Raw genomic sequence first — 288,358 nt, 5'->3', positions numbered from 1 at the left:
ATTAACAACACTGTGACACCACAGTGAATGGCTACATTCATAACCCAGAGCCCATCCATGGACCCCACACCCTATTGTGTTTATTCAGGCACCCCCTCGTCTTGTATACCCTTCTTTCAAGAGTGCAGCAATTTTCCATGGCATAACGCCATTCCCTGAATTCGGGGGGGGGGGCGGGGTGGGTCCCTCTAATGTTCTGCTATGTCATACTGGGCCACTAAGTAGCCCAGGCCAGTAATGAGGCACTGGGCCAGTGTCCAATCCATGTCGCCCAACATGCCCCGAAGGAACGTTTTAGGTGACATATCAATGGGGTGGCCTAGTATCTCTGTCATTCACTAGGGCCGGATAGCTGGGAACTTCCAGATTATATGAAAATTCATCCTCCTTGCAGACCGGCATTTAGTGCAGAGGGATGGTATAATTTTATGAAGGCGTTCTGGGGTATATTCTATTCTATTGAGGTACCAGCCAGAACCAGGCTGATATCATGATTGTACGGTAGTTGTGTAATATGCAGGGGTGTGGAATTTTATAAAATATCTACTTGTCCATGAGGTAGGGTGCTTCATAAATATACTTGTCCTGTAACAAAGTCCACTTGTCCATGTTGTGCCATGTAATGCGGCGACAAATTATGGCAACCATCTCATTATATAAGAGCTCTGAAATAGGCTCTCTGATTATGCCAGAGCTCCTTCCATAGTAGGGTTTAAATACTAGCAATTCCCTTATGTTGCCACGTTTCCACAGATCTAAAGACTGGGGCTGAAGGTAATGGTAAGCACCAGTTCCAGGGTTGGAATGCCCTTCTGTATCTGTGCAAGCCTACTAACTTGCATGTTTTAAGGGTTTCACTAACTCTTCTCTAATCTTTTTCCATACCGAGAAGGGCTGGAAATTTACTCCTGACAATGGCAGACATAAAACTTCTTCCAGGGATGGGGAAAAAGTGGTTGGAGGGAAAGTAAACGTGCAAACAATCAGATTTTCGCATGAGCAAATCTACACCTGCATATTTGCTCATGCTAAAATGCAGTTCACAAATATTTTCTAGGAGTACTATTTCTTGGCCTACTTCTGTACAGTCTTGTGAATTCACGAAAGTCGTATATCTACACTTAATCCAAAGACTTGGGTGCAATTTATTTAATAACTGGGCCCCTAATTAGGTCTGGTGTTAACCATGTCCTTTGTGTGCTTATCACAATTTTGTCTCTTTCTCTCTCGCTGTCCATCGGCTAGCTTCACTGTGAGTGACAGCATTCTCTTCTTTCACAAGGACCATATCGACACAGAGTCCTTTTGTACAGTGACAGGAACTACAGTGCAATCTGTACTTTTTGAGACCAAAACAATTTTTGCTTTTGCCAATGTTTGTTATAATGGTGAGGGCCTGGCAGCTCCCACACCAATAAGGTTGCACAAAAACAATGCAAAAACAAGTCACGCATTGACAAAAACAAAAGTCTGACCAACAATTTCAGACTTACAGGCTTTACCAATGCTTGTTTATTTTTATGTTTCCCATAATCTTATTAAAACTAGTTACACTGATTTTCCATTATGAATATTTTGGGGAAATACTAGTGTACACCAACACATTTTACTAAATGATGCTGCAAATAAATTGTACCTAAATTCTTTCAGTAGCTTAGCAAATGTTTTTGCATTTTTTTGTGAATATTTTATTTTGACAGCAAAGAATCATGAATCTTGCTTTCAAGCTTGTGCAAATATTTGCATTTAATCAGAGAGAATTCTGGGAGCTGTATTCATAGCCTCATATTACTAAACATTGAAAAAGTGTGGACTCCTTTTTATACTGGAACCACTGTCAGTAGTGCAGTCTGAGCATACATTTACTTAGAGCGCTCACCCTAATAATAAAGCCTTTGCTTTAATGAACCATAAGGAAAATGCTACTTACCAGTATGCATCTGTTCTTGGCATGTAGAGCTGCAGAATCATATACTTGTGCATAGATCGCCATCTTGTGTTGGGCTCGGATGTTTGCACTTTGTTGTTGTATTGGAAGAAGTTCTTTGTAGTCACAAGATAGGTGACTAGTCCTTAGGAAGATAGTGCGCATGGACATCGACTTCATCCTCAGATTGTTTTTTGCCATTAAGGGTGATGATGGAGTTTGTGAGAAACAGAAAGAGATGTTGCTCCAGCAGGAATGGGTACATTTACATATCCTCCCTGCGTCACAGACTCGTCATCACTCTTTACTCATTCACGCATACATTCATTGGTGGGGCCCATAACACCAACACTCATACGTCTCACTCGAATCTGCACACAGGAGGAAGAGAAGCGCTGCACAATGTGGGGGGTACCTTATTACCTAAAGAAAGAAATATTTACATTATCTACATATTATACATAAAATCCTAACTTTAACATCAAGGCACTCCACCACTTGGTCGATGGATCAATTAGTTGGACTGGTTAATGGTGATTTAGAACCAGCTCTTAAAGCTTCAAAGAATCACAAACTCATTTTCTGTTAATAAATGTTTTAGTTTATCTACTGAAATTCACCCTCATTGGCATATTCCTCATCATAATCAATTGAAATTTAATAACATCGGCATAGATCAGTATGACAATTATATTAACCTAATTTGTAAATCTTGGTGATTGTTTTCCCGCCACCTATCAACCCTGCACAAATCAAGTCTTTCCTGGTGTGACCCCTCTATCAGGTGCAGGCTACGACCCAATTCAGTCCAGGGAAAAGAGTTCTTAGCACGACACAGTCCCAAAGATCTCCGGGGACCACACAATCGTACAAGCAAATCGGCCAACGGGGATTCAGATCCCACTCCTGGAACGCAACCGCTTAACACCCTCCTATTAACCCCCCTTTTATAATACATTTTGGATAACATGCTACATTTGTTGAGTTGGGACTGTCGGTGATTGGTTAAGCCATCAAATTTTGTAAGGTCGAGTACGATTCCCATAGCTCCTTAATTCTCATGAAACTAAAGACGTCATGTTTTGGTTTGGGCAGTTCTCATGCGAAAGGGTCCAACGTATCAATATTTTGTCCGCTTGGGACAGGTGTCCTTTGTTTCTCTGTCAGTCACACTAGTTCAGCTTTGGCAGTCCTCCACGTTCCTATCCTTGACAAGGAACACTGTGACCTGATCGGAGGACGCCTGGAGATCTTCAGAGCCATTCGAGTCTGCGCAGTAGACATCGCGCTCACACGCCGGTGGCCACTTCCGAGCTCCATTTTTAATATTGCGGCCTAGTAGGCCCAAATGCCAACTTAAGCGAAACAAACATAAAAGAATAATTAATATGCGGAAATGAAGATTCTAATGTTAAACCCACACTAATCCCATTATATATAAGTATTTTCCTAGTTTATAGCAATGTTTAAAGCAATAATACTCACCCTTTCGTCCCATCACGAACGCAAACATTACAAAAGCCTCATAAATTATGCGATTTTTCTATGTCAACACAATCTACCGTTAATATGCGTACCACAGTTATTCATTAAGGTTATTTGCCATGCAATTTGCTTTTAGTCCCACGTGTAATTCGTGTTTATTAAGTGTACGGTTGGTTAATACCAAATCTCCACATTAGTATAGGTTAATAATTAGAATGATTAGGTAATTAGTATTTTCATGCAAAATAGAGAAGGTATACAAATGTTTGCTTTACCTGCTCCACCAATCCCCCCTTTGGTGATTTTTAATATCACCACAAATCCCACTAAATTTCAGTTAAATTTTAAATGAAAATTATTTCAGTTCCCTTACAACATGTTACGTCACATCATTGTTTCCCTCATTTCATCCTCTCTTGTTCTCTTATACATATTGTCTTTCTATTCTCCCAGTTCTATATCTTCCATTTCTCTTTCCTTTCTTTCGTTCTCTCTTTTCTTGGCAATTTCTCTTTTTATTTTATTTTGTAGTTTTCTTCTTTTTATACATGCACACCCTAATCTAAGTATTAATACTTGTTTTACCACACAAGTTACTGGAATAAGAATTTTACCTATAAATGAACTACCTAGCTTAATTAAGAAGTTTTTAATAGTAGAAAACCCTTTACCAATCTTTTCCCAAACACTTTCAACCTCCAATGGAACAATTTCCTCATGCAAATCCGAAATGTTCTTAATATATTTCTTTAAATCTCGACTCTTGTCAGGATTATAAGTACAACAATGTTGCACTTTCAGCATCCCACCGACTCCTTCCTCTTTTGCCAAAATAATGTCAAGGGCAAGTCGATTTTGCATAACCATGGCTCTCATGGCTACCATTTTGGTATTTACCAATAAGAACCCTCCAGCAGTGCTTGTCGATAAGCGGCCCACTACTGTAGACAATTTTCTAATTTAATGTGCATTCAGAGATATTCCAACGGTGGGTATCAGTGCTCCAAAAATATCCCCTACAACTTCTTTCCCTCCTTCTACGTGTTAGTTGTCTACCTATCTCATGCGCACCATCCTTTCCCCTTCCCATATGAAATATCTTTGGGAAGACCAGGCCTAGGTCCGGCAACCGATAATAAGCTTTGTTCCCACAGATAAAATATAACCCAGGGAATACCGGATCGTTTCCACCTTTAAATCCCCATCCTCCCATGATTCTATATGTATCATGGCATTCGCTCGCACCTATAAAATAGTTATCGTACACAGTTTCATTTCTTCTGATACACAATTTTCCTCTCTGAGGCCAATCTAAAGCCATAGCCGGACAGGTTTCTCCTTTCAAATGTTTTTCTTTTTCAACATCCCAAACTGTTGTCTCCCCTTTTCCCTCAGGTATTTTTCTTTGCATCTTAATCCTTCTCTCTTCCACCATGTGCAAAAAGGTCTTCTCTTCCTTCTTCAGACTACAAGTAATATTATTTCTAAACACTGCCTCTAAAGTCAACTCTCTAGTCTCTAAGAAATATTCGCCTAAAACTTTACCAGGTTTTATCTTGTTTAGCTCAGGAAGTACTTTTGAGAAACAGCATTCTAATTTCCCTGTTTTGTAAAACAAACTTGCTAACACACTACATGTTATTCCATAAGTCACAGGAAGGTGGTGATACGTCACACCCTCTGACACCGATGCAGGTAACTGCATACAGACATAACAATCTCTAACGTCCATGGTTTTTACATATTCATACAATTACTTTGAAAACACGTTGTTAGAAAAATCTGTTATAGACCTATCCTTATGTAAGTCAGTTCTATCTATCAATCTAGTTGTATGAGTATCATGAATCTTTTCTACATTAGTCTTATTCTCAGTATGACCCTCTATCGTTTCGAACGTCACTGTAAATGAAACTATCAAAGCTAATACACTCCACAGAAGCATTAGTAATCCTGTACAACAACACACTTTACACCATCTTCGAAGGAACACACACGTAGATTTTCTACCTTCTGTGTTTGCCATTTTGGAAATGATCAGTGTCTTTTGACTTAGCCTCTTCTACTCACACTAGCTTTTGTCTAAAACCGAGGCTCTGAGCGCCTACTTAGTTCCTTTAGTTATATGTCTTTATCCTGTAATTCAATCTCTCCACAACCTTTTCTTATCGCTTCAGTCTTGCATTTGATCGTCTTTTACTTTGTTTTCACAATCTTGGTTCAGAATTTCCTGAACATCCGTTTCTTCTCCGATATCGGACAAGATAACTCTCAGGATTTCCAAATCTTCTTCCTCGTCAACCACTTCCGGTACAGTCACACTTAGACTTTCTTGGCTGTCTGCTTCCTCTTGTACTAACAAACAAGACAGTTTGAAGGAGAGAGTCCAAGGGAATAGATTTAAAGACCACTAAGGATTATATCCCCAAGCAATTGTTAACAAACACAGAAATCCTAGGGTCTGCGTACTACCTCCAAGTTCTAACGTAAACCAGTGCGATAGTGGTCAACCTATTCAGTAAAAAATACTAATCAGAGTGTTCCTAAGGGCAGATCCCTTTTAGGACGTAATCCCTCACTCACCAATGGTGACATTCTTCATCATAGGGACTCTCCTCCCAAAGGAAAACCCTAGTTCCTTTGGGGGCTACAACCCCCTCACTGAGAGGGAGGAGCTCAGGGATGTTTTGTTTATAGTTTTGAGGACTGACTAAATCCACATATGATGAGCAAAAATGTATGAGCAAGGATGCAGCGCAAATAATGAAAAGTGGTGAATATGTGAAAAGAAGTGATCATTAAAACTGGCTAGGAGGCATCAAAACCATGCTTTAATCAAAAGATGCCTACTGTCAGGGTTAAAAAAGCAGTGCACCTGCGGTATGGATTTGAAACCGCTATGGTGTGAGTTTAGGTGGTCAACATGTTTCAGCCCTAGAAGACCCAAACTGGATCGGGCTTTCGTCAGGACCTTGCAAAAAAACGCTACTGCCAATAATGAAGTGAAAAAGAAACTGAAAAGGATATGGGGCCAGAGCACTGTCATAGGCCTCTATCAATAACTGCTGATACCTGCAAAGGCTGGGTACAGGATCTCACCTCTACCTGGCAACCGCTCAGGAAGGCAGCACCGCTCTATCCGTCGGTACCACTAGACCTGGAGAGCCTGCTGCCGGAGGTCCGGTAATTCAATCTCTCCACAACCTTTTCTTATCGCTTCAGTCTTGCATTTGATCGTCTTTTACTTTGTTTTCACAATCTTGGTTCAGAATTTCCTGAACATCCGTTTCTTCTCCGATATCGGACAAGATAACTCTCAGGATTTCCAAATCTTCTTCCTCCTCAACCACTTCCGGTACAGTCACACTTAGACTTTCTTGGCTGTCTGCTTCCTCTTGTACTTCAGGAAGTGCCACATACGTTCATTCCGGTGACTTATACCTCTGGTTGGGTTTCTTAATTTGTTTTCCCTTCTTCAAGTGTGTCTGATCAGTGTCTTCAGAGTTTTCTTGGCTCGACACCTCATTCACTTGTTCTGCTTTAGATGACTTCACTCGTGTCAATCGATACCTCACTCTTTTTACTTTGTTTGGACAAATTTCCTCCTTTACTGGCCTTTTCAACTTATTCCCCTTTTTCACTTCTTTCGGCTTTCCAGGCTCTCTTTCTCAAGACTCGTCCTTCTTGTACTTCTCCTTCACTATCCTCAGATTCAGTCTCACTTTGACTTTTGCCTTCCGTCGATTTTTCTTCCACAACTTCCTGTTCCCTGTCTCTATTTGTCCCTCCTCGTGTTTCTTCCACACAATCTTCCTGCTAACTAACTGTCCCTTCTTCTGCCTGGGTGTGTGGTTTCCCTACACCTCCTCGGGGGTCTTCCGCAACAATCTTGCCCTCTCTCTCTGTACCTAATTCCTCACCTTCTACTTCTATGACCTCTGGTGGAATTTCTAGTGAACTTGCATGTGGAGCCTTTTTATCAAGAATTTATTTGATAGTCTCTTCAATATTCTCCTTTATACTTTCCTGTATCTTCTCTGAGCTAGTATCAGAAATCTCCAATCGCCTTCTTAATGGCAAATTCTCTGGTTCTGTAACTTGACTTGGTTCTAACTCTCCTCTTCTCTGAGTTGGTCTGGCTCTTGTTTCTTCTGAGTCTGACTCAGAGCTGGTATCAGATTCTTCAAAATATTCTTCTTCCGGTCTACCCACTGGACTAGGGATTCGCAGAGTATGACTTGCATGAATCCAATTCTTTACCCTGGCACATTTCACAGCCGTCGTCATGGTCAGAATCACTTGATGTGGCTTTCACCAACATGGGACCAGACAATTTCTTTTTCTATGCACTTTGATTCTTATCCAGTCACCTGGACTCAAATCATGAGCTGGCTTCTTTTCAAGAGTGGTGGCATCCGATCCAACCTGATGAAACACAGAATGAACGGAATCAGCCAACCCCTTGCAATAATCCAACACAAAGTCATCAGATATAGGCAGTAGTTTGTTGACAGGAATGAAAACATGTCTCATTGCCCTACCCATAACATTCTCATGAGGACTCAGCCCAGTAGTCCTATCAGGGATAGATCTAATTGTCATGAGCACTAGAGGCAAGACATCAGGCCATTTCAACTCTGTGGCCAAACACATTTTTCCCAATCTGTTCTTAATGGTGCCATTTACTTGTTCCACTACCCCAGGAGCCTCTGGACGGTAGGCACGATGCAGTTTCTGTTGTACATTCAAATCTTCACGAATCAATTTTATTATCTCATTCTTAAAATGATTTCCTCTATCTGACTCGATCGTAACTGGAAAACCGAATCTAGGAATGAACTCTCTCATTAGGAGTTTGGCTACTGTAACCCCATCACTCCTTCTGGTTGGGTACGCCTCTACAAACCGGGAAAACAGGCAAACCACCACTAGGACATATCTTAGCCTATTACATGGGGGCATTTCAATGAAATCAATCTGCATTCTGGTGAAAGGACCTCCTTCCCGTCCTATCGTTCCCAAACTCACCACTAACTTTCTTCCTGGATTGTATTGCTGACATGTGAGACATCTCTGACAAAGGCTCTCTGCTACAAGCCTAAACTTGGCATTGTACCATGTCTGTTTGAAAAGTCTGATCATAGCATCTCTTCCCACATGTGCCTGTCCATGGTACATCCGTGCCAGGGTAGACACCATGCTATCAGGCATGACTGGTCTTCCATCCCGATAAACCCAAACTCGGTCTGACACTCGAGGTGCGCATCCTGATTTTATCCACTGTTTCTTTTCCTCATCTCCTGCCTCTTCCTGCAACTGCCTCACCTCTTACCATGTATTTACGGTGTTAGTAAAAAGTAAGGGACATGAATTAATCTCCTTTTCCCTGTTTCTGTTTATCGAATTCTGATTGCGCGCACAAAATTGTGATATGTCGTTTGCGAACTCGTTTCCCGCCGACACATAGTCAGCGGTCTTTGAGTGGGCAGCACATTTCACTACTGCCAATTGCTTAGGCAGCTGTATCGCCAGAAGCAACCTCCCAACTACTTCAGCATTCCTTATAGGAGTTCCACTCGATGTCAATAACCCCCTTTGGGACCATATCTGCCCAGAATCATGTACCACGCCGAAGCCAGACTGGCTGTTCTTTAATTACAGTGATTCTCAGATTCTTCCCCAGTTTGCATGCTCTTGTTATCGCAAATAGTTCAGCGACTTGAGCTGATCTCACTCCTTTCAAACAAGACGCTTCCAATACAGCCGCTACAGTACATACTGCATATGCTGCACTCAAGATTCCCTCATCTGTTCTCAAACACGACCCATCCACAAACATCACAAAGTCACTTTCTTTCAGAGGCACATCTTTTATGTCCGGATGCGGCTTGGTGCAATAGCCAAGCACTTCCAGACAGTCATGATCCACATCATCTTTTACTTCCACATTTTCAGCATCGGGCAACAACGTTGAGGGGTTCACATTGAGACACCTCACAAGGCTTACATTCGTTGCTCCCAAAATGACTTTCTCATATTTGGTTAGACGACTATGCGTCATAAATTGGGTGTGGCTCCTGGACAAAAGGATTGCCACATCATGCGGTACAAACACTCTCACAGGATATCCCATCACAATTCCTTCACTCTGTTCCAGGCTCTTACATGTAGCAGCTACTGCTTTCAAACAACCAGGCAATGCCACAGCTACAGAATCTAATACAGCTGAAAAATATGCAATTGGTCGTCTCAATTTTCCATGTTCCTGTACTAACACAGAAAGTGCACATCCATCTCTCTCACTGCAATAGAGCTCAAACCCCTTCTCATAGTCAGGCATTCCAAGAGCTGGGGCTTCACACGAACTGTCTCTTAATTGTGTAAAAGCCTTCAACTCTTCTTTGTTCAATTCGAGGGGGTCTTTCACATCACTCTTCGTCAACCGTACCAAAGGTTTTACAATCAGTGAAAAGTTGCTGATCCACTGACGACAGTATCCAACCATTCCAAGAAACATTCTCACTTCTCTTTGAGTCATTGGTGCCCTCGATCCTTTTAGTATTCTGATCCTGTCTGTAATCACTTTCCTCAAACCTTTCTCAATTTTATGGCCTAAGTATTGTACTTCCTTTTTGCAAAACTGTAATTTCGATGGAGATACTTTAAGTCCTCCATCTGCCAAATGATTTAACAACGCAACTGTATCTACCACACAGGCTTCTCTTGTTCTCGATGCCACCAATAGGTCATCGATGTATTGCGCTAATACTGAGCTTTCGGGCATTTTTAGGTCTTCCAAGGATTTCTTTAAGATCTGATTAAATATCGATGGATTTTCTGTATACCCCTGTGGGATTCGGCACCATGCCAAGGTACGTTCGCCAAATCGGAACGCAAAAATCTGTTGGCAGTCAAGGTGCAATGGGATGGAAAAGAAAGCATGACACAGGTCGATGACCGTGTACCATTCTGCATCATGAGGAATCTGGTATAGGATCACTGAAGGATTTGGTACTATGGGACAACATGGTACAACAATTTTATTCACGTTTATCAGGTCTTGCACTATTCTGAAGGTTCCGATTGGTGAGTTACATGGACTGCTCATTATCTCTCTCAAAATACCTTGTTCAATCATTCTGTCTATTATAGGAGTGACTCCTGCAATTATTTCGGGTGTTAATTTATACTGGGGAACATTCGGGTAACTTATTCCTTCTTTTACAGTTATCTTTACATGGTCTATGTTTCTTATCAACCTCATATCTTCTCCTGTAAAATCCCATACTTCGGGTTTCACTGTTTTCTTTAATTCCTGAGGCAATTCTTCTGGGTCAAATACAACAAATGCCTCAGTAATTTCTGGTTCCAAGTTAGCCATGGTCATTTTGGACAGCAAATCCTCATCAGGAGTTTCAAAAGCTATACCATCCGGGGTACAGAAAATCGTGCAATTCATTTTACACAACAGATCTCTCCCTAACAAATTTACAGGGCTGGTATCACACACGACGAAGCGGTGCATGTCAGAAAATTTCCCTATTTTAACCTTGACGGGTTCAGTAAGATATGTTTTTATCTGTCGATTCGAGACTCCAACTACTTGGATTGTGTCATCTGAGAGAGGAAGATTTTTAACGTCAGCTGACCTAACAGTTGAACGAGTAGCACCAGTATCTACCAGGAAAGTAATATTTTCATTGTTTATCTTTCCGTCCACAAAAGGGCCTGTCTGGTCTACTTCTAGAAATGTGCCAAGTACGCACTCTTCTTCCTCTCCTCGGCACCGTCAATAACTCTCTTCTTACTCACTCTCATCACGTTGCAGCCAATACTGCGATACAGCACTAGCGTGCGGTAGCTTTGTTACCTGTTCCTCGGTGTAGAATCCTGTCTCATTACTGTATCTCTGAGGGTTTACGCTCTGTGGAAAAGGTGGCTTTGGCACCTGACACTGTTGGGCAACAAACTGCTGCTGACGCTGTGGTTGAAAACTCACATCATTCTGCACCTGTGGATTTAATGATGCATTATCGCCGTTAGCACTTAGGAGCAATTTACACTCGGATTTCCAATGCCCTATCTTTCCGCAATTATGACATGGCCACTTCTTTTTAGCTTCCTCTAAACTAATCTGTCCCTTACCCTTTCCAATATTAGGTTTTAGTTTTACATGGCCCATGCCATTTGCTTATTCAATCAATTGGGCTTCCTGCCTTTCAGCTACCTTAACCTGAGCCCACATGGCTTTCTCTTTTAACTTGCGTTGTTTGGCTTCAATTTCGTCACTAAAATATTTTGCATGTCTCAGTACTTCATCTATTTTTTTATTTTGCCAATCTACTGTATGTTGTTTAATCATTTCGCTTACCTCAGGTCTTAACCCATGCACAAATCGATACACAAAATGACTTAAATCCTTTTCACTCAATTTAATAATAATCTCTCATAGTAGACATGTACAGATTCCTTTACTTCCTGGTGAGTTCTATCAATCTTTACCCAATCCGTTTCTTTTGGGGGCACTTTATTCTTCAAAAAGGTAATTACCTGCTCATACTTCCTCATTACTTCCGGGTCAGGGGCACCAGTTTTTGGATCCCTAGGATACTCTTGAATGGGCCAACCGATCATAATCTTCCATTCTGTCCATAGGTCTGCCGGCACAATTATATCGAACAGACCATTCAAATCTATCCACATGTTGTGGCCGAGACTCCTCAGGATCGTACGTTGCTCAGAATGGTGCACCTCTCAACACCACCATGGTCTGAATGTAGATAAACACAGACTCCATGGAGTGGTCAAGTGGGGGAAGGGAAGGAAGGGGACAGCAGGGAGGGAGACCTGGAAATACAATAACAGTAATATAAATCACCAGAGCATGTGTACCGTTCCTTCCTATTCTACCCGGGTCCCACTGTAACTTCACCCACAGTTCTACCTGTAATACCTGTAAGGAAAGAAAAAACCGCCTCGTCTATTCTGCAAGGTTAATGGCGGTTGCTCTCTAGAACTCAACCTAGTTAAAAAAGACCATAGTCAGCAATCTGTGCAATACCTTGTAACATCAACCATGAGGTGGCACACAGGCTCCTACTACATACCATGGAACAATCCTGAAGGTTGAGACAGGGGTGCGGAAGAACTGTCCTCTGCTCCCTCTCAATATCCCTGCTGCAGGACACATAAAGAGATCACATGATATTCACAAGTAGCACAGTACCAGCAATAGCGGAGAATTTGTCGGGCCCTCATCCCCAATACGTCTTGGGTAGAGGCTGTATTCACATGCAGAGACAAAACATAGTACATGCACCTTGCAACAGGGTTTCTATCCCTTTAACACCAAGGATAGTTCCCCTCTCTTTCCAGAGGCGAAAAAAGTTTGTTTCTCAATATCACCATCCAAGGAAAATAAATGATAAAAGATTAGGACCACCAATAATGCCTGGCAGTGGAAAAGCGGTATAATGAAACCATAAATGTTTTTCCTGCATGAACCGGAGTGGTTCGCCAACAGGGAAAAAATGAGTTAGGTTTTCCCCTGCAAGAGCCGAAGGCGGCTCGCCAACAGGGAAAACGAGTAGTACAACAGTTTGCCTCCCTTTCACCATTCAGGAAGGATGAAGTGAGCATGCAATCCAGGTGAAACCCCAAAGTCATAGGTCTATATCTGACAGAGGAAATGCTGGGACGTGGGACCCGCCGTAGGGGTTGCTCCGCAAAGAACCGGCAATTGGTTCCACCAACGGAGTACTCCCAAAGCAAAGTGCGGACCCCCTAGACAGCCACGTGGGGATTTGAGCGTACGTACTGAACAATAGGTAGGACTTGAAATGCAGCGCACACGGCACCCTTACCCACCTCTAGTGCTCAGCACGGCTCCTCAGGGATAAAGTAAGCGGCAGCGCTATGCTGCCCGGGTAGCGTTTTCTAAGAAACGCCTCGCGCGCGCCTTGACGTCGTTACGTCAGCGCGCCGAGAATTCTGGGAAGTGTAGTTTGTTTTGGTACTTCTCGGACGGCTACGTCGTTCTAGCGCGCCGAGACAGTGTTCCTCGAGCCCCCCTCCGGTGATCTGCAACACCACAGTACTTTTGATAATTTGACAAATCTTTCTACCTGTCGGTACCTCTCCACAGGCTTCTCGCGGAGTCTGGGAAAATCATTTGTAAATGATAAAATGTCCTGTCTAGTCCAAGGAACATGCACATACCCTCCTCCTGGGATCTCCCTCATGGGACACTCTGTTACCACCGTTTCCTTTTCTCATACCGGAAACGCTGAAAAGGGCTTATCTGTTGTCTCATCTCTTTTCAGAAACCACCTACTTTTCCACCTGTCTACATCACCCCATTTCCTTAGTAAGGCAATCAGCTCCTTGATTTGGGTTAACCTTCCTGCAGTATTTAAATGTTCAATATCCTTTTCAGAAAAATCTACTCTATATGGCTTCTGTAGTGTTCTTATTTTTTCAAAATCAATACCCATTTCGCTAGCTGTCTCTTCTAGTTTCTCATGCAAACTTCTTGCTCTCCAAGTTATGCTCTTACACAAAAACATTAATTCCTCGTCCTGATATGCCTTAAATTTTTCGGTTGGAATAGTCCCTACTATTAATTCTTCCAGTGTTATTTTTAACTTTGGCTCATCTAAAGGTTGCGGTTCTGTATCCTTTCGCTGTAAACTCCTTAACCAGTCACTTAATTCGTCGGAAGTGGGACCTACAAGAATTGTTTAATTTCTTATTCGTTCTACACTTCTCTCTGGGGTCTCTGGTGCTGATTCTGTTGTCATTAATGTTTTACTTGCTAGACTTTGATTCATAGTCAGATTTTTAGGAGTACTTAATCCCGGGGTTCCTACTAATTTTCCCCATGGATTTTCTCCCGAATTTCTTGTTTCTGTCTCAATTGGTTTATTACTATTATTATTATTATTATTATCACAGTTACAGCTTCCATATTTTTGGTTAATTCCCTAATTTTCTCAGTTAGCTCCAAAGTAGTCCTAGCCAATTCCGCTGAATTTTCATTTATCACCCTAACGGATCGTGCTATATCAGATTCTCTAAAGGGATTATTTTTCCCTATATCAGGGGGCGTTTGTTCAAAAGTTTTAGTTCGTGGTACTTCCTTTACTGGCGCACTTGGCGTCAGCAACGTGGAGTTTGGCTGATACGGAGGAGGATTTTTATAAAACATGTCCTCAAGCTCATCATCCTCCGACTCATTCACACCATACTTGTAACCTTCTGACTCTGTATTATTTCTCTTCTCCGTACACTTTCTACCACTGGTATCTTCAGCATTTCTCAACGGAAATATTCCATCAGCCATGTTCGCGCTCCGCCATCTCCTCATCCTGTCATCATGACTTTCCTGTTCACACGGTCTACCAAACATGTAATTATACCTCATGCCACTTCGCTATCGCTCTCTTTCGTACATTTCATCTTCCCATTCCGTTGAAGTTTCAAACTGTGTAGGTCTAGGTCTTGGTTCTAACCTCATCATCTTTTCTCTTAAGTTCCTTAATACCGCTAAATTAAATGAACCATCTTCTGGAAACGCTAAAACTCCATCATCTTTTGTATACTTTGCCCAATTATCTAGCCAGATACATGTATGGTATCCATATTTTGCTACCATGAAGGATGCAGGTGATTTCGGTGGAGGAAGCAACTGTCCCTCTCTAGTCATTATCGGCTTATCCTTTTTAAATAAATTCTTGATCTTCCCAAACCATTACCATTTCTCTTTCTCGGGTGGATCATAGTACATCATTTTCTTAGTCTGTATGTAGTCTCGATTTGCTAGACTCCTTGAATCGCTCTTCTACGACTATTCTGCTTGCTGTCAAATCGCAGTGCGACTTACACTAATGCACCAATCAGGAGCGTCTACGTTGCTCCGTAATTCTCCAATCGCAGCGCGAATCACACTAACGCACCAACCAGGAGCGTCTGCGTCACACTAGCAATTCTTCAATCTCAACGTGGCTCACACAAACGCACCAATCCTGTGCGTCCACGTCACTCCACAGTTGGCCAATCCCAGCGCGTTCTTCCTGACGTCAGCGTTTCTCACTACTCCTGCTTCTGCTGAACTCTCATTTGAAAAATGTATCGGCAAACTTTCTTCACGTTTTTCTTCAATCAAACTCTGTTAGTAACGACATAAAAACACCACCATTGCCTGTTCCGCTAAACCAAAGAAATATTTTGTCCAATTATACAAGAATTCCGTATTTCTCGAGAGCAGCGCTTACCTCTGCCCTTCCACGGAATTATTCCATTTCGCCGATAAAGTAGCACTTCCCTCTACCTTACCCTTCTAACAAGCAAAAAAGGCTAACCGTTTCTCTGGGAATAAAACACATGTGGAGACTACACTTTTCCTGAGAATTAAGGCCAGAGTTTCACGAGAGAACCTGTTGCTATTTCACCCACGCACTTTCACACAGGAATGTCCCTAACGATAACACACAACGATGTTACCAATTCGAAACCAGACAATGCGTTGTGCGACTCCAATCGCCACACGTTTTCCCCGTGTACCTACAGGGCAACAAGACAATACACTGTGCGACTTCACTTGCCACATGTTTTCCCTGTGTACCTACAGGGCATCCAATGTCCTATATCCAGAAGTCTTCAAAGTATAAGTATAAAAGAAGCTTGTAGAGCGCTCGAATACCAAACGGTGTCTTGGCGCTAGAGTGTGTATGATCGGCCGAAAACGAATTATTGTTGGGTATGGAATAGGCGATACTTCAGCGTCTTTCTGAAAAGTACATAACTCGGTTGAAGTCGCATCTCTACTGGTAGCTGATTCCATAACTTAGCGGCACAAGTGGCAAAAGAACGACTGCCCCATCTAGCTAGTCTGAATCTGAAAGTGCAGATAAGACCAAGATTAGCCGACCGCAAAGCACGGGGCGGAATATAATGTCTAAACCTGTCTATTCTATTCTTGGCACCCGGTGAACCAGACAGAGTGCCTTAAACTCGATTCTCTGTTGAACCGGAAGCCAATGAAGAGATTTCCTGCCCATAGAGGTAGGACAACCCCTGGGCAGGTTTAGAATTACACGAACCGCGGCATTCTGCAGAGACTGGATTTTACCGACCTGGAACTTAGCGATACCCAAAAACATGGCATTACAATAATCCAGTCTGGACATTAATAAGGCGGCCATCACCGTTTTCTGTAGCTCCGAAGGGATGTATGGGAAGATTTTCCGCAGAGTTTTTAACAAGAGAAAACATGAGGAAGTTAGGTTGTTGACCTGGGCTGACATATTCAGCTTTCCGTCAAAAATCACCCCCAGGTTCCTCACCTTAGTGAACGGGAGGGGACATTGCCTGGCCCCCGGTGGCCACCATAGGGTGTTCCAGACTGAGGGTCCTCTTCCAAACTCCATCACTTCAGTCTTTTCAGTATTAATTTTTTTTAAACTCAAGTGCATCCATTCCATCACATCAGTGAGACAAGCATGGAATTTAGCCGCTATTTGATCAGGGTTATCCACAACTGATATCACTAATTGTGAATCATCCGCATAGGACACCAACATAAAACCATGCTTTCTGACCAAACTAGCCAGAGGTCTAACATAGATGTTAAAAAGAGTCGGGGAAAGAGCAGAACCCTGTGGAACGCCACATGGCAGAGCGAAATTGGCAGAGTGTAAGCCGGCCCAATTTAAGCTTTGCCTTCGATTATCCAGAAAAGAAGAGAGCAGGGCCAAGGCCCGATCCACAATCCCTACATCCCTCAGGCGCTGCAATAGCACCGCATGATTCACGGTATCGAACGCAGCGGACAGATCCAGGAGGACAAGAATAGCCCTCCCCCCTCCATCCACTGCAGCTCGGATACCCTCTGCTGCCGTAATAAGGGCGGATTCTGTGGAATGTTTAGGTCGAAAGCCATGCTGGGACCTGTCCAGCAGGGCATTCTTATCCAGATACTCCGTCAAACTCCGATTTATAGCCTTCTCGGTGACCTTAGCCATCAGAAAAAGGCCAGAGATGGGACGATAGTTTTTAAACTCAGAGGGATCCAGAGACGCTTTTTTAAGAAGGGGTTTGACACTCGCCGTTTTCCAGGTGGCTGGATAGGGTCCTGCAGCTAATACCTGGTTAATCAGGGCCGTAAGACTAGGTGTGATCCTATCAGCCTCCAGGTGCATAATGTGCGGAGGACAGAGGTCTGAGGCAGCACCCGACTTTATAGAGCTTAACAGCGTCAAGACCTCGCCTGTAGATAGGGGATCAATAGCTGTCAGGCTGTTTAAGGGTATCTCCTGCTTACAATACAGGGCTTTTGGTCCCACTGAGTTTAGCAGTTCATCATAGATAGTGGACACCTTCTTCTGGAAAAGGACAGCCAACTGATCACAGAATAACTGATCAGGGCTGAACCGGTTAGTCTGCTGAGGATTCGCCAGAAAGGACACGGCTTTAAAAAGTTCTTTAGTGGAGTTCCCTGCCTCCGAAATTTTCCGGGAAAAATAGTCCTGCTCGGATAACAACATAACATAAAACGCGACGCGACATAGAATGTTAGTACATAAATCAACAATCAGTAAATCAATCTATCATCAATAATCACCAAACCAATACAATAAAACCATCCTCTGCTACCAGAAAACTGCTCCAGCGGGAAAGTGGAAATTTACATATCCTCCCTGCGTCACAGACTTGTCATCACTTACTCATTCACGCATACATTCATTGGTGGGGTCCATAATACCAACACTCATACGTCTCACTCGAATCTGCACACAGGAGGAAGAGAAGCGCTGGACAATGTGGGGGGGGGGTACCTTATTACCTATAGAAAGAAATACTTACATTATCTACATATTATACATAAAATCCTAACATTAACATCAAGGCACTCCACCACTTAGTCGATGGACCAATTAGTTGGACTGGTTGATGGTGATTTAGAACCAGCTCTTAAAGCTTCAAAGAATCACAAACTCATTTTCTGTTAATAAATGTAATAAATGTTTTAGTTTATCTACTGAAATTCACCCTCATTGGCATATTCATCATCATAATCAATTGAAATTTAATAACATCGGCATAGATCAGTATGACAATTATATTTACCTAATTTGTAAATCTTGGCAACTGTTCTCCCGCCACCTATCAACCTATCAACCCTGCACAAATCGAGTCTTTCCTGGTGTGACCCCTCTATCAGGTGCAGGCTACGACCCAAATCAGTCCAGGGAAAAGAGTTATTTCGCTTAGCACGACACTGTGCCAAAGATCTCCGGGGACCCGACAATCGTGCAAGCAAATTGGCCAACTGGGATTCAGATCACACTCCTGGAACACAACTGCTTAACACCCTCCTATTAATCCCCCTTTTATAATACATTTTGGATAACATGCTACATTTGTTGAGTTGAAACTGTCGGTGATTGGTTAAGCCATCAAATTTTGTAAGGTCGAGTACGATTCCCATAGCTCCTTAATTCTCATGAAACTAAAGACGTCATGTTCTGGTTTGGGCAGTTCTCATGCGAAAGGGTCCAACGCATCAATATTTTGTCCGCACGGTACAGGTGTCCTTTGTTTCTCTGTCAGTCACACTAGTTGAGCTTTGGCAGTCCTCCACGTTCCTATCCTTGACAAGGAACACTGTGACCTGATCGGAGGATGCCTAGAGATCTTCAGAGCCATCCGAGTCTGCGCAGTAGACATCGCGCTCACACGACGGTGGCCACTTCCGAACTCCATTTTGAATATTGCGGCCTAGTAGGCCCGAATGCCAACTTAAGCAAAACATAAAAGAGTAATAAATATGCGGAAATGAAGATTCTAATGTTAAACCCACACTAATCCCTTTATATATTAGTATTTTCCTAGCTTATAGCAACGTCTAAAGCAATAATACTCACCATTTCGTCCCATCACGAATGCAAACATTACAAAAGCCCCATAAATTATGCAATTTGTCTATGTCAACACAATCTACCATTAATATGCATACCACAGTTATTCATTAAGGTTATTTGCCATGCAATTTGCTTTTAGTCCCATGTGTAATTTGTGTTTATTAAGTGTACGGTTGGTTAATACCAAATCTCCACACAATTAGTACAGGTTAATAATTAGAATGATTAGGTAATTAGTATTTTCATGCAAAATAGAGAAGGTATACAAATTGTTGCTTTACCTGCTCCACCAATGTCCATGTGTGATGTATCTAAGTAAGAAAGCACTGCAACAGATAAAGGTACCAGGGGAGGCGTGTGGGCGTATATGATTTTGCAGCTCTACATGCCAAGAACAGATGCATACTGGTAAGTAGCATTTTCCGATCAAAGCATATGAGCTGCAGAATATATACTTGTGCATAGACTCTTCAGTAGTACTCTCCCTAACGGTGGCCACCTGTATCTGTTGAAGTGGTTTGAAAAAGTGACCTTAGTACAGCCTGGCCCACACTAGCCTGTTGTTTTGCCTGCACATCTACACAATAGTGTTTTGTGAAAGTGTGCGGTGTAGACCATGTTGCTGCTTTACAAATCTCATCTATGGGAATGTTCCCTAAGAATGCCATATAAGCCCCTCGTTTGTGTGTGGAATGCGCTCTAGGGGGAATAGATAATGTACACTTTGCTCTTTGGTAGCATATCTGGATGCACTTAATGATCCACCTGGCAATTCTAGCTTTTGATATGGGGTTGCCTTTATGTGGTGGTGAGAAATCTACAAAAAGTTGTTTAGTTTTCCTGAAAGGTTTTGTCCTTTCGATGTTGTAAAGGATAGCTCTTTTGATGTGAAGCGTATGAAGAGCCCGTTCTGCTACTGAGTCTGGTTGAGGAAAAAAGACTGGCAGCGGTGGAAAGCAGAAATTACTTTTGGTAAGAATTTAGGGTTTGTCCTAATAACCACTCTGTTGTGATGTATTTGCAAAAATGGTTCTTGTACGGTCAATGCTTGGAGTTCACTAACTCATCTGAGAGATGTGATCGCCACAAGGAAAGCTACTTTCCATGTGAGAAATTGTAACTCACATTTATGTAAAGGTTCAAATGGGGGACCCATGAGCCTGGTAAGGACAATGTTTAGGTTCCACTCTGGAAAGGGTGGAACCCTGGGTGGAATTATCCTTTTAAGGCCTTCTATGAATGTTTTGATGGCAGGTACCTTAAATAATGACAAGTGTTGTTTGTTTTGTAGGTAAGTGACTATAGCAGCAAGATATAATCGTATAGATGTGTATGCCAGATTACATCTTTGTAGATGCAAGAGATAACAAAGAATATTTTGAATTGAAGCATCTAGCAGATCGATTGTGTAGTTATTACAGTAGATAACAAATCTTTTCCATTTAGCTGCATAGCACGTTCTAGTGGTAGGACGTCTAGCCTCCTTAATGATATTCATACAATCTGGCAGGAGATTGAGGTAACCAAACTCTAAGACTTCAGTAGCCAGATCGCTAGGTTCAGTTGAGTTGGATCTGGATGCCTTATTTCTCCATGGTTCTGCGTGAGGTGCTTTAGAGAAAGGTGCAACTTTGATGTGGAACTACTGAGAGTTCCAGCAGGGTTGTTAACCATGGTTGCTGTGCCCATGTTGGAGCAACCAGGATCATTGTGAGAGACTGTTGTTTGAGCTTGGGCACCAGTAATGGAATGAGCGGGAGAGGCGGAAAAGCAGAAGCAAATCTGCCTGACCAGTTCATCCATATCGCATTGCCTTTGGACAATGGGTGTGGATACCTGGAGGCAAAGCTTGGGCATTTTGCATTTAAATGTGTGGCAAACAGATCTATGTCTGGGTGGCCCCACATCTGAAAAAACAGATGAAGAACTTGCGGATGAAGTTCCCATTCGTGGATCTGCTGTCTCTGACGACTATGCAGATCCACAATTTGATTGTGTACCCCTGGGAGATGTTCTGCTAAGAGGTATATTTTTTTAGGAATGGCCCATCTCCATATGCTTCACACTAGGCGTGAGAGCTGCAGAGAGTGTGTCCCCCCTGTTTTTGTACATAGTACATTGCTGTCATATTGTCGAACGAGGACAGCTTTGCCTATGAGATGTATTTGGAATGATTTTAATGCGAGAAAAATCGCCAGTAATTCCAGGTGATTGATGTGGAGCAGTTTCTGTTGAGGGGTCCACATGCCCTGAATGGTATGGTTTAAGAGATGAGCTCCCCAGCCGGTGAACGATGCGTCCGCTGTTAGCACTGTCTGTGGAACCAGGTCTAGGAACGGCAGCCCTTTGGAAAGGTTTTGTGTGTTCCACCACTGCAGAGAGCGATGTGTGCGGCTGTCCACCAACCTCAGATCTGTAAGCTGACCTTGAGCCTGGTTGCACTGATGTGCTAAACATTCCTGTAATGGACGCATTTGGAGTCTTGCGTAATTTACGATGAAAATGCAAGAGGCCATCATCCCTATTAGTTGCATGAACACTCGGGCTGGTAGTGAGTAGTGAGTGTTGAGGTTGAAATCTTATTATAAGAGCTTGCATGCAGACTATCTTTGCTGGATTGGGGTATACAAGGGCTTTTGAAGTATCTATTGTGGCACCTAGATACTGTTGGGTGTGGGACGGTTGAAGATGTGACTTGTTGAAGTTCATTGTGAACCCTAAGTCATGCAGCAGCTGGATTGTTTTGTGTGTGTGGTGGAACACAATCGCTGCATGACTTGTCTTTTATGAGCCAGTCGTCGAGGTAAGGAAACACATGAAAGTGAGCTGCTACTACTGCGAGACATTTTGTGAAGACTCTGGGTGCAGTAGTTACTCCAAGGGGAGCACTTTGAACTGGTAGTGGTGACCGCCCACTACAAACAGTAGATATTTCCTGTGAGTAGGGTGAATGGGAATGTGAAAGTAGGTGTCCTTGAGATCTAGAGTGGCAAGGAAATCGCCTTGTTGGAGCAATGGGAGGACCTGTTGGAGAGTGACCATGTGAAAGTGATCGGATTGTATGTATAGGTTTAACGGTCTGAGGTCTAATATTGGCCTGAGAGTACTGTCCTTTTTTGGGATGAAGAAGTAAAGGGAGTAAACCCCTGTACATTGATGGTGTATGGGAACCGGTTCTATTGCGTGCTTTTGCAAGAGAGAGAGAATCTCTTGTTTTAGAAGTGTGAGATGTTCTGTAGACATTGGACGTTGTTTGAGAGGTATGTGTGGAGGAATAGAGGTGAGTTCCAGGCAGCAACCATACTGGATAATTTGTCTCACCCACCTGTCTGTAGTGATGGAATTCCAGACAGGTACGGACTGTGATAGTCTTACCCTGACCGGAGTGGAATGGTCTGGGGGGAGTGAAGGGAAGTCACTGTTTTGTGGTAGGGGAGGTGCGGGTGTTATTCCAGCGGCCTCTTCCTTTGTTGTTATTTCCTCTCTAACCCCCTCTAAAATATCCTCTGTTAGAGGAAGTTTCAGTGGGGCTTTTGTAGGAAGAAGAAATGTTGTCTGTCCCAATGGTTTTGGAGGCGCCCCTATAAAAGGAGCGTCAAAAGGAACCTCTAGTTGTTGGTGACTGTAAGGCCCCCATGGACTTAGCTGTGTCAGTGTCTTTTTTCATCTTTTCTAAAGATGTGTCTACAGTAGGTCCAAACAAATGTTCTGATTAAGAATTTGAGACTGCACCTCCTGTTTAAAACCAGATAAGTGTAGCCATGTGTGCCTGCGCAGTAAAACGTTTGTGTTAACAGCACGAGATGCTGTGTCCGCTGCATCAAGAGCACATTTGATAGAGGTGTTTGTAATTAGCTTTCCCTCTTGTATGAGGTTGTTAGCTTTAGACCTATATTGTTCTGGAAGATGTTGCATGCGTGTTTCAAGCTCATCATAATACACTCTATCATACCTGGCCAGCAACACTTGGGCGTTGGCAATGCGCCAGTAATTTGCTGCCTGTGACGCAACCCTTTTATCAGATGCGTATAATAATTTAGATTCTTTATCCGGAGGAGGGGCATCACCTGTTGCTTGGGAATTTGCCCGTTTACGGGCATTTGACACCACTAGAGAATCTAGAGGGAGCTGCCCCTTGATATAAGCTGGATCATTTGGAGCTGGTTTATATTTTTAATCAACCCTGGGGTTGAGAACTCTCGTCCTGACAGGGTCTTTAAACACATCAGGGGCATGTTTAATCATACCTTTTAACATAGGTAAAGTACTTGTTGACTTTTGTGATTGTGTAAAAGTCTCTAATAAAAAAATCGTCCTCCAGAGGGTCTGAGTGTAATTCTACCCCATGATATTTGGCTGCTCTATTTATGAGTTGCGCAAAACCTATGTTGTCATCTGGAGGGGATGGTTTAGATGGATATGAGTCTGGCTCAGGTATATCTGGGACATTAGTATAATTCTCCCAAGGGTCAGGTGGTGGGATACTGTGGATGTCATCATCATCATCCACTTGTGGGTCTCCATCCCCATCCCCACCCCCATAGTCATCTTAATCATTTTGTGGTGCAGGTGAAGAAGGAAGCAGTGGAGAGTGTGCTGGAGAAAGTGGTATAGTTGGAAGATGTGGAGGGGGAGAGGAGGGTCTGAAGGTGAAGTTACTATGTCTTTCTTCTTAAAGGGTATCTCAGGTGCCTCTAAGGTGTTCAATTTCCTCTTTTTAGGTGGTATTGTGATGACATGACCAGTAACAGGGTCAATGTGAGGAGTTTTTTGGTTTGGATCCGAGGGATCTGGTTCAAACAGTTATTTTTAGCTATTGTCTTTTTTTGACACCGACAACTTTGCTTCCGAGTGGTTCTTTGGTTTAGGCTCTCTAGCTTTAGGAGGGGTCCTGGTCTCCTTATGGTTGGGTGGAGGTTTCATGTCCGAAATCTTTTTTGGCTCCGAAGACTTATGGACTTTTTTTTATTCCGAGGGCTTGTCCTCGGTGTGTTTTGGTGCCGAATCGCTCGGCGTCTAAGCTGTTTTCGGTGTCGACAGAACAGGGCGTGGCATTGTCTCTGGTTTCGGCTTTTGTTTCGGTGCTGGAGATGGGTTTTCGGTACCGCTATGTGGCTGGCTCAATCCCGAGCCGCCAGAAGGCTTGTCTCTGGACTTCAGGACCGGGCCTGAGGGCGGGGCATCTGAAGTATTATCGCGGTGTTGACCTGAGCCCGAAGGCGAAGGTGTCACTGGAGCCTTATATTTCATTTTAGATGGGACAGGGGTCTGGATCTTGGTACTCACGATCCATTAACCTGGAGTGACCATCTGATCCTCGGCATCTGACTTGTCGGCCTTAGAGACGCTGATGTCTTCATCCTCCTGTTCTTGTTCTTCTGGAACATCGGGCCTGCATCGAAGATGTCGTCCAGCGTGGAGTTAGTTGATCGAGACATTACGTGGCGTCGAGCCAGGTGATCATGTATGGTTTTCTTTGATCTGAAGGAAGCACAGGCCTCACAGTCTTTGTCCTCGTGTTTTGGAGAGAGGCAAAGGTTACAGACCTCGTGGAGATCAGTATTTGGGAATTTAGCACCACACAGGGGGCATTTTTTAAATGGAGTTCTTTCCATTGACTGCAGGGTCTGATGGCGCAGATTGGCACAACGGCCTGCGTCGATGACTGGAATCGAAGGTCTTGATGAATTTTTGGATGCACATCGAAGGGGAACACGATCGAAAGAATACCGTAGAGCGGTGAGGGATTGCGCGTCGAAGGGGGATCGAGTACGACACCGACCCGGAGCGCAGCAATTTACATCCTAACCCAATGGCGGAAAAAAAAAATCTGAGGATGGAGTCGATGCCCATGCGCACTATCGTTCTAAGGAGGAGTCACCTATCTCGTGACTACAAAGAACTTCTTCCAATACAACAACTAAGTGCAAACATCCGAGCCCAACACCAGATGGCGATCTATGCACAAGTATATATTCTGCAGCTCATATGCCTCGAACATACAAGTTTGAACAGTCCGGCTGTTGGGCCATAGGAATTCCACATCCCTGAATATGTCTTGTCCCCAAGGGTTCCAACATCAGCTTAGCCTCTAAGAAGCTATATTGTGGGAGCTGCTGTATTTGATGCCAGAGGGGCTCCATTGTGTGCCTAAGTTGAAGGCAACAAAAAATAATTGATTTATACATTTGAAAATCCACTTATAATCACCTCTCTAAACATCGTCCAATTTAATGATCCTTATGATAGCCCACATCCTATGATCACATGCTCTAGCATAAATGTGGAGCCAATCACCCAGCTACATGGGGGTTTTCAGTGTCATTTTACAATGCAACCTAAGTTCCCTCGAGGCAGTATTCCAAGCAGTCAGTGTTGTGGTTCTCACTGTAGGGAAATATGAAGGGATTTTGGTATGATGGAGGTGATGTAGTGGGCTTAAAGCCTGGAAGATTCTTAGTTCTAGTCTATATGCCGGATCTTCTGTAGCTCTGAGTATCCAGTCATTGATGACAGACAATTGCCCCTGCTCCCAGTAATACAACTGCATATCGGTCATGCCCAGCCCTCTATCATATATAAGCTGTGTACATTTGGCCAAGGATATCCCCATTTGAATACCTTCCCACAGAAAGGTGCAGAAGTGTACATTGAGGGTATCAAAAATGTATTTCGGGATGTGTCACTGCACGTTTTGAAGGACAGTTAAAAGCTTAGGGTGCAATATAGTTTTTATCAGTGCAATTATCCTCGTAGGATATTCAGTGGTGTGGGTCTAGAGTGGATGATATCGACAGCCCATGTCACTACAGGTCCAGAACCATGTATATCCCCAGGTATTTAAATACACATGCTTGTGGTTGTCATCCATAAGTGCAACTGCTAAAAGTATCAGAGCTGATTTGCTCCAGTTAATCCTTAAGCCGGAGGCTTCTTCGTAAGGAGATAATATCCGGGATACACGGGATGCACATCCACTGAATACAGAGATAGTCTTCCGGCATGTTGTACCATTGCAGCCTCCAAAACATGACTTCTCTGCATATTCATGTAGCCTTGGGCTCGATGGTCAATGCAGAAAGGAGTGGGGACAGAGTGCATCCCTGCCCAGCCCCTCGTTCTCATGGGAATGGGCCCAAGAGTTATCTCTCCACGACTACCCTTGTCAACAGTTGTGCGTATAATGTCTCTACCTACGGAGATTAATTCTGGCAACATATAATTAAATTCAGAAGTAGGAAAAAAGCAGGCCACCCCACAGAATCGAAAGCCTTTTCAAATTCCAGCATTAGTAGTGCACGTGGGCTGTTTAACATTAGGTGCAGTTGCGTGCCCTGGCATGAACATGAGGTGCAGTGCCCCTTCCTGGCATGAAGCCATTTTGATCTTCATGGATCCGTGATGTTATGACCTACAGCAAACGATTTGCGAGAATCTTGGCAAAGATATTAGCCGCGACTTTAATGAGGGATATCAGTCGGTAAGAGGAGCACAGGTCTGGCAGCTTCTCGTGCTTGAGGTGCACCACGCTCGTGGCTCCATGTAAGTCATGGCGCACACATCAAAGATGGGTGGCGTCCCTATAGGTGGCATGTAAATGGAGACTCAAAGTGAATGAGAATTTTTGGAAGAGGGGAAAAGTTTGTGCCTGGTGTCTTCCCTCGTCAAAGGTCTGTCCATGGCTTTGATGAGCTGCTGCTGGCGGGACAGGACGTAGTCCTGCATCATTGGTGGGGATCCAATTTAGTAGTTTACCCGATCTGTTACCATGTTCATATATGCTGCCATGAGGCCAGCCATATTTGACTGCTGAGTCTAGCATGGTGTACTGAGACAAGGTTCTGGTGTTTTGGAGTCTGCGTACTAGTGAGGGATTGATGGAACCTATTGCTTTGCACTCAAACTGCATTGTGTCATTTTCTAATGCTGTTATTGTTGCAGATTTACAGCATTGTTGCTGTCTGACTAACACCATCGCACTGTCCCTAATCACAGCTTTCCACAGTGTATGGTTAAACTTTACCGAGCCTATGTTATGTTTAAAGTATTCTTCAATGTCGGTCATGGACTAAATCTCCAGCATTCCTCTGATCTGGGTTCCTACTCCTTCAGATTCTGCATGAGCAGGGCGCGGTCAGATATCCCCAGGTGAGCAGCCTCATTTCGGAGATGCTTGTAAACTCCGAATGTGGTACAAAGAAATAGTAAAACCTAGAAAGGCATTTGTGTGCCATTCCATGGAAAGTAAAGCCTGTTTGGTCCTACTTACAAGAGCATCACACATTAGAGTCTCATAGCATTCGCCCACCGTGGGCAACCAGTGGGCCTGTTCGTGGTTATAGGTCCCTGGTGCCATATATTGTGACGTCTGTCCACTACTACATTAAAATCTCCTTTAATGAGCAAGGTGTCAGGGGTTAGGTCAGCCAGAGCCGCAGTCAGTGCAGTCAGGGAGTCATCAAGGAGAGCAGGTGGAATAGACACTAAGAAGTGTCCACTGTGTTCCATGCATGAGGCCTGACACCACGAGGCATTTGCCCAAGGGGTCCGCAACTGATTGGATGACTATGAAGGGGGTTGTTCCTGCTGAGTAGTATTGCAATGCCACGGAAGTTGGATGCAAACCATGTGTGGTATACTTCTCTATAGCTTACTGACCAAGGAATTTACCTTTGGAGCTCAATAGGTGTGTTTTTCGGAATATTAGGGGCATGAAGTTTAATGAACTGCATGACTGCTCTCCATTTTATTTTATTATTTAGACCATTATGGTTCCACAAGATTATACGAGCTCAAGATGGGTGCTCCATCATTGTGTATGCATGCATAGCATCTTTGGGTTTTGTGGAATACTGGCCTGTGTAGTTTTCGGAAACTAGAGAAGATAATTCTAAACCATAAAGAACACAGTCCTCCACCCAACTCCACCACCCAACATTTCCACCCTGTAAGCATATTTTGTCCATATTACCAGTGTACAAAACTAGAGAAATCTATAACAAGAATGAACTACTACTTAGCATTCCATGTGGCAGGGAACACAGGTACAGAACAAGAGAAAGAAAAAGAGGAAGCCAAGGAAGGTGAGATGCAAAGCTTTCCAGTGTCAGATAGAGTAGCTGCTGTAGCTCCAAAATGCTGATGTTGGGAAGAGGGGTTTGGAGCTGCATCCATGACAGGCGTGAGCCAGCCATCCTCGATATGATCCTCACTGGGAATCCTAGCAAGTGGTAGTCGGCCACAGCGTAGTAGTATTTTATTCATCGGGTAAAAGCGTCTGAGCCTTCCAATGCATTACGCACGGGCTACAATTCCATATCTGTTGTCCTCTGGGATGAGGAAGAAGACAACTCCTCCCCCCATTCCCCAGGATGGTTTCAGTTCTGTCCCATTTAGTAATTTGCCATCTGCATCTTGAACCGTGCTGTTGTGGTTGAGGTGGTGGTGGGTGGGTTCAATGGAGAGGATTCCCCTCTTAGTTCGCTAGGCCGTCTGATATTACAATGGATTTTGAAACAATCACACATTTTCTCAGGGCTGTCGAAAAAATTAGCTTTGTCATTATAAAGAAATTTGAGGCATGCTGGAAATAATAGCATGCACTTAGGTGCCGTAGGTCGTAGTTTTTGTTTGACTTCCAGAAAGTATCAACATTGACGTTAGACCTTAAGAGTGTAATCAGGGAAAAGCATAACTGTATTTGGCCCGAATGTGGGGATCTTACCCCCCTTGCCACCTGAATGACTACATCACTGTCTCTGTAGTTGAGAAAGCAGACAATGAAGGGTCTAATGGAGGGGGATGGGTCGGGCCTATACGCTAGTGATCGGTGATCTCATTCCACTATGAAGCAGGGTGACAGGACCTCTTCTGGGATCCAAAATTGGTACCAAGTCGTGATGAACTTAGTGGGTTGAGGTCCCTTGTTACCCTCAAGCGTACCTATTCCATCGGAAACGTCCTTCTGCATCTTTGATGCAATCCACAAATTATTTTGTGGTTTGGAACAATTATTCCATTTGAGTTTGTAAGGTACATACAGAGTCTTCGACCACTGTAATACTGTACTTCATCTAAGTTACTCTGCTTACCACATTGCCAAGGTCTTGTAGCAAAAGGGTGATGTCTGTGCTCATGTACTCAATTTTTATTTCCGGGAGGAGCAGGAGTTCATGATGGCCTGAGGGATGGTTGACATAGCGGCAGATGATATTTGGTCTACAGTAGGTAGCGAGAGGTTGGTCTCCAGAGAGCTAGTGGGCTTGGTTCATTGTGGCCTGTCCAATCGGTTTATCCATCCCCACAGTCGAGGCCACCAAGAGTCGCCTCAGAGGTAGTATAATACACTATGAATCTGTGTGGCATGATTAATGTCTCAAAGCAGTCCCCAACACCAGAACCAGCCAGACAGTCCGAAAGGCCGCAGGAAAGTAAAAAGGTGAGGGGGTTGTTGATGTGAGAGAGAAGGAGCAATGTCTCAATCACTGTGATGAATAGACAAGAAAGAATGATGCCCCCACCACAGTCCAGGTCACTCACACACCTGGTGAAATCTGCCCGCCTCCCATGTGTACCAAGGACCCTCAAGAGCCAAGGGGACTCATCCCCCAACCAGAAGCACGCCGAAAGGCGATTATGCAGAGTGGTAGAGAAAAGGGCGTGGCCTTCAAGTCCTCTCAGCATTCCCACTGTCTGGGACTTACTAGAGGTAACAAGAGGTCTTGTTAGCCCCCAAAGACCCAAAGCATTCAAGGGGATTTAATCCCCCAACTACCACTGCGCGGGGCGGGGAATCCGAGTTTAAACATTTTTTTTTTTATGAAACCGAGGCTGCGTAGCCTCTCTTTCCTCGGTCGAGCGGAGGGATCTTTGGGGTGCGTGGAACGAGAGGCGGTGGTTCATGTAAGTGGGTCCGGTGTTGTGGGTGTGTGTGAGGCACTTGAAGGTGATTCTCTTCTCGACTGGGAGCCAGTGTAGTGTCCGCAAACTACATACCACCAAACCCGGTTAGAGATAGTAGTAGCATCTTTCCATCCCATGGTAATTTGCTGGAAAACAACTGCAAGAAGCAAATCTATTATATAAAAGTTACTGGAGTGAGGGACCCAGTCTTTAAAGGTGCTAACCAGGAAAAATATTGATTTATGTAAAAGGGATTTGCGTGTGAAAAATATCAAAAATTTGTCGTCAGACTTGTATCTAAAAAGCATGAATATGAGGGTAATCAAATAACATGTGTTTTAAATCTGCTGGGGTTGTATGACAAGTGCAACAAGAAGGGGAGGAATTATTTTATGCAATGAAGCAGGAGTAAACATAAGTCTATTGTAAATAAAAAACAATGTTTGGGTGGTATTAGATTTCCTTTTTTTTAGTCCAGATCCTGTTCCAAACAGAAGCAGAAAAGGAAATTTAAAGATCCTCCTTCCCAAAAAAGTTCCACCTCTGTTTTATGTCGAATAGTTGGAGAGGAGGCTAAATGTTTATACAAATGGGATTTGGAGGGTGAAAGAGATAAAACCACAAGAATGCTAGGAGATGAAGAAGAAGAAATAGAAATATGTGCAAAACGATTATAGGTTGATTGGACTAACAAAATTAAAGATGCATATTTAGATGCGTAAGAAACAGGTAAAGAAAAGCCTGCTTGGGCAACTACAAAAGATATACACGAATCACCTTGAAAAAGTTGGTGAACCCAATGAAACCCTTTAATATACCAGTCCGTCCAAAATATAATTTTGCTATTAATTTTAAGATATTTATTGCACTATATTGAAGATTGCAAAAATGTATCTTCAGAAGAAAGGTGCGCTATAAAAATAGGTTCAATCAATTAATCAATCAATCAATCGTGTGTAAAGTGCAACTACTCACCCAAAAGGGTCTCAAGGCGCTGAGGGGGTGGGGCGCAGCTCCTGGAAGTTCACAGTGATTTGTAGAAAAGCCAGGACTTGAGGTCATTCATAAACTTGGAGAGTAGGTGTCTGTCGGAGGGGGAGGGCATTCCATGCCTTGGCTGTGAGGTAGGAGAAGGTATGGCCTCCTGTTTTGGTCTTCTTGATGCGCGGCACCATTGCAAGGGAAAGCTGGGCTGAGCGGAGAGATCTTTGGAGTGGGTGGAAAGAGAGGCGGTGGTTCACATAAGTAGGTCCGGTGTTGTGGAGGGTTTTATGGGTGTAGGTGAGGAGCTTGAAGGTGATTCTCTTCTCGAAGGGGAGCCAGTGTAGTGTCCGCAGGTGTTTGGTGACATGGCAGTGGCGCGGTAGGCTGAAGACTAGTCTGGGGGAGGCATTCTGGATGTTCTGGAGTTTGCGGGTGTGGTTCTTGTTGATCCCGATGTAGAGTGTGTTGCTGTAATCCAGTCTGCTGTTGATGAGGGTGTGGGTGACGGTTTACCTGTGTTTGAGGGGAATCCAGTTGAATGTCTTACATAGGAGGTAGAGGGTGTGGAAACAAGAAGAGGTGACAACGATGATTTGGCAGTTCATTTTGAGTTCGGAGTCAGGATGATTCCGAGGTTGCGAGCGTGGTCCGTGGGGGAGGGTAGGTCCCGAGGGCAGGGGCCACCAGTTGTCGTTAAAGGTGTCGGTGTGGGCCTATGATGAGTAGTTCGGTTTTGTCCATGTTTAGTTGATGGCAGCTGTTTTTCATCTACCTGGCGACTGCTTCCATTTGGTTAGAGAATTTTACAAGTATTATTAAAAATAGGAAGGGAAAGTGACAGAGGCCTATGTGTAAAGGATAGAAATTCTTGAAATGAAAATGGGTGAAGAAAAGATTTTTCAAAAGAAGTCCATAACAATAAGGATGATTCCTCATCTTCGTGTCATAACAAAGATGATTGCTTAAGAGAAAATGCTGTGTGGTAGGTTTGAAAGTTCAGAAATTTAACTCCCCCAAATGTTTAGGACGTTTGAGTTTATGAAGAGACATGCGGGATTTTTTGTTATTCCAAAGGAATTTGGATACAATTGAGTAAATTATCTTAAAATGAGTGTTGGGAATGTTTATGGGGATATCTGAGATCTAAAAAAGTATTATAGGAACCAGCATCCTTTGTATCATATCAAGACTGCCCTACCAGGATAAAACCAGGAGTTCCATCTGAACATAGAAGATATTGTCTGTAATTCTTTTAAATTTAACAGTATGGAGTCTTTAACGGAAGGTTTAAACCACAAACCCAGATATTTAATTTGATCTGAGTACGAATAAAAGCCAGAAGAGATATAATTGGCAGAAAAACAATTTATTCAACGGAAGTATTTCACATTTATCAACATTTAATTTGTAACCAGACACAGAGGAGAAAAGAGTTACTTCGGATAAAAATGCTGGTAGAGAAGTCTGGGTTTGTGAAAGAAAGAGCAGGATGTTATCAGCATAGACAGAGCGGTTTAATTGATGAACACCATATTGAAAACAAGTGATCGGAGAGTTTAAACTAATTTTGATCGAGAAGGGTTCAAGAGCATAAATAAATTAGAGGGACGATAAGGGACAACCTTGTCAAACCCCAAGATGTAAAGAAAAAGACGGTGAGATAAGGCTATTAGCTAAGATGGGAGTGGCAGGAGAAGAATATAAAAGAGAGACAACGGGTGTAGAAAGATTCCCTTTGGTCGGTATTCAGATAAAAAATATTCAAACAGGGAAGCAGACTTATCATTCAGGAAAGTCCCTTGTTAAGTGGATCACACCATCAAGTCACTTGTCATCTTCAACAGCTAATGTCTGTATGGGGTAATATCCACCGTGTTCAAGCTGGTTTTTGCTTGAACACAGTGGATAGTACAAAGTGAATCTTCCTACGGGTGGATTCTATTACCTGCAGTGAGGTCTGCTTGAAGTCTTTTCACTGATGATAACAGAGACATCCTTCTAATTATCCGTCGGTGAACAAACTGTGGCTGGGAGACATCTTTTTCCTGAAGTAGGTGGCAGTAATACCATAATACCCACCAAAATGCGTCAATACTTTTAGATTTTTTAGGACGCTAGATCTTTGGTACATTTGTGAGTCAAATGACACTAAAGATTCGACATGAAACAAATGATTCGACACAGACTAGTGCTGATTTAATGACATGATATTTTGTCTAACTAGTTCTACCACTGTGGTAGTGTTTTTTTGAAGAAGTTATATTTGTGGATGTACATTGTATTATTGGCATCGCCATATGTTTGTTTTGCATGACACAACTACAGTGACTGTCTTTTATACTATAATTGTATATGTCTAAACTTTTTAATGGATAGTGTGATGTTTTTATAATAATTAATATGCAGAGGATACTGGCTTAATAAAAGTGGCTCTCTTTGAGAGTAAAGAAAAGATTTTATCTTTGTTTACGGTTCCTTTAATGTATTATCATTTATGTTTTGGTGATATGGGCTGTAAGTATACTGAGTGATTGATTGTGCCAAAGAGGATTTCTTTATTTGACCTTGGTCTTCCGGGTGCCCCACCTCTTTTGTGTTTAAAGGGCCCCTCTCTTCTCTGAGTCGTCATACACCATACACCATATTACAATCACCACCAACAAATAGGTGTTCATCTTGAAAGGACATTAATTTAGATAAATCTGCAGGCCAAAAAAGAGTGTCGGGGCAGTGGGTGCATAAAGGTTAAAAAGAGTCATAGGAATCTTGCTAACCAACAAAGAAACAGAGATCCACCTACCCAAATCATCAGTATTTTGTGTAACAACCTGCAAATCAAGACGTTTATGACATAAAATGACTACTCCATTACGTTTTCCCATACCTGGAGAGGCAAAAACATGACCAACCCACTGTCTTTTAAGTTTAGGAATTACTTTGTCTAAAATATGAGTTTCTTGCAATAAAGCTATATCACAATTCAAATTAGATAAATGAGTTAGTACCCTTTGACGTTTTATAGAAGAACCTAAACCCTTAACATTCTAAGAAATAACTTGTAAAGCCATTTATATCAATTGAAATAATATAAACAATGAATAGTATAAAACTTAACAGTTGAGAATCAATAACATGCATAAGTACTAATTAACAAAGAACTTGCTGAATTATAACAGTAAAACTGAATAGCATAGACAAATAAATAAGTAGTTATGGAAGAGGAAGAAATAGCAAATGAATATAAAGTTAGGTATGTAAGAGAAAAGAAATGGAAAGAGTGAAGAAAGGGAGAAAGAAGAGTATCCGAAATGAGACAGAAAAGGGGAGACAGGAAAGGGAAAAAATAGAAAATTAGAAGAAATCCAAACCATAAGTTATGGGAGCAGATTGACCAACAACGACTAACATGAAGAAGATGAGGGTGATGAAGCCACATAAGGAAGATGACAAGACTAACCAGGCAACCCAGGGCAGATCGGGGAGGAAGAAAACCATCCAACGCAGACAAGGAATCACAAAGCTCATGTATGAAAGTAACAGAGATCATGTACGAGAAAACCGCACCTAAAAAAAGGGGAAAAACGTAAGGGATCTATAACACATAAGAGCGCCAAAAAACTATAATATGCCTTCACAACAAACAACTAGGAAACAGAGCATGATAAAACAATCAGTACAGTTAGGAGTAAACATAAGAGAGCATGGAGACATCCATATCTTTTTCTCTGCAAAGGTCAAAAAACGTTGAAATGAAGCAGGATCTTCATAAGTTGTAGTTTTGTTTTTATAAGTACCTTTGAAGAGGCATGGATGAAAGAGACCAAATCTAGCGTTGAGACTTTGAAGTGACGGTCTCATATCCAAAAATATTTTTTTTTCTAACTGCTGTTTCTTTAGCATAGTCTTGAGCAAAGAAGGGAGGAGAGCCTTGCCAAGAGATTAGTCCCTTAAGTTTGGCTGATTGCAGAACTTTCAGTAAGTCAGTATATTAAAAAACAATTGATAATGACAATTATCTGTTGCCAAAGTTAGGCCACGGCCATGACGATGTGCTCTTTGAATATTCAAAACAGGAGAATTAGGAATGCCAAGACTTTACAGGAGGAGTGATTTAAAAAATGAAATAAGGTCAGAGCCTTCCAAACCTTCTGCCAGACCATATATGTGTAAGTTGTTGCGTCTACTATGATTTTCAAGACTTTCCACTTGATATTTAAGTTGCATAATTTCCAGTTTCATAGAGGGGACCTGATTCATCATATCTTGAGCAGAGTCCACATGTTGCTCCATTTGCACAACCTTATTTTCCATGGTAGACCACTTGTCCTCTACGGCTTGAAGGCGCTTGTTAATTTCTTCCATATAAGGCCTGGTGGAGGAGATGTAACAGTTGAAGGGGGATCTTTTTCGACATGTTTAGTAGAGGAAATCATCGAGGAAGTGGTTAATTTAGAAGTAAGTTTATTGGTGGAAAGTGGAATATTGGACGACGCTGCCATTGCGCCTACAGGAAAGTGTAGATTTTGTTCTCCCCATAAAATTTCAGACAAGGACTTTCTGTTGATGAAAGCACAGCCACAATAAAAATTTCATATAATTTGGAATATTGTATGTGGAGGGAAGTCGGCAGAAGAATACTGAAGAAGATGTAAAACATTCCAAGAAAAAATATTCAACATGTGCTCAGCATAGTGAAAACAAAAACAACTTTAAAAACAGGAAAAAACAGACCCTACGCAAATTGGGGCGTACATCAGAGGCCAAGACGGGCACCTTTTATCCATTTCCATTAGGGATTATGTTTTGTGACATATTCACATGCAACACATTTGTGCAGCTATCCAAATTTGGTTTGGTTTTGTCTGAGGTATCATATTTTACAAGGATCCAGATCTTCACTTTTAGGACAATAAGCCCATTTTCTTAAATTAGCTGCACCTTCACACAAGTAAAATTAAGTTATTAGTTTTCATTGCTGCTGCTATATAGCTTTGGAACTTGAGTAGCTGTTATAACTACCAAGATTATTCAATATATAAATTGTAGCCTTCTATAATGAGTAGATATTGGTGTAAAATGCAGCTTGGAGCCAAAATAATGAGGTTGCTCCATTTTGAAGTGTGCGAAGGAAAGCAAAATTAAAACAAAATGGTGGGCACCAGTCCTGTGAGGGGAAGGCGCCGGATGCAACCATCCAGAAAAAACACTCACCGGCGCCAGGAAGACAAAGATATGACATCCGGAGTTCTTCGCACCACAAATGACTCAATTTTCCTGCGGCTACGTGATTCCGAAACTGCGTGAACTCTGACACTCTGCTCGAACCGCCACAGAGCTCCCGCTAGAAGGCGGCCATCTTCTTTGGCATCAAGCCACGCCCCCTCCACATCACCCATCGATATAACTGCAGTTGCAACCCTTGCCTAAAATTGATATCTGCATAGGTGGAACCTGTATTACTGCAGCTGAGGCGGTATCTTCTCTATATAATGTAGGGATTCTTGCACTAATGATTTCCATAATGCACCCTTAGATATCTTGCTTTAAATGGAACTATAGAATTGAAGGTTGGAACTATTTAGAGTGCATGTTTGCTCCTGAGAAGTGCCGGTACTCTTCTTTTAAATAAGATCTTGAAAAATCATTAAAATATTTACCAGTCCTGCAAGTCTAGTTACTTGGATAATCTACTTGACCTAAGTGTAATGTACTTGACCCGTAAACTAGACTCAAATTGTATGATCCTAAGCCCTTTTTCTTCATTATCACTTTGAAAGCACCTTTGAATATGCAAGTTCAGCATGTCTGCTGTACAAAAAACTCTTGTTTGATTTATTGGAGTAAAGGTTGTGTCACGGGGTCGCTACCGAGGAAGGTCGGGGTGGAGACATTAACGATTCTTCGTTTCCACCCCGACCACAGGACACTGACGGCTCCTTTAACAGGGACTGGAGCTTTAAGGAGGCGGAATGGGCAGGCCCGGTGTCATTGGCCGTGGACCAATCAGACGACTGTCTCGACTGTAAAGCACACCCAGAAGAGGACAGGGGCGCGAAAGCCGGAGGAAGGAGCGGAGGTGAAGAGCGAGAGCGTGAGGACGAGGTGGTTAAAGGAAGTGAAGAGAGGAGAGCGAGGCTCGGTGGAGCGGCGGAGGAGAACGTTGAAGAGAGGAGAGCGAGGGTCGGTGGAGCGGCGGAGGAGAACGCTGAAGAGAGGAGAGCGAGGGTCGGTGGAGCGGCGGAGGAGAACGCTGAAGAGAGAAGAGCGAGGGACGGTGACACAACGGAGGAGAGCAGAGTCGGAGGAAGGACCCGAGAGCCAGGAGGCCAACGTCACCGCGAGTCGCCCCGCCACGTTCCTGGAGGAGCGTGGCTGGGAAAGGTACGGGACCGAGTCCTGGGGTTTGCCTTTACACGGGGAGGGACTAGTTAGTGGGAGTCGGGGAGGTCACGGGGGTGTGAGTATTCTTTTTTTTGAGGAAGTCCTTGTTTCACCTTTCTCCCCTCACACTCCTCTACGAGTATTCATTGTCTTTTTAGAGGTGAATATAACGCGGTGGCAGCCCCGGTGTTCCCACACTCCCTTAGTCCTTCTTCCCTCTGTTTTAAAGGTCCTCATCTCACCCGTGTGTCTTTTTGTTGTTTTGTTCCTTTCACATATAACTGCCCTGAGAGAGTCGGAGGGGGAGCCGGAAATCGATAGGAGATGCTGTCCAAGAAGAGGAAGACTGGGAAGGCGTTATAGCATATGGTTCCGCGTGGTTATTCTTATGACATAATAAAGAATCGAAACTACCAAGAACCTTGCGTATAGTGGCTCTTTCCCTCTACAGGGACACAATACGACAGGTTGCTATGTGTATAATTAGAATCTAGCCCACACACATGACCCCTGACTTGTCTCTTAATTGTACTGTCATCAGGGTGGGGTGCAGGAATGTTTCTCATTTCATGTTTTAAAATGTACTTGTAAACAATATGTTACTAAAGCATGATGTGCTAGTGAACTGTTATTTATAAAAAGCACACTTTCCAATGAAATAGCCACAAACGTTCGCAACTAACATGCAGTATTACTGATAAAACTATATAGCGTATAAACAATAATCTGTGGAACTTGGGTTTCAGCAAAACTATTTATCATTTGCACATCACCAAGTAAAGTGTTCTAACTTGTTTTCATCCTATTCTTTTTTTTTCATCACAGAGAGTTAAAAAAAATTGGCTTTCATAACTACTGAAATGTATTTGTCGCCCTAAGTGGGAAGGATATGCCGAGACGTGGGTCTCATGCTCACTGAGCTACTGGATTCAAACTAGTCTGGCTGATGAGGGGTAATGCCCCAAAACAGGTACCAGGATGCTTGTTTCCGGTCCAGGGAGGACCTTGCTTAGCAGTTCAGGCTGGACTGTTCCCATGAGCAGCAGGGTCAAGACTTTTTTGCATATGGCAGGGCCCAAACTGGGGTGGTGTGGTGAGCAAAAAATCAATTGTTTAAACCAAGATCTTTGTGACTGGGGGTGAATGTTTGCATTGTTCAGCATACTGTCCATCATTTGTTCCTCTTGCTCCTCCCTTCGCACAGCATTTAGTTTTGTCTATTTCTTTGAGGGTCGCTATTTCAAAGAATGAAAGTCCACATAGGAATAAGCTTCAGTTACAGAACAATGCTTTACTCCTTTCACCATTCAGCTGTGTTTTCAATGCATGTAACCATATATTTCTTGTGAATTTTTGGAAATAGTGTGGATGGAGCTGTTGCACATTTCAACCTGCTATATTGCCCTAGTCTTGCCTTCAATGTTAATAAATTACTTGCCATTACAACTGAATATTCTCATGTTATTCTTTCTATATGTCTCCCATTACTTATAATTTTTTTCCCTGTAATTTCAACACCATGCAGTTTGATCCGCCTTATACATTTCTACAAAATAAGGGAGAACCTCTGATTGAGTGGAAGAAATTGAAGGAACAATTGTTGATCTACCTGCCTGCAATGGATGCCAACAGAATGGCCTGTTGAAAGGAAAACAAAGTATTCTACTACAACTGCATGGTTCTGAAGGGCAACAAATATTTAGATCACTTCCCAAAGTTGAATCTCCAGCAGGAGAGGAAAACTATGATGATTTTGAGGATGCTATGAGAAAATTAGAAAAAAAGTTCAAACCAATCAGCAAGACACTTGAGAGGTTTCATTTCTACACCAGATGGCAAAAAGAAAATGGGAGCTTCATTGATTTTCTTACTGCACTTAGGGCCAGATGTATTAAAAGGTTTTACCCATTCTGTGTCTATGGGAAAATATGTTCATACATATGGCCTTTAGAACTCTCTCTTGATCATGTAATTTTTAGGCCACAATGGACGAGATGATTTGTAATCAACTCATGGTCAATACAAACTGTAAGCAAATTCAAGATCCAACCGGAGAAGAAGTAATCAAATGTGCCAAAGCCACAGAACAGTCCAGGTCAATGAAGGCAAACAAAACAAGAAATTAGGTGAAGTTTGCTTCACAAGCTGCAAGAAACACAAAGTAGGTGCAGACAAACATAGAAACTCAATATGTTTGCTATAGGTGTGGAAGAAATTCCAATTTAGCGAATTATAACGGCTGCCCATTGGTTAAGAAAACATACAGTAATTGCAAACCCCCAGGACATTTTGCCAAAATGTTCAGAGAAAAAAACAGAAAAATATAGTGCTTATGATGAGGAAGCTATTGTTTGACACCAAGACCATGGTACTAATAGTACATGAAAGAAACATATTTTTACCCAACAAACTGAGTAAGCCTATGTGAATCGTGACCGTGCTTGATGTGAAAGTCACATTTATTGCGGATTCTGCTTTGCCATTTTCTATCATATCACACAACATGTACAAAACTGAGTTCTCCAGAAATATCAAAAGTCTCAAAGATCCAGATGTTAGAACGGTCACGTTCGATTGCAATGTAAGTCACTTTTATGGATGTTTCACTGCCATAGTGACCTTCAAAGACAGGTCTGCTGTAATACAAATCTATGTGGCGAAGAAAAGCATCTGCATTCTAGGGTGGAATGCCCAAAGTGGAAAGATTACAACTGATAATGATCAATCCATGTGTCTCAGACCCAGTAATGGTAGTTACTGAATATAATTTGCATCAAAAGATCAAGCATATGTTCCCAGAAGTGTTTAATGGCGGTATCGGTAAACTGACAGGATTCTCCCATTACATAAAATAAAAGAGAAATGCTACTCTAGTGAAACAAAGGTTGAGAAATGTTCCTTTCAGCACCCGTAGAGAAACCCAACAGTTATTGGAAAATCTGTAAAAGGATGGCATCATCGAAAAAACTGAATCGTGACTGGAATTCTCTGATTTTCAAGATGAAAAGCAACTGAGTTTTGAGACTGAGCATACATCTCTATGCCGTGAGCTCCAAAATCCCCAAAGACAATCACCAGCTTCCAGACGTAAATGACCTCCTCATTATGATGAATCATGCCATACTTTTCTTTTTCTACATTGGAAATTCATGGCGCATATTATTAGGTGGATCTTGCTGAAGATTCTAGACCACTCACTACATTTGTTACTCCTTCTGAAGTACAAGAGGATGCCGTTCGGGCTAGCCTTAGCTGGAACTATTATCGAGCATGTTGTATTTCAACTTTAAGGATATGGATGCCAACTTTCTCTGTTTCCAAGAAGATGTGTTGTTTTCTTTTTCACAAAGAACATGGAGAATCACATCAACATTTTGAAAGAGGTTTGCAGGAGACTGTCCAATAAAAGTTTAGTATTGTGTCCACAGAAATGTAAAAGTAAAACACAAGTGGATTATTTGGGTAAAACAATCCCAAGAAATCTCTAGTTTATGTCATCAGGTAGGCACCTGCTCCTGACGATAAAGAGAAATTAAGGACTTTCAGTGGTTTATGCGAGTATTATGGAACGTTTGTCAAAAATGTTGCAACTCATATGGAACCAATCAGGAAACTGTTGTGGAAAGACACTGCATTCCAACTAGAAAAAAACAAAATAAAGCATCGGAATGTATCAAGAGTGAGATCATTAATGCTAACTCTCCAACTGCTTACAAGCGGTAAAATTACTATTACAGTCAACAAGAGTGCTTACGGGTTGGGAGCTGTCTTGACTCAAAGGTTAGTAAAAGTCAGGAGATTGTGGCGTATTCCTCAAAAGCATTGAATGATACTGAAAGACGATATTCAGTCATTGAACGTGAACTATTAGCATGTGTGTGAAGTCAACCACTTTAGACACTGTATTTGGGGAAACAGATTTTCTCTTCAAACTGACCACAATTCTCTAATGCATATATTGTCACCAAAAAGAGGGATGAACAGCACTGCCCGCTTACCTAGAATTGGATCTAAACTTCAAGAGTACAATTTCGGCATCATTCATGTACCTGGTATTATCAATCAACCCTGTTTGTCCAGATTACCTACTACTGATGAGGAATGTGAGTGTTTTGATGTTGATGATCTTGAATTGGTTGCATGTGTAATTAACATTTGTGCAATTAATGGTATTAGAATAGATGAGGAAATGTGGTTCTGCAAAGATAAAAAAGATGAAGCTCTATCCCAAGTCAGAAAATATGATAGATGGTTGGCCTTGTTTCAAAAGTTTCAACACTCACTGCCCTCTTTTGCCCAAGTAGCTTGTGAATTCAGTATGGAGGGTGATTTGGTGTTTCAAAATGGCAAGTGTGTTCCACCATGTGGGATGGGAGGATCTATTATCAATAAAAATCATCAAGAATACATGGGATTGCCCTATCTGAAGAATTTGTTGAGACGTTATTTCTAGTAGCCAAGAATGGATGTCGAAGCAGAACGGTTTGTGAGAAATTGCACCATCTGTTTGTATGCCCTCAAGTCATGCAAAACAAATGCACCACCCATGTAGAATATTCCATTTTGAAATGTGCCTTTCAACAGGCAGTATGTCATTGTGGTAATGGATTACAATGCCAGATGGCCATAGGTGATGTTCACTGAGAAGGTTACCACAAAAGATTTCCTTATGGCTATTTTCAGCATAGAGGGTCACCCCGAATGTCTTGTCACCATCAATAGGGCACAGTTAACATCAGCAGAGTTGCCAGAATTTCGCAACACACTCAAAATCAAACATCTTCATACTGCCCTCTATGACCCACAGTGTAATGGGTTCCACAAAGACAGTGTGCATCTTGCTACCAGTAAGAAAGTTCCCTTTAGTGTAGCAATCAGGAAAAGACTGCGGACATATGGGATTTCTCCCAATACAATCATTGGAAAATATAATTTCTTTATACTGAAAGGCAGAGAACCCACATCTTCTATATGACCTTAGTGGCTCATATTCAGGTACACAATAGGAACTGAACTCTAGAGGGCCCCTGAATAATGAATAAAAGGGGGAAGGAAAACAGGGGAAATAAACTACTACTAACAACAAAACCTCCCCCTATACAATTTTAAATTGGTGATACATCCAACAAATAACTAAAGCCTCATTGCATCACAGAAAAAGAGTATAGTACTTTTTTTATATAATAAAGATTTATTTTTATATGAACAGCGATATAAAAAAGAAAGACATTGCAATTTATATAATTTGAATAATTTGTACTAGCAAAGTACCAAGGCGAGCCCATAAACAAGAAACAATGGGAATAATGTAACACAGAATTAGACCTCACATGACACAATAAAACAAAAAAGACATGTGAATAGAGCAAAATACACAAAAAACACAACACAATAACATATGTATGTCAACTGAATACTAATAAAGAAAAAAATACAAAAATACACAATAACACAAATTATTCATATTAGCCAATTAATAGCCAAAGCGCGTTTCGGAGTGGACCCCAATGTCCACCAATTCCTTTGTAAGGGCGCAGTAGAAGATAATCATAGAATGGACAAAATTCCCATCTAATGAGTCTCTTTAATCAATTGAGACTGCGAGGTGAAGGGGCTCCTTGGACACACACTGTATACTCATACAGAATCTGTGAAGCATAATGAGGCAAACAATGAAAAATATAAATATATTAAAAGCTATATAAATTGGAGCAAACCACCACCACTTAAACACCAGGCTATAAAGTGTCATATTAGAAAGCCACTTAAGCTCCCAAGATAGAAATAAAAATAAAAATAAAAAGGAGCCTATCTAGTGGAAAATCCTGCGAGGCAGAAAAAATGAACCAGTGCCAAGTAAGAATAGAGTATAATGAAAAATAGATAAGAATTTTATCTAAATAGATAAAGATACTAATAGCTCAGAAAGACCAGAAAAAATCAAGGAAGAGTAAAATTAGGCCGAACATGTATAAATACCAGCTTAGGAGGTAAGCGGCTACTAATAGTTCTCAAACCGAATGTAGATCAAACAGGAAGCACAGGTACCAATATCAGGAGCCTCCCAATAAGATGAATTCACTACAAATGTGAAAAAAATTTTTTTAAACATAAGTACTAGGTCCATACCGATGAAGAACGCTAAACCATGAGGCAGAAAAGGGCCTGAACTTACATAGTAACTGTCGATTTTGGGAATGCAGGGCATGAGGAATGTATACAAAGGAATAGATGATCCTCAATAAAATAGGTGAGAACGTGCCCTAAAGAATAAAAAAATTAAATAAATGGGGAGGCACGTATAATATAGGTCCGCAGATGGAACGCATCCCTAATCTTATGTCGATAGTCTACTGTAATCATAATTAGACACAATCTATATATCGCTTACTTTCTGCCAAAGAAGGCGGTGATACAGGCTATGTATAATTAAATATTTATGTAAATCGCAGCCTCAAGTCGGTCGTGACGATGGGATGTAGGTAGGCTACAAAGAAATAGATAAACAGGGCACATGGGTTAAGAAAATAGAAAGAAACTAAAAAAGATCGTCCTATAGTAGTAATCCCGACAATCACACTCACCTGGAGGAGTAGAGAGATACGGTCTGATAGTATGAACGGCTCGTGAAAAGATCCTAAACGGACAGAGCACGTCTCGTAAAATAAATACCCTGCGCAATAGCACACACCTGGATGGCGTGCTGACGGGCGTAGAACGCCGAGAGTCTGGTGCGTGTAAAGTAGGGTGCCATCTTAGGGGTATAAGAGTTCTGAGGACGGGTAGACAGAACTATCAAAAGAATGACATGCTACAAAACTAGGAGATAACGAAATAAGAAAGAATAATCTGATCACCGAATAAGTATGGATAAAAAAGAATTTTAATTAATACCACGATAAGGGAAAAAAATAAAAAAATAAAAATAGAAAACAGACTACTTACCACAAAGAGGTCTCAAAAAAAAAAAAAAAAAAACTATAGCAGAACTCTTAAAAGAAACCCAACCAAGGCAAAAATGAACGCATTGAAACCTAAATAATAATGGGAACTAAAAAGAAGTATCTTCACATGGGGGAAGTGAGATCACTACAACCAAAAATAAGAGGCTCAAGTGCAAGAATAGGCAAAGTATATAAAGCTATACATCAAAAATATCATCCCAAGAAAGTATCTCGCCAATAGGTATAAAACCCAGGTATGGAAGTCTATTATCAGATAAATTAATAAGCTGAAAATAGAACAGAAAAAACGGCCTGTAAGGGGAGTACCAAGCTTAAGCAAGTGAATTCATAATAAAGCATTCTGCCAAGGACAGCATTCATTAAGCCCTGTGACTGCGGTACGAAGAGTAAAAATCCAATAGACTTCTCTTTTACATCTGAGGCCATTGATGTTTTTGTCACTGGGAATATGAACTTTTTCTAGTATGGTCCATCTTAATTCGTTATCCGCATGTCGGGGATCTAACCAATGTTGAACCAGAGGAGCCCCTCTTCGTTTGTTTTTGATCGCCGATTTATGGTCACTGAAGTGGATTCTGAATTCTCTACCAGTTTCTCCCACGTATCCCTTGTTAAGGGGGCACAAGATTAGATAGATGACGTTGGCAGACCTGCAATTGGTCATTTCTTTGAGTTGGAATGTATGTTTATCCCATAGTAATTCCGACGATACTATGGCTGTGCTGCAAGCATGACAGTTCCCGCATCTATGGTTTCCCATGACCGGGTTGGTACCCATAATAGATCTCTGATTCATGGGTATGATATCCTCAAATTTGGATTTGACCAGAATATTACGCAAATTTCTGTTTCTTCGAAAGGCAAACATAGGTCTAGGCAAGGGAATAGACTGTTGACCGGAGTTTAATATATGCCATTGAGAGCAGATGATATTGCGTAATTTGTTATTGATGGTCGAGTGTCTGGTGACGCAAACCAGTTTGTTTTGATTTTTGTTTTGTTTTTCCTGAAGGAGGGCATCTCTGTTGTAGTGCTTTGCTCTTTTGTAGGAGTCTCACACAAGTCTGCGGGGATATCCTCGAATCAGCAATTTGCTACGGAGGTCCTCCGCGTGGCACTCAAAGTCTCTGAGGTTGGTACAGTTTCTTCGTAGTCTCAAAAATTGACTGAAAGGAATGCTGTCTTTTTGGCTACGAGGGTGGAAACTTTGATACTGCAAAAGAGTGTTCCTGGCCGTGGGCTTAGTATAGAGGGATACCTCAATGCTGCCATCTATCGCCTGAATCCAGACGTCTAGGAATTCGATCCTCAGTTTACTGGTATTGGGACTGAATTTAAGATTGGGATCGCATAGGTTCAACCATAAAATAAATTCAGCCAAATCTTCTTCTGGTCCATTACAAATAAAGAAAATATCATCAATATAGCGGTGCCAATGGGATATGTTTTCAGCAAACGGTGCCACTTCATTGAAAACAAAACGAGTTTCAAAAAGTCCCATGTAGATATTAGCTACATTAGGGGCACAGGCAGCTCCCATGCTTACTCCTTGTATTTGTTTGAAAATAGATTTGTTGAACTCAAAGTAATTATCCTGGAGCACTATGCTGAGACATTCAAGAATGAATAGTTTGTCATCAGTACTGTTATTAGCTTCCAGAGTATGTTTAACTGCTTCCAGGGCACCTATTTGGGGAATGTTGGTATATAGTGCCTCTATGTCCATGGATACCAGAATGTCAGTATGGAAGTTAAATGGGAGGCCTTCAATGGTGTTAATAAGGTGACCTGTGTCTTTGATGTATCCCCGAAGTCCGATAGCTAAGGGTGGGCGTAGTTCGCGAAGTAGCACTTCGCGAAGCTACGCAAAGTGAAGTTCGCACTACGCGAGCTACGCGTAGCACTTCGCGAACTGCGAAGTAACATGTTCGCACTGTGCAAGATGTTGTTTTCAATGATTGCACAGTGCGGACAAGCAACCGGCACTGTGCAATCATTGAAAATGGCATCTTGCACAGTGCGAGCTGTAGTTTTCTGCTGCTCGAGTAGATTTTTCCTCGAGCTGCAGCTTTCTCAACGCGAACTGGTAGTTTCTCATCGCGAGCGGTCGCGAGCATACGCGACCCCTCGCAATGAGAAACCTGACCTTCTCGCGTTGTGAATCTCGCCGGGAGGTTTATTTTCCATGCTCGCGATCGCGAACAAGGAAAAAGTCTCGCCAGGATGTCATTTTGCTTGCTCGCGGTCGCCAACTTGACGTTGAGGACCGCGAGCAAGCAAAAAATGACCGCAGCACTACGCAACACTACGCTACGCGTATTCGCACTGTGCTACGTGCAGTTCGCGTAGTGCGAAGTAGCGCGAACTTCGCAAACTACGCGAGCGTAGCGTAGTGCTTCGCCCAGGCCTAGCTAAGAGTTTGAGAAATTTGTCTACATATTTGGACAACGGTTCAGTGGTAGATCCTATAGTGGAAACTATAGGTCTAAATGGTGGGTTGGTAATGCTTTTATGAGTTTTGGGTACCCCATATAGTATGGGGATATTGAAAAATGGTCGATTCAAATATTCAAACTCATGTTGACAGATTGAGCCTCTGTCTAAAGCTCCTTGGGTGATCACTAAAATGTCATTTTTGATTCTTCTACTGGGATATGAATTAACCCTTAGGTAGTGTTCCGGTACATTGAGCATTTTTTCAATTTGTAGTATATAATCAGAGCTGTTAAGTGCTGCAATGCCTCCACCTCTGTCACAAGGTTTGATGGTAATGGTTTTATTACTAGCAAGATCTTTAAGTGCCTTGTATTCCTCGTAGTTAAGATTATATGTAGGTTTGGGAACAAATTTCATCATGTCATTGATTTTAGATGTTACGACTCTTTCGAAAATACCAACCTCAGGGCCCACTTCCTCAAGAGTGGGAGTAAAGAGAGAGTCAGGACGTAATCCTGACCTATTAATGGTCGGGGGGGACTGTGATTTTCAAAAAATCTATTGAGTCTAATTTTCCTAAAGAAGGATTGAAGATCTCGTTGTAATTCAAATTGATTGAGTCCTGTACTCGGTACAAAAGAAAGTCCCCGTGAAAGAAGTTCAAGGGGCCTGATTGTCAATCGGAATATTAGATAGATTAAAGATAGGTATAGAATCTTCAGGGGCTAAAGTATTCATTCCCGCCAGTATTGATTTCTCCGGGTTTGGAGAAAGTGTTGCTGGTTCTCTGGATATGGATACTGATGTTCCTGGTAGGGATACTGACCTCTCATCTGATTCCTGAATCGTGTACGTGGAGTGTTGGATCTGCTGCCTAAAAAACGATTCCCTCTATTATGATTATCATAAAGAGGTCTTCTGAAATTGGTATTTCTAGATGGACCAGCACCTAATTCACCATCAGAGTCCGAAGACTCAGAAAAGGTAAGGATCTTCTTATTGGACCAATGTTGTTGGTCACTCTGATACGTTTGTTCCCTGGTAAGGCTGTAGTATTGACTACCAAGATAGGGATAGATCTTTTCCTCCGAAAAGTACCGAATATCTTTCTTGAGTTTTTCAGTTTTCCTTTTGATCAAATAGTCACTGAAAGAATTAAGTTCAGAATTGACTTCCTCCAATTTTCTCTTAGCCACCTCAACTGAGTTGTTTTTCCTGAGATTATCTTCAATATCAGATATTTCTTTGAGGAGTAATTCTACAGCTTCCCTAGCTGTTTCTATAATAAGAATCATTAAATCCCTGGAGCATCAGTTAGCTATAAGCGACCATTTTTCCAGGAATTTCCTGACTTCTACAAAAAGACCAGGAATGTTCCCAATTCTTAGTCCGTTTGGTATGACACCTGCCTTGAGGTATTCTAACATGAAATCGGCATGTGATTGAGTTCTTCTTGTTTTCTTTTTTAGATTGAGAAGTTTGAGCCATTCATCATTTTCGGTTTTATTAAGGGAAAAAGGACGTTCAGTTGAAGAACTTTGTCCCATTAATCTAGAGAAGTCTTCATCGCTGAAACCGAAGGTCCTAATAATGTCCATGAGCAAGGTGAATGTATTCTTTCAGTCACTGGAGAAATTGGGGAAACTGGGGAATACACCCTACCCCCTATTTCGGCCATTGAGGAAGATAATACCCCTGTCACTGATAAAGAAAGCCGTGCAGCACAGGGACAATGGGAGGGAGCTATTTCAAAGAGGAAAAGAGGGGCTCATAATCCAGGGGGACGTAAGGCTAAACTTGCGAAGCATAACCAGGGAGCTGGGAATAATACGAGAGATGTACCCACAATAAATTGTTCCGTGCAAGACAAACCCCATGAGGCATCTGCTACAAATCCAGATCCGCACCTAACATATCTAGAGAACCCCTGCCCTAGCACAAATACAGAGGAGGACTTAACCTTACATAATATTGGCGCTCTTATGAGGGCTTTATTAAGCCCCTTTGAGGCTCGTCTGACAAAGATTGAGGCAAGATTAGTGACTATAGAAAAAGCTACTGTTAAACTAGCTGACACACTCAAGTCCGGTAGTAGGGCAGATATGGATAGAGGGGGAACCATGACTAAGGAGGCCACACTTGTCCCCCCCCTAGAGGGAGCAAATCCACAAGTGAAATCCCCACAATCGCAGCCGGTGGTCACACGTCCGGTAGCCTCACTGTCCACCGTGGGGATAACTTCCATTACTCTGGTAGAGACCAAAAGTACACCCACACAACTTCTCCCCCCGAAAACCAAAAGGCCTAGGCCGGTGCATCTACCCCCAGAGGCGGCCCCTTACACAGTCATCTTAGCAGGGGTGCCAGAGCTTAAGCAGGATTCTAAAGAACCTGTTGCTGCACTAAGAAACAAGGTTGTTAATTGGCTTACCACTAATAGACCTCTCCCGCGAGGAGTATCTGCTGAGGTACTCATGGTAAGAAGGGTTCCATGGCTGGGCAACTCAAGAAAAACCATTAATGGTGATTGTGTGCTGATTAACTTTAGGGAACCTAGGTCCGTTTCTCACATATGCTCCTGGCCGCTTTATGACCAAGGCACATCTATCCAGCCGCTACCATTGTCATTCTTTTATCCACCGCAGACTTTCGGGGGTGAGGGGGATGGATGGCAAACTGTTCCTAGGAGGGGTAGGGGATGGGGTGCTAGAGAGTGTGGGGATCCTTACTCTCATGGTGTCCAGCAGGCTGTTTATTTTCCGACATTTAACAGGTTTAGTTCGCTGGACATGGTGGATTGACAACACAAGGAGAGTGGAGGGGTGGCCACCAGTTCATCTAAGGATCCCAAGAGGAGAAATGATACCCCAGTTGGTCTAACGTCAAACTCCCCCAAGGTAGCTCAGTCTGAGGCGCTTAGTGTTGTTAAGGACCCCGAGTCATGGGCAATAGTCCCCCCACCTAGTATTAACGTTCCTATAGCTGATAGGGAGGAACCCCGACAAAACATCAGATCTATGGCCACCCTGGGTGAAAATACCCCCACAGTTCCCTATGAAATAAGCAGCCCTCCACATCTAAAGATACTGTCTTGGAACGTGGCCGGTCTGGGGAACAAGCTGGATTCCCCAGAATGGGCCTCCTTTGTGGAAGGTAATGATATCTGTATGTTCCAAGAAACCTGGGCGAGAGAGGAGTACTCTCGCCCAGGTTTCGCAGCATTCTCAGTGGCAGCTAGGTGGGGGGGTCGTGGGCGGCCATCGGGAGGCCTTATCATCTGGGTGGCAACTGATCTGGGGTGCTCTGCTACACGAATCCTCACCCATTCAGAGGACATCCTCGGCGTGATACTAGAATGGTCAAATTCTTCCTGGCTCGCCCTGGTTAATGTCTATTCAAGGCCGGTTAATATCACCCAAGAATCAAGGACGATGGATGAACTCTCAGCCTTTCTCGATAGCATTTCCCCGGACATACCCTTCGTGGTGGGGGGAGATCTGAATTCACAATTTGAGCCTCTACCGGGCTTAGTGGATGGACCCTCTCGAGACGAGGACGCCATTTGGTTGGTTCCTCCCACATATGCTATCCCACCTAGAGCTTGGACACCCCTTGCGGTCCAGGTCACTGCCCTAACACTTAAGCATGGTTTGCGGGCCTGTAATGGCCGTGTAAACTCTGATATCCCTCCAAAGTGGACGTATAATAAACAGGGTAGGGAATCAAGAATAGATTATATCTTGGTCCAACTCTCCCAGTGGACGCTAATCATTGACTTTAAGGTAATTACAAGGGAGGACAGCGACCACAATGCGCTCCAGTTACAATATAAGATCCCGGGTCTCGTGGGAAGAAAGGTCATGGTAGGTTCTGCGTCCAAGGGGTTGGTCCTTACGTCTAACAGAAGGAGAATTAGATGGGAAAAGCTTGCCACTAATCAAGGGAGAGTCGCAGAATTATACTCCAGGGTAATCCCCATTTTGGAGGTAGTGTGTACTTTAATGGGAAATTCTATCGCCAAAGACACTTATGAGTTATTGCGTTTGGCGCACGATGACTTGATAAAGTCTCTGGCTGAAGTCCTCTTCTGTCCACTTAAGAAGGAGGGGGGGGGGGCCACTAATCGCCAGACCTCGTATAATGTTGCTTGCCGTAAGGCGAAATCAGACCTTTTAATCGTCATTAAGGAAGGCAATAGCCGAGTTGAGATCAAGGCTAGGAGGAGGGAGTATAAGCGATTGATTTTTAACGCTAAGATTAATTGGGATCAGGAGAAGTGGGAGGACCTTACTAAATCATTAGCCAATAGGGACTCCCGCAAATTCTGGAGAATTGTAAATACTGGCTCAGAAGATCTTCCATCGGCTATAGAACCTAACATCTCAGCTGAAGCCTGGAAGGAGCATTTCTGGTCCCTTTATAGGGTGGAGGCTGGGGTCCCCGGTGAATTACCACCCACTGTAACACCATGTCATTCTGGAGACCATTTTACGGTGACTGAAATTAGAGCAGCAATTTCTGCCTTACCCCTTGGCAAGGCTCCGGGTTTGGATGGCCTCCCCGGGGATCTCTTTAAACAGGAACCAGATGTTTGGGCACCATATCTATTGTCTATGTTTAATGCTATTCTGGGGGGCATGGAGGTGCCTAGTACTTGGCTGGACGCAGAGATCGTGCCGGTCTTTAAAAAGGGGTCACCTCTGCTCCCAGCCAACTACAGGCCCATTAGCCTTATAGATGTCTCCCAGAAGTTGTTTGGTAGGCTGATTCTTGATCGCCTCCAAACTTGGATTGATGACTTTTCCATCCTTAGCCCCTATCAGGCAGGATTTAGGAAGGGGGTTTCGACTACGGACCAGGTGTTCCGCTTGAACCTTATTTACTGGAAGACCGCAATAATCGAGGGTGGCAGCTTGTACACGGTTTTCGTGGACCTGCGTGCTGCCTTTGACTTAGTCCCAAGAGCAAGACTCTGGTCCGTCTTGGCGGACCTGGCCATACCGCAAGATATCCTTTCCATTTTGATAAGACTGCACATGGGAAATTTTGCACGTGTGAGGTGCGGTAGGAATGGGGTACTTACGGATAGATTTCCGGTTGCCAGGGGGGTAAGACAGGGCTGTGTCCTCGCTCCGACCCAGTTTTGCCTCTTTGTCAACAGGGTTATCGACCACCTGCTGAGGGTGGCCGACTCCGACGCACCAAAACTCAATGGCAGCAGGGTGCCCGCTATTATGTTTGCGGATGACACCCTGCTGCTGTCTAAGTCCCCCATGGGAATTCAACGAATTTTAGATGGATTTTCGACCTTTTGTACTGAGCGGGGTCTAGAGATCAATGCAATGAAGACGAAATACATGATTCTCAACCCCCCAAATTCCACCCGGCCTAATCCCATCATAGGCACTCAGAAGTTGGAGAGAGTATGTACATTTGAGTATTTGGGAGTCACCATTAATCAAACAATGTCCTGGGACACCCATCGTAACAAGGCCAATTTGAGACTTGTTCAATTAACTGGAGGTATCTGTAGGTTGAGGAATACTTCGTCCTTTAAACCTTTGACCCCAGCCCTACAAATTTATAAAATGCAAGCGCGTGGGGCAGTAGTATACGGCGGGGAACTGTGGGGCCACACCTCTACACAGAACTTACTAGTCACTGAAAACTATTTTATTAGGCAGCTGGCAGCCTTTCCAACAAGTACACCTCTTTTGCCGTTGAGGCTGGACCTGGGATTGAGACCCATTAGTGAAGAGCTGGCACTCAAACCGCTGACTTTCTGGCGTCGATTGTGGGCTAGGCCAGAACTTGTAACATATAGGTCTGAACTACAAGAGTGCCAAAAGCCGCTCTTATCCCATGGTTATCCTATGTGAAAAAGACATGTGAGAATCTGGGACGGCCGGAGCTTTGGCAAAACCCAGGGAGTGCGTGCTGTAGGATCCCTAGGAAACTCCTGGTAAAGGAATTTTATGAATTTAAATTATCAAAACTTATAGGGGCTACAAAGGAGGGGTCTCTTACTAACTTATTTATTAAAATGAAAGATGTGTACCACCAAGAGAGTGTTCTTGACAATATCAGCCCGGTCTTCACCAGAAAATTGTTCCTTCAGTGGAGACATAGCTCACTCCCACTTGGGTCATTTACGAAGCAGTGGTCCAATCCCCCCTCATCAGAGCAATGCTCACTATGCACCCAAACCCGGGAGGATGACCTACATATGATCTTTTTCTGTAAAGCATACCGTAGACCCAGACATTATTGGCTTGTTCCCCTTCTTAAGAACCTGGGTCTTAGGCATTATCTACATGCATACAGAGTGTTAAAAACAGATCTTTCGCCCCCGGTTGTGTTTGCGGTAGCTAAATTTTTAAGAGCAATGTGGCACATTCGAGCAAGACATATAAAGCAGGTTGAGGCTGGGGCTAATAGAACTATTGAATGAATTGTATTTTGCACCATGTTGTTATTTATGCTCCTTCTCAAAATGTCATGTGCTTTCAATTCGAATGTTAACTCTATTTTAAATGTTTTTATTGTTGTATATCTTTTATGATCTAAAACGATCGAAATAAAGATTATAAAGAAAGAAAGTAAAGAACCGTCAAAAAAAAAAATAAGAAGAAACAAAAGACAGAGAAATCAGTGTGTAATAGAGAATAATAAGAAAAATAGGAAGTGAATAAAAATGCTCCAAAGGATAAGGGAATAAGTAACCCTCACAGCAAAGTGCTGGGAACTATAGGAACTGAACTCTAGAGGGCCCCTGAATAATGAATAAAAGGGGGGAGAAAAACAGGGGAAATAAACTACTACTAACAACAAAACCTCCCCCTATACAATTTTAAATTGGTGATACATCTAACAAATAACTAAAGCCTCATTGCATCACAGAAAACGAGTATAGTACTTTTTTTTTTATATAATAAAGATTTATTTTTATGTGAACAGCGATATAAAAAAGAAAGACATTGCAATTTATATAATTTGAATAATTTGTACTAGCAAAGTACCAAGGTGAGCCCATAAACAAGAAACAATGAGAATAATGTAACACAGAATTAGACCTCACATGACACAATAAAACAAAAAAGACATGTGAATAGAGCAAAATACACAAAAAACACAACACAATAACATATGTATGTCAACTGAATACTAATAAAGAAAAAAATACAAAAATACACAATAACACAAATTATTCATATCAGCCAATGTATAACCAAAGCGCCGACGCGTGTTTCGGAGTGGACCCCAATGTTCACCAATTCCTTCGTCAGGGTGCAGTAGAAGATAATCATAGAATGGACAAAATTCCCATCTAATGAGTCTCTTTAATCAATTGAGACTGCGAGGTGAAGGGGCTCCTTGGAGACACACTGTATACTCATACAGGATCTGTGAAGCATAATGAGGCAAACAATGAAAAAATATAAATGTATTAAAACCTATATTAATTGGAGCAAACCACCACCACTTAAACACCAGGATATAAAGTGTCATATTAGAAAGCCACTTAAGCTCCCAAGATAGAAATAAAAATAAAAATAAAAAGGAGCCTATCTAGTGGAAAATCCTGCGAGGCAGAAAAAATGAACCAGTGCCAAGTAAGAATAGAGTATAATGAAAAATAGATAAGAATTTTATCTAAATAGATAAAGATACTAATAGCTCAGAAAGACCAGAAAAAATAAAGGAAGAGTAAAATTAGGCCGAACATGTATAAATACCAGCTTAGGAGGTAAGCGGCTACTAATAGTTCTCAAACCGAATGTAGATCAAACAGGAAGTACAGGTACCAATATCAAGAACCTCCCAATAAGATGAATTCACTACAAATGTGAAAAAAAAATTTTTAAACATAAGTACTAGGTCCATACCGATGAAGAACGCTAAACCATGAGGCAGAAAAGGGCCTGAACTTACATAGTAACTGTCGATTTTGGGAATGCAGGGCATGAGGAATGTATACAAAGGAATAGATGATCCTCAATAAAATAGGTGAGAACGTGTCCTAAAAATAAAAAGATTAAGTAAATGTTCAGGTATACTACTTATAGTGTTAAGTCAGAAGATGAACCCAATGTAGTAGAGGAAAAAATTAAGTTACATCAAGAAAGGTTTAAGTCCCAGATGAGTTCCACAAAGTGAGGGATACCAGTTTAAAAGTTAGGGACATAGGTAGAATACGCATTCCCAGTGTTGCTCGGATACAAATGTACAAATGTACCTTGAAAGAATGAAAAGAGAGGTGGTTTAATTAAACACAGCGGCCAGGAGAGAATCAGCAAAGTCGTGTCTGAAGACAGTCTCAATGTACAGATGTTTTGGCCGGTCAGTCCTTGAGTTACAATAAAACAATTACACATTCTTGTAAAGCATATAGATCCGGGCCTAGTCATGAACCATAAATACAACCATCTGATAAGGGGGACACAGGTGGCTCTCAACCTCGTAGAGAGCTAGCGTGGGCCAGTGTGTATGTGTCCAGCTGTCCAGCATAGGGAGTGTTCCTAACTACATGGTGCATCTAACTTTGTGGTATTTTGGTAACGTGCATCTTTGATCGAATGAGTTTTATTGGGGCCAATATCCTCGGACCATTTTGTGGTGTAAAAGCCTATCTGTGAGATCCATCAGGGTTTTCACTGTTTGTAAGTTTGTCTTCTGGCTAAGTCTAACCCCACCTGTGACCTATCAATCGGTTGGGTTTGGGTTTGGGTACCAGGGCCTATCTAACCATGTATAACTGACTCAGGGCTGATGGGAAGGTCATCTCAGGTGTATTTTGACAGCAATGATACGAGTTCGTTATTACGTGTAAATATAAAACGGCGGTCATTGATGTCATATTTACTGACATTCTCATTATTATGCATACATTTGCCGTAGCGTACATCATCATCTTTTTTACTGGTATTAAAGTTGTTATGCGTGCATATATCACGGCATACATTGACATCACATTCTCCTATATTAACATTCCCCTCTCTAGTTGAATTTATAACTAATTACATAATTTTTCTCATTAGTCATGACAATCACATTATTTGAGGCTGTGTGTGTTTCTGTTTTTTTTTTATCCTTTCTCTAGCTATTTGCAAAGTACCTCATTTGAGGACTGCGTTTTTACAGCAGGAAACCCCCATTTGTACGAAACCACAAAACAATAGTACAAAAATGATACCTCGACGCTCCCAAAGGGGGAGACAGGAAAAAATACTATGAAACCAGTCCTGTTCAGGGGCACCTACCTCCTTCTTCATGTCAGCTGGTAGACAATGCAGTGCTTGGATTGCAAGAGCAAGAGTTTTTTTTTTAGATCATTTCCAGGAATAAACATACAACAGGAAGCACCAATCTTGGCACACACCCCACCCACCATCACGGTCATCAAGTTAAACACATACCGATATTGCATCACACTGGGAGGGATGGCTTAGTTCTTCCTTGATAGTGTTTAGGCCTTGCTCAGTGTTGTTGATCATCTTTAGCATTTCCAACCTGGTGATCTCTAATCAGTGAGCGTTCTCCCTCATTTGCAAGGTAACGGAGGGTATGGACCCTCCTGCGTTTACCCGAGTTTCAGAAAACAGTCTAAATTCTTATGGAATGTCCTTGTACTGAGCCCAGCCAAAATAATCAGTTCTTCTTCTTCCAGCCTGATACAACAGAGTTGTTTTCTTCTGTAGCGGATGCTAGGACAACTCAGACAGATCTTCTCCAGGGATGACCAGGGTTGGGGTGCGCAAAGTCAAAGGGGTGCAGAGGCCTCGCCATTCGGAGACGAGCTGGGTGTAGGCAAGCTTGCCACAGTGCCAGTACATATCCATCAACATGGAGGCACCCCAATGCAGGTCCGGTATATACAGTGTTGCTTCTCACTTCTGATTTGAACCTAGCGGTATGGTTCCTTTGCCTCTGAAATACAAAGAATACAGTGTAAGTTTCTGTACAATTAGGGGTTGCCCCTTCCCTTCCAACCATGTGTACCTATTGATCTTGGTATCCCAGGTTTCCTGGGATGTGGTGTCTGTACTGGCGTTTGATTCCCTCCCATCAGACTCAATTCCCCTAGTGTTGCTGAGGTAATTGGCCCTGCACTGGAAGTCCATATCAGGGGTCAATTTGCCATTGAAAAAGGCTGCCTCAAATAAGTTAAGGGTCACCTTTTTGTGCACTGGTGCAGCGGTCTTGCTACCTCCAAGAATCTCTTTTCTACGAAGTCTCGGGACCAAACAGTGTCCTCCCCTATAGTGCCCCTTCTGCGCATCCTGTCTAGCTCAATTTGAATGTCGCTCGGTTCGTTAAAAAGGTACAGTGCTGTGGAGTTGGTCTCATAGCAGGTGATGTTTACTACTGCTCTATGGGGTTCTACTCTATTTGGGTACATAGGGACAGGTGGACAAGACATTTTGCTTTTTCGGGGGCTATCTCTTGGGATAAGTAAAGCCTGTCTGCCCCTACGGCGTTGGGTATCAGCAAACATAAGTAACACAACCTGTTCCTGGTTTGAGTGTCCATGGCGGTCATGTGTTGAGTAGGAGTGCACTGTGTAGTGCGGGAGGAATGCTTACATTTGGCTTAGCATAAGTGTAACTGAGGTGGGAGAGGTCGCTATGCAAGCATTGCAGGAATGTCGAGGAAGGTTTCATGAAACTAGGCAGATTTCTGGCTCTGGAAAGGCGTGAAAGCACCCATGCTAAACAGAGAGTGTACAAGAATACATAACTATGTAACTTGGGAAATTCGTAGGTCTTAGGATGGTCTTAAGGGGAGATATCTGTTGTCTGGGTGCCCAGGGGTGTTTGGTCTTGGTGCAGTGTTAAAAAAGAGTCTTTTTATCAAAAAATGTCTGTAAAGTCAACTTGCAGTCTGTGTTCTCTTGAGTGGTTGGCCTTGTTGAACTCCTTTTGGGAGCTTCGGTTGAAGGGGCGGCGGGCCGCTGTAACAATGGTGAATGCACGGCTCGATTGCAGACCTGTTGAATAAGAGCTGTGGGATGTAGATTAGCTTGGAAAAAACAAACCATTCTACAGTTTTGGGAAACTTCCTGTGTATTCTTTTTAGGGGTACACTCTATAGCTTTAGTGTGGGCAAAAAGTTCTAGTGGGGTACTAGAAGGGAGTGGTAGCACCTTTTAGGGAATGGTGAGTTTGAGTTGCTTTAGAGTTATTTTGTGAGTGCTTTGGTCCCCCCTCTCCTCTCTATGGCAGGGAGAGTACTTTTCTATGCAGACTGGTTCTGTTAAATTTATGTGTGTGTATGTATCGTTTTATCGGTGCAAGGTTGTCCCTTTGACCTGATTGTGCTGCATGCAATGTGAGGGGAACTGGATGCTTATTGATTTTTAGGGTTTTTGTGGGTAATGGCGATGTTTCCGTTGTCACATGCAAGCCCCTCTGGTATCTGCTGGGATTTAGGCTTTTTTGTGTGGGTTCTGTTGGGCGTTTACCTATGGTTCTAAACAATACTGCTTATAACGTAGCAAACTGGAGTTAGTCGGGGAGTTGTTTGTAGCCCCTGTGTGTCTCTGCAGGGGAGTGACTTGTTTGCTGTGTTTTCAACGAGAGTCAGCTGTCTGGTTGGGACTCGTCATGATTGCCCTGATGTGAGTAATGCTAATGGATTTGATGGATTTTCACAATGGACTGGGTGTCATGTGGTTGCTTGCTTCGGAGTTTTGAAGACACCCTTGTCCTTTGTGTGCAGGAAACCTGGCTCCCAAAACTGGAACGTTTACCTTGTTTTTTGAACTGTAAAGGGACCTCCATGTGATGGAAACCCTGGGTTTGGTGAGACTTATATAGCTCGCCCAAGGCGGTCTTCACCCCGGAGGAGTGGCCAGCCAATCCCACCATGGGGGATCAACAGCGGAGGAAGGACCTGCGGGCACCTGGAGGGAGAACTCTAACATGAATTCCCAATCTATATAATACTGCAACCCTAAAAGTTGATTGCAAATGTAGGTCAGGAAATGTATCTGGAAACAATATGAAGGGGATACTTCATCTTGGGGGGTGGTTTTGGACTTACTGCGTTTTTGTGAGTCTTATTGTACGATGCATTGCTTGGGCTTGGTTTTGGGAATGGCAATTTTGTGGAGACTGTCCTGGGACAATTTCTTTCTGCTCGTGATATGTTTTTAAGAGGCATTTGTCAGTCATAAGGCCCATTCTGTGACAATAGTAGCACTCTATGAGGCCTGGCTGTACCCAGCTTCCCTGGTCATTACTGCTATGGCTGGGTGGATCCCCCTCCTCCACCGGGTCAGAAGGGGGAGCTCCCTTCAATACTGGTACCATTTGAATGTTCGCACCAACGTGGCCAACCTCGAGGGTGGGCATTTTCAATTTTTGTCAGAACAATTTGGTGGTGTCTCTTGGGGATTGCTCCTGCTTTTCCCTGTACTTCTTCTGCCTTTTCAGGTAATAATGTAATAGGTAGGCATGTATTTCTCGCCATGGTTTGGTGTTCAGCCCTACAATGCCATCTAGTTCAGTCTGGACCTCAGTAAGCAGTCCCTTTTGAGGATCTTGTAGAACAATGCAGCCTAAGGACCTGTGACTGTCCAGGGCTGTTGTGTCTCTTGTCACCATCTTTCCCTCATTCTATTTAGGAAATCAGTGATGTTTCCTCAGGCATCATGCTCTCTGTCATCAATCCTCTTACATCTAGGCAGTCAGGGAATATCTCTCTAAGGGCTTCCCTATTTAGTGTTTGAATTAGTTAAATGTGTCCCCGTCATGCTTGGTGTTGATCAGTGTGACTGCAGGTTTAGGAAATCACTGTCGCTCTGCTCCCCTTTGAGGCTGCTGAGCAGACTTCTGATGTCACCAATAGCTAAGTTGATTTCTGCAGTGTTTTTCTCAAAACTTGAGATCCACTTTCCTGCTGTGTCCATCAATGGGAAGATCGTCAACAAATAGATAACGAACTTCATAGAATCCAACGACATCCTCGACACATCTCAATCCGGCTTTCACAGCAAACACAGCACCGAGACTGCTTTCCTAGCTGCCACAGACGACATCCGCACACTCCTCGATCAAGGCCATCATTCTACTAGACCTCTCAACAGCCTTCAATACTGTCTCCCACCGCACACTAGCCGTCAGGAAACACAGACTCAGCATAGTATCCTACGACGACGACACCCAACTTATCCTCTCCCTCACCAAGGAACCCGACACCACCAGGCACAACTTCCAGGAAGGAATGAAGGACGTCGCAACCTGGATGAGATGTAGTTGCCTGAAACTCAACTCTGAGAAAACAGAAGTCATCATCCTCGGATCTACCCCCTCCGTGTGGAACAACGCCTGGTGGCCCCCTGCCCTCGGCAACCCTCTCACACCCACAGACTACACCCGCAAACTCGCCATCATACTCAACTCCTCCCTTGCCATGAACTGACAGATTAACGCCGTATCCTCTGCATGCTTCAACACTCTCCACATACTCTGCAAGACCATCAAATAGACCCCCCCGAATCCTGAAAGAGAATCACCCACGCACTCATCAGAGGCCTCGAAAAATCCACTCGCAATTGCGAGTGAAATTTACCAGGTCGAGCTATTTTTAGCACATTCTCGACCCTGCTGGTGAGTAAGTGGAAGAAACATGTTCTGTTCATTCAGAAAGTGAATGAGCAATTAAGACCCCATTAAATCTTGTTTTTATCTTCACACATTTGCCAACTGCTCAAGGACAAAGGTCAAAAGTCAGTTAGTCTTTTTACTAATTGTTTCTCATGTGTTCCTGGAAAATGGTGGTTACTTTTCTTTCACTTCTTACAGTTGAAACCTTTTGTCAAGTGAGCTATCTGACAATAATTGTGAAACAAAATGCAGTAAAATTTCAGGTCTTGTCTCTAAAACAACATATGAAAAGATTGTAAATGAATAGTACAAGTGGATCAGGAATTATGAGGAACAGTTTTTTTTATTATTCAGAAGTGTGATGCAAGCAAAGATTTAAATTGGAGCAAAACAAATCAGAACACTTTACTTGGTGATGTGCAAATGACAAATATTTGCAGAAACTTTATTTCCGAACATTGTACACTATATAGTTTTAAAACCACATGTCAGTGACAAATTCTGTGGCCATTACAATGTAAAATGTGCTGATTGCAATAACAGTGGGCTGCTACTTTATACTTTAGTTATGTATTTATTAAAAGTGATAGTTTTTAAACATGATGTGAGAAACATTCCTGCCCAAGCCCTGATGACAATGCAATTAATGAACTAAGAGGTAAGTCTGCAGTCAAGTGTATCTTATATGTGGCTAGATTTGCATTCTATATGGAGCTAATGTTTAGTCTAATTCAAACAAAAGAGTTTTCTGTACAGCAGATGTGTTGAACTGGCGTAATTTAAGGTGCTCTCATATGTGATAAAGAAGAAAATGGTGTCTCAGTGAATTAAAATACTTGCCCAGGGTCACATACTTTGAAACCAGTTTATGGGTCAAGGTCATTATAATTAGGTTGAGTAGAGTATTTAAGTCACTAGACCTGCAGGTTTAGTAATATTTTTTGGATTTTTCGAGGCCTGCATCAGCAGCAGGCTGGACTACGGGAATGCCCTTTATGCCGGAATCAACAAATCTATACTCCACAAACTCCAGACCATCCAGAACGCCACAGCCAAACTTGTCCCTTAGCATCCCACGACAAGACCACATCTCCCAGTACCTACAAGACCTCCACTGGCTCCCAGTCGAAAAAAGAGTGACCTTCAAGATGCTCACACACACCTACAAAGCCCTCCACAACACCGGCCCTAATACCGCAACGAAAGAGTCTCCTTCTACGCTGCCAAGAGAAACCTCTAATCCGCTATCTGGCCTTGGCTGAAATCCCCTGCATCAACAGAGCCAGAACGGGCGGCAGATCCTTCTCCTACATCGTAGCCAAGAGCTGGAACTAATTCCCTCTCAGAATCAGACGAAGCCCCACACTGCAAGCATTCAGGAAGAGCCTCAAGAACTGGCTTTTCAGATGACCAGATGCAGCAATAGCCCTAAGACCTGGCTTTACGGATGACCGGAGAGCTGCCCCCCCCCCCCAAACCACCTGCCCCAGCGCCTTGAGACCATCAGGGGTGAGTAGTGCACCATACAAATTTCTGATTGATTGATTGATTGATTGAATGGGGGCCATTTTTTCCTGAGCCCTTCTTTGTCCATCTGTGCCCATGGCACATAGATGGTCCCTGACACACCCTTCCGCAGCAGCAGACATATTTTGGCGTTGAGCTGCTCCGTTGGTTTTTCCCCACCATAGGGCTCCCATCTTCTCAGACATTTCTGCTTGTAGTGGCCATGTCTTCTGGTTCGAAGGATTCACCCTCCAGCCAAGGTGTATCATACTGGCCCTTCCTTTCGGTCAAGTCGGCCAGCAGATGGCAAAATGGTCACGAGAAGGCCTCTCCTTCTTCTCTGGACATGATAGCTCCAGGGAGCAGTTTGCCTTACCGTCGCATTTGGGGGGAGCAGCGGCCTACCATATTGTTGCTCTTCGCGTGCATGTGTGAAGGTGCCATTCTACTCCTCCTATGTCTTAATTGTGTTTCAGTTAGGCTATCCTGATTTCTTATCTCATGGTCGGCACCTCTCCTACGCCGATGACTGGGCGGACTGTTGATTTCTGTTAGGGGCCTTTCTTATACGTTTTTCTCCAGGTTCATCTTCATGGGGAGCACGGGACCTAGCTCTGGCTTCCTCTGGGGGAAGGTGCGTTGTTCTCCCTTCCTATTGGGCTTTACCAGGTGAGAGCTCTTTCTCTCTCAATTCTCAACTCGCGCCTCTCCTCTAACTCCCACTTGGGCTGCCTTCTTCACTCAGTGCTGAGTGCTGTTCTTCTACGTAGCATTTTTACCTCAACCTCACTGCCTGATGCTTCCTCCGCAGCCTGAGGATGCCCTGGCGGAACATATCCTACAACTACCCACTCAGCATAAGACCTCAGAGAGCTGGGACCCCTATCTTCCAATCCACTGGTGGCATCCTCCTCCAGAACTGCTTTGAACCTCTCTATGACTCTAGGGTGTTCGGAGAGGAGGTTAGGAGCATGTGTTCCTCATTCCGCTGAGGCTTGAGGGGTGCGACTGATGGATGGGGGGGTTGAACTTTGAGGGAGCCTGGCACTGGACTGGCAGGTGGCTGGCTTTGCGTGGGCTGGTTGGTCTGTTGGTCTTTCTACCCTAATCTGGTGGCTTGCTGTCTGGTGGGGGGCACACCGGCCCCCTCGACTAGTGGATTGGTGTAACTCAGCACAGAGGCAGCTGGGATGGCAGGCATCAGAAAGAGCACTTCCCCACCGGTGTATGGTGGGGGGGTGCAGCCGCCTCTTTTGCGGGCTCGAGGATATCCTTGCAGGATGGGCCACCTCAAAGATGGCCATAGTTCTAGTAGGGTCTCTCGTTTAGCCCTCTTTTGACATGCATATCTTGTCTGTATGTGTTTTATTGTGTGCTCTGTTTTGATATCGAATATTCATCCCTCACAGAGGGGAAATGCGTATGCCTTGGAATGGCTGTGCCACTCACTGCAGTGTTTCTCTAACTTACAAGCCTGTGTGGGGAACATAGCTTGCAGGTGGTCTTGTGGTGTCTCCATGATGGATTAGAAGACTTATTAAGGAGTTTATAAACTTTTCACTTGCTTGAGTTTTGTGTAATTACAAATTCTACTCTGAATGTGGGTAAACTGTATAAATGGGGCTGTACCAGCAAAAACCTGCAGGTTATGAGCCTTATGTTAAGAAAAATTATGCATCACAAAAACACTAAACAATTGACAAAGACAATGCAATGAAATAGTAACAACCTTACGAAAGTGCAATGGTTAGTACAGAATAGTACGAGTTGATTTTTAGCAGCGAAATAGCAAATATAGAATTCTAATTCGTGGGGAAGAAATGGCTATTATTTCGTACACTTACTAACAGCGCATAACATTTCAACATAAAATACAATTGCAAAATCTAACAGCACCACAACATCAACAATGCCTAAATTTAAAAACCTCGAAAAAACTAGAAGAGCAAAAATTGACAGAAAAAATGATTCTCTTGTACAAAAATCTTAGCCCTCTCCTAGCACCTACTGCCCGAGGAGTAAGCATGGGGGTATCTTGTGCCCCCACGGTTGCAAACATATACATGGCTCAGTTTGAATCTAGATATGTCTACAATGAGATTGCCACTTTTAGCGAATCCATCAGTAACTGGTCTAGATACAGAGACTAAATCACTTAGATAAACCAACAATTTTGTCAGGTGTATCAAAAAGGGGTCAAAGGGAAAAATATTTATTGACCACGAGGTTTCTCATCCCCTTATTCTCCATATCAAACAACAAAATACAAAAACCTAGGGTCAGGACTACGAGCTCGTGACAAAGCTAATGACTACTTAGGCAAATGAAATATAGTAATCATAAAAATGAATCCCATCAGCTACCTGGATGGTAACCATCATCATTTGGGATTAAGTGTCCTTTGCTGTGAACCCCATAGCAATCGGGGCAATAGCACCAATGGACAACTGCAGTATAAAATATACTATCAACCAAAGCTTTAAATGATGTGGTATAGTTAATGCTGATGGTGAAAAGCAGTGCAATGAAAAGTGAAAAGCATTAAAATCATCTACTAGAACAATTCTAGTGCTTTATTGTTACTGTTCTAGTGACGAAAATAAAATAACAGTGCGGGAGCTGTTTCGAAAAAATAACTGCTCAAGTCCAGTTAGAAAAAAGTGGGTCTACATGTTTCAGCCTATCGATCATACGGTGATCAGGCTTTCATCAGGACCTTTGAACTTAGCTACTGCTCTATTTATTAATGTGCAATCCCCAAAAGTGAAGACACAGTGAATATGGAAATAATACAACCTACTTTGGTTGCGTATTTCTTCCCAGAACACTCTAAATTGATTCTTCAAGAGTGTCAATCCATTTCCTACAAGTGAAAAGAAACAATAAGTGCCAATCGTAGTCTCACATTAAGGCTTTATCAATAATGACTAGTATGCTCAATCATTTTTAAGATTCCTAGTACAATCAAATGTGCTTACAGTATTGACTGCATAGGTCAAAAAACACGGAAAGAACCGCTTACCCGTTCATGTACGGGAGCTCTCCTCACCTCACCTGGCATCCGCTCAGAGAAATGAGGCCCCGCTCTATATAAAAGTAAATGGGTGTGTCATGTGTTGGGAAAGTCAACCAATGTATCGACAATGACCAACAAATAAAAATCAAACAAACGAAACATACGCACATCTCTCATACCTGGTGATAAAGAGAGAGAACCCAGAAAGATACATAGACAACATCTTTTTTATCTGGACAGCTAACCAGGAAGATCTTCCGGAATTTGTTTTCTGGCTGCATCTTTGTGACAGCAATCTTCACTTTACAGCCAGCTTCAGTAATAACAGTGTTGAATTCCTGGACGTTATTATCAAGCACAATGCACAGCATCTAGAAGTGGATCTCTACACCAAGCCTACGGCTCGTAATACAGTTACATTTTAACAGCAACACACCCTGCCACAAAAAACAAGCATCCAGTTTGGACAGTTCCTGCGCCTTTGCAGGAACTGTACCAATTTAACCGATTTTGATACACAAGCTATCAAAATGAAAGCAAAATTAATTGCCAGGGGGTATCCGAGACGGCTAGTACATGACTCTTACAAGAGAGAACTTTACTAGATAGGCAACATTTACTTAGTCAACAAAATCCTAAACAAAACTCGAATTTGGTGTTTATTACACGTCATTCAACTATGAATGAAAAAAAATGCTACAGTGTCAATTCCAACTGGCATATTCTATATGCAACCAGAAAACAAGAGGACCATATACCAAAACCTCTTTGCACATAGGAGGAACAAAAATTTAAAAGATCTTGTGGTACGAGCCCGAATGACAACAACACAAAAAGGCACCATCTAGATATCTGTGTTAGGCAGTAAGTTCCCAGCTGGGAATTATAAATGTATGGCTTACGTTGCATGCCAATTTGCTATAGAAACTGACGCATACACCTTCAATGAAACTAATATTTCTCTTAAAATCAAATCAAATTTAGCTTTATTCAGTTTTTGAATCAACAGGAAAAAAAACATAAAAGCACGGTATTACAAATTATATCTCGCATTACTATACATTTTTTATTTATCTTAAAAACAAACACAGTATTAAAAAATGTAATAACAGTGAAAGCTAATTCCTAGCGATATAGTTTAAGTGCAACTAATTTTATAAGTTTTTCCTGCGCTTAATTGTGCTCTTTAAAAATAAGCCAATATATCTCGTAAAACATACATTTTCTAAAAATTGCAATGCAAGAAAGGCTGGGCGTCATTGCCTCAAGCCCCACAATTTCAATATAGGTTTAATCCACCTCCTTCTCTGTTGATGTTTGCACGGAGACTTCATCGCGGGGACAATTTGGTAGGACTTTAGACAAATCATTTACAGTCGGAAAGCTTACCAGACGATGGAATGTATCCAGTCTAAGACGTATGAGGACAAATCTATTGTACCCACTTGCTGTTTTACCTAAATATGGCTGTATACCGATGGTAGTTCGCATCATTTGATTAGTTTGAACCATGGGCTGTGGTGCCTCATCGGCATCCAGGTGGATCGTGCATTGTTTTTTTAAAGCCTTTCTAGAAATAGAGCCTATAGAAAGAGGATCATTATAATATTCTGGATGGCCCAGGTCGAGCATAAAATCTTTTATATATTTTAGCCACCTGATCTCCAGTGGGTGGTCTAATTTAATCTCTTATTACATCCTGATTAAATGTGGTTTTAGGTGAAGACCAAATCCGATGCCATTACAGAGCTGGTTGCGCTTTTATTGTGTCTGTAATATATGGGAGCCCCAGCTCTGTATGGCAGATATGAATTGAAGTACAACGTGGGACCGCCAACAAGTATCTTAAGAAGGCGTTCACCACCTTCTGGATTTCTTTTACATCACAATATCCACAAATCCCGGCGCCATATATGGTCGTGCTAACGCACTTGGCTAGGTAGATGTAAAGCAGCTCAACTGGGGGTCTTTTTCCTAGTTTCTTTGAGAAATTGACCAAGGCTATCGTTGTTCTCATAAAGAGCAATTTTCTAGCCTTAATAGCCTGGTGCCATGATCCCTTTTGATCTATTAAAATACCTAGATAGGGGTATGTTGTGGTAGTTTACACCTTTTGACCTTCTATATGGATATCTCTATGCTTCCCAATGCCTGTCCCATAACTCATTATAAAGGTTTTGGTGGTGTTTACTCTTAGGCCCCGATTTTTCTAAAACTCATTATAATTATCCAGTGCCCTTTGTAAAACCAATGGAGTTTGGGCCATTATTACAGCGTTGTACGCGCAGAGAAGGGCAGGTATGGGACGTCTAGATAACTGAGGTAGGTCCTGGCACTTTTCTATCATCGATTGCTCCAAACCGTTGCTATATAATGCAAATAGAAAAGGTGCCAAGACGCAGCCCTGCCTAACCCCCCTCTCCACTTTGAACAACACTGTACACTCTCCGTTAGCCCAGAACCGGACCCGAGCTTTTGCGTTCCGATGAAGCTCCCTTAAAAAATTAATTAATGGTGTTCCACCCCCACAGAGGCTAAAACATTCCATTGTTTTTCAGGAAGGACACAATCAAATGCGGCCGTAAGATCAACAAAGGCCAGCTACAATCTACCCTTTCTCGCCATTGTGTATTTTCCCATGAAAAATGTGAGGTTGAGGCCTTGTTCCGTACCCAGACCCTCCCTGAAACCGAACTGAAGATCTGATAGGACGTTATTATCCTCTGCCCATTGTTAGAGGCGGTTAAGCACTATGCGTCCTGCCACCTTGCTCAATGAATACAGCAACGATATAGGGCAATAACATGCTGGATTCTGCCTATCTCCTTTTTTAAAAATAGGTACCATAATAGATTCTGACCAGGATTCTATGAATCCGGTCGCACAGCAAGCTGCTAACACTTGCGTTATGAGTGGGGCCCATAAATCTATGTTGTACTTAGAAAAGATCTATGGGTACACCATCAGGCCCGGGAGCCATTCCACCCTTGCTGGCTTTTAGTGCGCAAAGTACCTCTCCCAAAGTAAAGGCTAAAGCTATTGGAAAATGTGGTGGCGGCGTTGTTATACTTATTACATTTACATCCATGCTGTCCGCCTCCCCTGCTTGTCTATACATATTAGAAAAATATTCCACCTGTTGTCCTTTGTCAATGGCGATCTCTACAGTGGGGCTGTTTTCTGTTGTTAAAAACTGAGATTTTACCACACGCCAAAAAGCAGTACTATCTTTATTGGTGCTTGCCTCACGTAGATCGGCCCATGCTTTATGTTTTATTTTGCTTTTGCGTGATTTCACAGCTTGATAATAGGCCTTCCTACACTGCTTAGTTTCAGTTCTATCTCTTTCTGTTTAGTGTAGTGCATGTTTTAATTTTGGGTAAGCTTTCGTGCAGTTGTGGTCGAACCACCCCTTGTTCTTCCCATGCCCTTTTTAGGTCTCAGCAGTCGAAAGCAACACATGCGCTGCTCTCGGCATTCGAGGCCTTCTTGGAATCAATACAGATTCCAAAGCTCTCGGAGGCGGAGTTGAAGCCCCGCCCATCTTTTTAATTGGCCAACGTCATCTTCAATGCAAAACGCTGGCTTCTGATTGTAAAGGAGGCTTCTTAGTCCCTCCTTGTTGTCGCCTTGTCTCCTTTTGGCCACACCCACCGGGATTTGATCTTTTACCGTTGGCGTGACACTCTCTCCCTCATTAGGTGGTACGCACTTTTTTATTCACATTCGGCTTTGGCAAAGTCAGCCGCGTGTTTATTTTCGCATTGCGCTTTCACTTAAAGTGAAAGCGCGTTGCGAAAATAAACACACGCCTGCCTTTGCGGTACTGCTCTTGCCTCTGCATATTTACGCGTGCCAGCCTTTTGTCTTGTGTGTGTGTGTACGGAGGTTTCTATTTACCCGTGTGGTTGTGCGCGGTGGTCACTTGCGGGGCTGTTTCAGTGTGACTGCCTGTGTGTGGGGGCGAGTGTTTAAACGTTTTGCTGTCTGAAGCGTGTTTGAAGGTGTGCCTTGCATGCCTTCCAGGCTGTCTGTGTGTGCACGTTGGTGAATATGAATATGTGTGCCTGGCATAGGGAGTTTCTTCGGGCTGTTTAACTTGGCCATTTGATGGAATGTTTATTGCACAAAGCTTCTGGCCCGAGCAGCTATATTGTGGCCATCCTTGGCCCCCATGCATCCATCCATGGAAGAAAAGGGCCTCTAAAACTCTCATCCGAAGCCTGGCATTAAAAAGCTGCCCCATGGATAGATTTGAAAAGGGTGCCTGCCCATTCAGAGCAAGAGGCTGCCTTCATACCAGCATCTCCAGTTGCCATACGCTAAACGTATTATACATCCAGGCAACAGGCATCTGGCTGCAGGCAACCGAATCAAATTGGCATATATTTAATTATTTTTCAGGCGTGAATGCAGAGCACTCGCACGCATATTCGCCTATCAATTGCACATTTGCTTTCCTCGCAGGTGCGCCGTGACTTATTGACGTATTCATATGTTCATCTTTGCATAGCACTGCACACCGCGTGGGTGGTGTCTCTGCACTGTCCGGGGGAAAAAGCAATACTTTTTGGGCACATGAGGTCGGCATGCTGAAATGTGTAGCAGAGGTGGGGCGAGCGGGAACTTTGACAGGGGCATTCCCACTGGAACAGGAGTAAATCCAGAAGGGGCAGTAAACCTTAACAAGCATCTTGATGTGAAGTAAACAGGCACATGGACCCCTCCCCTTCTACAGGCATGTGCCCTTTAGACAGGTGGCGAGAAAATGAATCAGAGAGGTGCACAAGGGGAATTCAAACAAGTACAAGAACTAAAGAAGCAAACGGTGGACGCGGATTCCGAGGGGGCGAACGACGCACTTTCAGATTCTAACGGTACACATATGACGGCAGATATTGACGGGCCACTGAATGCTGGTAGATACCCCAGTGGGGCCATCGGTACTAATAACAATTCTTGCATTCAGTGCTATGGTGGCAATACATACTGTCAGAGATTCTGATTGGGGCAGTGCATACTGGCATGGACATAGGAAGGACAATGAATGCTGGCATGGGTCACGGAGGGAATAAACACTACCACGCATCATGATGTGGGCAAGTATGGCTCCTACTCGGGGAATGGGCAATTAATACTATCATAACATAACTGTGGTGGGGCAATTATTACTGGCATGGGTTCTAAAAAAGCTTTTAACACTGCCATGGATCTTGAGAGGGCAAATAATAATAATAATAACAATCACGACAAGGTTGCTAATGGTGCAATTATTACTAATTGCGATCCTGCGGGGTAAATAAGAAAATGGCACGCGTTCCGATTGGGGTAAAAGATATTGGCACAGATACTGATAGGAAAAAAAATATCTGTATATATCCAGTTTTTTGGGGGGGGATGGGGGAGCACTGAGTGCTGGAGTAGCGCACATTGCGATGGGGCATTTATACTGCCATAAACCCCAGCCCAGCTCTCGGCAATCACCGAATGGTCACGGCAGGAAGGCAGGACGACAGGGGCTGCTGGTGACATTTGAAAGAGGTGCGGCGTAAAATGACTGGCGTACTGCACCGCGGTGAGCGAGGGTAGCGAGTGAGCCCGAACAACCTAAGGAAGGTTCGGGGGATTCTCCCCCGAGAAAATTTTTAAAAATGAGTGGACAAATGGTGCATTTTCAAGCAAATTTGAGAAAGCAGGAAGGTTAATAAAGCAATTGTGAAAGTGCAGTTATTACATTAATAAAGAGATGTCATGTAACATAGGTAGCTGCTTATTCAAGCTTTCTTTCACCCCATAGTCCAGCAGGGTCTTGATACAAGACAGATAAGAGAAAAAGCAGTGTGGTCCTCGACCAGGAAGACACTCATATTTTGTTGGTAAGAAGTCAAAAGATTGGTCAAATTGAAAACCTGAAATGCAATACGCAATCCAACAATTTGCAAGTACATCTCATCTATGTTCAACAAGCCATGTTTTACCCATGATTGGAATTGTGAATCACCAAATAAACTGAGCCACTGCAATAAAAAGCAGAGGGCCTCCTCAAAAAGTATGCACTTAAGAGAGTTCTCTCATCTCATGTCCTCTCTATATTTTCTCTGGAAATTGAAAACTCATCACAGTCTACTGCACAAACCTGAACCCTTCTGCATATTCCAACACCAGAACTCATTCTTGGCCATTTAGTTTGGAGCCATTCATACCAGGAATACAGAAAATACCTTTAAATAGAGTAGAAGGTATTCCAAAACAAGGAGTGCTGAAATGTTGCTTAAGATAAGATGTACACACTAAGTACTATGGCCAAGAGCACGTAATGTTCAGTAAACAATAGGCTTAGGAAAAACCAACAATTCTGAGCGCACCTACAGTCAAGATCCTTCACCTGAGACTATGTGTTCCCAAAGATGTAGTGATATGTTAACAGTTGTAGCTAGACTTAAGGCCTTCTAACTGATGTACAAGGTGAAGGATCTTGACTGAAGGTGCTCTCAGAATGGTTGTTTTTTTCCTAAGCCTAATGTTGACTCTTTCTTCCCCTCTCCCTTTGTCCTCTACACTGTATCTGTGCTTTTTCCCTCACTTCCATTTGTCTATTTCATCACCTAAAGCTCAGTTCCTTTACTTTTTCTCTCCTGGCATCCTCTTTCTATGCTACTTTTCTTTATTTGTTTCCGACTTTTTCTTTATTTACATATGTGCTTCGTTTACTTTCTCTGCTGCTCTCATTCAGATGATTTCTTTTTCTGTCTTGCGTTCTTTCTTGCTCTTTTTCTTTCTTCCCTCCTTTCTTGCCATCACACCTGTCCCATCTTTCTCATTATCCTTTCTTTCACTTCACTTTCTTCATCCCATCTTTACTATCCGCTCTTTCCCTTACTTCTATTTCCCCTTCTTTGTTTCCCTCTTCCCTTCTCTTTCTGTTCCTTTTCTTTCACAACTTTCTCATTTACACCCCCTTCCTCCATCTATTTCTCTTTACCTTTTTCTTTCCTTCGCCCTTCTTTCCCACCATAGTCCATTTCTTTGCTTACTTCCTTGTGCATTTCTTCCTCCCTACCTCCTTTATTTACACATGTTCTCCCTCCAGTTTATGTCACTCCATCTTATTCCAACCCCACTTCTTCCCTTGTCCCGCTCATTTCCTTTTTGCTCTCCCCTTCTGTTGTGTCCTCTCCTTCTTCTTTACCTCTAGCTCTCCCCCTCTCACCATCTCGCTTTGCTTTCCCTCTCTTCAGCAGTTTTAATTTTCCAGGTTTGGGTTGTAATATCCCACGCAGCGCCAATTTCCCATCACTAATGTAAGGCGCATTTGCATATCTAACCATTGCAGTCACTATCCTATCAGCTGCTCTTGAACTTCTGATTCAAGGCGCCATTGTTCCGGGTGCCCTTCAGCATATCGGATCAAAAAAAAGGGCAAAGAGATAATTTTCCTTTCAGTCATTTTGTTTGTATATGTGCACGCGCGTGCGATTTAGAGAAGTAATCACACGGGCAGACTCCTTGTTGATAAACTCCGGCCCGCGCATGTGTTAAAATTCAAGGAGGCTGAGGCACAGATAAGGAATTGAATTTTGAGAGGGAAAAAAAAAGCCTAAAGTGTCCTATGAAACAGAAATAATTTTGCCTTAGGCTGGTGGGCCCACCGGAGATGACTTCCAAGTTCCTATTCTTTCAGAGGAGGTGAATTTTCAAGAACGCAGATGCGTTTTGTTTTCCTGTGAGGCAAAGATTATTAAATCTGATAAATCATCTGAAACAAATATAAACATGGGCCTTCTAGAATATTCCTAACCAATCTCAAGAGGGCCTTTGCTTTTTCTTCATCTGAGGCAAGGTGCAAGGTTTATCTCTTTTTAAGCTCGTTTTTAAATGCCCAATATAGCTTATTAATAAAAGTTGTACACTTTAGTTTACTAGGTGCATTAATGGCGAAAAGTGCTGATCTAAAGCTGACATTTAAATTCCACTTAGCGCAGAGATGTGGGTGATTTAAATGAATAACTGCTAAGGAGATTTTAAAAGTTATTGTGCCACAACGATTTTAAGGAGTAGCCGTTTAGCTTGTCTATCACTATGTGCTGAACCGCATAGACCCTTTTAATATGGGACCTACGAATTTTGGAGGGAAGGGATATGGTCACACTCATGGGAAAATGATCGCTTATGGCATTCTTGTGCGTTTTATAGCCTAATAATCGGGACACTAACCTGTTCGAAGTAATTATAAAATCTATAATCGAACTCAGTCCTCTTCCATTAAAAGTCTGTGTAAAAGGAATAGGTGGTGAACACAATGCATTTGCAAAACCCAAATCCAAAGCAAATGTCTCGTTTAAGAAATCTTCATATGCCGAGTGAGGGAAATGAGGTAGCGTACAGTTGTCTTCATCCAGTAAACCACAGGTTATGTCTCGATTAGATGGGCACAGAGCCGTATTAAAATCCCCTCCTTACACATAAACAAATCCTCTGAAATACCATTCTTTAATTCCTGTAAAGCATTCATAAGTTGTTTCAAAATATCCACCACATGATCTTTCGAGGCATTATTAAAAAAATTAATCAAGACAACATGTTTACATTTCTCTGTATTCAAAATCACAATTTGGTAATTAGGTTCTGAGATAGCAAAAGATATTTTCTGTATATTTGAGATATGTATACTAAGACCACCCTTAGGCCTCCAGTGTATTGATGGAATGGCAGGTGTATGATAAGTCTTATACCCCTCTATGTGTATTTTGTTCACAGTCCACGTCTCTTGTAGACAGAATATATAAAATTTCCCAATGAATTCATACCAGGGAAGATTAGTTAATTTGGAACGCAGACCCGCTATATTCCAGAATAAGATCGAGATACTATTCCCAATATTCTCATTTAATGAGCCTAATAATACCAAGGAAGATGGGGGAGCCTCTAGGGTCTGGTCCTTATTTGTTCCCAATCCTATCTCTTGTCTACGGTTAGGAATATCACATAGAATGGGGGTATTTTCTTCTAAAATACCACTCTGTTTCTTACACAAGTCCCCAGGTCCTAAAGAATCTGTTTTAGGTATAAGACAAATATTTCTAGACCCGTCGTGGTATGAGGCAGTCAATCAATCAATCATAGTATTAGTAAAGCGCGCTTCTCACCCGTGAGGGTCTCAAGGCGCTGATTGGTTCGCTACTGAGCCAGGTCTTGAGGAGTCTTCTGAAGGCGAGTAGGTCTTCGGTCTGCCGTAGGTGGGTAGGTAGGGTGTTCCAGGTCTTGGCAGCGAGGTAGGAGAAGGATCTGCCGCCGGAGGTTGTTCGTTGGATGCGGGGGACGGCGGCAAGGGCGAGGCTGGTGGAGCGGAGCTGGCGGGTGGGGGTCTGCTGTTCAGGTAGGCTGGTCCGGTGTCGTGGAGTGCTTTATGTGCGTGGGTGAGGAGTTTGAAGGTGATCAGTCGGGCGGAGGCATTTTGGATGCGCTGTAGTCGTCGTAAGTGTTTGGCTGGGATTCCGGCGTAGAGTGCGTTGCCGTAGTCCAGCCTGCTGCTGACGAGGGCCTGTGTCACCGTTCTTCTTGTTTCGGTCGGGATCCACTTGTAGATCCTGCGAAGCGTGCGGAGGGTGTTGTAGAAGGAGGAGGAGACGGCGTTGACCTGTTTGGACATGGAGAGGGAGGAGTCGAGGATGAATCCTAGATTGCGTGCGTGGTTGGTGGGTGTCGGTGCTGTCCCCAGAGTGGACGGCCACCAGGAGTCGTCCCAGGCCGAGGGGTTGGGTCCGAGGATGAGGACCTCCGTCTTGTCCAAGTTCAGTTTCAGCCAGCTGCTCCTCATCCAGTCGGCGATGGCCTTCATTCCGTCGGGGATGTTGGTTTTGGCGGTGCGTGGGTCCTTGGTGAGGGAGAGGATGAGCTGAGTGTCGTCGGCGTAGGAGAGGATGTTGAGGTTGTGGTGGCGGGCCACTTGTGCGAGGGGGGCCATGTAGATGTTGAACAGCGTTGGGCTGAGGGAGGAGCCCTGGGGGACGCCGCAGATGATGTCGGTGGCTTCGGATCGGAAGGGTGGGAGGCGGACGTTCTGGGATCTGCCAGAGAGGAAGGATGTGGTCCAGTCGAGGGCCTTCTCTTGGATACCGGCTTCTAGGAGGCGTGTTTTTAGAGAGCGATGGCAGACCGTGTTGAAGGCGGCCGAGAGATCCAGGAGGATGAGGGCTGATGTTTCGCCGTTGTCTAATTGGCGCCTGATGAGGGCAGTTTTGGTGCTGTGGTTTCGTCTGAATCCGGATTGGGACGGGTCCAGGATGTTGTTGTCTTCGAGGTGGCGGGTCAGTTGCATGTTGACAATTTTTTTGATGATCTTCACCGAGAACGGGAGCAGGGAGATGGGCCGGAAGTTCTTGAGGTCCTTGGGGTCCGCCTTGGGCTTCTTGAGGAGGGCGTTGATTTCGGCATGCTTCCAGCTTTCCGGGAATGTCGCTGTTTCGAAGGAGATGTTGATGACCTTCCGTAGTTGGGGGGCGATGGCTGCGTCTGCCTTGTTGAATATGTGGTGTGGGCACGGGTCTGTCGGAGATCCTGAGTGGATGGAGTTCATGACCTTGCGTGTCTCGTCGTCGCTGACGTTGGACCAGGAGGTAAGGCGGTTGGTGTTGTTGGTGTTCGGAGGAGGGGTGGAGTCTGGCGTGGTCGGGTCGGTCGTGGTGTTGAAACTGGCGTGGATGTCAGCGATCTTGCGGTGGAAGAAGATGGCCAGTGAGTCGCACAGTTCCTGTGAGGGCGGGATGTCGGTGTTGGCGCTGGGGTTGGAGAGTTCTTTAACGATGCGGAAGAGCTCTTTGCTGTTGTGTGCATTGTTATCCAGGCGGTCTTTGAAGGAGGACCTCTTGGCTGATCTGATGAGGTGGTGGTGTCTGCGGGTGGCGTCCTTGTGGGCTGCGTGGTTGTCTGGTGTACGTTCGTGGAGCCATTTCTTCTCCAGTTTCCGGCATGCGCGCATGAAGGCCAGGAGCTCGTCAGTGAACCAGGTGGCTTTCTTGCTGGAGTGGCTGTTGGAGGGTTTCTTCAGTGGGGCGAGGATGTTGGCACAGTCGTCGATCCACTGTCTGAGGTTACGGGCTGCGGCGTCTGGGTTGGTGGGGTCGGTGGGAGGGTTCTGGGAGAGGGTGGTGAGCAGCTGGTCTTCGGTGACTTTGCTCCAGCCGCGGCGAGGCAGCTGTTGGGTGCGGTGGTGCGTGGTTGGTTTTTTGAAGGTGAAGCGAATGCAGCGGTGGTCGGTTCAGTGGGGTTCGGTGGTGTGGTCGAAGGCGACGTGGGTGCTTGTGGAGAAGACGGCGTCCAGCATGTGGCCGGCGGCGTGGGTGGGTGCAGTGACGAGTTGTCTGAGGCCGAGGTTGGCGAGGTTGCCGATCAGCGTGGTGGAGTTGACGCCGTTGTTGTCGAGGTGGAAGTTCAGGTCCCCAAGGAGGATGTAGTCCGTGGAGACGAGTGTGTGGGTGCTGGCGAGGTCGGCGATGGAGTCGCTGAACTGGGCCCGGGTCCGGGGGGTCTGTAGACAAGCGTTCCTCTGAGGGTGGTGTTGGGGTCGGTGTGGATCCGGAAGTGCAGGTGTTCGGCGGTGTTGAGGGTGTCGTCTGCGTGGGTGGTGACCTTGAGGGTGGACTTGTGGACGATGGCAATTGCTCCTCCGATGCCGTTGGCGCGGTCCCTGCGGGTGATCTTGTAGCCGTCTGGGATGGCAATTGCGATGTCTGGTGCAGAGGAGTCGTTCCACCACGTCTCGGTCAGGAAGGCTACGTCCGGGGCAGTGGCGTCGAGCAGGTCCCAGAGCTCGATGGCATGTCTGCGTGCGGAGCGGGTGTTGAGGAGTATGCAGCGGAGGTGGTTGGGCCTGGTCCTTGATGGTTTGGTGGTTCTGTCGCAGGTGAAGCTGCAGCTGCGGCAGGAAAAGGGTCCGTGGGTGCGTTTCGGGGCGGCCTGGTTGCAGCGTGGGTCTCGGCCGGTGTTGAGAGCGTGGAGGGAGTCGGCGTCGTAGCTGAGGCTGGGTATGGTGCGGTGGTGTGCGCGGGGTCCAGGGGTTCTGGCGCGGGGCACGGTCCAGGCGCGGACGGGCGCAGACGGGCTTGCCTCCGGCGCGCCAGCGGCGCGGCCGCGCAGCGTCCTGCATGAAGAAGGGGTGGAGGGAGGGAGGAGCAGCTGTGAGGCGGGTGGCGGGAAGCGAATGGGAGAGGAGGGGGGTGGGGCTGCAGGGGACGCAGCGGCGGAGAGGAATGCGGGGAGTGCGAGGAGCGGGGCGGCGAAGAACTTAAGGCACAGCAGAAAGGAAACAGGCAACAAAAACACAGGCAACAGTTACTTAAGCAGCGCACAGAGAAAACAGGCAACAAATACAATACAAATACAGGAAACAGGCAGCAGATCAGACCGAATACTTACCGCCCACCACAGGGCCACCAGGGATGAGGCGCAGGCGGGAGCCTGCGGGTGGAGGAGGGCCTCGAACTCCCAGCAGCAGCGAGGGACAGCAGACAGAGGACACAGCACCAGCAGGGGACGCTGGAGCGGTGGGGGGAGCGTCCTGAGAACAGGTCAAGGTTCGCACCCTCGCCGCGCAGCGTCCTGCATTAAGAAGGGGTGGAGGGAGGGAGGAGCAGCTGGGAGTCGGGTGGCGGGAAGCGAATGGGAGAGGAGGGGGGCGGGCCGCAGGGGACGCAGCGGCGGGAAAGGAATGCGGGGAGCGGGGCGGTGAAGAACTTAAGGCACAGCAGAAAGGAAACAGGCAACAAAAACACAGGCAACACTTATTTAAGCAGCGCACAGAAAGACAGGCAACAGATACAGGCAACAGTGACTAAAGCAGCGCACAGAGAAAACAGGCAACAAATACAATACAAATACAGGAAACAGGCAGCAGATCAGACCGAATACTTACCGCCCACCACTGGGCCACCTGGGATGAGGCGCAGGCGAGAGCCTGCGGGTGGAGGAGGGCCTCGAACTCCCAGCAGCAGCGAGGGGCAGCAGACAGAGGACACAGCACCAGCAGGGAACGCTGGAGCGGTGGGGGGAGCGTCCTGGCCTGAGAACAGGTCAGTGGTTTACTTGAGGTAGTTGTAGGGGGCCAATCCAGTCAATCTATCTCATCTAGGGAGGGAAGTAGTTCAAATCGGTTTCCTACCGGTACATTAAATCTGTAGTGATCTCTTGCATCAAGATCTCTTCTAATGCTGCCCCTCTCCGTCACTGGGGGTGGTTGGTAAAAAAGCCAAGGGGTAATATGTTAATGCCCTCCATGATTATGGTATTATTCCCCGCCTTCCATAAAATGATCTCCACTAACTGTGGCATTTTAAATGTTAGCACCACACAGTCTCCGGCTAAACTTTTCCGACTTTTGCCTACCCATTTGACTCTACGTGCCATCTTAAATTCCATGAAAAGTTGTTCCGTTAGCCCAACCTTTGTACTTAGCCTGTGCAGGTACTTGTTTCTTAGGGAGCTCCCACTGCTCACTGTCTTGAGCCCTTAACCTGAGTACATTCGCAAGAATGACTGTATACGGAGTAATAGCTGATGATAAATTTAGGGAAGGTAAATCAGATGGAATTGTTCTAAAAGGTAGGGGCACGTTGCCGCGATTGTTTGAGATCCGACTAGTAATATATATTCAAATATATCAGCTACCTTGGTGTCCCTGTTTATGATGGTTTTAGCGTATTGGCCAGTTGGGTTAATCATAGATGAATATAGGGGAGCTGTTAAATCTGCTTGGTGGGTTCTGATTGTATTACAGCCCATAGGTATTCCATTCTGGCTGGTAGAGTACTGATCTTTGTGTGGTTTAGTTCTCATTGATGTTTCTAACTCACCGATACACTCCAACCTGGTATCATGAGTTTTGTGGTCGACTGTTCCTTCCTTAACTAGTAGGATGGCCAATCTTACCTCGATCTGATCAACTCTTTTCTCCATTATAGTCAGGGAGTTTCTTAAAAAGCCATCTAATTTTTCTAACCATACTAAATTCCCTAGGTCATTACCCTGAGATTTGGTTTTTGCCCTATTTCCAGTTCCTCCTGCAATATGCGCGGGCGCATTTCTTATTAGCTCTGCTTGTTTTTTTGCTAGATTTGGATGGTATGGGCTTAATCATCATATTATTTCCCCCCGCATCTTCTACTCCCTCATTTAAATTGTGTATATGCACCGGATTTCTTCGGCGCTTCAGTGGTGGCTGTGCGAAAGATTCATGATCGCTAAGTATAACATGATCTGACTCGCTTTGAATGCAACCATTCTGGGGTAAGGTATTTTTTGGGGTCCCCAAGGTAGAGCTGACCACTTCCGTAGTTACCTTGCTTATCCGCCCCCCCCGCTGAGCCTAATGTTCCTGTGATCAGTGACTCTTCCACTGTTGATATCTACTTTTCAATAGCCCCCATAGCCCCTGAAAGGTAGCTCAAAAGCGTTTGATGTGAGTTCCCCAGGACTTTTTTTGCAGGCAGTGGCTGGGCAATAGTAGCCTTTCTCTTTCCCATTTTATCGGATAAATGAATATAATATATTAATATACCTATCTATCGCATCACCTGCCCAAACAAAAGATAAATGTGATTGCAAATCTACTTAGCATAGGAATACTCTATATGTCCATTTTTGTCTTTATGCTACCCACTGTTCACTCATACTGCTGATGGAAAGGCTTTCCCAGTATTATGATAGTCCAAGTCCTCGCTTACCTCCCCGATAATTATTCTGTATTATGCCTCCTCCTTTCGGATCACCAGGCTTGATGAAATAACTTATCTCTCTGTCCGTGGTGTAGCTTGCCTATAGCCAAATCCACGAGCCAAGGGAATGGGCGCAGCCCAGCCTCTTACGGGCGCCGACGGGCCCACCCTTGGCCCGGGCGCATCCCGCAAAACGGTAACTGCAGGCTGCTCAAATGCGCCTCTGGGCGCAATGTGGTGACGGCGGCGCCTCCTGGCACAGAAACAGAGCAGGGCAGTCTGGGGGCTGTAGTCCCCGCGTGTAGCAAGGTGCCTGGCGTGCCGGTGTTCGGTTCCCACGAAGCGGTAACAACAGGCTGCTTAAATGTGCCTCCGAGCGCGATGTGGTGACGGCGGTGCCTCCTGGCACAGAAACAGAGCAGGGCAGTCTGGGGGCTGCAGTCTCCCCATGTAGCAAGGTGCCTGGTGTGCAACCAACTGTAAAGCTACAAATATAATATATTTAATCTTGTGCCCTTGTAATCAGGGATACGTGGGGGAAACCTCCCGTTCCAATACAACTAGGTTAACAGAACATAGGTCAGCCGTCCGAACAAAGAAAAGTAATGCCCCGCTGGTAAAACACTTCATTGAGGCCCAACATAGCACTCAAGATATAAGATGGCTCATTCTTGAGAAGATACACATCAATACAGGTAGCCTTAGCACAGAAATACAGAAACGTAGAGCGGTCTACTGGATTTTTACGTTAGACACCTATAAAAATGGGATGAATAGCTAAATCCAATGGGACCAGGAAATTAAGTATAATAACATCTAAGTTAAAGTAAGAACAATTTTCTATTCTATTTCAGACACTGGTTGTTTCTGGCTCCCCTAACTATCCAGTAGCCAAGCAGATATTTTGAATTAATATATTCTACAATAATTCATGAGTTTAAAGGTATACTAAAACCCATGATCCAAATAACACTAAAGTTTCTTCAAAATATGTAGATTAGATAATATGATCCCAATAATTCAGAGATATTGAGTGGCATTACGATCATGCTTAGATGGAAGCCGCTGCTCACAAGGCACTCTGTACATATGAAGACACAATTTAAGCATCGACCGCACATCAAAGACCTAGCCAGTCCTGGCAGGTCTGTCCATCTTACGTGGATTCCTTCAAAAGAGTGTGCGGATGCCTGCATCTTTTCCCCACTGTGGAACAATACTGCATGTCCCAAATAGTAAATATAAGGAAGATAATGACACACTTAAGTATTACCACATATGACAAAAACAGGAAAAATGTTATATTGCAACCTATTAATTTCAACCAAGGTTGCTAAAATATTTAGAATAAAGAACACGTTTCATTAAATTCAGAGACATTGAGAGGTAGTATGATCACGCTAAGAGGGCCGCCACTATCTACCAGGAATTGTGCTGATATAAATGTGCAATTGAGCACCACCCACACACCAACAGATTAGCCAGTCATGACAGGTCTGTCCATCCCACGAGGTTTTCCTGAATAATAGCACGCTGACGCCCGTAATTTTCCACCATAGCGGAATCATACAGCAAGTCGCCGTGCACGAGCATGGTTCGCCCGCTCGGAAGAGGTGAGAGGACCGTGGAGTTACCCGCAACATCGTAGAGCCACAGCGCTCGAGAGCTTAGGTCTATTGAGACGCTCCATTTTACGCTGCGACGTTTAGAAAGACGATCGAGATACACAACAAGGATTAAAATATTCGGGTAAGAGCGCATAATGAAACAACATTCATTGCTAGCTTTAAATTATAGCAAGGCGGTAGATTTAAGTTGCATAGACTGCAGCAGAGCCTCTGTTGAACCTTCATGGTTTTCCTCATTATTTTATACTTCTTCTTTAGGGAGTATTCCAAATCAATTCCAACCCTGATGGGTGCACTCTATGCCAAAATAACTGGTAAGCTACTAAGCTTCGGCTGAGACTTAATTGTCTAAAGATAAAGTAAGGTCTCTAATAACTCATTCTTGTTAGGGTGCAGATAATCGCCTAGAAATACGGCCATCTATCCATCTTCCAAAAGTTAATATGGATAGTGTATTATTATAAGGTAACTGCATGTAGAGACTATATAGCAAGCGGTGCATATGATCTGGGAGCACTTGTTGTCACCTCTAGTCTATACTCTTTGGATAGAAGGATTTATGTCGGTTTATTCCTGTGTATAGCATATGCATGGTCTTTACACTCGGCTGTTCTTTATCCACACATCTCCCTTGATCTTTGATGAGCACAATATGGGTGATATCTAATTTAATTTTCTAACGTATCGGTCCATAGAGGATTTTAAACTACAATCCTTTTCTGTGACACACCTTGTAGTTTTAACATACACATTTTTGGGTTCAGTATAAATTCAAGTAGGACCCACACATTGTAATCCAGATGCTTCTCAATACATGTTTTGGTATGAAAATATCCATGGCTTCCCGATGAAGGCTCTAAGCCGAAATGCACGTAGGACAACATTTGTTTCTCCAGCCATGGCAATCATAAATGAATCTCCCTAGGCCCTCTCTCCACTCCCTCAGAGCACGTACGGAATTTAGGTGTCACGATTGATAACACCTTGTCCATGAAACATCAAGTAAATAAAGTTGCGGCTACCTGCTTCACCATATTGCGGTGGCTCCGGAAAATTTTCTGGATGTTACCTACTGACGTGCAGAAGTCCGTTGTGAGTGCCCTGGTGACCTCTAGGTTGGATTATGGTAACATTCTCTACCTGGGGGCTTTCAGGGCAGTCACTCGCAGACTCCAACTAGTGCAAAATGCAGCCGCCCGCCTCCTCTGTGGCTGTCGGAGATCTGACCACATCACCCCTCGACTTCGGGAACTCCACTGGCTTAGAGTCGAGAGCCGCGTGAAGTTCAAGGCACTGAGCTTCATGCATAGGATCAGAACTGGGGTCGCTCCTGCGTACCTTCAGTCTCTTGTCAAACACTATACTCCCTCGCGCTCCCTTCGCTCCTCCTCTCAGCATCTATTCTCTGTACCTAGGTACAGGCTTTCTAAAAAAGGAGGTGCCGCCTTTGCTAACCTGGGACCGCGACTTTGGAACTCACTCCCCCTTGAGATTCGTAGCGAGAACTGTCATGCCCGCTTTTGTCGAGCCATCAAGACCTGGCTCTTCGACCAATAACTCCTTCTGGTGTTTGTTTAGTTCCTCTGTCTTCTAGCGCCGGGAAACCCTTTTGGGTAGCTGTTGCGCTTTATAAAACTACTAAATAGTTATATAGTGTCCCAACCCCACTTTATGACATCATATCTTCTATAATCAATTAGAGATTCTCTATCAATGAACACTCAAAATTCCTAAATAAATATTAAAAAATTTAGAGACTAGATACATAGTATGTATTGAAGAGTGTACTTACACCAATGCAACCAGCAAACTAGCGAGAGGGCAGATGGGACCCATGACCCAACTCTATTTCTTCTGTCACCACTTGAGCCCTACCATCCCAGCTGTTGAGTGTGCCAGGAAGAGGCAGATCTATGGGCACCCCCTTAAAATTCACATCTAGGTACACCACTGAAGCAAACATATCTCTGGTGATGGATCGATGGGTCAAGACACACACAGCATTATGAACATACGGAGCCTTCATGTGGCCCCACTCATCGGAAGGGTCCACCCCGGGCGGCACGCTGTATTTTCTGTACGTCTCTCCAGCTGTCTAAAGCTTATCCCAGCTGGCAAGCAGGGAGGGCAGTGTCATGCCCTTCTCCTCAGCTAGCGACCATTTTCTCAGATCTGTCAGCCAGAGGGTTAAGACGGGGCCTTTACTCAGCATCCAGTGAACTGGAATTGATCCATTTGCTAGCAGGAGACTCAATGCCACCTTTCGTTATTCCAGCAGATTTTTGGGGGGCAGGGGTGTATATCCCCAATGTCAATTCTTTAATTATCTGGTGACCTTTTTGCAGACCCCCCCTCCTTCTGTGATTGAGCAATCACTTGCTTAATATACAGATATATATATATATTAGTATTAGAGGTGGGCGAGCCAACAAATTAACCGTGAGTACCCACCCAAGTGCCTGCATCTAAGGGCAGTGAACAAGCGGAGCCATAAAACTACACAGTATATAAATCATGCAACAAACGTGTAAAATATGATAGTAATTGAAATGCATTTACAAAAAGGTAGTTTTTCAACATGACCTTCGGAATATTCATGCCCCTGACCTGATGACAATGGCATTGGTGAGCTAAGACTCAAGTTGATAATTAGTCGATGTATGTGGCCTATATTCTTCTTATATATGGTGCAACGCTATAGTCTATTAAATCAAACACAAGTTTTTTTGTTAAGCGCATCTCCAGAACCCACATATTTGAAGTTGAAATTAAATATTTGCATTGGATCGCACAATTTGTTCAAGCAGTGTAGCCGGATTGATCCCAGGTTTTCTGATTTCATATTGTGCAATTCAGCCATTATATATATATATATTTTTTTTTTTATGGGTCAGAGGTTACTGATGTTTGCTTAGTTATTGGCTCTTGAGGTTAGTTACATGTATTTGGAAACGTGAGCAGAACATACATGATTGAGCAAAAAGGTGTCCTGGAGGCCAAACCTCTTGGGCCCCTCATTTATTTTGTGTGACAAGGAATTAATTACTTCTATAAAAGTCAGCGCTGGGGAGAGTGGCAAAATGATTGCACAGCGCCTTTCAGGGCCGGACTGGGAATTGCATTGCTGATTTGAAGATAAGCCTTTACTCTTGAGAAAAGGATGGAAGGTTCGAGAATGGTCACATCTTCGGCCCTCGAACTGTATAGGCTCAACAGCGGCAATATGTATTTTTGTTTATAAGTAGGTTATTTCTCCTTACCGGAGGAGGCACTTGACTGTCAACAACTACCTAACAGTTTTTCAGAGGCTGCCATTTTTACACACGTTTCCTGCAACCACAGAAAACGAGGCCAATGTTGCAAGCACGAGTTCCTTTGAAGGGATGCATTTTTGCAAACAACGTGCATGTTGTGTTTGATTTATTTAACTGTTGTGTGCGGCTGTGCCTTGACCAGATTCTAGTACGGTTCAGCATTTGCATTCTAAGCTGTTCCTCCATCTGGCGAGTACAAGCACATGTTCGTGTTTCCTCATCAGTGCTGTTTGGTTGCTTCCATTCCTCTTATGCTTCTAATGTGGAAAAATTACCTTCAGTATATGGCGACGTGGATTAAAAAATAGGGCATAGGCCTCTGTTTTAATACGTTCAAGTTATTTTACTTAAAAGTAAAACGAGTCTTAAAAGAAATACTTGGCAACAGAGTTGTGCCGTGATTGAGGCCTGGTAATGTATGTCCAGGCCTCCGTCTACCCTATGGATGTAAGATGTAGGAGTTGATTTAGAGGGACACTGACATCATGATCGATTAGAAATAAATAGGACGGGGAATATATAGGAATACATTTATAACCTGGTCCTTTAATCCTTGAAAAGGAAATGTGACGTGCTAAATGTCAAACAAGTTTGACGAGGAGAGGAGGAGGAAGCAGGGGGAAGGGAGAGGGCCTGTGCCTGTTTCCCTTGCGGGAGCGAGCTTTGATACCATCTGTTAATTACAAACAGATGGTTTCAAAGCTCGCTCCCGCAAGGGAATCGCCAAACGTACACTCGTTGCCATTGAAAGCAATGCAAAGCGTGCACGTTTTTGGCCAAAAAAGTGAATCGATTTCTAAAGGTCGCCTCCTATGCAGCGCATGCGCGCTGCGTAGGCGAGACCTAAAATTTTTTGTATAGATGCACAATGATGATGTACTAACTATAAAGGGAAAATATTTTTGTATAAATAAATGCTTTTGATAAGAATAAGTATCTGGGTGTTTACATATTGCAGTTGAAATTTTGAAGGTCAAGTAATCTATGAGTTTCCTAAGTGTTTTTTCACATAGGCTTTTTTTTTTCGAGGAGGGGAGATACTCTGTGTGGTAAACGGAGCTAAGTGAGCCCGATAGTCTGTCAGTATCGGTTCGGGGACAAAAATAGCACTGATTTGCGCAGAGAAAAAGTAACAACCTGGCAATTATCGGCCCTCTCTGGCCAAACACAGGATACACCTTATTCAGCAAGGTCCGAATTTTTCCCTAAAATCTGAATTACACCCTATATCACACGCAGGGGCCATGCCATACCATCTGTGTAATTCTCTATAGTCCACGCGAAAAAACCCACCTCTTCACTTCTATCAGACACCGGCAGTGTTAAGAAAATGACAGTCTCGAAGAAAACTACTTTTACTAAAAAATAAGATCATGGTGATGACCTATATCATACCCAGGGCCTATGCATATCAAGTGGGGAATGCTCAGTGGCCCAAGCGAAGTAAATAAGACCATCTGTGTGACGCTCAGCAGCCCAAGCGAGAATAAATAAGTGACCCTATATCAAACCCAGGGCCTATGCGTATCATCCGTGTAACGCTCTGCGGTGCAAGCGCACTAAACTACAAACTACCTTTTCTAGCCTGCTGACTAGGGAAAAAGTTATTTAAGCACTTCTCCTAGTTTGCCACACACCACATGCTGGGACTGAGGATCAGATGTAGTCTCTTAAAGTAAGGCGGTGGCCTCTGGACGGGTCTCCACCCCGCGGATTCAGCAGAACTGTTATTCAATTATGGCGCAGTTGCACAAATGTGAATTATTTCGGGCAGGGGTCCTTGTCCTTCGGCAGCAGTCGGGCTCAATAAACCAATCTCTACTGGCTAGCACGCTAAAATGTTGCTCGGATATGAATTTACCTTGAAAAATAAAAAGACAAGAAGAGTTTGGCAAAACAGGCACAAGTTGGTTTAATTAAACACAGCAGCTGGTACGGCATCAACAGTCGTGTCTGAAGACGGTCTCAATGTACAGAAGTTTTGGCCAGTAATATTCACAGTTCTATAGGTTCAATAAAGCAATTACACATTCTTGTAGAGCATGTGGATCCGGGCCCGGTCATGAACAACCATTGGATAAGGGGGACACAGGTGGTTCTTGACCTCGCAGAGAGCTTGTGTGGGCCAGCATGTATGTGTCCAGATGTCCGGCATGGGGAGTGCGTGATGACTGCGTGTGATGTGCATGCTGTGTTCTGATTGACTGAGTGTTTCTAACTACATGCAGCACCTGACTTTGAGGTATTTTGGGAATGTGTGCCTTGGGCCAAACATGTTTTATTGAGACCAAGGCTTAAAGTGGAATTGAAAAACCTGGGGGCCTCTCAAAGAGGTGTGGCTGATGTAATCAAGGGCATGGCTTAAAAAGAAGCTAAAAATCTGAGTTTAGCATATTATGCCACCCGACTGAAATTTTGCTGCTTTTACAAACAATGAAAGGAGGAGCTTAGACAGATAAGCTTTTGTTGTAAATCCACAATGTAATTTGTTCACTAAAGAGGGCAACAATAGGAGACTGCAACAACACAATAACAATAGTAGACATCACAAAATCTATATTATTTTATAGGAAATTCATCTTTTATTCCTTCTTTTCTTGCACATAAAGATAGGAGCACGAGCACAGCCAAGGACACAGCTTAAGACACAGCCAATGCATTTCATCCTTATACAAAAGGACTTCTTCAGGGCAGATCGTCTCGTTCTCTGTAATCCATCATTTCATTATTTTTTCAATATTTTCCAACACTTTGAATGGGGCATTCCCTGTATACGGAACTCCAAGAGATGCTTTTTAAGTACCATTCCTTCTTTTTGCAGCCAAAACCCTTTTTCTATTGTTGAATAAAGCAGTCATACGCCCAACACGTTTTAAATGGCAGAGCTCCCTTTCTTCAAGACCCTGCATCCACAACACGCTCCGGCATCCACTCCTCTCTATTTGCTGCTTCTGTCGATGCATACAGACATATAACAAGTAACATTACACCCACAACAAGCCAGGATTATTGGCTTTGTCAATGGTTGTTAGTTGCGTAGGATAAATAAGCAACAACTATGGTTTTATTGTATAGAATATTGAAAATGTGAAACTACTTCAGTTTTGAAATCATGGGATTGTGAAAGAACTATAAGGAGTCTCTTCGAAGTTACACCAAAAGTAGTGAAGTGGTGCTGATGTTATGTAAGATTTCTTTTTTCACCGTGAGGGTGAGAGCAAAAATGGAGAACCCTATAGGGACCCGTCTTAGCATCTGCTTTTTAGAACTGTTGGTGCTGAGCACCGGCGGAACCATACCCATTTAAAGCCCTGATTGGGGCCAATCTCCATTGACCTGTTTGTGGTGTAACTGCCTATCTGTGGGATTGATCAGGGTTTTCCCTGTTTGCGTGTTTGTCTTCGGGCTAAGTATGATCCCACCTATCAATGGATAGGCTTGGGTCGCAGGGCCTGTCTGACCACGTATCTCTGACTCGGGGTTGATGGGGAGGTCATCTCGGGTGAGTTCAACAGCAATTATACGAGTTCGTTATTATGTATGCATATAACATGGTGGTCATTGATATCTTATTTACCAACATTCTCATTATTATGCATACATTTGTCATAGCGAACATCGACATTGTTTTTACTGTTATAGAGTTGACTTTGTTAGGCGTGCATATATCATGGCATACATTGACATCACATTAACCGATATTAACATTAGGATGGTAAAGAAAGGGAACAGCAGATTTTACAAACCTATCAACGTGGTAAAGGTCAACAAAAGCAGTGCCATCTCCCAAGGTGGTAGATGTTAGAGTCTCAAGAGAGCCTAAATGCCTCAACAACATGACTTCACCTTCCACCAGGAGTTGGGAAGAGGAAAGATTCCATGGGAGTCACTACGTAATGTTACACAATTTGAAACAATACATAGTCTTACTCGAGTCCAGATTTATCATCAGCTAGTCCATCAGAGTTGGGTGAATTTGCCATTCTGACTGAGGTACTCACTTCTCTGCACACACAGAAGATCTGTCTGACACTCAGCCCAGGAGACAGAGCTAACTGTATCTAACACAGTAGCTGAACTTGTGAAGTGTGAACCACGTGTGAGATCGCCACATCTACTGAATTTGCTAATTATTATTTTTTCACGATTTCGAGTAATATGCTCGTGTATACTATTTTAGTAATGATATTTAATGTATAAGCATATTTCTCTGTTAACTTGATATTTCCACTCCCCTCTCTCTCTCTCTTCCTTTCCATGCGCCTCCCCCCCCAGTCTCCGCTCACATGGTTGAGCTTGGAATGCTGACGTTGTTTTGTGTTGTGTGAAGCTCTGGCCGTTGGCGACTTAACGATGCCGACCTATGAAGAGATTAAACACGCTCTTGGTTTTTACCTTTAGTTTGCCTGTTTCCTGCTCATTATTACATAGCCTTGCTGACTCAAATCTTCTTAATTTTCTTTACTCTTTCTCTCCGCCTTTATTTTTACTCTTTCTGTAGTTCCTCTATTTCGAAATATATGCCAAATATTTTTTTCCCCTAATTTCCTTACCACGCTAATATTTACTTCCTTTTCCTATTTTTGTCTGGATATCCTGGTCTCATACATTTTCTGTTACGCTTATCCGCCACCACCCCACGAATGGTAAAGCTAACGTTAAATGGAGTCGAAACAATAGGACCCAGATGGCACACTTGAAATAACAAGCCAATCGTTGTCCTCGCTGCCCAAACTGTGCAGTCTAATGGCTACGCGTCAGTGACGCAAGGTAGAGGTCGGGTGGCTCTCTTAGGCGGAAGTCTAATCGGCGAAGTCGAGGCGCATGGAAGGAGGGTTGAGGGAGCGACAGGAAGTTCCTAGCTGTTGACTGGGTATACGGGCCGGGTGGCTCTAGTCGGCGGAAGTCTCCTCACCAATACCGGTCTCATTTGCACGGGGTTATAGGAGTCTTTTGGTCCCCTCAGGCCGTAACGTCGCTTTCTTAGACGATAAAGCAAAAGTCACCCATTGAGGATTGAAGAGGCCGTCAACAGGCGGGAGGCGCACCAGGTACATCCTCCACCCGAATTATCTATGACTAGAACGGAGAACCCTCAGAGGTCTCCATCATGTACACACGCGGGAAACACCCTTACCCTCGCTCTCCGAGAGACCCTGAGACATGTCCAATGTTAACGATTTTTCCTGATTACACTTAAGACGTACTTTTCGGTGTTAGTGTACTACTTGGCGTCGATCATTGAAAACTGTTTCACCCTGTGCTTTTCTGTTGAGTGATCGCCCCTGTTACTTTTAACTCTGAGCAAGTGTGTGACTGACATGAGTGGCGGTTTATGGTGACTTCAACATAGAAGGTATATCGCCGTAAGGGTAATTCCAGTAGTGGTAGTTTGCAGGTGTAATTATTTAGGTTTAAGAGCGCGACTACCTCAATCCGGGCCAGTGACAGAAGCTTAACTGGATAGCGGAAACAAACCAGACAAAACTATTGGCTTTGACAGTTCTTGTTAGCAGTATCACCTATACAACTAGCACTGATTTTGTAATGAGCAATTTGGGTTGGATGTTTCAATTCTGAAAACAGACTCTTACATATTACTGAGGCCTCTGGTCACTCAGTTCTCCCCTTCACTCTACTTTCTTATGCAACCCTCACTGTGTTGGACACCTTTGCCCTGTTTTCTCTCCAAATCATTCTGAATGTTTCCAGCTGCATATCTCGCGTCCTCTTTCCTCTTCAGCTGAGTCTTTTCACTGTCTCCTTCTGCACATACTATATTTATCACCTCAACTTTATCCCCATACACATAATCACACCCTCCCCTATAAGCCCTCTATTTTCATCATCTTAGCACTTAGCAGTGAAGCACTTTCACACAACTTCTTGTAGAATTACAATTGTCACAAATGTAGCCATCACTCTTTGTGCTCTGCAGAGAGGCCACTGATTGGATTTGCTTGCATCTAAAAACCTTCCTGACCTACTGGCAGACACTGTGAAAAATAAGCATTCCATTCAGAATTGGGTTTGGAGCTGTCTGATGTGGCCGTTATGAATCCCTACAACTTGAACTCACCCACAGAACTAGATGTGACTCATTTCATGGTAAATGCTAGATAAAGGTCATATTGCATGAAAGAAAAACTACAGAAGCACAGCATCTGAAATAGGCAGTTATTGTTTAGAAATTAATATCTGTGTGTGTTATTTAAAGCTAAGGACTTAAATAAAGGGCACAGTAGGGATCCATTTCAATGTCTGTTTCTTGGGACCACCCCATTTAAAGACCCAATAGTAGCATGTCTTACTCTGTTAGCCTTGCAGCTAACTAACTTTCACTGCAATCGGTCACCAAATAATACATATTTAAGAAAAAATCACCAGTTTTGTAATATTATTGATCCTAAAAAAATATTCATTGAATGGGGTGCGCCATATAAAATAGATTTGATGTAGGAATTTTGAACTGTGTTGTTTTCCTGGACTTTGATCACTTAGACCTAATGAAGCACTTAGGGGCATATCTACAAGGACAGCGATAAATAAACGCAAAGCACGCTTAGCGCTTTGTTATTTATCGCCGTCTATCTCTGGAATGTCTCGCCCTGGTAACGTGTTATTAACAACGCGTTACTCCAGGGCGATAACAATTCCAGAGATCGCAGGGAAAAAGCAGTTTTGTAGGGAACATCGCTGGTTTTCCAGCGATGTTCCCTGCAAAACGGCGATAACCTTGCTGATACGACACACAGGGTCGTATCAGCATAATCCACCCCAATGTCAGGGATAGGTAAGTCGGCATTTTAGCAGACGTTAGTTTAGGTAGAAAACAGCGGTTTTCTCCAAAAACTAACGTGCTAAAATCCTGTGGGCTGTCTTGTAAGTATCGCGATGCGAACATCAGCGATATTTGCAAGGTGGTCCATCCGGGGTATGCCCAGTGACGCCCACTTAGCATCTCATTAGAGTTGCAAAGGGAGGCGTTGGGGGGGGGAGGGGGGGAGGGTGCTAACATGCGATTAGGCATGTTAGCACCCTCTTGTAAATAGGGTGATAGTTTTATCTCTGCTTTTTAAGCCAAAAAAGCGGAGATAAAGCCCCTTAGTTCTGTAAACTCAATTGGAACTTAACTTGAGTAAGCTTTTTGATGCACAGTGATAAGATCTGATTTATTTGGTACGCCTCATTGAATGAAAAATCGTTCTTTAATTCAGCAAAACTGGTGATTTTCTCTGGATAGGAATTATTTGGGGACTGAATGCAGTTAAAGTTATATGAAAGGCTATCCGAGTAGGACATTATTTTGATGTAGTATTCCCGTTACCTCGGGTTTCTCTGGCACCGCCTTTCAGAGGATTCCAAAAACATAATGCAGCGTTTATATTTTGGCAGCACACACCAGTATAATAATAATAATAGCATGAGTTTGACAATGGGTTACAAAAACATTTAAAGAATGCTTGACTGACACCCTCCCTCTCCCTTTTTTTCCATATGCTAGGATTTGTTTCAGTTGCGTTAGCTGAGCACAAGATGTGTGACAGTTGAACGTGTTAATCATATAGCGGGAAGGCAACCAATGGGTGAACTTTCAGACTATCATTGGTGCATTCAGAGGAGACTGTTTTAATTTGAGATTCAACAGGAAAACTATTCTAGTGCCTTTCCTGTGATGCCTGGAGAAGTAATGTTTGCTAGGATGGTAGTAGAATCGACTCGGTGGAAAGCAGAAGAAATGTTAAGGAGTGTTTGGATTTGAGAAAATGGGCAGGATCAAGTTTGAATCGAAGATTGCTGAAGCCTAATTGAAATGTGTTAATTAAGTTGAAAGAGGAAAGATGACAGGCAAGCCAGTTGAATACCACCCATGTTTTAGAGAAAAGGAGAGGTGATAATTGAATGGTAGAAATAATCTCCAGCAAGTAGAGACAACTCAGAAAATTGGAAATGAGTGCTAATGGTTAGATCAATTAGGGATACAGGTGGATGGGGTCCGGGATAGTTCTGGATCTGAATGCAATGGGTTAGCACAGCAAGTGAAGACGTGGCACAAACGAATTAGTGCAATTGTGCAGTGTGTTAATGGTGTATTGTATACTGTGCCTAATTTGTAACCACAGTAATTGCAAGTGAGCGCATAGTTTTGAAGCCAGCGGCTGGTGCTACAAATATCTGAATGGCAATGCTGCATAGTCTCGATTCCATTTCATGTCCCTTTCATCCACCACCAAACACTCTGACTCTTTATCTCACTCTTGCCGGTTCTTTTGAATCCTTTAGCCTCTGTTTTTCATCTTTTTCTGCCTCTTTCTTTCCTCCTTTTGTGTTTTTCTCTTTTTAGCTCTGGGTGAAATTCTGGTAGGGAAGAATAAGTGCTATTCCCCAGAGTACTGGTGTGCCCCAACTGCAGCCTCTGGCTCAAATTAAGAACTGAGTGAATGGGGTGGGGGGTCTGAGGCAGCCGGGTGCATTCTGTGTGTGCTCATAATGGAGGGCTATTTGAAGAGAAGTAAGTTGCATAGCGATAAGATTAAATATGGTCATTCTAGAATAGTGTTTCAGATCCAAGTTACAATGGCTGAGTAACATAGGAGGGGTAGAGCGAGTATCAGAATGAAGATGGAGACCATTCAGAGAAGTTACATGTGATAATGGTTGGGTGATGTAGTGCAGCAATACAACGTCTAAAAGAAACGTGGATTGTGATAGCTATGTTTTTGACAGCTCCTTAGATAAGTTACAATATCAACATTGTCAGCATTTTTGATGGGTGCCGTTGTGCTTTCTGTGTCTGGACGCCATTTATTGTTCTTGGCTTTCTTGTTGACTGGAGTCAAAGTGCACTAATGTGTTGCTTGGTTGGCAGAGAGAGCTGTTGCAGTTTATAGTTTGGTAAATATTCCCTGGGAAGAGGTTCCTTTAGTGACCTCTTTAATGTAACATGTCTACTGATGTATCTATCGAAGGATTTATCAGTAGAAGTTGGTTTGTAGGTAGATCAGTTATCTGTCATTCTTCTTTATAATAGTTGTTTATTGAAGTACCTTGTTAACTGAACAGATGGCTTTTAGTTTGTGTTGTGCACTTGTAGGTGTTGCATGTTTTGACCAACATTTGATATGAATCGTTTTGAAGAGTATGTTGTGTGTATGTAGGTGTACTTTTGGATTGGCAACACTTAGCTACCTATATTAGTTTGTTGAGTTGTATGTGTGATTGTGGTAGATGGTGTATCAACATTTTTTGTTTGATTTGTTTTTTGGGGGGATGTATTGTGGAAATTCAATATTTTTATGTTGGTTCCGAATCCGGCATTGTAATTTGGTATTGTTGTTTTTGTAGGAGTGCTGGAAAGCTGTCTAGGGCGTATAGTTGCACTTGGGAACTGTACACATTAACTAATTTCTAGAGATAGTGTGTATTTATTGATTAATGACATGCTTTGACATTTTTTAAAAAAAATATTGTCTGGGTCGTTTTTGTTACATTAAGAGACTTTAAAAAAAAAAAAAATGATATAGCGAGAACTAGACCCGAAGATATCCGGTACCAGAGCGCTTTACATGAGCACCAGTTGCATTACAGACACATTCATTTTTGTTGGGCACTGGGAGATTAAGTGATATGCCCTGAATCACAGGATGTTGTGTCGTTGCGGAGACTTGATTCCGGGTCCCCGGCTTTGAGGTCGACCCCTCTAGCCGTAAGGCTACACCCTTAACTGATCCCTCGGATGTAGGGGATTTGATTTTGTTGCTCAAGTGCGAGCTTTGAGTGTTTGACAGATTCCAGTGTGCTCTGGTGGGATTTTTCTTTAGCAGAAGACATATCTTTAACTAAGATATTATGGAGATATTTTGGTACACATACATTTTTTCTATTAAAACAAAATTCAGTATTACAGTCTGCAGATATTAAACCTAGTATTGCTTCGTTTCAAACTTTAGCTGTACATTATCAGGCCTTTGACAAGTGGACAGGGCAGTGTGATGGGTTTCATTGATGATTGCACAAGATTCACTGTAATGGGCTAAGGGATGCATGCTGCTCCCGGTGAATTGTACTCCTCGCTGTCCAGAGTTTCTTCCTAGATAACGTGTTGGAAGGATTTCCACTTGAAGAAGATAGCTATGATCTATTGAAGTCCGAGGTGTAATATATTTAAACTAAACTCACTTTTTTTCTGGGATTGTCAGAAATGGAAGCAGTTGAAAGAAACTATTGATGACTTTGGTTCGTACAGACCGTTGTAAGAATTTTTAAAGGAACACTGTGCATTGCAATTGAGGTAATGAGTACTAATGTTTCAGGCGTAAATAAGAGGTGGCTTGCAGTTAATGTGGATGTTTTTACATAAATTCACCAATTAATTCATAATTAAATTAGGTTGAATAGCACGTTGGGGCTAGTTGTATTGTAAAATCTAGTTAGGGAAGTTATTAGGTGTACCACTGCTGGGTTTGCCACATTTTCAGGGCCGTGTTCCTAACTCTGACCAACGTTGCTGGGACAAAGCTGGCATCACGTCACACTCAGATCTCCTAATGGACAACTGCTATCCCTCAAATCGCTTATAGAACAGTTTGCACTATGTGGCGGTCAGTTTTTGGCCTACACTGTAATCTTCGAATGGTCTGGGCTATCTCAGATGATGCATTCCGTAAACACGATGGGCGGAGAATAGTTAGGTGACTTCATAAAGCTATCCTAACCCATACCCAACTCCCCCAGCAAACTGTCCAAGATTCCTGGGAGCTCGAGCTTCGTTGGCCTCACAGATCAAGAATGGACAAAAGCCCTACAATATCCAAGCAGTGTTGCACTGTGCTTGTTTTTAAATTAATACAATTATTCATTCTTCACAAGGCTTGCTTCTCTCCATCTGGCGTTAACGGCCTATTCCCCACAGCTAACAAGGCTTGTACTCATTGTGAGGTTGATTTTCATTGTATGCTTTAGGGGTGCCCTAACTTGTCCACTTACTGGTCCTGAGTTCTGCTATGGATTGCAGAACTTGCAGGTCTTCGAAAGCTAGATATACAGGAAGCCAATGCTTTGGGACCCTTTGGGTGACCGGCGAAAGTCAAAACTGTCCTTCACCTCCTAGACCTGGCGCTTCCACTTGCCAAATGAGCAACCACAAGTAATTGGGTTTCACCTCGTCCTCTCCATCCCCTCATCCCCACTGCATACTTTAGAAGAGTGGATTCAGGCTCTCTGCCATTAGGCTGAAGCTGCTACCATCCATAGGGTAGCCCGTGGGCTCTGTAAGCTCCGTATAGTTAGCAATTGGGATGAAATACGGATGCTTCTCAGAACGAGTTAAGTTGATTAGATATCTTCTTTAGGAATGTCACCCTCCTCTCTACATCAACCCATGGGGCTCACAGGCTCCGACCTCCCTCCAGTTAACCTCGTACCACCATCACACTAGTGGCTCCATTGTCATGACCTCTTCACTCTCTAGCCTAGGGTCTCCACATTTCTCTCTCCCATCTTTGCATCACGGAATTCAAGACTGCCATGCACCCTATATGTGAAGTATCACTAACTCCTGAGCATCGACCTGGCATCTTAGTGTTGTCTTAGTTTGTTAATCCCACAAGCAGCAATTTAACCCAATCTCTTCTGACCGTTGCAACAAACTAGAACACTGTAGAGTGAAACAGATCATCCCCAACATTTAGCTCAGCCTAGTTAGCCTATTAATTAGCAATTTGTCTCATGATGTGTTATGAACTACTTTAATAGACTCCAATGTTATGTATTGCTAAGCACGGTATTGACATCTTGTGTGATCTGTGCTGAGGTTAAAACTCCAATAAATATTGTTTTTAAACCAAAAGAAAAGAAGGGATGTATTGGGTCGTTATCTTAAGATGTACATTTGTAATTAAATGTTAAATTACGGAAAAACTTCGTTTTTTTTTAAGGGTACCTAGGATAAAATGGGATTTAGACTTACAGCTTAAAGTTCAAACTAAATTTTAAGATTGGGGTTAGAAATGTATCTGGGTAATTTGTAGGGATGATTCCTGATGGTTAATTGTTGATTTGGGCAGAGATTATTCTTTTTCATCCATCATTGTAAACGTGTGGTTGTGTTATTAAAAACAATCTGTTGAAGAAAGGTTTAACTTGAAATCTTTCTTGCAATTCTGGCTCATGTCCACGATCTGTCTGGTGTTGATTTTGACAGACCGCTACAAATTGGCTTATAGTTGCTTGTTACACACAATACAAAATGTTAAATGTTATTAGTAACGTTATGTCATCTTAAGTACATTTGTGTAGAGAGTTGCCACTATTTGTATGTTCCAAGGTGCTTTTGGACTCTGGGCGCTCAATCACAGTTCTGGGATTCTCTGAACTAATTCCTCTTTATGTTTAAGGTTGTGTGGACATATGTGACCTTGAGATGATAAACACATTACTTGGTGCATTGGAACTACATTGCACATATGATGGTGCCATTTAAGGCATATTAGAAATGTGTTGGGTGCCTGTCTTCTTAGAGGACTGTTGAGCTAACGTTTGGCCTCATTACCTGAACTGATTTAGGGACTAAAGTGGAGGGGAGATGGTTTTCCTTGTATTGAAGCTTTGCGGCCCCTAATTGAGGTAGCATTGTTCTTGTTTTGAAAAAGTAGTATTTTACCCTAAAGCAGGGGGCTTTGGTCTGGTATTGGGAGAGTACACTTTCTCTTTTTGGGTCTCAAACACTGGTGACAGAAGAAAAACAAGTTAAAAACACGTGATAATATGACAAAATTTGAGCTCTTTGCTGTTGAGCGATGCTTGTCAATCACAGTAGTCTCTATTACCAAGGTTGTGAAGATAGGCTAATTTATGTATATGACCTGCTTCTGAAATTAGTTTAGCGTGGTATAAGCTCTCTAACCCCTTTGAGATAGTATGTCTGTAAACGACTGCTTTAGGTGATTGTTTGGCATAATACACCTGGCATGCCCTGAAAAAAGAGATCTCTTCCGGCGTGATCATTAACATGCTGCTCAAGAGCTCTTATTTGAGTTTATGGTCTAGTTGTAGGAAGAAACTAACAAATTGTTCTTTAGGTTAAGAGATACAGTTTGCGGATTTCGCCAGAGGACTATAGTTTACCAGCCTCAAACTATATGAAATCTGTGGCATAAAACCAGTCTCGGTATACAGCCTCAGCCCTTCAAATTTATTCTTTTAGTTACTCAGCACACAACACCCAGCTTAAAGGCTTATGACAACTCTGTTCAGATGCTAAACTGTATGTAAAAGTGAGACGGCAATAGTGAGTGAAGATTCATTTTCCACATGTTCACACAGTTAGATTGAACCCATTATGTACTTTGGATTGAGTTACACTGCTTAAAATTAGGACATACTTGAAAGCTTTAGTTTCAAACACACGATTAAATGCATATTCTTTCAAATGGCTGACTACAGTTGCCAATCCTGTTACTTCTTTCAAATTGAAAAATGGTTGTCATAAGCATACATTTCTGTGGCGTGGGAAATAGCCTTAACGCCGAAGTTTTTACTTCGTGTAACATTTACCATGCATTTTTTTTCATCGTAAAGACGGTTGGCACACAATTCTTTACAACACAAGACTTTAACACGCATTTATACGGTAGGTGGCAGTGTTTCACAATGTGACACGCTTTATGCATTTTTAAGGGGAATTAAAAAGGGGGATTTGGGCATCCCCCCCCCATATATATATATATATATATATATATATATATATATATTATATGTGTTAAATAGTGCCAAACCTGTAATAAAAAATGTATTACAAATTAATGTTACATTTTTAACACTAGTTAGCAGTGTTAGACTGTGAAAATATTTTTCAGTAACAGTAAGCATGGTAAAAGTGGAATACATGGTGAAGTGATCACTTGTAAGTGAATGGGATTGCGTGGTAATATCATACAACCTTGTAGAGCTCATAAGTTGCTCCAGCCCCATCATGGCCAGCAGTTTCTCCTGTTTTTGGCTAGAGGTGTGCGAGTTTGCATCAGGTGCATAGCCCTGCATTTCAATTCTGGAATGTGGGCAGGAGCTGCAGGTCCGATTTAGGGTGCAGCAGCTGGTGCATTTTCTGAACTGTTACTGAAAATGTAAGAGCTGACCAAGTGAAAGGATCTGTGAAGATGTGTTTTACACTTGAAGTGAGGCTGTGTGTGCATATATACTGCTGATAGGAGCAGTATTTAAGCATGATTAGTCTAGTCTATAGTGTTGAAACTGTTGGGGATTGTTGAAGGTCCATGCAGTTTTTTGTGCAATGTTATCTTGGCAATTTCGAGTACATTTCAGTAGTCACAGTGACCTCAGAATAGAAGTTTGTGAATACCTGATTCAAATCCATTTGCCATGTTTCTTCGAAACCAACTCCCAAAACATGCATTTTCAATGCGCAAGGTCTCGCATTTACTAAACTCTTGAAAATGTGAGGCCTATTGCATTGCAAATGATTGTCTGCAAAAGCGCTCCCCATTTCACAAACAATAGATAAAAAAAAACATTTGCCCTTGTTCTGCCGCAAATAAACCAAACCCCCACTGTGGCATGCAGCGCTATTGAAAACATAAATGAAGCCTAACAAGAGAGGAGTTCTGCCTGTGTGCAAGCAGGTGGAAAGCATTTAATAAAATAGTGCTCGGAGACTGTCCATTAAAGCCTACCGAGCAACAACACACGTAACAGGGGGTGTCGCCATGGGAGGTTACAAATGAATACAAGGCGGTACTAAGAAGGGACTAACAAGCCTATTAATGAATCAGATGCCAGCATTTATGAAGGGCAATGACACCAATGAAAAATATGGGTGGAGCTTCACCTCCATACTCCGAATACAGCATGCCTCGCAGAGCAGTTCATGCGCTGTTCAGGCTCAACCTAAAGACAATAGATCAAAGGATTTTGTGCACTAATTGATTCAGAATAGCAGGGAGACAGTGTTGATTTATAGAATTTAGGCATAGAAGAAGACTGTCTGTCAGTGAGCTTAGTCAATTGTGTTTTTGTGATACAGAATGGGATTTCAGCCCTTCTTGTGTGTTGTATGTGTGGGGATAACAGACCTGATGTAGCACATGCATGTTTTCCATTGTAGGAAGAATGAGTCACTGCAGTATTGGACTAGATATAATACAGGAATGCAATCTTTGATAGGAGCAGGCGGGGTAGAGGCAGAAGAACCAGCAGCAACAAAAGAGATCTAAAATATGATCATGGCGTACTGCAAGAGCTCTGCTCCAAAGACCTTACTAAATGCAGAAGATGCAGGATTTAGAAGATGGTTGTTGCTGAAGGGTGCAAAGGCCTCAAGCTACTAGTAATACTGTCACTATTAGTTTCAGTTACTTCCTTTTATGAAGCTTTGGCTGTGTAAAGAGCTCAGAAGAAGTGAAAAATGTAGTATTGCAGTTGAGACCATTGTCAACATAAGATGGCACATAGCAAAAAAACAAGCATTTGTAAATGACAATGCCTTTTATTTACCCGTTTTGAAAACCAACACATAAATAAAAGGCATTGTCATTTACAATGCCAGTAGCTGAAACTCTAGCAAATGTAAGACCTATTTCATTGCAATTGCTTGTTTTTTTTGATAATCAAGTTTATTGGCTTTTGAAGAGAACACAAAATACATTGGTAGCAAATCAGACACATTATTTAAGCACAGTTGCAATTGCTTGTTATTAATGGGACATGCACTACAAATGCTTGATGTACACCTAAAAAGATAGTAAATACTGTATACAGTAGGCTGACTCGCTTCATTTCTCCACTAGATGGCAATGCTCGCTCTAGGTAAAAATATAACTTTTTATGAAGGTGAATGAGTTGCGGCTGATAAAAGACCATTTTATTTTTTTAAGTTGTTTTATTATAACTCTTAAGCCACTGTAAAACATCTTTAGACCTGCTCTGTTGTGATCAACCGCACCTACCGACCTATAAAAGGGTAAACTGCATTTCTTTCCGTGTAGATTCACAGCACGCTGTAATCCTTAACGCTCCCCTTTTTCCGGGTTTTACATAATTTTAGTTGTGTGCTCCTGTCCGCCCTTTCTTTTCGACACAGGGCTGCTTTCAAACTAGTTGAGCGAGCCGTGCACAAGACGTGTGACCGCCGTAATTTAATGTAAAAAAAAAAACGGTTTGGGCGAGATGAGCGTCCCATCCCGCGAGTAATCCCATTGTGAAAGTGAAAGCGCTCATAGCGTGCTGCAAATACAAAAAAAAAAAGTGCCCGCCATTGCTAAAGCTGGCGTTCCACCAGTGCTCTTTATATCAGTTAAACAAAGAGTTCTTCCGAAGGGCTGATGCGAGCTATACAGTAAGGACATAAGTAAAAGGTTCAGTCCTGATGGGATGTCACAAATGAAAACGGGGAGGTACTAAGGAGGGACTTAGTAGCCTATTAACCCTTTCGATGCGCCCGTCGGCCAATGGCCGTCGCGAGCACTACCTCCGTAGTGCTGCACACGTCCGTTGGCCGACGCGGCCCTGCCCGCACAAGAATTTACCCGCACCGCGGCGGATTTTACGCCACGGTCAACGGGTTAACAAATCAGAAGCCAACATTTACAAAGGACAGTCACAGCAGTCAATTGAAAAGATGGGCAGAGAGTGGATGGAGCTTCAAGTCCATACCTGAATACAGCATGCCTCACAGAGCAGCGAATGCGCTGCCCAGGCTCGACCTAAAAATGGAGTTGGCGGTACAGATAGTATTGAAGTACTACGTCACAGCCTTAGCTTAAGCTTCTGATTTACTGTAATGGGGCATGCAGTACAATACCACACCTATTAAACCTTTGTGAATGTGTCGGGCTGAAATTAAAATAACTACTGGTTAGCATATTGCAGTTCTATAGAACTATGGTGAGAAAAATGGAAGCTTTGGATCTAGAATGGCAGTAGATGGGAGACTGCTTCTGTAAGTGTTTTGGCTAGAGTTGAGCCAACGGTCAAAACAAAAGTGAATGCTTGGATTGGTTTGATGAGAGTTGCCTAGAGCAAGTAGAGTAGAAAGAAGTAACAGAAAATTCCCATGCTGCCTCTAGGTATACGTTATGGGATAGAAAGGATTTGAAAGGTAATGTCTATAAAGGATGTAATTAGACAACCATACCTTGTAATTTTCGTACTCGCCTCTTCAGAGCTACTCAAATTGTTTCTGCTAAATTGCTTTTGCATGTTCTTTATTAGTTTGCTGGTGAGTACAGCATGTTCCTGGACTTCAGGATACTATGGGTTCAACTCGACTGACAGCCCGAGAACTGTGCGAAAATGATGATCTCGCCACTAGTCTGGTGCTCGACCCATACCTGGGATTCAGGACCCACAAGATGAACATCAGGTGAGGAAATTAATGAATCACGATGGGTGATTGCTGACTATATAGAACTTTACATTTAGGCTAGATAATACAAATGTATAAGAGTGAGTGTAATGATCAGTTTTCTAGTAACACAGATCTTTTTTCTAGACCCCCCTGCCAATAAAGACCTAGTCAGGGTGCCAACTCTAATCTGAAAACCTGTTGCTGTGCAATAATTCGACCACCCACTGAGCAATATTTGAGTGAGATATGTTTCAGGCAACAAACAATCTCATGAGACATTACAAGGATAGTGGAGCCCCATATCCCCTTACATTAAAGAAGTAGACACTCCAGAACACTAGAACCAGAGAAATATATTTGAAATATTTATTTAAATTCAGAATCCTTGTCTAGTGCACACAATATGAATTGTGTAACCACAATAAAGAGAATGATTCTAACAATTGGGTGTTTGTAAGTTCTAAGGCACTCATAAAACCATCATACAGTTTTATACAAACCAGGTTTTTGCCTGCGGTGCTCTCTAAAGATGGGAAGATACACACTACTCCCCTAATTACAATCCTAGGATTGAACACCAATGGTTAACGTTGTGAGGCACACGCAACTCTTATCAGTTTCATTCAGAATATACAGTATAATGACCAGAGAGAGCTTCTTGACTTGTGGGTTTATTTCCTGGCTTTTCCTTTCTCGTTAGACCTCCTTGTAACTTTAGGCAACACATGTTTAGTCGTCTCGAGGAAGTGTCCCTATGACTTCATCAAGGCTAAAAGCAATACAAACAACCACTGTTGCTATATAATACATATGTGAAGTATCTACAGAAGGCCATAACATTTGGATTTAAGTGCCATAACAGTACGACACCTGTCATGTGTTGCAATTAGAATTCATAAGTTGAAGACCCATGTACATAACCTGTTTCCTTTCTTTCAGATATACCCCAAATTATGTGAGAAACCTCTAGCACGCCATAGTGCATGATACACTATGTTGGCGAGAGACCACCAGAAATCTATGACATGCGTATTTGGCAAACATATAAATGACATAAAAGCACCTTAAATGGAAAACATGCTCAAGTGTTCCTTATAGCCCAATAACATTGTGGCAGGACATCTGTCTAAGGTAGTGCAAATGGATATGGCGCAACCCATAGTGTATGTAGATAAGCTGAAAAGTAAATGTACCTAGTATGTCCAATTGTCCTCTGGAGTCAGTCCAATAGTAGAAGAGGGAATGATTGTTGTAATAGACTTAAGAACAGGTATGACCATTGATTGAAAAAGAAAACATGAGTGTAAAAATGCCTACCCCATTCCCGGTGTGAAAATCCAAACCGAAAGTGGTCAGTTTGTTGTGCCCGTAGGAGGCACCGATGCCAAATGATGGTATCTTCTAATGCAACAATACATAGTTGCAGTACGTGACTGAGCGTTGTCCCTGTATAAAATAAATCTGGGGATACAAAACGCTGTTTGCTTCCAAGTGCTGTTTTTCACTTAAAAATTGATATATTGACTGGTACTTGTTACATTTTTGTCGTTTTGCTCTTGTTTTGTTCAGAATATAATCTATTTTTCTAAACTGGTGTGAAGTCTTTTTGTGGTGTTTTCACTGTTACAGTGTGTATGCACAAATACTTCACACATTGCCTGTTTAGATCAGCCTGACTGCTAGGTGCCAAGCTACCAGAGGGTGAGCACAGGTGGTCTTTGTGTGTACCTCACTTACACTGACTAGGATTGTGGTTTCTGCTTAGACAGGCTGCATACCTCTGCCAGCCAGAAACCCGATTTCTAGCAGGTATCAACACAATGGTAGTGTTTCTCAGGTCCCAAGGCAGAGATCACTGTTGGCGGATCTTCTCTAAAATGGATAGCAAGTGAGGCAACCATAAGGATGCACAATTGTCGAAGAATTCTGGAGGGAACCCATTCGGGCCCAGAGTTTTGCCCAAGGGATATGTTTGATATTGCCTGTTAAATCATCTACTTAGTGATGGGGATATCAAGTTCCAAGCATTCTTCCCCGGACAGGGTTCACCCACTCGATCTGTGGTGGAGGAATGGGGGTAGAGCTGGGATAAAGGTTTTTATACTAATGCGCAAAGAGCGCCAATATTCTCAGGTGGTGGGAGACTAACCGGCCAGTATCATCTCATGAACATGATAGTGTGCATCTTCGCTTCCTGATTAGCCAGCCAGTACAACAATTTTCCTATTTTATCTCCCTGTTCATGTATCCTATGATTACATCATTTCAGTTGGGATCAAGCCTGTTTGAAATGCCTAAGGATTTTCTCTTTGGAGAAGTCCACGAATTGCGACACAAGGGACCATAGCTCTCATTGAAGGAGGCTACTGCTTGCCTCTTGTCTAGCTCCTTGCATTGGACACGAGACAAGGTGCCGCCTCTGATGATGGTCTTAAACTTCTTCCACAGCGTCACTGAGGGGGAAATCGAGGCTGGGTCATGTTGAAAATATTCTGGAATGGCCTCTTGTAGTCTGTCTGCAAGGTGGTCATCCAAGTGCCATCACACATTGTCACCAGATGCCATTTTTTTTTTTTTTGCAGAGTTTTATATAGCGCGAACTTGACCCGGTATCGGAGCACTTTACATAGCACCAGTTACGTTACATGAGTACACACATTCATTTTTGTTAGGCACGGGGAGATTACGTGATTTGCCCAGAATCACAGGATGTTCAGCGTCCTTGCCGAGACTCGAACCCAGTTCCCCAGATTCGAGGTCGACCGCCCTAGCCGTTAGGCCAACTCCTCTCCCCAACTCCTCTCACTTGGTCCTGTATCAATCTCCTGAACCACCATCTCTACAGGGGAGAGATCTGAGAGACCCTGCGGGAGGATGCAGACCTGACTATTTGCCTAGCTTTTACCGCTGGGACAACTATGTAATGTGATATGTAATGGATCCAGCGGGCGCCGGTAACATAAACATGGGTAATCCCTAGTCTGTCAGTGCTCTAATGATTTTTTGCCCTCTCTAGGAGCAGGCACGGAGGACGTCTGCCTCTCTTAAAGGTGATCACTCCAATAGTGTCCCAGGAGGAGTGGGTGCCACTGGCATCGGCCTGTCGTGCCCTCCTAATCTCAGGGCAGGGCCCCCCCTTCGCATCCGATCTGCGACCTCTCACCCAACCTGTCACTTCCTGGGGAGGGAGCTCCTCCTCAATCCCCTCTCCGTTTCCCTCTCCACGAGATGTCAATTTGGGCTCCCAACATTTATTGGGGACAGTCTAAGGGCCTAACCTCCTTGAATCTGCCCATCCAGGACTCCTTAACCGGCACCATGCGCCATTGGTCTGATCCAACCTCTCCGGTAAAGGGGTACTTCTCATGGCCTCTCCTGGGCATCCCCCCTCCAAGCTAGTTGCTGACAGTGGAGGACGCACCGCCCACTTCTTAAACAGTGATGGGGTGGGCCATCCTCTCTGCAGCATCCTCTTGATCGGGCCTGCTGGTTTTTGTTAGGAGGCTGAGATTTTGGGCCAAACGGAGTTGATGGGGTCTCCAACTCACAGAGATGTCTATTTACCACCCAGAACTAGAGACATTGAAAAAGGAGGGCTAGCCATGCCATAGCAATCCAGCTACATTGTATCCGGCTGCCTGACGGTCCCACTAAATTCTTTTTACTTGCATTAGTATAAACAGGATGAGTGAAGACGTCCAAGAACACTTGATGGCACACAGGACATCCATTAGTAGAGTTTTAAGTGCCTTCAGGGTTCTAGCTCAATCTCAAAGTGCTAAAGTTGTCTGAAGTTCTGTAAGTATATTTTAGTTTAACTGCTTTTTTTGATTGTTACTAAATTCATATTCTTGGAAATTATTGCGACTGTTTATGTACATGTTTTTCCAGGTGTTTCTAACCACTAACACTGTCTGTTTTTGGTTTGAACAATCTTTCCCTCAAAAGGCAGAGTTCTGGATATGCAAACTGTAATCTTGTAGCCTAAATCGAGAATAGAACAGGATGCTCAGTTCAGAGGATATGGTTTCCTTTTGTGACCTCAGTGTTTCAATAAATGAATGAATGTTTGTTGAACTGTTTATTAACGGCTGCGCTTCTAGAGTCAGGAGTACAGCATGTTGAAGACATTATTCCATTCCATGGCAATATGATTGCGTTTTCCAGACCCCTATGAATTTGGACAGCGTGTACCTCATTTGAATGTCTATGGAAAGAAATGATCAGATAAAGGTGACTGGATGAGCCATAATTGAGGTCCACAAAGGAACTTTCTTGTCATACCAGGCGTTTTTTTCCCAAAATCATATTAAGACGTGTTTAAGGAATAGTATCACCAATAGATCGGCAAGCAGTCTGTGATATATACATTGTTATTCACTGAGAATCGTATGTTGAGGCTTTCTTTGTGTTTGGGGTGCTCACGATGAAGATTGGTCAGTCCATGTCACCAGTGACCCCTTCCACGTAAGAGCTGGAAAAAGGCCAGATAAAGAAATGTGTGAGATGTGCATGTAAAACAAATGGGCTCATAGAATGGCAGTATAATGACTATCCATAGGAATTTGTAGAGGTGGTTATGCATTTGAACCCGATGTGGTCTTTGTCCTCCATGCAGGGGACTGTAATCACGAATGCTGGTCCTTCCTCATTGCTGCTCCTAAACATTGCTATAGAGACGGATGTAGTTGGCGGTAGGGAGTGTTCTCCCATTGTAGTATGAGAGTTAATAAATCACGTCTCATTAATGTTTAGAGGGAGAAAGATTAGCATCATGAAATCATGTTTATTAATGACCATGTAAAAAGCTGATCCAGAGTTGAGTAGTGCAGAACTGTATATTCGAGCTGGAGATAACCGTTGTTCCCAGAAAAAAATCTACTAAAACATTTCAAGTTGGGCCTCCAATTCTATTTGTTCGAATGCTGGATACTTTGAAATGTAAGTTACTCAGGCAGATGACATTACAGATCTATGTTCCCACTCTAGATGTTGGGAAGTGATTGTGTGGCAACAATGCTACAATCTCCCTCTCTTGTGAGCCTGGTTGCTCTAAAGCAGTTACTCCTTTTGATGTTACTGTGCAGTTTATTTCCTCAATAACCCCTTACTCTTTGGTTCTTTTGCTCTCCCAGCACTCTTCCACCTATAAGAAGACAGCAGCACCTGAAGGAGGCACTGCAGACATTCCTGAAGCGGCGGGACCTGGAGGAAGCCTATCGAGCACTGACCATGGGAGAGTGGGCATGCCAGTACTTTTTGAACCGTAGCAGGCAGCAGGAGGCCACCCTCAAGGCACACGTAAGACCTTCCCATCACAGTTAATGTTCTGTTGTGCTGAACCTGTAGTGTTTTCCAGAGTTGTCCTTATAAGGAATTCTCTTTCTTGTTCAGCTCATTATAATTGTATTCGTTTTTACTTCTGTACCTTCTGATTCAACCAACCTCATGCTGGTTGGGCCAGATTTTTTTTGTGTGATCTTCAACACATCCATCACCTCTGCCACCTTCCCAGACGAGTGGAAAATGCGCAGAAATCAAATCCCTTCTCAAGAAGCCAACTCCCCCCCTGCCACCTCCAGCGAGCTCAAAAACTGCTGGCTTAATTCCCTGCTTCCCTCTCCCGCCAAAGTCCTTGAATAGGACATCAACCACCAACTTGTGGAATACCTCAAGAGCAATGGACTTCTGAACGCATCCCAGTCGAGTTCTGCACAAACCACAGCACCGAAACCGCCTGACCGCAGCCACGGACATCAGAGCCCTCCTAGACCAGGAGAGAATTGGCTGCCCTGATCCTCTTCGACCTCTCAGTGGCCTCAACACTGTGTCCCATGACACCCTGATCGAGAGGTTTCATCACATTGGAATCGAAGAGGACACCCACAAATGGATTGCATCCTTCCTTATCGGAAGAACACAGATAATCCGCCTTCCACCATTCACCACGAAGCCCCAGAACATCTGCAACAGCCATCAAGGTTCCTCCCTCTGTTCAGTGCCTACATGACCCCCACCCCCCCCCCACACCCACCCAGGCCAACATCATCAGAAAGCATGGCCTGAACATTATCTCCTACACATACGACATATGCCATCCAGTTCATCCTCTCGCTATCTAAAAATCTAACTGAAGACAAGGGCCAGCTTCCACCTGTGAATGGCCGGCTGGATGCAAATCGGCTACCTCAAGCTCAACACAGACAAGACGGAAGTACTGATCTTTGGGAACAACTCCTCCCTGTGGAACGATTTCTGGTGGCTGGCTGAACTGGGGCCCTCTCCCACATCCTCGTACTACACCCAGAACCTTCGCTTCCTCTTGGACAGCAAACTCACCATGAGGAACCAGATCAACGCAGTCTCCTCCGCCTGCTTCTTCACTCTGCGTATGTAGATCTTCTAATGGCTCCAGGTCTCCACCAGACGTACGTCACTCAAACCCTTATCACCAGCCGCTTGAACTATGGCAATGCACTTCTACGCAGGAATTACCACACACCTCCTGAAGAGACTACAGACCATTCAGAACTCAGCATCCAGACTCATCCTCGACCTCTCCCAAATGTACCACATCACCCCTCACCTGAAGAAACTCCACAAATGATTCACCTTGTTTTAGGGAAGAAGCACTGGTACTGAGGTCTGGTTAGAAGGCCTCCGTGCCCTTTTAGAGTTGAAAATCAGCATCTAGTAGCTAAAAAAAGAGGCAAGCAGTAGGGAGCCAATTACAATAAAAGCCCACTCTCCTACACTACTCCCTCCTCCCATCCCAACCCAACAGGCCAGGAGACTTTGCCACAACCTGGTAGTCTTCGTAGTCTGTCAGGCGAGGAAGAGAGTAAGGAAACAGGCTACACTGTTGCATGGCCTACTCTGCCTCAAATCCTCCTGTCCAGGTCACTGCCTCTGTGCAGATCACTTATTCCAACAGTAACAGGACCTATTTTAAGATGCACTAGATCGGTTTGAACTTTTCTCCTTTCCTTTGTGTTAGAGGTAGCTACCTCTGCTAACTCCCTCTTTGCCAGGGCAACTCACAGCTTGCCCAAAGAGGTTTTAGTAACCCCATCATCACAAACCGTGTCAGGGGACCAAACTTGCTGTTTGACAAGGGGTCAGGCCACCAGGCCAAGGACAGTGTAGCCATAAAAGCTAGTACCCAGCAGAGCCTACTGACTGCGGTCACTGCCCAGAATCATATCTTTAGCTCTTCACTGACATGTGAAGGAGCTAACGTACAGGATTCTTTGGATTCAAGGGGCCTGTCTGCTGTTTTTGAGTGGGCTGTTACTACATCTTGTAGCAAACATCCTCCATCCACTCTCTCTTCTGTTAGCCGAGGAGCCATCATCTCATGCTTAACAGCTGCCTGACTAGTCAAAACTTCTTAAGTAGGTCGGTCTTCACCAATGCCAACTGTGGAGTCCTCTCCTGCTGGAGCAGGATCTCCTTGGCTCAATTGAACTTTAGCTAAAGGTGCTGCTCTTTCCTACACCTTCTCCCAATTCTCTTCTTTCGGGGCATACTTGTACTTGCAGTAGGTTCAGCACCTCCAAAATCCTTGGGAGAGGACCGGCACTGGACCAGTTCCTCCTTTGGGCTCTGACCAACCTCTTCGAGGCTGTTTTCAAGGAGCCAATCAAGGGAGGTGGGGGGATTTGTACTTACTACCACCCTGCTCTAACTAAGGGACCCAGCTATTTCTAGGGGTACTAAATCCACAGGCCTAAAAGTACATCCCCTGGGACAGCCATTACTCTTCTAGTCTCACCTGGGATATACTGGCCTGAGGATACCATCCTGCCATGCACAATGATATCACAGGCACAGGTATCCCTTATGGTTGTGACTATGATTCCATTCTCCTCATTGGGATGGAAGTGCCTGCTTCCTTCTGGAATCACCAGCTCATCTTCTGGCGCAATTTTCCTGTTAAAAGCTACAAGGATGTCCTCTTCTGAGGAACAGTCCTCAAAGGCTACACTGTCAACCCCAATGCCTTCCTTTTTCTTGGTACAAGCTAAGCCCCATCTGAAGTGCCCAACCTGCTGACAATCAAAGCAGGGGCTACAGTCCGTCCATGACTTTTTTATTTTTTTTAGCTTGGGGTCCCCACTACCCTTTTCACAGGTATACGTGGGGTGGGATGTGCTACAATCTTCTTAGGGGTCTGAGTCTCTGAAGGAAATTCTTTGGAGGACTTGTCACCTCCTTTTCCCTTTTGTGGACCTGAACCACCCCCCCCCCCCTTCCTTTTTTTGTTGTTGTTAATCTCCGCCAGTTGCTTTTTGGGAATTCTAGTCCTAACCCATTTGTCAGCTTTCTTAGCCATCTCACTGGGACCAGAAAGTAATGTGTGTACTAGATGCTGATGTAACTTTTGTGATGTACAGTTTGCTAATATGTGCTCCTTCGCAATCAAATTATAGAGCCCTTCATTGTCCTGCACCTCGTTAGCCTTTCAGCCAGCCACCTACTGTTTGACAGCGAGGTCCACATAATCTACCCAGGTCTCATTTCAGGTTTTTTAGTCTCTGAACCTAATCCTGTACTCCTCAGTGGTGAGTCCAAAGTCCTGTCAGGTTATCCTTCATGAGGGCATGGGAATCAGCCGGTGTCTCACTCAGTGTCAGAAGACTATCCCTGCACTTACTTGAACAGCCCCCAGAGTTGAGAGCCCCAGTGTTTCTGGTGTAACCTCCTTGTTCTATGTGCCCTCTCAAAGGCTGTGAACCACTTGCTTATTCGTCACCCTCAACATATTTGGGGGCAATTAATTTGGTTATTTTAGAGGCAAAGGTTTCCTCTCTCCCTATTTAAGATTTTGCCTCCACCAGAGATGGGTGTCAGGCTCATGTTGGAAGTTGGCTTTCTATATTCTATATCAAAAAGTTGACGTACCGTGTAAGGAGTCCAGGGGTTTCCTTACTAGTGGACGTGAGTTTGCTATGCAATCCCAAAGTGCTCCATTAGGGAGTAGCTTGGCCGAGCAACCTTAGGCTTAACACAGAGGAGCTCAAGACATTTGCAAAGGCACACAATGATTAATAAATAGCAACACGACTCTAGCATTTATAAAAATAGCTACTATCTTTTATATATGTTTAGACATCAGAAAAAACGTTCTGTGTTTTCAAAAATGGGACACAGTGCAATGTTTGAGTTCTGCAATGTTATCCTATGGAAGCAAGAACAAGTTCTGCAAACAGGTGTAGAACATCAACTTACAGGACCAATCTCCAGGAGTTCATGGAAGGGGTGGGCTAGGTCCAAGGCAGCACCAATAGTACACCACCAGTGGCAAGAGGGCGGCCATGTGCAGGGTGCAAATCAGCATCAGGAGTTCAATGGGGATATTTCTCTGTAAAAAGAGGCTGCAGGCACTGGCTAGAAAGCCGGTCTGTGTGGCCCAACAGGGGAGATTTAAGGTTTGTGATGCTCAAGGACGTAGAGACACAATGGGTCCTCTTCTCCACAGCCCGGGTGTGGCGGCTGCAGAGGTGTCTCTATGCATCAGATATTCTTACCTGGAGCAGTTGCAGTCTAGGGGACCTGCATTCAGATGCTGCAGGTGACATTCGGGAGTCCACGAGAGGTGAAACCACGATAGACTTGAGGGGACCGTGTTGGCACCAGTGACCCACTACAACTTGGGCCAAAGGCTACTGGTGCAATGGTGGCTTTGGGTGTCTGGTTTTGGCGGTTCTGGAGGCCTCAGTCTTCTTCTTTTGGAGTTTCTGCAGGTTGCATGGCACAGTTCTGCTGTTCTCCGTGAAATTTTAGTATTTATTGAAGGTAGTCAGTCCTCCAGGGTTTTGTAGGCACACAACTGCTGGACAAGTCGTCTTTGGCGCAGGTTCAACAGAGAACCGCAGACAGGACAGCAGGTCTGGGGCCAAGTCAAATGCCTTCCCCAGTCCTCTGCTTTTGCAGCTCTTCGTGTCCTTTGTGTTTTGGTAGGATCTGCTTCTCTGGTGCCACACACTCCCTTAAATACTGAATTTAGGGACACTAGGAAAATGTAGGGTAGTAGCCAATGGGCTACTGACTCTGGGGTCACTACGCCACTTATGTGACCTCTTCCTGTGTAAAGTGAGCATAACCCAAAGATGGCTACTTCTGAAAAATAGTGTCCACCGTGTAGTAGGCCACCTTAGAGGTGGTACTAGCCTCGAGGCGACACGCCTACCTGACTAGCCAAATTTCCCACCTGTCCATGTGCCAAAGGGACTCTGGGCAAGGGAGTGGCTTCCTCTCCTTTGAGGGGAGCCAGATTTGCATTGCAAAGGCGGCCGCTTGTTTGGAGTTCGCTGGCTCAAGGAGGCTAATCAGCAGTTCATCCTGTGGAAGGGGGTGTTGCACCCTCTTCTCAGACAGGTGCTTGTTTTGGGTCTCCTGGGAGCAAAGGCTCTCACCCTAGGAGGTCAGAACAATGTCTTGGGTGCCAGGCTGGCAGAAACCAGTCAGCAAGCACACCACAGACTGGTAGGTTTTTAGGGGGAATTTCTAAGGTGCACTCTGAGTGCATGTATTGGTAAATCTGACACTGACATCAGTGTGGGTTTACCAGTAAGATATGTTCGATACCAAACCTTTTAGTGATGCCATCATGTAGCTGGGGAACTTGTCTTCACCAGTGTTCAGCACATGTTCTAAATGGCTTCCCCGGTCATTTGTACTGGCAGTAATTGGACTGACCAGCACAGGGTCATATCTGCTCATGCAGGTATTCCCATACATGTAATATTCAGCACCCTGTCTTAGGGATGTGAGGCCTGCTGTAGGGGTGGCTTACAAATATCACATGCATTGTTAGGGGTCATGGCAAACAGGGATGTGTGACATGTCGTGTTTTCACTTTTGTCTGCACCAAGACACGCAGCCTGCAATGACAGTACTGCTTGTGCTTGATGAGGGGTCACTTAGGGTGCCACAGTTTGTACTACAGCCCTAAGGGGCCTCTGAAGTACCTTTAGGCCCTTGGTACCATTTACTAGGGACTTGGAGAGGGTGCTAAAGGTTGTGCCAATTGAGGGAACAATTGTACATTTTTCAGGAAAGAATACTAGTACTGAGGACATGGTTAGCAAGAGCCCAGTACACTCCAGGCAAAGATGCATAAAAAAACAGTCAGTGTGTGTGTGTGTGTTGGGGGGGGGAGGAGGGGGGTACTGCTACAAGTACCCTACAGCCCATCTCAATTCTTTTTTTTGTTTTCTATAGCGAACAGTTGGAACCTTTTTGGTAAGTTAGGAACAAGCATTTGCAATGCAATAGGTCTTGCGTTTATGCAATTTTGGGCTAATGGCATTGTAACTTACAATGCCTTTTATTTATGTTTTGGTTTTTAAAACCTAAATAAACTGCACTGTCATTTACAGTGACAACAGCTTGAACGTACGGAAATGTGAGTCTGATTTACATTGCAAATGTTATAACGTTGTACCCAAACCTCCTCCCCCCCCCCCTCCCTTTTGCTCGGCCCTAACGAAAGCGGCCTGCACTGTTAATAAAATAAATAAGCACGTCCACTACAGTTAAAGCGGACGCGCTTTAATTTTAATACATACATTACGAAAGCGGCCAGCATAAAGTAAATAATTAATCTTGGCCGCTATAGTTAAGGCGGACACGCTATAATTCAAATATATACATTAGTAAAACCAGAGGGCCTGCTGAGATGTTGTGGGTGGTATGGAAAGATCATTAAAGAAAAAAAGTGCTTGCCGACTTATGATGGAGACTGTGTAACAATACGAGTAAAAGATCCAGTCCTCATGGGTGGTACCAAATGGAGACAGGGTTGTAACAAGGAGGTAGTAACAGACCTCACAATTAATCGGAAACCAGCATTTACCAAGGACAATGATACCAGCCAATGAAAGTTATGGGCTGAGAGTGGGCAGGCTTACACCGCATACTCAACTACCGCATGCCTCGCAGAGCGAGCAGTGCATGCGCTCTGCCGCTAGGCTTGGCCTAAAAAACAACTACCAGACTAAACTTTTAAAAGGGCCTAACTGTCTAGTACACTTATAAAATTTCTAAAGAACAAGGTCTAGGGGACTTAACCAAGACCCTAACAGACCAGATTGGAAATTTGGAAAGAAAAAACTCAAAAATTCAACAAATATTTTTGGCCACTAAAGTCAATTGTAGATTCTTAAGTGGAGTCACAATACTGAGAGTGGTACAGTAAATGTAAAGTCTTGTATTCCTCCGCTGCCCCATCAATGTAGGAAGCTGTCTCTCTATATAGTGGACTAAATAGAGGTACTCTGTGTAAAGAGTCCAGACAAACCCCAGTTGACTGACAGAGGAACGAATGGTAACCCAAATGCTCTCTTTTGCGTTAGTGTGGGCAAGCAGTTGGGCATATCAGATGGTAGTGCAAAGCATTTATTGTACACACAAAGGCAGTAATGAGAGACGCACTCAATTAAGAAATCCAACACCAATTTATGAAAACGTCTTTTTATATGAATTTAGATACCAATATTGGAATCAGGCAAGTACTTTTCGCATTATGAATTTTAATGTGCTTCAAAAGTTGACAGTGCAATTTCTGTTGAGGTTATGTTATCCTATTGGAGAAAACATGCATTGCATCTGGGCACTTAAAAGCAATTTACGGTACCCCCCTCTGGGATTTCAGTTGAGTATAGGGCACGGTCCAAGGCCACACCAACAGATCACGTCAGGAGGCTCTGGGGCGTCCAGGTGCAGAGGTGTGTTATGGCGTTGGGTGTCCCATTAACTTCAGTGGTCAGAAAAAGGCTGCAGGCTTGGACTGGGGGACCAGTTCGGGGGAACCCACATGGGGGCTCAACCCTTGAGATGTTTGGGCACGTAGGGACACCATTGGTCCACTTATCCTAGGGCTGTGGGGCTCTGGTGCAGTGGTGTCTTTTGCCGTCTGGTTCAGTGCTGGAGTCACTCACGGTTGGAATTGGGCCTCCAAAAAGAGGCTGAAGGCGATGACTGAATGTCCAGTCTTGCTAAACCCAAGGGTGGGCTTAGCCTTTGAGGGCCTTGGAACCCCGTTGTCAGGGTCACCTGCTTGAGGTGCGGGTGCGGAGGCACTTTGAGGTGTCGGTGGCAGTGAAGAGATGCTTTCTCTTTGTCTTGGTTACTGCTAAAGAGGGTCAAACAAGACAGCGGGGCCACTCACAATGTGGGTCTCACTGTCCCTGAAGTCCCTTGAGTAGCTAGTCGGTTTTTCTTAGTGTAGGTGCCCGGACTAGACACAGCAAGCGTTGACTGCTGAAGGTGTCCAGTGCCCCAGGCCCTGATGTCCACACACTTGGAGGGAGGACAGATTTGATCTGTAGGAGCAGGGTGACCTCTTAGTGGGCGGCTGCAGCGTCTGTAGTCTCGGTGAGTGACAGGATAGTGGACCTGACCTTGCGGTTGCTGGGGAGTTTCTCAGGCAATTGCCAAAGCACTAGCAGCCCTCTGGCTTTCTTGGAGTCCACACAGTGGCACAACAAGTCTTTCTTCCACAATTGTCAGTGGCAGCAGGCAGGCCGGTGCCAAATCATTCATTGCTCCTCTGTTATCAGGTCAGTACTCTTGGCCATCAAACTTGTATCAGGGGGTGCCATAAATTCTAAATATATGGGTGTTAACGGGAGTGGGGAGTAGTAGCCAATGGGCTACTTACCTCGAGGTCACTACAGTTCCTAGATGACCACTTCCTTTGGGGAGTGGGAAACCTTCTGTCCCAAAATTCCTATTTCCACCACACACAAGATGGTGGAATTTCTCACTTCAGGTTGTTCACGCTAGAGGTGTGTCCAGCCTGGCAGTGCAACACTCCTCCTGCATAGCTAAATGTCCTGCCTGTCCCGGTGCCAGAAGGAGGTAACATTTCCTCTGTCTGGGGAAGCCTTGGGTCACATATCAAAAACAGAAGAGGCCTTTAAAGCCTTCGCCCTGATGTGCAGATCACTGGTCATCCTGCTTGAAGGAGGTGTAAGCACTCTTGTGAGAAAGTGCCATCTTTCTTGCATGGTATGCCCCCACTTTTTGCTGAATTGCTGAATGTACTTTGACTGAGTGTGCCCTGGGCTCCTGCCAATCAGGTGCCCAGGGCCTATGTTCCTTCCCTAAACCAAGACCTCCAAATTGACAAACCCTGGCCACATGTCAGCCCCTGGTAAATGTTACCCTAGGTACCCAGGGCCTTGTGACCAGGGAAGGCCTTTAAGGGCTGCAGCACTCATTGTGCCACCCTTAGAGGCCCTGTACCCTAACACACACACACTGCCCTTGCAGGCTGAGTGTCTGGATACAGGACAAAACAGAGAGTCGACATGGCACACATCCATGTGTGCCATGCCCACAACCTACACTGCCCTGGCATACATCAGCCACCCCTCCAGCTGGGTGCCCTATGCCAGTGGTGTGGGCACAGGAGCATGAGCCCTGTGCCCCTACAGTACCCAGGTCCATTCCTGGGCCCTCTAAGGGCAGTGCTGCCATTTAAGAGTACATGGTGCTGGGAGCTTGTCAAACACAAACTCCACAGCACCATAATGGCAATACTGAAGACTGAGAAGTTTGGTATCAAACTGCTCAGCACATTAAACCCACACTGATACCGGTGTGGGATTTAATGTACCAAGCACCACAGAGGGCATCTTAAAGATGCCCCCTGAAACCTAACCTACAATCCACGTCTGGTCTGAGAGGCTGCCTAGGATGCCACACAGCAGACATGTTGCTGGACCCCTGGGTAGGAGAGCCCCTGCTCTCCTGGGCTTGCAACAATGCACATCCTGGGCGAGGTGCTAGATCTCCTCCCCCAGGATGGGCAGGGGGAAGCTTCAAAGGCATGCCGCCTCTGTGAACTTCCCCAAGCCACTTGCAACCCCCCACTCTGGCGGGAAGCTTGGCCGGAAACCCCAAATAAGGACAGGGGATGTGCCAGCCTGCCAACCTCACCCCTCAGGTGGGGGAGGCGAGGTGAAGCACATCTCCGGGCGCTCGCCATCTTGAAGATGGGAGGCCCTATCCAATCAGGACTAGGCTACTGCCCCCCCTCCCACAGGAGAGTGGCAGAATAGGGGGTGTACCCACCCCAAGTCAGGGACCCATTGGTCCCTGCCCTTTACCTACCTGTAACGCCCCATAATCTAGTATTTAGGGGCACCCTGAACCTTCCTTCCCCAGATTCCGGATTCCAAAATACAAAGAAGAGCAAGAAGAAAGAAGACCTGCCCTGCAGCTGCAAAGAAGAGGAAGACACCAACTGCTTTGGCTCCAGCCCTACCGCCTGTCGACCCTCAAACCTGCTCCTGCTCCAACCCGGCATCTCTTGTGGTCAGCAACCTCACAAACCCTGGAGGACCTGGCTACATTTTGGCTCTAAGCACCTGGGACTCCCATGAGTAGAGGCTGTACTCAAAATCTGCTTCTAATCCCTGGCATCAGACCGGAACCGCGAACCCTTCACACTCTGCACCCGCCAAGCCTGGCCTGTGCCGGAGTGAACCAAGACCACGAGGACGACCCCACGGCGACTGTGACCCCGAGTCCGGCACCCAAGGACTTCCCTTGACGCTCCTGACGACGCCTGCAGCCTCGGAACCAGGCTCCCCCCCCCCCCAACTGCGATCAACAGAGGGTAAGATTTCCTGACACCAAAAGGCACCCCTGCACCCGGCGCCCCACGGACCCCTGTGCCCAACTCCGGGGTACCTACCTATCCTCCAACTACCCAACTTGCCTCTCGAAGTGGTGGTGGCACCTGAAGAATCTTCATCCCCGAGCTTGCAGTCTTTTTCTAAACCGGAGCTTTCCCATTGAAACCAATTGAGCGCCCAAAGGCTCAAAAGCACCCTGCACCAAGCCGCCCGAGTGGCCCTGGCAGTGTAACCTCTACACCTATCTACTTCCCCATTTGCCCTGAACAAGTGACCAGGAGCCCAGCTCCCACAGCCAGGTGGCCTGCTAGTCAGCATCCACCAACCAAGGCCCCCCTGCCTCCCATAGGATAACATTGGGCCTAACTCTCTCTGCACCCGGCTGCCCCTGTGCCGCTGAGGGTGTAACAACTGTACCTACCTGACCCTGGGAGACCCCTGAGTCTATGCCCAGAACCTGCTAACTCTGGCAGTTGAGTACTTACCTTAAAACCGATAACTCAATTTTCTCCATAGGGTAACATTGACTGGTTTTTCCTGAAATTTCTTCTAAGTGTGGACTTTTAAAAACTTAAAATATTCACCAAAAATCAGCCGAGTAACAAAAACGAAAATACTCACCTGCTATTAGGTGAGCTCCCAGCACTGACTCTGAAAAATATTGACAACCGTACTTACCAGTAACCCAATTTTATTCAATAGGAAACCATTGACTGTTTTTCTGTGAAATTTCTTCTGTCGATTTCTGCAAACTTTAATTATTCTTTAAAAATCGTATACATTGTGAAAACGTAATTACTTGCCTGTTTTGGATAAAGGTCCCAGTACTGAGTCTAGGCACCCAGTACTGGATTACAAAAGTAACGAGAAAATACTATACCTGCAACTTGAATTTTCTTCCATAGGGAATCATTGACTGTTTTCTATGAAATATTTTCTAAGTGTCAACTTTTAAAATAGCAAAATATTGTCTAAAAATAATAACAGTAACTAAGTTGACTTTTATCACTTGTTTCTAAGTACTGTCCCAGGACTGAATCTAGGATCCAGTCCTGGAATCACAAAAGTAATCCTAAAAGTAATCTATTGCAAATAACTTGAAACTTCCATTGAACTCCATGTATTATTGTGTTTAAAATTGTGTTGCCTATTGCAACCACTTGTAACTTTATACAAAAGCCAATTGCATATTGCAAAAGTATTTATATAAAGCATGTCATTCTTAGAAAGTATATTTTAATACCTATTGTTGGTTCTAAAATAAAACAAGCATATATTTTTTATATATAAACCATTGGCCTAGAGTTCAGTTATTGAGTGTGTGAGACAATTTGCTGACTGATGGTGTGCAACAGATGCTTTACACTGTCCTCTGATACCGCCTTACTGCTCGACCAAGCTACCACTTTAGAGAGTAAGGTTATATGTAACTTTAGCCTCTGCCAAACCTCTGGGGACTGTGGACTCTGTACACCCTTTACCTATTTGGGAACAGTATATACAGAGCCACTTTCTCACAGCTCTCATCTGGTAGGGGGTCAGAAACACGTCTGTGGTGCCTGGCTGGACTGGACCAGTCAGCCAGCACACCAGAGGAAATCCATCACTGAAATTGGCGTGGGTTTATGAATATGAGGTGTTTGATACCAAGCATCATAGGTTTCATTGAAGCCATTATGTAGCTGGGTAACTTGTTTTCACCAGTTACCAGTATATACCTTAAGATGGCTTCCCTGCTCCCTTGCAATATCTAGTAATAGAACATGCAGATATGCCCTCACATAGAATACAATGCACTGTGCCTTAGGACTCAAAGGCCTGCTGTAGGGGTGACGTGCATATATTAGATGTAGTGACTGCGGCATGACACACAGGAGTGTCATGTCATTTTTTCACTTATGGTTTGCACCATGTCACGCAACCTGCAATGGCAGCCTGTGTGAAATTTGTATGTGGGTCCCTTTGTGGTGGCATAAAATATGCTGTAACCCTTAGGGACCCTCTTTAACACCCATGCCCTAGGGGGCAAGAAGTGGGGGGTGGGAGTGGGTGCAACTGCAACAAATGCCAAGTTTACTACAGCTACCTTTTAGTTTTAGAACATGCACTTACAGCTAACTTGCATTTAGTGTTTGCGCATTCTAAATTAAAAACAAAGTGTAATGCATATAAGCAGGAGAAGAAATCATGGGGCCACATATTCCTTATTTACCACAGTGACATAATTTATCTAATGTGTAATTGATTAACTTTAAATTTCTTAAGGTGCTAGCCAAGTAAGTGGAGACCTGCACTGTCATGTAATCCTTAGCAGTGCAAGCTCCTGTATCATCAAAGAGGAACATTTCAACTAAAACTTTCTTGCTGTTTCTCACTTTATAAGAATGTTTACCTGTAATCCTTGCATATCAATATTATGAACCGTTTCTGCATACTATATTGACTTTGATGACTTTTAACAGAGACAAGAGGTCCTGATGGTCCTCGCTTCTTTGTCCACTAACCCCCAGTTAACATAACCGTTAATATTTGTTCTCTTAAAGTGCAATGAAAGTGTACAGCACCGGCTGTACACCACTTTTGCCTGGTCCATAAGAGTCCTCCCAAGAAATTAAAGCACATGACTTTTCACAAACTTAAATAAAGGACTTCAGTGTCTAACCTTTAATATTCCCTGTAAGAAGTTGGTTCTAACCATCCTATCTGCCCACAACTTTTGCTTTTTGATTTCCTGGTTTTTGACCTTTTGCTGTGGGGAGCCTCATAACCTGTGACTCGCCTACTGTAAACTCGTGATAAAATGGACTGTGCGTGTTTACCACCAGTGTCCGCCTTTTTAGATAAGGCTGTTGCGACGCAGCCAGGGTAAGGGGCATTTGGCTGGTTACATGTCAACATGTGCTCACACGTGTTGGTGAGACTCCTGTCATGTGCAGCCCAGAAACTGTGCACTGATAGCCTGGCACAGAAGGGACAATTTAGAATTGGATAGTGACCTGGGATTGGCCTTATCATGTAGGTGTACTCATGTAAGGGATAGTTGGTGTGCTTTACTATTTGATTGTAGGGACACTTCATAATACTCTTATGAGAAAGGCTGCCTTGGGGCACAGCTCCAGTTCTCTTTGGGGTAGAAACTCAAGAGCTGCACTGATGTACACTGCAGCCTGTATAAAAAGAACAAGTCTGTGAAGTTCATAAGCATATCTGTAGAACCTATGGGTCATCGAGGAATGTCATATTTCTCTGACTCCACTCAGGATCAGAGCCCAGGCCTTTTTCCACCTGGTCGGCTGGGTTATTTACTTTTCTTTCTAGTTGCAGGAACAAATGCCTCATCCCTCAAAGAAAGCAATTACCAGTGCTTAAGCCAGCCCTGATGGAAGGCGGGATTGGGTGAACTACTGTACATCAATCAGCTAGCTGTCATCATGTGCCAGGAAGAGTGCCTGCCCAGGACACTCCACAAAGGAAGGAGCCGAGACCTCTGGAGCCCAGCCAGATGCACGCTCCTTTGAAGATTTGGTAGAGGGAGGACCTGGCAGTAAGGTCAACGAAGGGGTGTACCTGAGATTCCCAGAGTACATGTGCTCCTGGTGACACCATTTTTAGCTATCCCAGAAGACTGTGCAAGGAGGTTGGAACATGGGTGGAGAGATGATGTGGCACATCAGAATAGGCCAGAGGCGCGGCCCTACTGGACACCTCACCCCCACTTAAAAGGTCCTGCACCGAGGAGAGTGCTCTCTTGTTTGTACTTTTCTGATGGACACTGGACTTGGAGGCAGCTGCCATTGACAGTATGAAAGAGGTACCCCTTGACTGCCTTCAGGCCCCAGGACTCTGACCGACCCCAGGCGAGCTGGTCCGGTTAAGCCTCCTGAGGACTAGTTGGGGGGGAAAGTCTGGGCTCTGAGAAAGGAGAAGGAGGCCCAGAGAAAACAGTGAAAGGCTAGTGCAGGGATCCAGTGAAACAAGCTCCCTGCAAAAGTTGTCACCCTTGCAGGCCAGGAGGCCTGAAGAAAGGGCACCAGTTGACAAGTGCTCACCATCAGGAACAGAAGGATACCAGAATTGTCAAAAACAGCCCACCAGGAACCGAGATATGCTCTGGAGAAGGTTTGGGCGACCTTCAACCTTTTTACAGTGGCAAAGCATGTGGTATTCGACCGCCGAACCAGATCTCTGCCTCTGGGATGGGTCGGGGCCCCGAGGCTGCCCCCCGAAAAGAGATTCCGCAGTGAAGCACCGTTGTGCTTTCCCCACAGGAGCGGGAAGGGGCCCAGGACCCAAATCCTGGGCCGACAGCAAAAAAGAGAAGCCGTGGACTGCCATTGCACTCCCCACGAAGATGCAGATGAATCTGGGACCCCATCCCTGGGCCCGGTGAAGAAAACTGAGGCAGGGAGTGCTGTGGTGCGCCCGCAAAGCTGAGGGGGGGCCCAGGACCCCATCACTGTGCCCCAGTGTCCGGAGAGAGGAGTCCCGGCGCACTCACCCACGTGTCCAGAAAGGCCACAGCACCCCATGCATCTGCCTGTGGGAGAGGGCAGACCCAAAGTGAACACCCGCTCATATGCCAAGTAAACCTGCTTTATTGCCCATATCAGGTGCACCGTCATTCAAAGTGATATTCCATTACTGTATTTCTAATACAAGTAAATGTCCGGACTTGAGATTTATTTCTCTAGACCTCCCTTTGGGAAGGATAAGAATGATTACACAGTGTCCTCCCAAAAGTATTCCATTAATGGACATTACTAGCTCCCACCACCTCTCTTGAGTAAACCTAGGAATGCTCTGCAAAGCTACCCTTTGAGAGTCAAGCACTATAATGGGGTGTGCGATTCCCAGTGGTGGACAATTGCAGACCCATTACTAGTGCAGGCCACACAACTACTGCTCCATTTTCCTACATCCCCACATTAAACTCTCTTCCTGTTGACCACCTTTTTTGTCTAGAGCGATGTCACTTTTATTCGCTGGATGATAAAAAAATGATTGGCATCTAGTCAAAATATTTTGGGCTAACACATTGATACTTGGTGCATAGACATCTGTTTAGCATAGTTTTTAAAGGAATCTGTTTGCAATTTTGTAAGCCACCATATTTTTCATGTTCCTTCAAGTCTGGTGAAAAGTAACTAGTAATTGTCTCCTTCACAGATTTTTAAATACCTGCGGATATTTCTTCCTGAGAGTGGATTTCGGATACTTCCTTGCAGTCGCTACTCATTGGAAACGAACGGTGCCAAAGTGGTCTCAATGAAGACATGGTAAATTCCTATTTTTTTTCTATGTCGCACCATTGGTAAGAAAGTATTGACTATCTCATTACATTGACAATATTTGATTTGAATTGATGTTGTCACAATGTATTATCAACTATTCACTTCATAAAAGAGTAGTTTGTACAGCAGAACAGCATCATAGAAGGTTGGCTTTGCATAGGCGGACATACTTTATTCCAAAAGCAAAGTCATCTACATTATTTAAGATAAACATTTTCTCCCCTAGTTACTAATAAAATTCCTTTCTAAAATTTACTGTCTGCAGTTCTCTCCTGCCCGTTTTCCTCGTACCTTTGCATATTCATCATTGGATATTTTTATTCCTAGTTTCAGAAAGTAGACCAAATGGATTGATTGCTGGTAAAAACTACTATCCTCTTATTTAGAATAAGAACAAGGTCTCACGTGCATGTTCCGACCCTTAGCACGAGTCCTTTGATAAGGTGATTTACAGAAAACACAGTGGCTGTAGGTCCTTATAGAGCATAGATATAGATATGCCTCATCTTCATGGACCCAGAAGAATCCTACAATTCCTTGGTCAGAAGAATCCATTTGATGGACCAATATTGCTCAGGGCTTAGCTAGAACGTAAGCAAGATGGCCTACTGCCTCCACTCCCCCAAACGGTAGCTATTTCTCGCAAGTTTACTTCTACTCTGAAGAGAGAAGTTGGCAGATATCCCTAGCATGCTGCTCCGTCTCAGTTAAACATACTTCAACTAGCACAGTTTGTGATTTCTGGTCCCTGTTGGATGGCTACTGCACTGCTGATTCGCAGTTGCAGCTCAGAGGCAATGACCTCCGTCATTCAGGACTCTTGTGCATTCCAAGGTTCTGACAACCATGAGATCTACCCACAACCAACTTAACCCTTGGCACCCCATCCCAGTGGGACATGCTGACAGGAACTTTTTGTCCCGCTCTGACTGAATCTGCAACCGCATGAATAAATTAACCCACTGATCTAGACATCTTCACTCCAAACAAGAGAATCTCTGAGCTGCCTGTTGCAGGCAAGCGGGCCAGGGTTTTGACTCTTTGGCTTGCCAGTTTTTGATATTAGTATCAAGTGAGTCACAAATTAAAGTAATGTTCTAGAGGACGGGTACTCATAGTGCGGGCAGCCAGCGGCCCGGCAAGCCTTCCTTGGCGGCCCGCGGACCTTGCAGACATCATACCTGTGTTTTTTTATATCGCCGGTTTCAGCAGCGCGGAGCTATGGGGGCCGGGCGTTTCTTTTAAAGACCATTTTCTTGTTAAGGAGGCTTTGTTGTATTTCACCTCTTCTTAGTGCCCCTGCATCTCCACTCAATCAGAATGGAGATGCAGGGGCGCTAAGAAGAGGTGAAATACAACAAAGCCTCATTAACAAGTGAATGGTCTTTAAAAGACCTGTGAAGTACTTGGGTGCGGCGGCTATGTGTGTTCCCGGGAAGCTGTCTCAGCACGGGGTGAGGTGACAGAGGGTGACGAGGACAGCAGGGTGAGGTGACGGAGAGCAGCGGGTGAGGTGACAGCGGGAGGAAGACAGATGGAGGGAGAGGGGGAAGAGAGAGAGAGGGAGTCAGACAGGGAGACAGAGGTAGAGGGAGGGAGACAGAGGTAGAGGGAGGGAGACAGAGGTAGAGGGAGGGAGACAGAGGTAGAGGGAGGGAGACAGAGGTAGAGGGAGGGAGACAGAGGTAGAGGGAGGGAGACAGAGGTAGAGGGAGGGAGACAGAGGTAGAGGGAGGGAGACAGAGGTAGAGGGAGGGAGACAGAGGTAGAGGGAGGGAGACAGAGGTAGAGGGAGGGAGACAGAGGTAGAGGGAGGGAGACAGAGGGAGAGGGAGGGAGACAGAGGGAGAGGGAGGGAGACAGAGGGAGAGGGAGGGAGACAGAGGGAGAGGGAGGGAGACCGAGGGAGAGGGAGGGAGACCGAGGGAGAGGGAGACCGAGGGAGAGGGAGGGAGACAGAGAGGGAAGGAGAGAGAGGGAGAAAAACTGAGTGAGTGGGAGGGAGAAGGAGAGAGGGAAGGAGACGGAGAGAGGGAAGGAGACGTAGAGAGGGAAGGAAACGGAGAGAGGGAAGGAAACGGAGAGAGGGAAGGAGACGGAGAGAGGGAAGGAGACGGAGAGAGGGAAGGAGACGGAGAGAGGGAAGGAGACGGAGAGAGGGAAGGAGACGGAGAGAGGGAAGGAGACGGAGAGAGGGAAGGAGACGGAGAGAGGGAAGGAGACGGAGAGAGGGAAGGAGACGGAGAGCGGGAAGGAGACGGAGAGCGGGAAGGCGACGGAGAGCGGGAAGGCGACGGAGAGAGGGAAGGCGACGGAGAGAGGGAAGGCGACGGAGAGAGGGAAGGCGACGGAGAGAGGGAAGGCGACGGAGAGAGGGAAGGCGACGGAGAGAGGGAAGGCGACGGAGAGAGGGAAGGCGACGGAGAGAGGGAAGGCGACGGAGAGAGGGAAGGCGACGGAGAGAGGGAAGGCGACGGAGAGAGGGAAGGCGACGGAGAGAGGGAAGGCGACGGAGAGAGGGAAGGCGACGGAGAGAGGGAAGGCGACGGAGAGAGGGAAGGCGACGGAGAGAGGGAAGGCGACGGAGAGAGGGAAGGCGACGGAGAGAGGGAAGGCGACGGAGAGAGGGAAGGCGACGGAGAGAGGGAAGGCGACGGAGAGAGGGAAGGCGACGGAGAGAGGGAAGGCGACGGAGAGAGGGAAGGCGACGGAGAGAGGGAAGGCGACGGAGAGAGGGAAGGCGACGGAGAGAGGGAAGGAGACGGAGAGAGGGAAGGAGACGGAGAGAGGGAAGGAGACGGAGAGAGGGAAGGAGACGGAGAGAGGGAAGGAGACGGAGAGAGGGAAGGAGACGGAGAGAGGGAAGGAGACGGAGAGAGGGAAGGAGACGGAGAGAGGGAAGGAGACGGAGAGAGGGAAGGAGACGGAGAGAGGGAAGGAGACGGAGAGAGGGAAGGAGACTGACGGAGAGAGGGAAGGAGACTGACGGAGAGAGGGAAGGAGACTGACGGAGAGAGGGAAGGAGACTGACGGAGAGAGGGAAGGAGACTGACGGAGAGAGGGAAGGAGACTGACGGAGAGAGGGAAGGAGACTGACGGAGAGAGGGAAGGAGACTGACGGAGAGAGGGAAGGAGACGGAGAGAGGGAAGGAGACGGAGAGAGGGAAGGAGACGGAGAGAGGGAAGGAGACTGACGGAGAGAGGGAAGGAGACTGACGGAGAGAGGGAAGGAGACTGACGGAGAGAGGGAAGGAGACTGACGGAGAGAGGGAAGGAGACGGAGAGAGGGAAGGAGACGGAGAGAGGGAAGGAGACTGACGGAGAGAGGGAAGGAGACTGACGGAGAGAGGGAAGGAGACTGACGGAGAGAGGGAAGGAGACTGACGGAGAGAGGGAAGGAGACTGACGGAGAGAGGGAAGGAGACTGACGGAGAGAGGGAAGGAGACTGACGGAGAGAGGGAAGGAGACTGACGGAGAGAGGGAAGGAGACTGACGGAGAGAGGGAAGGAGACTGACGGAGAGAGGGAAGGAGACTGACGGAGAGAGGGAAGGAGACTGACGGAGAGAGGGAAGGAGACTGACGGAGAGAGGGAAGGAGACTGACGGAGAGAGGGAAGGAGACTGACGGAGAGAGGGAAGGAGACTGACGGAGAGAGGGAAGGAGACTGACGGAGAGAGGGAAGGAGACTGACGGAGAGAGGGAAGGAGACTGACGGAGAGAGGGAGGGAGACTGACGGAGAGAGGGAGGGAGACTGACGGAGAGAGGGAGGGAGACAGACGGAGAGAGGGAGGGAGACAGACGGAGGGAGGGAGACAGACAGACAGACGGGAAGCTGTCTCAGCACGGGGTGAGGTGACAGAGGGTGACGAGGACAGCAGGGTGAGGTGACGGAGAGCAGCGGGTGAGGTGACAGCGGGAGGAAGACAGATGGAGGGAGAGGGGGAAGAGAGAGAGAGGGAGTCAGACAGGGGTAGAGGGAGGGAGACAGAGGTAGAGGGAGGGAGACAGAGGTAGAGGGAGGGAGACAGAGGTAGAGGGAGGGAGACAGAGGTAGAGGGAGGGAGACAGAGGTAGAGGGAGGGAGACAGAGGTAGAGGGAGGGAGACAGAGGTAGAGGGAGGGAGACAGAGGGAGAGGGAGGGAGACAGAGGGAGAGGGAGGGAGACCGAGGGAGAGGGAGACCGAGGGAGAGGGAGGGAGACAGAGAGGGAAGGAGAGAGAGGGAGAAAAACTGAGTGAGTGGGAGGGAGAAGGAGAGAGGGAAGGAGACGTAGAGAGGGAAGGAAACGGAGAGAGGGAAGGAGACGGAGAGAGGGAAGGAGACGGAGAGAGGGAAGGAGACGGAGAGAGGGAAGGAGACGGAGAGAGGGAAGGAGACGGAGAGAGGGAAGGAGACGGAGAGAGGGAAGGAGACGGAGAGAGGGAAGGAGACGGAGAGAGGGAAGGAGACTGACGGAGAGAGGGAAGGAGACTGACGGAGAGAGGGAAGGAGACTGACGGAGAGAGGGAAGGAGACTGACGGAGAGAGGGAAGGAGACTGACGGAGAGAGGGAAGGAGACGGAGAGAGGGAAGGAGACGGAGAGAGGGAAGGAGACGGAGAGAGGGAAGGAGACGGAGAGAGGGAAGGAGACGGAGAGAGGGAAGGAGACTGACGGAGAGAGGGAAGGAGACTGACGGAGAGAGGGAAGGAGACTGACGGAGAGAGGGAAGGAGACTGACGGAGAGAGGGAAGGAGACTGACGGAGAGAGGGAAGGAGACTGACGGAGAGAGGGAAGGAGACTGACGGAGAGAGGGAAGGAGACTGACGGAGAGAGGGAAGGAGACTGACGGAGAGAGGGAAGGAGACTGACGGAGAGAGGGAAGGAGACTGACGGAGAGAGGGAAGGAGACTGACGGAGAGAGGGAAGGAGACTGACGGAGAGAGGGAAGGAGACTGACTGAGAGAGGGAAGGAGACTGACTGAGAGAGGGAAGGAGACAGACAGAGAGAGGGAGGGAGACAGACAGAGAGAGGGAGGGAGACCGAGAGGGAGGGAGACAGACAGAGAGAGGGAGGGAGACAGACAGACAGACGGAGGGAGGGAGACAGACAGACAGACAGACAGACAGACGGAGGGAGGGAGACAGACAGACAGACAGACAGACAGACAGAGGGAGGGAGGGAGACAGAGGGAGGGAGGGAGACAGACAGACAGACGGGAGGGAGACTGACTGACAGACGGGAGGGAGACTGACTGACAGACGGGAGGGAGACTGACTGACTGACAGACGGGAGGGAGACTGACTGACTGACAGACGGGAGGGTGACTGACTGACTGACAGACGGGAGGGAGACTGACTGACTGACAGACGGGAGGGAGACTGACTGACTGACTGACAGACGGGAGGGAGACTGACTGACTGACTGACAGACGGGAGGGAGACTGACTGACTGACTGACTGACAGACGGGAGGGAGACTGACTGACTGACTGACAGACGGGAGGGAGACTGACTGACTGACTGACTGACAGACGGGAGGGAGACTGACTGACTGACTGACAGACGGGAGGGAGACTGACAGGCAGACGGGAGGGAGACTGACTGACTGACAGACGGGAGGGAGACTGACTGACTGACAGACGGGAGGGAGACTGACTGACTGACTGACAGACGGGAGGGAGACTGACTGACTGACTGACAGACGGGAGGGAGACTGACTGACTGACTGACAGACGGGAGGGAGACTGACTGACTGACTGACAGACGGGAGGGAGACTGACTGACTGACTGACAGACGGGAGGGAGACTGACTGACTGACTGACAGACGGGAGGGAGACTGACAGGCAGACGGGAGGGAGACTGACTGACTGACAGACGGGAGGGAGACTGACTGACTGACAGACGGGAGGGAGACTGACTGACTGACAGACGGGAGGGAGACTGACTGACTGACAGACGGGAGGGAGACTGACTGACTGACTGACTGACAGACGGGAGGGAGACTGACTGACTGACAGACGGGAGGGAGACTGACTGACTGACTGACTGACTGACTGACAGACGGGAGGGAGACTGACTGACTGACTGACTGACTGACAGACGGGAGGGAGACTGACTGACTGACAGACGGGAGGGAGACTGACTGACTGACAGACGGGAGGGAGACTGACTGACTGACTGACAGACGGGAGGGAGACTGACTGACTGACTGACAGACGGGAGGGAGACTGACAGGCAGACGGGAGGGAGACTGACAGACAGACGGGAGGGAGACTGTTAGGCGGGAGGGAGACTGTTAGGCGGGAGGGAGACTGTTAGACGGGGAGGGAGACAGAGGGAGGGAGGGAGACAGACAGACAGACGGGAGGGAGACTGACTGACAGACGGGAGGGAGACTGACTGACAGACGGGAGGGTGACTGACTGACTGACAGACGGGAGGGAGACTGACTGACTGACAGACGGGAGGGAGACTGACTGACAGACGGGAGGGTGACTGACTGACTGACAGACGGGAGGGAGACTGACTGACTGACAGACGGGAGGGAGACTGACTGACTGACAGACGGGAGGGAGACTGACTGACTGACTGACAGACGGGAGGGAGACTGACTGACTGACTGACAGACGGGAGGGAGACTGACTGACTGACTGACAGACGGGAGGGAGACTGACAGGCAGACGGGAGGGAGACTGACTGACTGACAGACGGGAGGGAGACTGACTGACTGACAGACGGGAGGGAGACTGACTGACTGACAGACGGGAGGGAGACTGACTGACTGACAGACGGGAGGGAGACTGACTGACTGACTGACTGACAGACGGGAGGGAGACTGACTGACTGACAGACGGGAGGGAGACTGACTGACTGACTGACTGACTGACAGACGGGAGGGAGACTGACTGACTGACAGACGGGAGGGAGACTGACTGACTGACAGACGGGAGGGAGACTGACTGACTGACTGACAGACGGGAGGGAGACTGACTGACTGACTGACAGACGGGAGGGAGACTGACAGGCAGACGGGAGGGAGACTGACAGACAGACGGGAGGGAGACTGTTAGACGGGAGGGAGACTGTTAGGCGGGAGGGAGACTGTTAGACGGGGAGGGAGACAGAGAGAGCGAGGGAGACAGAGAGAGCGAGGGAGACGGAGAGGGAGGGAGACGGAGTGAGGGAGACGGAGACAAACAGTGAGTGAGACCGTGTGAGAGAGAGAGGGAGAGAGAGAGACAGAGGGAGACAGAGGGAGACAGAGGGAGACAGAGGGAGACAGAGGGAGACAGAGGGAGACAGAGGGAGACAGAGGGAGACAGAGGGAGACAGAGAGGGAGACAGAGAGGGAGACAGAGAGGGAGACAGAGGGAGACAGAGAGGGAGACAGAGAGGGAGACAGAGAGGGAGACAGAGAGGGAGACAGAGAGGGAGACAGAGGGGGAGACAGAGAGGGAGACAGAGAGGGAGACAGAGAGGGAGACAGAGAGGGAGACAGAGAGGGAGACAGAGAGGGAGGGAGACAGAGAGGGAGGGAGACAGGGAGGGAGGGGGACAGGGAGGGAGACAGAGAGGGAGGGAGACAGGGAGGGAGGGGGACAGACCGAGACAGACAAGAGGGAGACCGACGGGAGGGAGACAGACCGAGACAGACAAGAGGGAGACCGACGGGAGGGAGACAGACCGAGACAGACAAGAGGGAGACCGACGGGAGGGAGACAGACCGAGACAGACAAGAGGGAGACCGACGGGAGGGAGACCGACGGGAGGGAGGGAGACTGACAGAGAGGGAGGGAGGGAGACTGACAGAGAGGGAGGGAGGGAGACTGACAGAGAGGGAGGGAGGGAGACTGACAGAGAGGGAGGGAGGGAGACTGACAGAGAGGGAGGGAGGGAGACTGACAGAGAGGGAGACTGACAGAGAGGGAGACTGACAGGGAGGGAGACTGACAGGGAGGGAGACTGACAGGGAGGGAGGGAGGGAGGGAGGGGGACGGACGGAGGGAGACGGAGGGAGGAAGACGGACGGAGGGAGGGAGACGGACAGAGGGAGGGAGACGGACAGAGGGAGGAAGGGAGGGAGGGAGACGGACGGAGGGAGGGAGGGACGGAGGGAGGGAGGGACGGACGGAGGGAGACGGACGGACGGACGGAGGGAGGGAGGGAGGGAGACGGACGGACGGAGGGAGGGAGACGGACGGAGGGAGGGAGACGGACGGAGGGAGGGAGACGGACGGAGGGAGGGAGACGGACGGACGGAGGGAGGGAGACGGACGGACGGAGGGAGGGAGGGAGACGGACGGAGGGAGGGAGGGAGACGGACGGACGGACGGAGGGAGGGAGGGAGGGAGGGAGACGGACGGAGGGAGGGAGACGGAGGGAGGGAGGGAGACGGACGGACGGAGGGAGGGAGACGGACGGACGGACGGACGGACGGAGGGAGACGGACGGACGGACGGAGGGAGACGGACGGACGGACGGAGGGAGACGGACGGACGGACGGAGGGAGACGGACGGACGGAGGGAGACGGACGGACGGAGGGAGACGGACGGACGGACGGACGGAGGGAGACGGACGGACGGACGGAGGGAGACGGACGGACGGAGGGAGACGGACGGACGGAGGGAGGGAGACGGAGGGACGGAGGGAGGGAGACGGAGGGAGGGAGACGGACGGACGGACGGAGGGAGGGAGACGGACGGAGGGAGGGAGACGGACGGAGGGAGACGGACGGACGGAGGGAGGGAGGGAGGGAGGGAGGCGGAGGGAGGCGGGCGGACGGACGGAGGGAGGGAGGCGGGCGGACGGACGGACGGAGGGAGGCGGGCGGGCGGACGGACGGACGGACGGAGGGAGACGGAGGGAGGCGGGCGGACGGACGGACGGAGGGAGACGGACGGAGGGAGACGGACGGAGGGAGACGGACGGACGGAGGGAGACGGACGGACGGAGGGAGACGGACGGAGGGAGGGAGACGGACGGAGGGAGGGAGACGGACGGACGGAGGGAGGGAGACGGAGGGAGGGAGACGGACGGACGGAGGGAGGGAGACGGACGGACGGAGGGAGGGAGGGAGGGAGACGGAGGGAGGGAGACGGACGGACGGACGGACGGACGGAGGGAGGGAGGGAGGGAGACGGACGGAGGTAGGGAGACGGACGGACGGAGGGAGACGGACGGACGGACGGACGGAGGGAGACGGACGGACGGAGGGAGACGGACGGACGGACGGAGGGAGGCGGAGGGAGGCGGGCGGACGGACGGACGGACGGAGGGGGACGGACGGACGGAGGGACGGAGGGAGGGGGACGGACGGACGGACGGAGGGAGGGGGACGGACGGACGGAGGGAGGGAGGGAGGGGGACGGACGGACGGAGGGAGGGAGGGAGGGAGGGAGACGGACGGAGGGAGGGAGACGGACGGAGGGAGGGAGGGAGGGAGACGGACGGAGTGAGACAGGGAGGGGAGTGAGACAGGGAGGGGAGTGAGACAGGGAGGGGAGTGAGACAGGGAGGGGAGTGAGACAGGGAGGGGAGTGAGACAGGGAGGGGAGTGAGACAGGGGGAGGGAGGGATGGAGGGATAGGGATAAAGGGAGGGATAGGGATAAAGGGAGGGATAAAGGGAGGGATAGGGATAAAGGGAGGGATAGGGATAAAGGGAGGGATAGGGATAAAGGGAGGGATAGGTATGGACGGAGGGGAAAGGGAGGCGGAGGGGAAAGGGAGGCGGATAGATATGTGTGAATGCCGGGTCTGGTGGCTCAGTGGACGAAGGGGTCCGCTGCAGGGGCCTGTGTTCAACCTCATGGTCATAGTTTGTTGTTTTGCTCTAGCCCCGCCCCCTCCCCCACTGCCCCCGCCCCCACCGGTCCGGCCCTCAGCCACAAACCACACTGTAAATTTGGCCCCCCGAGAGAAAGTTTGTGAGTACCCATGTTCTAGAGAGATCCATGATTCACTGACCAGAAGACCTCGGTAAGTTTGTGTAACTGTGTTCTGTAGGATGGAGTAACCTGCTGACTTATTGTTACCTGCTATAATCCACTGTAATACACCACTATTTTACTGCAACATGAGTGAGTGTATTTATGCACCTATAAAGTAGGGTAACTTAGAAACGTAATCCTTTATAATCCTAGAAAGGTAATGCACGACTCAGTACTCTCCAGTAGCTAAGCAAACTATGCAAGGCCATTTCTTCAAAATTCTTTATTTCTAAATCTACATCTCTGTGCTGAATTCTAGAACACGTTTTTTTAGATTCAATTTTCATTTTAGAGAATGCTTTTGTGGAGAAAGCACAACTACATTATGCAATATTTTCTATTTTGCTACTCAAGCTAAGTATATGTATAAAAATATTTAGGCCGTAAACTGTTGCAAAATGGATTAGCCCTGCAGAGAGAAGATTTTTGAGACTGCACCATAATGGACTTCAGAGTCATTTAATACATTTCAGGTTTTTGGTCAGTGGAGTAAGGATCTCTGACTACAAATGTCCCTTAGAGTGTTTTTTCTTTGTGTGCAAAACCTTTTAGAAGCAGATATTTTTTGCGGGTTAATTCCGAAGTTCTAGGGGTTTTGCTAGTAATTCCTTATTGTGTCTGAAAGTGGTAATATTATTTTTCTGTTATTAGCTACCTTTTCCAACCACCCTATCTTTGATAAATAAATGTCCTTTCTCATACCATTCGCTTCTTGTGATGGAAAAAGTATTGGAAAGATGAGTGCAGAGTTCAGGTGGTTAGTCACCCAGACTCTCATAGCATTTTGAGTTTTTTTTCTTCGTGTAACTGCTTTTGCATGTAGCACTGAATGCCACACCTTTGCTTTTACTAGACACTGTGAATGATCCTTATTACAGTTATGAAACTTAATGATCAATTTAGCCACCTGGGAAGGAGGAACTGCCTATTTTGGTCATGCCGCTTTTCACCATTGTGACTCGCAGATCATATCACGCCAGAAGTAAGCACAGTACTTGCTAGCATCTAGTGGATGCAGTATAGGTGATAATAGGATAGAGAAGGAGATGTACAGGAGGGCTGAGTTGGACATGCGCAAAAGAAGCAAAAAATATTCTCCATTCTGGAGTGATCTCTCATAACCATAAAAAGTAGAATATCTCTGAACGGGTGGGATCCCAGGAACACGTTTTTTCAAAATATATTTTTTGTTTTAACTTAAAACCTGCACAAGAACAAAAAAGTGCATCAAAGATAACTTATAAAAAATTGTGGTTTTAAAAATGTGGCAAATGAGCCAAAATCGGACATGTAGAGCATTTGACTGAAAAGAGGTTTTGAAAAACAAAAGTATCTAAAACAGGCTGTAAATAAAGTGAAGTAGACAAGAGTATAGTTGGTTTCTAGGTTCAGTGGAGATAATGCTACAGTTCTGAAGTGGTCTGGTGGTATTGATGGTATTGTTTGCCAAGCTTTTGCTAGATTTAGAAGAGTTGGAGGTAGACTCCTTTCTCCTGATTTTGTGACTATAGATCTAACATACAGTGCAGCCATTTTAAAGCTTTTTCATATGTACAAATCCCATTTTAGGAGTCTGAAATTTCTTCTGATTCGTAAAATGGGATTCAGATTGGATATTGATTCAGTATCCATAAAAGGCATGTTGTAGGTGTCTCTTCCAAATTTTGTGTGTGTGTCAGTGTGTGTGTGTCAGTGTGTGTGTCAGTCCCAAAGTAGTTTATTTAATGCTGGGGCGTTTCGACCTTGCGGTCTTTTTTAAAGCTGTGGCTTGTATGTATCTATATGTCCCTTTTGGCGTTCTGTCTCACCAATTCCTCGTGCAGCGGCACAATCCAGGCAAGACAACGTCCAAACGCGAGTTACAACGTCCAAACGCGAGTTCTCTATTCGATTTTTATTCCATTAATCCATGTGCAAAGAGTATATCTGTATCGTAAAGTTTCAGTTGCTGCTAGAGACGGCTGCCTTTGTGTGCCACCGGTTGCGGCAGAAGCCTCCCAATATCAATCAAAATCCTATTACAAACGGCTGTTCTTGCACATATAAATACTATGGATGCAATCGGTGTGCCGCTTTCCTTGCCGTTTGTGACCGGATTTTGTTTGATATAAACGTGTGTGTACACACGCATGCACGCACACACACACGCACACGTTAAATAACTGAAATTCGGTCTATTGGAAACGTTGTATTTTGTTTTTGTTACTAACCCCTCCAAAGGGGTTAGGAATGCATTCATAACTTTGTGAATGTAAAAACAATGTTTGTTGACAAGTGGGTAGGGTCTAGGGCACCACTGCCAACTCCTACACCCAAAAAGTATTCCTTTCCTTTTTAAACAGTCCTATTTTCTTACAGGAAAATGGGCTGCATAAACATGTTTGCTTTATTAAAAAGCAATCCAGGACATTGCAGGCGGCTGACCCCAGCAGGCCACCATCCCTGTGATTTCCTCCAATTTTTAGTCAGTTGCAATTTTCTGCCTACCTTATTAATATCCATTAGGTAAGTTGTATTCCGACCTACCCACTAATCTAATTTTTTTTGTTTAAGCCGCATATTACTACATAGTTCAGCTCTTAAAATCTTTCATTGGTTGTAGTGTGAAACCAGTATTTTGTGACTGATAATTTATATCTGGCCCTTTGCTCTTGTTCATAGGTCCCTCCCCCCCCCAAAGTGGTATCCGGAAGGGTTTGTAATTTTTAAATAGATAAAACACAATTTTCTGCACAGTGTAGAGCTCTCAGGAATATTTTCTCTGCACATGAGATCTTGGTTCACGCAATTAAAAGTGATCAGTCTTTAGATTTTAAATGTTAAAACATTGAATTAATATTTTAATCCTTAGCCCTCTATTATTTTCCTATCCTCTGTAGGGAGAAGAACGATAAGATTGAGATGCTGGTGGGCTGTATTGCTGAGCTGACCAAAGCAGATGAGCGCCTACTGCGATTTGGTGACAATGACTTCAGCATCATGTACTCCACACGCAAAAAATGCGCTCAACTATGGCTGGGCCCGGCTGCCTTCATTAACCATGGTATGTTTACAACTGTTGGAATCTTGTTTTCTTATTTTTCTCTTATTTTCTTAGTCTCTCCACCCTCCCCTGCATGTGTATTGACCGAGGTCACATTAGGGGAGGTGCAGATTTAAATAGGGTGAACTGAATGAAAACACGAGTTTCGAACTAAATCAAGACCTCTGCTCTTCTGAAAAACTGTTCGAGGCATGTGAGCTGTAGATCACATGCTTTGCATAAGTCTGCCATCTAGTATTGGGTCTGGATGTTTGCACTTTGTTTTGGTTCGAAGAAGTATTTTCCAGTCACTAGGTAGGTGACTCCTCTTTTCGGTGATAGTGCGCATGGGCATCGACTCCATTGTTAGTGTTTTTTTTCCGCCATCGGGTTCGGATGGGTATTTTTGCGCTCCGGTTCGATAGTATTGTTTCTCGATCGCATATTCCTGCCTTCTTGTACCGTATCCGTTTCGAAAACTTCGATCTGAAAGTCTTGTGCAAGGCCCTTGGGCTTAGCCACATCAACCAAGTCTGCAGGAGATGCAATGGACTCCATTCCAATTCTGCCCCGTGTGCCACTCCTTACGTACCTCCGCGCTGGTCTACACGACGTGTGCAATTTGTGTTTATCACCCGATCACAACGAAGAAAACTGCAAAACCTGCCGATCGTTACGATTGAAGAAGACGCTCTGTGACCGTCTGGCTTGAAGTCACGAAATGTATCCGCAACACCGAGACTCCGCTCCAGATCTCTACGGAGAAAATGCCGACCAAGAGATCTTAGAAGCAGAGGGCGCCGAGGCAGAGGAGGAAGAACACATCTACGTGTCCGAGGAAGACTCCGACATCGAGAAAGACATCACGCCCGGTCAGCGTACTGTGTATAAAGATACTCCTCTGCCCCCAAAAATACCCTCTAAAAAGGCTCCGGTCTCTCCTCTGCCTTCGGGCCAAGGTTGGCACCGAGATAAAGTTTTGAATGCTCTGCCTTCGGGCCCAGCACTGAAACACTTATCAAAGCCTTCAGACTTGGGACCAGGTCAACCTCATTCGGGGACCAAACCCAAAGGTTTGGCACCGAAAAACCAACCAAGTGATCCCTCTAACACTTCGGCACCGAAACAAACTTCGTATATGAAATCCTTGGCGACAAAATCATCAGCACCAAAATCTTTCACTCCGAAAATTCTGGCCCCAAAAGAAACAAGCATTTACAATGCAATGTCTCGGCATTGTTAAAGTTAGAGCTGTTGGCATTGCTCATGACATTATTCTTGTTTTTGTTTTTAAAACATTTAAAGAAACGGCATTGTTATTTACAATGTCAATAGCTTAATCACTCTCAAATGCGAGACCTATTGCATTTGCACCCACACACAGAGCCACAAACACACACAGCCACCCCCACACACAGAGCCACTCACATAGAGCAACCCACACACAAATAGAGCCACCTACACACACACACACAGTTACCCACACACAGACCGAGCCACCACGCATAGAGCCACCTACAAAAAAAGCCATACATGCAGAGGCACCCACACACACATTGAGCCACCCACACACACATAGAGCCTCCCACACACACATAGAGCCACCCACACACACACACAGCCTCCCACACACACACACACAGCCTCCCACACACACGCACAGCCTCCCACACACACACACAGCCTCCCACACACACACAGCCTCCCACACACACACAGCCTCCCACACACACACACACGCAGCCTCCCACACACACACAGCCTCCCACACACAGCCTCCCACACACACACACAGCCTCCCACACACACACACAGAGCCTCCCACACACAGCCTCCCACACACACACACACACAGCCTCCCACACACACAGAGCCTCCCACACACACAGAGCCTCCCACACACACAGAGCCTCCCACACACACACAGAGCCTCCCACACACACACAGAGCCTCCCATACACACACAGAGCCTCCCATACACACACAGAGCCTCCCATACACACACAGAGCCTCCCATACACACACAGAGCCTCCCATACACACACAGAGCCTCCCATACACACACAGAGCCTCCCATACACACACAGAGCCTCCCATACACACACAGAGCCTCCCACACACAGAGCCTCCCACACACAGAGCCTCCCACACACAGAGCCTCCCACACACAGAGCCTCCCACACACAGAGCCTCCCACACACAGAGCCTCCCACACACAGAGCCTCCCACACACAGAGCCTCCCACACACAGAGCCTCCCACACACAGAGCCTCCCACACACAGAGCCTCCCACACACAGAGCCTCCCACACACAGAGCCTCCCACACACAGAGCCTCCCACACACAGAGCCTCCCACACACAGAGCCTCCCACACACAGAGCCTCCCACACACAGAGCCTCCCACACACAGAGCCTCCCACACACAGAGCCTCCCACACACAGAGCCTCCCACACACAGAGCCTCCCACACACAGAGCCTCCCACACACAGAGCCTCCCACACACAGAGCCTCCCACACACAGAGCCTCCCACACACACACACAGCCACACACACACACAGAGCCACACACACACACACACACACAGAGCCACACACACACACACACACACAGAGCCACACACACACACACACAGAGCCACACACACACACACACAGAGCCACACACACACAGAGCCCCACACACACAGAGCCACACACACACACACAGAGCCACACACACACACATACACAGCCACACACACACACATACACAGCCACACACACACACATACACAGCCAGCCACACACACACACATACACAGCCACACACACACACACACATACACAGCCACACACACACACACACACACATACACATACACAGCCACACACACACACACACACACATACACATACACAGCCACACACACACACACACACATACACAGCCACACACACACACATACACAGCCACACACACACACACACACATACACAGCCACACACACACACATACAGAACCACACACACACACATACAGAACCACACACACACACATACAGAACCACACACACACACATACAGAACCACACACACACACACACATAGATCTAGACGCATACACATAGATCTTGGGAGCCAAAGCAGAAGTGGCACCCACTTCACCTCCTGTTCAAATGTTAACTGGTCTCTTTGTATATGATTTGGGTAACTTGTTACTCCACACAAGCTCCTGAACACTGCTTGGTGGTCAGATATGAGGCTCTAGTTTGTTGTACACAGATGGTAGAACACGACTTTATAATGATGTGGTAGGAATCTTTTGGTGTCATTCTTGAGGTTTAATCATCCTGGCAATTGGTTTTGTAGCTGGTTAGTAGATTGTGTGCTGGCAGTGAAGTCTGTAAGGGAAGAGTTGATGTCCCAGGTAGTGGGCACCCCAAGAATATAAGGTTTGGGTACTCGTACAAAGCCACTTACCTAAGGCTCCCTGATGTCTACGCCAGACCTAGTTTATCCCCAGGTAACCACACACGTTTTGGAGGATTCAGAAAACAAGAAGGGTGTAACGCAGCTCATATCTCTCCTACGATTCTGTTCAAAATGTGACAGCGCAGAAAAATCCTTTGGTCTATCCCTCCAAGTGGTAAACCCTACTGAACAGAGTTTTTTTCATATGAAGGAGGGCTCATGAAACAAGCCTGCCTGACCCCTATATCTGTCCATGCATTAGCAAATAAAAGCAAAGCCACACCGCATGCATATCCATGCCCCCGCCCCTCCCCCATTCACCCAAACTGATAAATTCCACATCTTCCGGATATCCACATAAGTGTGCATAGAAACAACTTATGCGAATCTCGTTGACTTTCAGGAGGCATCCTGAAAAATATGGCCAGAATCAAGTCCTCCTGGCAACTAGGACACTATTCAGTCGGTGCCAGTGCACCTCACAGATAACAAACCTTCTTGTTGAACAGCATCCAGAAGGCATGTGCCCTGACCAGCACAGAGAGATGCTAGATTACCTTCCAAGCAAAGAAATATATGCCACACACCAGGCTGCTTTTTTTGTGGACAGAGAAAGGAAGTTATTTGAAGCGTCTGATGGGATACTCACCAGAAATATGATGAAAAGTCCTGTATTTTCAATTACAGCTGTAGGTTTATTCAATATTAATCTTTGTGGATGCTCAAGATTTATTGTTTGCATGCAAATGTAGCAGTGCTGGTGCGCAGTTAGTAACACTGACTAGATACATAGCCGTCACTTACCTTTGGATGGTCACACACACACCCCCAGCAGTGTACACAATGTCTGCTTTACAGCCATAGTATGGACGCTGTAGAGATACCCACAAATTACTAGCACTGCTGTCAAAGTAGCAAACACAAACTACTAGTACCACAGCCAGAGCCCATGCTGCTAGTCCAGAATCTTCACGAACATGTGGTTACACTACAGCCAGGATCAGCACTGCACCCATTGTCAGTATCAGTAATGCATCTGTGACGGTTGCCTTCACGGCAAGCACTGCAGCGGGGCGCACACCCACCATGCTGATAGCACCGCTGCCTGCTAATAGATACACAAGGCGCCCATAACCAGAGTAAGTGCACACATTCACACTACTAGTAATGCAGCTAGGGTGTGTGGGCACACAAAAGGGATGCTTGTGCTAGTACTGCAGTTTCTGTGTGCACAGTACTACAGAGAGCCACCACACACAGTACTGCACCCAGATTATACACACAAACTCCTAGTATAGGAGACACAGTAAACCCACACATTGCAGCCACAGCCTACCCCTCCCCCACTGCTGTCAATACTATTAGCACAACAGCAACCTTCCTACCGACAGCCAAAGCAGTCACTAGCAGTAAAGATAACACAACAAGCAGCTGTAGGCGGTTACAAATACAATACAATCGGGCTCCATATGCATTGTCTGGCGGTCATTTCTCAAGCTCTCGCATTCGTCTTGAGCGCCGCTGTTAGACCTGTCAGCCCTCTGGCAGTTCCCTCCTCCTTTTATTTATTTTTTTTCCTCTCCCTTTCCCTTCTCATTTTTTTCTGTCCACCAACTATTTTTTATTCGGTGTTGATATAGAGGCTCTGGGCTGCGAGGTAGTCAGGAGTGAGGCACCTGAGTGGACAGGTCCTAGGGTCTGCGCGAATCCCCTCATTAGCTGACACCACCCTCTACCATCTGACCGGTCCCTGAACTCAGCCAATGACCCTGGGAGACATTGGTTTCTGGACGAGGGTCCTCAGCGTAGTCTGAAACCCTGAAGTGGAATCACGGGGAAGAATTGCCGCTTGGGACTGCCTTGCCCTCTCCATGGTTGTCATTTGGGAATCTGACCTCCCCCAGTGGCATTAGAGACTGTACACCATCTTGGGCTTTAGGGTAAGGAGTCGTGCCCAATACTCCCCGGGCTGGCGGATCTGCTCGTCTGCCCTACTGAGAGCCGTGCACCCTTAATTTCTGCCCCCCACTGACACTGGCCTCTATCCAAGATTCTCACCGCCGCAGCTCCGAGTCGTGGGGTTATCTGCAAGTCCCCGGTGGTGGCTTGAGAGCGCCGTAAGGTCTGGCAGGGTGCTGGGACTCACCGGCGTGGCCTGCAAGCATCGCGCCTGTCAGCTGTGAGGAGAGCTGTCATCGCGCCTGTCAGCTGTGAGGAGAAGCTACAGCCAGGAAGCCGAGTCGGGGCTGGCCTTGAAGCCGACGCCCGGGTCATGTGAGCCGGGCCATTGAGGTAGCGCCGCCCCCTTCCAGCAGCCGAGAGACGAGGCCGCGCCCCCCGCAAGTCGCGCTGCTATCGGCAGTGGCGGGAGCGCCTGACTGAGCGAGTGGAGCAAAGAAGTACCAGCAGGAGTGCTCTAACGGAGGAGATCACCTCACGGGAAAGCCTTTGGGGGTGGGGGTAGTCTGTGGGTGTGCTTTACCCTGAACCCCCAGTAAGGAAGTCCCCCGCTGTGGGGACCAGCGAGCACCGCTGCCGGAGGAGGACACCGGGACTGTGAAGTAAGCTGGGCCTTGGAGGGGAGGGGAGTCCAGGGGGCCGCAGCCAATTAGTGTTCGGGTTATACCCGATGGATCCGTGGGAAGCCCAGATTTAGACTAAGAGTACGGGAGCACCGATTTAACCATATGCGAGTCTAACCTCTGGGGAATACAGATCTCCAGTGCTGAGAATAACAGTCTCCATTCCAGTAACAACAGGAACTTAAAAACACAGCTAAAACGTAATGGTTTAGTCTCTATGCAACAAGTAAACTACATTCAAATTGTTTAGAGGGTCCCCCTTGGTTGCCAGCAGCAGGGAATCTCCAGCTTAATACTCAAAAGGAAGAGACTGAGTAGTGCGGTCAGTATCAGAGGCAGGAAAAACAGCTGTGAGGGAAACTCTCTGACAGGATGATTCCGGTGGGACTAAATGCTCCTCTGTAATTGTAGAAACTATAATGGTGGTTCGGAACGCTTCATGTAGGAATTTAACCTGGGGCTTCTGAATCAAGGCGGGTGAGAAATCTCAGAGGGGGTTTAAGAAACTGCTGTACTAAAAGTAACGTTGGAATGGTATTGTCAATTTATATGCAAATGTAATGTTTTACCCTGTTATGTGAAACTGAGTAACCCCATTTAAGAAGGAAAGTTGAAGACTTCTAGTAAACAGTAACCTTAAACGGTGTAGTGTCCTTTTTAAGTGGTGTTGCGCTAGGTGGTGAGCTGGATGCGATGCAAGCACGAAATGCCAGGGAAATGAAAGCATATTGACCGGAGCCAAGCTACCTATAGGACGTTAGGTCCAACAGCCGCATTGTCCACTGCAAAGCACGGGACCCTGCACACCCACTGGTCACTGGCTATCTGGGTGCTGGGGAATAAGAAACCCTGCTCGTCACTGTGGGCTCCTGAACATAATCCCCAGGTATCTGAAAGACTGCAGCTTGCTCTAACACCCTACTCACCTCCCGGGTCGGGAGCGCTGGTGGCAAGAAGCGTGACGCGCCACCAACCACGGCACATATAAATAGAAAGAGGATAAGGCAGCTCGCAGAGTGGACAGCGCAAGCGCTCTTCGCCCCCCCCCCTCCCCGGCCCCCCCCCCCCACTGCAGCTTCATGGTTCGTCACTCTCGGAGGCCTGCGCGAAGCTGCTGGCGGATGGGGCTTTGGCCAATCTGGGCGAATCTCTGCAGCCTCTGTGCCTGCTCCGGGCACGCGACCGATAACACGGCGGCAGGGAGACCTGAGCTGCAGGGGAGGAGGGTACTATGTTTTTACAATAAAATAGAAACGAGAGTCTCGATGTATTAAATAGACCTACGCACCGGGTCTCTTTATATGCTCAACCTCTAGATGGGACTCGAGGTTACTTTGCCTCCGCCATTTTAGAAGACATTTAAGAATATCAAACATATTCTTAAATGCCTTCTAAAATGGCGGAGGCAAAGTAACTTCTCAAGTCTCATCTCGATGTTTCACAAACGGGGTGATTTGGCTCGATCTTCTGCCGATCAAGTTGAGTATATAAAGAGACCCGGTGCGTAGGTAAATAATGAGCCATTTTTACGTACGTGCAGGAGATTTTTGAATCCCGGTAAGTGGTCGACCAGCATGAAGGTGGATGAGCATAGGATGCTGGCTTTGCTTACTATTGTATTTGATTTTAGTAGCTTCGGCCCGAGGAGAGGGAGCGAGCGCCACCATCTTTCTCCGAGGTCGAGCAGAAATGCCTCGGAGAAACGCAGCGTTATTTTCAGATTCGGGGGCGTGTTTTTCTTTCTCTCCTCTTGCCATTGGCTGAAATGTTTACATTCTAGAGGAGAGAAAGAAAGTAAAAAACACGCCCCCGAATCCGAAAAAGACGGGGCTTATAAATGGACAGACGCCCCTCTCCTCCAATGGCTGGCCTCCGTTTAGGAAGCCAGCCAATGGAGAAGAGGGGCGGGTTCAAGCCCACTACTGAAAGACATTAAATCTCGCAAGCGAGACTGCGCAAGCGCAGCCTTCGCTAGCCGAGACCTAAAAACTGCTCCTCCACCATCTAAGGAGCCTTGTTTGGATGTTCCACTTGCCAACACTGACCCCAAACAAAAGGAACTTGTTATTAACCCTAAAACTGAACACTTTTATGTAAAGTTGCCATCAAAAAGAAAGCCAGAATTCGAGGACTCATATCATATCCCTCTAAAGAGAAAGAGTATGGGTACTAACACTTCACCACCATTTCTTACACCTTCATCTTCTCCACCTATTGATCCTAATTTACTCAACACCCACAAATTCCTTTCAGCCACAATCTCAAGATTATCAAGATGTGGGGGATCAAGAAGGGGGACACACATGGGGATGTGCCACAAGACAGTGCTCCAGACCCATTGGTCGAATATAACACTGATCCCAATAATGATAAATTCCTACCTAAAGTTGTCTCTGCCTTCCACATCAACCAATCTGTTGAGTTGCCTGTGTACTTTCCCTAACCGGATTCTGTGGCAGAACTTGCTCTACACACCTTGGATGTTAAAAAAGCATTACTCTATTACATAGAAAAGACAAAACCTTTTTGTAAAACAAAACAACTTTGTCGCTTTTTCTCCACAACACACAGGCAATCCCATTTTTAAATCTGGTATTGCACGATGGATAGTTAAATGCATTCAAAATTGCTATGCAAAAGCAACAATCATTTTACCAATTCCCCCTAGGGCGCATTCCACCCGCAAACTAGGGGCTTCTATGGCTTTCTTAGGAAACATTCCCATAGCTGACATCTGCAAAGCTGCAACATGGTCTACACCACACACATTCACAAAACACTATTGTGTAGATGTGTTAGCTAGACAAGCTAATGTAGGCCAGGCAATTCTACGTATACTATTTCAAACAATTGGAACAGCTACAGGTTAGCCACTGCTTTGGGCGATTACTGCTGTATAGTCTATGCAAAGCATGTGATTTAAAGCTCACATGCCTCGCACGGAAAATGCTACTTACCCAGTATGCATCTGTTCTTGGCATATAGAGCTGTAGACTTGTGTGCGCCCACCCACCTTCCCGGCTACTTATACCTGTTGCAGTAACCTCTTACTCTCCTTTTACTACTCTTACTAACTCCATTATCACCCTCTGCGGGTAAACAATCGAACAATGGAGTCGATGCCCATGCGCACTATCACCAAAAGGAGGAGTCACCTACCTCGTAACTGGAAAAGACTTCTTCAAACAAAAACAAAGTGCAAACATCCGGATCCAACACTAGATGGCAGACTTATGCAAAGCATGTGAATCTACCTGCCAAGAACAGATGCATACTGGGTAAGTAGCATTTCCTTTTAGGGAGATCAGAGTGATGGTTTTGTCCACAATCATCTCCTCTCTGTGTTTCATTGCAGAATCAAGGCACAAATGCACATTTTGAATACGAATATTCTGAGGAGTGCCAAATGTATTAATTTTTTTAATTGCTAATATAAGCTCAGACCCATGTCCTTAACCAAAATGAGTGCTGTTTTATATGCGTGATGTTATAAATTTGTTTTGTTGAATCCTCAGGTCACAGGGTATTTCCCCATCGTGAATGGAGCCGTTGAGGTTGAACATGGCCATACTTGATCCTGCTCTTCGAAACTGCCCAGCCACTCATTTACTTTTCCTTGCTTCTTCAATCTTTCGTTGTTCGCTCTTCCTTCCGTGCCATGACCCTACTTAAATCCTTTTAAATGGGCATCCAGGTGGAGGGCAGAAAGGTTAAACTTATCTTATGCTGTCTTCCCTATTTGAGTTTGGATGAGGCTTTGGCCGGACCTCTGCTCTTTCACATGCCTCACCAAAACCAGCTCTAAATCCCTATCCATTATTAACTTAACGTGCTGAGCATTTTTCTTTCCACATTATAACCCTGCTACCACACTTAAGGTCAGAAGCATCATATACCCTCTATGTTGTTACCAGTGTACCGTAATCTAAAGCATCCGTAATAGCAAACTAAAGCGCTCCTTTATATTCTATGCCATTAAATCAGTTGCAATACATAGTCAAGTAAGTATGTAGTTAGGCTAACATGATTAGCTCAACAAAAAATAGATTGTTTTGATTGTGTACATATTTAAATTACACAGGTGGCAATATTGCACATTTAGTAATGTCTAGGCCAGAGTTTCATTTGAAAAGGCAGCTTTTTGTTTCCTTAAAAATTTTGGAGCTCTTCAAATCTACATCAAACTTAAAAAGAAAAAAAATTACATCCAAGTTGGGTTCCTCATGACAAGTTTGGTGAGATCCGAAGAGCTGGAGAGAACGGGAGGAGGATGGGGCTCCCAAAATTGCAATTCCATATTATATCCCATTTGGTTCTCAATACTCTTTAAAAAGAAAAAAAAAATTAAAAAAAAAAGGTTGTACAGAATTACACCAAACTTTGGATGTAAGTTGAACTCTATTCAAAGAAGTGCATCTATTTGGGTTGGTGTAATCTTTTAGTAGTTTAAAAAGTGTTCCGGTTTGGGCAGGAGAGGTTACATTTTAGATGCAGGTTGACAGTTGTGCGTGTGTATTTTTAACTGTAGTGCTCAGCTGCAAAAGCTTAACCTTAATACACGGGAAGATCTTCAAGTTAATAATACCTTCATAACTATAGATAACCTCCAGGCATCCACTAATCGAACCCCACTGGACCAATTTCAACACACACTATGCCGGCGTCACACACAAACTCCTCAGGAAACTACAGAAAGTTTAAAATGCCACAGCCATACTGGCTGCTGCCACATAACCGAACTCCTTCGAAAAATCCACTGGCTCCCAGTCAACAAAAGACTACTCTTCAAGCTCCTCTCGCATGCCTACAAAGCCCTCCACGACACAGGACTAGCCACATCCTCTCATTCCACGTACCCGCCAGACACCTTTGCTCCGCCCAACTGGCCTTGGCCTCCGTTCCACACATCCACAAGACCAGAGCCGGAGAAAGATCCTTCTCGTATCTCGCTGCCCAGACCTGGAAAACTCTGACTCTCCACCTCAGGCAATTTCCGTCGCTAACCCAATTCAGGAAGGATCTCAAAACCTGGCTCTTCGACTGAACCTTTACCCCCAGTAGCGCGCTAAATAAACCCTTGATTGATTAATTGATTATCTTTGTGATTGCAAACTTAAAAATTCTGGGACAGGGTGATTCCCACAGAAAGTGGTCATATAGGGAGGGTGTAGTGACCCCAAGGGTAGATAGCCCTTTGTCTACTACCAGACGCTCCCCTAATGCCCTTGAAATTCAGTATATAGGGGAGTCCCTGGCACCTGAGAAACAGATCCTGCTGACTTGAAAGAAGAAGAAGACAGACGTAAAGAGTCACAAAGAGCAAGAACTGAAGCCCCTGTAACTAATGGCATCATCCGTGCCAGCCTGTCTGCTGACTTTGCTGATTGCGCCAAGAGACGACTTGTCCTGCAGCTGCTGAGTCCCCAAAGTGCAGGACACCTTCCAGCACTTCACTCAGTAACCAAGAACTCACGAAAAGTAGCGGACCTGCATCCCACAGGCACCCAAAGACCCCTGAGAGGACTTTGTGGCTGCAGAAACCCTACTTCTGAAGACTGCACTGCACCTGTCGCTCCAAGTTGAAGTGGGCCAACGGGGTCATCTGGGTTCCCCACCCCGGAAACAGACCACTGTGGTTTCACCCCCAGTGAAGTCTCCCACGTCGACTACAGTCTCTTCACCTGGGCCCCCTTTGCCACAATTGCTCCTGGTAAGGAACCCCTGAAACCAGACACCTCTGCCCCTGTTACCTCTGGCCCGTGGAGCATGAAGACCAAAGGTGTCCCTACAGCCCTGAGCTTTGTGAGGTCTGAGCCCCCTGTTGGTTCACCCTGACTGGCCTCCCAGTCAAAGACCGATCTCCATAGAGTAACATTGGGCACTCCATGCTGTTTTACCCGGCTCTCCCAGTGGCGTTCTGCTGGTGCTGCCTTGGACCTTGCCCACTACTCACCTTAACTCCTGGAGACTAGTCCCATTAGTCCCTGTACTGTACCTGAATGCCACACTTGCTTTTCCTCCCATAAAATAACATTGCTGCTTCTGAAAATTGCACAATTTGACTTTTTAAAGGCAAAAGTATTTCTTTTGAAGTTCTAATCTAAACAATTTACTTTGATGCCTAAATGTATATATAAAGATATGTTATATATTATAAATTGGTGTGGATCTCCTTATTGTGTTGTGACTCACTTATTGAATATTCTGTGTATTTGTGAATGTCCACCACTCCTTTCTGATAAGCGTAAGGCTGCTCTACCACACTACTCCCTAGAACACTACCCTGGGATTGCTAGAGCAAGCCCCTGCCCACTTATCAGGGATCCTCTGGACTCTTTATCTGATATATCAAATTAGATATATAGTTCAAAGAGCCAGCTTCCTACACCCAGGAAGATTGTCACATAGTTCACTTTACTTTCTCTGACTACAAAGTTAGAGGAGTTTGCAAACACCAATCGCCATGTTAATAAACATAACCACGAATTTGTCATACAACATTTGACCTCTGTCTTTGAAGCGCCCCAAATGTGACAAGATAAGTACACAATTTAAAGGCATCTTCTTTTTTTATTACTTGGACTTTAACAACCCACCAAAAATCGACCTGCAGCCTACAGTTTGAGAAACACTGCTATAGTTTGTTGTGCATGGACTACATTACCGTCGTATTAAGAGCAAAAAAAGACCGTGATGTGCTGGAGTCTAGCTTATGTCTTTGTCTTTTGGAAATCAAACCACGTTTTTAAACTCTTCAGTTTAAAGTTTTGTATTGTTTGTGAAGAAAACAAAGTGCATTTCAAAATGTGTGTACTTATTTGATGTATACTTGTTTCTGAAGTGTTGTGCATTGTTTTGAGGTTGAAATTGAAGACACTGCTTAGGCCGGGTTCCCTGGCTTCAAATCCTCAATCAATGGGTGTTCTCACAAGTCAGAAGCTTAAGTACAACTGGTGTGGCTGATCGACATATACCCTCTGTGGTCTGTGTTTCTTTTGTTCTATTTTGTTTTCTCTCTTCATCCCTTTCTCCTTTTCTTGCTCTATCTTGCAGTCCCTCTCTCTTTCTTTCCTCTATTTCCATTACGAATTTCTGCAGAATATGTTATAATGCTTTATTTTCCTGTCTTTTTGTTTTTGTTTCTCACCTGCTTTCTTGGTGTGTTGGACTTTGAAGACTGCAGGCCGAACTGTAAGGTAAGGATATTTATTCAATGAATGCGCAAGCTAAAAGATGCAATGGGGTCTGATGAAGGCATGATACTAAAGTGGTGGGGGAGGAGCAATTACTCTGCATATAAAAGTTGCTAATGGTGGTTTTGTTTCCCACCTCTGCCTAAAGTTTGTTTCAACAGAAAGAAACACTGCATCTGTCAAGGTTCTCAGGGACATACGACCAGAAGAGGAAATCACCTGCTTTTATGGCGACAGCTTCTTTGGAGAAAATAACGAAATGTGCGAGTGTCGCACTTGTGAGAGGTGAGCAAGAGTTCCAGATAGGAGGAGCATCCGTAGTAAAAAAAAAAAAAAAGAATAGGAAGGATTCATGATATAAAGCAAAACCTTTCATGGTAGTAGAAACTAACACGGTTCTCAGTAATGAAGGAGAAGTTAGTAGGGGATTCGCCCTCTGGTAGAAGGGAATAGGGGAAGGGGGAGTGATTGGAAGAGGTGTGGAGAAAGTCTATGGTATGAAGAACTTAGTGGCATGTAAGATGAAGAGTTTCTGGTTGGAGGGAAATGAAGAGAATGATGGAAGTGTCTCTGGCTGCAAGGAACATACAAGAAGGGAAGACTGTGACTGTGATAGCAGCAGACAAAGCTATATTGTCTCCAGTGGAGAATGAATCGATGTGAAAAGTGGATCTCTAGTTTGGAAAAGGTCCGTCATGATATTCTCTCTGATATCCATAGAAAGTAGATCATCTCGGCAAGCATGCAGTATCTGCAGAAACACATTTGATAATACAATATTCAGCTTTGAAAATTAATGTAAATGGAGAAATAGGCATTTAAGAGGCTGTATTGTTTCTTTTTTTTTTTATTTGTTTATTTTAAGCAGTTGTTAAGTTCACTGCAATACAGAGCGAATGCAATGAGCATACAGTAGGCCTCTCACAGAAGGCAGACACCTTTCTTCACTCGATAGTGGTCGGCTTCAATCAGGTTGTGCACACACAAATTATGACACACCCTGTCCTTTAAATCAAGTGAGATGCATCCCCTGACCCTCCCCCAGTTCCTCCCACCACCCTCTTTAAAATTTCCTACTGAGTGTCCCTGTATCATATCCAGCTCCCCAAATCTTGTAAAATTTACGGGGGCATCCCCTACCTTGGTATATTTTGCGTTCTGCTAGTTGACACCAATCAAGGTCATTTTCATTCCTAAACAGTCGTGAGTCTGCCTACCCCAGTGCCTGGTTAGGTTTCGCTTTGCAACGCCAGATGTCAATGTGAGCCTCTGAGCTGGGTACTTGGGGCATATCACTTCCCCGGTGATGCCCAAAGTCTACCGTCTGGGCTCCAGCGTGAGCTCCAACCTTGTGACCGAGGCCATCACCTCTGTGCCCCCCCCCCCTTTCCAGTGGTGTTGGGCCACTGGGCATTCCCAGAGCATATCATAGAAGGCAACAGTCTAGCTACATCCTCTGGCGCAGTGGGCAGAGGCACTGCAGTTCATTCTATGTAGCCTGGAGGAGAAGTAGGAAGATCTATGTAGTATGCAGAGTTGCACCAGACTGAAGTGGGCCCTTTTAGCTATTTCTCTTGGACACTGTAGGGCCTCCCCCCAGTCCTCATCTCTTATGAGACCTACATCTCCCTTCCAAGACTATTGTAGCGGGCGAAGAAGGTCCGGTGAGTAATTGATGATTTTTTTTGTTTACCAGGGAAACTGCCTTATTCTGCATGAGGTCCAAGAGCAGTCGGACCTCCATGGGCGAATAGTCTGGTGGTAGTTCCCCATCGAGCAGGTGGCACCTCCGTGCGTGTCTCAACTATATATATCTAAATTGATCCTTCTGACCCATGGCGTATTTTGCCTGGAGCTCAGCGAAAGTAAGTAGTGACCAGCCCCCCCCAAATGTACCCAACCTTTTCTATTCCGATCAGATTCCATCTTATTTGGTTTCTTAGTTTCTGCATCCTCCCCAAAGCAGTCGCTGTCCCTCAGCGTGGTCTTGGCAGTCAACTTATCTCCCCACCCAAAACAGTCGTTCGCCAGGCCTTCCCCACCCGAGCGCTCTGCTGTGAAACAGCAGCACCTCCCCTTTTTCCTCCCATAAAGAAGGGCTGGGTAGCCCCGGTCGCCCATGGCAGACTCTGTAGCCCGATTCATCCCTCTCGCCAAACACCCACTCATTTACCACCATCAGCTGAGCTGCCCAGTAATAAGCCGGAAGGTCTAATATCATCAGATCATTTTCAAATACTCAGCGCTGGGACTTTGAAAGGGATATACATAAGCAGGCCCCCGTCCCAGAGCAACGCCTGCAGCGTGCTATTGACCTTGTTAAAGGATCTCTCAGGGACCCTGTAGGGGGTGTTTTGGAGTATGTACAGCATTTGGGGGAGGGTCATCATCTTGAAGAGCGCTGCCCTACCCATTAGGGAGATTTACAGCGTCCTCCAGTGGATCACTTCTGTTCAGAAACGCTCCAGCTGGTACTGCAGGTTCTGCTGCAGGAATTGTTCCCCACTCCTGGTTGCGTAGAGTCACAGGTAACAGATTCCCCGACTCTCCCCCGATGCAGGCCTGCCTGGTGGAAGGGTGACACAAAGCAGGATATCATCCGCGTACACAGAGATCCTTTCTTCCGAGACTCCTTTACCTCTAATCCCCCTGATGAGAGGATCTGGCTCCATGGCTAGGTTGAAGATCATTGGCGACCGGGGGCACCCCAGCCATGTGCCCCTACACAAGTTGAATGCCCGGGAGATAACCCCATTTACCCTTCTTCTCACCGGACCCACGAGCAGAACTTGGGGCCAAAACCCAGCCTGGGTAGTACCGCAAAGACGTAGTACCACTCTGCTATAGAAGGCCATTTTTGTGTTTCGGGAGGGCACTGCTGCCTCCTCCAATTCTGGATCCTCCATCATATGCACCACTCCATATAATCGATGGAGATTTAATCTGGTAGCCCGTCTTGGTATAAAGCTGGATTGGTCCGGATGAACCACTGATGTTATGACCTCTGTTAATCTGGTTGGCCAGCTCTTTGACCTCCATGTTGAGCAGTGAATTGGGCCAGTACACGCTAGAGGCTGTTGAGGGGGGCTTCCTCTTCTTGGAGACCACCACTATTGTGGCTGTTCTCTGGTCAGCCGGGAGAGTCTTAGTGTCCCAGGAACATGTTGAGAAGGTGAGGTGCACACATTTGAACAGTTCAAGGGGGTGGCCGTTCGGCCACATCGCCTTGCACAACAGTTGTCCTTGAAGCGCCTCTTCTATTTCCTCCACTGTTATGTCCAGCTCCAAGGCCTCCCTTTCCTTCCCAGAGAGGATCAATAATGGCAGGGTCGCCAGGAGCTCCGCACAATCCTTGTCTGATCTGTCGGACGTAGAGGGATATATATATTATCTACTGGCGGTCGCCAGTAGATAGTTATAGTTAGGACCCTGTTTCCATAGGAAATCCGCAACATTCTATTTGGAATAACTTTGGCGCCGGTCGACGAATCCTCGCGAAATTTTCAAAATAGGTGGGGCGCTACGCTCCGCTCCTACCCTGAAAGTCTCGGGGGGATTCGTCAAGCGGGGGCTGAGAAAAAAGGGGGGTCCCAAAACGCGTTTTTCCGATGCATTTTTCCATAGGACCTTTAGACACAGCTACAGCCCGAACGGCTGAACAGAGTTACTTGAAATTTGGCAGAGAGGTAGTCCTCAGGTCAAGGAAGTGCCTTTTGTAGGTTTGGTGTAAATCTGTTCAGTAGATCCTGAGAAAATAGCATTTAAATCAATATATATATCTGTGGCAGCTTACGGTGCGCTTACCGTGCGCTTACGGTAAGCTTACCGTACGCGTACGGTGCCGTGCGCGAGCGCGATTCTGATTGGCTGTTAGATCTAAGTAAACATTCGAATCGGTCGAAACCAGGAAGCGGCGGCCGCCATTTTCTCTCTCGCACTCTGAGTGAGGCAGCAAAAACAAAGGCAAAAAACATCTAAAGGGGCAATGTATTCAGTTCCTAACCACCTAGCATTGATGATGGTGTCCCCAAAGAACCCCCAAGTCCAAAAATACAATTTTTTATTTTTTGAAAAATCGCCGAGTACGCTTACCGTACGCGTACGGTAAAAATTAATAAATAAAAAAAAACTATCCACACTATCCCCACCCCGTGTGCAAAAGGTGCCCGGAGGGCACCTTTTCTGCATGGCATATTTTTCCAAAATTGAAAATATAAATGATTACCTTTCACAACGAAGCGCATAATATGTCCTCCATGTGCGCACGGTGCGCGAAGCGCATCGTGCGTACATGGCCCATCCCGCGTAACGTGGGCACGCGGTGCGCACAGCGCACCGCGTGACCACCGTGCGTGTACGGCACTAACTGCGTAAAGTGGGCGCGCGGTGCGCTTCGCGCACCGCGTGCTCACTGTGCGCGCACCGTGCGCGCACGGAACGAACTGCGTTAACTGGGCGCGCACGCCACGAATGGCGTAAAGTAACTTAGCATTTAAAAAACCGTACACATTCACTGAAAAAACCATAGGTTTCACACACGTTATAGTTAGGAATTAGCATTTAAAAAACCTTGCAAATTCACTGAAAAAACCATAGGTTTCACACATGTTATAGTTAGCGGAAATTTTAATCATAAAATACCATTGAAATTCCCCCGTTATAGTTAGTGCAGGCAACTATAACTCACGCAACCGCAATCCTCTGCTGATGCTAATACTGTATTTAGACACTTATTTGCCCATGTCTTCTTCCATTAAATTTTAGCTATACATATATTACAAATATTTTTTTTTCATAAAGACACATATGTCATCAGCAGAGGATTGCGGTTGCGTGAGTTATAGTTGCCTGCACTAACTATAACGGGGGAATTTCAATGGTTTTTTGATTAAAATTTCCGCTAACTATAACATGTGTGAAACCTATGGTTTTTTAAGTGAATATATATATATATATATATATATATATATATATATATATATATATATATATATATATATATTATATATACAATTCACTTAAAAAACCATAGGTTTCACACATGTTATAGTTAGGTGGACATTTCACTCGTAAAAAAACAATGAAATTCCACCGTTATAGTTAGTTCAGATAACTATAACTCGCGCGCCCGCAATCCAGTGCTCATGACGTCACATATTTCATCACTCATGACATGGTCAGTGGCATCACTCATGACTTCACTGATGACCTCATCCTTGTGATAGAGTGGCGGTCGCGCGAGTTATAGTTATCTGAACTAACTATAACGGTGGAATTTCATTGGTTTTTTACGAGTGAAATGTCCACCTAACTATAACATGTGTGAAACCTATGGTTTTTTAAGTGAATTTGCAAGGTTTTTTAAATGCTAATTCCTAACTATAACGTGCCTGAAACCTATGGTTTTTTTAAGTGAATTTGTACGGTTTTTTAAATGCTAATTTTTAAAAAATCTTTTTTTTTAATGGTTTTTCACCGTGCGCGCACCCCGCGATTTAAAAAAAAAAAATGTTTTTTCACCCTTCGGGGTACTTTAGGGACCCCCTGACAATGGCTAGGGGGTCAGGAACTCTCTACCCTGCCCCCTTTTCACGTTCGCCACCTCTCTTTTTCACTCTCGCACACACAACAAACAAAATGGCGGCCGACACTTCCTGATTTCGACCGATTCGAACGTTGTAACCACCAATCAGAATTACTCTCGCGCACGTTAGGGTGCGCGCACGGTGCGCGGCTATAGATATGTATGTGCTTTTAAATGCAATTTTCTCAGGAACTACTGAACAGATTGACTCCATATATCCAAAAGCACTCCCCTGACCTGAGGACTACCTCTCTGCCAAATTTCAAGTAATTCTGTTCAGCCGTTCGGGCTGTACCTTCGACTAAAGGTCCTATGGGAAAATGCATGGGGAAAACGCGTTTTGGGACCCCCTTTTTTCTCGGCCCCCGCTTGACGAATCACCCCGAGACTTTCAGGGTAGGAGCTGAGCGGAGTGCTCCATTAGTTTTGAAAATTTCGCGAAGATTCGTCAACCGGCGCCAAAGTTATTCAAAATGGAATTTTCAGATTTCCTATGGAAACACGGTCCTAACTATAACTATCTACTGGCGACCGCCTATATATAGTATGTTGCGAGTGTTTAGGCTATGTCTCCACTCCTAGTGTGTACCCCACCTGTGCAATTGTGTATTTCAGTTACCCAATTCCTGGTTGTCTTGCTTTTCAGGCCAAGCAAAGAGCTTTGTGGCTTTGTTGTCCACATCGCATAGCCTTCTCTGCACCGCCAATGCGTGTGCCCTTGCAGTGTTCTATGCGTGGCCCCCTAGTGCCTGCTGCTGTATGTGGAGGCGGTGAGCCCGATCAGTCCTCCGGTCATCCCCCCTCACCATCTCCTCCAAGGATCGAGTCTCCTCTTCCAGCGCCCGTTTTTCTTTACCCCTGTAAGGGTTTGAACCTGCCAACGAAGCACTGCCTTGTAGGTCTCCCACAGGGTGCACGCCGAGCCCACCAATCCCTCTTTATCTGGAAAGTAAATTTCTGTTCCCTCAGCAATTTGGTCCCGATCTTTTAAGCGCCATGCAGCTATGCGAGGTGGCAAAATTGTTTCTCTGTGCAGTCCCATGAGATAGGTAATTACTGGGGAATGATCTGATATCCCTTGTGCTAAGTGTTAAGTGTCGCCTAAATGACCTACACTGTCACATTGAGTAAATATGTAGTCGAACCTGGACAGACTGCCATGTCTAGACGAAAGATGGTTTTATTGGCTTACTGTTTTTTGTTGGGACCTACACAAACCTACCAGCCCCATACAGACAATAAAGGACTTGACACGCGCTCCAGATAACAGGGTAGCAGAGAATTACAGAGGATGTCCGAAGAAATAACCTCTACACCTTTCTAGCAAATCGAAAGTGAGCCGTCATAATGGAAGCAAGCAGCTCGGCCGGGCCTATTAAATGTAAATAATCTTTTCATCTAGCTGCGGCCCTATTCCAGGTTCTTCACCTTCAATAGATGTCGGGTGAGCACGGCCATTGAAATCAGCGTGTCCTGCACTGAAAGCCTGATTATAGTTCTTTCACAATCTCTTCATTTCAGAACAGATGCATTTTCAATATTTTGTACAATAAGTCATAGATGTTGCTTATTTATCTTATGCAACGAACAACCATTGACAAAGCCTATAGTCCTGGCCTGTTGTAGCTGCAATGTTATTGTTGTATCTGGATGCAATAACAAAGCAGCAAAATACCAGTCTGGTGACACACTATGCTAAGTACGGATTTTCAGTTTGCATATTTAAGCAACGCCTGTAATTACATCGACCACGCCCCCTACTACTCCCCTTCCCCTCTTTTTTCACTCCACTTAAAGCCCTGCCTCCTGTATTGTGACTTCCTGCTGTAGAGGGAGAACAAGTTCACTCGGCCCTTCACACCTTCCAACGTGAACAACAAGCATTGGCAAAACCAACAGGTTTTGCCTATGTAAAATCTATTGGCTTTGGCAGTTTTTTTTTCTTTACATATTCCCTAGCAGTTAAGTTTCTGTGTAACATTGCTTAGTGTAAAAAAAGAAAAAAAGTGGTATGATGCGCTCACCATTGCCTGCGTCATAGTGCTTTTTAAAAATTTTTTTTTTTTACTTTTTAGGTCTCGCCTGAGCCAGCGCATGCGCTGCTCTGGCGAGACATTTAGTAGCTGCTTTAAAAGTGCTACCTTGCCGGCCACCTGCTTGCTATTACACGCACAAGCGTGCGCCGCGTGCACAGCACTTTTTCCCGTCGTGTGCGCTCACCACTCGCTTTTTTTATTTTATTTAATTTTTGCGCGCGCACACAACTCCCGGTCGCGGCCAATGCTTGTTTCCCATTTGCCAGGCGTGACTAATCTTTGGTATTCTAACATTATCTACACATGTCTCCCCAGACGTTCAGCAATCCCCCAATATTGTAACACCACGTCAGTCTGCTAACCACAAAGATAAACATAATGCACATGTTTTGTACTGTGGAACACACTTGATTAAGCCAATAGTGTGCAGACAAACCACCTGCTTTTAAGAAAATGGATAAAATCTACATATTCGTGCTGACTTCCAACTTCTAACGCATACTCCGGCATCTCTGCTAAGTAGCTCCGGGGACAGAACTCGTTCCATGTCGTGACCGACGTACATCTGTCCCAGTTCACAGCACATGGGTGTCCTTTTCCTTTGTTTAATAGCTTCCCGTCCCTAAAACGTATTTTGTTAGCTTGTTACATTCCCTCACCAAATCTGTTTCTTGGTTACCGGGTTCTGAAGTGGTGGAAAGGTGACATAGTTGGTTTTCTAATCAAGGAAATAAAAAAGAAATAACACCGAATACTTCAGCTATTTATGCACAGATGATGCATTAAATTCCCAAGTAAGAATATATACCTATATGTTGGAGGTGTGGAGCACCGACCAAAGTGGCTGACTCTGTAGCGTGGCGCTCACGGTTTGATCGCCGGCAGCAGCTCAGCATCATGTGACCCTGGGAAATAGCTTGCCTAATCTCCCCGACGGCCCCCAGCGCCTGGATACCCTTAGGGGGGATACGTTTGCGCTTTACAAATGTGGAATTATTATTATTATGTTAATGGCTGCTGAGCAGTGAGTGTGGCCCCTCATTCACATATTATTTGTATAATTCTAATATTGAGGAGCCAGTTTTCTGAACGTTTAGGTTGTCCTGAAAATATGCGGATTCCCTCCAAGAGTCCAAACACAAAGTGGTTATGAATATGAAGTTGTTCACTGAGCAATGCACCCGTCTTTCATTGCTAACTCAGTAGCGAGAAGGGCTAGATGCTGAAAAGGAGAACTCTAACGTGGCTCTGTCCAATATTTAGAAAGTTTCATTTCCTTCTCTTTTCATTGTGTTTAAGGTGGCGGTATCTCACATGACACTGTCCATTGAACATGCCCAATGGTTTGTAACAAATAGCATAATCACTACTGCTGTTGAAGAATTGTACGGGAAGAGCGTGTAATCTTCATAATAGAAATGAAAGCATTTTTGTCCCCAAGTGGCTTTGCTGGATATTGTGTGGTTTATCCTATAAATGTATGGATTTTAGCGTCATGATGTGAGGTTGTCAAGCATTGGCATAGCCAATAGGTCTCGCCTTTGGGACCTTATAAGTGTTTAGTTATCCAGCACAATATCCTTGGTGCAACAACATCAAGTGTTGCATGGCTAAACACTTATAATTTCCCAAAGGCGAGACCTATTGGCTATGCCAATGCTTGTTTACTACAAGCCATGTTGCACAGCCAATAGATTTTGTAAAGGCGAAACCTGCTGGCTTTGCCATTGCTTGTTGTAGACGGTCGAAAGTGGGCTAGAGTGTCTTGAGCGGCCTGGTCAGGACGCTGCTGCAGCTCATTTAAAACAAGCATTTGCAATGGAATAGGTCTTGCATTACTGAAAGATTGAGCTATAAAAGTTGCATTATTATTTGCAACCCCCATAGCTCAAACTTTCAGTAATGCGAGACCTATTGCATTGCAAATGCTTGTTGGATATCAATTCTTACAAATGTAGCCAATTTGCTAATTCAATGGAAAAGTATGGTTTGGTTTACTGAAACCAAAGTTCTGTAAATGTTTTTAAGTAGTGAAAACCGAGTGAGCCTTTCCAAAAACTGTTGTTGATCATTAATGCCTAGAGGGACAGTGAGGCATTTTGATTTTTCTTTGTTTTTTTGTCTCCTGCCAGTGGAGAATTCCAAACTCATCAGTTTTCTGCAAAGGCTGTTCTTTTAATGGAAACAGTCTTTTTGTGTTTTTGATTTTGCTTTGACGTATCTTGTTCTGTGTTGATTAAGGTACAATTTTTGCAGAGGTAGGTGCCTTTCTTCCGTCAAGTTATCTCTCAACAGCCTATGAGCTCATACATCATGTCATCCTTTTTAGGTCTCGCGTCCTGCGTTGCACTGCGCAGCAGTGCTCGCACAGGCGAGAGTCCTTTTGTCCGGGGTTCAGAAATGGACCCTGGAATCGGACACTCTCGTGCGTGTTTTATTTCAGCAGAGCATGCAATAGGCCAAAGGCAGGCGCATTGCTCCGCCCACTGCCTATTGGTGTCTGTTACGCGCACTAAAGCCCATTTTGTTTTCAATTATCGTGCCAAGACACTGGCGCGACAATTGAAAACATATGCATCACAGTGGCGCGCACACCACTCACGGGCGTGTTTTTTTTTTCTCTTCAGTGCCGCTTGTATTTTCTTGCGCGCGGCATATGTGTTTTCGTTTTTACAAAATATTGGCATGTACAGTCTTCAGCCGTAGCGTTATATTGCAGAGCGCCTTCTCGCTCTTCTGCGCGTCCACACCGAGAAACTGTTCTGAAAACTGCCATATTGCCGCTCTCGGGGCACGAGAGCAGAGCACTGACAAGGAGTGAGCCCAACTCTGTTTTAATGTGCGTCCCATGGTTGCTAGGATACCGTCCGTGACCTGGAAACTGCAAGGTCTACTTCCGGACACATTTTGTTGATGTTGTATCAAAATTGGTGAACAAGGAACCGGGATGGAATCTGCTGGACAGCAAAGTGAGTGTCGAGCGCGTTTGAAAATGGGGATGGGGGCTTGGGAGTGCTTGAATGGTGTGAATTCAGTGTCACTGGCTGCGATTACCGGGGTCTTTGACGCCCCTTGTACACATAGTATGTAGTGTCACCTGGAATTTATAGGACATCAGGGCACTCTCCTGGTCCCCCCCCGGGTCCCCCACCACCTCTTAGAGGCAGACGGAGATAGAAGTATGTGTAGTTGGTGAGTTTATAATACCTAAACTGAGGTGCACCAGCACTTTTGAAGGTGCTCTTGGCCCGCTATTTTTTGTAGATCCCAAGATGGAAACCTGGGAACACGGGAGGCTCTCACTCTGGTGCTTAATAGTTGATCAGGATGCTTTAGATCGATATGTTTCTAGTTTTTGTTCTATTTATATACTGTCTGTGATTTTCTCACATTTGTGGGAAATGTGGGACTTTTATTTCTCTTAAAGGATCAATTAGATTTTTCCAAGTGTGACGCAGTTTCAGAGTTATCTCAGAAAGTGCAGCAGGATCTTTGTCTGGAATCGCCTCACTGTCCTTTAAATTTAAGACCCCTTTCCCACCAATCCTTTTTGGTGAAATGTTCTTTTCTCTCTTGCTGTCCGTTATCTGAAAGAATCTGACACACAAGGGCTTCAGAGATGCAGGGACGCTGACTATTTGATGTTAAATAGTTTTTCCTCGAAATTCTTGGGACCAGAGCAATTCCTTGTGTTTTTACATGAGAACCATATATTAACAGCCATGCTAGCCCGCATGCTCAGTTGCTATCTTTACTGAGAGATTTACCCAGCATCTCCTTGAATGGGTTCACACCCTAGGCATCTTACCTTCGGCCTAGACAGGCTTTAGGCAGGGAATAGAATCACTGGACAATGTAGCATACGATGGAGAGAGAGGATGCTTATTGGCCAAGATGGCAAGGCCTTCCTGGTTGACTGACGTTCCCAGTGCATTGTAGGAGAATCTTCTTGGCCTAGATACTTGAGCGGGCACTATAGTCAAAAGCCTAGCAAGGCAGCAGGGGAGTGAGTCGAGATTGTGTCATTGCACTGATCCTCTTTGTGATTTATGCAGGTGACCTATCAGTCTAAGTTGATTCCTTGCTTCTGAAGTTGAGCTGACCTAGAACCTATGGTTTTGGCTCTTCAAGGAAGTCTGTACCGACTCTAAACACATAATCTCAAGGGAATTACCTTTCTGTAAATCACATGAAGACGAGGCTGCTTTTGGCGTTTGGGGAGCCAAAAACTATTAGTAGTCAGCCAGTGCAATTTTTTTTTTATTTTACATTTTATATAGTGTCACTGTACCTGTGAAATGGGGTTAATGCACTTTACAATGAACAAATAACAATTTTCTTTGCATTTAATATTAAGGGAATAAAATAAGGGAAGGGAGAATTAAACGATCGTCAAGTACATCATTTGAGTGCAACATCTTCTTCCTAAAAGGTAGGAATGGATAATGAGACGTGTGTGTGGTTGTGTGTGTGGTTGTGTGTGTGGTTGTGTGTGTGGTTGTGTGGTTGTGTGTGTGGTTGTGTGTGTGGTTGTGTGTGTGGTTGTGTGTGTGGTTGTGTGTGTGGTTGTGTGTGTGGTTGTGTGTGTGGTTGTGTGTGTGGTTGGTTGGGTGGTTGTGTGTGTGGTTGTGTGTGTGGTTGTGTGTGTGGTTGTGTGTGTGGTTGTGTGTGTGGTTGTGTGTGTGGTTGGTTGGGTGGTTGGTTGGGTGGTTGGTTGGGTGGGTGGTTGGTTGGGTGGGTGGGTGGTTGGGTGGTTGGGTGGTTGAGTGGTTGGGTGGTTGAGTGGTTGGGTGGTTGAGTGGTTGGGTGGTTGAGTGGTTGGGTGGTTGAGTGGTTGGGTGTGTGGTTGTGGGTGTGGTTGTGTGATTACACATCACATAATTACACTGTATTCAATACAACATAAATACACTCCACATACCACTCAGTAATACATAATTGCACGTCACACAATTACTCTCTACTTAATGCAAGATTAATACACTCCACACAATACAACTCTGTGCCACATAATAACACAACACATAATTACACTGTACTCGATGCAACATAAATACACACCTTTCACTCAAGTTCGTGCTATATAAAAAAAAACACAAAAAAAGCAATGCAATAGGTCTCACATTACTGAATCTTTGAGCAGCTATTGGTTTGCATTATTATTAGCAATGCCAACAGCTCAAACTTTAATATTGCGAGACCTATTGCATTGAAAATGCTTGTTTATTTTGCTAGGCACATTTTTATATTGTTTTCTTAATCTTCTGACACAAACACTACATCAGTTTTAGTATGCGTTTAATTTACATAGTACTGTGCGGAGCATATAAATCCCATCAAATGGTATTCGATTACGGCTCTACGTCTATAGGTGCATGGCATAATCTCGCCCTGTGAACCAAACAGTAACATAAGATTAATTATTCTTAATGTACATAATCTACATGTGCATGGTTGCGTGATGTTCCTCCAGAGGTCTGCCCTGAGTCTGACCTGAGGTCGATTGCATGTCCAACAGGGTTCACAATGTATATGCACCCTCTTGCCTTGTTGTGTAGGCTAGCGGTGTTTGTGTTGCCAATAAAAATCTGAGTGTGCCCCAAATGTCCTTGGGCCTGCATGTTGCGGTGCTGTAATGCAGCTTATATCCATCATTGCACCTCGTTAAGTCCTTAATCCAATCCTCTGTCTTGGGTGTAGTTAGCCTATACCAGTTTATGGTGATACTTAGTTTAGTGGCTAAGACAACTCTGTTAGTTAATGAGGTTACCAGTCTCACTACAGTAAAAACGGCAATTTTGAGTTTTCACTGTGAGGGCATGTTATGCACACGAGAAACATGCCCTAATTTTTAGGTCACAGCCTAACAGACAGCGCAGCTGTGTGGTATGTAAAAGACATCTTGTGGAGTTTCAGAAAGTGGACTTGGGAATGCATTATGCCTGACGCTTGCCATTGGCTTTGCGGTTTGTAACTTATGTTTTCTTTCCATTTGCTGGCTTTATATGCTTTTGGCTGTCCAGCTTGATTAAGTACCTCCTCAGGCGAAAGCCATGTTTACAGTATTCTTCAACAGACTCGTTTTCTGTAATAATCAGGCATGTAAATCTTGTTATCTTGTCACATTTGCTAGGCATTCAAAGACCGAGGTCACATGTCAGACGCTGTCTTCGGACAGCGCTTGTTTTTCGTGTTACTGAAACCTTCCCTCCTCCTATTGTTGCTAAGGTACCTCCGTATCTTTCAGAAAGCCTTTGATTTTTTTTGGTACATTGTATGCCTATTTATGGTTTCATTTTGCCACAGAATCATGGGAATTTCGACAGTTAGGGTTGGTTTGTTATGTTCGCTTCATGCATGTTCAGAAAACGTATTTTGCCTTTGTTTAATTTATATTGTGCGTTTGTATTAGACTGTATGCCAATATGTTATTTCTTAAAGTAGGTTTTCCCCATTTTGTTATTGGCGGGAGCAAAAAATACAGATATAAAAATTTGTGGTACATTCACTGAGATGGTGGCATAATGGAAAACTGGTCAGTTTTTCAATCGTGCTGGTGCCTCTGAAATGACCATTGAATGTACCATTTTAGGAACTTAATTTTTCTTTGTGTAAGAGCCCACCTCGGGGACGGTCATGTTTTCACTCTGAGTGCCGCCCGTTCTGTAAACAGGCCTATAAATCATTTTCTTATATCGTTTCTTGTCCCGTCCCCCAATTGCCCTTCTCCCTCTCACTTTCTCCATGTCTTTTTGCCCATTGCTTCTCCGACTGTAATGGAACAGGCCTGTAAATCATGTTCTTTTCTTGTTTTTCAAGCCACATCATGTTTTTCAAATACCAGGAGAGTATTCGCGGGGAGTGAGTGAGAACACCAGCAATCCCCTCCATGTTCTCCATCGCCTTGCACAATCACATGACCGCCTTGTTTCAGCTGCCCTTGACTCAGTCATTCTCACAGCCCTCCCCACCCATGAGATAGTTACACAACACAGGAACATGTCTTAACGGGCTCGCTGGTTACTAATAAAACAGGCTCACTGGTTACTAATAAAACATCCTGCAGAAAGGGCTTGTTTTAATTCACTGGATGGTCATTGAAAAGCACTACATGTCACCAACTACACTCCTTGGCGCTGGAGTGCATCTGTATAGTAAGCATTTTGTGGTTTAGAATACAGCGCACAGTACATAAGCAAACACATGGTTTGTTATCTTGCCGATAATACAGGTTATTTATTTTTTATTTTTATTTATAAAGTTTTATATAGCACAGACTAGACCCGAAGAGGGTATCTGAGCGCTTTACAAAAGTTGCATCAAAAGAAAAGTTGCGTGCTGGTCACATATAAATGAGTATTTAAGATGAGACCGTATATGTTGTAAGTTCTTGTTGAAGGTCAGGAAAGTGTTAGTCATTCTCGTTTATAGATCATCACGCATCTTGGTCGATGAGCAGTTTCTGGTTGGTATCAACTTGCATCAGGGCAGGGATCAGGAGAGAGTTTTATTTATTAGAAGTAGTTTGATTAAAAGCAAATGATGAGTAAAAGGCTTATTGCAATATAAAATAAAGGTATTTTCAATAGATGGCACCACGCCTTTGAGATGTAGGTTTGGTAAAGCACCGAGTAAATTCACATTACTCAGATTTGGAAAACTACAAACTACCAGGGGCACCAAACAGGGCACTTTGTATTTGCACGGTCTATAAGCCCAGTGCGAACCATATAGCAACAGTGGTAAAAAATAAACAATACTATTACATAACACATTAGGGATGACAAATTGAAGTACTGCAGTAATTTGTTACTGTTATGAACATTAACAGGATTCATTGTATCAACCATAGAACGTCCAAAGGTAGAACTTGCCCTGCTAGGATCCCACCACGTGACCCAGTGATAAGAGTAAAGTGGCTTAATGAGCTGGCTTACCACTTTATTTCAATGACCTTGACATCTAGGTGGTTGTTGTAAATCCAATTCACTGACTGGAAGGGGCGGTATAGTCAGGCTATACCATGTTTATGCCAAACAAGATCGATTCAACAGTGACCCACAAAATACCATGTAGTAGGAGGAGGGAATACATTTCAAAAAGGATTCCTGTATTTGAATCTACATATGCTATGATCGCGGCATTTTGATGATTGTTGTCTGTTGTACATCTAGCCTGTCAGATAGCTCAGTGGGTTGAGTGCCTGCGGCAGGCATCTTTGGGTAACATTCAAGTAACAAGTATGAATTGTATTAAAGCAGACAGTACCTTCTGTTCTTGAGAGGTGACCAAAATAAGTATCATGATTTTACTAGGTAATTTTGGCAGCACTGGTTTAAGGGAATTGACTCATTTCATGTTGTGTTTTGCTCTATATCAAATGGTAAATTTAATTAAGGATGCCATGTATACCTGTTGTTATAGAAAGGAGTAATGGCGCATCAGCTGCGGGTGCTTGAGTGCTGCATCTTCCTGGGGAATACTTGCCATCTGGCCATGCAATGCTGAAACATATTGACAATATAGCTCTTGCATTGCCGAGACCGATTGTCTTTACCAATGCTTGTTTTGTTACTGAAACATACCCTCCTCGTCTTTTTGCTAAGGTACCTCAGTGTCTGTTGGACAGCCTTAATTTTTTTGATACATTGTGCGCCTATTTATGCTTTCATTTTGCAACAGAAGCATGGTACATTTTTCAGTTTGCGTTTGATACGTTCCCTTCATTGCATGTTTTAAAAACTTTTTTGCTATTGTTTAAATTAAATTGTGCGTTCATATTGGACTTTATACCATGATTGTGGTATTTTTTTAATTAAGTTTTCCCCATTTAGTTGTTGGCAAGAGCAGAAAATACAAATGTAATTATATGCGGTTCATTCAAATAGATGGTGGCATAATTGCAAACTAGTCCGTTTTGTATATGCCATAGAGCTCTCACATTTTAGCAAAGGGGTGGTGGGTAGGGGACTCGTATGGATTCATTGATCATTTTTTAGATCAATGCAGACGTGCAGGAACCTCAAAAGGAAACCTACAGAGTTGTGTGCAGTATGCTGTGATTAAAAGACGTCTCCTGGAAAATGTAAAATATATGCCTTTATGTATTTATCTGGAACAGGGCTTTGCATTCTGAATGTAAGCGTCACCTTGCTGATAGGTTGCACTGAAGGACGCCCTTTCCAACCAGTAACACGATTTATTTATCAATCTCTAATGCTATTTTGAGCAAAGCTGTGAGAAGGTGGCCTGGTATATGCTCTCCACAAATTAAAGTGGGCACCTTGTACCAGTCCACATGACCCTTATGATGTGTGATGTCACAGATAACCTTTAGAAAGCTGTCCTAGTAGTAGCTGTTGACCAATTGCATTGTGGGTGATGGGGTGCGGTGAATTTGTAATTCACTCCACACTCCTTCCACATAGCAGTCAGGTAACCAGACATGACGTTTGCATCTCTGTCTGATACTATCTCCTTAGGGAAACCCACTCTGGAAAAGATTCCCAGGAGAGCTCTAGCCACAGCAGGAGCTGTGGTAGTCCTAAGGGGAATTGCCTCTGGTTACCTAGTGGCATGGTCCACCACCACCAATATAAATCTGTGCCCAGATGCAGTTGGAGGATCCATGAGACCAACAATGTCATCATCATCAAAATCCTTTATTCGATATTTAAAAAATATCATAAAAGTGCAATATTACAATTAAAAACAATTCGATACAATTCATTTTACATTGACATAAAGGGTGCCATTTACATCAAGACCTTCAAGGTAGCCCTCTAGTGTGTCTCAATCTTATTGCAACTCTAATGAAGTTTGTAATACAAGCTAACGTCAATGGATTCCCAACCTTTTGTAAATATAAAAGAGCAACTTTGGCATGTCTAAATTTCATTTGTTTTAAAAGCCTTACTAAAAAGCGGCGTCTGGGAACTGAATAAAAAGGGCAGAGAAGTACAAAATGAAGGGTATCCTGCGGAGACCTATTGTCGCAGCCGCAGGTACCCTTCTGCTCAACCGTGGTCGTAAAACCAAGCGGATCAGCCAAAAGGTGATGTAAAAGGTTGAGCCTAAAACGAGTAATTAAAAATCTATCTTGTGCGTTGTATAATAAGGCGAGATAGGGTTCCATGCCTTCTACTGACTTAACTAGACTAAAACTACGGACGGTAGACTTGCTTTCTTCTGAGGCGGCTCTGCGAGCAGATTCCTTTGCCAAAAAAATTCTTTTAATACTAGATTTATCCTCAGTAGTGATTGTCATGGGTTCGGTAAAAAGGTTCTTACAATCCAATCCAGTTAGAACACCCTTTACGTAGTTCAACCATGGGATGTCCATCCCCTTATCTCTACCCATACAATCACTAATTATTTGCCTGCTCAGGCCCGCCTCACTATTAGTCCATATTCTTAGCCAGGCCATAAGTGGTCTGACTTTAATCAGGACCAACAATGTCAATCCAACCTGCTCAAAGGGAACCTCCACTACAGGTAGTGGTATCAGCAGGGCCTTTGTAGTACCACCTGCCTTACCACTGGCTTGGCAAGTGATACAGAATCGACAAAACTCCTTTGTGTCTTCTGACATGTGAGGCCAGTAAAAGTGAGGGACAGGCCTGTCCCAGGTCTTACTTTTGCCTAAGTGTCCTGCTAATGGAATGGCATATGCCAGAGTTAATGGGAAGCCTCTAAACTTCAGAGGTATAACCAACCTCCTGGTAGCCCCAGGCTTAGTGTCTCTACCCTCTGAATACAGAAGTTCATCATCCCAGTAGATCCTGTGGGACCCATGCAGGTATTTGGGGCCCTTGTGAAGACTTCTGGTCTTTACCCTTCTCCCCACCCTTATCTAAGGTTTTAGCATCTTGCTTCTTTTGGTCACCACCTTGATTCTGAGTTTTCTGCTTCACCCTGGTTCTGACCCATTTGTCTGCCTTCTTTCCCAATTCTTGGGGAGAGGTCAGATCAGAATCAACCAAGTACTGATGCAACAACTGATTTTGGCAATTATTAAGGATCTGCTCCCTCATAATTAAATAGTATAATCCTTTTAAATCGCACACCTTACTGCTAAGTAACCAGCCTTCCGGAGCCTTAGTAGCACAATCTACTAAGTCAACCCAGTCCTGAGTCTGTGCCTTCTGGGTCTCTCTGAACTTAATCCTCTACTGATCAGTGGTTAAGCCAAACCCATCAATGAGATCACTCTTCAAGACTGAGTAATTGTCAGCATCCTCTTCTCTAACAGTGAGGAGCTTATCTCTACCTTTGTCAGCAAAGGAGAGCCACAAGATAGCTGCCCACTGCTCCTGAGGGACCCTCTGTACCTTACAGGCCCTCTCTAGTGCAGTTATCCATTTGTGGATGTCATTCCCACTCTGGTAGGGAGGGACTATCTTGTTCATGCTCCTATGATCTTGAGAATGCTCTCTAGCTCTAGGCACACTGTTGCTGCCACCATGGGACTCTAGTCCCAATTTTGTTGATGCTTTTTGGAGCTCTAGGGATTCCCTGTCTAGGGCCAATTGCTCTTTTTTGAGCCTGAGCTTGAATCAAGCTCCAGAAATTGGCACTGCTTATCATAAGAGGATTCCCTCTTGTTTGATATGGAAGTCCCTGCAGAAGTTTCTTAGTGATTAGACTCCACAGAGGGAGTTCTGGATCTCCTAGGTAAACTCTGTACTCTTCCTGGAAGAGTAAAGAGAGGGCCACTGGGCCCTTATCCCCCACCTATAGGAAGATCTTGGTGTTCCAGGTTAGTATCAACTTGATTCTCCTGGCCAGGGTTTGATTCCAGGTCCTGCCCTTTACTCGTTCCCTGCCTCACCCACTCTGTCTACCTCATCAGACCCTGGGGTCTTTCTAAGGTCATCTAAGAGCAAAATCTCAATGAGACATTGGGTGTTTGCTGTTCTCGCTGTCCTCGGCTTCCTAGATGCACACATGGCTCTCAATTCCCAAAATGAGATACCATTGTATCTTGTTGGCTGAGAGCCACTGGCTTCTCCTCTAGAAGACATACTAGTGTTATGTGGTGTATGAAACCTACCTAACCTAGTGGAGACTGAACTCTCTTGAGTTGGAGAAAGGGTGTGCTAGACCCTTGGCTTACCCAACTCCAAGTTCAGTAGAAATTAATTTATTCTAATCTTGATGTATTATATGTACCTAATACTTTAGTGGTTTTCAGTTAATTATTCTATGAGATTTATCTGGTAGAACAATAGCAAGCTTGAATCCCAACCACTGCACACAAATATGAGAAGTGGCCTGGTATATTCTGTCCACTAATTAAAGTGGGCACCTTGTACCAGTCCACACAACCCTTATGATGTATGAGGTCAAAGACAACCTTTTGAAAGCTATCCTAGTGGTAACTGTGGAGAGCAGCCTTCAGGCTTAATCTTGAAGTAATGTTAAGCAGCTTGTTTTACCAGAATATCACCTCCTAAATGACTAAATGAAAGGAGAACCACAGTGTTTATATAAAAATATGTATTTATGAATATAACAGTCTCTACTAGTCTCTATACGAGACTAGGGCACAAAGTGCACAATACTAAATCAATATAACATTTGTAAATAGCACAATACACAGCGGGGTCCAGGGGGAGATAGAACCATATACTAAAAAAATGGTATAACAATAACTACTTTACTAGACACAGTGCCTGGAGCACGTAGAATCTCTGGTACCCCAAGGAACCACACAGAGTGACACAGGGAACCCATGGAGGACGGGTGCAGTGAGGAAACACGGACGCGTGCTCTGTACAACTCTATGGGATATTCACAGTTGTAAAATTACAAGTTAAGGACACTTCTAAGAGGACTTCGAGCAAGCCCTTTGGAATTTAGGAGGTTCTAATGCCAACCCACCAGTGAGTACAGAATTGCCCGTGTTACCTATCCCAGAGGAGCCGGATGCCTAGGGGTCAAGTGGTGTTGCAAATCTTCATTGTTTTCAATGGAGAGCTGCAAAGAAGACCTGCTACCAGGAGGGTGAAGAATGTCTGTTGGAATCCAAGCCTGGATTCGAGGTGAGAAGAACCTGAAAGCAGAGGGGACAGGGTCTGGGTCACTTCAGGTGACCAGGGGCTCAGTAGTCGAATGCCCACCGATGTCGAGTGAACAAGGGTTGCTTGACTCTGCAGCCACGGGGACCAGGAGATGTCGAAAACGACCAGAGTCCGGAGGTGAGCTGTCCCACGAAGGATGTCAAGAGCTGAGGGTTTGATGTCTGACTGGAGCACCAACAAGCCTTGGCAAATGCAACCCATGCAGTCGGAAGAAACATGTTACGGTGTGGACCAGCAAGGTCTAGGGGACTCTCCAAGCACTGGAGAGTCAGGGCACGTCTGGAGCAACCAGGTAAGCCCAAGAACAAACAAGGTGACCCTCACCAGGACCCACAGGCCAACGGACCAGGGATCGTGAGGAGACCTCAAGCAAGTTTGCAAAGTACCAGCCCACCAGACACTTGAGGAGTGGAGGCCGGAAGTCTTCGTTGCAAATACTGCTCGGGGTCAGGACTACACGGAGTCCATTGCACAAGCTCGGGAATCGTCAACCAGCATATGCAGTTGCAAAAGTACGCGGTGCACAGGGGTTCGGGTTGCACGGTCCACACGAGGGATACTGGTCTCAGAATCGCTGGGAGGGCAGATCAGCCTCAGGGACCTTCGGGAACCCACCTCCTCTGTTGCTGAAATCTTCAGAGTCCTCAGGAGCCCGGGAGAAGCAACCCGGTCAGATGCGTTTAGGTGCCTGCTTTTGCAGGGGAGTTACTCCTTTACTCCAAAGGAGATTCTTCAGTCGTCCAGCGTCGTGCAGGCCGTCGAGGTACTTGGTTTCTTCTTAGCAGAATCTTGTCCATGTGAAATCTAAAGTCCTGTAGTTAGGTAACCCACTTTATACCCATTGGAAGGGGTGCAAAGATTCTGTGGACCCTCCTAAGGGAGGGGCAGGACAGAGGGGGTGGCTACACCTGTGTCCTTTGTCCAGTTTCGCCCCTGAGCAGGAGCCAATCGTGCCCAGAACTGATCTGAGCTAGACTATGCACGGGGACACCAAATGTGTCCCCAGTGCAGACTTTCTGGCACTCTGAGTGCACCCACCCAGCCCCAATACACTTAACCCTGCCTGGGAGGTGGCCACACCTGTCTGTGACAGGATGCCTATTGTTATGCCTTCCTCTGCTCGAGCTTGGCTCAGCAGCAGGAGAGCAGAATCGTGGCTGGCTGCTTCCATTTTGTGCTGCCTAGGTCGAGAAAGCTGGTACCGGGTAGCCCGGTGACCCACATATGTGCCTTTGGAAGGGTGGAATCATAACTCTCACACCAGTTAATGGTGTGCGAGGTATGATTCCAAGGTGTTTGACACAAACACGACATGTTTTCTAAGCAGTCGTTTTAAAGTTAGCATTTACAGCGAGGTTATAATGCACTTAAACATATATGTCTGGCTGCATCACAGACAACCCCGGAGAATGGTCTTCGAAGGCTGCAGAGGGGCTCTGCTCATGCAGGGGCACCTTCTCACGTAAAACCCAGCACCCTGCCTTCAGGATTGTTAAGGCCTGCTATAGGTGTGACTGATTAGGTTTAAAGTGTAGTGATTTATAGATATAGTGAACCTATATCTTAAGTGGTGCAAGCACCAGCTTACACAGGCTGCTGTTGCAGGCTTGTTGTGTCAATTTGAATGGCCTCTCAGGGGTGGCATAATACATGCTACAACCCATGGGAGACCTCTGGGGTGCCTATGCCCTGGGTACATGGTGTACCATACACTAGGGAGTGATAACGGTACCCCAATATCCAATCTGGAGTGTAGCTAAAGTACATGCATTGCAATTTAAGGGAGAAAACAGATAGGCTGGGGTCCTGAATAGCAGGATCCCAGTCGGACTAGGCCAAAAACAGTGTGACATCAGCAAAAAGTGAGGGTAAGCATAAGAAGCAGATACTTCTTTCCTACAAAAGCACCCAGCAAAAACCTTACCAATGTCTGCATATCTAAGATCCTGTTCAATGGTGTAGATGTGCTCCCTCAATAGAAAAGTATTGGCAAAGCTAGTTGGTCTCGCCTATGCGAGATCAATTGGCTTTGTCAATGCTTTTTTAGCCATATTGTACAGGAGCGCTGGCTTCAGTGCAGAATGGCTGAAAGTAAAAAAAAAAAATCAAATTGCTAGGACACAGTCAACACTGGCCGTCATACAGTTTTGTTCTTAACTTTCAGCCGTGTAGCAACATGGTTAAGAAACATTGGCAAAGCCAATAGATTTAACATAGGCGAGACCTATTGGCCTTGCCAATGCTTGTTAATATTTAGAAACCTGCCTTGTAGGCCACCAACACTTTCCTTAGGGGCGACTTTTAATATGAAAATGGGAGGCTTAAACTTGGCCAATGAGTTTATTTTGCCATGTCGAGTTGGCAGGTTAGATGCTGCCCGACTAGGCAGGTAGGTGCCGTCCGACTGGGCCGCGATGGCAGACCTGGAGCCATGATTTTACCTTGTCACTGTAGTGGTGGCACAATTAAGTGCATCAGCCGGCTAGTGACTTTTACCTTACTACCCGGAGTTTCTCTTTTGCAATGTATTAGGAGCTTGCAGATAAATTAAGTAAAACAATTAGGATTAGGTATTGGCTAATTGTACACAACTATGCTTGGTCAGAGCACATGCACTGGGGCCTGGACAGCAGGGACTAGTGCACTACAGCGTCGAAAAGCCAACCAAATTGTGGTTATCTGTTCAGACCAGCCGGATGAGCAATGTTCGTAGGGTCTGAAAGTTTTTATTTAGCGGGTAGGGTATCTGTGTGAATTATTATACATTAAGGCATAATAAAGTAATTTTGTATGAGGGCCACTTGCCAGCAAGGGATAGTTGAAAGTGTAATCCAGGTGATGATCTGACATGTCAGTTTGTCTATCACTAGACCAATTTTCAGCTGGATGATAGACTCTGTGTCTCTGCACAGGACCACTTCTAAGTATTTAATTTAACATTCTGCTCGGATAGGATGGTCTGAGGGCAACTTGTTCTTCGATGTGGTGAGATGAAACCGTCCCATTTTCGTTTTGTCGATGGTGCTGCCAGAGAATCTGCCAAAGTCAATTATCTCTCATCAGAGATTTTCGGACGGTTGTCAGATGAACAGTAGGATATCTTCTGCGTACATAGATGGCGAGTAAACTGCACAAATAAAAGAAGGGCCCGTGTGAATGATATTACTGCAGTTGACGTGTCAGGGTGAGGGGGTGTCAATAGTAAGGATGTATAATCAAGGTTAAATGGGGCTTCCCTGCCTGGTGCCCTTTTCCACTGGAAATGTGTCCAACATCAGAACATTGACACTGACTCTGGCTCCTGGCTTAGAGTGTACCAGCTGCAGTATATAACCACCCATGCGAATCCGCAGAGTCCAACCACAAGAAATTACCATTCCAACGATGATCGACTTTCGTAATGAGGGGTTTGTGTGCCTTCTCTCAAATCTTCAGTGTAGATTTTAAGTAAGTGTTGGGTTCATATATTTGTACACATCTTGTAGAACTTAGTGGACAAGCCATCTGAGCCCAGGGTTCTCCCTACAGTAAGTTCTTCCAATAGCCGCTTTTATTTCTTCTAGAGGACACGGATACATTTAAAAGTAAGTATGATTTCGGAGGATTGGTTGGCCTTTATAGGTAAACATGAGGTTGTCCTCCTGCAAGAAACATGGACCACATCTCCGTCTTATATGGCTGGATACATAAATTTTTTCAAACCAGCTATAAAAGGTACTAAAGGGCGGGCGTCAGGGGGTCTGATCACCTGGGTAAAGCAGGCCTGGTGTTTTTCAGTTTCTGAACTGTATGTGGATAATCCCGACATATTGGCTATAAGGCTGAGGGAAGTTGGGGGGCAGGAAATGCTCATTATTAACATATACTCTAGAGGCCTCCCTGGCGGCCGTGGTCCCAAGATGATAGGCGCCCTAGACAAATTACTAATGGGTTGGAATAAAGGCCCATTTATTATAATAGCGGGTGATATTAATTGCACAATTGAACCACTGTACCTGCCGGAAGACAACTGGGGGTTTGAAGAAGACGCGTCCTGGAAAATCCCCGAACTTTCCAATAAACAGCCAGTCAAAGCAACGGAGGCTGCCCTGAATTGGACTGCTTTCTGCCTTACTTGGGGACTAAGGGCCGCAAACGGACGCACCAAATCGGACATTGGAGCCAATCCCACTTTTGACAATGGTGCGAGGAAAAGTCGTATTGACTACATCCTCATAAAAATGGAATATTGGAGTCTAATTGTCGATATGGAAATTGTATTGCGTCCGGAAAGCGACCACAACCCATTGTCCCTGAAAGTTAAAACGTATGGCATGAAAAGACTAGCGGAACCAGATCCAAGGGGGCAAGGGGTTGTAACCGTATCAAACGACCGCAGGAGACTGAAATGGTCAATCATATCAAATGATGCAATGATACAGGCCAACATTGAAAATGTGGTGACTAATTCTTTAAAAAAAGTGAGGTCTGCTGTTGTTGAGAGGGGTCAGGGTGATTTAGACAAGATCATGGGTATACATGACAAATGCTTCTCTGAGCTTAAAATTATTCTCTCAAAACCTTGTAAGCCTAGCAACGGGCACCAGAATGCTCTAAGAGCAAAATGGTATAATAGAGAGTGTAGAGAGGCGCATAGTCACCTAATAGAGAAAGTTAAATCCAGAGACTCAAGTGCAATAAAAGAGGCCAGACAAAGGTACAAAAGAGTCCAATGGGAGGCAATGAGGGAATGGGAAGACGACTTTTGGGCAGATCTTTTTGACGCTAGTAAATCTAACAACCAGACCAAATTCTGGGATATCGTTAAAAGCGGAAAAGACGGTGAATTCCGTATCCCGTCTAACAACGTATCTCCGGAAGTCTGGATAAATCATTACTCCTCCCAATTTTGTTCAGTAGTTGTTGACCCTACGTCTACACCCAATTTGCTACCGGCAATACCCCCTGGCAACGTGACTATGTCCTTTACAGAAGCGGAAATGGAGCATGCAATAGGCCTCATCAAGAGAGGGAAAGCTCCTGGGTTAGATCATATCCCAGCAGACCTATTTAAGCAAAACCTAGGCCTTTGGGTTCCCTATTTAACCAGCATATCTAACACTATAGCAAGAGGTGCCCATATACCCAGAACTTGGAAGGGGGCGGAGATCCTCCCTATACACAAAAAGGGTGATAGATCGAACCCAGGGAACTATCGCCCTATCAGCCTAATCGACTGCTTTCAGAAAGTTTTTGCCCGTATGATTCTGGCGAGGGTCCAAGGGTGGATTGAACTAGAAGGAATACTGTCCCCGCTACAGGCGGGCTTTAGATCTGGTATAAGTACCATTGACCAGGTTCTGAGGTTCTGCATGATTTTCTGGAAGGTCGTTATACTTGGGGGCGGCACCATCTTTGCTGCTTTCATAGATTTGAAATCAGCTTTTGATTTGGTGCCGAGGGGAAAACTATGGCAGGTACTAAGGGACCTAGGAATGCCGGGAGAACTGGTGGAGATGATTATCAGACTACACGAAGATAACTTTGCCAGGGTAAGATGGGGGTTACAAGGACAATATACTGACTCATTTCCGGTTTCACGGGGAGTCCGTCAGGGGTGCGTTCTTGCCCCCACCCTCTTCTTACTCTTTATAGATCAGGTAGTGAAATTCTTCGGTCCTATTAATACTGACGCACCGTCCTTGGCGGGGACTAAATTCCCAATGTTGATCTTTGCGGACGACACCCTTCTCCTTTCTAAGACTAGGGGAGGTTTGCAGTCGGCTTTAAGTCACTTTGAGGAATATTGCAAACAGAACGACCTTCAGATAAATGTGGGGAAAACCAAGTTCATGGTTTTCTCCAGGAAAAAACCAATACGTAGTAGTGTACAACTTAACAGGGTTAACCTGGAACAAGTTGATACGATGACGTACCTGGGGGTCACTCTGGATTGCCGATTGTCTTGGAAACCACAAATAGAGACCCAACAGCTAAAACTTGCCCAACTGACCGGTTGTCTTTTGCGTGAGCAAAAGAAATCAATCACTAAAAGGGTTGTCCCCGCCCTTCAAATCTATGATGCTAAAATTAATGCTGCGACACTTTATGGGGCAGAGCTATGGGGTTTTATGGACCTTTCGAGTTTGTATAGGATACAGTGTAGGTTTCTTCGTAATCTGGTGGGGCTGCCCCAATCAACCCCACAGATTCCACTTTGCCACGACATGGGCTGCCTCCCAATATCGGACATGGCAAGATACAGAGTAGTGTCCACTTGGAGGCGCATATGGACTTCGGAGGATTTGGCCCTTTTTGCAAAAGAGCTAACCGAGGTAAAGGCCATGTGGGGATCGGAGCGAATCCCATGGCTTCGCTCGGTGAAAAGGAGCCTGCATGATATGGGCTTGAGCCATTTGTGGGTCTCGCCAGGTACGAACAACTTTCCACCGAAAAAGGAATTTAAGGGTTTATTTTGGGCCTCAACTCGCCTTCCCTTGGCACATGCCTCCAGTTCTGACAATTTGACGGGGCGTTTTTTAAGTTTTAAAATGGATCCAGCCCGGGAGGCATACTGGGACCTTATCACCAGGTCAATGGATAAAAAACTATACCACCAATTCCGAGTGGGCTCATTACCCCTAAACTCCTTTACCTCATCTTGGGGCAATAGCTCCACCAACTCTTGTAGTCGCTGCCCCGGATGTAAGGAAACCGAGGGTCACTTTTTGTTCGCCTGTCCTCAATACAGAGAACCCCGCTTAAAATGGTTAAAACCCATTTTCAAACGTATGACTTGTAAAAAATCCTCGGATGCTATTTGGGCTCTAAAAACAAACACCTCTGATTTTATTGTGATATGCTTGGCTAAGTACTTAGGCTGGGCATGGGCAATCAGAGCTAGGAGGAACTTAATTGTCTCTGGATCATAAAATACAATGTGTATAGTGTTTACCTGTATATGTTTAAATCAACCCTTGTGATCAGCTATATCCAATATCTTGTCCCAATAATGGTTTAAAAAATTTTTAATTGTATTTTTTTAGACTGATTGTAAACTTGACAAACAAATTGATTTTTATTCTTCTAGCATGAACTTGTATAATGTGGAGACTTTGATACTATTTTTAAATACTTGTTTAAATTGTCTTTTATGATTTTATCATCGAAATAAAGACATTAAAACCTGAAGTATTGACAATCTTCCAACCAAACCAGGGCAATTTCTTCAAGTATTTCTTAATATTTCCTGGGTCTTCGTTGACTCTTGACGTATATAAAAATTCTCCTAGTAGTACTCTCTAGCAGTGATCATCTTGTTACCATCTACCTCAATCTGCTATCTGACTGCTATATGTCTTTTACGAGCCAGGTCACTTTTTTCCTGGGCCGCTCACCTTCACCATATTGTATGAACAGTGCGTGCCGTTCCAGAAAGTCTACCTCCCTATGCACCAGCTCTCGAAATCTTTGCTGCCGACTGTTCATCACATTTAGATACCAGGTCTGGGACATATTTGGGGCTTTCCATTCTAGGGTCTTAATGTAATGTATGCCAATTGCATTTTTATATTTTTAACCTGCAGGTTTAGTTATGATCATGCCATGATTGTAGACTTTAAAGTCCTTCCACAGTATGCCCCATTTGGAAATTGACCAGTGTTGAGTTGGAAGAATGTTGTAGTGGCAGCACTTAGTTAGTCCTAGAGTACTGCGTGCAGCCGAGACTCCGAAGGGAACCCTCCATCTGGGTGGAATTCAGCCTGGAGCTGGGTAGGGACAGGATCACTTTTACTAGGGAGTTGTCTAAAATTGTGCAGGTTAGAAGTGCAGTCTCCAGGACCTAGGGTCAAACCACCTACGTCATAAGCCTAAAATCTGTGTTTAAAAGTACTCTTTGCAGAGGTGGATGAAATGAGTACTCTTGCTTTTCTCCATGTTATGATCTCTATACATAGGCTTTCCTGTTTTCAGTTTCTATTTTTGGTAAATTCTGGTGGTGTTTTTTCAGTGTTTTCCAGTGATTTCAATACCTCAAAAGAACAGTGCTTTTCAGTGGTTACTCATTTTTGCGCCATAAAAAACAACTGAGACAGTGTTTTACCGGTGTTTATGGAACGCTTTGCTGTTATTATGGCTTGCTTTCTTCGTCAGGCCCCAGCCATGGTAAGGACCACACTGTATGACATTTAAAGTGGATAAGTGGGCGATAATGATGTGTGCTGAATAGATGAATGCCAGAATGTCACCATCTGACCAGACCAAGCAGTGTATATAGGTACAAACTACAGAGAATCGTTTGTGGCAGCCAGCAACGTCTCACAGTTCGGATCATTTTTCATAATTTACCCTACAATATCACTGGGAGCTTCGGACGACATGATTTACAAGTGTTCATATGTGCCACCACAGCATAATACAAAGTTACACATTGGATGAGCAGAACAGAAAGTGTATTTAGAAAGTGTATTTTCACCCCGAGGAGCAAGAGCACCACAGTGCTGAATAACTGCTATTTATTGTTTCCCGACTCTGTGGCACTCGTCTTTTCAACCTCAGAAGATGAAAGGCTGAGTGGATGGATGTGCCAGGATTTGAACTAGGGTCCATTAAGTCAAACAGGGGTCCCTACAATGGATGTATTAGTCCACGGAGCAACCAGCCCTGGATATTTTCTATTTTATGATTTTTTTTTTCTACAGTTTTATATTTTGCTAAACATCGATTTACATATATACCTCTAGGGCCTTAACCTTAAAAAAAAAAAAACATTCTTCAGAAATTGTATACTGCTCTACATTTCAGAAGCTTAATACAGTCATGAAATACTTTCCATTGTCCTTTGATTCTGCAGCTCAGATTTAACAAGCATTTGCAATGCAATAGGTCTCGCATTTATGCAAGTTTAAGCTATTAGCATTGTATTTAAAAACGAAAATAAAATAAAAGGCATTGTTATTTGCAATGTCAATAGCTCAAACTCGCGTAAATGCGAGACCTATTGCATTGCAAATGCTTGTTTTATATGAAAGCGTGAATTGGTCACTTAGCAAATTGGAAGTTACAGTCTGTGTTCCAGAGTCGCTATCCCTCTCCTGCTCAGAGAGTGTTGCATTGCATTGTATCATCGATATAGCGCCCTCACACGTGTTGTGTGCGCGAAACGCTATTTGGTACTTCATTTGGTGTCTTTCAAACTAATGGCTCATAGCGCATATATTGCATTTTCTGCGTTGTTTACGCGTGGGTACCATTGGCCAGCTGTGCCATAGGATCCAATATCTGAATATGGTGCCCCAGCTCACATATAGCTCCAATACCTTTGGGTCGAGTTCCCGCTATATAATACTGCCATGGCTGCTGAAGTGAATGGAGCGTGAGGTCTATTGGGACTGCGAGGTGTATACGTTCCGTGAATGTGCATACAGCTTGCACTGATGTACTTGAGCTGTGCCCCTTTTGTGCGTGCAGCGGAAGGTGCATGGCTGTGCTGTTCCTATTGTGTGTTTGATAGACTCTTGCACTGTTGCTGTCTGTTATTTACCGACCCTAGGTGGCGGAAGCTTGCTCACCTAATGAGTGTACTGTTTCAGTTCTAGCGCCTGTTATGTAGCTGTTTGGTGTGCTTTCTGCTTGTGAAAGGAAAGTGTGCTTTGCCTGTTTTATCTGTGTGAGGGATGCTTGTTCAGTGGCTACCTGTGCTTAATTTGAGCCAGTGGTTTTTGGCGCTCAGCAGAATTGTCAACATCGACTCTTATGACAGTCTGCCATGCTGTTTGTCTAATTTAAAAATTAGTACAAAAGTGTATTATTAAATGATATACATTAGAAACGACTAATACCTCTGCTCAAGACATTCTAACAGCCTTGGGTATCTGGAATGGCCTGACTAGTCGCACTTGTAGCAGTTTGATAATAATAGTTCTGCTGGTACTGTCATTGGCTGGACTTGCAGGAGCAATAAGGTGGCGCAAGCTACAGTGGCCTCCTGACAAAGCCCTGCCACTTTTTTTAGTTTTTTTTTACAAACTAAGCATTTCTGCCTGAGCTGTATCTATTTACAGCATGATAGGGAGGTTACACCGCTCCTGCCTGTGCAGTGCCTGTTCTCCGTACCCGCGTTTGTAAGTAGGGCAGTTGGCTCTGAAGGTTCCAGTTCATCTTATAAACACAAGTTTTTTTTTAGATGCCTTCGGTTCTTCACAAAACCTCTAACCAAACAAATTTGATGAAGAAAAAGCATGAATGTGGCACTTTTTTTGTAAACAAGTTCGGCATGAACATTGTGCTCATTTGGCGCTTTGAAGCAGCAGGAAGGAAGCATGAGGCGCTTTAACTGCAGTAAATAAATACATGTAGTACTGCACACTGCTGCCGCTGCACCTTCTCACACAGGGCTAACATTAAGAGATGCTACGAGGAGGAAGAGGTTAGCTTCCCAATTGTTTCAAAGCTCTGTCATTTATAAAAGTGCAAGCAATAATAAAGATTTGAGTGTGTGAACGTGGTGAAGCCGGGCTTAGACCCACGTGTCCTGATTCCAAAGTAAACAATACACTGCAACGATAGCAATTATCAATGCTAACACCGGTGACGCGCTTCCATGTTTTCAGCAGGCACAGCCATGTATGTGTGAACACCCTGCTCCCCCCCACCCCCCCATAAAATCGGACGAGGTGTTATTATTGAATCTCCTTTGAATCTCGGGTGAAAGAACAACAAATCCTCGTTAAGTGTCTTAACAGCCGCGCCCGAGCAATTCACAGGTCTTTAAAAGACCATTTGCATGTTAATGAGGCCTCGCTGTTGTTTCACCCCGTCTACGAGCCCCTGCAGCTCCACTCTGCCTAGATTCAGCCCCCCCCCCCCCCCCCCCTCCAAATCAGCGCCACTCTGCCTACTGTTTAAAGATTCAGCCCCCCCCCCGAAATTCGGCTCTAGTTGCGCCTCTGATATGAGATGCATAGTTAATATGCAGGAGGACATGAACACTGCCTTCCACTTGTACTGTGTCTCTTTGTACACAGCCCCTCATTAGGGCAACCCAGCGGAATGACAAAACTTTTTGGAAAGCATCACTCTCCCCAATACCTTGCTCACGCAGTTTGCGGTGCTGGAGTCCCCTAACACTGTACCTGGAGTAGAAGACGCTATCCAACAGATGGCGAGAGGGAAAATCCCGGAGGCAGGCTATTGGCCCCTGGAGTTTTATGCGACTTTCCGAACCCAGCGGGCTCCCCAACTGCACCGTGTGTATATGGATGCATACGGCCAAGGATTATTGCCCTCCTCACTCCGGGAGGTGGTGCTGGTGGTTCTATCTAAGCCGGGCAGAGATCAACTGCTTCTTGGGTCGTATCACCTGTTCCCCCCTTATGCCCTGTAACTACCCCTCTGGGTGATTTCCAGCTGTGTAGCACAGGGCCTAAAACCGGAAGCGATGGACTGGACCAATGTGGGTGTCACCTCATGGGGTGACCTGTTCACCCACTCGATTCTCTGCAGAGGCGCAACTAGAGCCAAATTTCGGGGGGGGGGGGGAGGGGGCTGAGCAAAAATTTCGGGGGGGCTGAGCAAAAATTTCGGGGGGGGGGGCTGAACTTTAAGCAATAGGCAGAGTGGAGCTGCAGGGGCTCTTAGAAGGGGTGAAACAACAGCGAGGCCTCATTAACATGCAAATGGTCTTTTAAAGACCTGTGAAGTGCTCGGGTGCGGCTGCTTTTTTGCCGGGGAAGCGGGCTCATCCCGGGCTGCCACACACGACGGGGGGGGGGGGGGGGGGGGGGGGGCTGAAGCCCTGCGAGTCCAATGGGTGTTGCGCGCCTGATTCTCTGTACATTTGACAGCCTGGTGGATGACTATGGGGTCCCCCCCTTTATTATTTTTTTAGTTACTGTTGGGATATTTCATGATATGCAGAGCACTGATTGCTGCTCCTGTCGGTGTACACGGTCATATGTGTGATGAGACACTGTGCACTGCACATCTGCTGCATTTATGGTATCTCTGCTGTTACCACTCTACTATACATTGTGCTGATGCTATCACTTGCTCCCGCTCTAAACGGAGTACTGAATGTTTACCAAACAGTCATTAAAGAAATGTCCCACCCCCAAAAAAACCCTGATATATTTGTGTTGGTTCCAGCTGGAAGTTACACATCTCTCTCTTACCCGTTTTCAGCTACTGTATTGTTTCTTCATCTGGATTCACGTATTGACTGGCAGAGTTGTTCGTGGAATTACCGATGCCTAGCTCGGATGCTGGATTGTACTGCTTTGGCTCCCTCAAGTGGCCAAAAGGTGCAAATGGCCAAGTGGTGAATACAATTTGAAAAATTCAGCGATACTCGGTTTAAACCGGGTCATCTGATTTGCAATCGGTAGGGTAATCTCATGCAGAGTCGGTTTTAACCGAAAACCGGACAGCCTATCTATACATCTGCAAGGCCCAATATTCCAATGATTTCTGTCAGCTTGCGCAGCCAGTTTATCAAGTGAACCGTATCCCCTGTACCTGTCAATTTCTGGGTTTAATGTTAAGTTAAAATCTCCTCCTCCAATCACTAACTTTGTGTCAGGGCATCTGAGTGTATTAAGTTTGTTGATGAAACAGTCAGGTGTGTCCACATTTGGTGGATGTATGTTAGGAAGGGCCACTCTGCTGTTATAGAGAGATGTGAGTAGCACCATAAATCTGCCTTGTGAGTCGTCATATTTGTTAATTGGTCTGCAATCAATAGAACTGTGTACTATATACTCCTATAGAGCAGGTGCTCAATGATGAGAAGGACCTGTTGGCCCCATTTCCTATAAAAGCTAGTGGTGTGCTGTTGGCCTAGGTGTGTCTCCTGCAATATTACTCGATCAATGCCTTGTCTGTGAACCTCCCTTAACGCTTTTGTGGCCTTTTGGGAATTGTTAAGGTTTAGGATCGCAGTGCCATTACTTCCCTAGATCAATATTACCCGATCAATGCCTGGTCTATGAACCTCCCTTAACGCTTTTGTGGCCTTTTGGGAATTGTTAAGGTTTAGGATCGCAGTGCCACTACTTCCCTAGAAAGGGTCATTCATCATCTCATCTAATAAAGCAACCTTATTACAATGTACTATTCCTTTATATAAATGCTCTGATGCAAGCACTAGTGGAAAAAATGTAGCATATCAAACTATCCCTTAACCCCCTCCCCAACTCCCTTTCAATCTGATATCCCAAATTGTCAGTGGCAATTTTCCACTACCACTAACATATACAACATTAAGCTACGGCGATGTACACACCTTGGGGCATGACGTGCCAGGTAACCTCCTGCTCTCTGTGGGATTGATTATGACTGAGTGGAATGTGTAGTGCTCTTTAAGTGTTTAGGCCTGCGTCCCAAAGTGTTTGGATGCCCTGGTGCAGTGAAAAACGACAGTCGACATGGCATACTGCCTGTGTGCCATGCTAACAAGCACTGCCTACAGTATAGGTAATTCTCCTCTAAGGCAGGCTGCACTATATCAGAGGTGTGGGCATTTCTGCATGAGCAGATATGCCCCTACAGTATTTAAGTCTATTCTTAAATATTGTAAGTGCCAGGGCAGACATAGAGAGTACATGGGCTGGAAATGCGACAACTCTAGTTCCCTTGCCCCATGATGGCTTCGCTGAATCCAGGAGTGTTTGGTACCATACAACTCCCATTAATAAGCCCACACTGATGCCAGTGTTAGATTGATCAAACTGTGTACTCAGAGGGCACCTCAGAGGTGCCCCCTGAAAACCTACCAACCCTGGTGTGGCTCTCAGCCTGCCACCACCCAAAATGTTTCTGGACCCCTGGGTCCAGAGCCTCTGCTGTCTATGGCCAGAAACAAAGCACATCCTGGGCAGTGGTGTCACACCTCCTCCCTCAGGATGGGCACAGTGCTCGAGAGGGGAGCTTCAAAGGCCTGCCGCCTTTGTAATGCTACCCCCTGCCTCTTATGCTAGCGGCCGGTTCAAACCCCTACTTTGGGTGGGAGAACCGGCGGCAAAACTTAGTAAGAATAGGTGGTGTGCCCTCCTTCACCAACTCCACCCCTGAGGTGGCGGAGGCGAAGTAAAGCACACTTTTCAGTGTCCACCATCTTGTAGATGGTGAAACTGAAACTTATCCAGTCAGGGCTAGGTCTATGCCCCCTCCCACAGAAGTGTGACATTATAGTGGGTGTAGCCAACACAGGTAAGGAACCCATTGGTTCCTACCTGCTGCTCCCCTGTGATGCCCCTACATTTAGTATTTAGGTGGATCCTCCAGACCCTGAAACTAGTTCCTGATGACCTAAGAAGAGGGAGAATAACAAATATGGCATGCAGAGAAGACTGAAGGCACCAACTGACTTTGACTCAGCCCTCTCTGCCTATCTGCAGCTTCAAAGATCCTGCAAAACAAATTATGCCTGTCCTGCAGCCAGCGACCGGAAAACAAAAAAAAAACCCTGGGAGGACTGCTTGCTGTTGAAAAAGACCAGAGTTCCTGAGGAGAGTGGACCTGTCCCCAAGAAACCAGGACAAAGAACTCTGGTGCTGTCTGGAACTGCAATTTATGACCACACTGCACCAGACGCCTCCGGCATGTGTCCAGGTGGCCTACCGATCCAGAAAATATTTCCCCGCAATCCCAGACTCAGAGACGATGACTGCAGTATGAATCCAAAGGCTCCCCCCTACCATGACTGGCTACAGTAAGAGAAACTCAAAGTCAAACAAGGACACCCCTGCTCCTGAAGCCTCTGAGCCTTGAAGAGCTTGACTGACGGTGTCCTTGCGACCCACAGCATACCAACTTATCTCTGCTGTCGCTGGTGTTCTTCAGGCAGCCTCCAATTCAACGCCTGACACATTGTTTTAAAAACAGAGTTCCTCCATTCATTTGCATTGGGCGCCCAACACCGTGTTTGCACCCGTCTGCCCCTGTGCCGCTGGTGGTGTATGTTTGATGCTGCCTTGTGCCCCTCCCCACCCCATGCTTACCTCAACTTCCAAAGCTTAAACCCAGCAGCCGCTTTACTTACCTGTCTCTTATGGTTAACATTGGGCCTGAGCTCCAGATTTGACCTTTGCACCCGGCTGCCCCTGTGCCTCTGGTGGTGTAGTGTTGGTGCCCACCTAAACTATGCTCTCTGCTGATGTACAACAAATTCACTAACGCAACCCTCTGATAAGCCTGACAGCTCGCCCACACAACCACAGAACGGAGCTTTCGTGTAATCTTTTTAGCCTCTGGAGGCCCACCGGACTCCCTACACATTATATCCCTCTGTGGTATAGTATATGGTGAGCCAGTCTCTCACAGTGTGCATAATAGGTCTAGATATGCCAATCTGAAAGAAACACGTTAGTTAGATTCCTCACCTTAGAATATCCCCAGGCGTCAGACTGGATCCGGAAGATTTTTCGTCAGCAATACCCCTTGCGCGTCGCTAGGCGTCATCTGCGGCTCCGCGTCCGTCGTCTGCGTCGTGCGCCGGAATGACGTCGTCGGAGTACTTAGACGCCGCCCTCGCGCGCTGACGTCAGTTCTTCTTTTTTCCGCGCCAGTAAGCGCAGATCCGGGAGAGCTACCCCTTTAGTCACTTTTTGACTAACTTTTTTCGATCCTTTTTGATCTTGTCTCGACTCCGGTGCCGGTAGGATGCCTGGTTTTAAAGCCTGTGCTGACTGCAACCGCTTGATGTCGGTTACGGACCATCACCGCCGGTGCCTTTACTGCTTGGGCCTCGACCACGACGCGGAGTCTTGTTCGGACTGCAAGGCCCTGACCTCGAAGGCTAGACGGGAGCGGTCCCGTAAGCTTCTCGAGCTTCGCCACTCGGCTCCGCGCCCCTCTCGATCCCGGTCCAGGAGGAGGTCCAAGGATCGGTCGCGGAGCCGCAGCCGACGTCATCATCGATCGTCTGACTCCAAGTCTTCGGGTAAGTCGAAGCACTCCAAGAAGTCCAAGAGGGACACCGCTCTTCGGACTCACCTCGCCGGTCGCGCGACTCGGCCGAGGGTCAGGGTGGTTCCACCCCCGCGGCTCCAGCGGAGCCGTAGGCGCCGCGCAAGTCCCCATACCCGCCGGTCCCTGGGACTGACGCGACGCGGGCGGAAGTCAGTGCCTTCCTCTCGGCCATGAGGAACCTGGCTCCGCTGTCGACGCCCGCTGGCGCGCCTTCGGGCCCCGCGGACCCGACTGGGCAACCTTGCCTGCCGGCGGCTCCGGCCCCGGCGCCGTCGACGGCTCCGGCCTCTACGCCGCAAGTGCCCGAGGGACCCGTTCCCGAGTCCCCGCCGACGCCGGTCCACCTAGTCACGCCTCCTCCGCCGGCGTCGACACCGGTACCACCTCCGACGCCGGCTCCGCTCGGCGTCGAGCCCCAGTTAAGCCCCGCTCCGGGCCCGGCGCCGTTACGGCGTCGATGGACGCCGCGTTCGGCGCCGCTGGAGACACATTATGTCTATCGCCCGGCTCCGATCCTTCCTCCTGCATACCAGGAATCGAATGATGGGGGCGAATGGGAGGGATCCGAGGATCCTATGGCCGTTCAGGCTCAACTGTCACAGGACTGGGCAGATGAACTGGGGGAGGCCAGTGGTCTGGATACCTCTCCAGACACTGGATTCATCTCTCCTCCGACTGTGGCTTCGGAGGAGGGTGCTGCTTTCTCTGTGGTGCTGCGCAAGGCGGCCGCAGCCCTTTGGCTCGAGCTACCTGCCGTGGCTGTGAGGACTAACGTCCTCACTGAGGTGCTTCAGTCTGCAGCAAGCTCCACTGAGCCTCTGCTGCCATTCAATGAGGCCCTCACTGACGTTCTGCAGGGCACCTGGTCCAAGCCCTCCACAGTTCCTCCTGTGGACAGGAACGGCGCCACTGCCCTGCTCCGGGCGACCCCAGTTTTCTGTCCCAACACCCTACCCCCGAGAGCCTGGTTATCCAGGCCTCTACCTCCCAATGCTCCTTCCCGACCGCTCCGCCGGACCGGGATTCCAAGAGACTGGAACAGTTCGGCAAAAAGCTGTTCTCCTCCCTTAGTTTGGGCCTGCGGTCTTTGAACACCGCCTGTCTCTTGGACCGTTATTCCCACTCTCTGTGGGATACGGTGGAGGACGTGCTGCCCCTGTGTCCGGAGGAGGTCCAGACACGACTTACCCAGGCTCTGGCCGATGGGAGGGATGCAGCGCGACATGCTATCCGATGGGGGCTTGACACTACGGACGCGCTGGGTAGGGCGATTTCTACCTCAGTGGCGCTTAGACGTCACGCCTGGCTGCGGTCCACGTCCTTTTCGGGCGATGTCCAGAGCACCCTCATGGACATGCCCTTTGATGGCACTCGCCTTTTCGGCGAGAAAGCGGACAGTGCGCTGAATCGCTTTAAGGACTCCCGGGCTACGGCCAAGTCCTTGGGCCTCTCGGCCCCGCGGTCGCAAACTTCCGCCTTTCGCCCCTTTCGTGGCCAAGAAAGGGGTGCCTCCTCACGTACGCCTAGCCACCAGCCGCAGAACCAACCTGCGCGCGGTCGCGGACGTGGATTCCGCCGAGGCGGTTCTGGAGGACGACGCGGTCAGCCCACATCCACCCCGGCAGCATCCGCCTCAAAGCCTTCCTAGTCCGAGCTTTCAGGCCCATTCCACGCCAGTGGGCGGCAGAGTTTGCCATCACCTGCTCCACTGGCGGTCCATCACATCGGACAGGTGGGTGCTGCAAATCGTCCGAAGGGGCTGCTCCCTCTCCTTCCAGACGACCCCTCCAGCCATGCCAACGCAGCACCACCGTATCCCGGGGGATCATTTGAAACTTCTCCACGAGGAAGTTTCGGCCCTCTTGGCCAAGGGGGCCGTCGAGCGCGTTCCGAGCCCAGAAGTAGGTCGTGGTTGTTATTCCCACTACTTTCTGGTTCCCAAGAAGGGCAAAGGGGGCCTGCGCCCTATCTTGGACCTCCGGAACGTCAATGCCTTCCTCCGCGAGGAAAGGTTCAAGATGTTAACTTTGGCTCACGTTCTAGCTGCCCTAGACCCTGGAGACTGGATGGTAGCGTTGGACTTGCAGGACGCATATTTCCACATCCCCGTCCTGCCGGCCCACCGGCGTTACCTGCGGTTCACGGTGGGCCAAGAGCACTTTCAGTTTACCGTGCTCCCCTTCGGCCTCACCAATGCCCCTCGGGTGTTCACGAAAGTGATGGCGGTGGTCGCAGCTCATCTGCGCAGATCAGGGGTTCCAGTCTTCCCCTATCTCGACGACTGGTTGTTGAAGGCGGGCTCGCCCCAGACAGTCGTCTCCCACCTCCAGACTACGGCGGATCTCCTGCATTTGCTGGGATTTTCCATCAACGTGCCGAAGTCACATCTGAGTCCCTCTCAGAAGCTCCTCTTCATCGGAGCGGTTCTCGATTCGGCGCAGTTCCGGGTCTATCCGCCGGAACAGCGGGTCCGGGATATTCAGGCCCTGATTCCCATCTTTCGGCCTCTATCCTGGGTTTCGGTCAGGCTAGTGTTGCGGCTTCTGGGGCTGATGGCCGCCTGCATCCTACTAGTGCATCACGCCAGGCGGCGCATGCGGGCTCTGCAGTGGGACCTGAAGTTTCAGTGGGCCCAGCATCGCGGCAACCTGTCCGACCATGTCTTGATCTCGGAGGGCACTGCACAGCAGTTGCAGTGGTGGCTCACGGACCGCGATTGGGTCAAGGGCAAGAGCCTCTCCCTTCCCCAACCGGAGCATGTCGTAGTGACGGATGCGTCCCTCCTGGGATGGGGTGGCCATATGGGAGAGGCGGAGATCAGAGGCCTCTGGTCTCCGGCGGAGTCTCGTCTCCACATCAACCTGTTGGAGTTGAGAGCGATCCGACTTGCACTGAAAGCCTTCCTTCCCTCTGTCAGGGGAAGTGTCGTGCAGGTGTTCACGGACAACACCACCGCCATGTGGTATTGCAACAAACAGGGCGGGGTGGGGTCGTGGACCCTTTGTCAGGAGGCTCTGCGCCTCTGGACGTGGCTGGAACACCAGGGCGTCACCCTAGTGGTTCAACATCTGGCGGGCTCTCTGAACGCCAGAGCAGACTAACTCAGCCGCCGGTGCATGATGGATCACGAATGGCGTCTGAACTCCGAAGTGGCGCAAGGTCTCTTTCAGCAGTGGGGAGAGCCTTGGTTAGATCTATTCGCCACCGAAGACAACGCGCAATGTCAGCAGTTCTGCGCGTTGGAATTTCCAAGGCGGCACTCGCTCGGCGACGCTTTTCGTCACGAGTGGAGTTGCGGTCTGTTGTACGCCTTTCCGCCTATACCACTTCTGCCCAGAGTGCTGAAGAAGATCAGGCACGACCGGGCCCAAGTCATCTTGGTGGCTCCGGATTGGGCACGAAGGTACTGGTATCCCGAGCTACTCAGTATGTTGACCGATCCTCCGATACGTCTGCCCCTTCGGGAGGATCTTCTGTCGCAGCAGCAGGGGACGGTCCTCCAACCGAACCTGTCCAGCCTCCACCTCCATGCGTGGAGATTGAGCGGCGGCAGTTGATGCCATTTGACTTGCCTCCTGAAGTCTGTGATATTCTGGCAGCCAGGCGTCCCTCCACAAAGACTGTATACGCCTGCCGGTGGAACAAATTTGTGGCATGGTGCACAGCAAAGGCTGTGGATCCCCTTTCCGCCCCTCTTTCTGAGGTTCTACTGTTTCTTCTTTCTTTGGCCCGGCAGGGCTCTGCCCTGGGCACCCTGAAAGGTTATCTTGCTGCCATCTCTGCCTTCTTGCGGCTTACTGATCAGCCTTCTCTTTTCAAGTCCCCTGTAGTTACACGCTTTCTAAAAGGCATTACTCACACGTTCCCTCCTGTCCCTTTTGTAATGCCTCAGTGGGACTTGAATCTTGTTCTCACATTTCTAATGTGCGCTCCCTTTGAGCCTCTTCATAATTGTCCTCTTCGTCTGCTGACGCTTAAGACTGCTTTTCTGGAAGCCATCACCTCGGCTAGACGGGTGAGTGAGCTCCAGGCTTTATCTTCAAAGCCTCCTTTTCTCTCTGTTCATCCGGACAAGGTTGTCCTTCGGCCTCGTCCCTCCTTTCTTCCGAAAGTGGTGACTCCATTTCATCTTGGGCAGTCTGTCACCTTGCCCACCTTCTTTCCGCCTCCGCATCCTTCCAAGGAGGAAGAGAGGCTCCACCGTCTGGACCCAAAACTTGCGCTCTCCTTTTATCTGGACCGCACAAAGCAGTTCCGGGTGGACGACCAACTTTTCGTTGGATATGTGGATGCTAAGAAGGGGAAAGCTGTGCACAAACGGACCATCTCTCGGTGGGTCGTTTTATGCATCAAAATTTGTTACTCCTTGGCAAAAAAGGACCCTCCTGTTGGGCTGCGCGCCCATTCTACTCGGGCCACGGCGGCTACCACTGCTTTGTGACGGGGTGTCCCTTTGCAGGACATCTGTCAGGCGGCAACGTGGGCTTCGCTACACACGTTTGCCAGGCATTATTGCCTTGACAGCCAAGTCCGGAGGGATGGCTTCTTTGGCCGTTCTGTCCTCCAGGACTTTCTGGTGTGATCTTGGTTCGCAGACCCACCACCGGGGATGGTATTGCTTGGGTATCTATTCTAAGGTGAGGAATCTAACTAACGTGTTTCTTTCAGATGAACAAGTTACTTACCTTCTGTAACGATGTATCTGTAAGAAACATTAGTTAGTTAGATTTCTCACCGACCCACCCATCCTCCCCGTTCTGCGAACTGACATCTAGGGTTAAGGTTATCCTTTTCAGGCCCCTAGATTTTATTTTTGGCACCAGTGTCGGTCTTTGCATGGCTCTGCGTTCCTTGCGCGGAAAGCTATGTACAAGAACTGACGTCCGCGCGCGAGGGCGGCGTCTAAGTACTCCGACGTCATTCCGGCGCACGACGCCGACAACGGACGCGGAACCGCAGACGACGCCTAGCGACGCGCAAGGGGTATTGCTGACGAAAAATCTTCCGGATCCAGTCTGACGCCTGGGGATATTCTAAAGGTGAGGAATCTAACTAACTAATGTTTCTTACAGATACATCGTTACCGAAGGTAAGTAACTTGTTCTTTAGGTAAAAACTGAGCTAGGACTATGGAGGAAAAGGGGAAGATAGGGCAACTATACCCATCTTCTCCTTTAATAACACATACTTTTATACAAATTTAGATACCAAGATCATCAGAATCAGGTAAGTACTATTGAGTTATGAATGTTTACAGTTTTCAAAAGTTGACTGTGAAAGTTTTGGGTGCGGTAATGTTATCCTATGAGGAAAACATGTACTGCATTCGGACACATAACGGCGTCTTGTGAGACTGTTCTTCTGGAATTCGGGTGAGTTTGGGGTAAGGTCCAAGGCAAACCAACCAGTCCTGTCTGAAAGCTCTGGGGTGCCTGGGTGCTGAATTGTGTAACGGCTTTGGGTGTCCCATTCACTTCAATGGAGAATGATCTGGTCAAAAAGACGCTGCAAGGTGAGCCTGGAGAACCAGTACGAGGGGAACCCAGAAATGGGGCTTGACCCTTGAGATACTCTGCAACGTAGGGACAGCGTTAGTCCACTTCTCCTCTGGCTGTGGGGGTTGGGTGCAGTGGTGTCTTTTGGCGTCTGGTTCGGTGATGGAGTCACTCGTGGTTGGAGGGGGCCTGCAGAAATAGGCTGTAGGTGTTGACTGGAAGTCCAGTCTGGCCAGACCCCAGGGTGTGCTCGCCTCTTATAGATCCGAGGACCCCGTGAGTACCGTCATCTCGTCCAGAGTCAGGCTGTGGTGCCTGGGAGGAGAGGTGCTTTGAGGTGACAGGTGGCAGCAGCCACAGACTCACTCTTTGTCTTTGACTTCTGCAGAAATGGGGCAAACAGGACTACTGGGCTACTCATAATGGGTGTCTCGCTGTCCCTGAAGTCTCTTGATGTTCAGTTTGGTTTTCCTCAGCGTTTGTGTCCGGACTGAACAGAACAAGCCTTGGTTGCTTGAAGATGTCCAGTACCCCAGGTATTGGTACTGTGTGGCTGCAGTCAGTCCTGCGTCCCCATACTTGGAGGATGGATGTATCTGACCTGTGAGAGCTCGGCTACTTTTTCCTGGGCGGCTGCAGTGTCTGTAGTCTTGGTGGGCAGCAGGACAGTAAACCGGACCAGTTGGCGAAGCACTGGCAACCCCCTGGGTTTCTAGGAGTCTGTACAGCGTCAGGACAAGTCAGTTACTCCAGTAGGGTCGGTGCAGCAGACAGGCTGGCAGGGTTGGTGCCAAGTCAGTTCTGCTCCTCTGTTCTCAGGTTAGCAGTCTTCTTTGTCCACTCCTTCTTTTGTTTCCATCAAAATCAGTAGTCCTGGTATCAGGGTGTCTCCTACATACTCAATATAGGGGCATTAAGGGGAGTAAGGAGTAGGAGCCAATTGACTACACCCCCTAGATGACCACTTCCTTTGGGGAGTGGGCATCACCCTGCTCCGGAATTCCTAATTCCACCACACACAAGATGGTGGAATTTCTAACGTGTTCACTTCTGGCTGTTCAACCTAGAGGTGTGTTCAGCCTCTCATTGCAACACACCTCCTATATAGCTATTTTCCTGCCTGATGGGCTCAGGGCAGGGGATGACATCTCCCCTGTCTGGGGAAGCCTTGGGTCTCATATCAAAGGCAGCAGAGGCCTTTGAAGCCTCCTGCCTTGATATGCAGACCACCAGTAGTCCTGCTTGGAAGTTGTAAACACTCCCTGCCAGAGTAGGCATGGTTTCTGTCCTCTGGGAACGGGGGTCTCACCTCATAGGGGATCAGGAACTTGTGTGTTGTGGCAGGCTAGACTGGACCAGTCACTCTGCACTCAAGAGGTCTAGTTTGGTTCAGGGGGAACCTCTAAGGTACTCCCTGGCTGTCTGTATCAATAAATCCATCACGGGAATCAGTGTGGGTCTATTACCGCGAGGTGTTTGAAACACTATAGTTTTCAGTGAAACCATTATGTAACTGGGTAACTCGTTTTGACCAATGCCCAGTACATACCTTAAGATGGCTTCTCTGGTCACTTGCAATATCTAATTATAGAACTAGACATCACAGGAGAATAGCTGCTTAGGCAGATATGTCTTTACATTAAATATAATGCACCCTGCCTTAGGGTTCAAAGGCCTGCTGTAAGTATGACTTACATATATTAGATGCATTGACTTTGGCATGACACACAAGTGGGTCATGCCATGTTTTCACTCATGGTTTACACCATGTCACACATCCTGCAATGGCAGTTTGTGTAGAATTTGTATATGGGTCCTTTGTGTAGAATTTGTATATGGGTCCGTTTAGAGCATGGTTACTCATAGTATGGCCCGCGGGCCGCTGGCGGCCCGCCCGTCCTTCATTGGCGGCCCGCGGACCTTGTTCGATTACACTATGCCGCAGTTCCTTCCTTGGAGTAAACAGGGAAGATGGCCGCAGGAGCAAACGTTGTGAATACGCTTGAATACGTATTCACAAAGTTTCCTCCTGCGGCCACCGTCTCTGCTTACTGCTTGCCTCTGATTGGCCTGCCTGCCTCTGACGTCACACACTGACCCGGGCGCGAAGCTCATGCCCTTTAAAAGTCAGCTGTAACTAGCGCTAGTTACAGCTGACTTTTAAAGGACCTTTTGGTGAGCTTCCTGTGTCCCTGTTGACGACGTCCTTCCAGCCCGCAGCCCCGGAGAACCTTCACAGCAGCCTGGTGCCCGGAAAATCTTCAGCGTCTCTTCACCTGCACAGGTATGTTTTTTTTTTTTGCCAACTCCCTTCATATTTACAAAATATCCAAATAGGCACATGCATATTTCTATCGGGAAGCAGGCACCCTTGCTCGAAGTCTTGTCTAGCTGTCTGCCACTCCCTCGGCTTCACATCGAAGGAGATACTCTCCCCTTCCGCTGAGCCATCTCAAACGTCTGGAGTAACCGCCCTGGGGCGGTTGCCTTTAAATAAAGTAGGCAACTATTTTTGACAAAATTAAGTATGAGTGCGTTATGCCTCTATCTAACCACTTATTTCTTACTGCCCTCCCTGTTCTGTGGGATGGTTTCTTTTTGCATCTAAAAAGCCCCCAAACAAGAGATGTGCATGTTGGTACTTATGATTCTTGTTGGGCTCCAGGTCCCATGCGGTGGACAGAGTCGGGAAAGAAACTGTAATCAATATGTAGGGAGGGCACTTGTGTATCACTTTCGGGAAACTAAGACAACATGAAGCTGCACATCACCACCCTTTGGCACTTCGGAACTACAGTTAAAATCTTCACACAGTCTGGCTCCTGGAGATATACTAAAGGTGAGGAATCTGTTCTTAAATAGTGTATCCACCTGAAAAATTGTTATCGAAGGTAAGTAACTTGTTCATTTTGACATATCCCAATTTTGACATATCCTGGTTCCCTAGATTCAAATCCAGCTAAAAAAAATGCGATGCTCTTTGTAGTTGTATCTGATTGTGAAATACAGCATTGTGTAATGTTTTGAAAGGTTTTGTTCGAGGCATATGAGCTGCAGATTACACACTTTTGCATAGATCGCCATCTGGTATTGGGCCCGGATGTTTGCAGTTTGTTTTTCCTCTTGGAAAGTCTTTGGAAGTCACGAGGTCGGTGACTCCTCCTTTGGATCGTATTGCGCATGGGCTTCGGCTCCATCCTCAGATTGTTTTTTTCCGCCATCGGTCTCTCGGATGTAATCTTCGCGCTCCGGTTCCGAACATTTCCAGTTCGACGATCGAAGCGGAATCCTCACTCACATCGCGGTATTGTTCAGATCGCGATCTCCTCGATCACCTTCTCATCGACAAATCTTCGGTTCCAGTGGTCGACGGCGGCCTTCGGGCCTTCCCAAGCTCCGGTCCCGGCTGATGGAAAGAACTCCATTCAAGAAGTGCCCTCGATGTGGGTCCAAATTCCCCCACACCGATCTTCATGAGGTGTGCAACCTCTGCCTCTCCCCTGAACACGAGGCTCGAGACTGTCCGGCCAGTAAGTCTTTCAGATCGAAAAAGACTATTCGGGACCGAAGAGCCAGACGAAACATGGCACACTCCTCGACCTCCGTTCCAGTCGACATCTTCGGAGACGACGTCGAAGATCCTGGACAGCAGCGCACCGAAGAGGACCTAGTCAGTGCTTCCGAAGCCGATGACTCGGATGTGGAGGACATCACCCCGGTGCAGAGGGTCGTGAGTAATTGCCCCCCCCCACACCTGCGCCGACACCCAAAAAGGCTTCGGTCACGCCTTCGCCTCCGGGCCTAGGCAAGACCAGAGACACTGCTTCACACACCCTACCTTCGGGCCCGGTGAAGAAGCCAAATAAGCCTTCCGGCGGCTCGGGCTCGAGCCAGCCTTCCAGTGATGCCGAGAAACACACTTCGGCACCGAAAAAGAAACCGGCCTCTACCTCGACACCGAGCTCCGCACCGAAGTCCTCCGCGTCGAAACCCAGCGCTTCCGTACCGACGCCATCTTCGGTACCGACCAAACCCCATAAGGCCCTCGGCATCGACACTTCCACGCCGAAGCCCACCTCGGCACCAACAAAGAAATCGGAGGTTCCCAAGCCCAGTGCTAAGCAAACCGGCACGGACAAGCCTAAAAAGTCATAGGCACCATGGAACAAACATTGTCACAGGAACTGTTTACACCGGATCCCTTACAAAAAACTCTTACCAAGGATCCAAAAACTGGACATTTGGCACTCTCTTCCAAAAAGAGACATTTGGACAAACCGGCTCCGCCTCCATCTCCAAAAGAGGAAGGACTCTGCTACCTCCCCTTTCAGAATACCTTCCCCACCTCCTCCACCCTCTCCACCTCCGCCCCCTCTTCCTTCTCCACCCCCACCTCATCGCTCTCCGACCCCGTCTCCAGACGATGATGATCAGGGGGACCCATATCACGATCCAGGGGATGTGCCCCAAGACCCCACCCCTACAGGATCCCCAGACCCATGGGACAACTATAATAACCCAGATATTCCAGATGTCCCACAAGATGACCTTTACCCTTCCAGGCCATCTCCACCGGAAGACTCATTTGGTTTCCACCATCTACTTCAGAGGGCGGCACATTATCATGGGGTAGAGTTACACATCCTCTTCGACACATTTGATACCGCACATAGGTCTACCTCCATACTACCTATGCTCAAGGGGGTGGTAAAACATGCGCCAGAGGTTTTTAAGGACCCAGTCAGGGCCAGGGTCATTAACCCACGCATAGAGAAAAAGTACAAAGCTGCCCCCACAGATCCTGCCTATATCAAAGGGCCAGCACCACTAGATTCCCTAGTGATTTCCACTGCACGAAAGAGGTCAAATTCCCAGGCGTCAGGCGAAGCACCACCACCTGACAAAGAGTCAAAGCTACTGGACGCGTCAGGAAAGCGCACTGCGTCACAGGCAGCCAATATATGGCGTATCGCCAACACCCAAGCGCTGTTGGCCAGATACAATAGGGCATATTATGATGAATTAGAAACCATAATGCACCACCTCCCGGAAAGGTACAAAAATAGGGCCAATTAATTAATTCAAGAGGGTAAGACAATAACCAACACCTCTATACGCTGTGCCTTAGATGCAGCAGACACAGCCTCCAGGGCTATTAACACTAGCGCCCTCCTCCGTCACCATGCTTGGCTGAGAATATCAGGTTTCAAACCAGAGGTACAGGCCTCCATCCCTTTGACCAAGAACACCTATTCGTCCCAAAGGTAGATGAGGCCCTCGAAAAAATGAAGGACACTGATACGGCGAAATCCATGGGAGCCCTACAGTCACACCCTCCTAGGCGCTCCTTTTGCCGCGCTTCCTTTCGGAGTACGTCTAGAGGCTACTCCTCAGATAGCGCGTCCACTTCCTACAAATCCCCCACTCAGTCCACCTTCACAAGGGGTTATCAAAGAGGCGGCTATAGGGGCAATGACAATAAAGGCAGAGGCAAAACAAATACCGCCCGCTCTGCCACACCGCCTACCCAATGACTTTCCCCCACTCCCTCCAGACCATCCCACTCCGGTCGGGGGCAGACTACAAAATTTCCTTCAGGTCTGGGAGACCATCACCTCAGACAAATGGGTGACCCAAATTATTCAGTCAGGATATTGCCTGGAATTAACATCTACCCCCCCAAACATTCCACCCAGGCAACGCCCAATGTCACAAGAACATTCCACATTACTAAAACAGGAGGTAATCTCCCTCCTACAAAAACAGGCAATAGAACAAGTTCCCGCCAATCAGCAAAATTTAGGGGTCTACTCCCTATATTTTCTAATACCAAAAAGGGACGAGACTCTACGACCTATTCTAGATCTCCGGCCCCTAAACACATACATACATTCAGACTATTTTCACATGGTAACGCTTCAGCAGGTGCTTCCGCTCCTCACCCAGGACGACTTCCTCACCACACTGGACTTGAAAGACGCATACTTCCACATTCCGGTACACCATGCTCACAGAAAGTACCTCAGATTTGTAGTGGACGGGCAACACTACCAGTTCAAGGTGCTCCCATTCGGAGTCACAACAGCACCAAGGGTATTCACCAAGTGCCTAGCGGTAGTGGCGGCACACCTCAGAAGACAGCACATTCACGTCTTCCCATATTTGGACGACTGGCTGATAAAAGCCACGTCCTACAACCAATGTGTACACCACACCGCCACTACAATCCAACTACTTCACCAACTAGGCTTCACGGTGAACCACCAAAAGTCCCAGGTAACACCATCCCACATAAAGCAATACCTCGTTGCCACCATAGACACCTCAAAAGCCATAGCCTACCCCAATCCGGCCAGGATTGCAAGCATTCAGGCTTTGCGTCAAAGATTCATACTTCAACACTCCCTTCCAGCAAGAGTGTTTATGCAACTGATAGGGATGATGGCCTCTTGCATTTTCATAGTGCCCCACGCAATATTCCAGATGCGTCCACTCCAAGAGTGCTTAGCGCGCCAATGGAACCAGGCCCAGGGGCAACTGACAGATCTGGTGTTGGTAGACGGTCGCACCCATCGCTCTCTGCAGTGGTGGAATACCACAAACCTTTCCAAAGGTCGACCGTTCCTGGACCCGGTTCCACAAATACTAACAACAGACGCATCGCTCTCCAGCTGGGGAACACATCTATTACACCTCACAGTGCAGGGCACATGGACGCCGCAACAAAAGTTCCTCCATATCAACCATCTGGAGTTACTTGAAATCTCTCTAGCCCTAAAATCCTTTCAGAGACAGATTTTAGGCAAGGCAGTCCTCATTCGCACAGACAACATGACTGACATGTACTACATTCAAAAACAGGGGGGCACACACTCTCCACAGCTCTCTCAATTAGCACAGAGCATATGGAGATGGGCAATTCCGGAAAAAAAAATTCTCCTGGCCCAACACGTCCCAGGAGTCAAAAACACCGTGGCAGACCTGCTTAGCAGACAAACGCAACAGTTCCACAAATGGGAACTTCACCCACAGGTTCTTCACCCGTTCTTTCAGAAGTGGGGGCATCCTCAAATAGACCTCTTTGCCACCCACGAAAACAAAAAAAAGCCCAAGCTTCGTCGCCAGATATCCACACCCATTGTCGAAAGGCAATGCGATATGGATGAACTGGTCAGAGAAATTTGCATACGCTTTTCCACCTCTCCCACTGATTCCGTTAGTGGTGCGAAAGCTACAACAACATTCCCTCACGCTCACCCTGGTAGCTCCAACATGGGCCAGACAACCGTGGTACACCACACTACTGGAACTCACGGTAGTACCACGCCAAAAGTTACACCTCTCACCATGCCTCCTAACCCAGAACCATGGAGAGATCAGGCACCCGGACCCAGCGCAGCTCAACCTTGTGATCTGGCTCCTGAGGTCCTAGAATTCGGATACCTTAACATTCCCCCTGATTGCATGAATATTATCAGGGAAGCTAGACGCCCTACTACTAGGGCATGCTATGCTGCAAAGTGGAAAAGATTTGTTGTTTACTGCCATAACAACACAATCAACCCTCTAGATGTGTCCATACAGCACATCATATGTTACTTGCTCCATTTACAAAGGTGTAACCTAGCATATACATCCATTCGGTTACACCTCACAGCAATTGCTGCTTACTTACAAAACAGGAAGCACCTATCGCTTTTCAGGGTGCCTGCCATCAAAGCGTTTATGGAAGGCCTCAAAAGAGTAATTCTACCCAGAGTACCACCCTCACCTGTCTGGAACTTGAATATAGTTCTCACAAGGCTAATGGGACCGCCTTTTGAACCATTACATAAACGTGCGCTGCAATTTCTCACATGGAAAACAGCTTTCCTAGTGGCCATCACTTCCCTTAGAAGGGTTAGTGAAATACAAGCACTCACTATACAGGAACCTTTTCTCCAAATGCATCAGAACAAGGTTGTACTCCGCACCAACCCAAAATTCCTACCCAAAGTCATTTCTCCCTTCCATCTCAACCAGTCGGTAGAATTACCAGTCTTTTTCTCACAACCTCAAACCGTTGCGGAAAGGGCTTTACATACACTGGATGTTAAAAGGGCCTTACTTTACTACATCCAAAGAACACAACCTTTCAGAAAAACCAAACAGCTATTTGTCTCTTTCTCTCCACCACATAAAGGCAACCCTATTTCTAAATCAGGGATAGCTAGGTGGATTGTAAAATGCATTCAGATTTGCTACCACAAGGTAAAACGAACGCTATCTGTTCCCCCTAAAGCCCACTCTACAAGGAAGATAGGGGCTTCTATGGCTTTTCTAGGGAGCATACCATTAGATGACATCTGCAAAGCAGCGACATGGTCAACACCGCACACTTTCACAAAACATTACTGTGTAGATGTGCAAACCAAGCAACAAGCTAGTGTGGGCCAGGCTGTACTAAAAACACTGTTCCAAACAACTGCAACGGATGCCGGTGGTCGCCGCTAGGGTTGGGTACTGCTATATAGTCTATGCACAGTGTATAATCTGCAGCTCATATGCCTCGAACGGAATATGCTACTTACCAGTATGCATCTGTTCTTGGCATGTAGAGCTGCAGATCTGTACACGCCCACCCGCCTCCCCGGCTACCTGTATCCGTTCCAGTTTATCTTATTTAGATACAACACACATCTTTCCCTGCTGGCGAAAAACAATCTGAGGATGGAGCCGAAGCCCATGCGCAATACGAACCAAAGGAGGAGTCACCGACCTCGTGACTTCCAAAGACTTTCCAAGAGGAAAAACAAACTGCAAACATCCGGGCCCAACACCAGATGGCGATCTATGCACAGTGTATAGATCTGCAGCTCTACATGCCAAGAACAGATGCATACTGGTAAGTAGCATATTCCTTCTCTTTTGTTAAAGTGCCACAAGATCTCAAAAATGGGTGGTACCTTTCAGTGGTCAACTTTCGTAGGGGTGAATCATGGTAGAAAATTAGGTTTACAGGTATCTTTTCCTGATATGTGATGCTAGTTTTCTAACATGGGTATTTTCTCACAATTGATAAATGTGCCATATGTCTCCATATGAACTAAACTATGGGTACACATTTGGTATTTTCAGATCCTCCTTCTGTTCCACCTTTAAAAATAAACTGCTTGACTAACCCTGCAATGCATAATGGAACAATACAGAATCAGGAATTTTTAAGGGTATAGTTTGTCCTCACTATGAGTGTGATGAAGGCTACATTTCTCTTTTGATTTTGTTTTTAAATAATTTTTATACAGGTTTTCAAATGTATTGTATGATTGATTTGACTAATTGGGTTAAAACAAAATGGCATTCAAAAATGTCTTGTAGCCATGTTTTCCATTTATAATTCAGCCTAAAAAATAGAAAATGTATTGCAAAATGTTTTCTGGACTCCTGCACATTTGCTGAGATGTTCTACTGGTTATGGATTCTGAGAGGATAATCATGAGGAAGAATTTTTGATTAAAGCATGCACCCTTGGTCTTATCACTTAGATATGCAGGCATGGTCTCGCTTCATACGCGCCTCATAGGACTATATCCTGCTATGCCTTTCATGACGTCTGTTTTTTTCAGGAAGGGAAATGGAGCTTTCCGTCTCAGGAACAAGGACACATCTACCTCAATAGAGAAGTACCAGCTCAGAGAGACGGATAGACGGCTCCTCAGGCTGGAGGAGCAGAATTGTAAACTCAGCCCACATGGCCACCGAGGGCACACACCAAGTAAGAGTCCACCTTTCCGCACTGTGCATCCTACAGTGTATGTGGTTTACCTAGGGTCCAGAGGGTGCTTCTTGTTGGGGGGCCTCAACACATCACTTTGTGGACAGTGGGAAGTTGTCCTTTTTTTTTTTGGTTTGCTGGAAGGCCAAGTCCTAAATAGGGCCTTCTTTTGAAGGAACATCTGAACTGTAGTAAGCATGTTGACTCCTCCAGTCTTTGTCCAAGGAGTTCCAGAATAGTGTGCCCAATATTGTAATACTTCTCACCATGTCACGTCCGATTGAACTGGGAATGGCTAATCGGGTATTTCATTGTTTAATCCAAGATTGTGGATGTGAGTTTAGCAGTGTGTATTTTCTTGAAACTCTTGTTTAGGGCAGGACCCTCTAGCTCACTGGAACATGGTGCAAGATCTTTCAAATGTCATACACTGTGCCACTCGGAGAAACATTAATTAATTTGGTGCTGGGGTGATGTAAGAAGATTTTGTTTGTTTTAAGAAGAGACACTTTTTGCACTCTTTGTAGTTTTTTAATTTTGTTCTCTTGGGATCCTAATGTAAATAAGGTCCAGTCTAGGCATACCAAGATCCTAGTGGGTTCCGCGAGAGGTTAGAACTTTGTCATAATGATGTGGAATTTGGTAGTCCTCAGGACTGCTGAGATTTGGTGGCAAAAGGAGAGCTCTTGGTTAAACAACATGTTAGATGCTTAATTGCTTACTAGGTTTCCTGAGATCTGGGTGCTGAGTACTCAAGCAGATACTTGCTGGGTTTTTTACAGAATAGGGGATCACTGCTTGTAGATCATGGACTTTGTTATGTCAATGAATACGTTTTTTTTGAAAAAGCTCTTGCAGAAGTGGCTATCAAGCCAGTCTCTTTACTGGGCTACATGACATTTCTGGCAGATCTCAGAAGTACGTTTGTCAATGGCTGCTACGTAATCTGTTGTCGTCAGCGTACTCTTAAATTGTTTTTTTTTTTTAATTAAATAAAAAATAACAAGATGTTAAGGAGGATAATGCAGGTGAGATATCCTAAAACTACAAAGATCTTCACGCATTGTTGTTTTGTATCTATGTATATATGTGGTATTGGTATAGCACAAACTTAGCCAAAGGCAACGAAGTGCTGTAAATGGTTAAAAAAAACTGCGGTTTATCCAGAAAATGGCTTCAAATCAATAGGCGTTTAATGTTCTCAATACAGATTATTCATAAGTTGTAAAATACCCCAAATCACAATCTGAAGCAAACAAATATGTGAAAATCACATGCCTCTCTTTTAAAAAGTGCACTCGAAAGGGGCCGTATAGCATTCATAGATTGTGCCACAAGTATATTTCCCGATTCCTTCCCCCTTCCCAAAAATGGATTGAATCCAGAGTATTTAAAGTACACTTATTAAATAGATAAATGTAGTTGGCAGCATTTGAGATGACCATCATCATCCCACTTCTAGATATGGGCATCTTTTTGTCAACAGCCATCCTCAGAGATTTGTACTTTCACTTCCCAATGTACAAGAAACATTGCAAGAAGCTACACCTTGTGGTTGGTGGAAAACATTACCAATTGTTTGTTCTTCCTTTGATAATAAGCTCAGCACCAAGAGCGTTCACAAAATGTTTATTAGTATTTGAAGAACATCCTGCAGGCCATTCGTTTGTACTTGTATATAGACAATTGTTGGCAGATAATTCTTTTCAGCAGTGTCAAAATAGAATGAACAGGGCCATGCAGTTGGTTTACCTTGTGGTTTCATATTGAACCACATGATGTAATCTCTGATATACGAACAACCCAAAACATTGTGGTCATACTACGAAAGTGGTTGCATTTCTGACATTTCAAAACAAAGTTTCTTATCATTCTGGCAATGATGCTGTTGGGAGTTTCTTCTTTAGTGCTTCAATACACTGAAATATGTACAGTCTGTTAATTTACATATGAGGTAATTACAAGAGTAGCACACTTGTGAGCTGTCATTGTCTGCGGGCTAGGTAACTCGGGTGCAGTGCTGCTTTCCAGCACCAGGTTTTTGCAGTCTTGGAGCCTCAAAGAAAAGAAGCTGCAGGTTTTGACCGGGAGGCCAGGCGGGCTGAACCGACAGGGGGCTCAGGCCTCTTAATGTGTGGGGACATGGAGAAACCTTTGGTCCTTTTCTCTACCAGCCAAGGGAAAAGGGTGCAGAAATGTCCTTAGGCATCGGGAAAATCAAGGTGGGCTTTTGGTCTGGAGAGTCTGGGGACCACATTGATATAGTTTGCCCACTTCAGGTCGGCCTAGGCAACTCTGGTACAGTGGTGCTTTCTAGCGTCTGGTTTTTGCGGTCTTTGGTAGCAGTTATGCTGTTCCCCATGAGTTCTTGGTTCCTGACTAAAGTGCTGGCAGGTCTCCCAGGCTTTGGAGACACAGCAGCTGCTGGACAAGTTGTCTTTTGGTCCAGTTGTCGAAGTCCGCAGGCAAGCCGGCAAGGTTGGCGCCAACTTAGTTGCTGGTTCTTCTGTTCTTGCTCTTTGCGACTCTTTGAGTCAGTCTTCTTCTCTCAGGTCGACAGGATCAAATTTTCTGTTGCCAGGTGCTCCCCTAAGTACCGAATTTAGGGTTGTTAGGGGAGTGTAGGGTGGTAGCCAGTGGGCTACTTACCCCTGGGTCACCACGCTCCCTATATGACCACTTCCTGTGAGAAGTGGGCATCAATCAACCAGTCAGGGGCTTATAAAGCGCGGCTACTCATCCGTTAGTTTCTTATGTTTGCCACCACCAAGATGACCAAATCTGTAAAGTCATGTCCACTGCAGGGAGCCCACCTTAGGGTTGGTCCTAGCCTGAGGGTGGACACGATTATCTGACTATCTAATTATCCCGCCTGTTCAGGTGTCAAAGGGCCCAGGATAAAGAAGGTCGGCTTCCTCTCTTCTCAGGGAAGCCAGATTCACATACCAAAGGCAGTGAGCTCTTTCAAGCTCCCCTGCAGGTCATCCTGTGGGAGGAGGTATAAACACGCTGTGCCCGAGCAACCTTTGCTTCTGACCTCTTGAGAGCAAAGAACCTTGCTCTTGGGGGGTCACAAACCTGTCTCTGGTGGCTGAATGGCGAAAAATGGTCAGTCAGCACTCCGGTACCCTGTAGGTTTTCACGGGGCACCTCTAAGGGGCCCTCTGGTGGCATGTATTAAGTCCAACACTGGAATCAGTGTGGGCTTATGAATATGAGATGTTTTATACCAAACATCTATAGTTTCAGTGAAGCCATCATGTAGGTGGGGAACTCCTTTCTGACCAGTTCAATATCTGCTCATTCAGATATGTCCACACACGTAATATAATGCACCCTGCCTTAGGGCTGTAAGGCCTGAGTATGGGTGACTTACAAATATCACATGGAGTGTTAGGGGACATAGCCCACACGTTTGTGACATGTAGTTTTTCCACTTTTTAAAGCACCTTGTCACGCAGCGGCAGTCTGTATGAGTTTGATGCTGGGTCCCTTAGAGTGGCACAAGATAGGCTGCAACTATTAGGTACCCTCTTTTGTACCTCTGCTCTAGGTACCAGAGCTACCATTTGCCAGGGACTTATGGAGGTGTTGCCCTAGTCACTTGGGGATCAATTAACCAGTTGTTTTGTTTTGGGGAAAGAAGACTGGCGCTGGTGCCCTGGTTAGCAGGAACACAGTGCACTTTAGTCAAAGTTGCTTCAAATACTAGGCAAAAAGTGGAGGAACTACTGCAACAAAATCCCAGTTTCCCACATTCCATTAGCCATCTAGTGTTGGATGCAGACATTGACAAATTGTTTTTCTTCAAACTTATTTTTGAGTCACAGCTGTTGTGACTCTACCATGAGCCCACCGTGCACTAGGACAATGACTTTGCCTCAGAATGTTCTTTTCTGCCATCGGATTCGGACATTGAGTCAGACAATGTTTTTTCTCCAGAACCTTTGGGATCGGCCATCATGACTACAAAACCAGTGACTGTAAAACGTCAGGTTACCGTGCCTATCGGTACCAGATAATGATCTTTTATTTTTTTCAACCAAACATCTTTGCTTGATTACGACTGAGAGGACTTACCTTGGAGCAGTGCTAGGGTGGGCCCTTCAAGAAATCCAGGTGTATTTGGAGAATGGCAGTTGGGGTGGTTAAGGAGGGAACAGCCTCCCAGTTTTACCATGAGTGTAATGGGAAATTCCCTTGTTTTAACCAACATAGGATGTGAATCATGTGCCTGTACCCTGAGTGGATCAATTCAATCTGCCCGACTGGCAAAGTGTTTTGTGCACAGACATTCTTGCTCCAACGTGAGCACTGCTAGGAACACCATAAAATGCTCAAAATGGAGTCTCCCAAGATACCAGATCTGTCTGTTCTACATGATATTTTTCACACTGAAGGGTAAAAGACAAATCAATCAGGCCTGCAGTCAGTAGGTGAGCAGAACATTCAGATGTTTTCGCTGGATACCACAGAGCCGGAGCTCGAGTAAAAGGAGCGCGTGGCATACCAAAGCACAGGCCCAAGGACAAAAATCACACTGAGGGTTCCTCTTCCCCTCATATGCTCCAGGGTCATCCTCCTGGGGTTTCAGTGCAGGGAGTAGACTCATTTGCTATGACCAGCTCAATGGTCCCTGTGGCTTGGAGTGCCTGGACTTCCTCCTTTAGCAGTTGTAGATGGTAAGGACATTGGGGCATGGTGGTATGTTTTGTGTTGTGGTGTTGAACTCCAAGCTACACATCTGCTATACCACTGAGAACACCTATTTTTGGAATTTTATTTCATCCTATTGAGTAAGAAAGAACCTCAGTCTTCCTCGAACAGGTGCAGTTTAGTCAGAAGGAATGTCTGGAGAGTCACTCCTTAGAGAACATTTTCTGATGTTGGAGCCACTGGGCCCTGGGCCTCTACTATTGGCACGGTATCCAGCCCGCAGTGGTAGGAGTTGGGCTCAAAGGTGAAGGGCAGCTACATTAAACAGAGTCCACCCGGTGCACCTGAGTGGGAGATGTTTCAGTGCGTTTGACAGACCAATTAAAAAATAGATTTTTGTCTCTGAAGTATTTTTTCGTTCCAAAATCGCTACCTCTCTAGGAGTTTGAACAATATTTTACAGATGCCCTTGTTTTTGACTGGTCTGGGACATTCTCCAGCATTCGATCTTTCTTAGATGCACATGCTTCAAACATTCCCCTTCGGGCTGGGCATCTCACAACCTTTCCAAAACATAAATGTCATTTAGAAACAATGTAAAAACTATGCACTTTAGTAGCCAGATCACCTCATTAAATGAGCATTGGCTTAGCCTTCAAATAAAAGTGCCTCCTCCATCAATGATGGGTTTAGGCATTAATTATGTCATACACACACTTTGTATTGTAAACTTATTGTAATTGCATTTATATAGCGCTTACTACCCTTGACGATGCATCAAACTGCTTTTTTGGCGTGTAGCACGCTACTCTGGAACCCATAAAGGATTAGTGGTGAATTGGTACAGTGAAATTATGAAAGTAATTTGAGGGGTTGATAAGTTAGTCCGTTATTTGGATTGAGAAGGATAGTGGGGGGGGGGGCGGGGGGAGATTTATAAAATGTGTGCTACCTTTGATGGGGTGTTGAAGCACTTTTTCGGCGAGTAGCATGCTTCTTCGAACGCATAAATGATTAGTGATGAATTAGTATAGTGAAATATGAAATTAATTTGAGTGGTGTACATGTTAGTCTGTTATTTGGACTGAAAAGGATAGTGGAGGGATAGAAGGGAAGGATTTAGAATTTTTAAAGTTTTTTGTTTTGGAACTCATAGCGATAGGAGGAGGCTTGGGATGAGTAAAAGGGGGGCAGAGGGGGATGATAAAAGGGGGGGGAGGAGTCAGAGAAGGGTTTAGAAAGACTTGTTTTGGGGGATCGGAATAGTAAGAGGTATGAGATGATGCAAGAAGGGGTGGAGTAGGTAAGAGTCTCTAAAGGTTTATTTTTGCAGATCATAGTAGTGGTATGGGGTTTGGGATGAAAGAGAATAGAGGTCATGGATATATTGATCGAGGTATAGGGTGAGAAATAGGCTAGTGCATTAGAAAGAGTAGTAGAAATAGGTTTGAAATAAGTCATAGTTGAGCTAGAGAATATATTGAGAACGGGTGAAACATAGGGTAGTGCATTGTATATGCTGAATTATAAGAAAAGTAATACATGAGTAAAAGTAATAAATATATAGATCCAAAAGTAATTAAAGATATAGCTCTTTAAGGAACATGGAATGTATATAGATGAATAAAGGAAGGTAGTTTATGTAGATAAAAGATGCATTAAATAATGTCCGGCTTTCAAGTGTACTCTAAATTAATTTTATGTTCGAGGCATATGAGCTGCAGATTGTACACTTAGCATAGGTCGCCATCTGGTGTTGGGCCCGGATGTTTGCAGTTTGTTTTTCTTCTTGGACAGTCTTTGGAAGTCACGAGTTTGGTGACTCCTCCTTCGGTCCGTACTGCGCATGGGCTTCGGCTCCATCCTCAGATTGTTTTTTTCCGCCATCGGGCTCGGATGTGATACTTCGTGCTCCGGCTTCGAACTTCTACGGTTCCAGCCTCGACGGAAAATCCTCGATTCTTCGAGTTCGTTCATCATCTTCATCTCTCGAAGCGGAACTTTCTCCATCCCGTACATCGACACCGGCCTTCGGGCCCTCCGCGACTCCGGTCCCGGCCGATGGAAAGGACTCCGTTCAAAAAGTGCCCAAAATGTGGGTCTAAATTTCCCCACACCGACCTCCATCAGGTGTGTAACCTTTGCCTCTCTCCGGAACACGAGGCTAGAGACTGCCCCGCCTGCAAGTCTTTTCGATCGAAGAAGACCATCCGAGATCGAAGAGCTCGACGCACCATGGCGCACTCATCCTCTGCAGCTCCACCGGACATCTTCGGAGACGACGCCGAAGCTTCGGGGCAAACACACACCGAGCAGGAGGAAGACGTCGTCAGCGCTTCCGAGGCCGACGACTCCGACGTGGAGGACGTTACACCAGCGCAGCGGGCCGTGAGTACTATGCCCCCTCCCACCCCCGCGCCGAAAACCAAAGAGACTCAGGTTACTCCCTCGCCTGCCGGCCTGGGCAAAACCAAAACCAAAACTTCGATCACCCCACCTTCGGGCCCGGTGTCGAAGCACCCAAAGTCTCATGGCAGCTCGGGATCGAGCCAGCCGACACCCGGTGCCGAAAAACAGCATCCGGCACCGAAGACTGCAAAATCCAGCTCGACTCCGAAACCACCGGTGCCGAAGCCTGGACACTCGGTGCCGACCAAACACAAACACAAATCTGTCGGCACCGACGCTCCGGCGCCGAAACATCATTCGACGCCGAAACACCCGGAGACCTCAAAAAAGCATGGCGCACACAGACCATCGAAACCCCCGGTTCCGAAATCACCGGTGCCGACAGACGACTCGACACCGTTGGCTCTGTTTACACCAGACCCTTTACAAAAGACTTTGTCCAAAGATCCAAAGACTGGGCTTTTGACTTTAACTACCAAGAAAAGACGCCTTGATGCTCCGGCTCCTCCTCCTCCACCCAAAAGGAAGGACTCTGCTACTTCTCCCCTCAGAGTGCCCTCCCCACCACCGCCTCCCCTACCCCCTCCACCTCCTCCACCGCCTCCACCTCACAGGTCTCCGCCACCTTTACCTCACTACGATCCGGCCCCATCCCCAGATCCGGATGATGGGGACCCGGACAATTACCCGGCGGACGCCCCAATGGATCCCACTCCACCAGGGACCCCAGATCCATGGGAGGATTACAATAACCCTGATATACCCAATGTACCTCAGGACGACCTATACCCATCAAGGCCGTCTCCTCCAGAGGACTCCTTAGGGTTTCATCATTTAGTGCAGAGAGCAGCACACTACCATGGGGTGGACATGCACAGTGAACCAGTAGAAGAAGACTTCCTACTGGATACATTTGATATACAAGACAAATCTACTTCCATTTTACCCATGCTTAAGGGTGTCACCAAGCACGCTACAGAGGTGTTCAAAGACCCTGTCAGAGCCAGAGTACTGAACCCTAAAATAGAGAAGAAGTACAAGGCGGCACCCACAGACCCTGCTTACATCAAGGGCCCTGCTCCCCTAGATTCCCTAGTTGTCTCCACAGCTAGAAAGCGGGCTAACTCCCAATCCTCAGGAGATGCCCCACCGCCAGACAAGGAATCTAAACTTCTGGACGCGTCTGGTAAACGCACCGCCTCCCAAGCTGCAAACATGTGGCGCATTGCAAACACACAAGCACTGCTTGCGCGATATGATAGAGCACACTATGACGAACTAGAGGCTCTTATGCAGCACCTTCCAGAAAAATACAAGCACAAGGCTCATGACCTCATACAGGAGGGTAAACTAATTACAAACACCTCCATTAAGTGTGCCCTCGATGCAGCCGACACTGCTTCTAGGGCCATAAATACCAGTGTCCTGCTTCGTCGCCACGCCTGGCTCAGGATCTCAGGGTTCAAGCCTGAAGTCCAGGCATCCATACTCAATCACCCCTTTGACCAGGAAACACTCTTTGGGCCAAAGGTAGACGAAGCGCTCGAAAAGATGAAGAAAGACACAGACACAGCAAAGTCTATGGGGGCACTCCAAAAACAAGCCTCCAAACGTTCCTTTCGACGCTCGTCCTTTCGTGGCACAGGCAGAGGCTCCTCCACCGATAACGCCTCTACCTCCTACAAGTCCCCTCCTCAAAATACCTTTTCAAAGGGCAATCAGAGAGGTGGTTACAGGGGTAACAACAATAAGGACAGGGGCAAAACCAACAACACCCGTTCTGCCACCCCCCCCGCACAATGACTCCCCTCCGCTCCCCCCAGACCATTCCACTCCGGTCGGGGGCAGACTACAAAACTTTATCCACGTATGGGAGTCCATAACATCGGACAAATGGGTGACCCAAATCATTCGGTCAGGGTACTGTCTAGAGCTAACATCTACCCCACCCAATATCCCACCAAGGCACCGTCCAATGTCTCAAGAACATTCCACACTGCTCAAACAAGAGGTACTTTCACTCCTGCAAAAACATGCTATAGAGCAGGTCCCCGTCAACCAACGAAATCTAGGGGTCTACTCTCTATATTTCTTAATACCAAAGAGAGACGAGACCCTCAGACCCATTCTGGACCTCCGGCCTCTAAATGCCTACATACACTCAGACCATTTTCACATGGTCACTCTACAACAAGTCCTCCCACTCCTCTGCCAGGGAGACTTTCTCACAACCTTGGATCTGAAAGACGCATACTTTCACATTCCAATACACCCCTCTCACAGGAAATACCTCAGGTTCGTGGTGGACGGGCAACATTACCAATTCACGGTTCTCCCCTTCGGGGTCACCACTGCACCACGAGTGTTTACCAAATGCCTAGCAGTAGTAGCAGCACACCTCAGACGTCAACACATTCACGTCTTCCCTTACTTAGACGAATGGCTGATAAAAGCCACGTCCTACCACCAATGTGTGCAACATACAAACAGCACCATCCAACTGCTCCACCAGCTAGGCTTCACGGTGAACTACCAAAAGTCCCACCTCATACCATCTCACACAAAGCAATATCTCGGGGCCACTATAGACACCTCCAAAGGTATTGCCTATCCAAACTCAGCCAGAATCACAAGCATTCAAGCCTTACGCAAAACATTCCTTCCCCAACACTCTCTTCCAGCAAGAGTGTTCATGAAGCTCATAGGAATGATGGCGTCTTGCATATTTATAGTGCCCCATGCAAGACTCCACATGCGTCCACTTCAAGAGTGCCTAGCACAACAGTGGAACCAGGCCCAGGGTCAGCTGACGGATCTGGTGTTGGTGGACGGCCGCACACATCACTCTCTGCAGTGGTGGAACACCACAAACCTTTCCAAAGGACGGCCGTTCCTGGACCCGGTTCCTCAGGTGATTCTAACAGCGGACGCATCGCTCTCCGGCTGGGGAGCGCACCTCCTACACCTCACAATGCAAGGTCTATGGACGCCACAGCAAAAATCGCTCCACATCAACCATCTGGAGTTCTTGGCGATCTTTCTAGCCCTAAAATCTTTCCAAAAACAAATTTCGGGCAAAGCAGTCCTCATTCGCACAGACAACATGACTGCGATGTATTATATACAAAAACAAGGGGGGACACACTCTCCCCAGCTCTCCCGCTTAGCCCAGAGCATATGGAGATGGGCAATTCCCCAAAACATCTTTCTCCTGGCACAGCACGTTCCAGGAGTACAAAACACCATAGCAGATCTGCTCAGCAGACAAACGCAACAACTACACGAATGGGAACTGCATCCACAAGTTCTTCACCCATTCTTCAAACAGTGGGGGCATCCTCAAATAGACCTCTTCGCCACCCACGAAAACAAAAAATGCCCAAGCTTCGCCGCCAGATACCCACACCCATTGTCCAAGGGCAATGCGATATGGATGAACTGGTCAGGCAGATTTGCATACGCCTTTCCACCTCTCCCACTAATTCCATTAGTGGTCAGGAAGCTACAACAGCACTCCCTCACACTCATTCTGGTAGCTCCAACGTGGGCCAGGCAGCCGTGGTACACCACGCTACTACAACTATCAGTGGTACCACATCAAAAACTGCACCTTTCCCCATGCCTCCTAACCCAGAACCATGGAGAAATCAGGCACCCGGACCCAGCTCAGCTCAACCTGGCGATCTGGCTCCTGAAATCTTAGAATTCGGATACCTTAACCTTCCCCCTGATTGCATGAACATCATCATGGAAGCCAGACGTCCTACCACTAGAGCATGCTATGCCGCAAAGTGGAAAAGATTTGTAATTTACTGCCGTAACAATACAATCAACCCCCTAGATGCATCCATACAGCACATCATATGCTATCTGCTCCATCTTCACAGGTGTAACCTGGCATATTCATCCATACGCCTACACCTAGCAGCGATCGCTGCTTATCTACAAAACAGGCAGCATTTATCACTCTTCAGAGTGCCCGCTATTAAAGCCTTCATGGAAGGCCTTAAACGAGTAATTCCTCCCAGGGCACCACCTTCCCCTGTATGGAATCTAAATTTAGTTCTTACACGACTAATGGGTCCGCCCTTCGAACCAATGCACAAATGTGAGCTACAGTTTCTCACCTGGAAAACAGCTTTCCTTGTAGCTATCACTTCCCTTAGAAGGGTTGGTGAAATACAAGCGTTCACCATACAGGAACCCTACATACAAATGCATCACAGCAAGGTCATACTTCGCACAAATCCGAAGTTTCTGCCCAAAGTCATTTCCCCCTTCCACCTCAATCAATCAGTGGAATTACCTGTCTTCTTTTCGCAACCCCAATCTGTTGCAGAAAGGGCCTTACACACACTTGATGTAAAAAGGGCGTTACTATACTACATACAAAGAACGCAACCCTTCAGGAAGACTAAACAATTGTTCGTTTCCTTCTCTCCACCACATAAAGGCAACCCCATTTCAAAATCAGGGATAGCTAGGTGGATTGTAAAATGCATACAAATTTGCTATCAAAAGGCAAAGAGAACATTATCTGTTCCCCCTAAAGCCCACTCTACAAGAAAGTTAGGGGCTTCTATGGCTTTTCTAGGGAATATACCCTTAGATGACATCTGCAAGGCAGCCACATGGTCTACACCGCACACCTTCACAAAACACTACTGTGTAGATGTGCATTCCAAGCAGCAAGCTAGGGTGGGCCAGGCTGTACTAAAGACACTTTTTCAAACAGCTGCAACGGATACCGGTGGTCGCCGCTAAGGTTGGGTACTGCTATATAATCTATGCTAAGTGTACAATCTGCAGCTCATATGCCTCGAACGGAATATGCTACTTACCAGTATGCATCTGTTCTTGGCATGTAGAGCTGCAGAGTTGTACACGGCCACCCGCCTCCCCGGCTACCTGTATCCGTTCCAGTACATCTTATTTAGATACAACACATGGGTTTCTCACTGTTATTACTACGCTCCATCATTTCCCTGTTGGCGAAAAACAATCTGAGGATGGAGCCGAAGCCCATGCGCAGTACGGACCGAAGGAGGAGTCACCAAACTCGTGACTTCCAAAGACTGTCCAAGAAGAAAAACAAACTGCAAACATCCGGGCCCAACACCAGATGGCGACCTATGCTAAGTGTACAACTCTGCAGCTCTACATGCCAAGAACAGATGCATACTGGTAAGTAGCATATTCCTTACTTATGTATGCATATTTTTTAGATCAATAGTGAAGCGATTGTAGATAGTTCTGATAAAAATATTTACTTATCTATGCAGTCACTTTTATACATGTTCAAAACATAGAATAGAGTAACTACCAGTAATATGTTCATTTGTTAAGCAGAACAAATGAATATCTGTATATAATCTTTTTAAAGTATTTTACATGTTTATACAAGGCAATACAGATATATAGGTACACATCTATAGTACAAATACATTCTTACATACAGAGATATGCTGTATAAATCTATCTTTTTGCGTATAGTGGTTATGTGGGGAAGAGCCAGTTCTTGAGTAGTTTTCTGAAGATAAGGTGGTTATCTGTGGATCTTAAATTGGGGGGGTAGGGGGGGGGGAGTTGAGACTTTTATAGTTTGGCTACTTGAACAGAGAATGATGTACCACCCATTGTGTTTTTTGTTGCAACTTGGGATTTTGAGGCGAGGTGCCACTCTAGAGCAGAGGTTTCTTTCTTGAGTGTGTTTCGTGATTTTATTCCTGATGAAGAACTGTACCGTTCCATGCATCACTTTGTGGGTGATACAAAGCAGCTTGAATGCAGATCTGTTGCAGGGATTCTGCACAAACACAGAACTATGCGTAGGATTATGGGACCTTAGTGCATAGGGACTGGGTCATCCTACCACCTTAGTACCCATGAGCCCAGGACCGACTGACTAGCTACAGTGTATTTTGCTCCCCTACTCACTCACAGAGAAGCAGATGATTAGACACCCCAGAACACAACACTCCTGACTCTCTCAGGAATCGTGGTTGCAAGACGCACCCTTTCGCTCGCACTCTTGTACTTGTCCACAATATGATCTGACGGACACAAATAAATTCACAATTTTTATTTTAACAAACGTGCTCTAATCTGCAGTATACGTTCCACAATGAACAAGAAAATGCATAACACAAATATGGTAAGCATAGCAATTAGTCCATAAATCATGAACGGAGCTGTCATTATGAAAAGACAGTAGGGCCTCCCCTCATATAGAAGCAGAATGATTATGTATTAGAAGATCTCTGTGCATTATTTGCAGACCCCATACCTCAGTCTATAGATGGTAGATCTACATCATAGAAGCGGTCTTGCTCTTCTCCCTGGGAAGGTCCCTCTCCAAGTGTGTGCTACCTATTCATGCATTCCAATAAGACCAAAGTACGTGTTCCCAAACAACAGCTGCATCTGTATGTTTTGTCTAGGTGCTAGGGCCTGACCAGACTGAATAACAGGGGACATTGTTGATCGACCTTGCTTACAATGTTCAGACCAAATCTCAGGAACACAGCAATAGGTTCTCATGTGAAAATGGCATTTGCAAAATAAACTTGTGTAGTAACGTGTGCAAAAAATGCAGCTGCCAATCTGCAGCGTGCTCATGCTCACTTAGAGAAGACGTCAATGGCCCCATGGGCCGTGTGCAGGATCTTCTGGCAACCGGTAACCAATGCAGGGCTTTCAAGGCAGGGGAGATGTGGTCTTGCGGTCTTCGGAAGGCACCTCGCCATGTAAAGTTCTACAGCATATTGTAGGAAGCTGCCTCTTTATATAGCAGACCAAAACAAGGTAAACTTAGTAAAGAGACCAGGCAACCCATCTTGGTTTGCAGAGGCAAAAATAATAACACAAAATGCTCTTGTTTGTGGTAGGTGTGGGTGACCAGTTTAGGTTTATCAGAAAGTAGTGCTAAGCATTTTTTTTGTACTCACAATAGATGAGACCCACTCCAGAATAAATCCGAGACTAATTTAAAAAAATAAGGTTCGAGACATATGAGCAGTAGATCATATGCTGTGCATAGATTGCCATCTAGTGTTGGGTCCATATGTTTGCTCTTTGGAAAAGACTTCTTCGAAGAAAACCAGTCACAAGGTAGGTGACTTCTCCTTTTGATAGTTTGCATGGGCATTGACTCCATTGTTAGATTGTTTTTTTCCGCCATCGGGTTCGGATGTGAACTGTTGCGCTCCGGTTTGGCACCGTTCTCAGGCCTTCTTAGACACGCAATCCACTACCCTCAACGGTATTGTTTATCGATCGCATTTCCCATTCTCGGCGTATCATTTATAGGAAGATTCGTGGAAGGCCCTTAGGACTGTGACTCATATTGGTCGTTTCAATAGAAGAAGACACTCCGTGACCGTCTGGCTCGACGTCACGAAATGTACCAGCAAAGTGGCTCCGCGCCAAATCTCCTCGGAGACGAGTCCGAACAAGAAGAATTGCAAGCGCAGGAAGCTGAAATGGAGGAGCAACACATCTCTGTGTGAGAAGCCAAATCCGATGCCGAAGACCTCACACCGGAACAACAGATCGTGTGTAAAGAGACTTCCTTCCCCTACCATCTCCCCCATAAAAAGACTCCGGTCCCTCCTCTGCCTTCGGGCCAAGTTCGGCACAGAGAAAAGGTTTTGAGCACCCTCCTTCGAGTTCGGCGCAAAACATAAACAGCCTTCTGGCTCAGGCTCTACTTGTTCCCACGCCGGTGCTGACCTGAAACCTTTGGCGTCGAAATCCAAACACCTTCTGGTTTCCGTGCCACCGGTGTATAAGGCTAACTGTTTGGAGCCGAAAACTTTGCAACCGAAACGTTCGGCACCAAAACCGGTGTCCAAAGAAAGTAATTTAACTAAAGAGCTTCGGACCGTTATTCAAGCTTCGGATCCGAAACAGAAGGAGATTGTGATTCATCCAGAAACTGGACATATTCGTGCCAAACTTCCTGAGGAAAATGGCCTTACAAGAAGACTACCGCATTCCTCTAAAAAAGAAAAATATGGGTACTTACCCTTCTCCCACCATACATTCCACCTTCTTCACCCATTGATCCAGATTTACTCATTACACCTACACATTCTCCTCCACCACCATCACCTGAGCCACAGGATACATGGGATGGCGATATGGATGACTACACACCATAGGATACTGACCCATGGGATAATTATAATGCTGACCCTCAACCAGATAATGACCCCGACCTATAGCCATCCAGACCTTCTCCTCCAGATGATAACATTGGCTATATTGAGCTTGTTAACCGAACTGCGCAATATCATAGAGTAGAGCTTCATAAAGAGTCTTAAGAGGAGGATTTTTGGTTTGACGCTAAGTTCATCTCAAAGGGCTACACAAACATTACCAATGTTAAAGGGTATGCTTAAACATACTGATGACCAGTGTTCCCTGTAAGCTGCGCGCCTGCACACCTCAGTGACTCCGAGCGCGCAGTGTCCCGAGTGAAGCGCGCACACATCCCAGGAGAGCATTCGCGAAAAACTGTAATTGTCAGGTTCCAGGGTCGAGTTCTAAAGCAAGTGTCTCCTGTACTTGCTACTTTTCTTTTTTAACCCCTTCGTCGCGCCCGTCGGCCAACGGCCGTCGCGAGCACTACCTCGGTAGTGCTGTGCACGTCCGTTGGCCGATGCTGCCCGGTCCACTCAATGAAACGCCCCGCACCGCGGCGGAATTACCGTCGCGGTAAACGGGTTAATGGGCCATGGCAGCGGGCTGATTGTGGGCCATTGTGAAAATACTCCGGTTAAGTACAGCGCAGCAGGGTGCTGCAATTAACAGGAATACATTCACAAGTGCCCATAATCAGCCCGGAGCCGCGCTCTATTAAGAAAAGGCATGCATCAAGTTCAAAAGCACAACGTATAAAGCGCATGTCATGCTTTTGGGCTTGCTGCATTTCTTCTCTTAATGGAGAGTGGCCGAGGTCTGATTGTGGGCACTTTTGAATGTATTCCTGTTAATTGCAGCACCCTACTGCGCTACAATTAACCTGAGTATTTTCACAATGGCCCACAATTCGCCCTCAGCCTTGCTCTATATGGCTCTCCAGTGAGTGCTGCCACAGAAGCTGCTGGACAGTGTGTTTGGTGGTGCCAGCTGCCAGTTACGGCCTGTGAGTTGTATGTAGCACGACGGTCTTTCACCCCTTGTTGGTTCCTCCCGCCCACCCCCACATCGTTGGAATTAGATTGATGATCATAGTAGTTAACCTACTTAATACATAGATACATTTTGAGAGTTTGCTTTAAAACAAGGACATATACACAGGAGCATGTTGGGTTTTAAATACATTGGATTATTGATTATTATTTTTTTTGTCCATTGCACAACCATTTTATTGTGCCTCAGTTTTACCGGTCCTAGAGTCACTCGCCACATAACCACACACCTAGAGTGCTGCCCTGCTTCCGTGTTTTTTGGCACTGAAGATAGAATGTTAAGAGGAGAAGGTTGCCATTGGGTTTGTAAAAATACAACAACACTGCAGCTGGGGGGGAGCCCATTTTTATGCCCAGGAAAGAATTATGTTCCAGGTCTCCCAGGATGGTGGGCACAGTAAGTGTGTGTGTGGAAGTATATGGTGACATGCAGCCACATGGCCACCCTATTTATGCCTCAGTTGTCCAGTGGCGAGCAGTCCTTGCATGTCCTTGGGTGCTAGGTGTGGTGTAGTAAGCTGAACACATCACTGAGATTGAGTTTTTTTCTCTTTGTTCAACCAGCACTTCTAAAATTCCCCCTTACCTGCCCTCTCACAGTTCTTTGAGGCAGACTACGGTCTGAATAAAGAGCTTTACAGGCAACCAGAGTAACCTCCTACTGGAGAAAAAAAATCTTTCTTTGCAGCTGGGTGTCTGTTGTTTAACACTGCAGGAAGCCGGCATCAAATCTCCCCTCCAGCAAGCTAAATATGCATTCAAAACAGCAATTTAAAAATGAAAAATCACACAATCTCAACATAATGATTGAAAGAAAGAAATCCATAGTTTATTATTTTTTTTGCTTTGTTTTTGCCGCTGTCAACTACCAATAGTTTGCAACTTACTGCTTTTGATATACGTTTGATACCACATCAATTTCATGCCATAGTAAAACATGCTAGCCACCTTTCATAAACCACGTGTTTTCTGGCAGCATTAACAAACCATTCGAACGTCCCACTTGTATTTTTAGTAATTAAACATTTCAACTAATGGAAAGTACAGGTTCGAGGCATGTGGGCTGCTGAATTCATATCTGTGCATAGATCGCCGCCTAGTGTTGGGTCCGGATGTTTGCACGTTGTTGTCCTGGAAGAGTCTTCGAAGTATCACGAGATAGGTGACTCCTCCCCTGGACCACAGTGCGCATGGGCATCCTCTCCATCCTTAGATTGAAGAAGATAGCTCCAGCGAGGAGCCAGGCCCACCCGTCGATACGGAGGCCGTCAAAGTGCGTCATTCTAAGGCTCAGGTCGATGGATCGCCTCCGGGCCTTACCCGAGATCACTCTCAAAGTTCTTCGGCCCCGCCTTCGGGCCCGGCCTCGAACATCCCGCACGAGCCATTATTAACGAAGACGACTGGATTCCCTTCAACTAAACCGAAACCAATTGTCGCACCAGTTCCACCGAAAGTGAAACTGGCTGTAATCGGCTCGAAGGCCTCGAAGCCCTCCACTCCTTCGATGCCAGCAAAGGCCGTCGGCACCGAACGAAGTAAAGGGGATTTCGGCGCCGAACTTGCTGCAGCGGATATCGGTGCCGACCTGAAGAAAAAGGCCCTCGGTCCCCCCAAGGCGCCTCGGCCTCCGGCTCCAAAGTCGTCGGACCAGACCACCAAAGTCAAAATGGCCGCTCCATCTACGTCCACGTCGAAAACAGCGGCACACGCCAAGTCATCGACTCCATCGACCGTCGATACCTGTCTTCGGATCGATGACCCGATGGCTCCAAAGCAGTCGACGCCTACCTCCACGGTGCCGACCGGCTCCAAAGAGCCTTCGGCGTTCAGTGCAACAAGTTGCGGCCTCGTTGCAACGCATCAGGGAACGGGCATCCCTCCGATCCACGTCGGGCCCCGACACGCACAAGGCCCCGAAAGCGCACGCGGCGCCAACCAACATCACTTTTGTCTTGCCGCCGCCCACGGCGCCGAAGATGTTCGAGATCCGAACACGTGTCCGCCAGACACAGTCCCCATCTACTGGACACACAGACTCTGAGCCTTCACAGCCGCAATTCATCGACGCCAACACTGGTAAACTGATTCTCCGCAAACGGAAGATCACACCAGAAAGAGGACTGGACTCTTACAGAATACCTCTCAAGCACAAATTGCCAGCTGGGTCGGAACCAGTTCTGTATGAACGCTTACAAACCTCCTATCAGGATCCCCAGTCCTTTTCTCTATACGCCTTCGGAGACGGACGCAGTAGAGGACTACATGGGAGATGATACCACCTACCCTGGGGATGTCGAGCCTGATGAGCCTCTGCAGGACCCAGATCAGGCATGGGATGACCCTACAGACCAGGGTACCGCGCCAGATACCCAAGACACGCAGCTTTACAGCGCAAAGACCTCTCCCACAGAGGACACTGCTGCCTTCAATGCCCTCATAGAACGGGCTGCCGCCAATCATGGAGTAGAACTCCATTCTGACACTGTTGAGGAAGACTTCTTAGTGGACACTTTCGCCTCTTCAGAAAGAACTGTCAAAACTCTGCCCATGTTGAAAGGAGTTCTCAAACCTGCAAAGGACATTTTCAAAGAAACAACTAGGGCGCGGGTGCTAAACCCCAGGATTGAAAAAAAATACAAGCCTGCACCCGGAGACCCTATGTACATTAGAGGTCAGTTACCTCTGGACTCCATGGTGGTTGCTAACGCTCGCAAACGAGCCCATTCGCAGACAACAGGTGATGCTCCTCCCCCAGACAAGGAGTCCAAAGTGCTGGAGACATCGGGCAAAAGAATTGCAGCGCAGGCCGCAAAGATCTGGCGCATTGCCAACACACAGGCACTCCTGGCCCGTTATGATCGTTCACATTACGACACGGTAGAATCACTACTCCAGCATTTGCCAGACGAATACAAAGAGGCAGCAGAGCTCCTCATCAGAGAGGGACAACTCCTTACCAATGCATCCATCAAGTGCGCCCTTGATGCCGCCGACACAGCAGCAAGGGCAATCAACACCAGCGTCATGTTACGACGACACGCATGGTTGAGAATCTCAGGTTTCAAGCCAGAGATCCAAAACAACATCCTAAATCAGCCAGTCAACCCCGACTACTTATTCGGTCCTGAGGTTGACACTACCCTCGAAAAAATTAAAAAAGACACGGACACTGCGAAATCGATGGGGGCTGTGCAGACGCAGCAATTTCGTAGGGGCTCCTTTCGTCGCCCCGGGAATAGAGGAGCAGCTAGAGGCCAGGGGTCACAGCAGCAATACACTAAAGGGGGCACACAGAGTACCTACGATAAAGCAAGCACCAAGGGCAGAGGACGTGGTTACGGCAACACCAGGTCCTCCCCCAAAAACAAACAGTGACGCCCTCTCCCTTCCCCCCGACCACATAACACCTGTCGGGGGGATACTCCAGCGGTTCCTGTCCACGTGGAAAGCCATCACCACAGACAGGTGGGTCAGGGACATTATCCAGCACGGTTACTGTCTCAAATTAACCTCCACTCCTCCCAACATACCGCCAAAGCACCGTCCTATGTCCGTAGAGCACTTAGCATTATTGCAGCAAGAAGTGCCAAGTATGCTGCAAAAAGGTGCAATAGAGGTCGTGCCCGTCAACCAGCAGGGGACAGGGGTGTACTCTGTACTTCTTAATCCCAAAGAAGGACGGGTCACTCAGACCTATACTAGACCTGAGACCCCTCAACCACTCCATTCTCTCAGAGCATTTCCATATGCTCACCCAACAGCAGGTTCTCCCGCTGCTCAGTCAGGGAGACTTCCTAGCCACACTAGACCTCAAGGATGCGTATTTTCACATACCCATACACCCATCACACAAAAAATATCTCAGGTTCACTATTCAGGATCAGCACTATCAATTCAAAGTTCTCCCCTTCGGAGTGACAACAGCACCCAGGGTTTTCACCAAGTGCCTCGCTACGGTGGCTGCACATCTACGGAGACAACACATTCACGTCTACCCTTACCTGGACGACTGGCTTGTTCAGGCAAAGTCAGCCCAGCAATGTGCCAGCCACATGTCCCTTACCATTCACCTTCTTCACAGTCTGGGATTCTCACTAAATTACTAAAATCACATCTCCAACCCGCAAACGTACGACAGTACCTGGGCGCGACCATAAACACTCTGGCAGCCACAGCTCAGCCAAATTTAGTGAGGATCAACAGCATGCAACTGATGATCTCAAAGTTCAAACCTCAACACTCCCTTCCAGCGCGAGTGTTCATGCAGTTGATAGGCATGATGGCCTCCTGCATCTTCATAGTCCCGCATGCAAGACTACATATGCGCCCGCTTCAGGAGTGCTTGGCACGTCAATGGAATCAGGCTCACGGGCAATTAAAAGACCTAGTGTTGGTGAGCGGTCGGGCATACAACTCTCTGCATTGGTGGAATCCACAAAACCTTTGCAAGGGCCGACCATTCCAGGAGCCTGTTCCACAAATACTGACGGCGGACACCTCTCTCCAGGGTTGGGGAGCTCATGTACTCACTTAGACAGTGCAGGGAATATGGACAACGCAACAAAAGAAGATGCACATCAACGTTCTGGAACTGATGGCAATCTTCCTAGCCATGAAGGCATTCAAAGTACACTTGTGCAACAAAGTCGTGTTGATCCGGACGGACAACATGACTGCCATGTACTACATACAGAAGCAGGGAGGAACACACTCTCCACAGTTGTCTCATCTGGCTCAGAGCATGTGGAAGTGGGCCATTCAGAGGAACATATTCCTCATGGCGGAACACCTCCCAGGCAAGGACAACCAGATGGCGGATCTGCTCAGCAGACACATCCACCAGATGCACGAGTGGGAGTTACACCCATCAGTACTCCAACCATACTTCCAGCAGTGGGGTCATCCAGAGATAGACCTATTCGCCACAAACGAAAACGCAAAATGCCAAAGCTTTGCCGCCAGGTTCCCACATCCTCAGTCACAGGGCAATGCGATATGGATGAACTGGTCAGGCAGATTTGCATACGCTTTTCCCCCAGCGCCATTGATACCGCTAGTGGCACGCAAACTGCGACAACACTTTGACACTCATCCTAGTTGCTCCCACATGGGCGCACCAACCATGGTACACCACCTTTCTAGAACTTTCCGTGGTGCCGCATCAAAGGCTGCGGATCAAACCCGCACTTTTAACGCAGAACCATGGCGAAATTCAGCACTCAGATCCGCAACAGCTGAACCTGGCAATCTGGCTCCTGAAGTCTTAGAGTTTGGCTACCTGAACCTGCCACCTGACTGTATGAATATCATCAAGGAGGCCAGACGACCCACTACCAGAGCTTGCTATGCGGCTAAATGGAAGAGGTTTGTCATTTATTGTAACAACAATGACGTTAACCTGCTAGACGCATCCATTCAAAAAATTATCTGTTACCTCTTACACCTCTACCGATGCAATCTGGCATACACCTCAATACGTATCCATTTAACCGCAATAGCAGCATATCTCCAAAACAGGCAGCACCTCTCTTTATTCAGAGTGCCTGCCATCAAAGCCTTCTTGGAGGGACTCAAACGAGTAATTCCCCCAAGACACCCACCGGCACCGGTGTGGAACCTCAATTTGGTCCTCACCAGATTAATGGGTCCACCTTTTGAACCTCTCCATTCATGTGAGATTCAATTCCTCACCTGGAAAGTAGCTTTCCTAGTAGCAATTACTTTGTTAAGAAGAGTTAGTGAACTCCATGCACTAACCATTCAAGAGCCATTCATTCAGGTTCACGCAAACAGGGTCGTACTACGTACCAACCCCAAATTCATGCCTAAAGTAATATCGCAGTTCCACATGAATCAAACTATCGAACTGCCTGTTTTCTTTCCAAATCCACAGAATGTCGCTGAGAGAATGCTCCATACACTAGATGTAAAGAGGGCCCTCATGTACTATATAGACAGAACTAAGGACTTTAGGAAGACAAAACAACTTTTCGTTGCCTTTTCTCCACAACACAAGGGCAACGCCATTTCCAAAGCAGGTATAGCCAGATGGATCGTTAAATGTATTCAGATTTGATACCTAAAAGCTAAACGCACATTAACGATTCCCCCAAAAGCCCACTCAACACGGAAGTTAGGGGCCTCCATGGCTTTCCTGGGAAACATTCCTTTACAGGAAATATGTAGAGCAGCCACATGGTCCACTATCCATACATTTACCAAACACTACTGTGTAGATTTACACTCAAAACAGCAGGCAGCTGTGGGACAGGCTGTTCTCAAAACTCTTTTTCAGACTGCTGCAGCTGGCACGGGTGGCCGCCGCTAATAGGAGGTACTGCTATGTATTCTATGCACAGATATGAATTCAGCAGCCCACATGCCTCGAACTGAATATGCTACTTACCAGTGTGCGTCTGTTCTTGGCATGTAGGGCTGCTGACATTCATATCGCCCACCCTCCTCCCCGGCGCCTGTAGCGGCTGCAGCACTCAGAATTACTGTATAGCATGGTCATCACTTACTGTATCTACTCCATCACTGCCACAATGGCGAAAAACAATCTAAGGATGGAGAGGATGTCCATGCGCACTGTGGTCCAGGGGAGGAGTCACCTATCTCGTGATACTTCGAAGACTCTTCCAGGACAACAACGTGCAAACATCCGGACCCAACACTAGGCGGCGATCTATGCACAGATATGAATGTCAGCAGCCCTACATGCCAAGAACAGATGCACACTGGTAAGTAGCATATTCAATTTTTATCCCTGTTGTGGTGCTACAAAGCCATCGCAGGATTTAGGTGACTTCTCTTCCTTGGGGCTCCGTAATTTACTATCCTGTCACTACAACCCTTCACTGTCTTTAAAGGAAGATGATAATAGCCATCACATTTTACACGTTTTTCTTCGTTACATGCCCAGTGGTTTAATTGAGCCGGTGGTCTCACCCTCACTCGTTTTTTGGGGACTGGCATTTATTTGTCCTCATCTCGTATTGACAGCGAGCAAGAGAGAGAGAAACACACCAACTGGAAAGAATAAGGAAGAGAAAGACAGGAAAACAGGCACAAAAGGAGAAAGCAGAGACAGGCAAGAGTGGAAATTGGCATTTTGCTGCATCTTTCTGTCTCTGCATCCAGATTTATAATACAACAAGTAACATTACCCCTACAGCAATAAAATCTTATGATGGTACCACCATTGGAGTCTTGTGCTTTTCTAAACTCGAAATTTACTTGCCTGTGTCACCAATTCATGTCATGGTGTGTGTGTCCAAATTGCAAACCTGCCTTAAGTCTCTTAACGTGCTGCTGTATTTGTGGAAATGCACCGTCTTTTCACTTTTTTAAGCAAAAGTTTGAAGTGGTATTTGGCGTTGCACCCACACGCGCGATCTGGTTCCTGCCGCACATATCCATGGCTGCAGCACACAGAGACCCTACACTGCCGCACACAGGAAAGAAATTAGAGGGAACATTGCTGATGACATCTTTAAATACCCGGTAAGAGCTAGAATCATCACTCCCAGGGTAGGGAAAAAGTACAAATCGGCACCTAATGACCCTGTATATGTCAATGGCCAGATACCCTTGGACTCTCTCGTAGTTTCCAACGCTTGTAAAAGACCTAATTTGCAAACAGGGGGAGCCCCTCCTTCTGATAAGTCCAAACTTATTGACGCTTCGGGCAAAAAGGTAGCGTCACAATCAGATAATCATTGGCGCATTACCAATGCTCAAGCACTGTTGGCAATGTATGATAGAGCTCATTATGATGAGCTTGAAAAACTCATTGGATTAATTCCGGATGAGCATAAGTCTAGAGCTAGTGCCCTTATTCAAGAGGGTAAATTAATAACTGATATCTCTAGCAGGTGTGCGCTACATCAGGCAGACACAGCAGTTCACGCAGTAAACACTAGTGTACTGCTCCGTAGACATGCTTGGTTAAGAACTTCAGGATTCAAGCCTGAGGTACAAGCCTCTATTCTTAATCAACCCTTTGACAAAGAACACCTCTTTGGGCCAGCTGTCGATGCATCACTAGAAAAGATGAAAAAGGATACTGAAGTTGCTAAGCTTATGGGGGCCTTACAATCAACTTCCAACAGATGATCCTTTTGTCGCTCATTTTACAGGGCCGGCTCCAAAAATGTGTCTACAGACAATCCCTTCTCCTCTTACAAGGGCAGCAATCAGTCACTCTCTTCTCTTTTTTTTTTTTTAGAGGTGGATATAGAGGAAACAACGGCAAGGGAAGAGGCAGAGGTAACTCAACACACACTTCCCCTGCAAACACCAAACAGTGACTTCCTTTCCATACCCCCGACCATTCCACTCCTGTCTTGGGAAGTCTTTCCCAATTTCTACCCATTTGCAATACGATTACATCAGACAAATGGGTTCTACAAATTATCCAATCTGGTTATTGCCTGGAGCTTACAAGCACTCCACCGAACATTCCTCCAAGGTCACACCTCATGTCACAAGAACATCTCACCCTTCTAGAGAAAAAGGTTCTCACTTTGTTGCAGAAAGGTGCAAGAGAACCATTCCCTTTACCATACCAGAGAGTAGGGGTGTACTCACTCTACTTTATAATGTCTAAAAAGGACGGCTTTCTCAGGCATATATCAGACCTCAGAGAACGAAATCTATACATTCAGTATGACCATTTTCATATGGTAACACTCCAACAAGTGCTTCCCCTTCTTCAGCAAGGCGACTTTCTCTCCACTCTGGATTTAAAGGACGCTTACGTTCATATTCCAATACACCCTGCGCACCGCAAATACCTCAGGTTTGTGGTTGCAGGTCAGCACTATCAATTCAAAGTCCTCCTATTCAGAGTAACAACCGCACCCAGGATTTTCACAAAATGCTTGACAGTAGTTGCAGCCCATCTAAGAAGACAACATATTCATGTCTTCCCATACTTAGACAACTGGCTCATATAGGCCAGCTCGCACAACAGTTGTCTACACCACACACAAAAAACTGTGCCACTGCACCACAAGCTAGGATTCACAGTATATCTGTCCAAATCCCATCTCCAGCCATCCACGTCTCAAGCATATCTGGGAGGTACAATGAAAACACAAAAAGCTCTAGCATACCCAACTGCAGCCAGAGTCTGGAATATACAAACCCTGATGTCTCAGTTTCAGCCTGCACACTACTTACTAGCTTGAGTGTTCATGTAGTTACTGGGAATGATGGTGTCTTGTATTTTTATAGTCCCCTACACAACTTCAAATGCATCCTCTACAGGAATGCTTAGGATGTCAGTGGAACCAAGCTCACGGTCAGTTATCAGATCTAGTGTTGGTAGACGGTCGCACCCATCACTCTCTGCTAAGGTGGAAGACACAAAACCTTTTAAAAGGGCGGCCCTTCAGCGACCCGGTTCCACAGATAGTACTGACAGCAGACGCATCACTGACAGGTTGGGGAGTGCATCTCCATACCCACACAATTCAGGGCATTTGAAGCTTGCAGCAGAAACTGCTTCCTATAAAACATCTAGAGCTGCTAGCGATTTTGCTGGCACAGAAAGCATTTCAATTTCAGCTACTACGCAAGACTGTCCTAATTCATACAGACAACATGACAATCATGTACTACATACAAAAACAGGGAGGGACACACACACACACTCCAGCTGTCGCAGCTAGAACAGACCATCTGGAAATGGGCCATACATCACAAAATATATCTCCTAGCAGAACACCTTCAGGAGTAGGCAATCAGATGACAGATTTGCTCAGTCGTCAGACACAGAAAATCCACGAATGGGAAATACACCCTCAAATTCTCCTCCCATTCTTCCAAATGTGGGGATTCCCACACATAGACCTGTTCACCACACATCTAAACACAAAATGCCCAAACTTCGTGTCCAGGTATCCACACCCATTGTCCAAAGGCAATGCACTATGGATTAATTGGTCAAGGATATTTGCTTACGCTTTTCCACCTCTCCCACTCATTCCATTAGTGGTTCGGAAACTCAAACAAGCGTCCCTGACACTAATCCCAGTTGCTCCCACATGGGCATGTCAACCTTGGTTTACAACCCTATTGGAACTCTCAGTAGTTCCTCACCAAAAACTACGTCTTGCGCCCAGTCTCCTCACACAGAGCCATGGATACACAAGACATCCAGACCGGAGTCAACTCAATCTGGCGATCTTGCTCCTGAAGTCTTAAAGTTTGGCTATGTTTATCTACCGCCAGACTGCATGAATATTATCAAAGAGGCTAGACGTCCTACCACAAGAGCTTGCTATGCAGCAAAGTGGAATCAGTTTGTGATATAATGTAATAACCACATCAACCCGCTTAATGCTTCTGTACAAAACATTATATGTTATTTGTTACATTTACCACGTTCCAATTTAGCATACACGTCCATACGCTTACACCTGGCTGTATTAGCTGCATACTTCCGGAATAGACATCTATCTCTTTTTAGAGTGCCTGTTATCAAAGTCTTCATGGAGGGACTCAAAAGCGTCATTCCTCCGAGATGTCCACCTGCTCCAGTGTGGAATCTCAACAATGTTCTCACCAGACTAATGGGTCCACCCTTTGAGCCATTGCACAAATGTGAACTGCAGTTTCTCCCATGGAAAGTTGCTTTCCTCGTTACAATCGCATCACTCAGAAGAGTGGGTGAGCTTCAGGCATTAACTAAAGAAGAAACCCTTAAGTGGTTCTTCGGACTAATCCTAAATTCCTTCCTCAAGTCATTTCTGCTTCTCATATCTGTTGAGTTATCTGTGTTCTTTCCTCAACCAGATTCAGTGGCAGAACGTGCCCTACACACATTAGATGTGAAGAGACAAAACCTTTCCGTAACACTAATCAACAATTGGTCGCCTTTGCTCCACCATACAAAGGCAATCCCATATCAAAACCAGGTAATGCAAGGTGGATAGTCAAGTGCATTCAAATATGCTATGCAAAAGCAAAATTAATGTTTTTAGTCGTCGTGCCCCCCCTCTCCCTGCCCCCCCGCCCCCTCCCCCACCCCCACCCCCCGAGCGCCCACTACACGCAAACAGGGGGCTTCTTTGGCATTCTTAGGAAATATACTCATAGATGACATATGAAAAGCTGCACCATGATCTACACCTCACACATTCACAAAACACTATTGTGTAGATGTGTTAGCAAGACAACAAGCTATAGTGGGCCAGGCAGTTTTACGTACCCTATTTCAGACCACTGGAACAGATACAGGCTAGCCACCGCTTTGTTAGATAACTGCTATGTAGTCTATGGACAGCATATGATCTACAGTTCTTATGCCTCGAACGGAAAATTCTACTTACCCAGTATGCATCTGTTCTTGGCATATAGAACTGTAGAGTCCTATGCCCCCACCCGCCTCCCCAGGTACCTATACCCGTTGCAGTAACATCTTACTTAGATACATGCATTCATGGACATCTTCTTTTACTACTCTTACTAACTCAATTATCACCCTCTGCGGGAAAACAATCTAACAATGGAGTTGATGCCCATACACACTCTCACCGAAAGAAGGAGTCACCTACCTTGTGACGGGAAAAGACTTCTTCGAAGAAAAACAAATTGCAAACATCCGGACCTAACACTAGATGGCGATCAATGCACAGCATACGACTCTACATCTCTATATGCCAAGAACAGATGCATACTGGGTGAGTAGCATTTTATTTCTCTCACATGGGATACTCATCAGTAGTAATAAGCACTGAATAGTCTCACCCATTTGCGGGGACCCCTGCGTGCATATGTATATATACAAGTCCAATGCTTAAAGACTTTGCCTTGAGTGGTAAAAGGCTTTTGTCATTTTACAGCACAACATGTAAAGCACTGTGCTAGTCCTATGCTTAAAGACTTTGCTGTAGAAATGGCAAAATACTTAGTCCCTTTCTATCTCCGTGTGGATGGTGCTGTGCTAATCCCATGCTTAAAGACTTTGATATAAAAGCAGACATTTGAGTTGAGCAGATCTAGAGTGTCGCTGGTGTTGAGGGTGCTCTATACAGGCGCTGCTTTCCACCTAAACTTGAGAACTACCCACAGTGCTCTGCTTTTTGTGTGTGTATGTGTATACTTTTTTTTTCTTCAAAAAGCACATATGTAGTATCTTTAAAACATACATATATGTATACATATATACATACACATGAACATATGTATATATACATTGAAACATGCATCCTAAGCCCATACAAGATGCCAAAATTGCATTGGATTTTTCATTCAAAATAAGTACATGCTTACAAAGTAGTGTTAAATATAAAAACATGCACTCTTTAGTGTTTTGACATAGCCCTTTATATTCAAGGAAAAAGGCAAGTAATACCAGGCAACTAGCCCGTAGTCTGCATATGACAAATCACAATAGTAATAAAAACTGGCACTGCGCCTTTAGGACCGCTGAGAACCCCCTGCTCCCATCATGCACCACAGGTGACAGGTCAGTTCTTTTTTCCGGCTCTTTCTGAAAGGATCTTAGAGCATTGAGCACGTCAGTTTTTGATTGTTTGTAGTCAGAAATTGGTTTCCTGATAACTTTGTTCTACCTTCGTTCGACATTTTTTGGCTGCTGGTAACTTTAGTTGTTTTCTCACAGTTTTGAGAACTTTTTTCTGTCAGAAATGTCAGCATTGTTCAATAAATGTCCCTCCCGTGGGAAGATGGCAAAGTGTGACCCACACTCTGTCTGTGTTTTGTGTTTAGCCATCCTCACACAATCCAGAGAAGTGTTATTATTGCCAGCAGTTTCTAAGAGAACACTACGAGATAGAGAAAAGATAAAGCTGCATGCCTTGCTGGAGAGACGAAAAGGATCAAAAAGTGGCCTTGGGAGCAGCCATGCTTTTAAAGAGCCCCCTCTCGAAAAATCGCACAGGGGCAGATCAGAGAAGAAACAGCGTTGTTCTGCTTCTCCAGCATCAAAGAGGAAGTGTGAGAAGTTGGCCTGGTATATGCTGTCCACTAATTAAAGTGGGCTCCCTGTACCAGCTCAAACAACCCTTATGGTGATTTTAAAGGTCAAAGAAAACCTTAGAAATCTATCCAAGTGGTAGCTGTGGAGAGCAGCCTTCAGGCTTAGTCTTGAAGGAATGTTAGGCAGCTTGTTGCACCAGAATGTAACTTTATTGTATTGGTTAAATGAAAGGAGAACCACACAGTAGTTATAAAAATATGTATTTATTATTATAACACAATCTAAATACCTCACAGTATCAGCTACACACATATAAACCCAAAGTACACCATACTGTAGTACAGAAACAATCGTAAGTAGCACTAATACACAGTGGGCTCCAGGGGAGACCAAACCATATCCTAAAATAATGGTATAAGAACCACGACTCGAGTCAAGACAGTGTCTAGAGGATGTAGAATCGCTGGGACCCCAAGCAACCACCCAAGATGAATAGTAGGGACCACGCGGAGGACGGGTGCAGTGTGGGAACACGACCGTGTGCGCCATAGAATTCTATAGGAGAGTCGCGGTTGCAGTTTTAAAGTTTATGGACATTTCCCAGTGGATTACGAGGAAGCCCTTTGGCTCATAGGAGGTTGGAGAGCTACTCCACCCGGGGATACCGTAGTACCTGAGTTACCTATCCCAGGGAAGCCGGGTGCATAGGGCTGAAGTGGTGTCGGAAACCGCTGTCGATCTCAATGGAGGACTTCAAGGAATGCCACTGCGGAATAGAAGAAAGGTGTCCGTTGGAATCCAAAGGTGGATTCTTGGTGAAGAGTACCTGGAAGCAGAGGGGACAGAGTCTGGGTCAGTGATGAGTGACCAGAGGCTCGGTAGTCACTGCCCACCAATGTCATGTGCTTCAGGTACGTTAAGGGGGTTCTTGACTCTACAGTTACCAGGACCAGGAGATGCTGAGGACTACCAGGAGCCGGATACGAGCTGTCCCACGAAGAATGTCGAGTTGGTGCTCCAAGGGTCAGTGTCCGGCTGGAGCACCAACAAGCCTTGGCAGTGGCAAACCACGAAGATGGTCAAGACCGGTTATGGTTCGGACCAGCAAGGTCCAGGAGAGTCACCAAACACAGGAGAGTTAGGGCAAGCCTGAAGCAACCTGGGGAGCCGAAGAAAAGCAAAGATGACCCTCAAGAGGACCCACAGACCATAGGCACAGTAGTCGCGAGGGGACCACGAGCAGTTTCTCAAAGCAACAGCCCACGGAGCACTCAGTGCGAGGAGACGGAAGTTCTTTGTTGGAAATGGTGCCAGAGTTTGGGGCTACTTGGAGCCCAGTGCACATGTTTTGAGAACGCCAATAAGCATATGCACTTGCAAAAGTATGTGCACATGGGTGTGGGTTTTGCAGCCAGCACAAGGCTTTCTGACCTCAGACGTTGTGAGAGGGCAGCTCGGACCTCGAGGGATATGGAACCCACCTCCTGTGTTGCTGAAGCCTTCGGAGTCCCCAGTCGCTCAGGATCTTTAGACCGGTCAGTTGTGTTTCGGTGCCTGCGAATGCAGGGGAGTCACTCCTTCACTCCACGGGAGATATCTTCAGTTGTCCTGGATGCTCCACAAGTCCTGCACGGATCCTGCATGGGGCACGGGCACAGACGATGCTTCAGACTGAGAGGGAGACTTAAGTCTGGCCCAAGCGAAGTCCAAAGTGTCCAGACAGTCGAAGTTCAGTGTTTTTTGTTTTTTTTTATCAGAAACTCCTGCATCCCCATTCACCAACGTAGATGCTTTGGTCGGTGTCCAGAACTACGCCGCCGTGGCAGCAGGCACGGGTGGCATCAAGAGTGTCGACGTCGAGGACCCCGCCGCGGTCACATAGGTGGTTGGCGTAGAGAGCGTCACAGTCAGTGTCGCCGGCTCCAGTCCGGCGTTCGACGTCGAGATATTTACGCGGTCTTTCCAGAGAATTAATGAAATACCGTCCAAGAATCCTACGACTGTGACCAGCATCATGACGTCGAGGCCCCCCTTGTCGTCAGTGAAGTTACCGGGAAGGCCGAGATCTATGTCTAGGACCGGACGAACGACGACCGATGTCGAGGGAAGCATCTTACTCCCCAGGCATCAACATCGAGCACATCATTCCGGAGGAATCTCCAGGTACTGGGAAACAGACCTCTCCTGTTACTCTTTCTCCAAGATGGTTACAGGGTGTGCAGCATTGGAGAGTTCCACCTAGAATTCCAGGTTCAGACTTCTCGCAAACGTACTCTCCCTCCAGAATCTCTGCTGGTCCTCCACCTGCTACATCTACAGGAAGGTGTTCATACACGTCACTAAGGGGAACTAGGTCTCCTCCGGCTCAAAAATCCAATCTAGATGGACGAGATCTCGCCATTCCTCCAGATCACGAAAAAGCAGGCGAAGATCACCGTCGTGGTCTACATCATCAAGGTATTCGGTGAGAGACCACTCGCCAACCCTGTCTGCTACCCCTCCAGCAAGGATGTCTCCAATAAACAACATGGTCACCTAAAAGAAGTCCTCTGCAGAGGTGCCAATATGTTGAACATTGACATGCCTGTGCCGACAGCTTCTTCATCTGTAATTAATGAGACACTACACCATAGGTCCTTGGCAAGGCCTTTACTTCCTCTGGTTCCTGGGCTGCTTGAACCAGCCCTGCAGACTTTTTCAATTCCAGCTACGGTGGGGTCCGCTCCCCCACGCATTACAAAACAATACAAGGCGCCAGACCAGGTTCCACTGTTCCTAACAACAGATCCGCCACTGAATTTTGTTATAGTGGCAGCAGCCAAGAAAAAACATCCTGGAGCAGCCTCCTCTTCAGTCCCTCCTGAGAAGGAGAGTAAGCTCATGGACTCTCTGTAGGGGAGAAATGTGCAATACCTCTGCATCCTTCATGAAGGTGGCTAGTGCCTCAGCACTTCTGGGGAGGTTCGGCAGGTCTCTGTGAAACTCTTTGGCTGGATTCACAGAGAAGCTGCCCAAGGAAGACCAGCATAACTTTCATGAGATTTTGCAGAAACGTGGTCTTGTTGCAGACCAGGTAATGTGCGCAGCTGCAGATGCATCGGATTTTGTCAACACATGGGTATTCTCACGGCATTTGTGCCAGGCGTTCTGCCTGGTTGCGACTCACTTATCTTAAACCTGAAGCACAACGCAGGATTAGAATCTTCCTTTCAATGGTACTTCCTTATTTAGCACTCATGCCGGTGATGAGATGTCCAAGATGAAATCGGAGTTGGACACTTTGAAGGTGGTCGGCCTTGAGAAGCGTAAGGATTTTCAACGCAAGTACCGACCATATGACAGTTGGTTTTTCCAACAGAGGGTTCAAGCCCCTCACTGGTAGACTCAGCAGCAACAGTCCAGGTCGCATTACCATTGGCGTCGACCAGGTCAAGGAAGGGGAGCTCTTAGACCAACACCTTCCTCATAAAGCAACCTGCAAAGCAATGAGCGTTGGCTTCCCCCATCTCCATTGCCCACTCCGGTGTGAGGAAGTATCATGTTTCACCCGGACGAGTGGAGAAAGATCACAAAAAACAAGTGGGTACTCAATATTGTGCAGAATGGTTACTTGCTCAGATTCAAATTCCCACCTCCCATCAGTGCCACCTCTGGGAAGGTATGCCCAACAACATCACTTTACATGCAAAGGTAAATACCCAGCTAAAGAAAGATGCTATGGAAGAAGTTCCTTCTCTCCAACAGCGACAGGTAATTTATTCGTTTCAACAAGTTCATCCGCAAAGAGAAATTTCGGATGTTAGCACTGCACCAGATTTTTACCCAGTTCCATGACTGGGACTGGACGTGCTCCATACATCTACAGGACGCTTATTTTCACGTGCCGATTTCTAGAAAGCATCAGATATTCCTGCGTTTTCATATATCATCTCAACACTTCCAGTTGAAATCAGCTCAAATCAGCCCACGCACATTCTCAAAATGCATGGCAGTATTAGCGGCTTTTCTTCACAAGCAAAAGTTCTTCATCTATCCGTATCTGGATGACTGGAAGCTCGTCACCCACTTTGCTACAGAATCACCTCCAATGCTGCATACGAGTACTAGGCAATCTGGGCTTGCAAATCCACTACAAGAAGTCGATTTTCAACCCGACTCAAAAATCCATTACCTGGGTGCTTCTCTGGATATTGTAAGTGCAAGCGTGTGTCCTTCGGAAGAGAGGTTATCCCCAATGCACAAGTGATGCACTCTCCTCGGCTCTCGCCATCCCACAGTCAGACAAGTGTCCTCACTTCTAGGCTCGATGTCCTCTTGCATCTTCGTCGTCCCGAATGCCAGACTACAAATGCGTCCTCTGCAGCAAGCTCTGGGGGACCAGTGGTCACAAGTATTGGACCGTCAGGGATTCAATCAAATGGTGGATGAAACTATCGTTTTGCAGCGTGAATCTTTCTGGATTCACTATGCTGTGCATTATTCCGCGGTCTGGTGTTTGGGTCCGGATTCGTAGTCTTTCTTTTGTTTTTTTTTTGTTTGTTTTTTTGTAGCCCAGGTGGGCGTCGACGTCCCACCATTTGGTCCCACCTCGGGGTGCCATCTTTAGATTCTTTTTTCCGCCGTTAGGTCTGGATCGTCACCGTGAAGCTCCAGAGTTTTTTGCGAAGAAAAGAAGAAAAAGCATGAGTTTCATCGAAGAAGAAGGTGAGGAAGACTACAGAAAGGAAGAACAACAAGCCGGGACGGCGAAGAAGGAGGAGAACCTCGAGATCTTCGACGTCCAACGGAGAATGCGCACTCAGTGACACTGAGCGCAGGAATGGGCAAGACACCTTTTAAATTCTGCCGTAACTGCCACCACAAATACACGCAGAAGGACCAACATCCGGTCTGCAACCTTTGCCTCCCAGTTGACCACGAGAGCAAGGACTGCAACGCCTGTTCGGCCTTAACACCGAAGACGCTCCGGGTGAGAGAGAGACAGAGGAGAGCCAACTACAACATGGAGGGCAAGGGAAAGGCCCCGACACTGTACGAACAGTTCGGGCCTCTCCACCGACGACGAAGACAATGTCGCCGAGGGACCTGATGACTTCACGGTCGCAGAGACCGATAAGAAAACGTCTGACAAGGTAGGAGAGACGTTAGCACTAAACCCTCGTCCGGGCCCCGAAAAACTGAGTCTGACTCTCGAAAAACAGAGTCAAAGGTCCTCGAAAGGAACACCGGCGCCGAAAATTTCGACGACCGCGAGTGGATCCAAGGACGAAAGGCCCGGCGGATCCTTCGAGAAGGACTCCCAGGTGCCAAAGACCGCCGAAAAGCAACAGTCGTCGAAGCAAGGCCAAGAAAGTGGGCGTTCGACTTCGAAAGATAAGGTCGCGTCGACGCAAGCTCCGTCGAAAAGACCGGCGCTCGACGCCGAACACGCCTCCGAAATGAAAAAGATGGAGAGCATCCTTCAAAGGAAAAGAGAGTTCGACGAGAAGATGAAAAAATTCACTATCCCAACGAAACCACAGTCGATCATCGTCGAAGTCGAGGAACAGGATGAGTTCGACGCAGATGAACTGTCGAAGACTCCCGGAGAGGAAGAAGAGGACCTTTACTATGAGGGAGAAGAATATGAGGAACAACAATCGAACTACGGCTCGGCGCCGTCGACGACACAGGACCTGGAGTGGCAGGACCTCGACGCCAAAAATCCAGAAGAGCCTGTGGAGACTTGCCCTTCGAGGCCTTTGCCGGCAGATGACATAGGGGCTTACAATATGGTAGTCAAAAGCGCGGCTGCAGCTTTTGGGGTTAAGCTGGAGGAAGAAAGGCCGGAAGCAGACTTTTTACTGGAGACACTGCTCCCCATCCAAACTAGGAGCCAGTTCCTCCACATGCTCCAGAGTGTCATGAACCAGGGGAACGAGGCGTTCAAGGACCCAGCAACATGCAGGTCCATCACACCTAGGACGGAGAAAAAATATAAACACTCCTCCCAGGACCCTCCATACATCAAAGGATCCGTCACAGCAGATTCAAATCATTGCATCTACTGCCAGGAAGAGGGCAAATGTCCCGGTAACCTCTGGACCACCTCCAGACAAGGAAAGCAGGAGGATGGACCTGACAGGGAGGAAACTAGAGAGAAACGCGGCAATGCACTGGTGCATGGTGAACTCCAATGCCCTACTGAACATGCCCCAATACCAACATTGGGACGAAATGGGGGAACTAATCGAGCACCTCCCCGAGCAATACCAACAAAGAGCTGCGCACCTAGTGGAGGAAGGAAAGAATATAGCAAACTCTTGCCTTAAAACAGCGTTGGATGGAGCAGAAACGTCAAGCAGGCTGATGGCAATTGGAATAACAGAAAGAAGGCAAGCCTGGCTCAGGATTTCGAGCTTCAAGCAAGAAGTTCAGAACAACATCCTGAACACCCCTTTCAACGGAGAGACGCTGTTTGGGGCACCAGTGGATGAAAAACTCACCCAGCTCAAGAAGGGGAACGAAACAGCAAGGTCCATGGGGGCGCTGCAATTCAGAGGGATGAGAAGAGGTACCCCGACACGGAGACCTTACGGAAGAGGAGGAAACCAGCCGGGAACGTCACACCAAACATTCCAGCAGGGCCATCAAGGCGACAATCACGGGCAGCAGGCCCAACAGAAACAAAACTGTCAGTACCAGTCTCTGGGCCAGTCCTTTCGAAGTAGGGGGAACGGACGAGGCCAAAGACGCAGAGGGGGAGACCAACCCACCTCAAAGTGACTTCACAAGGGAAAGAGTGTTCACCCACAAGATCCCTCTGAGGGTGGAGCACAAAAGATCCAAGACGAGAGGGTTACACAGACCAAACGCCAACGAGCACGCAACACCAGTAGGCGGCAGACTGAGACGTTTCCTTCAAGAATGGCAAAAGATAACAACAGACAAATGGATACTCAACATCATACAGTTCGGATACTGCATAGAGTTGGAAAGGAAACCACCAAACAGAAAACCAAAGAGAAAGAAACACTCAGGACAGGAGCTAGTGCAACTCGTAGAAGAAGCACAAGAACTACTCCTAAAGGATGCCATAGAGCCAGTATCTTTCAAAGAAAGAAACAAGGGAGTGTACTCAAACTACTTCCTGGTACCAAAGGTGGACGGAACACTAAGACCCATCCTGGATCTACGGTTCCTAAACAAGTACGTAAGGACGCAAAAATTCAAAATGACGTCCCTACAAGAGGTACTCCCGCAGATTAGAGACGGAGACTTCATGTCCACCGTGCATCTCAAAGATGCCTACCTGCACATCTCCATGAACAGGCAGCACAAAAGTCTGTTAAGGTTCGCCATCGGCAAGGAACACTACCAATTCACAACCTTGGCATTCGGGCTAAAGTCCGCACCTAAGGTTTTCACAAAATGCCTGGCGGCAGTGGCAGCGTACCTGCGGAGGGAAGGGATTCATGTATACCCTTATCTCGACGACTGGCTAATAAAAGCAAGTTCACGTGAAAGGTGCGAGGAACACGCACAGCGGGTCACGAACACACTAACAAAGCTGGGATTCTCAATACACTGGGGGAAATCCTCTATGGAACCAGAACAGGTGAAGATTTTCCTGGGGGCGCAGATAAACACCTTACAGAACAGTGATTCCCAGCGACAAGAGAACACTGACCCTGCTGAAGGAGACGCGCCTCTACCAGAAGGGGCAAGCTCTGACAGTGAGAACAGCGAGCAAGATCATGGGGATGATCGCGTCATGCATTCACCTAGTTCCCAATGTCGCTTACACATGAGGCCTTTGCAGGAATGGCTGCAACAGCAATGGTCACAAGCAAGCGGAAGTTGGGAGGATCTAGTGGTTGTAACGAACGCTGTGCAAGAAGAGATAGCATGGTGGAACAGGGAGAACATAACTATGGGGAAGCCCTTGACACCACCAAGCCCAGCGGTGACCATCACCACAGACGCATCCCAGTTAGGATGGGGAGCACATATGGACAAGCTCAAAGTGAGGGGTCTGTGGACTCCAGCGGATGCGGTCAGACACATCAACTACCTGGAATTGAAGACCGTATTCCTAGCCCTGAAAGCCTTCCAGAAAAAACTGTACTGCCAGAAGGTGTTGATACAAACAGACAATACAACAACAATGTTCTACATCAACAAGCAGGGAGGAACACAGTCATTTCCCCTATCCAACCTGGCGCAGGAGATTTGGAGGTGGGCCATCCCACTCAAAATAAACCTGCTGGCCATTCACCTACCAGAGAAGGACAATGTGGAAGCAGACTGGCTCAGCAGGCAGACTTCGGCGTCCCACGAGTGGGAGCTCAATGGACAGGAAACGCAAAGGCTATTCAGAAGGTGGGGTACACCGACAATAGACCTGTTTGCAACACACCCGAATGCAAAATGCCAAAACTTTGCATCCAGACAACCAGAAAAACAATCCAAGGGGAATGCCCTATGGATAAGCTGGTCAAAAACATTTGCCTACGCTTTTCCACCAATACCACTGATACACAGGGTACTCAACAAGCGCAGGACCAGCAACATGACGCTGATTGTTAGACCTGGCACCATTGGCGTGGGTCACCCTTCCATTTTTGTCTGTGCCTCAATGTATTTTTGTGCTGGTGTTAGCTGCTCAGGGCACTGTGCCACTGCCATCCAGTCCCACAGTGCAAGTGCTCCCTATGGTAAAATGTATTATGTGAATTGACTTCCATGTTTGGCTTATTTGGTTTACTATCAGTCCCTAGTAGAGTGCACCAGGGGTGCCAAGGGCTTGTATATCCAAATGCTGCTAGTGGGTTTGCAGCACGGGTTGTGCCACCCACAGAAGCAGCCTGGTAAAATGTATCTAAGGTCTGCCATTGCAGAACCTGCATGCAGTCTGGTACTGTCATGCTGACTGGGCAAGTGTCCCCACTTGCCAGTCCCTAAACCTTCCCTTACCTTCATATTAGTCACCCCTATGGTAGGCCCTAGGGCAGGGTGCATTGTAAGGATAAGGTAGGACATGCCCTGAGGTGTGTGGCATGTCCTAATAGTGAATTACAGCCATTTTCGTTTTTCACTATTGTAAGGCTACCTGCTCTCCATAGGCCAGAATGGGCTGCTAGATTATAACACTCTCTAATCCTAGCAGGCTCAGGAAGCATGGTAGAAATTCGTGTTTAGTATGCCTGAACTCAGAATAATAAAATACATCTTTTAGTAAAGATTATTTTAATATCCTGGGTTTGCAAATGCTACTTTTAGAAAGTTAGCCTTTGCGTGCCTAACCATTTCAGTCCGCCTCTGGAGGGGAGGGCTATCTTCTTTGTGTGTAGCTTGAGTGACAGGGCTGGGAAGTTCCAGGAGACAGGCTGGGCTGCCAGGTGGTGAATAGAAAGATTACACCAGGATGGGTGGGAGGAGTGCACCTCGACTCTGAATAGGGCAGTGCTCTGCCACCACAATGCTGGCTCCACCCCCTGGGGAGCGCTGATTTCTCTGCCCTGCCTGCTGAAAGAAGAAGCCAGAGTCCCAATAACAAAGTGCTCCTCACTGAAAAGAACTGGACTGGGATTATGCAAAGGCCCCCCTGGCCTGTAAAGACAAAAGAAACTTGGTATAAATGTAGGAGCCCTGCTCCTAAGAAATCAGATCCTGATTGAACCACGAAGAAACTCTGCCTGACTAGAAGGACCTGTAAGAAGCTGAAGGAGGAGTAACTTTCCCTGACGTGGGGGATTGGCCTGCAGTTGGTGCCTTGCTGAGAAAGGAGAGGCAAAGACTGAAAGAGACTTTGCACTTTGTTTTTCAACTATCTCCAAGGGCTTGGAAGAAGAGCTTGCCCCCTGAACTGAGTCCCAGGACCATTGGACTCATCTGCCTTCCAAAATTGAGTTGCCTGGACGATTTGTGCTTGTTTCCCGCTGGGTTTGGCCCCAGTTGGCCTCGTGCCCCAACCGCCGCGAAGCTGTGTCTTCGCCGCCCCGCACCGTGCGTCTACGCTGATCCAAAAGCGTTAGTACGCGCCGTATCCCTCCCGGCCGCATTGCACCTAACCTTCCCCGCCGATTCGAGACGTACAACACTGGCTGCCGAACCCTGTACGCCGGACCCTAGCTCCATCGTCCCGCAGGTACGGTCCGGACTCTGCTAACGTACTGCACCGTGCCGTACTCGGAGCCGAGAAGCCACAGTACGCTGATCCTCCCCGTACGCTGTACGGCGCCGAGAAGTGTCACTGCCCATCCGCACCGAAGGTATGGCTCGAACGCCGAACGCCACGGACTCTGCAAGCTGATCCCGGCCATCCGCACGTATCCCTGAAGGTCCCGTACCAACGCCGCGTCCCGACGCCGCGACCCGACGAGTATCTGAATACGCTGCTGAACTACGACCCGGACCCATCAACTTGTCCCGCACTGTCCGTCGCGGACCCCACGAACTTAAGGTACTTTGTTCTGTTCGCACCGCAGCGTGCGCGTCACGGACCCCTGAGTCCGCACCGATTGTTTGATTCGTACTTTCTTTGTTTTTAATGCAGACAAGTCGCACACCCAGGTACGAACCGTACAAAGCCTGAAAAGAAGCAGAATTGAGTAAGACAAGCCTATTTTTGCATTTTAAGCCTTTTTACAAGAACATTGAACTTTAAAATAATACTGTGGTCATTTTAATCGTTATTCTGGTCTTGTGCTAAGCCTTATATAAAGAGAACTATTTTTGATATAACCTTGACTGGTGTCAATTTGTGGTGTGTCATTGTATTACTGTATGTGTTCACAAATGCTTAACCTATGATGCCCCGAGAATAGTCTTGACTGCTTGCGCCACACTACCTAAAGGGTGAGCAGGGGTTATTTGAAAGGGTGATCCCCTTACTCTGACGTAGAAGTAAGAGTCCCTGCTTGTCACAAGTGTATACCTGTGCCAACCAGAGATTCCCAATTCTAACACTGATCCTAGTGGCACCACAGTGGGCAAGACAGTCCTGGTACTCACAAATAGTGGAGATGGCACAGGGACCACTACACAAGTTCACCAAAAGAAAGAACTTACTCTCCATGCAGAACGGAGAGGTTCTACACCCAGAGCCAGAGAGCCTCGGCCTAGCGGCATGGCTCCTGAAGACATAGTGTTCGCACACCTTAAGCTACCTCAAAGCACGGAAATGCTATGGAGAAAAATGGAAGACACATTGGTGCAGGAAAAACAAACTGCAAAATAAGTTGACAAAGGAATCAACGGTGCTAAGATACCTCACGCACCTACTAAAGGCTAAACTATGTTCATCCTCACTAAGGGTACACCTCGCAGCGATTGTTGCCTACACACGAGGTGAGACGGGTGAAAGTTTGTTTACATCAAGAGATGTAAAGAGGTTCCTGGAGGGGGCAAAAAGGATAGCGCCACCAAAAAGGATGCCGCCGCCAGCGTGGAACCTCAACTTAGTCCTAACGGAACTTATGAAGGCGCCCTTTGAGCACATTCACAAGGCCTCCCTTCAAATGCTAACAATGAAGACAGCCTTTCTGGTGGCAATAACCTCACTGCGCAGATTAAGCGAGCTGCAAGCGCTAACGCTGCAAGAGCCTTACATCCAGATACACAAGGACAGAGTCGTAATGAGAACGGACCCACACTTCATGCCGAAGGTGGTGTCGGCATTCCATATGAACCAGACAATACAAATACCAAGCTTCTTTCAGAACCCTACCACAGGCGCAGAAAGGGCACTGCACACTCTAGACGCTAGAAGGGCAGTGATGCACTACATCAAGAGAACCAAGGAGCACATGAAAACTAAGCAGTTTTGTGTGTCCTTCGCAACCAGCTTCCTGGGTAGACCAGAAACAAAAGGCACCATTGCGCGATGGATCGCACTGACGATACAGTTCTGCCACAAACAGGCAGGGCAAGAACTATCGGAAAGGGCACAGGCCCACTCCACAAGGAAGAAAGGAGCAACAATTGGTTTTCTGGCAAACACACCCAATCAAGACATATGCCTGGCGGCAACATGGGCTTCAGTGCACACGTTCACTAAGCACTACTGCGTGGATATACAAATGAACAAGGAAGCACAAGTAGGACAAAAGGTGCTTCAACATATATTCAACATCCAACGCTCATCTTCCACCCAGCCGCCACAAAAGTGACAAACCGCTACAAAATCGATGCACAGCATAGTGAATCCAGAAAGATTCACGCTGCAAAACGAATAGTTTCTTACCTGTCGGTGTAGTTTTGTAGCTTGAAGATCTTTCTGGATTCACTAGCGCACCCTCCCACCTCTGCCAGAAAGATGAGGATGGAGAAGAGGGGGGAAAGACAGAGAATGGAGAACAAAAGAAGACTTGAAAAGAAATGTGAGAAAGGATACAATTGAGAAGAAATACTGTAAATTGCCTAGGGTTTAAAAAAAAAAGTAAAAAAGAATCCGAAGATGGCGCCCCGAGGTGGGATTTTCGCAGGAAGCAGGACGACGTCACGAGAAGTGTACCAAATGGTGGGACGTCGACGCCCACCTGGGCTACAAAAAAAAAAAACATATTACGAATCCGTGCCCAACCACCAGACCGCGGAATAATGCACAGCATAGTGAATCCAGAAAGATCTTCAAGCTGCAAAACTACACCGACAGGTAAGAAACTATTCGTATCTGCTGAAAGGAGTTCCTTTCCATCAGGATCTTCCCAGTCAGACGTTTGTCACAGACGCTTCCCTTCAGGGTTGTGGGGCTCACATGGGTCCTCTTAAAGTATATGGACTCTGGTCAGAGACAGAGCATGGGTATCATATCAACCTACTAGAGCTGACAGCTGTACATCTTGCACTCAAGTCATTGCTCCCGTCCATCTGCACACGCTCCCTGTTGATTCAGTCGGGCAACACGCCAACCATGCATTATCTGACCACTGGAGGAACCAGGTCGAGACCCCTCTCACAGGAAGCTCAAACCATATGGAAGTGGCTTGTCGCAAGGAAGTTAACCAATGCAGCAATTCATCTCCCAGGTACTCTCAACGTCTAAGTCGAAACTTCTGTGAAGCTCACAACTGGGTGCTAAAAACCGACGTTGCACAGGACATCTTCCTTCGATGGGGTTTTCCAGACATCGACCTGTTTGCAGACGCAAAAAACATGTTACACAGGAGGTGTGCCGTGCCATTTGTTTAACTTTTCTCTGCACCAAATCACGCAGCCTGCAATGGCAGTGTGCATGAATGTGCTAAGGGGTGCCTTAGGGTGGCACAATACATGCTGCAGCCTTTGGGGACTCTCTTTTGCCTCCTTGACCCTAGGTTCCAGGGTACCATTTACTAGGGACTTGCAGGGTGGGAGCGGCTAAAGGTATAGCCAATTGGAGGAACAACTGTACAGTTTTAGAACAGAAATCTGGCACTGGGGACCTTGATAGCAGGAACTCAGTGCACGCCTGTCAAAAGAGCTCCGAATATCAGGCAAAAAATGGGGATGACCATGTCAAAAATTTGCACTTTCCTATACATATGCCTTTAGAATTTCTGCACACGTGAGTGTCACAAGGTGAAGGTCCATTCAGAAAAGCTACCAGTCTGATGCAGCTGCATGTAAAATGTGAAGAGGATGGAAACTAGGAGCACTGCGAACAGGAAGAAGAATCAGGGTTATTATCCACAGGAGGAATCACACTGGAGATATGGTCATCCCTAATACAACAGATCTTATGATGAATACCATGATAAATACATTACCAGGAACTACCAATGCTAAGGTACCAGTTGCTCTGCTGGACTATCTCCATAGAATGATCTAAGCTTGCTATAATATTTTCCCTCCTCACCTATGTGCTCGGAAGGTCCACCGCAACCACCTCCACCTTGGCATGAGGCACCACAGACTGCTCTTCCGTAGACTCCATAGCAATCTTATCCTCATCCTCCACCTCTACAATTTTTGGCGGATCCATAACTTTCACATGCGGTGACAGACTCATCACATAACAGCGACATAGAAGAAGATTGAGATTTCCTATAACGTCTGCAACGTGCTATTGAGTGAGACAGATTTATAACATCTTAATCGGGGGCACCCACACCCTCATCCACATTATCTCATGGAGGCTCCCCACCTGACAATATTGTCCGTTTTGATATATCGATGAACAGCACATCAAAGTGGTTCATTAACCTTTACCTGTCATCAATCAGACTGTTTTTGCAATGGCTTCAAGGAAGCACCCAGAAATCCAGTTAAAGCAATTCCCACTATTAACCACATCTGGTAAGGAGTAGTTAAAATTCAGCAAATGTCAGATTCTGTCTCAGAGTTTGTACCTAGGTTTGCTAAAAAAAGCAAAAATACAGATCCCCGCGCAGTATACCTTCATGCCTCACTGATCACACAAAGTTCGAGAAACCCATCTTTCCAATGTACAGCTGCGCAAGATAAGGGAATTAGGAATATGGACAACTTTGACTAGAGTCTCCACCCTGACTGAGAACTGTTGGTTCACTGGCTGTAATCAGCCGCTTTGACCACCGTATGTGGACAGACCTGCCCGCATACCTTAATTTTCTTCTGTAAGACAAGAACGTGGAATCTCGGATGATCCTGTGCAAAGTAGAGAAGTATCAACTGCTATGATTGGTTTTTATCCAGCACTAGATTTCAACAAATATCTAGGGCAGTAGTTTTAATAAGGCAAGTGGCTACTCGCCACGTCCTAGGAGCCAGTGATGTAGCATTGTATCCTAGGTATTCCTTTTGACGACCACCAGCTTCAGTAGGCATATGGACGATGTGTTATAGTCAAGGTCAGACACTGCTAGCTTCCTTGGAATCCTATTGCATACATGGCAGGTGCTCTTTCGTAAAGCAAGGAGTACAGATTTTTCATACAGCTGAAGCTGGTACCAGCTATACTGCCCACCACAACATCACTCTTTACAAACCTCTTTCTACAGACAGCTATATTATACTCCACCAAACCGAAGTTCCTGCTCTACAAATATCCAGATAGCAACCCAAGAAGGAATCTTCCAATCAGAACAAACAACAAGAGTCTTCCTGACAACAATGACCCCTAGATGGTCCCGGCAGCCCCTATACTCGATATCTGCCTGGCAAGATCCTGTGTGCAGCAGACACTCTGCCTTTTACTCATCAGTGGATGTAGGATCTGGTAAGATATGGCCATACACTGACATTTACTAAAAGATTGCAGCTTTGTCCACCGCAGAAGATCACTCACTACTAACTACAGCTCTAACAGGCAGATATACTATCTATGCCTCAGAAAGAAACCATAGAACCTGGCCTAGGACTCAGTAATGCAAGGGATTCTACTCCAGGTTCTTTGTGGTGAAGATGAAACCGGTGTGAGATTGTGTCCCTTTCTGACTTTTGTGAGCTGAACCAATACCTGACAAGCTGGCATGTAAGGCCATATTTACTAAAGTATTTTCCCATACACACAGAATGAGTAAAGCCCTTTGATACATCAGGCCCTTAGAATGGGGGTCAAGTTTAGTTCAAGTTTATTTTATTGTTTGATTAATAAAAATCGTTACAATCTTCAAATAGCTTTAAAATTACGAATTTTAAAAACATAAAAAGGAAAAATAATTATTCTGTTTTTAGTAAAAAGACAACACTGATCATATTTCTTCCGATATAGTGTCTTGTTAAGTTCATTTACAAGGTTATAATAATGTCCTTTCTGCCACTGCGGACTTTCTGACTTGCTCCGTTCCTTGTGCTAGACCTTATGAGCCATTTATTTGTTAACTTTCTTGTAGCAGTTTTGTTGCCTTGGACATAAATTGAATTCCCCGACATGCCAAGATAGAAGAGGTGCCTCCTAGCCAGCTTATTACTGCTTGCCGGCAAGTACGGATCTTTAACGTAATAAAAATGGCCCGTAGGTATCGTCTTCTTAAAACTAGTAAAGCTGGACATACACATAACAAATGCGTCAAAGTTTCCTTCTGGTATCCGCACAGTCTACAGTGGGGGCTTTCGATTTGGTGTTTCCAAGAAGGCCTCAAGTCAGAATGGTGCATGCCCATTCGGTAAGCTACGTAGGCTTTCTTTAAAAGTTGACTATAATGTAAGGCCAAATATCCCTGTGGTTTTTGGTGAGTGTAGGAGTTAATTACAGTCCACGCGTGGCGCCGTTTCGTTTTTTTGTCTTCTAACTGAGAATTCCTTTTTGCTGAGCCGTTGGCTGCTCTACAGAAGTGCGCCTGGTCTGTTTTTTTTTCCATACTTCTTGTAGATCCAGTGTAATCAGACAGGTGCTAAGGTAACTTCCCCATAAGGTGGTATTGGGCTGGTTTTCCTGGTAATTGATTTCCTCCCAACAGATGTTGTCCATTGACTCGCTTGGAGCAGAACGGATCTTGTGACACAATTTTGCAAAAATGGACATTGACCGGAATTTTTGGTTCTGTAAGCTAAATTCAAGGCGGACTTGTGCGGGCGTGGCTGAGTGGGGCAGGTTAAACATAACTTTAAATGTTATTTTGTAGGTTGTTTATGATTTTTGCCTCCCCTCCTAGCCACGTAGTTAGCCCGTATGACAAAGTAGGTAAAATTTGTGATGCCATTACTTTTAATAAGGGAGTATAATTCGGGCCGGTCAATTTTGATTGCAATTGCTTATATGCGTAAATTAATGATTGTGCCTTCCCTTTTAATGCCAGAGTGTGCTTTTTTTTTTTAATCACCTTGCCCAAGGGTCATCCCCAGATACTTGTATGAGTCCTGTTCTTCTAGGATTAAGTCGTTGATTGACCATTTAAATTTCAGTTTCTTCCCCTCCACTAGCCGAAGCACTTTTGTTTTTTCTTTGTTCAGCTCCAAATTTTCTTGTACTAAATAAGATGATAACAAATGTATTAAGCGTTGCAGACCTATTGGTGTTTTACTTAATAGTACTATGTCGTCTGTGTACTGCAGAATTGGAACTGAAACATTACCAAGTTTCGGGGCATGGCTCTTGATTTTTTCTAGGTTGCGTCCAATGTCTGTTAAGTATAGGTTAAAAAGACTAGGGGCTAGGACACAGCCTTGTTTTAGACCATCCTGGGTCTCATTTTTTTTTGTTAGGCTTGTCCCGCTCCCTTGTTTTACCTTTGCCCATGTGTCGCTGTATAAACCAATTATTGCGTTTAGTAATTTGTCCGGCAGCCCCCATTTTCTTAACTTGCTCCATAATCTTGTCCTACTTACATGGTCAAAGGCTGCTTTTATGTCGACGAAACACCCATATAGAGGATGGTTCTTTTTTTTGGCGTTCTCCATTAGCAGACCCAAGATGGTCAGGTTTATGGTCGTCCCCATCCCTTGTCTAAATCCAATTTGAAAGCTAGGGATTATATTATTAGATTTTGCCCAGTCTTGCAGTTCTTCCAAAAGGCATGAGGCATAAAGCTTGGCTTCAACGTCAATTAAGGAAATCAACCTGTAGTTCCCTGGGTGTTATCGGTCCCCTTTCTTGTAAATTGGGTGAATGATGTTTCCTTTCCACGAAGCTGGTATATTTCCCTTTATGTAAATGAAGTTAAATAACACTGTTAAGTGTTCAGCCCAGAACTCTTCGTTGGTTTTAAAAACTGCGGTTGGGAGGCCGTTTGGTCCAGGAGCCCCCTCTGCTTTGAGTTTTTGAATTAGCTTTTTTAAACGGGTGCGGGTAGTCAACGTATCTTGGTGGGAAGCGTCTTTTTCGAGGATCACGTTTTCTTGCGTTCTTTCGCTGGCGCATGAGTCTTTTAAGTTGTCATTTTCAACATTAATTGATGGACCTCGATTTTTTTCAGTTCTGTGTGGTTCCTTTTTTAAGCAAAGGTTCTTCACGTAATCTCCCCAGATCCTGTCCCGATTTTCTAGTTGCTTCAAGAAAGGTTGCTCATGTCACCATTAGACTCCAGAATGCCAATGTCTACATGTCCATCCACCTGAAGCATCTCACGTATATGTGATTCGAAGTAAGTGGTTCCACTATCAATTCAGTGTTCTACCCTTTGGCTTCAAGCGACACCAATGAAACTCACAAAGTTCTGACCTCAGTATAGCAGCCTTCCTGCAGTGCAAAGGTAATCAGGTCAATGATTGTCTTTTAAATGTGAGATACTTGGCACGCCCAAGCAGATCTATGCAGAAGTTCACAAAACTGTTCTCAAAGATGGACATTTCACTCAACTTTGCCAAGTTGAGCAGTGCACAAATACTATCGACTTACTTATTGTGCCTTGAATACCATGGAGGTCAACAGTTGGAAAATGTCTTCTGAAAGTGCTCTAAGTGTGCAAAAGAAATCGAGACCTCTTCTCGGAGTTCTTCTTGGTAATTAAAAGTTGTGAGGCAGGCATCACATCTTGGATCTTGGTGGAACTGAAGAAGTTTCCAGGAGAACGGGTTTCAAATTGTGGCACTCAAAAATGTCCTTTCGGCTATTGATCAGGAAGACAGTTTTTGATCTATATACCTGCAACATGACTGCTTCAACATATTATACTCCCTTGATACATGAAATACATGTGATTCATGGTGGGGAGACACCATTATCTATTTCAAGCAATTACATTCAGCCTCAGATCAGTTCCCTTCATCTTTACAAAGAGTGTGGCACCGGTAGCAGTTCATTTTATGGCAATATGTAAGCACCTGTCGTTACCCAAGGTCCTTCCTACAGGCCAACAAAGTAGTATGGAAGATATTACAAGACATTACCGTTACCGAACTACCTATAACTCGCCCCTAACTAAATGAAATTGATTTTGAATTACAGCAAACCATATTTAATGGGTGCTAGGAATTCCATATCAGACATGTTGCTAGTCTTTGATACAGACTCGGATCAGCATCACAGTGCACTTGTATGTAGGGTACTAGGCATCATGTCTTGTTGCTTCCTTTTCCCTCAAGCGCTAAAGGGGGCGGACTGTTCCATTTACAGGGGGCTCAAGTTCCTAACCAATGGGACAACTGTAGAAGAGTTACACTAACCGTGAAAAAGATTTTCATTTAGGCGATATCAAATCAGATCTGCCAGGGACATGACCTGCAAATCCAAAACGTTTAATACTTTGATTGTAAATGCATCAGTGAAAGGTTCAGAGATGCTCAAAAGCGGCCCTTGGCCTCCACTGGAAGGCAGTCTTCAGAATGGACAATATGACTACACTTATTTACATTCAACTAAAAAGAAGTAAGCAACCAATTCAGTAACAAAGTTGATGGCAACATCTTGCAGCTTTTGGAGCATGTACGGGGCTTAACAAAAAGTGTTCAACAGACTCTGTAAACAATACATAATTTGCCACTTCCTTGTATGGGCAATCGCAATTGGATTTTCTTGTAATTCCAGCTAAAATGCACTTTTATATATTTTGTGACTCCACTGAGCACGAAATGTTGAGCCTTCTGAAGCAGATGGTAGAGCTTGTTTCATGGTTTGGTGGGCAATATCTCTGTATGGTTTTTCTCCAACCCCTTTTTCCCACAAGATTCTAAGCAAAATGAAGAAATAACTATAAATAGGGTTCCCAGTTTTTAATTAAAATAGCTAACTGATGAAATACCATTGAAGGGAAGGTATTCTTTTAATTAGAAACCTGAAAACATCGGGTTGCTATTTATGAGCCTTCCTGTGTCAGAGCAATATGTGCCTACCTAAAGCAGTTGTTTTGCAGCGTGAATCTTTTCTGTATTCACTATGCTGTGCGTTATTCCGCCATCTAGTGGTTGGGTGGGAATTTTAGTATTTCTTCTCTTTTTTTAACCTAAAGCAGTTGTTTCTGATGAATGAATCACTTGGGCTATAGTAAGGCATTTTATAAGAAGTTTTGACCAGCCACAAGATCTGTGGAGCCTCTGTACTCTGTGGCTGTACTTTGTGCTCCTGTTTTAAGAGCATGGCAAAACTTGTAAAACTTCAGTTCACCGCTCAATGCTGTGAAGTGGCCAGCAGGTTACAGCTGAACTCTGTGGAGGATCGGAGTAAGGGCAAGAAAAGCGTCATCCCACTCTCCTTCACTGAAAGCTGTAGAAAGCTTTGCTTTCTGAAAGCTCAGGCATCAGGATAGTGCCAACAAAGATCCTCTGTGCATACAGTGTCCTATACCAGTACTCATGTTAGTTTTACTGGTGGTGGGCTGGAAAACCTACCTTGAGTAGCTGCATCTCCTTACACAAAAGGACTAGGTCCATATCATGAGAAACCACTTTAACAACCGTATGTAAGCCCAGTACAGGTTATCACTTTAGTTTTGCTGAAGCAGAGTTGGCTACTACCCAATTATAAACAAAGAAGATCTACAAGTTAGCGCATGAGCTGCAGATAGTGCAACTCAGAATCCTTAAGTCATTGATCACAATTTTCAAATATATGTTGCAAACAGCACAATTAAAGGAAAACTGGACATGTTCATACCGAAGTAGAACATGTTCATGATATAGCTCCAGATCACCAAGTTCAATTTCCATTCATACTGGCTTCAATTGAAAATAAAGCCTGCATCCTACAATGAGGAAACGGGGACTGATGTGATAGAAACCACCCATACACACAATGTCAATGTATTTAATGCAAATATATTCAGCTGTTCTTTTTCCAAAGACGAAAATGCACTAGAACAGTGAATGCTACACAGAACCGAAAGATGAAATCCCTTTTGTAATCCGCCACCCCCTCCCCCCGCACTTCTTAAAAATAAACCAAGGCCCCTATGTTTGGTGCAGTTCCCGTGCTGTCTATCAATAAACCCAAAAATTCCATTGGAATGGCCCAAAAATGTAAAAAACTTAATTCAGGTGTGAATTGCATAGGCAAATAATTCAAGCCATAATTCAGGTTCTGAAGTTTTCTTAGTACCTATAGCTGCTTCTTTATACAGCATCAGAGTTAGCTGTCACCAGAGACCCTGTAGCTAACTGTCTGCACATTGAGTCCTTAACTGACTTCTTCCCTTTGACCCTGTAGAGCAAGAAATGGCTTGAATCAGACACATTCCAAATTTAGTAGCCCAGTCATTTCTTGGTATCTTGAATTAAAGAACCGGGCCCGTGACTTGCAATAACAGAGCACTCCACAATATGTATTACATCTCCCAAATATAACATTCACTCAGGCTATCTTTGAAAAATAGAGCAGCAGAAAGGTGTGTTAAATACACACCTTTAACCTTTTATCTGCTGCAACCGTTTCTTAATGTGATGCAAGCAAATCCCCATTATTGCGAATGCTGAACATAGGGTGGGTCAGGATTGCAAGAGAGAGGAGATGGAGTGCTGGGAAACTAGACCGGCAGGGAGATAAAGAGGTTAATAAAAAAGTTAAGTGGAAGAGCACATTGAAGAATAGGTACAATGTAAACCATTTTTGCGATTCAGAAAACACTGTAAGAACTCACTGGAATTCACAATAAATGCAAGATCATATTGGCGACATTACCCCAGGCCAGATAATTCTGATATATACACTTGTGGAACCTGGTCATTGAAGCTGTGATTCCACTTTAACCGAGGGCTAATGTTTAACCAAAACCCCTACACTCATTAGCTGGGCTGCTAAAGGTTATACATTCCAGGTGACTGCAGAAAGACACTTAAAAAGCCGAAAACAAGTTGTAACACCAAGACCTATGCTGTGAAAAGTAAACAATTTTTAATTGAGCCTTGAGCACAAAAAGTCTACCCCATTAAAATGGCTCCTTAATGAGACAGTACTGTACCTACTCCACTTAGCATGCTCAGGTTTCATTGATAAAGCAAGGCTTGGCATGTATGGCCTTATTTGTGAAGCTGTGCTTGCTGATTCGCTGGACTGTCTAGGACCCTGTGGATTTTTTAGTGGTAGAGGTTGGTTCTGCAATTCTCTGGAAAAATGGTTGGTAACCTCATTGAATATCCTAGATATCTGGAAGTCTTGACAAACTACAACTCCATGTTTGTAGCATGTGTTGCTGTGGATATACGTGCTCTGCATACACCTGCCATCTTGTGTTAGGCTTCATGTCCAGGGATATACTGTGACTCCTTCCTTAGTCAGTAGTGCACATGGACACTGACATCGGCCTAGATTGTTTTTTTTCTGCCATCTGTGTCCAGCGACCACTCTAAAACTGACGCTTATCCTCGCTACTTTTTTTCATGAAGAGCATCCACTCCATAGCCCCCTCAGATCCCTGCCCTCACCACATCTTCAACCGAGCTGGCACCTTCATCGCTCCTGAACTTTGCCGCACCATCAACTGCTCCATCAAGTCTGCAACATTCCTGGAAGACTGGAAGCACGCAGAGATCAACCTCGTGCTGAAGAAACCTTCTGCCGACCGACGGACCTCATGAACTACAGACCCATCTCTCTACTCCCCTTCCCAGCCAAAAGTCATGGAGAAAGCCATCAACGCCCAACTCTTTGAGTTCACCAAAACGAATATCATCCTGGACCTCTCCCAATTGGGCTTCAGAAGCAAACACAGCACTTAGACTGCTCTCCTAACAGCTACGACCAAGGCGAGACTGCAGCCCCCATCCCCATGGACCTCTGGCTGCTTTCAACAGTCTTCCACCACACCCTCTGCGCAAGACTCCATGACGCCAGCATCCCAGACGAAAGCCTCGAATGGATCCGCTCCTGCCTCACCGGCTGAACGCATCAAGTCAGAATTACACCGTTCAAATTAGAACCCACAGAGGACAGCTGCGTAGTGCCTCTGGCATCCTCCCTGAGCCCCACCCTCTTCAACATCTACATGACCCCGCTTGCAGCCATTGTCAGAAGCCACAGACTCAACATTGTTTCCTGCGCCAGCTACACCCAGCTTATTTTCTCCCTCTCAGTCGAACCCACAGACACCAAGAGCAACTTCCATGATGGGATGAAGGCAGTCGTCACCTGGATGAAGGGCAGCTACCACAAGCTTAACTCAGACAATACCAGAGTCCTCATCCTGGAATCCTCTCCCTCGGCCAACTCTTTGTGGCCTCCAGTGCTCTGAACCCCGCACCCACGGACCGCGCAAGATACCATTGTATCATCCTGGACTCCTTGCTCTCAATGAACTGACAAATCAACGCCGTCACGTCCGCCTGCTTCCAGACACGCCGCCTCCTTCGTAAGTTCTTCCAGGAAAACTGTCAACCAGGCGCTCGTCAGCAGCAGACTCTCCTTCGGCAACGCACTCTGCCGACACCACCCAGAAACTTCAAAAGAAACTGTAGACCATCCAGAACGCCTCCACTCGGCTCTTCCTGAACATCCCACACTGCAACCACATCACCGTCCACCTGAGATACCTTCACTGGCTACCTTTCAACAAGAGAATCACCTTCAAGTTTCTCGCGCATGACTACAAATCCCTCCACAATGCCAGACCTGCATACCTCAATCATCGCTTCTAATTCTACACCCCCACCAGACATCTCCGCTCCACCCAACTGGCCCTGGCCACGTCCCATGGATCAGCAAGACAACGGCTGGAGGAATATCCTCCTCCTACCACGCTGCATAGACCTGGGACTCCCTGCCTCTGCACTGCAGGCAATCACCATCGCTACCCCAATTCAGGAAGGACCTCAAGACCTGGCTGTTTGAATGAACTGCAGACCCATCCCCTCCCCACCCCACGCCTTCAGACCCTCACAGGTGAGTAGTCGTGCTTTATAAGTCCTTGATCAATTGATTAATCAATAAATATTCAAGATGTTGTCAGTGCCTATCCAGCTATTCTGCTGGCTGACAATGCAGCCGGCCTTCTCTACCAACCGTGGCTGTCTCACTTCCTCATCTCTGCCCTTCCTCAAACTGGTCGAGAGACCTACCAACGCCAAGATCATACTTTAGATGAGCTCACTTTGACCTTTTGATGAGCTTGCGTTTGAGAATGAAGAGGATTTGGGTGATGTACCACACACCCTTCCAAGTCAGTCCAGGGTATAATGCAAAGTATCCTTGGTTGGACTAGCCCAGTGTTTGCAACCATTCCCTCTTTCCTCAGCCCAATGAAACGTCCCCTTAGTTTGACCTTATCTCCACTGCAAAAAGATTCTGAGGTAAGGAAAGCAGCTGGGTGTACACAAAGATGCTGCGGCCATCTTCCTCATCTTCGAGTAATACAACCCTCTCAACATAGAGGAGGAGGAGAAAACGTGCCTTCTGGAGTTCCAGTGGCCCATCAGACACCTAGCCCAGAGACGCTATCCTTGAGCGCACCTGAGAGATGAGGTAAAGATGGCATCCTCTGCATTGGAACCAGTAGGCCCCCCGAAGGAAAAAAAACTCCAAGGGGCAAAATAATATCTCTTAAACAGCAGAGCCAGTGGACAGACCTCATGCTGCTAAACACCCCTATGCTGAGGCAGAACACTGCTCCCATAGAAGTCTGGCATCGGTCCCCAAGCATGTGGGAAACGAGCAGCCACCCACAGGTTCACTGCCACCATCAGGCTCCAGTTGGCACCGAGAGAAGGCTTCGAAGTACACATTCGATAAAGGACGTTTAGCTACAACAGACTTTGAGTCTAACTCGAACTAAAAGGTACCAAACACCTTTACACTGAGCTGAAATAGAGTCCAAGAGTGCCTCCGAAACTAAGCACCAAGTCAATGCCAAGGGCCCCTTTGGTGCCAACATCTAATTAATCCGAGGCACCTATCTCACAAAAGCTGACAGAGGAGCTCGGTGTCATTCACAAGCAGCTCTTCGTTCACATAGAGACTGGAAAACTCATTGCCTTACTGCCTCCTGGACAGCCATCAACCAAACTCCCCCAATTTTAAAGAAGCACAAGTCGTTTGAAGAGGAGCTCACCTTCGATAAGTCTAGACCTTTGGGGCCCAAGACTCATAAATACAAGGGCACAAGCCAATTACTCAAATCGCCTGCACAGTCACCACCAACCCTTCTTCTGCTCCCAGCAGTGACACAACTTTAGACACTATTGCCAGAGTTACCTAAGAGGGCATTGCACTACTTCTCAGACCCAGCTAGCCCATATTGGAAGGGATACATCTATGACATGCCTGAGGGAAAGGGAGATCGAGACAACCCCTGGGAAGATTATAATGTCAACTCTACTGACTACCCTGCTTTGGAACCATACCCAACAAAGCCAATCCCATCAGATGGTACCACCGCATATCATGCGATGATTCAGAGTGCACACCGCCACAAGGTGGATACGCATGTCGTACAGGAGGATTCTGATTTCCTGGTGGAGACCCTCTCCAAAACAGAGCGCAGTGTACAGTTCCTCCCCATGCCCAGGTCGATTTTAAAATTGGGCCTGGATAACTTTAAAGAGCCCAATAAGCCAAGAGTTGTCGCATCATAGGTCAAAAGAAAGTTAAAACCTCTCCTCATGACTCATTCTACATTCGTGGCCAGTTCCTCCCCTCACTTCTTATTAGTGCACACAGCACGGACGTGTGCCTCTATACAAGCCACAAGTGATGCTGCTACTCTAGACAAGAAAAACAGGTGCCTTTAGGCTGCAGAAAAGCACATTATACTGGGAACAGCTATTCACTGGATTAGCTCCAAATCTGTTGGCTTGCTCTGAAGGTATGACCAGTTTTACTGGGAGGAAATGGAAGTGCTGGTGCAAACCCTCCCTCATAACTGACAGGGAGAGCAAAAACGAGCTGGGAGTCGAGTGGAACAGTATTTTAAGTTCAAATATCTGTGTTACACTAGATGCAGCGAAAACTGCTTCCTTATTATGAACATCCTCCTGTGCTGGCATTCATGGCTGGGCATCTCAGGGTTCAAACCAGAGGTGGAACAGCACCTTCTCAACAACCCATTTGATAGAGAAGACGTTGATGAGGCGTTGTAAAAAAATGAAATAGAGGGCAGATATAGCAAAGTGCAAGGGTGCCCTACAAACTGCCACTCCAAAGGATAGAGAGGGGCCTTTCACCTACAAGCCGGAGCTGGGGCTAAAATCACATCTTCTGGAGTGGTGCAGACTGTACCAGCACCAACAGCAAGTCTTTCTTCAGTCTCAGGCAGAGTATCTACCTAGGCTTATTACAAAGGCAACAACAAAGGCAGAGGTGTCTCTGGTAAATGATCCTCCATCCCCAAACACTAATTTGCCAGTGCTCCCATGTAGAATTTCACCTCCTTGACGAGGGTCAATAACTCCTCTAAAACTGCATAAAATACTCCTGCCACTGCATTAACAAGGCATAGGAGTCTATGTTCTCTACTCATTCTAAAGAATGTCAGAACTCACCTACCCATTCAAGACCTGAGGCCGCTAAACCAGTTTATCCTGTCGGAGCAATTATAACAACCCTGCAGGACATTATCCTGCTGCTCTGACAAGGAGACTTCATGACAGCACTAGATCTGAAGGATGCCTGCTTTCATATTCCTATCCACCCTGCCGATCACAGTTACCTTCATTTTGTGAAAGTGAACAACACTACTAATTCCAAGTTCTTCCCCTTGGAGTCACTACAGCTTCCAGTGTGTTAATGTCGTGCCTGGCAGAGCATTGTACAGAAACTCTAACCAGGTCTTTCCACATCTTCACGACTGACTAACCAAGAGCAGTATCATACAACAATGCCTATCGCTCACTGAGGCAGTGGTGTTCCTACTCCACAGTCTAGAGTTAACTATTAATCTCAAAAAGTCCCACGTCAAACCCCAACAAATCCAGCCCTACCTAGGCTCCATCCTGAATGCGGTTTGCAGAAGTATACCCTAACGAGTGGAGTTTGATACAATCCAACAGCTGATGACTGACAGAATGCCCTCTTACAGTAGGGACTGTAATGAAACTGTAGGGCATTAAGGCTATATGGTTGGCAGTAGTGCCCATGTGTCCCCCTCAAAGACTATCTGCTAACTTGCACAGCAATAGTCACAAGCTGGCCTGTGGAATGATCTTAGGTTGGTAAAGATCAATACTCTGCACGCTCTGCAGTGGTGGAAGAGCAGCAGCTGTTACTTGGCAGCCCTTTCGTCAGTCCTCTCCCACTAGTGACCATTACAACACATGGTTTGGGTGGGGCACACACCTCAGTCACATCATGGTTCAAGGCACCTGGAATCTCCAGCACCAGGGCCATCACATTAGTTACCTCAAACTACTAGTGGTCTGTCTAGCCTGAAAAGACTGCCTCAGACTCATCCAAGGTAAAACAGTTATTCTAAAGACAGGCAACATAACCATGAGGTATTACATTCTGATTCAGGAGGGAGGACTCACTCTCCACACCAGTCTGCAGAGATTTGTTATTGTTTTCTGCCATCCTCAACTGTATTGTTTCTGTACGCGTTTCCCTGTTCTCCGCATATCGCTACACTCAACAAACTCTGTTTTCGATCGAAAACCTCGTGCACGGCCGTCTGCAGGTGGAATAGACTCTATTCCAATCCTGGGTGCCACGCAAAGTACCCTCACACCGACCTACATCGAGTTTGAGAGATGCAACGCCAAAGCATCCAACTTACATCTTCAGGGAAGAATCCAACCAAGAAGAGATCGAAGCGTCCCCCACAGAATAAAAGGCCCTCTATGTTCCAGAGTCGTATTCTGAGCACAAGATTGATCTGGAGTCCGAAGGTGTGCCTTCGGGGCAGGCTGCCGGGAGTACCGTATACTCCTTGCCCCCTATATCCTCTTCCAAAACTCATAAGGCTACGGCACCACCTCTGCCTACTGGCCAAGGTCGGCACCGAGACAATGTTTGAAGCCCTGTCTCCCGGCTCAGCACTGAAACAAACAGTCAAGCCTTCCGGCTCTTGACCGAGTCGGCCAAAATTACCTTCGGATCTGAAATCAGGCTTCTAGGACAAATCTGGTAAAGAGCCGAAACCCTCCATTTCGAAACACAAACACCCTTCGAAGCCAAAATATTCTAAAGACAAGTCGAGTTTGACGCCGAAATCCAAGGACAGGGTTCCTGAGCCTCCAGAACCCTTTTTTTTATTTTTTTTATTATTAATCTTTTTATTGAAAGAAGAACGTGACAATGCAATGATTATACATACTTGAATAAAGATGACAGGACATCGACGGACAGGCAGCTAACTTGCTTGCACTTTTAAACGCTATAGTAGATTCACAATTTCCCATTAATCAGACCCATCGCACTGGTGATGTCCCTTTTCAGTCGGGGTTCACATATCCCTCCCCTATAGCTGTTCCATTGTCCCCAGATCTGTGTCCATTTGGCGGGGCACCCTCTAGATTCATATATGGCCTTCTCAGTTATCATGCACCAACCCGTATCCTTACTCCAGTCTGCGAGGCGTGGTGAGTCTAGTGCCTTCCACTTTCTTACAAAGGTTTGTTTTGCAACCATCATCCCCAGCGTCACCCATATCCAGAACCAATTTTAGACGTTCTTAAGACCAAATTGGATCCCAAACAAAAGAATGTTTATTAATCCTGATACTGAACATATTTTGGCTGAAAATCCAGCAAAACACAAGCTTCCTTCAGATTACACTGCTTAAAGAGGAGGACATGGCTACTAGCCCTGTTTATCCTGTCCCACAATCCTCTCCACCTCCACCATCTTCTCCACAATTAATAATCAAGGATCCATTGCACATAACACCTCAGATCTCCACATACTGATCCAGATGTGGATCAGGGTGATGATGATACTCATTTGCCTGCAGACCCATGTAATGATTACACCATTGACCCTCCAGTAGACAATGAGCCAGACCTTTATCCTGCAAAACCATCACCATCAGATGCTAATATGGCTTATCAACAGCTCCTTGCCAGAGAGCAGAGTATCCTGAGGTACCATTAAATGAAGAGACATTAGAAGAGGATTTTCTATTTGAAACACTTAAGTCTACACATAGGTCAAGTCAAACACTCCCTACACTTAAAGGTATGATGAGACATGCAGATGATATCTTTAAAGAACCCTGTAACAGCACGTATTTTAACTCCAAGGGTGGATGAAAAATATAAACCCTCAACATCAGATCCTGTGTTTATTAAAGGACAATTACCTCTAGATTCCCTAGTAGTGACCAATGCTCGTAAAAGAGCTATTTCGCAAACGTCTGGGGATGCGCCTCCTCCAGATAAAGAATCAAAACTTATAGATACCTCTGGAAAATGAGTAGCTGTTCATGCCACTAACTACTGGCTCATCGCAAATACACATAGGTCTACTAGCTAGGTACCACAGGGCACACTGGGATGAGATGGAGCAACTGCTCCAATATCTCCCAGACGAACACAAAAATAAAGCACAGTAGTTAGTAGAAGAGGGGAAACTCATCTCTAACTCCTCAATAAGATCAGCTTTAGACGCAGCTGACACTGCAGCTAGGGAGATCAATACCAGCATTCTCCTTAGAAGGCATGCATCGCTTAGGATCTCAGGGTTTCATCCTAAGGTTCAACAGTCCATTTTGAACACCCCCTTTGATAAGGAACCTGTGTTTGGTCCTGTGGTCGACCAATCCTTAGAAAAGATAAAAAAGGACACTTTAGTTGCAAAATCCATGGTAGCGCTCCAGTCCCAATCCAATAGAGGTTCCTTTTGCTGCTCATTTTACAGGGCAGGGTCCAAAACAACATCCTGAGACCCAAATGCTTCCTCTTACAAAGGAAACAACCTATCCTTTCCCTATAGAGGTTTCTACAGAGAAAGGATATATAGGAAACCATGCCAAAGGCAGTTGTAAAGGCGACACACCACATAACACCCCTTTTCCCAATAACCAGTGACTTGCCCACACTTCCCCTGGTCACTCAACACCTGTCGGGGGAAGACTTCAACAGTTTCTCCCCATTTGGCAATCTATAACAACCGAGAAACGGGTGCTAAACCTTATCCAACATGGTTATTGCATGGAGTTCACCTCCAACCCACCAAACATTCCACCTCACGGTCACAAATTGACGTCCGACAATTTGCAATTACTCAAACAAGAGGTGCAATCTCTCTTACAAAAGGAAGCCATAGAACCAGTTCCATTTTAGTACCAAGGTTCAGGGGTTTACTCTCTTTATTTTCAATTTCCCTAAAAGGACGGTTCCTTAAGTCCAATTTTGGGTCTCAGAGAATTAAACCATTACATACTGTCAGAACATTTCCATAGGGTAACACTTCATCTAGTTCTTCCAATCCTACAGCAGGCGATTTGTTTGTCCACACTGGACTTAAAAGACGCATATTTTCCCATTCCCGTTCATCCAGCTCATCTCATATAGCTCAAATATCTCAGATTTGTGATAGCAGGTAAACAATATCAGTTCAAAGTACTTCCATTCAAAATAACTACTGCTCCCAGGTTATTTACAAAATGCAGTGCAGTGGCAGCAGCTCATCTCAGAAGACAACAAATTCATGTCTTCCCCTACCTAGACGACTGGCTCATCAAAGCCAGCACACTCCAAAAGTGTCTTAAAAACACCCAGACCACACTACACCTACTTCACCTACTGGGTTTCACGGTCAAGATTCAAAAGTCACACCTACAGTCTTTGCAGATACAATCTTATCTCGGAGCCACACAACACTCGCATGGCTCTAGCCTCCTCCAATGTAGCCAGAATCTCCAATATCCAGACTCTATTGCTGCAGTTCCAAACCAACCAAATCTTGCCAGCCAGGACTTTCATGCTCCTACTGGGAATTATGGGTTCATGCATTGCAATGGTACCTCATGCAAGATTACACATGCATCCTTTACAAGAATGCTTGACACGTCAGAGGAATCAGTCACAGAGTCAATTGACAGATCTAGTTTTGGTAGACCGCCGCACCGATCGCTCTCTGCAGTGGTGGAACCCACAACATTGATCAAAAGGGCGGCCTTTCATCGACCCTGTTCCACAAGGCGTGCTAACAGCAGACGCATCTCTCACCGGTTGGGGTGCTCTTCTCCATCATTCCGCAACCTAAGGTCTCTGGGACGACAATCACAGACTTCTCCACATCAATTATCTAGAGCTTCGAGCAGTGTTTCTGGCTCTGAAAGCCTTTCAGTCTCATCTCACAGGCAAAGTTGTCCTAGTCTGTACAGACGACATGATAGCAATGTACTATGTACAAAAACAATGGGGGACACACACTCCAACTGTCACACCTGTCTCAGACAATTTGGAAATGGGCAATCCATCACAAGATTCACCTTCTGGCAGAACACCTTTCGGGAGTGAACAATCAAATTGCCGACCTCCTCAGCAGGAGGCGACAGCAAATACACGGATGGGAACTTCATCCCCAAGTACTCCTTCCATATTTTTAACAATGGGGATACCCATACATAGATCTGTTCGCCACAGTTGACAACGCACAATGCCCAAACTTCACCTCCAAGTTCCTACCCCATCTCTCCAAAGGCAATACCTTATGGATCAATTGGTAGGGATATTCGCCTACACTTTTCCGCCTCTCCCACTCCTTCTGTTTCTGGTTCGTAAACTCAGGCAAATGTCACTCACACTGGTTTTGCCAGCTCCCACATGGGCCTGTCATGTGTGGTACACCACCCTTTTAGAGCTCCCAGTAGTTCCACATCAAAACCTACATCTCACCCCCAGTCTCCTCACTCAGAACCATGGAGAAATCAATCATCCAAATCCCAAGGAGTTTTACTTAGCGATTTGACTCCTGAAGTTATAGCGTTTGGGTATTTAAATTTACTACCAGACTGTATGGCAATTCTCAACGAAGCAAGAAAACCTACTACCAGAGCTTGCTATGCAGCAAAATGGAAACAATGTTGTTGTTTACTGCAATAACAACAAAATGATACCTCTAAATGCCTCTGTTCAGAACATTGTCTGTTACCTTTTAAACCTACAGCAATGTGGGCTAGCCTACACATCTATTAGGTTGCACCTTGCAGCAGTAGCTGCGTATTTGCAAAACAGACATTTGTATTTGTTCAAAGTTCCTGTCATCAAAGCATTTGTAGAGGGCTTAAAAAGAGTTATACCACCAAGACTTCTACCGTCACCAGTGTGGAATCTTAGTATTGTACTTACAAGACTTATGAGTCCACCCTTGGAACCTCTACACAAGTGTCCTTTACAGTTTCTCGCTTGGAAGGTTGCATTCCTCATTGCAATCACTTCACTAATAAGAGTTAGTGAGCTACAGGCATTAACTTTAAAAGAACCCTTCTTTCAGCTCCATAAAGTTAGGGTAGTTCTTCGCACCAATCCCAAAATTCTTCCAAAAGTGGTCTCTGCTTTCCATATTAACCAATCTGTTGTGTTATCTGTTTTCTCTCCTCAACCTGATTCAGTAGCAGAACAAGCTATTCACACACTTGACGTCGAAAGAGCTTTATTGTAATATATCGAAAGATGTTTTTTTCATTTACACCACCTCACAAAGGCAATACTATTTATAAATCTGGCATTACAAGATGGATTGTTAAGTGCATTCAAACTTGCTACGCAAAAGCCAAAACAACTTAATCCATACACCCTGGAGCGTATTCCACTTGTAAAATAGGGGCATCTTTGGCCTTATTGGGTAACATTCCTATAGCTGACATTTGTAAAGCAGCAACATGGTCTACACCACATATATTTACCAAGCAATATTGTGTGGATGTACTAGCACACAACATGCCAATGTAGGGCAGTCCGAGCTAAAACACTTTTCCTAACAACTGCAGCATCACCTGGTTAGCAACCGCTTTGGGAGAATATTAGTATATAGTCTATGCAAAGCATGTGTATCTACAGCTCACATGCCTCGAACGGATAATGTTACTTACCCAGTAACCATCTGTTCTTAGCATATAGAGCTGTGGATTCACATTCGCTCTCTCACCTCCCCGGGCACCTGTAGTTGTTGCAGTTCTCATTATTTATATTACATACACATGGACATCTTTGTATTACACTCACTCACTCCATTCTCACCCTCTTGCGGGAAAACAATCTAACAATGGAGTCGATGCCCATGTGCACTATCACCGAAAGGAGCAGTCATCTTGCCTTGTGACTGGTAAAGACTTCTTCGAAGAAAAATAACTTGCAAACATCCGGATTCAACACTAAATGGCAGGAGTATGCAAAGCATGTGTATCTATATCTCTACATGCCAAGAACAGATGCTTACTGGGTAAGTAACATAATCCTTTTGGAAAAACTGTGCACGTTTTAATGTCCCGCAGACCTACATTGTAGTCCTTGGAAGGCTGAAATTCACTCTCCCTTCATTCAGGGAGGAACACTTGACCCAAAACTACCCAAAAATACATTTAATTACATCATCATAAAGGTGTTCAGTGGGTTTTAATAACACAAAAAAAGATTTTGCGTGATTTTATTGGAAAAGCAGAGCCATCAGCGCTGTTACAGGCAAGTAATCTCAGTACACAGAGCAAATTTGAGTAATAATTTGTTGTTCAGTTTTTATAGTGCTGTATTACCAGCTGTTTTTTTGCTTATAAGATATTTTCAGTGATAACTGACCAGTGTTTGTACTCTTCTGTTGTAGGCCCAACGTACAAACTATCCCTCACCGTAAAGAAACGGTGTTCTCGATCCAGGAGGACTTCTTCAGCGAAACTCAGGACTCCCCCCTTTGCACTCACATCCAGTCCTTTTTCTCCTGGCAGTGCAAAGAGACGGAGTGGAGGACACCCACGGCCTTTCTATATGACCTCTGCCACTAGTAGTGGAAATCCAGAAACTCCAGTGAAGTTTATCCTGCCCAGTGGAACTGTTCTGAAGGATCTACGAATTCTGCTTCATAACTATGCCACTTGTGACAAAAACTATCAGTATCAGACTCCCTGTATCCGCAGTGAATGCTTAAGGGTGACTAGTGAGCCTGTGTCGTCCCACAAGCGGCACGATCAAAACCATGCAAAGCTTAGGCTGAAAAGCCAAATCTCGAAAATTCTACAAACAAGAACGAGGTCTCAATCTATAGCAGTTTCCTTATCTTCTAAATCTACAGTTACCAAAAAAATTGATACAACCCCTAAAGATCGCAATAAAGAATGCTTGGACATGCACTCAGAGGCTAGCAATTCCAGTCAACCTCTTACAAAAGTTCCTAGCCTAAAACTTGTGAAGCTGGGCCCAGGCTCCCAGTGGAACATAATAACACCAGAGGTGTCTTCTCCTGTCTTGCATGCAAGTAGCAGCTTGTCTCCTGTTTCTTTAGACAAGGACCAAAGCCCTTCAGAAATTAGGGATGACCTTGTTACAGAGCCCAGCTCAATGGATTTTGTCACACCCAAACAGCCTGCTGAGGAAAGGCCACCAAAAAACGCATGGCTTTTGGTTAATCTGGGACCCAGGAGACTTCTTGATGGCCTATCTGTAGGCCAGCAAATTTCCGCTACGGATGTCAATGATCTAAATGTTGCAGAATCCAAAATCTGCAGTTTGTCCGCACCTGATGTACTTTCCGGGGAAAGCATCCGTAGCTCAAAGCGCTTGAGCCACAGAAGACAACTTCATTTATTTTCAGACCATGACCTTTCCCGTCCAAATGTGAGGATTGATCATGTTAAAGACTCCAATGTATGTTCTTTGTCAGAACCTGAAGGACACCTTGGAAGGCACAGAAATAAACATGGCTCATTAAGTCCTCACCAAAAAAGTCTCTTTCCCCACTTCACACCAGACCAGGATATTTCTTCTACACAGTCTGGGGCAATAAATGCTACAGGACCGCAAAAAAATGGTTGCGATTCATTGGTTCTACGCCACCGACACCGCATTTGTCTGTCTTCAAACAAAAAACTTGCCTCTGCCACATCTGGGGAAAATAATGTTGCTGAGTTGAGCTCAACCATTGGGCCTGCTGACACAAGGTTGCAAACAAATTCATGGTGCTCATCCCAAGCGCTAGACCTTTATTTACCTAAAAAGTTTGGCTTAACGCACTATGTTAAAGTGGACTTGAGTAAATCGACTGTTCAAGATATGCAAATGTCAACTTTCTCGGGTTCACAAGCGAACCCAAAAAAGGACGTGAGTAAGGAATCGGAGATGGCTCACACTCTCAATCTAAATGGCTACCCTCAAGTTGCCAGTAAACAATCTTTTACAGATACTGTTAAACAAAACAATGACCCCAAATACTTAGGAGATGCAATTTTTAGCATGCACCCTGAAGACACCTCAAAGCAGAAATCTGGAATGAAGTTGAGGGTAGATGTTGATCACCTACCTAGCAATGAAGTACTTGTAGTTCCACACAAATCTGTGGGTGATTTACTAGGTGCTGTTGAAAAAGAAATCAAAAACTCTGAAACACCTTCACACATTGAAGTTCGTAGGTCGCCCAGGACCAAACAGACATTTTTCAAAACAAGCATTAAGGTAGCCGTACCTGAAAGTGCCCTCCCATCTTCAAGGGAGGTAGTTAAGAGACATAGACATCTGCTTCCTGCAAGCCGAAAGACAGCATCCAACCATGCTCATTTCACACCAGTGGGACAGTTTCAGGAAGGTATTAGGGTTATGTCTCGCAGCCAGTCATCTAAGACATCAAGCAGTCCATTTGTGGATGTTAAGAAGTTACGCAATTTGGGAGCCTCAATGGATCCCAAGTTATCTTCAAAAGCGTATGTGCAGCTTAGTGTTACAAACATCCAGAAAAGAACGCATGCCGTTCAAGCGCATTCCCCAGTCATGAAGAAAATTAAGCGACTATCTGAGCCCAAAATAATGGATTGTTTTGAGGACACCTCTCTCGACGAAGAAAGCCCGACGATAGATGTGGACACAAAAAGAACAGTGGCATTCAACCCATTCACCCCATCCAAACGCTTACGACTAGTTGTGAGCCACGGATCCATAGACTTGGATATAGCATCCGCTTCAAGTGAAGATTCCAGTTGAGGGACCATGCCGTTTCTGTTACACTTGGGTTATTACAAAAGTGAATTCCTTGCAACCATGAGATTGGAGAAGAGGGGACTGTTTTTTGTCAGAAATGGAAGAAGAGTTAACTGAGGGGACAAATCAGTGGGGCCCATGTTTCAGGTCACCAGATGTAGGTTTTTCCGTTAGTTGTTCATTTCTGATGAAAGTGATTTCATTCTTCCACTTTTGCCCTCTTACAAAGGTGTTATTCTTCTCATTTCTGCGTAAAGAAACAATACGATGTAAAAAAAGAAAAAAAAAATTGAAAATATATAAAATCTCTCTTCATTCCCCATGAGTCAACCTGGGCAAAATGGCTTTACCCGGTTGACTTTGGGTAACCACAGCTTTGGATTGCTGAAGGCATAAAACATTTAGAAGTCTGCACCAGCTTTTAAAGTTGGCCTTTGGATTTTGTTATAATATTTCCTTTTCCATTTGCTGTTTTCAATTCTTCTCCTTAATTACATTCTAATTCACCCTTCCTCTTGTTCATATTTTTCAATCACATTAGCTTATTTAAACTTTTTCTTCTTTAAAATCATTTAACATTTTCCCTGTTCTCTCCTTCTGCACATCTTCTTCTTTTTCAAATACACCTACCTTATTTCTACCACTTCGTCTTTAAAATGATTTAAAATGGTGCTACATAAATAGGTTTGAAACTAGATTCCAGAAAATAGTTCGCCTGGAATCAAAAATGGACAGCTCCTTTATTTTCAGGTACACCTAGTGTCATTGAAGAGAGCGCTGTATTTAGGTTATTTATAGCTGAAAGTAGTGATCTGAAGTTGTAATGTAACATTGGGCTCACATAGTTTGGTATCGATTTTCAAACGTGGTTAGCATGTTGACACTTAGTGATATATGTTAATATATATTTATATATCTATAAATATTAGAACTAATCCGATTGCCATTCTTTATGCAACTAGCTGCAAATTGCTCAACTAATCAACCTTCAACATTTTTGCTTTCCCCTGCTCGTTGGTAGAGCTAAGATTTTCCCATTGACGTCTTGGCTTTGTGGTGTCCAATAATGGACCTTAAGTGCCAACATGCTGTATTTTCAGGATATTGAGGAAATAAATGTACATACAATGAATCTTAATAGGGATCATTTACTTGGTAGGTTTTCTGAAAATATAGCATGGCTGCAGCCCTTTTGGACACCGCTGGATTAGCTTGAAGTTTATTTGGCGAAAATACCCAACTGATCGCCATCCCTTACCTAAAGCAGGATTTCAGCCTATGGGGATTGAATTTAAATGCCACCGTTGTCCGAGATTTTGATAGGAAAGCTTGATTTAATGTGATATGGGAATATCCATGCTGAACTCTATTATGCGACACCTGAAGACGGCAGCCATTCTATCTTTGTGCCTCCTTAAAACAGTTTGTAATTGTTGGCTGTGCTGAAAAGCAAACAATAGATGTATCAGTCGGTAGACTCAACGTCCACCTCCCTCCACACAAACAAACCACCAGTCTGTTTTATTGTAATTCCTGGGAGCAAATTCTAATGATACCCAGTGCTTGCAGTACTATAGATTGTCAATTGTAGGTTTTGCCATCGTGCCAGCAGTGAGCAACAGTACACAGAACAAATTGCCACATAGGATCGTATGTGACTTGCAGTGATTTTTGTTTAGGGGGCAGTTTGCCATAAATATTTTTTGTTTTTTGCCTTTTCTCAAAGTCCTTCACGGGACCTGGAGTTAGTTTATCTGCTGTTGGACTGTGTTGCCCCCAGTGATGCAGTTAAAGACTGATCTTGTCTATAGATCTCATTGCCTTTCCAGAAAGTGATTAACTTGTTGGCAAGAGAGAAATCGTAGTACCCACCACAAGCTATTCCTCTGTCCATAGATGGATGTACGTGCCTTACAGTATTGAAGGTTGGTGTTGTATCTGGTAAGCCTTTTCCAGAAGCGGCAACAGTCCATAGAGGGATCTATATAGAAGAAGCATAATACCAAAGGCCCACTATTCCGTTTCGTGCAACTGAACTTCCAATATAACAAGAGTATAAACATTATGTCCACCCAGACTTGCTAGTTGTAGAAAACTAATATTGCTACCTTAGCTACCAAAATGTAACCTTGTAACTTAAGTGAATATCTCCCTTATAGGCACCATCTCTCAAAATTAATAAATGTTTTCGTTGCTGATTGGAAAGTCTTCCCATAAGCGTCCAATCAACTAAGAGTAAGAATTTCACCTCATCAGTTGTTGCTTCTCTAAGGCCATGCTAGTAACATTTTAAGTACGTGAAGTAAACATTAAAGCCCTTAAAACTAATTTAAAACCATAGATCAGGTATGTTGGTGTCCTACGTAGTTTCAGTTTAAGGCTTTGACTTAAAGCTCCTGAGTTGGGCAAGCTACATTCAACTAAGCCATGGTAAACATGATGATGTTTTCTCAGGGTAGGTTAAGGGTTTTCAGCTGGCATTGCTTGGGATTTCCCAAATCATATGGTCATGGGTAATCCAAAGTTACATGGAATGTCCTTTTTTGGAAATGGTTGTATGCCAATAACCTGGCCATATGGGGCAGGAGTGATGGGGGTGGGATAAGGTCAATCCAAATATTAGGCACTTGTAGCCCTTTTTGTGGTCTGTAGTGCTCAGGCCAGTGTAATTAGAAATGGTGGATTAACCACTGGTATTTTCAAAGCAACTTCTTGTTGTAAAAGAAGCTGAGCCCTTACAGATTATTCAGAACTAGGTACTAGCTTACCTTGTGAAAGAAATTCAGGCTCAGTTGTTCACTTGTTTGTTCAATTCATAATTTCTTTGAGTAATCACTTGTTGCTTAAGTGTGGCTCTGATTTATTGACATGAAAGTTGGTGTATTGTGTTGAATGCCTCAAGATCGTCAAAATGGCAGTTTGCATCATTTCTCATTACGCTATTTCTGACTTTTTCCTCAGCATTTCTTATTTTCTTCTGTTGGGTCATCATGTGGTTCTGTTTTAAGTATTTTTTAAGCATTACAACCAGCGTGTAAACTGCCAAATAGAACTAGACTTGTCTGAATCGAAGATATTTCTATAAACTGTGTAGGGGTTCTTTGAAAGCAAATTGGATGACGAATATCAGTTTTGTTTCAAACAAGTATATTTCTGTACCTTAACTCATGAGTCAACTGATTCGTACACATACTAGTGCTAAATATATTTTTGGATATGTGTAGCAGTTAGTACATGGATGCTGTAGTCTGTAACTTTCATTGCTGCAAAATTACTTCTACACCAGTTAAGATCTTGTTCTATGCACTGCTCTGACATTACTGATGTTACATATTTTATTGCCTGCCTCTTAGTGCTTAATGGAGCTCAGTGTTTAGAGCTGTCTGTCCCAAAGTTACTTCTCCTGATCTTCCCTGAGGTGCATAGTAATAGTTCATAGATTTTGTTTTTTGCCCTGTAGTCCTTCATGGGAGATGCAAAACACAAATGTCATTGCCCTCATAACAGCAACTGCATGTTCTCAAGTGTTGTGAGGGTGCAGCAGTGTATTCACCACCATCATTCCTCTTCAGTGATACAGGAGAACAGCAATCTGTGGATGTCAATATCTTTCCTGCAGTCATATATGGGAACGGACCACCATGTACTTAGCAGCAGGCTTCTTTGTTCCTGTTTTGTTGTCACGAGGGAGATGTTATGCATAGAGCTCATAATCACTGAATGGTCTGAAAAGAAGGTCTCTACACTTCTCCTTGAAATGATTCATGGGAAATTGCACCAGGGTGAACTCTGCTCCCTAGTTAATACTGTGATTTTGTAGAAGACGTCTTGGTGCTGGTACATACTGCCTTCTTGATAAATTGGCCTCATTAATAATGGGGCTCTCAAATAAAGTAAGAGGAAAACCAAAACTCTGCATCCTGGGGAAAATAAACTACCGGTCTGTCCTATGATGGCACTTTTACTGTTCTGAAAGGAAATCAACAAAATCCTTTTCCACTGATCAGTGTACTTTCTTTTACAAACAGTACAGTTCATTTACAAAGCAGAAAACAAAATGTTTGACGTGTCCAAAGTCCTTTATGTACAAAAAGGGCTCACTTTTGGTATTTTGGGAGTTTTTACATACAAGCAAGTTCACGTCTTTTTCTATTCTAGAGTCTTATAACCTCAACATTATACCTCCACAGGACTTATATTAACATGACTGTAGTTTGTGTTTTGTAGTGAGATTGGAAGGCTTTGGGTCCAGGTTCTGCTAGTGATGAACCAGAATCCCAGAATTTGGCATCATTGCATAGTAAGTGATTCCTCAACTTTGACCATGCCTTTCACGTACAGTTTGTAATCTGTGGCACAGTTCTTTCTCTTTTGCCTTCTTAATTGGTAGACTACAGGGGTCCCATTGGGGATAGGAATTAAGATATGAGAACAATCAATGTTATACATTCAAAACACAGTATTAATATCCAAAAGTCTAACTCGATTTTTTTTCAAACATGAAATGCAGTGTTGATTAACCAAATGTAAAAAATGTAGTCCTGCATCAGTGAGGTCCTTGCTCTCCCAGTGCCGTAGAGATTGGAATAACTGTGCACTGCTAAAAAGGAATTCAGTACGTACAGACCCTTCTGGGCTTCATTTGTATTCTGCTTCTACCGTACTCCATACTAGATTTTCCTTTGTACCGGCCACCACTTGACTCCACACTTCAGCAGTTCCATTGTGCAGGGTCTTCTGTACTGCAGATTGAATGGGCCTATCTCTCCCCAGTTACATTAAGTCTTTTCTCTTAACCTTGGCAATATGTAACAACTCATGCCTACATTAAGAAGGATCAAAGCACTGTCAACATTACATACAGGCTCTTCTTTGCATTAACTTATTGTAAAATGGATGGACTGTATTCTTGAGGATTTAATTGTGACACAAACATTACACCTTTAAGTAACATGAGTCACTTTTTTGACTGAGCACTTAATGTCACGTTTGGTCCACCACCCACTGCATTTTATGTTTGCAAAAAAATCTTTTGGATATTACAACATTGTGTTGATTTTATAACATTGATTGTTCTTATAACTTAATTATTGTCCCCTGTCGACACCTGTCATTTTTAAATAATACTTACCCTGGTCCCTACAACACAGAGGATCCTCCTTGTTCCTTGAAACATCCTTAGTTGGTAGGACTGCCCCTTTCTTTGTTTATAGATCTTCTTTTTGTTTCCCGTTCGTAAGAAAATGTTACTAGTGTTGAAGTGTATGCCGGTGGAGGGGGTTGTGGGCTATTCTCACCCTTATCTTCAGAGATAACCGTATAACTTCTTTCTTATACAGTGATTAAATTAATGTCTTTTGTTTTATATTTTAAGTTAGTCCTGAAATTTCTTTTGATATTTATATGTTCTGCTGGTGGTTGCCAGTTTGTTAGGTGTTGCGCATGATAACACATGCCTTGACTGATGGAGTATGATGGGTGACTTGGACTGTATTTTTAATACACACTTTTTGGCCAAGTGTTTCAAGTTTTAGTTTCTGAGTGAGTCTTTTTAAAAGGAAATCCCCATTTTGTTTGTACAATGGAAATACTTACGTGAGTTTAACTTTCCCATTTGCATGTATATTTTCTTTGACTTTCCCCGTGCATTTAAATACAATTTTAAATTATACGGTTTAATGAGTTTAACATTTCTGTTTAAAGAAGCGAAATGACAGGCATCCAGAAGTAGCATTTCAATGGGGTAGGGTTTCTCTACTGGTGGGATTGAGAATACCCAGTCTCCTTTACTTTTAAAAAGTGTAGAAAAAATATGCAGGTATGCGCCACATCACCTCTCCAGAGAGATTGACCTTGCATGACTGATGCAATGAATGTATCAAAACAAAGGACATACTTGTTAGTGGTCCAGTGACGGATGGCTTGCATCATTGTATTGTCATTGAGGTGTCAAACTGGGTCAAAGGCGTGTCTCTAACATGGTGCTATAGTGTGGATAAGGGACCATTCACTGACATGTAACTCACTCCTCTCCCTGCTGTAGGACCTTTGCAGCTGTGGTGCTATTGTTAGTGTGCCCATCACAAATGGTTTGCTGAGTTAAAAAGGAAAGAAATGCCCACAAAACCAACTGCTATGGTGCTATTACATGGGCTGCTTATTTGGTGCATATGAGTAACATTCATGAGCCTCATTGGGGGATGGGTAACGCATATTGCGGCACGGTCCTTTTGAACCACTGCTTTTAAATACTGTTTGTTTGTCTTGGACAAGTAGGATTTCCCAGAGCTTTTTCAGTTTCTTATTCCTTCCACCAACCCCCTGCGACGAAAAGATGACGGACAACGGGGATGGTTCCTTTACTGCCTGTTCTTCAAAAGCCACCTGTGCATGTGGATTGGAACCCACTAGCTCTTGATGATTGCTGTGATTTTGTATAGCAATGGTCACAGAATTTACAGAGGTTTTCTATTCCATTAAAAAATGCATAGAAATATATGTGGGAGTAGTTTTATTTTAAACCAGGTCTTTGACCATTGTTGAATCATACTTTTTACTCTGAATATAGATATATGCATCTGTGTGACTGTCTGTGTGGTTGCATTTTTTATTTTGATGAACATTAAAATATACCTTTCTGTATAGTGTGGCATGGATGTTAAAATCTAATCGCATAAATACACAATTTGTCTCAGCATTATTTGTTATATTTTATATAATACTTTTCTGTATGTGCATTCATTACTTGTGCATCTTTTTCTAGTCTCTTCTCTACATCCCAAGCCATTCATGACGTTCGACACAGACACAGCATCAAAGATTGCCCCCTTCTCTGGCATTTGGATCTCATGATAGTGCTAAAAGCGTCCATAATATACGTTATAGTACCAGTTCAACTTGTGACCTACAAGAAGGGTCTCCAACTCCACGCCAAATTTTCTTTTAGGCGACTTATCTTTACCACTGTTTTTGAATGGAAGTTAAATCAAATCGATCTTAATTGACATTCAAATTCATTAGTTCTTAACTTGAGTCAATAATGAGAGTTTTGGATTGGTTTGGAAAACCTTTATTCTCTTGAAGAGATTAATAAATTAATATGTCAGGCAAATCAGTTTGCAGAAATGTATCTAAGAAATATATGGTTAGAGTCAATAATAATGCCAAATGACAAGCCTATTCCATAAATGAAGATTAATCCCTAATCTAAGTAAAAGTCCAGAGTCAGAAGTTAATAGAACCCATAAAGAGTTCAGGAAAAATAGTGAGATCATAGGAGCATTTGGTTCAAAACAAATTAAGTAGTTGAACTCCCCATAAAGAGCAGTTCATGAAACTCAGCAGTCTCAATATCCAATGAGCATCTGCATTCAGTTACAATAGCAATAAGTACAAATAAAGCCTCAACAGGTTAAGGGAAACCTGCAGCAGTAGCTACAACTGTCATGGATGGGAATAAGAAGGTTGGAATCTGCTAGCGTCCCCTCCAAAGGTGGCAGGCAACAGTAGTAGCAGTCAGGAGAATCTCTTCAGCAGCAGTTCACAGCAGATTGTCCTGCCTAGGAAACATGCACTAATATAAAAGACAAGAACACATTCGAATATATTGTTGCTGGTTAGATTACTTCAGTCCAATAGAAAGACCTCCTTTGATGGTGAACAGTTTTCTTGCTTCCTTTCCCACGCAAAACAAATGAAGTTGACTGTTTACTATCAAATATGTAACAGACATCACTAGACATTTGTGTTTCTGGTAGTGTTAACCTTGGTTCTCATGGGAGTTTAATGCAGAGTCTATTCTACCATTCTTCCAGTAGTGTATCTTTTATAGATTCACATGCTTGAATCTTCCCTATCCTCCTGGTCGTAGTCCCATGGTAACAGCACAAATAGCAGTATTAAACACATTACTATAGACCTCCATAGACTAGAAAAGCACAATTTAGCACCTTTCAACCTAGTCTTATAACATCCAAAGGTCAACCAAATCACAGCAAAATCCTCAGAGTAACCTTCCCCTGCAGAGACACCATACCTCAGATTTCTTACCGCATGTCGTGTATAGGGAGTCTCTGTGAGCTCTGCTCAGAGTTTTTTCTTCAATTTTGACCTCCAGCTTTCAGCTACATTCAAGGTACTATTTTGCGTCTTTGCCTCTCATTTTCAAGATGGCAGAGCATAAAAAAGGGTTGTTCAGGCCTTCTAAAACCTGTGGGAGGTGTAGGCTTTTTTTCTGAAGACCTCCCCCACAAAGTGTTTTTATCCCCTCTACCCTGACCATGAACCCAGGAAATGGAAATATTGCCACACCTTTTCAGCCAAAGACAGAGAGGGTAGGCTACTCCTCTGGCTCCAAAAGAAGAAGGCTACAGAACATGAACCTGAGGGGAAAGCCCATTCTTTCTCTAGGAAAAGAAAGGCAGACTGCTCCTCTTCTAATCACGGAGACTCAAAAAGGTCCACGTCCCAGGAGCAAGGTAAACCTGAGGTGAAACACCACAAAAAACCTCAGGCGTTGGCCTAAAATCGTCCTCTGCTTCTGCTTCCCTGACTTCCCTGACTCCTGTCAGAGACCAGTCATCTCGACTGTCAATGGCTTCGTCGTAGACTCTCCTCACCACGAGTAAAGCAGATGTCTCTTCACTGTCGTTCATTGGCAATGGCCACGACGGTCAAACCGCCGACGTTGGGCGCGTTGACAGGTCTGCAGCTAACGTTGCAGACTGCATAGCCGACGAGACCTTCACTGTCGACGAGTATTTCTCCGTTAACCATCACCCCGTCGATGACTATGACAGTGGCTCCACAAAAGAAGGTTGTACACGCAGCAACGGTGCCGTTGATGGATGTATCGGCAACAGCAACGTCGATGGGCCCATTGACTGAGGGGAAAACCACCTTCGTGCATCCTAAACAAATGCAGGATTTTTCTAAAATGTCTCCTTTGCCTCCAGCTAGCCTATTGGACTTTCAGGAGTCTGAGGTTGAAGATATGTTTGACCCTGCCTATATCCCATCACAGTTAAGGGTCAAATGTCAGGACTCTGATGTTGAAGACATTGAGGACAATGATCCATCTTCTTACCTGGCAGGAGAGTATTTGTTTTTGGATAGAGATCCTTCTTCTGCTCAGCGGCCTGAATCTTTCCAGGAGCGTTACCCCTATGATGACCTGGAGAAGGTGCATCGTCACTTTAGGGAACCGTCAGTGAAGTTTGAAGTTCATTTTGTTATGCTTGATTATTTAAAACCATTGCATACACTAATTCTTTTAAAATAGAATATCTTACTCTATGATAAAAACAATGTTCAAAAATTCCCGATATTTATCAAAAATAAGTAATAAGAGTAAATAAAGTCATTCAAGTCATTGGAGAAAATGCTCAATTATTAAAACTTTCTGCGCATTGTTCATGTTACACTATAAGTTTTGTTTCAACTGTATCCATTCTTGTAGAAATTATGTCTGTTCTTGTAGCGGCACCACCTCTGGGTTAAAAGACACAATTACCGCTTATCTGCAAGACCTACCTCCATACTGTCTGAACACTGGCTTTAGCAAGGATATCCTTATGTCTCTTAGCTTGTTACAGCTGCATATAACATGGATAATGTCCTCGACACCCCAGCCACATAAACGACAAGACTGGTCTCCTCCTTTTCTCTCCCAAGGAGGTAGAAATTGATTAAAGGGCCCAACACCCAGACGGAGTTTTAGGAATTTTTCCTTGATATTAATTTTTATTTCCATTTTCAAGTAGAGTTGGGGTTTAAGTGCTTTGTATGTATTTAGGACCACCCAGCCATGAGATCGTTTGGCTAATGTTTTTTTTATCCTCTATAGCGGATAATAAGCGGGTTACCTTTGTTGCAGCTTTTTTTTTTTAAGCGAAATGATTCATCGAGGTATTCCACAAGTCTGTTAGACCTAAAAGTTTAATGGATTCCTGGAGGTATTCACTTGCTGGCAATTTTCCTGAGCGAGACAGTTCCATCCAGAGTTGGTCATTCAGGGATCCTTCATCATCACCTTTGATCTTATGCCAACATTTCACATATGCTCCCCTTCGTTCCAGTGACTGTTTTTGAAGCCCAAATTCCAACCGTATTTGGGCTGGGGAGACATTTCTGGGGAGTTGAAAGCTCGCTCGGTAAGAGTTGGATATTTTATTGTCAAGGATTGTTGCGTCTTTTCTCTTCATCGTTTCGCTCCCGTAAGTTATTGTTGGCTGAAGTTTAGCTTGCAGTACCCTTAGCAAAGGGTAGAGTGTCCGGTCTGGTAAGAGCTTCATCAGTGGGTTTATGGCTAGATAGGTCATTACCCCCTTTCTCCGCAAGGATACTATTTGCGGTTTCGACGAGTTATTTTGATCCAGTATTACCCCTAGGTCCTTGTAACTTGCTACTTGGTCCAAACAATGGCCGTCAAGAAACCAATTAAGATGTTTCTTCTTATGATAGTTGACTGCCATAATTTTTGTTCTATTGAAGTTTATTTTTAGTGCATTTTGTAGTGAGAATCTGAGTTGCGTTCAATAGATGCTGAAGTCCAATTGAGGTCCGACTTATCAGAACTAAGTCGTCCGCGTATAACAAGTTTGACAAAGTCGTGTTTCCTAGTTTTGGTGCATGGGCTACGCATCTATTCAGCTCCCACGGAAGGTCCGCTAAGAAAAGATTGAAAAGCAAGGGGGCTAGAATGCACCCTTGTTTTAGCCCTTTTGTGGTAGGGAACTGTCAGTGAATGTTCCGATATCCTTGGTGTTGGACTTACGTCATATGATTGACAATTATTAGAGACTCTTTTCAGATGCTAATACTCCACAACAACAGTTGATGGACATAATGCTGAACAATGTCATACATTCACCCCTGTACAGATATCTGGGCCTAAATCCATAGTTTTTTTGCTCACCATGCCATTCCAGTTTGAACCCAGCCTGTGCCTCATGGGAACAGTCCAGCTCCATCTCCTCAAGAAGCTCCTGTTCATCTAGCGGGCCAAGGCATTCCTAAATCTACCAAGGAAAGAGTATTTCCTCCACCGATTATCATCATGGAGGAAGCTCAGGATGTAGATCAGCTGCAAAATGTGAAATCCATACTAACGTGGATACAGATGATGAATGGAATTACTATAAAGCTCCCATGCCACCATCTCCTACCCCACCTCCTGCAGATTCTCCTCCTGCTGATATCGATGGTTTTCACAATCTGTTGGAGAGTGCCTCCAAGGGCTTCGATCTGCCCATGCCGGCTAAGCATATTGAATGTTTTTTTGTACGATTTCAAGCCAGGCACCATCAGGGTTATTCCCATAGTGGATGTTTTGTGGCTGGAGGGCCTCCAGCTAATAAACACCAGCTTCTATTCCAGCGGTGATTCCAAAGCTGGACAAAAAGTACAAGGCCCTTGACAGCTCACCCACATGCCCTATTGGTCATCCTAGAACAGACTCGTATCATATGCAGGCAGCACAGCGAAGGGCCAAAAATCTATTGTCCCCGTGCTCTTCTCCCCCTGAAAAGGAAGGTCGCCGGTTCGAAAACATAGATAAAAGGTTTTCTACTCTGGCGGCCACCTCCATTAGGGCCTCTAATGCCATGGCTATCTTATAACGATATGACCGGCAGATTTGGTCGGATATTTCCCCATTGGTGGAGTGTCTTCTGAATGATAAAAGGGGAAATAGCATCTTAGGAGCTCATTGAGATTCCCATGGATGTGTAATCTACCGTCTTTCGCCAGATGCCAGAAGCAGCAGTGCTGTATCGTCAGGGTTGGCTGAGAGTGACTACCTTTCATCCTGAGGTACAGGCCATAGTACTAGATATGCCCTTCAATGGGGAGTATTGTTTGAGAGGCACATTAATGAGGTGCTACAGTCCATAAAGGCAGACACGGACACTGAGAAATTACCAGCCACTTTCCAGCAACACCGCTTCCAGTCCTTTTGACGTAGAGTTTGGGGGAATATACATCTCAACTGCAATTCCAACTGTGGTTCCAGACTTACTCGCAGAATATTTACCAACAATACAGTCAATCCTTTCGATCCAATGCTGTGCAGTCCTACACAAGACCAACAGGCTGTAAGAGTCAGCAATACGTCGGAAGGTTCCAGGACTCATAACCGGAGACCATGAGTATCACCTGGCCCCTGCCATTACAGTCCCACAGCAATTCAGACCCACCTTCTCAAATTTCTTGCAAATATGAAAGTCCATCTCATCGGACAAATGGGTGTTAGACATCTTTCAGCACAGTCGCGCTCTGGAATTCCTTCAGCACCCTCCAAATGCCCCACCACGGAAAGTTCTGCTCCGTCATCTTCCAGATCTCAAGAAGGAAAAACAATCACTCCTTTCCAAACACGCTATAGAAGAGGTACCCCTCAAACAAAGCAATCGGGAGTTTTATTCTCACTTCTTCATCATCAAGCAGGAAACAGGAAAATGGTGACAGGTCCTTCAGGATGCGCTCTCTACCGAAGATCCTTCTTCTCATGGAAATAGGGGAGTATCTGTCTTCTCTTAATCTCCTTGATGCTTATTTCCACAATCCATTCACTCCAAGCATCTTAAATTTCTCAGGTGTGAAGTGGCAGGGCTTCCATTATCAGTGCAAGGTGCTTCCTTTTGGTTTAACATCAGCTTCCAGGGTTTTCACCAAGTGCCTGGTCCCGATAGCAGCCTTTCTATTACGTTCAGGACACCAGGTGTTTCCCTACATGAACGACTGGCTAATAAAGGTGCCTACGTTCCAGGTGGCCAAAGCTTCCACTCAAGCCTGCCCGAATCTCTTCCATTCTCTATGGCTTAGTCTCAATTTGAAAGAAATCATCCCTCATTCCTTCCAAATCTCAGATTTTTCTAGGGGCTTGCCTCTACATGGATCTCGGCAAAGCTTTCCCCACTCAAGAAAGAGTATTAACATGGCCTCTCCCATCAGTGCTGGGGATGATGTCCTCGTGCATCCTGCTGATCCCCATTTGTGTCTCCACATGTGACCGCTGCAGGAGCAGCTGGATGCGCAGTGGATTCAATCTCAAGGGTCGTTCAACGACATGATTCACATTTTGTCTCCTATAAAATCTGATGTCTTGGTGGAGGACCATGGAAAATCTTACACAGGGCCTCTCCTTCATTCACAGTGTGCCACAGTTGGTGGTGACCTTGGATGCATCAATCGAGGGATGGGGAGTTCACCTCCAGGACTTGCAATTTCACAACAAATGGTCTTAGCAGGAGTTGGAATGCCAAATAAATCTTCTAGAGCTCAGGGCGGTATTCCTGGGCCCGAAAGCCTTTTTACCTTGAATCCAGGGCTCTTCAGTTCTTGTCCAGACAGACAATACTACCACCATGTTCGACCTTAAAAAGCAAGGCAGCACAAGATCTCAAGCACTTTCTGCTAAGCTCAACAGATTTGAGAGTGGCTTCTTGCCAACCACATCTCCTTGCAGGGGGAATACGTGTCAGGAGTCCACAACTAGTGTGCCGACTGTTTCAGCAGGGTGTCCAAGTAGTGGGGCGAATGGGAACTGAATGATCAGCAGCTGCAGGTAGTCTTCCAGTCATGGTGTTATCCAGCATTAGATCTGTTCGCTACATACCTCAACAAAAAGTGCACCTTCTTTGCAAGCAGGAATCCTCAGCAGGTTTTCTTGGGCAGAGATGTTCGTGTACGCCTTCCCTCCATTTCCTCTTATTATTATTTATTATTATTATTATTATAGTTGCTTATACAGCTCTGCTGACACCCTACGGGTAACCTGGCGCTATGTTAGAGTGTGTGCTAGATGAAAGAGCCCCTGCCAAACTGCGTCAGATTGTCTGTCTGTCTAATATCCAGTGGGAGTGTATTCCAGAGTCGGGGGGCTGCTATACAGAATGCCCGACCTCCTGACTTAACTTTCCTAACTCTCTGCACCCTCACTAAATTAGATGAGGAGGAACGGAGCAGCCGAGGCGGGGCATACCAACTGAATTTTTTTCTGCAAAGATTTTGGCCCTTGTCCATGCAGAGCTTTAAGCAATAGGCAGAGGGCCTTAAATTGGATTCTCAGGAGGACTGGCAACCAATGTAGATCCGATAGGGCCTGCGAAGTAGAGGAACGGCGTGGTCGTCCCAAGGTTATCTTTGCAGCCATAGTCTGTATTCTCTGCAATCTCTCAATCAGGTACTGTGGAGAGTTCAGAAGCAGAGCGTTACAAAAGTCTAGTCTACCGAGAATAGTGCTTCGGACTATCAATATCCTTGCCTCTGATGAGAACCTTGGGAAAAAAATTCTGAGAGCTCTTATCAGGCTGAAACAGCTCCCAGCTATCTTATTGACATGCTTCTCCAGCGTCAGTTTATTATCAAACATAACACCCAGGTTGCGCACAGCAAGGCTAGGAGTTAGTAATGCGCCAGCCGTAGTTGGCCAAAAGTTAGTTGGGAGCGGAGGAGGGATTCTTCCTGTTGCACAATATAGGATCTCAGTCTTCTCGCAGTTAAATTGGAGGGAGTTCTCCCTAAGCCAGACTGCTATATCCTGCAGGCAGGCATGAAAATCTGTTACAGGGACCGAATCCTCGCCTTCTAAGGACAGGATGAGCTGAGTATCATCTGCGTAGTTGACTACATTAACGTTATGAGATCTTATAATTGTAGGTAGGGGACTCATATATATTCACTGAAAAAACCATAGGTTTCACACATGTTATAGTTAGCTGGACATTTTACTGATAAAAAACCAATGAAATTCCCCCGTTATAGTTAGTGCAGGCAACTATAACTCACGCGACCGCAATCTTCTGCTGATGCTAATACTGTATTTAGACACTTATTTGCCCATGTCTTCTTCCATTAATTTTTAGCTATACATATATTACAAATATATTTTTTTTCATAAAGACACATGTCATCAGCAGAAGATTGCGGTCGCGTGAGTTATAGTTGCCTGCACTAACTATAACGGGGGAATTTCATTGGTTTTTTATCAGTAAAATGTCCAGCTAACTATAACATGTGTGAAACCTATGGTTTTTTCAGTGAATTTCCAAGGTTTTTTAAATGCTAATTCCTAACTATAACGTGTGTGAAACCTATGGTTTTTTCAGTGAATTTGTACGGTTTTTTAAATGCTAAGTTACTTTACGCCATTCGTGGCGTGCGCGCCCATTTAACGCAGTTCGTTCCGTGCGCGTACGGTGCGCTTCACGCACCGTGCGCGCACAGTGAGCACGCGGTGCACTTCGCGCACCGTGCGCCCACTTTACGCAGTTAGTGCCGTGCACGCACGGTGGTCACGCGGTGCGCTGCGCGCACCGCGTGCCCACGTTATGCGGGATGGGCCATGTACGCGCGATGCGCTTCGCGCACCGTGCGCACATTTGTTAATTTCATACCTCTTGTATGCCATGCACAAATGATTTGCACACGGGGTAGGGAAAAAGGGGATCATTTTTTTTATTAACAATTTTGACCGTACGCGTACGGTAAGCGTAATCGGCGATTTTCCGAAAAAAATAAATATTTTTTTTGGGCTTGGGGGTTGTTTGGGGACCCCTATATCAATGCTGGGTGGTTAGGATCTCAAGAAACTGCCTCTTTAGACATTTTTGGGCTTCGTTTTTGCTGCCCAACTCAGAGAGCGAGAGAGAAAATGGCGGCCGCCGCTTCCTGGTTTCGACCGATTCGAATGTTTACTAAGATCCAAGAGCCAATCAAAATCGCGCTCGCGCACGCCACCGTACGCGTACGGTAAGCGCACCGTAAGCTGCCACAGATATATATATTGATTTAAAGGCTATTTTCTCAGAATCTACTGAACAGATTTACACCAAACCTACAAAAGGCACTTCCTTGACCTGAGGACTACCTCTCTGCCAAATTTCAAGTAATTCTGTTCAGCCGTTCGGGCTGTAGCTGTGTCTAAAGGTCCTATGGAAAAATGCATGGGAAAAACGCGTTTTGGGACCCCCCTTTTATCTCAGCCCCCGCTTGACGAATCCCCCCGAGACTTTCAGGGTAGGAGTGGAGCGTAGCGCCCCACCTATTTTGAAAAATTCGTGAGGATTCGTCGACCGGCGCCAAAGTTATTCAAAATAGAATGTTGCGGATTTCCTATGGAAACGTGGTCCTAACTATAACTACCTACTGGCGACCGCCAGTAGGTAATATATATTAAAAAGGATGGGACTTATTGCCGATCCCTGTGGGACACCTTGCGGTATGTTAGAAAAGTTGGAGCGGAAGGGAGGAAGAGCAATTGCCTGCTGTCTGTTAGAAAGATAGGAGTGAAACCACTTAACAGCAGTACCCGTCACTCCCACCTCTTCCAGTCTGGACAAGAGGATCCCATGGTTCACCGTATCGAATGCGGCGGACAGGTCGAGAAGGATCAGAACGACCGACTGTCCCCTGTCCGCTAAAATTCGTAGGTCATCCATAACAGTCACCAGAGCCGTCTCCGTACCATGGCCTGGACGGAATCCAATTTGCACCCTATCTAGAACGTTGTTACTTTCTAGAAACTGGGAAAGTGCTCTACTAACCACTCGTTCCAGAATTTTTATTGGGAAAGGTATGGGAATCGATTCCTTCAGAAAATGGGCAAGACAATACTGGTACACCGAGCTGCATTGCCTATCAGTGTGTGCTCGGATTCTCTTTTCTCCAAAGGAGGACCTTCTCTACTTTAACCAGTGCTAAGTAGTTCATCTGCAAATTCTCTCTCTTCATTTGTCGGCTTGGCTCCTCACTTTGCTGAATTTGAGCCTAACTGAAGACTGCAAAGCAAAACTGTGGAACTCGAGAACTCCTTCCACGCTCAAATACTACACTGCAAAATAGAAGAGATTTTGTGAATGCTGTATTATCCATTCATCGCATCCGCTTTCATCTTCAGCAAGTATTACCTTATCTCTTGCAACTAGCCCAAACCGGGTTTTCGCACTCTTCTTTAAAAGTTCACTGTGCTTTAATATCCAGATACAGAAGGCGCTCGTTTCAATCTTCCTTGTGGTCCAATAGACTCATCAAAGGCCTTATGAAAGGTCTCTTAAGGGTCTATCCACCGGTTAGACCTCCTCCAGTACTGTGGCAGCTGATTACAGTTCTGTCGCAACTTATGCGACTTTCATTTCAATCAGTGCACAAATGTGAGTTAAAAGTTTCTTTCTTGGAAGGTGGCTTTTCTCTTTGCTAGTATGTCAGCAAGACATATTGGCGAAATCCAGGCACTCACCATAAAAGAACCATATCTCCAGTTGCTGCCAGACAGGGTTATACTGCATACGAATCCTTCTTTCATACCTAAAGTGCCTTCAATTTACCACCTCAATGAACCTATAATCCTACCTACGTTCTTTCCTAATCTGTCTTCGGCGGGGAGAGAGCTCTCCATTGGTTGGACATTAAACAATGCTTGAAGTTTTATCTGCAAAGAACGATTTTCAGAGGAGGAGCCTAGCGCGCAACCAAGATGGCCGCGTAGGTGCGAAGCTCCCGAGGACCTCCGCGACCTCCTGAATTAATCCTGATTATATCCTGTCTTTGACGAGGGGACTGTGTCTGTGTACCCGAGCTGAGGCGGCACCCGTTTTCCGTTTTCGAATCGGACCCCGGACACTGGTGGGAGCACCGATCGAAGATTGCGGCCTTCTCCGCGCCGGCCCCCCGGATTGGAGTTGTGGGGCGATCCGGGGACAAAGCGAACAACAACGGCGGGCGGGGCTGGGCGACTCGCGTACCCCGCGCTTTCACTTTCGCTTTTGCGCCCTCCTTGCCCTCAAGCGAGGTAGGGTTGCGGAGCGGGGTGCGGTGGTGTGGCCTTGCCCCTGTGCCCGGCTGACCCGCCGGCTGTGACTTGTCCTGCGGTGCAGTGGTCAACCCCCCCCCCCGGAACCTGTGAACTGGTTTATCGGCCCTTTCGAGGAGATTGGCACGACTTCGGGAGTGCGACATGTCCACAAAGCAAGATGGCGACCGGGCCAAGGTGAAATCGACCCGCCGCGGCCCGGCACCTCAGTCAAACAGTATGGACCGCTACACCCTCCAGAAGGGATCCCCAGAGGCACAGCGTACATCCCCCGCGGGCCCGGCTGAGGCGTCTGCTCAACCCGCGGATCTGACCCTCCGGGACGTCATGGGCGCCATTGCCGAAATGAAGGCCTCGGTGGACCAGCGCTTTGATACTCTGGCGCAAAAGATAGACTCGGCCCTGGTGGAGGTGGGCCTGGTGAGAGCCGACTTGTCTAAAACAAATGACCGGGTCGATTCCCTGGCCCACACCACCTTAAGTCTCACTACAGACGTGGCGGCCCTTCAAAAGGAGGTGCACCGGCTTGGCCAGGCGAGCGCCATGATGGACCGTCGATTGGAGGACGCCGAGGGTCGGGCCCGGAGGAACAACGTTCGTATTGTCGGGGTGCCGGAGGGACGGGAGGAGGAGGCGGCAGATTTGTTTGTGGAAGACCTGATCCTCGCCCATCTCCAGCCCCGGGGGCTGAGTAAAGTTTTTGCGGTGGAACGTGCTCACAGGGTCCCCGGAGGAAGACCTAAGGTCGGAGCTCCGCCGCGGCCTCTCATTGCCCGGATTTTTAACTTTCGGGACAGAGACGCTATCTTGCAGACTTCCAGGCTACAGGGACCGGTCAAGCTTGATAATATGGATGTGAATTTTTACCCTGACTTTACTCCGACGGTCCAAAAGCAGAGACTGAGTTTTCTCGGAGTCAAACGTCGCCTACGGGACATGAACCTTAAGTACTCAATGCTTTTTCCAGCTAAGCTGAGGGTAGAGGTGGATGGTCGCACGCATTTTTTTGACCGTCCCGAGGCGGCTAGGGACTGGTTGGATACTCTGCCTGGGGATCGGGGCCGGGGGGGTGGGGGGGGTGCGGTTGGCGGGGAGGGCGCACCGGATCAGAACTGAGGGGTGAAAAGTAGGCCTTGCTCTGGACAACATTTTGGTTACCATTCACTGATCGTGTATGTTCCCCTCCTATGGAGGTCGTACGGGGTCCGTTGGGGGCTTTCCCTCCTCCTCTGGGGGACTAGTTAGTTTTTCATCTATGGGGCGACAGGCACACTGCACTTTGGGGGGGCTGTCTGGGCTCATGCAGGGGTGCAGGGAGGGGGGAGTTCTGTTGGGATGGGTGGGTGGGGGTGGAGTGTTGTTTGTTTGCACCGCAAGGCGAACCCTTTACTGTATTGTCGTTTTTGAGATGCTCTGTGGGGGACGATTGATGGCTTCCATGTATGATGGGGGGTAGGGACCTGACTGTGTTATCATGGAATGTTAACGGACTGGGGGATAGGATTAAGCGTGGTGTGGTCCTGCAGTATCTGAAACGAATTTCACCAGATGTGATCTTCCTGCAGGAGACACACCTTATAGGTAATTCCTTTCATGCCATGAATCGGAGAGGCTATCGCTTGGTGGCCCATTCGGGCTTCACCTCGGGCTCGCGGGGGGTGGGCATCATGATTAAGAACTCGCTCCCATTGGAGATTGATGAGGTGCGCCATGATGAGAGGGGACGTTACACTGTCTTGGTAGGTAGAATGGAGGGCAGAGTGGTCGTTTTTGTATCAGTGTACGTTCCGCCGGGGTTGCAATCTGCCACGTTTGCGGACCTGGGGCGCCTCCTCCTTGACCTCCCGGATGGGCTTCTGGTAGTTGGGGGGGACTTCAATGCGGTGGCTTCAGGGTCTATGGATCGTCATCCCCCCAGGGACCTCCCCCGGGCACAGGCGTGGCTGTCCGGCCTCTTAGATACCCTAGGATTGGTGGATTGCTGGCGACTAAAGCATCCCGCTCAGCTGCAATACACCTTCCACTCGGGCGCCCATGGTAGCCTCTCGCGGCTTGATTATATCCTTGTTCCTGCGGCCTCTGCTGGGAGGGTGGGAGAGGTGCGCCATTTGGCGCGGGGTATTTCAGATCACTCCCCACTACTGCTGCATCTGGATGTCTTCCCGAGGGGGGAGGGCAGGGTGGCCCCAATTAATGCCTGGTACCTGCGCGACCCCACTATTCGAGCCGAATTGATCAAATCCTTGCAGCGGTACTTTGAGGAGAATGTGGGGTCTGTCCCTTCTGCCATCTCCCTTTGGGAGGCTTTTAAGGTAGTTCTTAGGGGGGAGGCCCTCTCCTTTATCTCCCATGCCCGGAGGCGCGAGCGGGAGGAGGTAACCCGGGTGGAGGCCGAAATTACTGAACTAGAGGGTGACCTGGGGAGCGGGGTGACGGATGCCACATTGCATGTTCTACACCTCAAGCAGGCGGCCTATAGGGCCCTCGTCACGGAGGCGGCCAGGGGCCTCAGTAGAGAGCAACAGGGGCGACTGTATGATGTGGGTGATAAGGCTGGTAAATTAATAGCGTGGTTGGATAAAAAGGAGAGAGCGAGTCGTGTGGTTCCGTTGATCGAGAGGATGGATGGTGTATGTGTCACCGAGCCGGACGCCATTGTCTCCTGCTTCGCGGATTATTTCCGCGAGGTATATTCCCCTGTATCTCCCTGCTCGGAGGAGGATTCCCATGCCCTGCTTCGGGACATCGCGCTGCCCTCCCTTTCGGTGGAGGACAGGGACTCGCTGGACGCTCCTCCCACCTCGGACGAAATTGCCCTTGCTATCCGCTCGGTCGCATCTGGCAAGGCCATGGGCCCCAATGGCATTCCTATCGAGCTGTACAAGCTGCGACCGGATGTGCTGGCGCCCCACCTGCGCGCGATGTTCCTGGCGGCCTGCTCGCGGGGTTCCCTTCCGCCGGACCAGCGTCTGGCCACGATCGTGGTGATCCACAAGGAGGGGAGGCCCCGTGAGCGGGTCACATCCTATAGGCCTATCTCGCTCTTGAATGCGGAGCCCAAAATCCTCGCCAAGGTGCTGGCCAACCGGCTGGTCGGCGTGGTGGGCGATTTGGTCCACCAAGACCAGTCCGGCTTCATACCCCATCGTAACACGGCCCTTAATCTGCGACGCTTGCACGGGGTGCTCGCGCGTGTTCCGTTCGTGCGGGAACCGGCCATCTTGGCGTCCTTGGATGCCACCATGGCGTTTGATACGCTTGAGTGGCCATACATTTGGGCGATGCTGGCGAAGTTTGGCTTCGGACCGGGCTTCATCAGCTGGGTCAAATTGCTGTATTCCGGCCCATTGGCACAGGTGGTGGTGAATGGACGAGTTTCGGCCCCATTCGCACTGGGACGGGGTACGCGACAGGGCTGCCCCCTGTCGCCTCTCCTGTTTGCACTGGCCTTGGAGCCCCTGGCGGAGTGGCTGCGGTGGCACCCTTCCATCCGTGGTCTCCGTTGGACCCCCGAGCATGAGGACCGTGTGTCCCTCTACGCTGATGATATCCTTCTATATCTTGCCTCCCCGCGTAAATCACTGATCGTCCTAGTTGATGTTTTGCGCTCATTCGGTCGCAACTCAGGCCTCGTCATCAACTGGGCGAAATCCTGTGTATATGTGCTTGCCGGGGAGGCTCCGGTCCTACCACGGGACTGTCCGATCCAGATCGCCTCCCAGGGGTTTCGGTACCTGGGTATATATATTACTCTGGACCCGGAGGCCCGCTACGAGCGGAATTTGCTGCCCCCCCTCCAGCGCTTGAAGGAGGACGTGGTGCGTTGGCGGCGTCTGCCGCTTTCGCCGCTTGGCCGAGCGGCCTTGTTTAAAATGATGTCGTTGCCGCGCTTTCTGTACGCTCTCCAGAACACTATGGATTTGGTTCCGGCGCGCTACTTCCGAGAGGTGGAGAGTTTGCAGCGTCGCCTGTTCTGGGACGGGAGGCCACGTATCGCCTTGGCTAAATTGACGCTCCCGTGGTACGATGGGGGGGTTGCCCTCCCGGATATTAAACGGTATTACTGGGCCTCCCAGCTAGCTGCGATTAATCATGGCCTTTACGGGCCCGCCCTGAACCCGGCATTTGAAATGGACAAGATGCTCCTGCCCGGTGGCGACTACAATCGGGCGCTTTACTCTGGCGCGCCGGACCCTCGCCTGACGGGACCGACGCATGTCATGGTGCGTGTGTGGCACGCGGCTAACGCAGCTATGGGGTGGAAGGACCGTTTGACCCGGGCGTCACCGCTATATGCATCGGCGAGGTTGGGCTCCTTGTGGACCTCG

At 45.8% G+C, this 288,358-nt stretch overlaps 1 protein-coding gene across 1 annotated transcript; it reads left to right on the top strand.

The window, feature by feature from the left end:
* Positions 1-89,578: 89,578 nt before the first annotated feature.
* On the top strand, positions 89,579-266,510 carry KMT5C (lysine methyltransferase 5C). Its single transcript, XM_085616374.1, has 9 exons — positions 89,579-89,830; positions 102,006-102,156; positions 107,277-107,442; positions 122,958-123,067; positions 135,937-136,100; positions 149,290-149,309; positions 149,455-149,591; positions 201,057-201,205; positions 263,862-266,510. The coding sequence occupies exons 2-9, from the start codon at positions 102,047-102,049 to the stop codon at positions 266,222-266,224; spliced, it is 3,219 nt and encodes a 1,072-aa protein (XP_085472500.1). The 5' UTR covers positions 89,579-89,830; positions 102,006-102,046; the 3' UTR covers positions 266,225-266,510.
* The last annotated feature ends 21,848 nt before the right edge of the window (positions 266,511-288,358 follow it).

This window comes from Triturus cristatus, chromosome 7, assembly GCF_964204655.1.
Source record: "Triturus cristatus chromosome 7, aTriCri1.1, whole genome shotgun sequence".
NCBI classification, from domain to species: domain Eukaryota; kingdom Metazoa; phylum Chordata; class Amphibia; order Caudata; family Salamandridae; genus Triturus; species Triturus cristatus.
This window is presented reverse-complemented; position numbering and strand designations above follow the sequence as displayed.

Coding starts and splice junctions, on each gene's coding strand:
- KMT5C (XM_085616374.1), top strand. CDS start 102,047: ATGGGTTCAACTCGACTGACAGCCCGAGAACTGTGCGAAAATGATGAT. Junction 102,157..107,276: donor ACCCACAAGATGAACATCAG/GTGAGGAAATTA, acceptor TTGCTCTCCCAG/CACTCTTCCACCTATAAGAA. Junction 136,101..149,289: donor GGCTGCCTTCATTAACCATG/GTATGTTTACAA, acceptor TGGACTTTGAAG/ACTGCAGGCCGAACTGTAAG.